The sequence below is a fragment of the Phoenix dactylifera genome, chromosome 6 (genome assembly GCF_051530095.1).
Source record: "Phoenix dactylifera cultivar Ajwa chromosome 6, Ajwa_hap1_PhDact_Kaust_v1.1, whole genome shotgun sequence".
Lineage (NCBI taxonomy): Eukaryota > Viridiplantae > Streptophyta > Magnoliopsida > Arecales > Arecaceae > Phoenix > Phoenix dactylifera.
This window is the reverse complement of record NC_143195.1, coordinates 36,988,015-37,219,736: the sequence shown is the minus strand read 5'-3', so window position 1 is coordinate 37,219,736 and position 231,722 is coordinate 36,988,015. Positions and strand designations below refer to the sequence as shown.

General features: G+C 40.7%; 24 protein-coding genes across 58 annotated transcripts; 16 read left to right on the top strand and 8 right to left on the bottom strand.

The window, feature by feature from the left end:
* Positions 1 to 6,433: 6,433 nt before the first annotated feature.
* LOC103703877 (WEB family protein At3g51220-like) lies at positions 6,434 to 8,432 on the bottom strand. Its single transcript, XM_008786901.6, has 2 exons — positions 8,093 to 8,432; positions 6,434 to 7,361 (listed from the first exon to the last, which is right to left on the bottom strand). Exons 1-2 carry the CDS (start codon positions 8,231 to 8,233, stop codon positions 6,849 to 6,851), a joined length of 654 nt encoding a protein of 217 aa, XP_008785123.2. The 5' UTR covers positions 8,234 to 8,432; the 3' UTR covers positions 6,434 to 6,848.
* A 2,828-nt stretch (positions 8,433 to 11,260) lies between these two features.
* LOC120105883 (protein CDI-like) lies at positions 11,261 to 14,447 on the top strand. Its single transcript, XM_039118631.3, has 2 exons — positions 11,261 to 12,360; positions 13,982 to 14,447. Exon 1 carries the CDS (start codon positions 11,584 to 11,586, stop codon positions 12,358 to 12,360), a length of 777 nt encoding a protein of 258 aa, XP_038974559.3. The 5' UTR covers positions 11,261 to 11,583; the 3' UTR covers positions 13,982 to 14,447.
* Positions 14,448 to 16,909: 2,462 nt separating this feature from the next.
* Positions 16,910 to 23,860, top strand: LOC103703875 (AP-2 complex subunit sigma-like). The gene is made up of 6 exons (XM_008786899.6): positions 16,910 to 17,100; positions 17,212 to 17,310; positions 17,483 to 17,533; positions 20,990 to 21,163; positions 21,891 to 21,950; positions 23,446 to 23,860. Exons 1-6 carry the CDS (start codon positions 17,098 to 17,100, stop codon positions 23,485 to 23,487), a joined length of 429 nt encoding a protein of 142 aa, XP_008785121.1. The 5' UTR covers positions 16,910 to 17,097; the 3' UTR covers positions 23,488 to 23,860.
* An 837-nt stretch (positions 23,861 to 24,697) lies between these two features.
* On the bottom strand, positions 24,698 to 40,401 carry LOC103703874 (calcium-dependent protein kinase 18-like). Of its 9 annotated transcripts, none has more exons than XM_089923662.1 (19): positions 40,327 to 40,401; positions 40,084 to 40,163; positions 39,227 to 39,328; positions 39,070 to 39,132; positions 38,628 to 38,690; positions 38,460 to 38,537; positions 37,525 to 37,785; positions 36,163 to 36,765; positions 34,208 to 34,338; positions 32,913 to 32,954; positions 32,594 to 32,705; positions 32,407 to 32,485; positions 32,084 to 32,253; positions 31,627 to 31,753; positions 31,215 to 31,330; positions 31,001 to 31,108; positions 26,869 to 26,931; positions 25,446 to 25,619; positions 24,698 to 25,257 (listed from the first exon to the last, which is right to left on the bottom strand). In XM_089923662.1, the coding sequence occupies exons 8-19, from the start codon at positions 36,454 to 36,456 to the stop codon at positions 25,093 to 25,095; spliced, it is 1,581 nt and encodes a 526-aa protein (XP_089779788.1). In that variant the 5' UTR covers positions 36,457 to 36,765; positions 37,525 to 37,785; positions 38,460 to 38,537; positions 38,628 to 38,690; positions 39,070 to 39,132; positions 39,227 to 39,328; positions 40,084 to 40,163; positions 40,327 to 40,401; the 3' UTR covers positions 24,698 to 25,092. The 9 variants fall into 9 exon arrangements, with proteins under 9 accessions (XP_089779788.1, XP_089779790.1, XP_089779789.1 ...); XM_089923664.1 differs by having other exon boundaries at positions 39,227 to 39,321; positions 40,327 to 40,392; XM_089923663.1 differs by having other exon boundaries at positions 37,525 to 37,782; positions 40,327 to 40,350.
* A 718-nt stretch (positions 40,402 to 41,119) lies between these two features.
* On the top strand, positions 41,120 to 42,007 carry LOC103703873 (uncharacterized). Its single transcript, XM_008786893.6, has one exon. It carries the CDS (start codon positions 41,288 to 41,290, stop codon positions 41,699 to 41,701), a length of 414 nt encoding a protein of 137 aa, XP_008785115.1. The 5' UTR covers positions 41,120 to 41,287; the 3' UTR covers positions 41,702 to 42,007.
* Positions 42,008 to 45,259: 3,252 nt separating this feature from the next.
* Positions 45,260 to 54,699, bottom strand: LOC103703871 (uncharacterized). 4 transcript variants are annotated; one of them, XM_089923668.1, is made up of 6 exons: positions 54,567 to 54,699; positions 54,413 to 54,478; positions 46,535 to 49,228; positions 46,324 to 46,423; positions 45,666 to 45,972; positions 45,260 to 45,557 (listed from the first exon to the last, which is right to left on the bottom strand). In XM_089923668.1, the coding sequence occupies exons 1-3, from the start codon at positions 54,609 to 54,611 to the stop codon at positions 49,181 to 49,183; spliced, it is 159 nt and encodes a 52-aa protein (XP_089779794.1). In that variant the 5' UTR covers positions 54,612 to 54,699; the 3' UTR covers positions 45,260 to 45,557; positions 45,666 to 45,972; positions 46,324 to 46,423; positions 46,535 to 49,180. The 4 variants fall into 4 exon arrangements, with proteins under 4 accessions (XP_089779794.1, XP_089779795.1, XP_089779793.1 ...); XM_089923669.1 differs by adding an exon at positions 53,745 to 53,793 and having other exon boundaries at positions 45,260 to 46,423; XM_089923667.1 differs by having other exon boundaries at positions 45,666 to 49,228.
* Positions 54,700 to 54,947: 248 nt separating this feature from the next.
* On the top strand, positions 54,948 to 58,059 carry LOC120105887 (peptidyl-prolyl cis-trans isomerase Pin1-like). The gene is made up of 2 exons (XM_039118635.3): positions 54,948 to 55,182; positions 57,661 to 58,059. The coding sequence occupies exons 1-2, from the start codon at positions 54,948 to 54,950 to the stop codon at positions 57,783 to 57,785; spliced, it is 360 nt and encodes a 119-aa protein (XP_038974563.2). The 3' UTR covers positions 57,786 to 58,059.
* Positions 58,060 to 60,138: 2,079 nt separating this feature from the next.
* LOC103703868 (uncharacterized) lies at positions 60,139 to 67,280 on the bottom strand. Its single transcript, XM_008786888.6, has 6 exons — positions 66,828 to 67,280; positions 64,184 to 64,591; positions 63,894 to 64,094; positions 63,254 to 63,328; positions 61,262 to 63,149; positions 60,139 to 60,509 (listed from the first exon to the last, which is right to left on the bottom strand). The coding sequence occupies exons 1-6, from the start codon at positions 66,912 to 66,914 to the stop codon at positions 60,490 to 60,492; spliced, it is 2,679 nt and encodes an 892-aa protein (XP_008785110.4). The 5' UTR covers positions 66,915 to 67,280; the 3' UTR covers positions 60,139 to 60,489.
* Positions 67,281 to 72,946: 5,666 nt separating this feature from the next.
* LOC120103805 (uncharacterized) lies at positions 72,947 to 78,836 on the top strand. Of its 7 annotated transcripts, XR_005509280.3 has the most exons (7): positions 72,986 to 73,313; positions 73,410 to 73,512; positions 73,852 to 73,925; positions 74,043 to 74,783; positions 76,163 to 76,222; positions 76,596 to 76,643; positions 78,549 to 78,563. XR_005509280.3 is itself a non-coding variant. In XM_039120837.3 (6 exons), exons 1-5 carry the CDS (start codon positions 73,107 to 73,109, stop codon positions 76,623 to 76,625), a joined length of 1,155 nt encoding a protein of 384 aa, XP_038976765.3. In that variant the 5' UTR covers positions 72,986 to 73,106; the 3' UTR covers positions 76,626 to 76,643; positions 78,549 to 78,836. The 7 variants fall into 7 exon arrangements, 6 of the variants coding, with proteins under 6 accessions (XP_038976762.3, XP_088580149.2, XP_038976763.3 ...); XM_039120837.3 differs by lacking the exon at positions 76,163 to 76,222 and having other exon boundaries at positions 78,549 to 78,836; XM_089923659.1 differs by lacking the exon at positions 76,596 to 76,643 and having other exon boundaries at positions 78,488 to 78,836.
* Positions 78,837 to 82,196: 3,360 nt separating this feature from the next.
* On the bottom strand, positions 82,197 to 86,661 carry LOC120107540 (large ribosomal subunit protein uL2). Its single transcript, XM_008786885.6, has 2 exons — positions 86,147 to 86,661; positions 82,197 to 82,782 (listed from the first exon to the last, which is right to left on the bottom strand). Exons 1-2 carry the CDS (start codon positions 86,584 to 86,586, stop codon positions 82,437 to 82,439), a joined length of 786 nt encoding a protein of 261 aa, XP_008785107.1. The 5' UTR covers positions 86,587 to 86,661; the 3' UTR covers positions 82,197 to 82,436.
* Positions 86,662 to 89,160: 2,499 nt separating this feature from the next.
* Positions 89,161 to 93,520, bottom strand: LOC120105888 (uncharacterized). Its single transcript, XM_039118638.3, has 6 exons — positions 92,695 to 93,520; positions 92,436 to 92,595; positions 92,101 to 92,283; positions 91,918 to 92,001; positions 89,969 to 90,050; positions 89,161 to 89,843 (listed from the first exon to the last, which is right to left on the bottom strand). The coding sequence occupies exons 1-6, from the start codon at positions 93,003 to 93,005 to the stop codon at positions 89,404 to 89,406; spliced, it is 1,260 nt and encodes a 419-aa protein (XP_038974566.3). The 5' UTR covers positions 93,006 to 93,520; the 3' UTR covers positions 89,161 to 89,403.
* Positions 93,521 to 96,913: 3,393 nt separating this feature from the next.
* Positions 96,914 to 100,649, bottom strand: LOC120107536 (putative amidase At4g34880). Its single transcript, XM_039120848.3, has 5 exons — positions 99,306 to 100,649; positions 98,998 to 99,212; positions 98,351 to 98,593; positions 97,567 to 97,762; positions 96,914 to 97,480 (listed from the first exon to the last, which is right to left on the bottom strand). Exons 1-5 carry the CDS (start codon positions 99,822 to 99,824, stop codon positions 97,112 to 97,114), a joined length of 1,542 nt encoding a protein of 513 aa, XP_038976776.3. The 5' UTR covers positions 99,825 to 100,649; the 3' UTR covers positions 96,914 to 97,111.
* Positions 100,650 to 124,372: 23,723 nt separating this feature from the next.
* LOC120105890 (transcription termination factor MTERF8, chloroplastic-like) lies at positions 124,373 to 126,164 on the top strand. Its single transcript, XM_039118641.3, has 2 exons — positions 124,373 to 124,734; positions 124,805 to 126,164. The coding sequence occupies exons 1-2, from the start codon at positions 124,491 to 124,493 to the stop codon at positions 126,067 to 126,069; spliced, it is 1,509 nt and encodes a 502-aa protein (XP_038974569.3). The 5' UTR covers positions 124,373 to 124,490; the 3' UTR covers positions 126,070 to 126,164.
* On the bottom strand, positions 126,122 to 132,381 carry LOC103703863 (conserved oligomeric Golgi complex subunit 4). The gene is made up of 2 exons (XM_008786883.6): positions 130,586 to 132,381; positions 126,122 to 126,905 (listed from the first exon to the last, which is right to left on the bottom strand). Exons 1-2 carry the CDS (start codon positions 132,236 to 132,238, stop codon positions 126,276 to 126,278), a joined length of 2,283 nt encoding a protein of 760 aa, XP_008785105.4. The 5' UTR covers positions 132,239 to 132,381; the 3' UTR covers positions 126,122 to 126,275.
* Positions 132,382 to 136,108: 3,727 nt separating this feature from the next.
* Positions 136,109 to 141,997, top strand: LOC120105891 (uncharacterized). The gene is made up of 5 exons (XM_039118642.3): positions 136,109 to 136,288; positions 136,520 to 136,996; positions 138,934 to 139,209; positions 139,314 to 139,451; positions 140,174 to 141,997. Exons 2-5 carry the CDS (start codon positions 136,682 to 136,684, stop codon positions 141,707 to 141,709), a joined length of 2,265 nt encoding a protein of 754 aa, XP_038974570.3. The 5' UTR covers positions 136,109 to 136,288; positions 136,520 to 136,681; the 3' UTR covers positions 141,710 to 141,997.
* Positions 141,998 to 142,875: 878 nt separating this feature from the next.
* Positions 142,876 to 149,971, top strand: LOC103703861 (ER membrane protein complex subunit 8/9 homolog). The gene is made up of 5 exons (XM_039118643.3): positions 142,876 to 143,200; positions 143,306 to 143,452; positions 143,556 to 143,615; positions 149,231 to 149,397; positions 149,515 to 149,971. The coding sequence occupies exons 1-5, from the start codon at positions 142,991 to 142,993 to the stop codon at positions 149,543 to 149,545; spliced, it is 615 nt and encodes a 204-aa protein (XP_038974571.1). The 5' UTR covers positions 142,876 to 142,990; the 3' UTR covers positions 149,546 to 149,971.
* Positions 149,972 to 152,272: 2,301 nt separating this feature from the next.
* Positions 152,273 to 152,806, top strand: LOC108511172 (uncharacterized). The gene has a single exon (XM_026803324.3). It carries the CDS (start codon positions 152,405 to 152,407, stop codon positions 152,669 to 152,671), a length of 267 nt encoding a protein of 88 aa, XP_026659125.1. The 5' UTR covers positions 152,273 to 152,404; the 3' UTR covers positions 152,672 to 152,806.
* Positions 152,807 to 162,387: 9,581 nt separating this feature from the next.
* On the top strand, positions 162,388 to 173,673 carry GCP1 (glycoprotease 1). Of its 2 annotated transcripts, XM_008786881.6 has the most exons (14): positions 162,388 to 162,772; positions 162,894 to 162,938; positions 164,142 to 164,216; positions 164,310 to 164,406; positions 166,296 to 166,386; positions 166,943 to 166,992; positions 167,987 to 168,177; positions 168,303 to 168,388; positions 169,238 to 169,316; positions 169,425 to 169,508; positions 169,920 to 170,034; positions 172,215 to 172,303; positions 173,129 to 173,299; positions 173,396 to 173,673. In XM_008786881.6, exons 1-13 carry the CDS (start codon positions 162,476 to 162,478, stop codon positions 173,261 to 173,263), a joined length of 1,434 nt encoding a protein of 477 aa, XP_008785103.3. In that variant the 5' UTR covers positions 162,388 to 162,475; the 3' UTR covers positions 173,264 to 173,299; positions 173,396 to 173,673. The 2 variants fall into 2 exon arrangements, with proteins under 2 accessions (XP_008785103.3, XP_088580148.2); XM_088724022.2 differs by lacking the exons at positions 172,215 to 172,303; positions 173,396 to 173,673 and having other exon boundaries at positions 173,129 to 173,257.
* A 126-nt stretch (positions 173,674 to 173,799) lies between these two features.
* Positions 173,800 to 185,101, top strand: LOC103703995 (transcription initiation factor IIB). The gene is made up of 7 exons (XM_008787108.6): positions 173,800 to 174,462; positions 175,151 to 175,175; positions 179,122 to 179,251; positions 179,332 to 179,462; positions 179,594 to 179,682; positions 184,365 to 184,441; positions 184,516 to 185,101. Exons 1-7 carry the CDS (start codon positions 173,858 to 173,860, stop codon positions 184,647 to 184,649), a joined length of 1,191 nt encoding a protein of 396 aa, XP_008785330.5. The 5' UTR covers positions 173,800 to 173,857; the 3' UTR covers positions 184,650 to 185,101.
* Positions 185,102 to 186,699: 1,598 nt separating this feature from the next.
* Positions 186,700 to 193,790, top strand: LOC103703859 (uncharacterized). Of its 16 annotated transcripts, none has more exons than XR_015988304.2 (15): positions 186,700 to 186,915; positions 187,806 to 188,057; positions 188,201 to 188,430; positions 188,577 to 188,631; positions 189,165 to 189,289; positions 189,384 to 189,543; positions 189,695 to 190,022; positions 190,139 to 190,193; positions 190,276 to 190,357; positions 190,480 to 190,537; positions 190,651 to 190,756; positions 191,403 to 191,690; positions 191,869 to 191,961; positions 192,456 to 193,220; positions 193,342 to 193,790. XR_015988304.2 is itself a non-coding variant. In XM_088724021.2 (14 exons), the coding sequence occupies exons 3-14, from the start codon at positions 188,219 to 188,221 to the stop codon at positions 192,843 to 192,845; spliced, it is 1,947 nt and encodes a 648-aa protein (XP_088580147.2). In that variant the 5' UTR covers positions 186,700 to 186,915; positions 187,806 to 188,057; positions 188,213 to 188,218; the 3' UTR covers positions 192,846 to 193,340. The 16 variants fall into 16 exon arrangements, 14 of the variants coding, with proteins under 14 accessions (XP_088580147.2, XP_088580140.2, XP_038976769.3 ...); XR_015988303.2 differs by having other exon boundaries at positions 189,692 to 190,022; XM_088724021.2 differs by lacking the exon at positions 193,342 to 193,790 and having other exon boundaries at positions 188,213 to 188,430; positions 188,577 to 188,626; positions 192,456 to 193,340.
* Positions 193,791 to 195,823: 2,033 nt separating this feature from the next.
* On the top strand, positions 195,824 to 196,573 carry LOC103703857 (peptidyl-prolyl cis-trans isomerase 2). Its single transcript, XM_008786873.5, has one exon. The coding sequence runs from the start codon at positions 195,831 to 195,833 to the stop codon at positions 196,350 to 196,352; it is 522 nt and encodes a 173-aa protein (XP_008785095.3). The 5' UTR covers positions 195,824 to 195,830; the 3' UTR covers positions 196,353 to 196,573.
* A 6,189-nt stretch (positions 196,574 to 202,762) lies between these two features.
* On the top strand, positions 202,763 to 206,666 carry LOC103703856 (eukaryotic translation initiation factor 4B3-like). 2 transcript variants are annotated; one of them, XM_088724009.2, is made up of 2 exons: positions 202,763 to 204,038; positions 205,657 to 206,238. In XM_088724009.2, exons 1-2 carry the CDS (start codon positions 202,879 to 202,881, stop codon positions 205,661 to 205,663), a joined length of 1,167 nt encoding a protein of 388 aa, XP_088580135.1. In that variant the 5' UTR covers positions 202,763 to 202,878; the 3' UTR covers positions 205,664 to 206,238. The 2 variants fall into 2 exon arrangements, with proteins under 2 accessions (XP_088580135.1, XP_008785094.2); XM_008786872.6 differs by lacking the exon at positions 205,657 to 206,238 and adding an exon at positions 206,249 to 206,666 and having other exon boundaries at positions 202,770 to 204,038.
* A 6,336-nt stretch (positions 206,667 to 213,002) lies between these two features.
* Positions 213,003 to 215,617, top strand: LOC103703993 (Pollen Ole e 1 allergen and extensin family protein). The gene is made up of 3 exons (XM_039118651.3): positions 213,003 to 213,590; positions 213,705 to 214,098; positions 214,983 to 215,617. The coding sequence occupies exons 1-3, from the start codon at positions 213,431 to 213,433 to the stop codon at positions 215,341 to 215,343; spliced, it is 915 nt and encodes a 304-aa protein (XP_038974579.1). The 5' UTR covers positions 213,003 to 213,430; the 3' UTR covers positions 215,344 to 215,617.
* Positions 215,618 to 217,009: 1,392 nt separating this feature from the next.
* Positions 217,010 to 218,567, top strand: LOC120107534 (uncharacterized). Its single transcript, XM_039120846.3, has one exon. It carries the CDS (start codon positions 217,092 to 217,094, stop codon positions 217,950 to 217,952), a length of 861 nt encoding a protein of 286 aa, XP_038976774.3. The 5' UTR covers positions 217,010 to 217,091; the 3' UTR covers positions 217,953 to 218,567.
* Positions 218,568 to 231,722: the final 13,155 nt, after the last annotated feature.

The following is a 231,722-nucleotide window of genomic DNA, read 5'->3' as shown; positions in this document are numbered from 1 at the left end:
GAGACCCCAATTTGCATTTATTTTAAGAATTATTTCATGATTCGATTCTAACTTTTGGAGGATATACACTATCTCATTGGATTGTGCAATTATTTGGTTTGCTATGCGTTTGCAGTAATTATTCACAAGTAGTTTTCAATTTTAAGCCAAAGGTGACGATATGCCATTTACTCTCAAAATCAATAAAAATGACTATAGTAAAAATCTCATGATACCTATCCATCCTTGCATGCATCGCAACATTATTTTCCCAATAATCTCTTTCTATTCAATATTATAGATGCATGACAGTGTGAAGAAGAGCAACAAAAGCGTATTTCTGTTAGTTTTGAAATCTAATTATCAAATGCAGATATAAAATGTCTTGAGGGTAAGGCTGAAAATGAGCTCCGGCTGTCCCGAGGCCTATCGAGTCAGGCCGACTTTGGGCCAGGCTTCGGGCTAGGCCTAAAAGAATTTAAATCTTGTTTGGGTTTAAATATAAAGCTTATTTGTCTTTCGGGATGGGCTTGGGTATGTTGTTGGCTCCGTCCGAACTCGGCCTAAGCCCGAGCCCGAATAAGACCTGAAACAAAGCCCGAATCAATTTGTTTTTATATGTTATCATTTAGAGAGAATAATGAGAAAGTAAAAAACAAATTAAAATGAATTTAACTGAAAATATTGTATCAAGTTTCATTTACTTATATTATAGGAGAGAGCTTAATTTTTAACTAGCTCATTTACTTGTGAAGCATTATTATGAAATATTAAACTTCAATCGGATTCGAGCCAGATCTATTTTTAGCCCAAATGCGTAATTTCGGCAGTCCCAATCTGGTTCGGGCCTAGCTCAGGTCGGGCTTAGGCCCGGATTATGTAAAATTTTTTGGGACTAAGGCCGGCATGAAGCCTGAAAAATTTTTGAGCTTCGATTGGGCAGGAGTATGGCCCGGCCCAACCTGACCCACTTTCAGGCGGTGCCAATTAGACAAGTTGCTGAAGTCTTTTAAAAGGGAGCAAAAGAAGAGGGTCAAGATTGCAGTAAGGACAAGACATCCTCCCAACAAATCTCCTCCATTTGCCATTATAATAAAAATGATAGTCATTATTTTCCAAATCAAGTATTTAAATGTTGTTAAAATAAATTAATAATTATTATAATGATCAATATATATATATATATATATATATATATATATATATATATATATATATATTTAAAACATGGACGTAGATATGATGCCCGCATTAATGATATAGTATTATAATATTCAACCAGCATTAAAATTTTTTACTTAATATGTAATGTGCAGTGATATCGATATTAATGTGTTCTCGCCATTAAAAGAATGGTTCAAAAATAAGAATTATAGATCTTTCCACATGTCTCATGGTAGGTATTATTGATGTATTAATGACGAGAGTTTATCTATTTGTCAGTAGATGCTAGTATTAATGATAGAAAGAGTACTATTAAAGCTTATTGCTTAATATGTAGCAAAAATTTGGCTATTTGAAGTATTCTATGTTATTACAATTTATTATACTATTATATTGCAATTTATAAATATCTTAAAAAAGAGAAAAATATATTCTTTGCATCACCTGGGGCCAAAATTAATGGCAAGAGTTTACCAACAGAGGCACAACTTGTGAGGAGTTCTTTGCTTATTGTGTGAATTCTGGTATTAATAATATATATATTAATGGCGAAACTTTTTGCTCCATCATCATCAAAATTTATTATTTAATATACAATAAAAATTTGGTTGTTGAACATTTTTAATTATTATAATTTGTCATATTGTTATAATACGTAACAAATAACAATGATGTTGATATTAATATGCTCGGTGGTCATTAAAAGAATGATAAGAATAAAAAGAAAAAAAACTGTACCCTTGCATCTCTATTGATGTATTAATGACGAGCTTCTGCATAAAGAAATTTGTGTACCATTTTCTAATCATTATATGGATGCTGGTATTAAATGATGGAAGTTCTGCTTGGCTATCACCAAAGCTTATTTTTTAATATGCAACAGAAATTGGCCATTAAAGCATTCTACAAATTTTTTTTTTATTTTATTACATTTCATAAATAGCTATAAAAGAAAAAAAATCGCATCTTATGTATAGCATAGAGCCAATATTCAAGATGCTTATATTAATGACAATAGTTTATCCACATAGACTCAGCTCATGTAGAGTTTTTCTTAATGCAAGTGTTAATAATACTGATATTAATGATGGGATTTCTACCGCACCATCATTAAAATTAATTACTTAATGCGCAATAAAATTTTTGCCATTGAAGACTTCTATTTATTAGAATTTATTACATTATCATATTATATTTTAATAATAGTGGAAAAAGAAGAAAAAACTTATAATGGGACAACATTAATGATAGGAGCTTTTGCGAGCTGCAACTTGGGCATAAATTTTTATTGACCATGTGGACGCTCGTATTAATGATATTGATATTAATGATGAAAATTTCTACTCTAGCATCATTAAAGTTTATTGCTTAATATACAAAACAATTTTAGCTATTAAAATCTTTCATTTATTATAATTTATATTTTTATTATATATAAATTTAAAATGGAGGTAGAGCCCTTTATAAGTTACATGGATGCCCATATCTATGATATGGTATTAATATATTCGATCATCATTAAAATCTTTTGCTTAATATACAACGATGATGAATGATGTGGATAATGATGTGCTTAATTGTAATTAAAAGAACGGTTGGAAAATGAGAAAAATTATAGCCCATGAGTTATGCATGGCCGACATTATTGATGTATTAATGTTGGGAGTTTCTCTATTCCATATGTGGATGGCGGTATTGATTACAAGAGTTTTTGCGATATCATTAAAGTTTATTAGTTAATGTGCATTAAAATTTGGCTATTGAAACATTTTATTTATTATAATTTATTACATAATATATTGCATTTCATAGAAATTGGATAAAAAACATACGTGTGCATTTATCATGCTTATATTAATGTCGAGAGTTTATCTATGGAGGTGCAACTTGCTTGCTATATAAATACCAATATTAGTAATGCTAATATTAATGACAAAAGTTTTTATACCATCATCATTAAAGTTCATTGCTCAATATACAATAGAAATTTAGTGGTAGAAAACTTTTATTTATTGTAATTTGTTATAATATCATATTATATTTCAATAATAGTTAGAACAAGGAGGAAAAAAACTATAGCGATGCATGCAGAGGGAGGTATTAATAGTGGAAGTTTCTACATGTGCAACTTATGCACAGTTCTACATGTTCGTATTAATGATATTAATATTAATAAAGAAAATTTTTGATTAACCATTATTAAAATTTATTATTTAATATGTAATAAAAATTTGACGATTGAAATCTTTTATTTATTAAAATACATTATATTGCTATGCTGTATTTTATTAACCAAATCAGTCTATAGTTGAATCGGTCCAATGATAAATCGGTGGATCTGGTACAATTAGTAATTTCATCAGATGCAGGCCCTATCTTCTAGTGGCCTTCAACATGTCCCTTATTCAAATCAACCGACCACACCCATAAAAACCATCACCATCCCCCCACAGAGCCGTATCCATCTGTGAATATTTTACAAAGCAATGACAACAACAATAAATAAAAAAAGACTTCTATAAAAAAAAACAACAACTAAAATAACAGAGAGAGATGTGGGCGGCGGCGGCGGCTCCGTGACGAGGGATGCGTCCCACTACCCTTGGATTCTATTGCTTGAGTAAAAGCGAGGGGTTCTTGTGGTGGTGAATATTTTCGGATCGGTCGCGGCTCGGCCGAGCATTTGGTCGGGTTTCCATGTCGTTTGGAGTGTGGCTCAGTTCATTGTATTTCATTTAATTCACAGCCTTCGTGGCCTTTGCTTTGCGTTACGGACAAGAGCAGGATCGGCTGCAATTTGGATTTTAGAAAGGGTTAGAGGTTGTAGCTTCCTTTTCGCAAATCCACCATTGAATCACCTGATAACCACTTTAAGATATGCACGGATGATTAAAAAATATATTCAAAATACTTTGAGATCTATACAGAATGCGATCCAATTATCGATGTTGTAAAACCAGATCAACCATCCTTTCCAATGAAAAATCTTGAACCCTTCAGAAAGGCAATGTTGCAAACCTAATCCCGTCTTGAAGCCCAAGTTCCTTGGGTGGGTTTATCTTGGGGTTGGTGGTGGCCTTCGGTCCGAATTGCAATTTTTTTCTCTTAATTTGGTGCAGAATTTTTTTATATTTTTTAAAAGGTTTTTTTATAGTCTAATGGCAAAATATGGAAAAACACTAGTTGCTCGATGTTTTTTTTTCACCCTAATGCAGATAAAGAACCCCCTCTATTTAAAATCAGACACATTTTTTTTTAAAGTAAAATCTTTTTTTTTTTTTTTTGGTTCAAATCGCATTTACCTAAACCAGCTGATGAGTTGTTTTTCAGAAATCTTTTTTCTCTTTTGCAGTGCGGCATCATGGTTGAACTCAGCCAGAGTTTGGGAGAAGATGCCGGCACACTAAGGACTCCTTAGCTGGGGTCTTAAGTGAAAACTGAAGGCGAAAAGACAGAAGATTCATGAGACCTTCTAATTATCTTTTCTATCTTCTTCCTCTTATACTTAATTATTTTACATCTGCATTCCATTATTTACTTAGCTTTCGCATATTATTTATATTTATTGTATGTACTATGAGCCACATGCAAAAGGGATTCTCATCCAGTACCTGCATCAAAACCACCAAGCAATCATTTTTTTTATGACATGAAAGCTGTTCTTGAATAGATGGGACCTACATGAGTGCTAACCTTATTTTCTTTCCATAATGCTCATATTGCACCTTCATTTTGCTAAAATCTATTTAAATTTTGTATAAACTTAATCGCATAAAATATGCTTATGCATTCAGTTGTTTATGTATAACAATATGAAAATTAAGCAAAGATATAGTGTCCTTTTTTTTAAGGGGGAGAGAATTTAGGAATCTCACTTTAAGAATAGGTGGCAATGCCATAAACTTGAGTTTCTCATATCCCATAGATATTCCCACTACAAAATTTTTGCTAATGCATTTGCACTTCTTGATTGCATGTTTTCTTACAGTTATGCAAGCTAGAAATCATTTAGCCATGAGGCTTGTGACACAACTTCATTTATATCAAGTGCAGCGCAGGATATGCCTTAAAAGTAATTGGGCTTGACACCAGTTCCATTTAAGTCTTAAGATGAGTATGTCAATGAATTTGTCCGAAGGTTTAAAACTATCTTGATAAGCGATTGTAGTACCTGGTGACATCAATGCAGTATGCATCATCATCATAAACACATCAGGACAATGTCTTGGAAGTCTAGAGTCACATAACCAAGATAAAAAGAAAATAAGAATGAAATCATTGAGTAATACTTAGCTACCGCAACTTCATGGCCGATTATGTAGTTGTAGATTATCAGTTCAAGGTTCTAGAGTATGCATGTTTGTAAATTGGTGATCTGAAGCAACTACTGCAGTTATCATACAAATTAATGGTCATATTATACAAATGAAATATAGCTTTGTTAGACATAAGCCATGATCTTATTCAAAACAAATTAGTGACCACACATGATCCAAATGTTGACTTGCTCAATTCAGTTCCTCCCATGAGAGGTAAATGAAGAGGAATGGAATTAGGAAGGATAGCACATATATACTTGACCTGCAAAACCTAAATGAAGAGCACCCAACAGTATCTACTTTCTCATCACTCAGAAAGTCTAATGATTATAAGCTACATAGCATTCAAGGGATCATAATGGGAGCAACAGGAGATGTGGGGATAATGACCACCTACTTCAAAAAACAAACATTCCTAGTATACTAATTATTTGGAAAGAGGAATGAAGAGCCCCCTCAATGATTCTGGCACATGTATGATGTCCCTGACCTTTATCTTGCTCTTCTTTTTCTAATCTTAATTAAGTTTCTGATATAATCCTTTCCTTCTGGTGACACATCTTTCCCACAGAATAAATAGCCGTTCACAACCAATGCACTGACATCAGTTTCATCTCCACAATGTCCAAGCTCCAAGGACAGAGCTTTATGGTGCAAGTGAGCCACAAGGGACAGAATACGAGGGCTAGGGTGGTATCCAAGCTGAGTATGTGGCCAACAAAGCTCTTTGGTCGCTTCTGCAACATCCTCGCGGGCTTCTTCTCTCTTCCCCACAAGCCTCCAACAATTACCCATCAGAGAGTTGATGAACATCCCGATATCCCGAAAAGATCATCCAGTTCGGTGAATCTATATCCGCTAACATCTCACTACGAGGAGGCCATCACAGATTGCATAGAATTCTTTAACAAGTCATCCAAAAGTACAGGGTTAAATGGTCAGAATTTTGAAGATTTTGTTTGAAATTTCAGCACCCAGCTTCTCTTCCTCTTCTTTCTTTACTTGACGTGTATAGCTCAATCGTCGATGTTCATGTGTGATCGAGTATAAGTAAGAGTTCTGGGCTGTACATATTAATTGGCAAAAATAGTGTGAATGGAAATGATAATTGTAGCTAAAATACTGGAGAACTGTCTGAAATTATTCTTCCTAATGCTTCAACTTTTCTGTTTGAAATTGATGATTGAGAAGAAAATTGAATGATGAACAGATCCTTGTTTATTTCGTATGTTTTCGATATATTATAGTCAATAACATGATAAGACCCACTGCAATTATATGACACTGCAAATATATGACAGAAAAATTTGCGGAAAAAAAATGAAGCTATCCTCCGAATATCTAGGCACAGATATGGATATATATGAAATTCCTTTCAACATTTTCTTATGGACCTCGAACTTTAGGTGATGAGCCCTCTTCATAACTCCTCTTCTTAGCGAAAAATGCTCTTATCAATGGGATCAATGGCTTCTTCTTCTTCTTCGTTGGCACTGTTTCCTTCTCCACAGAAACCTGCCCTTCCAACGCTTGCTCTTCTGTGTTTATGACTTGGGCCAGGGATGGAGGGTTGGCGAACGTAACATACCTCTTCTTTTGGAACTCCCACCCTTCGTTCATCATCGGCGTCTCAATTTCAATCTCTGTTGCATTCTCAACAAACTTTAGGTCTTCATCAGCCTCCGAATCTATGACGTTTTTCTCAGATTCTCTAGCTTGCAATTGCTTGAGCTCCATCTTGGTCTGTTCGAGCTCTTCCCTAAGGTAGGTGAGGCAGCTCGCCATCTTTAGGCTTTCTTGACGTGCCTGCTCGAGGTTTTGCTTTGTTTCTTCTAGCTCCGCCATTATAGATCCCAGTTGCGAGGCTCCATGCACATTCCTGCTTGCTGCAGCTCGAATCTGTTTAGCTAAAAAAAAAATGGTCAGTTACTAGTATGAATATGCTTTGATGCATCATAAAAAACACTGCAAAAAACATCTGCTTTAGAGTACTCTTGTGCAGCTAATTAACATTTGAATTACCTCCATTCCATCATGATAAGCTAAATTCTTTAATATGACAGGAAAAAGTTAACGCGGCGACCCTCTAATTTCTTGGTTAAGATCCTTGTATCAGGTGGTTATTCTGAGTGCTATGATATCAATCATGATGCATTTCTTCCATTTGAGGGCAATCTCGTTGAGAAAACCAACTGAAGGATTTCATATTACTAAGAATTAACCATAATTACAAATTCCATTAGTTGGAAATAATTTAGCAGTTAAAATTTCATTACTCAGGGAAACACCAGAATGTTAGATTAGAAGAAGATTGAAAAGTCTTCAAAAGCGTGCTAGCTAGATCTTCCCCTCTCTTTCCTTCTTTATTTATTTATTTATTTTTGATGAAGTGGGAGGTTTCCCACCCAAAAGGAACCTTTGGCTATGTGTTTTGATTTACTTAAAGCAAGCTCCGTTGTTGTTTTAAAGGCCAAGTCCTTATTATTAATTTCAATAACCAACAAACCTTATTATTAATTCCATTCCAGTCCTAGATTCCTAATCTCTTGACTTAGCCAAAGGACATAAATGAAAAAAAAAAAAAACTGGAAGCGGCATTGATAGATGGATATATAGAAAAAGATCGTCACCTCATTAAGCCGGTTGGCGTAGACCTCGCCGGCCAAGACCCTTTCTCCGAAGAGCACGACGGCCTCCTTCACGGACTGAAACGGTTTGCTGGTGTCAATCTCAGCTCTCCCGGCGACAGCAACACTCCCTTCGGTCTCCATGCTCGATCGGCAACCCAAACCTCTCTAACGAGAACGATGCATGCGAGATAGCCAGTGTTATATATTGATGGATAGCTATAAGAGGGAGGTAGGAATGGTGGAGACGGTGGGAAGAAGTGGGAAAGTCGTTAGAGAAGAGAAGAGAAAGAGGAGGGAGCTGGGAGGACGGAGGTGGGTTTGCTTAAGGGCATAATCAAATGATAGTGCTTCGTTTCTTCGCGTCCACTTCACTTGTATTCCGCTAATGGATGGGGAAGCCTCGTCGTTGGGTGGACGGTCCGGATTGGATTGATCGGATGAGCCTTATCCTCCCTTGGATGCAACGGTAGGGAAAGAGATGCTTCACCTGCCATATAAACCAAGATTGTTTGTCTCCAAATCCACTGTTGGTGAAAGGGAAATCAGACAAACATTCGGCTTAGAATTATATGGGTAGTTAGTTTAGATCATAATGACATCATCTTATATTTTATGTATCTTGTGGGGATAAGCTTGGGAGTTAGCTGAACACTGAAAAGTATTGTAAGAATGGAAAAGTGGATTCCTATTTCCTTGTGAGTATTGATGGGCTTTGGGTCTCTTTCTTGAGATCAAGCCCAAGCCATTGTAAATGGGCTAGCTCATGTAGGGCAGCCAGTATTTGCCTATGAGCATGAGTAAACAAGTGCTGTGACCACTTAGGAGATGCATGCCAACCACTCAATTTGCTCCACTAATTTCTCTCTCCACTCCCTTTATTTGTCTTCCAACTAAAATTAAGCACCACATTTCTTTTATACTTAAAGGGGTTTTAACTTTGATTCTTATCGAAATCTAGTTTGGATTCATGCAGTAGCGTAATTTGATCGAGGTAGCCCATTATGTACATGATTCTCATGATGATCAAAAGTATTTTAGATATGTAAAATAAGTATTTACTCAAATAGCCAGTTTGTATGGAAGTTTATAATCAGGATATCCTAGTGGTGAAAATGATATTGCTTTCCTAAGAAACTTGTAGAATATCTTTCTGATCAGAGGTGCAATATAACACCCATGGATCAATATTCATTTTTTTTTTGCTAGATATTTAAAACAACAAGCATCGGCACTATAGCGCCATTATACCGACTCTAGAGTTCTTATATTATACAATTGAAAACAAAAATATAATAACAAATGCCATCTTCCATTTTAGAAATCATCTAGTCATTCTAGTAGTTGTCATATAATAAAAATAATAGTTGTTATTTGATTTATTTCGCTATTTAGTTTGAAAATAATGTTTTATTATTGAAAGAATAATAAAACAGACAATGTTTTATATTAAGTAAATAGGTTTAGAAACATTTTTTTTTCCCAATAACTCTGTTGCAAAAAAAAAAAAAGAATTTTCAATATTATTTATTTGATAGCAAAAACCAACTATCACATAATTAATATTATATTTCTAAATTTGAAAAAGTAGAGAGTAAAGAGCTTTACAATGATGGATCAATGGTAGATTATGTTTCAAACTAGCATGGAATACATACTTGTTGGGAGAAATTAATGCCAAGTTATGCTTCAACTTGTCTTTATAGTATCCCATGCTGGACTCTGTGTTACTTTATTTAGATGGAGGTTGATCCCAAATGCTAGAGTTTATATATGCCAATATAATTTACCGCCAAGAAAATCTTCATAACAATGATCTCACTGCATCGACAATTTTAATTAGGATTTCAACCATACAGAACCGAAGGAATCAATATTGATGTCTCAATTATGTTTTCGAGGAAATGTTTGAGCATCAATATTTTCAGCCTACAAAAATAGTCACACAACATAAATACTTTTGGATCAGCTTTTGACACACTCTTTCGCAGACGAAAGAGTTTAATCGAACATGAGATTGGTTTCTCCTTTGGCTTAGTATAGACTGGTGCGACGAACTTTGGTAATAAGCTACAATCTGACCTCCTATACAAGATGAGTTGCATAATGATATCTCCAAGACTCCTACGATCATCTTAAAACCTCATCTTCCTTCATCTTTTCCAAGAAAAATCTGTACAATTTGAACTCCCCACTTGTGCTGGTTGTCATTACTGATCACTTGCAAACTTTTTTTTCCACACTAGCTTGATCTTCAGATCTAGCAATAGTTTTACGAAAAATAACGATGGTGTTAAGTCGGTTACAATTTGAAACGGGACTTAGAAGAGAAAAGAGTAGAAAATTTGAAGCAAAATATTGGATAAAGCTCTATTTTGATATCATCAGAAGTAGTAAAACCGAAGGCCCAAGCCCATCCAGAAAGCTTTTCTTCTTAGATGGGCTCATACATTGGAGGTGTGTTGATGGGCCTCTTGAATAAATCAGTGGTTAATTTGCTGGTAACTTGCCCATTCACATCTGCCATCTGTTCTAGGCTCTACGCTAGGCTGGAATTTCCCCAAACTCCCATCACATTTTTTTGATATCTACTCTTCAAGGATGATAACTTTTCTGAAAAGGATATGCATGCTTCATTTCTTATATACTAATATGTGCAATTTCTTGGGTTTGTTGGAAAAAGAGAAAAGCTAGAACTTTTTTTTTTATCAAAACCACTCCACTAAAACAGCCTAGTTCTCAGAGAGGCCAATGGGGCTGCAGATTGTATGACATTTTATGTGGCCTACCACTTCATTGATACCCTGTGGGCTAGGAAGGCGAAGTTGCCCAGAGTACTTCGAGACTTGTTATTTTCTGATTTTATTGGGTGTATCCGTACTCGTAATGTATTGAACTTTCATTTTAGCGTGAAAAAAACAACTTAGTTTTGATAAAATTTTGCATAATAATCTATCTTCTATTCTATCTTTATATGGACATAATAATCAATTTTACAAATTGGCTTACAAGTTCACACTCATATTTAGCTTGCTTATGTCGATTTCATCAATTGACCATTCGTAGGCTCGTAGCCAGCTGTATAAATTCGTAGCCATCGAGACAGGACCACTTCCGAATCCGATTTAATTCTCCCGCACCAAACGCTCCAGGCCATTGGATCCCATGACCGCCCGCGGAAACGGAGCTCTTTTTCCTCGACCCTTCCGGGCAATTCCCGTAACCAGGGGCGCCACCAATCTAGCCCCCGCCCACCGGTAACCTCACCTCCCACCTCGAAACCCGGAGCCCAAATTACACGGAAAAACGTTAAAAACGGTGGGTGCCGTCCCCGAGCGGGACGCGTACCATCAGCCTCCTCCAGTCCTCCTCCGCCTCTTTCACTCCCCTCCCCCCTCTTCCAATCCATCCCCGTCTCCCCTCTCATAATTTCTTTCCCAATCCCTAGATCTTTGATCCCTCCCTCACCAAAGAACCATCGTTTAGGCTCCATCATGGGCTCGGAGATCCTTCCCTGCTCCGCCGCCGTCGCGGATCTCGCCGGCGAAGGGCCCCCGTCATTCAGGATCTTTATAGGGTACGACCCTCGGGAGGACGCGGCCTTCGAGGTGTGCCGCCACTCCCTCCTGAAGCGCTCCTCGGTTCCGCTCGAGATCCACCCCATCAAGCAGTCGGAGCTCCGGGCTGCCGGGCTCTTCTGGCGCGAGCGCGGCCCCACCGAGAGCACCGAGTTCTCCTTCACCCGTTTCCTCACCCCCCACCTCGCCGGATTCCAGGGGTGGGCCATGTTCGTCGACTGCGACTTCCTCTACCTCGCCGACATCAAGGAATTGATCGCCCTGATCGACGACAGGTACGCGATCATGTGCGTCCATCATGAGTACGCCCCCAAGGAGACGACCAAGATGGACGGCGCCGTCCAGACGGTGTACCCGCGCAAGAACTGGTCGTCCATGGTGCTTTACAACTGCGGCCACCCCAAGAACCGGGCGGCGCTCACCCCGGAGGCCGTCAGCACCCAAACCGGGGCCTTCCTCCACCGCTTCACGTGGCTCGACGACGCCGAGATCGGCGAGATCCCCTTCGTCTGGAACTTCCTCGTCGGCCACAACAACGTCGATCCCAACGACCCCACCACGTTCCCGAAGGCGATCCATTACACCACGGGCGGGCCGTGGTTTGAGAGGTACAAGGATTGCGAGTTCGCCGAGCTCTGGCTCGAGGAGCTGGAGGAGTTGAACAAGGAAAATACGAAAATAGCCGCTGCTTAGGTGACAATGATTAACATTGCACAGGATAAGTAGCAAGATTAAGATTCCTGCTAATTAGCATTCTACTATTCTTTTTGTTGAGAAATGTTTTTCCTATGGTTGTTTGGTGCATTCTGGATCATGATACGGAAGCAGTAGATTGATGATTTCTGTTCTCTAATAAGTGAATTGAAATGGGAAATGTGGCTTATTTTGGCTTGTAAAGTTTAATGGGTGCTTCCCATTGATTTCGATTCGTGTGTTTTGATGCCGTTTATTGTTCTTTAATTCAATAAGGTGCAATTTTGCTTAGTAACTGATGCAATAGGAATTCTTTTGTCATTAGCATATTGTGCACATTTGTTATTAACTATCAGAATCTAATTATTTGTTTGTTCTTATGTTTCAAGCTGTTGGACTTGCACCTTTTTACTTTTACTTTTTTAACATGGGAAATGGTCCTTTACAAGTCCAGAGTAAGCTTGATGACCAGCTTGGCACCACAAAAATGCTTGGCGAGTGCAAAATCTTTCTGGCACAAAGGAATCATCTGCAGATAATAAAAAGAATTTGTGTAATCCATATAATAATCTCTTAAAGAGCATCAAGAATTCCAACAGAACTTCTAAAGTCAAACCATTTCTAGTATATAAGTGGACCAGGTCGAATCAAATTATATTTTCCAGATGATAAATCTTAAAGTTCACAAAATGTTTTATATTAAAATCATTTAGTATTTTTGCCTGTCACATCAATTTGGTATTTATATTGAAGCATTTCTTTTTCATGGATGACGAAAGTAAAGAATTCAAAATTGTGTATATTCTAATGCGACAACTCAAATGAAGTAAGCCTCTCTAGATATGCATAATTCATTTTGCCTCAAATTCATAAGTAATTTATGAACTAGGGTTTCATATAATGTTCGTGAGTTGAATGTTATATAATGAACATGCTGTATAAGAAAATACAAATTCTAACTGTCTAGAAATCTTTCCATTGAATGAAAGCATTATGAACTGTGAAATCATATCGTCAGTGGCTCCAAAATATCCGAAATCTATCATTCTGAGTTCGGAGGAGAAAGATGCTTACAGTTTTGCGGTGATGATATTATATCCAGAAAGAAAGGAGCTCTTTTCTCTGTTAGCTGTTTTTTTATTAGGGCCCATCCTGACATGCTCCTAGATATGTCTTTAGAGTTTTTTCTCCTTTTTTTTTTTTCAAATTTTATTTTGTTTACTGCATGTTGAATGAATCTATATTGACGTAATTTTAACGTTTCATTAATTACCAGTTAGATTTTCTGAACTCCAGGTTTTGTTCTTTATATATATATATTAAGTATTCCTGCCTGTCTTCTTTTCTTACGGTCATTGTCAGTTTATGGGGCCATCAAACTTCTGCAAGCCCTTATCATTCTCTATCGCATCAAGTTTCCTAATGGGATACTCGCATTTTATATTCTATAAAAATATGGATGGATTATATTTTAAGTGGAAAAATTTCAGTTTAAGCAAGCATCTTCAGAGTTTGCTGTTTCATGGAGCACCCTAATGGTCGCCTTTACTTTATTCTGCTTTTGACTACGTGGTATAAGCTTTTAGACTTCAGCATCTTCATTGTTATATGTTCCTTCCAGGTTGTTGCCATTGACATGCTGTTGCCTTTTGGATGGTGTTTAGCTTCCAGTCTATTGCTTCTTTGAGCTTCTCTTTGCCCCCTGTTTCATCCGATTGCATGTCCGGGGCCCCTTCTGGTTCTCCAACTTTTTGGTTTTACATTTATTTTGCCTATTGATTTCTACCTCTATATTTAGCTTTGTCTGTTCATTTTGTATATTGAGGTTGAAAACTAGAGGAATAGAAACCACAGCTGTCATTATGTAAAAATATTCTCATTTGATGAAATATGTGAGTAAAAATTATTTTTGAAATTGCAAAAGATTCCCTTCCCTCGATTTTTGGCTGATGCAGTGCAAAATTTATGCATTTTTTATTTGCCTGGCAACGTACATACAACTCGCACCGACATGTAATTCTTTTACTATTTGTCCTTTATTGTGATTTGTGATAAATTTCGGTACGCCTGTATCATGCCATTGGATTCTTCCCCTGAGTTTTATTTTAACGAGCACGGACCGTTGTCGGTGCTGCAGGTCGCTTTCTTCTTGCTGAAGACCGCGGAAGGTACCTCACTTTCTTGCTGCAGACCGTTATCATAGAATTCGTATACAAATATATCTAATAAAATTAAAAAATTTAAATTTATGAAATATTCGAGGCAATCCTTTCTTTTTGACCGTAAGGTATATTCTGAGTGGTGAACTGTATAAGCAGCCATCCAGTTGGCAGCTTCGTTGACCTCTCTAAATATATGTTTAGTTTAGAAGGCTACTCTATTCTTAGTCATCATTTCGATGTTTTGGAGCAAAGGGTGGTCTGTGCCCATGCTGATTTGGTAGGGACGTAGTTTTTAGAATTTTGTTATAGGGCGGAGCTAAACATGAGATTGCTTGCATTAGATTAGCAGCATACGAACGCACGTGCATGTAACTACAAATAGTTCCAGCTAAAAACTGCTAGGGCCTATGCTGTAAGCCATGTATCTCTATTATAAATTGCAGAAAAATATAAATATACAAGGAAACCAGTCAAGATAACTGTGGAATGAGATTGATCTGAAATGGTTTCCAGTACCACTTATTTATATTATTTGTTTAACAAGTTGATCTGTAACTGCCTTCAATATTACCAGCTTCCATAGCCTTCACAGGCATTCTAATAAAATAAAAGGAAAATATCATTTTCTTTAATTATTAGATGCAATGTCAAAGAATAGCTAACGAAATGATTCAACCCATCTTATGCACATTAATGCGGAAATATAAAGATGACATTATATGATCACTTACCCTTTTTTTTTTGAAAAAAATGAAAATTTTGCATGATTCAATAATGCTTCGAAGCAGTCAGCAAATTCAATATGCAATATTTACCACCAGGTGAGAGGTTGTTTCATCTTATTCAAGGAAAAGAATATCATTGTTTCTTCAATTTCAAACTAGGGAAAAACAATCTCAGAGTATGCATAACTTGTCTGCCAGACACAAAAACTCCACAAAGCACACGCTATATTCATGTTCTAATATTTATATCATGAACTTTGGTTCTTGCCATTTAAGGTAAGAGATGTGATTGATCTTGCGAGATGTTGATGATGCAAATATGAATGGCATTGATATTAATATGTTTGCTCATCATTAAATTTCATTGCTTAATATGGTGTATATATTAATAACGTCAATATTAATATGCTCGACTTTTATTAAGGTTTATTACTTAATGTAAAATAAAAATTTGGCTACTAAATTTTTTTATTTGTTATAATTTATTATATTATCATGTTATATTTTAAAACAATTGGAAAAAGAAAAAAAATATTATGCCAGGCACATTGCATGGAATTGGGAGTGGTGATGGGAGTTTATGCTTGGCAGTAAAAATTTATTGTTTAATGTGAAATAGAAATGTAGCTATTGAACTTTATTTATTATAATTTATTATATTGTTATATTGAATTTTAAGAATAGTTGAAAAAGGAGAAAAATCATACTCCACATATATCATGCAGGTCATATGCTAATTCACAACCACTTATAAATGCCAAGTTGGGATATATTTTTTGGTGAAATATAAAAATATTTTTGTAATAGTGAAATTCAACATGAAAAGCTAAAAAATATGAAATGCATAACTCTAACATAGAAATCTCACGCAAGTATAACTACTTCTGTTCTGTTCCTTCTTTTATCGACAACATGCATCATGTCAAATACTAATTGTCAACAAATAGAGAAATACAGAAGTTTTAAATCAACTATGTGTTTTATTGTGCATGCCTGTGTTTTGGAAAAAAACAAACTACCACAACACTGCCCTTTTATATCTTCTCTTGCATGGTAATTGCTTTTTCGTGTGATATGTAGTTGTCAATCTGTTCGCAACTGCAAGATAAACCTATTCCATAAAAGCCACACAATCATTCACCATGCATGGGTGTAAATAAACCGAACAGGCTAAATCTATCTCAAGCTTAGGTTTGTTTTGTAATTAAGTCGAGACAAGCTTGAACCAACTCATTTAGTTTTTATTAGAACTTGAACGCAAACCATCTAAAATATCTAGTGAGAGATTAGAATCTTTCCAGATGTTCATTTATACAATCGAAGCTAATAATCTTAATAATTTTTAATTTTATAATTGAAATATATTCTAGTATATATAATTTATATTAATTATAATGCATATATATATAGATAATATTTCTTATAAAATAAATAATAATTAAAAATAAAACATAATATCTAAATTATTTATATATTTATATTTTGAGTTGAATCAAGTCGAGTTCAACGAAGCTAAGCTTGAGTTTTAGCTCAGTCACTCTGCAAACGGTGCAAGCCGCTCTGAGTCAAAGTTTGGTCCGAACTCGAGCGGGCTCACGAACGGCTCGCTCGTTTGACGCAGCTAACAGCGTGGAGCGCAGGACACCGACATCGATCCAAGAACCCTTCGACACGTGAAGCGACAGGGTGGAAAAGCGAGAAGCGAAAGGTCCACGAGGCCGGTCGGAACTCAGGAAGGACTCGGCAAATCGAGGGAAGACACTCGGCCCGGAGATCGGTACCGGGAAAAGCCCTCGTCCGTCTTCCAACCGGAAATCCCCTTTTCCAGTCTCTCGCGTCCCCCTAACGATATGGTACCTCCTAATTCCACCTTCTGCGTCTTCTTCTTGGTCAAATAATCTTTCTTGTTTTGATTTGATATGTGATGCACGATCGAATGGAATCGAATCGAATCGGAATGGCAGATCCGCTTCATATTGCTGCAGAATCGGCAGGGCAAGACGCGCCTGGCCAAGTACTACGTCCCCCTCGAGGATTCCGAGAAGCACAAGGTCGAGTACGAGGTAATTCTCCTTTTCCTCTTCTCAAACCCTTTCTTGATCCCTCTGTGTGTGTTCTTGAGAAAACTTTCTTGATCTTTTAAATTTTCTTGATTAAAGGTGGTAACTTTCTTCTTTCCTCAGATTGTTTTCTAGATTAAAAATGACATTTCTTTTTCTTCTCTGGATTTCCCAGGTCCATCGGCTTGTGGTTAATCGGGATCCCAAGTTCACCAACTTTGTTGAGGTACGAAATTTTTTTTCCAAAACCCTATTTGTTGTTTTTTCTTTGTATGTTTTTTTTTTTTTTTCTAAATCAGATGCCAATGTCTATAGAAGCGCAGTTTTGTTTTAGCCTAATAGAAAAGATCGATAAGAAAAGGGAGAAATTGAGGGTGATGCCTTCCGCCCACTGGAATCACGAAACCATTTTTTGTATAGATAGTATGGATCCATGGATTTGGACTTTCTGTGGAACAAACTCGTCATGAATCTTCTTTGGTATATATGTTGTGTTGTGAAACTATTTCACACCACAACATGGATTTAAACATTTAAACTTGTGACAATTTAAACATGGATTGATGGCGTTATGAAGTTGATAGATTTGGTTGTAGGTCAGGGTAAAGATGCTTTCAAGCTGGCAACTTACTTATGTATTTGGTATACTTACACTGAGATAGCTTTATATAGCCCATTTGATTGTCAAACATAATAATTGGTTATAAGGTCACATCACAAAACACAAGGACATAAATGGGAACATTGGGGAGAATTGGCTTTGGTAAGTGTTTTTTTACTATAATTCGAAATAGAATGATATGCTAGTCCAATATGCAAAAGGGAAGGTAAAAACAGAGAATGAGAAATGAAGTGTTAAAGGGACCAGGAAACCAAGATCCTGTTCCTGCTTCTAATTTGTGGTTTGAAAGGAATGATTTTAGGTTTACAGAATAACCCAGTTTGTATGTATAACATAAAATAGGTATATACGCAGTTATTATGCATATGGAAGAATGTTTTGTACATAGAATTTCTGAAATTATTTAAATACTTGTTGAAGGATGCATTATGTGTGTAGAAATTGATGTTGTACTATCAGATATTGTACTTGAAAACCCTCAACAAGAGAAAAAAAAGCTATCACACAAATTGGTCCCTGGAAAAAAATATTAGGTATATCTGGGCATAAAATATTATTTATCAGAAGGCCAGATGTTTCGAACAGTACTATGGTTGAACAGTTCGGTGCACAGGCTACTAGTTGGGGGATTTGAAAGTCTAAGGGTTGGCTATGTGAATTAGTTGGTCTCAAAGAAGTTTATCCCTTTTCAATTTCATTATTCGGGTGATGCTGTTAAAATATCCATTAAACATTGTTAGGCAACCTTCATGTAATTTTTTTAAAAAAGAGGATTTCCTTGGAGTTTTCATGATGTTTTTTTTTAATATTTGACAGTCATTCAAGAGATAAAGTAGGTGGAATTACTAGTTGTAGCATTTAGGGTTTTCTTGTACATGTAGTAAGATGGATACTATCTAATTTTGATTGGCTTGAAGTATTTAGTTTAGCATTACCGCCAAGATCACCATCGTTGTGCATTTAAAAAGTTTTTTTGTTTGCCTTTTCAAGTTTTCAGTCATCCACCAATACTACTTGGCTGCTGGCAGTTGGTTGGATTGTCTTGAACTAAACAATTGTTGACCTAGGATGATCTGGAACCAACAAACACATTTCCAATTTGATAGAGCCTATCTTTCATAGTTTTATCCATTTATTGTCATGGATTGCCGCTATAGGGTCGAAAATCGATGAGTACCATTTTGTGGCTTATAATTTTTCAATGTCAATATCTCTCTATTCTGCTTTATGGAGAAATTGTTCCATAAACCAACTTATGAACTGGTGGTACCAACTCGTTCAACCCAGTACAATGATTACCTTGTGAATTGGTTTTAGCTCAATACAAAAACAGTACAAGCTGATCCAAGACTTTGGGGTCATTGAGGCCTTGTTTTTACATCAAATTTAAGTCTTAAAGCTTATTCTTTAGATCTGGAAATTGGCTTCTAAAGCAGCATATTGGTCTAATACCCATTCTGATTCAAAGGAAGGAGAGGAGAAGAAAAGAACAAGTGAGGAGAAAAATAGGAGAAAATTCATATAGGAGCTGTTTGGTTGATAAGCTATATTAAAACAGGAATACACAAAAGATTAAGAACAAATGAATATTGCAAAAATGGTTGTTGGGTTGTTTTCTATAAAATCTGTTATACCAAATCTAGGAAGTTGAAAGACATGATAAATGAGTTTTATGAAAATAGGTCTCCTCCTGTTTTTCATAAAACCTGTTTTATAGATAATTATGTTTTATAATTATTATCCGTTTTAGAAAAACTATGGGCATCAAACAGCCCTTAGAAAATCTGCATGCCCTTTTCTACTAGTTGAAGTAAAAGGATTCTTGTATGCAAAAACTTGCCAGTGATAGTTTTATTTTTTTCTTTTAAAAATCAAAATCTGATCAGCTTCTAAGGAATTATTTAGGGGAACCTAAAGAATCTGTTGATTTAGTGGATCCACGAACCTAGGTAAGCACCTTCCTGCCATCTATCAGGAAAAATCACATCCACTGCCCTCAAGCTTTAAAATTAGTGGCTCGCTGCCAGCAACATTCAAAATGCACCCCTTGCTGTTGTTGCACATAAATCTTGGCAAGCTTTTGTCTTATATTTATTAGAGCATACGTATTTGTTCCAGAGATAGTATACATTCATTTGCTGCCCAAAAGTTCAAGAATAAGCATATGACTGACTTCCAATGGTGAAATCAGCATACTGCTGAAATGGATTCTGAAATTCAATAGTTTACTCATCTTAGACATGTCTAAGAAATGTAATAGTTGCTTTTAACTGGCATAATCTGTTTTGTGTTCTATATTGACTATAATCTTTTACATTTAATGAAGATGGTAAATCTATATTCCTTTTTCTAGGTGATTGGGGTGGGGGAGAGGGACTAGAAAGGTGGTGTTGAGATTGTTGGGAAGGTGGCATATTTGTTGTTGGGTAAATAGGCATGATAATGAAAGTTTAGATGACTATACAACCATCGGATTTTTCAAAGTTCAAAACTTGGTATAATGATATGTAAAATTTTTTAGTGGTTTCTGCATCCTTTGATCTTTGCTGCACATGGCAAGCATGTCAATTAGTTGTCTCGATGTGCTACTTCTATGCTTCTTCTAATATTTGTTATTTTTGTTGCTTCCTTCCAAGTTATACTAGGGTTTGTCCAGTTTGTGGGCTTCCGCTTACCATCTTGATTAGTACAGCATTGGTGGCCTTATTGCTGATTTGTTAATTTTCCCTGATATAGCAGAGGCATTGCTCAATCTAGTAACAGCAAAGGAGCACCTCTCCACTTCATCCACCCATCTTTAAAGCTTTTATACATGTGTTCATCTATCTGTTAACATTGAAATAAGAAATTCATTTACTATTTATCTTTAGATTTATGGTGTTGACTGACCAATTGCTGATTTGATTCTGTACATAACATGCAGGTTATCATACTGAGCGATTGTTTTTACATTAGAAAGTTTCAATCCCTTCTCATGTTTCAGATGTTATCCTGATTTACTGTTTTATTGCTTTGCATTATCACTTTTGTGTGCTGAATTTGGCACATTTTTTCTTACAGTTCCGGACGCACAAGATAATTTACAGAAGATATGCAGGACTCTTCTTTTCAATGTGTGTTGATATCACCGACAATGAGTTAGCATATTTGGAGTGCATCCATTTATTTGTGGAGATATTGGATCATTTTTTCAGCAATGTGTGTGAACTAGATTTGGTATTTAATTTTCACAAGGTCTGTACCCCCTTCATGAACCTAAAATGCTTTACATGGGTTTAGTTTACTCAATTATCTTCAGTAGCGGCTCATTTATAGTTTAAATTGTAGTAATCTTATTGTTGGCTTATTTTGTAACTTTGCCTTTATACTGATTTTCCATATTAATGCATCTTGATATTAAAGTGGAAGCTGTCTTTCTTGAGCTGAATTATCGTATGATGAACATAATAATTCTTTAAGCTGGCAGAATTTTTGTTTTTATTTGTTGATTTATTCTTATTTGTGGATGAACAAGATTTGTTGCTTACTTCCTTGGCATATATCCTTTTAGATATGATCATGTAATCATAGTATTCTTTTATCTTGCAACATTCTTTTAAAAGATTGATTGGTTTAGGGATCTAGTTATGCATTATCAGTTAAATGTTTTTAATGGGTGGATCCACTTTATGAGTCTCCTGTTGCAAGTACCAAATGGCTGTAGTAAGCTAGAGGTCACAAGGGCTTTAGAAAATTATGCTTCTTCAATATGAACTGAATTTCTACACCAGTTTTGTGTAACTAGGAAACAAAGATATCTCGATAGTTTGGAATAGCTAGGCATTCTGACAGACTAATTGGTTAAAGTTTAATTTTTAGAGACAACAAAGCCTTTTGTGATAAATTTATTTTATGTTTTTTAGACTTAATTAAATGAAATAACCATCTAATTTTCACTCACTATATACTTTTACCCGTGAAGGTATATCTCATATTGGATGAGTTCATTCTTGCTGGGGAGCTTCAAGAAACAAGCAAGAAGGTGACCTCCGTTTGCCGAATATTGACTATTCATCCCTGCAAAGTTTTTAGAAAAGTCTGTTGTAGAAAATGCACTTAAATCTATTTAAAATTTATCTTTTTTGATTACTATTTGTCTATTGGATCTTGCCTCCTGAGAATGCTTATTTTCACAATTAACTTATTGACCGTCTTTGGCTCATCAGTCATGCCATCATCTGTTAGTCTTCTTTTGTATCTGTTTTTCTTTTTCTTGTTGAAGTTAGCTATATCTGTCCTGGTAACTATCAGATTCAGATACCCTGTTGCTTATTCTTTCTGGTTTTACATGTATGTGCATATGTTGAAAGCTTGTCAAGAACATTTGGTCCTACCAAGTAGTTTAAGTTAGTCTAAATTTGATACAACTTGATGAACATAAGGTTTCTATAAACATTTCTTTTAAATATTGAGAAGCCCATCCATCTGTATGAGTTCATGGAACCATGTCTTAGCTATCTACTCATTTTTTTTTACTTTAGTTATGGTCATTTTTTTTTTGATTGGTTTGTTTTCACTCATTTTGTCTTAAGGTTATATCCACATAATGTTTTCTTATATTTTGTTATATTTTCAGAATTGATTCAGAGAACTGATGAAAAGCACAAAAATCTGTACCTGGTCCTCATCGGGCACACCATTTATATAATTATTTAGCTGCTTACCTACCAGTTACAACTATTACTTGGTATTCTCTGGTTCACCTAGTATACCGGTCAATATGTCATGACTGATATTACATTTACAACTTCAAAATTGGAAAAAGTGATAATGAGAAAAATTATTAAAATAAATAATCAGGACAAATTGGAAAACTTATGCAAAATATAAATTGGTTTCAAATAGCTAAAATAATAAATAAATAATATATTGTTTAAATAAATAAAATAAAAAATCCAAAACTTATTAAATAAAAAATCAGGATAAAATGGGAAAACTTGTAGGATAGATATGAAAATTAATTTGGTTTAACCTTATTTGCTAGCAGCTAGCAAGTTTAGCGTCAAAAAATTTTGGCAATTTCTGTTGATATAGCTGGTACAGGTACAAACTGGCCGGTGGAACCAGAAATGGCTGGTACTCGACTGCATACATAAAACTGATGAATGATGTAGCAAAATTTCAGTTTATTAGGCCCATCAATTAACTAGCAGAACAGTCAAATTGAAATTTCCATTTGTTGGCCATAAGTAGGAATATTTGTGGCGCTCTGGATGCACCAAAATGATCCAGTTCTTGCTTTTGCCATTGCAAATAAACTAGCAGTTGCAACATCATTAACTAAATGAGCTCTGAAAGCCTGGTAACTTTTCTTCCCCATTTCTGTCTTCTGCTCTTTCTTGTTTGTTTTATATGATTCAGGCACCCAAGTAATATGAAGTTCTGCACATGCAAAAAATAAGCTATTTTTTCTCGCAATAGTTGAGCTACTTTGAGTGAAAACCAAGATAAGTTTGTCTTTTGTTGTAAATGTGCAGGCGATTATTGAGAGGATGGGGGAGTTGGAAAAGCAAGAATGAAAACTGGGTAAGGAGAAGACTGGGAATTCATCCTGGAATTGTTACTGGTATCCACTGTATCCTGCAGTCCGGTTCTGGAGCTGGTCAGGCATTACTGCATCTAAGATAATTGGAGGGGAAACAAACCTAGAAAAAGAGAAGTGTCATTTGTTCAACAGTTAATTGATTTGCGTACCGTGTTGGTTGTGGGCTTGCACGATTGCTTCATCACACATACTGTGTTATGATTCTTGCGACCACCGTATGTGTTATGATTTTAGGCTTTATGGCTGTTTAATCTGCTGGTCAGATCAGTATTGAGTTTATACGATAGTGAGATTTTGAAAAGAATTGTACAAAGCTTAAGAAGGGTGCTTGATAGCTACCTTGTTCACGAGTTCATTTTGTTTGGGTGCATGTTCATAATTGGCATATCTCCTTTTTTTTTTCTTAGTTCAGGCTAAGTGATTTCTCAACAATTCCTTGTATAATGTTGAGCCAAGTCTTTCAGCAATGATTACACACTAAAGCAGAAACTGCAGCGACCAAGATAAGCTCCTAGATGCCAGATTTACCAACCATTTGGTGGAACTATATTTGCTCTTTTTAACGAATTAGGTTCGCTTGGATAGGTTTAGAAAATATTTTCGACCCGACTTAGTTAATATGGTCAAAGTTAATCTTAACTTGCTATCAGTTTGATAGATAATCTTGATTCATCATCAAGATGTATAATTTAGAAACAGTATAAAAGAGAGCTAGGAGAAATGCATGCAGATTTATCACATCAATGAGTTAGTCAAATATCTCTTTATATATTAACTCGAGCTAGTATTGCAAAAGGAATCATCTTGCACTGTTTCACAATTTGATAGTGAATAGGCAAATCAGGCTACTGCAAGGCAACTTGAAACGAGAAGCAACGGTCTCACAGGTGGATCATCAACCATGTGCACCTGTAAGTTCCATGTGCCTGAGATTTTGATTTGTTTAGAGACCACTTTGTCCCAGTTGTAATCTAAATAAGCAGAATGCAAGATCTTTAGTCAAACAAGCCATATGTTTTCTTTTAGATTGATTCCTGTCGATGGATGAGATGAACTGGAAGAGACCATTTCAAAACTAAGTTTAGCATCCTGGGAGCTCCAGAAGCTGCTTCTAAGCTCCTCCGATTTAATATCCGAAGTATAACCAAGGTGAGAATCGAAGGAAAGCACAACACAGCTCACAGTTTAATGGAAAGACACATTATTTTTTCTCTCTAAAAGTCTGTACTCGACCATGTTACAATTCTAAACACAAATTTGCAGTATATCTGCATAACCACACATTGCATTTCTGGTGAAACCTGAAAGAATCCCCTTACCATACACAATGTACAACTATGTGGAGATAAAACACCACATGATAAAAGCATTTACCTAGTTGGTTGTGACTGCCCTCTTCATGACTTAGATGGTCTCTCCGCACAATCCTAAAAATGAAAACTTTTCGGGTCTTCTGGTGGTTCATTGCAATTGGTAACATGAGCAAACAAGTGCAAGCTAGACCCATAAGATGAATCCTTAAATTTAGGGGACAGCATCAACTCACTCCCTCGTCAATCACTGACAGTCTCCCTTTGAGCTACAACTTTTGAGGGTTGCTTACACCAGCAGGACTGGGCACATTGCGTGAACTCATGCTTGCGGTTTTTAGGAGTCGGCGGAATTCATTCAAGCTTATCCTGCCATCCTTGTCAATGTCAGCCTCCTCTAGTAGTGGGTCAATGGAGCCCCTCAAATATGTGTGCTGCAAATATAGTAGCACAAGTGAGAATCAGGTTCTAATTGAAACTTTTAAGTTGTTCAGTGTTATACAGGGACTGAACTTAGTCTCAAGCTTGGTATTAATCTACATCATCAAAAAATTCCAGAATTCAAAATGCAATCGTGCTGTAGAGTTTTTAAACCAGAACAATAATAATTAGGCAAAGATACCATTTGAAGTTCTTCAGGTGTGATATATCCATCTCCATCCATGTCAAACTTATCAAAAGCAGATTGCGAAACTGATTGCCACTTTTCAGAATCATGTTCCACTAACTGATGCACATGCACGGTTGCTGCGACAAATTCAGAGAAATCTACTAGTCCATCTGTGTTACTGTCTATCTGCTCCAAAAGGATGAACAAGGACAAAAATTGTTCAGGCCCATGCATCCACCACAGAGCATGCAAAACAAGATTTTTTTTTTAATTATGTTATTTTCTTTTAGAACTGGGATGGATGGAATATCATAGTGAGGAAGTTATGATTATGATTTCCATCTGATAGCGAATGTCTATAGGAAATAAGGAATATACAATTGCTTGACTATTTCCTACAATGTACCAAGTCATTCATCTTCTCACTTCAACTACATGTCACATCCTTGTTCTCCTCTATGGACATTGAATTTATGGCTGCACTAGTGATTGTAGCAACAAATGGTAAGAATAGTCCACCAATATATTATATCAACTTGCGGCTTGTGCTATGAAATTATCGATCCATAAAACCTTAAATTTGCATGTCAAGATAGAAGCTTTCAGTGTCATATGAACTCATCAGTTATAAATTATCAAACATGTAAAATAAACATACCTATGTCAAGTTTGATGGCGAAAATATATCAGATATATCTGATGTAGACTGTCAGCCGGCTAGGACAATTGTTAGACTAAACACTCAGACTTGTTTGGTACCTTCTAAATGTCATTAGTCCTACAACTAAATAAATTATCATAGAAAAACTTAGAAAGTGCAGATACATATAAAATGTAGACTTTATTTCTGTTCTTATGCAATATATCATCTCTCAAAAAACATAATTAGAGATAAGGCAAGTCAATTTTGTTTCTACATATACTTTTAACCCCAAAATGCCAAATCTTTGCTCTGTTTCAACTATCAGAACATATAACTAGAAACACCTGCCAGGAAAGTGCACACCGAGGGTTTAAATATCAGTAAGTAGAAACCCCTGCCAGGAAAGTGCATACCATGGGTTTAAATATCGGTACCGGGGCCCATCTTGGTTTGCTCCTAGGACAATATGAAATCGGGATTGGACAGTATGGTTAGGACAGATTGAAACAATTATTAACAAAAATAAAATGGAAAAAGATATGTCCAGGTCTGTCCATCTTGACTGTCCTAGTGCAACCCAACTGTATTGGGATGCAATTGGGATGGCCGGGACGTCTCGATTTGAGAGACAGCTGGTGTTCCGCACACATACTGGGTACCATTTTCTTCCTGAAATGGTATTATACTGGCCTGCCAATACTGTCTGGACATGAATCCTTTATGCATACTATATTATTCAATGTTCAAGGAAGCATAGCACCGGAATGAAAGTTTGTAGGGGCATGGGCTTACCGCCTGAAGAATTTCTAGAACATCAGGTCCCTTCAATCTCCAAGGGAGATCTTTTGCAAGAGCCTGGACAAAATTGCTACAACGATTATGACTCTAAATTGAAAAGCATAAGATTTGCATAAACTTTAATCAAAAGTTAATAGCAATTGATTACTTCCCAGTGACTTCATGGCAAAAGGTTAAAGTAATGCTAAACTAATAAATGTATGTTGGTCTGATTGCTAAGAGACTCATCAATAGCATTAATATAAGCAGATTACAGATTAACAGGTCATTTCTTAGAGGAACTTAAGTACAATTTTCATACTGGTACAAGCTAGATATCACCATTTGTTCTTGTGACTCATAAAACAACCACAAAACCCCACATAGGAAAAGATCCTTAAGAAAGTAAGAAAACAAGAGTTTTCCAGGACATGCCAATTAAATATAGTTTGTTGTACCGGCCTGAACCAAACAGTATGGGGTGTACCGTACCGGTTTGGTACTGGTATCTGGTATGGATGGTGTACTGATACTCGGTACACCAAAAAGACCCCGTACTATACCGTACTAACACATTGCTAGTATAGCACCGATACGGGGTTCGGTACCAAGAAGACGAATCTTGACTCCACATGTTATGTGAGAAGGAAAGCCACTCTCTGATTGAGCCTTTATATTTCCGTAAAAAGTTCTAACAACGATGATACCTAATACTCATTGCAGAAGAAACTTAACAAGTATTACATTTTCCAGCTGACAATCATTGAAAGAGAATCCTATTTCCCAAATATGCGTAGTCCTTTCATGATGTATGTTCTCGTAAAAGTAATCTGATATTGTTCAGGAGATAGCTCTCCACTTAAATTTTGGATTTTGTTGCAATAGCCTCTAAATGATCTTCTAAACTACAGAAATTTTAGATATTTCACAAAGAGTAATGCAGAAGATATGCTGATGCGAGGTGCAGGAAGGATATCTATCACTATCTTTTTAAGCAAACTATGATGCAAGGAGTATGGACCCATGACTCTAACATCATTGTACCGAGAGGGTATTATGACTTGTGGTCAAGGCTAAAAAGCACAAAACAAAACAATAAATAATTTCCTGTTAACATTAAATCACTGCAATTATGAAGTGTATATGAGTTAGGGATGATATTCACATACTTATCTGTCAAAATGATGCCAATACTATTTATTAAAATTAGTAGTTGTAGGCATCATATAAGTGGTCAAGAACTGTGTAGAAGTGGGAAATTTAGGTATCCAGATGTTCCAGTCTGCTTTCTGTATGCTTTCTAGGGTGCATGGGTACTGGATATACTAGAAATCGGACCAGAGGTGCTAATAAACCACTTGTGTATCCATTGCAGGAAAGCAGAAATTTACAATCTAAAGGCTCAAAATAGATACCTCCAAAAATGAAAATTAACGTAATGAGTTGGGATATAGTAATTAACCTTAACCTTAAGCAAAATATTTTATTCAATGCAGTTTCAGTTTTATGAACCAAAATTGGTTCCACTGAAGTTATAAACCTGGTTCTCGACATCATGTCAACTAGGGTGTAAATGGCACCCGAAAATTCAACAAGCCTATCTGATTATATTTTAATAATCCGATAACCATCCAATTTAAGTTTCCAATAACCTTATTTGATCAAGGTTTACAATCTGATTACTTATTGGATTAAACTTGCAAATAGCTGCTTCATATATGAAAACCCGAAACCGTATATATATACACATGCTACATATATGTAATATTTATAAATATAGGAATATAAAGAGGATTGGCTACATGATTTGCATTGATCCCTTAACTCTAGGATTGACTATCTGACCTGTATTGATTCCTGAACTCTCGCTCACTGCCATTTCAGTTACCAAATCCTAGCCAACACTCAAATATCAATTCCGTTTGAATCAAATCAAACATAAATGGAAACCTAAATCTGTTTCTGAATTGATTCGATTTTGTTTTTTAAAACCAACAATTTACTTACCATATTACTGTTCATGGTTGTTGTACTTAATATTTTCTTAAAATCATAATTTTATTAAAAAAATAAAAAATAATAGCAATAAGAAACATAGGATACAAGCTGTGCTAAATTGAACCTCAAAACTTCTTAAATCAGAACTCAAATCTAACTATTAATCAAGTCTGGATTTGAGGTAGGAGTTTACACATGTTGATGGATCCGAATCTGAATTCGCACTCCTATCTTATCGAGTTTAGATGCAGACATAGCATGGATCCGACCTGGGTCCGACCATTTTACAACTACTAGCAAGGTAACTATAAACTCCAACCCCCTCCTTTGATATGAAAAGAGTAGAGACATGGAGGTTCCAGGATGTAAGTAAAGCATTTTGGCACATTTTAGTGTACCAGCTTGGAGCAAATATAAGAAACATAAAAGAGTGGACATGGTAGACATGCTAGTGCAGAAGGTCAACTACTATAATACGAGTTCAACTAGACAGGCAAATATGATTCTACTATCAAGGATAAGGTTAAGTGGTTAACAGAAGTGACATTTGGTATTTTTTAGCCATGTCAATGAGGTTTAGCTCCAGTAGGGTCTTCACAATATAACTGAAATGTATACATGACCTTCATAACCAACACATTCTTAACATAGATATCTCAAAATCCAAAGAATTTCTGTTGTCTTTAACAAATGTTGAGTAACTGCACAGTATCTCATACCAAACCTCTATTCATGTTAATATCCAGTATCATAGTTAGGCAGCATTCTCTGACAAAATCAAAGATGTGCACCATGTGGTTGATAGAATGTACTCTGCTTTTTTGACTATGCTAGGTGTCACAGATAGATGGGAAAAAGTTTGCTGATTTATGTGTCGTGAGTTGGATTCAACACATCCTTAAAATTGCAAGATAAAGCAAAAGCAGTAAAACAGGCACAAAATTTAACAACAGTATATAGCCAATACTTCAAGGAGGCTTCCAGCCTGATCAAAACACTAGCGATCTCATAAAGATTTCTAATTCCACTGACAATAAAATCTTTAGAGTAGCACCAACAAATAATAATGAAATTTAAAATGGTGTTCAATAACATCTGATTCGGTACCTCTTGAATGCCTTTCCAGCATGCAGAAAAAAGCATATTTTACTTCACTACTCTAGAGAGGTTTTGAAAAGAAAAATTTGCATTCTCTAACTTTGAGTGTGTACAAAGATTTTGAATCTCATTGATTTTTTCCCATTATTACTAATAGCATCAACAATAAGAGGTCAGCACAGCAGTCTCTGATGGCATGTAAAGACTCAAGTTTTAGTTTTCCAGAAGAATGAAGACTTGTAAAAAGAAAACATTCTGCACTTTAATGAATTTAGATTGCATATCATTTTCTTCCCTTATAGATGCTTACCACGATGATATTTTCCATACCAGTTAAAAGTGATAAACTATGTAAAGGATCAACTGTTAGTTCCTCGGTCCCAATTTTTTAGACAGCAATATGAAGTTATGAACTGGTTGTTTTGTCAAAGAACTGCACCATTCCATATAGAAAACCTAAAAGCGGTTTATTTTGTAGGCTGGGTTTAAGTGGCAGGTACATAACTCCAGAGCCCTCAATAGGAAGTGTTGGTTTTATCTTTCATCATGGGTCAAGGAGGCATCTAGAGATTTCTATGGTCTTTGTGGGGGATTGCAATTGTCAGATGAGTATTGCAATTATACACTTTACAATAATCATCTAGCATAGTTCAAAATTTAAAGTTTTCTTTATTTTTCTTTATCAATCAGAAATAAAAAAAAAACTACACTAGACAGCTACATTACAGAATGAAAATACTTGAAAGAATTGCCAAAATTGATGTTTTATTTAATTGGAAAATGTAGAAATCAGCCATTAGAAAGTCCATTGTTCAGCTCTACAAATATGTCATAGATGGTTCAGAAATACTATGTTCAACAACAGGGAATGACCTGGAAAAATGAAGTCATGAGACAGAGGAAAAGTTTTTTGGAATGAAAATAAATCCTTAATGGCTGGAAGGTAATGAATTTTTAAACATAGGAAAAACAAATTTGCAAAGAACACCATCAGACTTTATCAAATGACTTGTGGAGATTGTAATTTTCATGCTGAATATTAAGAGCCTACATGTCTCATTTCTTCAAGACTGATTGCACCATTTTTATCCACGTCAATTGCATCAAACTGGTCATGAAGTGCAGCCAGCTCGTCCTCATTTAGTGCACTTGCCAATGCCTGCATAGCTCATTCCATAGAAAAATTCCAAACAAGATACTTGCAATATACTTGTACAGATAATGTTTTATGCTTCAATTTTCGGAAATAGTTCAAATTTGTTTACCCTTAGTGCAAACTGCTTAAAACGGCTGTACTTCACAAATTGGCGCATGTTATTAAGCACAGATATATCTAACGGAATTTCTGATGCATCGCCCCCTTCTCTCACCCATGGATGTGCTGCAAAAGTGGGGGAGAAGAGGTCAGAAGCACATCAGTAAAGAAGCTAAGATAAGAAAAGAAATAACATGTAAAAAAAAAAAGATTGAAATTTCACAGTACAAGATCATTTATACGAGCTTGAGAAAACATTTTAAATATTTAAATAGATAGCACTAGACACAAGTTTTTCCCACAGAATTCCATGACAAAGCCTCAGAAGAGATGTTTTTTGTAATACAACAACCAATGGAAACATTATGTATCTTCGACAGATTGCCTAGACTAAAATTTAAAGAGCTCAAATTAATACATACACAAAGCCTGAGCAGCAGTCAATCTTGTGCGAGGATCCTTCACTAATAACTTCTTTACAAAATCCTTGGCACTGTTGCTTATGCTTGGCCAAGGCTTCCGACGAAAATCTGGCTTGTTCTTTAGCACCTGCAAACCAACAGAATAAGAACAATACTGCAAACCAACGTAATGACAGCTAAATAAAGAACATGATATACACAGTTTTCATCACATATCAATGAAATTTACAAGAGCTGTTAAATTGCATCTCTATAGATTAAAGGATTATTAGTAATCCAAAAAATTAGTATCCGAAGATGATTACACAACCCAGGACCAAGTTTTATTATTGCAACAGCAAAGCATTGCAAGCAAATAGTAAGAAATCAGCACAAACGTTAATGTCACCATCACATTTGGGGTGGTTATGATCATATGATTTGATAAGAATATCCCAGAAACTTGAATGGATTTTACCTCCCTGAGTATTCCGTCCTCAGTTTTATCCCAGAAGGGGCGCTTTCCACAAAGCAAAATGTAGGTTATGACACCTATGCTCCAAACATCTGATTCAGGACCAGACCTACGTTTCAGTACTTCTGGGGCCACATAGTAGGCACTGCCAACAATGTCACGGAATCTCTTCCCTGAAAAATGCCATACCTGAAATGTCATATCTATACAGCTACATATCAACTATTTCATCTCTCAAAATTTCCAAATTCACATAAATATGCAGAAACACAGATTGAACAAAACAATGGAAGTTTACAAAGATTGAAGATGCTTCCTATGCACACCTGGCTTGATAAAATTTGAAAGGCCAAAATCTGTTGCCTTCAGAGGAGAGTCCTTTTTTGTCGAATTGAAAAGGAAGTTCTGCAAAGGTCAAATGTGTAGGGTGTTGTACTGCCTAGTACACAAAACAAGCTTCAACTATGCCTAGATCAGAATTTCTAACAACTGCTTCATGCATTCAAACTCTACCTCAGGCTTCATGTCTCGATGTACCAAGCCATGCAAGTGACACTCAGCTGCAACTTTAAGCATCTGCCGCACTACTATTGCAGCATCTTTCTCAGTGTAACGGTTATCCTTTCTGCAGAAAATTTGTTCAAGATCAGCTCGGTTAAGCTAAAAAGTTATTAGATAGGTGCTCAAAGTATTAACAGGTAACGGAGTCTAAGCAACAAAAGTCATTCACATCTACACTTTGAAAGATAACTGTGATTGCATAAGAGGATATGTGATTTTTTTGTTTTAAATGAGTTCTTTTTTTAATTTAAAGAAAAGTAGGCAGTCTTACTTGGCCAATATTCGATCCAGCAATTCACCACCCTCACATAATCTGATAAAAAGTGCACAAGGCAAAAGTCATCAGCACCATCCTTTTTTAAAGAAGGAAACCCTAGTTGCTATTTCAGTAGAATAAGTGTATAACTCAACAAGCAGAATAGATAACAAAAATGTGAGAACATGGTTACCTCTGAAACAATGGAACTGCTAACATAAGGTTTGCTCTGTAAAAGCTTTAAAATACTCTCAGCAGAGAAGTCAAAGAATAGTGTTGAGATCAAACCCAACACCAAGATACAGCTTGTTGAGTTGCTCTAAAACATACCTGAACACTGACCATTTGGTGGCCAGGCCACAGGTCAACGATGTAAACATGGATTGACCCAGACAACTCAAATAAAGAAATTGATATAAATAAACAAGCCTGTGGACTGCAAAAGGTCCTCTAGCCATCCAGGTTGAGCTACAATTAGTTGAAACTAGGTTGTCTTTTACAAAATAGCACCTTATCCTAACCTGGCCTGTCCTACATTTTTTAACAAGTAACAGATCAAACAGATTGACCTTTTGAGGTAATCATAGGTTTTAAAACAATTAAGAGGCTCATGGAGCACTACAAAATAGTATTTTTTGCACATCCTACATTGATATATATGCTACATACCCAATTCATGAAGTATTGTAATGTCTACCAAGATAAACATCTTCAGCTGAAGATAGCAAATTACCAATATACCTCTTTCTTCTTTTTTTTCATTTTTCCTTTTTTTTTTCAAGAAATACAGCATGAGTGCCACCTTCCAGGATCAACCTGGAATCTCTGCCCAGCGCATGCACTGGGGAGAGGGGCGCCAACTGGTGGTCCTGTTGGACGATATACCAGTAAAGAAGAATTTACCTTGCATTATCTCTTCGTTAGAAAGATAAGATAACACTTCTTAGAAAATTTCATGTTAAGATTTACCATATCAAAACAATAAAATGGCCCATATACACAACATCTGAATTCAGCAGCAAAAGTTTACTGGTTATAAACAAATAACAGAAACAGCAGGAATGAATGTGACAGTTCTAGAAATGTTTTTACAAACAAGGAAGCAAGCAAATCATGTTTGATAGTGATCATAAAAGACAAGCAGAATGCAGTTTCCTGTATATCATGTTATATTTTAGTTTCATTTACGCAGATGAACATAAAATCATGAACATCCCCATAATGGGTCAATGAAAGATACTACCGTCTAGACAAATGACTGTTGAAACATGACTGCACAAGACAAGTAGTCTAATGATAAGAAAACTTACTCCATAACTATATAAACATAAGAATCATCTTCAAATGCATTATGGAAGTGGACTACATTCTCGTGTCCTTTAAGGGCTTTGAGTATCTTCACTTCACGCTTGACATCCTCAACAGCAACAGGAAGGACCATCTTCCAAGAAACACATACACGTTATACCGATCAATAAAATATTTACGAGCAGGTAATTCGATGCCTCATGAAATTCAAATATTCTCTACTGGTAGTTAAAGTTGATAAACATGGTAACAACTGTTCTGCCATTGTAAAATACAAATCAGCTGAAAAGCATATATGTGAGCTGCTTGGCTTCATTTACTTTTTCTTTCTTCAAAATGGGAGGCCATTATCTATATAATTCCAAATTTTGGGAATGTAACCTTATCAGCATGTTTCGGGGGCCAAAACAATGGGGAGTGATACTCTTCATCCAAAAGATAAACAATAGGGAAACAGCTTTTCTTGTAAACAAAATGCATGAAATATTTTCAATCTGGAGTTCTTGTTGTATCATTAGACAAAAGACAAATAAATAAACACATCAAACTATTGAACAGTATTTTTTTGAAAAGAAAATGAAACAATAGAACAAATTTCATCATCAATAATAGAGAGATAAAATTCATACACACAAAATTAATGATGGAAATCCTTAGGACATTCCAAGGCTTGATGAAGTGCATGTTACTTAACTTACTCAGGATTAGCAATATGTGCAACAATAGCCTAAGATGCAGGTACTTTCTGATTAAACTTGTCCAATTGTGCATGCTTAGATTTAGATTAGGAGAAGATTTATAACAGCTTTCTATTTTAAAAAATGCTTTCTGATGACCTTTTTTCTATTTAAAATAAAGGGAAACGAGAAATTTATTGCCACTTGTCATATGGCATGTCTTGTCCGATATGCACACACTTCGGTAAGTTCGTACCAACAATAGTGCACTATTGGCACAGCAAGTATGAGGTTACACCAAACCATACAGCATTTGTGCATAAGCACCTTTGGATCAACTACCTACAGGAAGTGCTCTTGCTGCGCCCGACTATTTTCCTTTTTTTTTTTTCCATAGAATTGGTTGGGCGAAGTTGGGTGCTGTAGGGATGTTGGGAAGAACTGCTGCTTCTTTTTCTAGATTGGAACAACAGACATGCAATGGATGTTGCATAACATGGTAGTGGCTCGAGACGATCAGCGAAACCTTGATTGCCTTTCCAGGAATCATACATTGTTAAACCTTGAGGGTTCTACATAAACTATAACATAAATCTAGAACTGGTCTACACAATAAAGTTAGGAGGATTATAAAAAGGATAATAAGAAGTTTCCTCAGCACTGAAAGATCAAATGTTTGGTCTATAATTTTTGTTTGATGTAGTGTACCTTTCTGGTATGCTATCTTTTGATCCTTTTGTGGAGCAAGGTATAGGCTAAATTTCTGTAGCTAGTATTATTGCAACACATATTAATTTTGTTTAAAAGAACTTTAGATAGTAGTAAACTCGCAGCATTTCCATTGTCAGACTACAAATTCACAAGAATTACTGCTAACAGTTCCTCCATCTGTCATAATCAACAGATGCAACTATGCAGGGCATCCACACTGATTTGAAGCTTGAATGGGGGTGAGTTCTTCGTTGGTGATTAAGTAGGGAATTCCAATGTACCAATATAGTGCAAATTGATGCAACAAATAGTTAACTACTTGCATCAATGCATGCGGGAGTCGAGAAATCGAAGGAAAAACAAAAGGCATGACTTCAAAACTATATTATGCAGAATTAGTATCATGATCTTCCCACTTTTCTTAAGGATCAAGAAATATGTATTTCTCTCTGATACCAATGCAAATCTCCAGTTTAAGTCACTCAATCAAATATATGTAAAAAATCCAGCAAGAAAGAAACTTTCTGCAAAAGAGGAAAAAATAAATACCCCAGGTTCTGGGGAATTACCTTGCTCTTGTCGATCCTTTTGACGGCCACCCGTTCCCCACCGGCCTTATCGGTGGCGACGAAGGTGTACCCGAACTGGCCGTGCCCCAGGAACTTCCCGATCGCGTACCGGCTCTCGAAATCCTTGTCGTACCCAAAGTCGGTCCTTTTCCCATACGGCACCTTCCCTGCCGCGTCCTGCTGCTTACCCGGTCGGTTCTGCGCCGCCGGATGGCCCTGTTGCACGCCGGCGGCGGAGGCGTTGCTGCTGTTGGAGCCGCTGACCTTGGCGGCACACGACAAGCACGAGCCCATCGCCTCCTCTTCCTCCGCCTCAAAGAGATTACCATCAACACATCCCAAAACGCTGAATACTTACCCCCTCAAAAAAGAAAAAAAGCTCAAAACTTCCAAGTAAGGAGAAGGCTAAAAAGGGTGAGATATAGACGGATCGAAGGGGAAAGAGAGATTTGAGGAGGGAGAGGAAAGATGGGAGATGGTCGGAGAGGGGGAGGAGCCCTGATCCTCTTGTCGATCCTCTCAACCAGAAACCGACAAAGGAGGAGACTTTGTTTGAAGCTGGTTTCGAAGGGAGACTTGCTTCCTCGTCCGCGTCCTCGTCCGCTGTGCGGGTGGATGGAATTAATTAATAAAGTAAAAATAATGGAGATGGAGGGGAGACTGGAGAGTGTGCGCGAGGAAATGGGGAAGAAAGGACAAGTAAAAATAAAAAATTATTTTTTTCCTGTGTCGCGATTACGGTTGTTTTGGTATTCAATCGTAAAAAAAAAAAGAAAAAAAAGGAAAACTAAAACTTCTAAACTTTTCTCTTGGCGTCGGCTCTCTCGTCGCTGCCGGCTGCACTTTTTCTCTATCGCCCGTTTATTTTATTCTTTGGAGTCGGGTTTTTTTATTTTTCTCTTGTCTAAGGTTTTTTTTTTTTCTGCAACGGTAACTCATAATTATATTTTTTAAATAAAATATAATAAATTTTGAAGCATCCTAGAGATCCTTCTCACTGATTTAGAAAATTTATAATAATTTGCCATATTCGAAACCATTCAATCCACAGCTTTATTGTCCTATATATAAATATTTTGAGTCCAGAAAACAACACCTACATTTACCATTGTCTAAATATTTCGAAGCAAAGAATAATAATTGATTATACCACCGATGCATCTTTAGAACCAGTCCAATCTGCCATCACCTTCATGAGAAATAAATATATCATGGCACCTACTGGCTACAGTTACTCTAGAGTTTGAATTTTTGATCACAAAGTTTTATTTTTTTTTCTAATATACATCCATCATTGTTGTTGGGAAAATTCAAAGTTGATGTTGGGAAAAATTGAAAATAGAAGCTCTCGGTGATAAATACCGTCAGTACTTATCGGTTTGCGTTCCCGTTGTTGAAAGGCATCGCGCACAGGATCCAACAAACTCATCCGTGAGCGCGCTTACCCTGCCGCTTGGTGAGAGTTTGGAGGCGAGTGGGGTCGGAATCACACATGTGAACAAATGGGAACATACCGAAAAAAGAACCCTTGGCAGTTTGGATGTCAATCACGTGGCTCCACGTGTGCATTGGCCGACATGTCACTTTTCCTAAAAGTCAGTATTCTTTTAGATATGCTGACTGCTGTCCAGTGGAAACAAAGACTTTTTCAGTAAGGCTGTGAGGTTAATAAACCCGTGCATAATAAAAGTGGCAATCAAGCCGGATCGGATAAGATACACAGATTTCGACCTATTTATTAAATCGATCAAAGATTACAATCTAAAATATGTTATATTTAATAAATAGAGAATCTGGCCTGTTAGGCCAGCTCAATCTGATATGTTTAACCTATTTAATAAATAGGTATGTAGTCTAACCCAGCTTATTTAATATGTGGCAATGAGGAATTCTTGGCATGAACCCTACCAGACGAATTAATTACACATTGCCAAACTAAATCATAAGATTAACGACAACAAATCAAACTAATACTAAGCAAAATATGATCACACATTTTATGCTACAACAGTTAGAAGGCACCATGCTCATCTTTTACAATGGTACTAAGAAAAAAATGAGAAGAATATACAATAGAAAGCCTTCAAATGAAATAAGAGTGACTCCTAGATGAACATCAAACTACTCTTTATTGGAAACACTAGGGGTTTCATCCTCCAGCCAAGTTGCTTGCCACTACTTGTCATAGAAGGTTGTTTCCTCAAGAAGCTTCTTCAGAGTATCAATGTTTTCATTCTTTCTTATAAGCAGCACCCTAGCAACAGCTATAAGTAATAGAGTTTTGCAAAAGGAATTACCCATCTGATCAACAAGACCCATGCTTGTCAAGCTATCCACGAAGGAAGCCATAAAAAACCCAATCATCGCAGCACAACCTGCATAAACATAAATGTTGAGATAAGTTAAAATGAATTGATAGAAATTAATGGGTCTAAAAATCTAGAAAGGATAGAAGCAAAACCAACCATTAAGCAGTTCAGCTTCAGGCAGGTGGAACCTTTTAACCCATAGACGAACATCTCATTCAGCTATATAATCATGTGACAAGACAAAAAAAAAGTAAGCAAATTGATAGCATCCCGCACGAGGGTGTTAAGTGAGATAGATTTGATATTCATATGTATCCAAGACAGATAAAAGTAGAAAAAATCGCAAATGAACATATTAGAAGAAATTCAGGTTGTAGAAGTAAGAGTTTAGAACATATTGGCCAACAATATTCAGTATGTGGTAACCTGAAGAGTTCCATAAGATAAATAGTCACAAACTAAAATGCTCAAGTCAGAAAAGATATGCACTTTACGAGCAAATCCAAAGCATGGTCTCTGACAAAATCGTTTTCAAGCATAAGCAACATTTAATAACAATAAGTTGTATGGTATAGATAGAATTAAAAGGTAATCAGACCTCAACATCAGAGTTGCCCTTATCAAGTTGGCGATACATGTAGAATTCCCAAGGAAATGCAGGCTTTTGAATATGCAAAAAAGGATAATCAGGTAAAATATAATTCTGAAAAATCATGACAACTCCAAGAAAAAATGCAGATGAGAGCAGGAATAACCTTTAGTGCAACCACATCATCAGGATTGCTGTCAATGTAAGCTTTATATACTTGAGCAAATCCACCTAGCCTGAATAGCCTCCGATCTGTATTTACTGTTACCTTCAAACATCACACAATGGGGATAAATATTAGAAGGTTTCGGGACTCAATTTTTTGTAAATACATCTTTAAGAAGGATAGTGGTAAGTATTCTAGACTCAATTTTTTGTGAAATTTGTTCAGAGTTTTTATAGAAGAAGATCCCTGCCTAAAGAGTTGCTTATTTGAAAACAACAGTATATTGAATATGCATCGAGAAAACATCAAGGATTCTTTAATCAATTATAATTTGTTCAATGACTTCAAGAACTAGTTGCATCAATTCATTTCTACATTAGATATTCATAAACATAAGTCTGACATCTACTTTCTCAAACAATGAACTATCACCAATACCAGTAGAATTTGAAGATATTGCATGGTTGAAGATAGAATGGAATTATTAGCTGAAATAATAATGAGGACATACCTGAAAGGCTGAAATTAAATCCCTCACCAATACCACTACTCTACAAGACTACTCAAGGCCCACATCATTTTTTGAGGAGGAAACAATTAAACAACAGTTGAATTTTCATAGAGATAAAAATAGAGATACACAGATCACGGATCTAAGTATCTAAGTATCTAACAAAAGGCCAAATGTATGAAATCAAATGCTAGAAATCAACACAGATCTAAGTATCCAACAAAGACAACCTACTAAAATTATTCATCTACACAACCAAGTAACCAACAGTCCGACACAGATCTAACAAAAGAATATTTTAATAACAAAATTAAAATAAAAAAAGAATGAAAATAAGAAAACAGACCTAGTCTTGTAGAATAGCTCCTCACGTTGAAGATTGAGGATACCTTCAACCTTGATCTCCTATTTCACAAAGGGACAACACTGCAATATATTAAGCAAACTATAAATGACCAATAAAAGAGAAAAATAAGAAAGGGGTTGAGGTTTGAGGAAGATGATGAAGGTTTTGAGAGAGTTAGGATTTGAAATGAGAGATTAGATCTAAATTCTAGAAGAAGAAGAGATCTAATCCTCTAAAAGCCACCTCCCCCCGCCCGACACAAAAGGAGCCATGCAACCGCCTCCAATATCCCAGTGAACACTTAAACTGCCACCACCACCTTTAGCACCACCACCAAGACCACATTTTTATTTCAAAAAGAGTAATAACATCAAACATAGTTATATTTAAAATAAAAAAGGAAATATTTTTTTGAAATTTAAATTTTAAAATAAGAAATAATTTTTTTGTTTTTTTCTTTCAAAATTAAAAAAGGTGCATCGACATTGTTTAATCAAATGATAATAATTAATGCTATCACTGCTTTCTCATTTCTTTTTTCAAGAATCCTACAACCCATTCAGCCGTTTGTGCCAGCCCATTAGAAACAGGTTCAATTGATCATCTGCTTACTATTCGAGAAACACGCGAGAAGAGATCTAGTTGATGGCTACGAGTGGAAGCAATTCACAAGTTCATTGCATCCACCTCATAGTCCATCAAGGCCCATTTCATCAGTGTCTGTCCAGTCAACACATGAAGACGCACAGCCCACAGCCCATCTCAAATACCTCCTATACGTGCTTACGAAAAAAACACCACCTGGTGGGCCTCCCTCTCTCTTAAGTCTAACTCAATCGGTGACTTGGTTGCTCGCCCGTCCTATCAGGCGCCGCGCACCGCAATCCGAATCCAACTCTACCAGCCCACTGCAAATGTGGCGCCCGCCTGGGCCTGCCACGACTCCATTTCCGTCACTCCACCTTCATCACAATTCGCAACCATGACCTTAGAAAAAAAAAAAGAGGCAAATTCCTTCCTTTGCTTTCCACAAGCATCGACCCACTTCCAACGCCGAAGTATAGCATCAATTCCTCGCACGCGTTCGAGCGATGATCATCCCAAAAGAATCTCGCCACCTTTCCATATTCTCGTGCCCCAACCAAGGCATCCCCGAAGGCCATTTATAGGCTTGGCCGATACACTCTTGGGAGCCAAAGCAGAGATGGGGTGGTTCTTTCGTGAGAGGAGAGGACCCCCATGGAAGCAAGGGTGGATGGAGCAGGTCCTGTCCTCGAGCTCCCTCCCTCCTCCCTCTCTTGTCCTCATCTTCGCGATCGTGATGCTCTTCCTCTTTCTCTCATGGCACATAGACTACCGGACTCAGCTGCGCCGCACCGAGGTCGGCTTTCGCCTCCTCCTCTTCCTCCTCCCCGTCGCGCTCATTGTCGTCGCCCGTTTCATGCTTTTGGATGGCAGGTTCTTGCTCCGGCTGCCGCGGCCTGAGCAGGAGTCGATCCACCGGGCCGGCAGCTCGCCATGGGGGGTGGCGCTGCTGCTGCTCGTGCTCTTGTTGATGATCTCCTATCAGTCTTCCTTCCACTCTCAGTGGTTCCGCCCGTTGTGGAGGGTGGATTAGCATTTTAGCGTCAAGGGTGTACAGTTATCATCATCATCATCATCATGCGTCTCTCCTAATTTTAGCTTTTATTACATACATATACGTATATATGTATGTATGTATGTATGTATGTATGTATATCCAAACCACCTGGTTTTGTAACTACAAATAAACCGTACATGGAGGTGTGATGGAGTTTGTATTTGCCACTTGGGTGTGCGAATGACCACAGATGTTATGCTTTCATATTGGCCCAATTTCAAGTTTATAAATCAGCTGGAACTTATAATCTTGGTGTTATAATCGTCGGCCAGGTTGGTAATATATTGACCGCTATGATCTGGTAGATGCCAATAATTTTGGCCAATAATTCGGTACAATATCATTATCATTGTATCAATTGAAATATTTTTAATATTTTAAAATATTTTTTTTCTTCAAAAATATTGAGTTGTCTTTATTAGTAATTTACTTACAAAACGACTGAAACCCTAATTTATATTATTTTAACCATATCAACTAACACGATTTTTATATAACTTTTGAAACATCAAGATCCTGCTAATTTTTATTTTTTTTTCCTCTTCTTGACCAAGATAAATAAATATTTTTATTGTTTTTCATTTTGGGATTCATGAAGGACATTGGCCTTGGAATTCGGTCAGTAACCTCGCTACCCAATGGAAGATAATTGATAGATAAAATGAAAAGAGAAGAAAATATGCTAGATAGAGAGTGTATACAACTCATATTATCAATCATTTTTTAAATAATGGATTCCAATAAAAAGATATTTACTTCATCCTTAAATTCTATGAGCTTCTTCAAACAAATGAACTTCTTCGTTAAATGGACTCGAGGCGCACATAGAATATAACATTAACATCTACACAGGTAAAGTCATTCATCAAGACTGAAAGGCGATATCTGAAAACCTTAAATGAATATGAAAATATGTATATTTGTTTTTTTGATAAATTTGATAAATTAAACCAAATGAATATAAGTATATCAATCAAAATCAGCAAACAAAATATTTAACAATAAAATATAAAGATACATCTTAGAATTTCATAATGTTGATCTTATATGATTGGCTACATAAAATATCATCAAATCAGCTATACTATTGGCTTTAATATATATATAATTTTTTAGAAAATATATATTTAATAAATTATTTGTATGATGCGGGCTTGATTGTCTAGAAGGTTGAATTGATAAAGCTGCTACAAACTTTAGATTTACCCTTCTAGAACTCGATGTACTTTCCTTAATCAAGAAGAAAGGCATTTGCGTTTTAGTTAACACTTAACGGAGCTAAATTAAAGAGTTAGCATGGTGTCTTTAAAAGTCAAAAGTGATTGATTCCTTCTCCATCTCTTTTCCCTTGGCTGAGTTATATATTATAAGACTAGAGTTGGATGCCCTGGATTGTCCTGTCCTCTATATGATATCCATTGTTTAAATTATTACATGACAAAACCTAAGTATTTAGCTTTTTTCTTGAAAAGTAATATTGAGAATAACAATCTCATTTTTGTTCATGGGCTATTTAATTGCTTTTACATTGCTGTGAATAAAAATGCTGCATCAGTATTTATAGATGTTTGTGACTTGCTTGCATTTGAAAACTGCAGCTGCAATTCCGTATCTAATTGTTTAATGTGGAAAGAATATAATCACCTTGCAACTGACATTATAAACTTCCACCAACACAATTATATAATATTATTATATTAGGTTATCATAGCAAATTGTTATATAATATATAATACAAGATGAGATATATAATAGTACTAAACTATAATTACTAAGATCCCTGAAATGTATAAGAGTCTAGTGGGGCATTGTAGCTGTAGGAACATAGATTTTGAGTCTATACCAGTTCTGCAACAGCAAATACAAGATTTAGTGATGGTTGATGCTAAGAAGGTTTGTTTTCTGAGACCTTAGTTTTACTCTTTCTTTTCTTTCTCTTTTCTGGGTCAAATGACCCACCGATGTACCCAAAAAGAAGAAGAAGAAGAAGAAGAAAAAAAAGAGAGCAATGCTGTAACATAGCAGATGGTATAATAGAGTTTGGCATGGGTATAATTGAAATGTAGAAATGGTGGTGAGGGTTGTAGAGAAGCACATTGACAGAGCTCATTATGCTCACAAGCTAATTCATCCAGCTGACTCTAATTGATATTTAGTTAGCTTCTTTGTTGTGGTCACACACGCACATATTGTAACGTTAGATTAATATATTCATTCTCAACTGACGCATCCTCGTTCTTGTTCAGAGGAAAACGTTAAATGTGGCTCCCTGAAATGTACGTTAGCTTCCAGAGCAGAGGAACTCGTCCTAGGCCTCAGCAGACTCCTAATGCTAGAGAGACCCGCACCTGAACTCCCAGCAACCAAAACAATTTATAGCAAAATATTTTTCGATACTACTAACTCTTAGACTTCAAACTTCATTAGATCACTCTCTTTTTTTGGGGTGTTAAATTGAACGGGCACTCACCTTCACCTCCATAGAATACTGATCTGATATTTTAAAGATTCATTTGGTACGCAAATTTTTTTTCTTCTAAAAAGCTGATACTATATAATGTCCAAAATAGTAGTTTTTGCATATTGACCATGAAAAAGTAATACACATCATAATGACTAATATTTGGCCAAATAACTTTTTTTCTAAAAAAAATTATATAAAATACTTATTATACCTCTAATAAAAAAAATCTTTTCTTATACTATTTGCACTTTTGGAAAAAAAATATTCTAATTTTCACTACGTAAAAAATTAGAGTTTCCCATATCCAACATAAATTTTTTTATATAATATAAAAATTTTATTTTCATGAAAAAACTATATTTTCATCTTCTTCTTTTGAAAACTCCAACCATATATAAAGCCTCTCCATACCTTCCCATTGACCCCACTTGCCCTTGCCCTTTTATTTCTCACAAACCAAATGAGTCCCAACAGTCAGCAAATACCCAGAATTTTGACCCTAGACCTCCAGTAGGGCTCATGGTAAGATGCCAATCAGCTGCACCAACAATTGTTGGGGATACTTATAATAGTTAAAACCCAGAACATAGTTAGCAGTCAAGTCCAGTTGACACATACTACAGTTATGATTATGAATAAATTGATAATAAAGTCCATGCAATATTCAGCTCTATTACTCAGTAAGATAAAACACCCAGTGCCAAGATCTATATATAGTACGGTACAATGCCACAAAAGAGGCACGACCACTGAAACTAAGAAACCACCACCTAAACCTACATGAGCAAAAAGTCAAATTCGATTAAGTACTAGCAGAAGCTTATTTCCCCTCGAAAAAAGAATTAAGTACTAGCAGAAGCTAATTACTATGCGATAACACTCTATGCATCCAGAACAAAGAAAATATGCATAACTATGTAGAATTAAAACTGCAACGTCGCTCATCTCTAATAAACTGAAAAAAATGCTTCTATAAACTGATCCTGGCTTTATTAGCTCATAGCTAATATATGATCCTGTAACTATAACATGCAAGAGGTACTATTTCACAGTACTGGAAGCCAATAACATATGATCAATTTTTGTCTAGTTGGAATTAAGAGCTGCAACTTGTTCAGATTGAAGTTAACTGACAACAAATGCTTCTACAAGTCAACATTGCCAACATGTAAATAATACACTATATTATTGAATTACTAGTTTGCATCAAATCCCCAACCAGCATCTCATACTTTCTCCCTTGTGCATCATGATGTAACCAGATATGAAATTGGGAATTGAAAGTTAAATCAATTCATGGGATGGAAATGCATGCCTCGACGCTGAGGAGCATATTTGCAGATCATTAGTGCTGATGGCGTTAGGAACCTACAAGAAAGAAACAAGTTTTTTTTGGTACAAGAAAGAAATAAGCAGTTCAATATCACATCTAGATAAGTAACGGACACTAAATCCAACATAAGAATTAAATGTTACCCATCAGGTACTCCTAGCCAAAGATGAAACATTAGCTCATGTTTGTAATCGTGATAACTATTTGGACTGGGCAGCATACTGTATTTCTGATCCATTGATTCCACTTTTTCCTTCATCATTTGTACCTTCTAAGCAGCTGCCATTTGGTCTCCGAGGCCACTCATGGCCCCAGCATCGCTAGGAGTTTGACCCCAAAGAGCAGAAAGGGGCTCCTCCATGCAAGTGCACATATGCTTATATCTATCTTGTCCCATGTCGTGGGAGACCGTCTTGGATAGCGCTTCTCTATGAAATTTTAGGCTATTGTCTGGCAAATTAACAAAACTGTGACTACAACAGAGACCTAAGTATTCAGATTATGCAGTTGAAAAGTAGTTAAATGTGTGTATGTGGGAGAAAAAATTTTGAAAGGAAAAACATGATTTGCAGGTTAGATACTGAAACATATAATTACTTTTCATGATGCATCTTTCATAGGCCTCCACTGTTGCATGCATGAGTGAACATGGATTACTTCGTCTTGATTGGCTCCTTTTTTCGAGTTTACTTACCGGATACTCTTTTGTAAAGAACAACAACAAATTAATGCAGTATAATGTGAAAGACAAAATATAAAGCAGAGATGGACCCATAGTTTTTTAATAGTACATAAAGTTACCTCCTCAAATCTCTCCATGCATTCAATGTGGCTACTCATACGCTTTATGCAAGAGGCTCTATCTGAAGCACTTAAGCTCAAATATATATAAACGATGTTCCTATTTTCCATGCGAAATAAAAAACAAAAGTTAATAATCGAACAACTATGTAACTCTAACATGATTGTACAACACTATGATGAATTGGGTAAAACTTTTCTTGGACATTACCTTCTCACTTTTGAAGTTCTAGAATGAAATTGGAATCAGCTAACGATTTGAATGGATGCGTGATACACCAAAAAGCCTATAGTTTCAATCACTTCCATTATGACTGAGGGGCCTAGGCAGATGGCAAGAAAGCACATAATGCTTGTCGCTAGCATCATCTTCATAGCCAAGAAGGTTACTCTGAAGTTTTTTCGGAAGTACTCTTTGGCATAGAATGCTTAAGAATATTGAAACTACATACAAGCATGGCAAGAGCTAGGGGACGCCATAAAAGAAAGAACCAACTGCTACATAGAAACTTTGCATCAAAGATCAATAGCAAATTCTGCATCAGAATGTTTCAAAAGTCTGCATATTTTCCAACTGGTAGCTGATATAAGTGCATCATGTGAGCGAAAAATGACCATAGACTCTTTGTTTGGCAAAAAAGTGATCTTTCATACATAAAAATATTGTGCATCTTTTACATGATCAGCTGATCTTTTAAAACATTTCGCATGTTCATTCCAAACATCGTCCAGCAATTGTACACCAAGATTCATAATAAAAAATACGGATCTTTCATTTATCATTAAATATTTTGCATGTACATCCCAAACATCATCCAAAATTAGTATGCTTAGATCCGTTACTGATTTCTAAACGACTTATCAAATATTTTTAATTCTCATTCCAAATGTCGTCGAGGACTAGTGCACTTCTATTCATATCTAGGAACGAATAACTATTTTTTTCTCCAGTGGACCAGCTGCATAATCATATTTTTGCCGAAACCTCCCATGCCCAATTTAGTTTTGATGAGGAAGCAAGATTCCATGTTTTTGCCATCCCTTCGAATCCTCCAAATCGTAGCACTCTCTTTACAATCAAATCTTCTTCTGCATAGATCTACAGTGAAGCAGGTCATCCATACCCCGATCTCCATGGGGCCGAACGCTGTTCAGCAGACCTACCACTCCTCTCACACTTTTTCCTTGAGGAATAAAGAGAGCTACCACACAAGATTTTTGAGAAAACAGCTAGCACTCAAGATTGCACTTCAATCCTCTACAGCAAGCCCTTAAAAATGAAATCACTTCCCGACATACTTCATCTATAAACACCTTGGACCAAAGAAAAAAATAGATGACGCGCACCTTATTTCTCATGTCATTCCAAGACTCCATCGGTGGAAGCAGCTCTTTCAAGTATCTCGGCGGCCATAACCTAAATGAGTTCCTACCTCCCCTGCAGCATCAAAGCAAGCCCGTCTTATCTACAAAGGAATCGGTGGAAATTTCCTTGCGCCTTCGTCGTTTTCCAATAACGGGCGCGCACCCACGCTGTAATGGGGTTGACGCGGCAGTGCGGTCCCAAAAGCCTTTTTCTGGCGGACGTGAAATCCTCTTTCACTTCGGTTTGCTCCAGCCTTTTTCTAGCGGACGTGAAATCGCCTTTCAAAATATCTTTGCTCACCGTCCCAGCAACTGCGAAGATTTTTTTTTTTTATTTTATTCGGGGCTCAACCGGAACGGGATAACCGTATGGACGAAGCCATCTCCTTAAATCAATATAATAAATAACTGCATCTTTGAACCACGTACATAAAAATTTTCTAGAAAGTTCTTCCACCGCTGATCTCTCAAACCGGAAAAAAAAAATCCAAGTTTATTTTATATATGTATATATAAAGGACGTTCGTGATGCCTTGATCTCTGGGAGTTTATGTCCAAGTTTGCGTGACATGTCTCCCTGCGATCATCTCTTTTTTGCACTCTAGATAGCTAGATGAACATACCAATGGTAGTCGGCGTTTTTTTTTTTTTTTACTTAAACGCAATGAACATTCCTTAGGCTATAACCTGTTTAAGGATCACCTAGTTATGATATAGCTTCAGATATACATGCACATCCAACCATTTTCCCACATTAAACCATGACGAAGGCCTTCATTGTTGAACATTAATTTTATGGCAACACGCCAACACTCAATAAAGTGTGTTCATCTCTAGAACCACATGCTTTCTGTCAAAACTCTATTGAAATTAGTACCAGCTCCAAGCGTTTTGCCGATATTTGCTTACGGAAAAACAGCAGTAACAAAATGGTTACTTCCATTTTCTCTGAAAAACAGGAAAAAAAGGTTATCATCTCTCCCTGGATGGCGAACAAATAAAAATTGCAGCCAATACCACACCCAAGTGGTCAGGCAAACATGCAGAGAAGTGGAACTTTTTCAAGTTCTAACAGCTTGGAAAGGTGGTATGGCTTCGGTTGTAGTTTTGGAGTTAAATCTGATGGCTGAGCAATGGAACCCAATGAGGCTCCCAACTCTTTGATTAAGCTTATCAATCTCAGCTGGTGATTCTCAATTAAAACATACAACCGAAAACAATACCCGACTGAAACCTAATTCGACGTCAAATTACAGAAAATCTACTTTCAACTTCTGTCATCAAGAATAACCATTATTTCAGGACAGGACGTAGCATGTCAAAACATCCTCCCCTTGGTTCGATATGGGAGTTTTTGAGCAAACCTTAAACAAAGCATGAACCTGCACGCAGTGAAGTATGCTGCAAAAAAAAAAAAAAAAAACAATAGTGATAACAAAAATTCTGTCGCTGGATTCTTATCAGAGATCATCGACAGGCTGCATCCCTTCATTCAGTGATGACCCTTTGCCTCCGCCTTGCTGTGAGACTTTGCCTTCGCCTGGAGGAGTCAAAAGGAAAATACGATATTAGCTACTAACAGGTGAAAAAATAAATGCCTTCTACTACCCAGGGTCGCCAATTGCAAGCATTATGGAATGTTGTATTACCACCTCACGACCGGATAGGGATTGACTGACTAATTTTGCCCTTTCGGAAAGAAAAAGGGCAAAAGGAAAGAAGCATATTAGTGTAATTATATTCAGCAAGCCTTGCCTCGGTTATTCAAACAGTATTATAAATCACCCGGAAGCCATTCCCTTTCCTGGCACATTTAATGTTCTTGAAAACTGCAGTAGTTGTTATGAGATTTCAGATGTTAGCTTGCAATACTAGCTTAACAAAACCCGCACCCAATAATGCCTGCTTTTTCTTTCCCTGATATACTCATCATCCCATGAACTTCATGGGGTTCCACTTGTTTACAGTAATCTGCCATGTCAGGAAGCGTTGGATCCACATTACTTTTAAATTGTAAATCTACAACATAAACTGTGGATAAAAGCGTCACTCACAAACCAATAGCTTTCTATGTATCTCCTCATCCTCATTCTCACTGGAAAACTAGTCCAATTGGAAAATTGTATCTTGTGTGATGCCATGGGATTCATGTCTTCCAACATTCAAGCGTCCTCGCACATGAAAGCATAAAATGAATTGTCAAAAGAAGAATATGGCAACTTACGACACTATTGCCTCTATGCAGAATAATCAGATTGTGATGAAAAAAAATGAAAAGGTGGTTAGCCTCCAATTCTACCCCCACTACCCTCTCTCCAACCGAAAAAAAAATCTTGCATATTAACCTAGCAGCAGCAGACTCATATTCTCAACTTCCATCATACAAAGACCAAGCCAATTGTCCAAACCCCTAGGTCCCCTGCAGTAAGAAATCACTCCCTGCAGTAGGAAATCATTCCCTGAAGTAAGAAGTCACTCTGAACCCCCTTCCTCAAAAAGAAATCACTCTGAAGAATTTCAACTCAATCAGTAATATAGGAGCTTTGGAAATAGACAGACTACATTGGATGCCTAGCAAAACTGTGTGCAAAAAGGTGATCCTACTACAAAACAAAGCAACCTAATTATTTAGTTGCTGATCTCCTATAAGATCCCCTCACGGTTGAATCCCAATTAAGCAATATTAGATCTTCTAACCCTACAAAGATGCCCAGGTGATCAAAACTTTCTCAACTTCACAACAAATAAATAAAACAACCCATTATGATCCTCCCATCGAATACATAGTCACTTTAAAATTGTCAATCCCTTCATATCATTTCTATTGTACCAGAATACTGTCACCACATTATAAATCGAGGATTTAAGTACCGTGACCCATGCCCATGCCGGTCACAGGTTCTCACAGAACATATCATGTTGAACTGTGCTATACAGGTGTCCAACTATGTGATGGGGCTCGTGGCAACCAAATAGTTCCATATTGGCCAGCTTGACCAGCACAAACTAGCAAGGATCGATACAAGTTGGCATGAACCCGCACGCACAATAGTAAGGGTAAAACCATGTATTGGAACCATTTTGGTACCTTGCTAGCATGGCACATATGGTACAGTATGGATCAACATGATAGTGTATCTCAATCTATACTTTAAGCCATCTACTGATGATGCTAGTGTTTCTGTGTGCAGAAGGTTGTAGCACAAGCATTGCAATATGAGAGCTCAATACAAACCACCCAAATTACCGGACTGGTCATCCTAAATTCCCATGCACATGCAAAGGATAAGCATCTTGTTATAATTTGACCAAGCATTAAATGTCTCGTCATCAGCCATATGATCAACTTTTCTGCATTGCATCAAATGCTCCACTTGAATCACGAGAAAAACATTTCCCTTTGAACTATTGGGAATAAAAGCAAGGGTATTAAGTAGTTTGGGAAATGCAAATACACCTCTCACATCTGCCTTGTTTCTACTCTAACCATGCCTGGCCTATATCTGCGTGCTTGAATACTAGTATTCTTGTGTTAACATGAGGAAACTCCCCCCCCCCCTCCCTCCCCTATTTCTCTCTCTATATATAAGATACATACATATATAAAAGGTTTTCACTGCCATTAACAAGAAGACAAAAAACTTAACCATCACAATCCAAATCTTCTTACCATCATAGTCTATTTGTTTCTCCATTATGGACAATCTTCCACTAGAACCAAATTCAATTTGCTCATGACATCAAAATCATTTCCAATTCAAACTGCCATAAGCTTCTTTGTGGTCACCCTCATAGCAGAGACTAGCTTTCAACTTCATGTATTGAGTTTCTAATGATACACATTGACTAACAGAAAGTAGGTGCTTAAAGTTCATATCCATCCTTTCTATCATGACCAACTCAGACAATTCTCATCTAATAAGCTAACTGGATTATGATCCTTCATGTCCAAAACATATCATCCTTATTGGTGAGAAAAAACTAGTGGCAGAAATTTTTGATCTTGGGTGCTGCATCTTGCTTCCCACTGTCACTTAATAATGCATCCACAATCTCTTTCAATGACTATTATATTTTGTAGAAATCGAGCTCCATTCATTCTAGAACATGAAGATGGACATTTATTGGATAGAAGCGAGCTTTATTGAACTTCAGGAAGAAAGGATTGCCACAAGAGGAATGAGATAAAATTTTCTACCGTGCTTTATGAAATTTTCTAGTTACACAGTAATTAAAGGGTAGTATGGAATATAAATCCATGAAATTTGAATGGTCGTATTTAATGTAAAAAATTTATTAGTGTTTTATATTACATTTTATTTTAAAAAATTCTTTATTTTTAAATATATTTTTTAATACAAAACCAATTGATGGTTGGACCAATGACTCAATGACCTAGACTCTTGGCTGCATTGGTATCTGGTTTGAGTTATCTTACCTACTTATCTTTGCACTGTGTGCGATCTGTAAAAATATCTTGCTCCCATTTGTTAAGATTATATCATTGATGCTAGTCTTATTAATGAATTCTGCTCAAAATCCGACTTATACACAAAATTATATCCAATTTGTATTGTTATCTACTTAAAACAAATATAGATACAGATTTTGGTATCCATTTAATATATGTATCCGTGTATCTGCTGAAAAAATAGGGACATGGATATATATATATATACACACACACACACACACACATACTGGTATCTGATCCGTATTCGATCCATTTTCAGCCCTACACTCAACCATGTTGTAGTGTCAGGAAAGCTCTTTAAAAGGATCTTACACGTTAATATAATTCTGCTGACTTTGACCCTAACTAGCATATCCTAAACTTGAACATTAGATTTGTTGACTTTACCATGCTCATAATACCCCTGAAAAAAAGAAACCGCCATATCATATAGCATAACTGATCAAAATTCTACTTTGAACTCCCATCAAGCAAAACAAAACACACACACACACACACACACACACACACAAGGCTCATAAACTAGAGCCTAAAATGGTTTGTTTTTGCCTTTCACAAGAAACTGACACTAACTAATTTAAGATCTATGCAAATGCTCCTTTAAGTCCGAAATTTGCTACTAACATTCAAAGAAGTGGAGCGGTTTATAAAGGCAACTCCACAATCTATATTTCAGGAGTAATATCATTAAAGAGTATGAAAAATTTAGTATTTAAGCTTCATTCTCTATAATTAGCTTTCTCTTACATATATGACTAAATATAACACACATATACCTTTAAAACCAATTCCAGTTATTCTTGTAAAACTCAAAAAGATTTGAAATATCCATCATAAGCAAATAACACATAGGGCTCTCAGTTAGGCATAAACAATCTCTTTTTACTCCAGCAAACTTCCCAAAGAAATAGCCCAAATGAAGACTTCTATTCTTTCTTTCCTTCTTTTTTTTGCCCAGTAGGTTCTGAAATTGCATTTCCATTGACAAAATTTATTCAAAAATATCCACCACTTAACTATTCCAAATAGCATTCACGAGATAAAATTTTGAAGCTGCCATCTCATTTGATAGGCCTCAAGATTCTCCCACCTAACCCAAAGCAAGCCCACGTTTGGTCCTCTAGGCCCAGATGGGATAAATTTTACTACTAAAACAACTCTTAAACATCCAATCCTTACTGCTGTTCCAAGAAATAGGAATTCAGGTTAAAAACAATGAGAAAATAGATTAACATCAGCTTTATTTATGCTTAACAGTAAACCCAGTAACATGCTCAAGTCAATTTCCATTTCATACATCTGCAGCACCAGTTGCTTAGACTTTATAAAGAAGAGCAGTTTTGGCCACAACTAAACAGTCTAAAGTATTTAAATAATTCAAAGGTTTTTTTCCCTCAAAGCGTGGAACCATAGGAACCATTTCAGTTATGGAGCGGGTATACCATTGTACTATATTCTCATAACTCATAATTATCCCATAAAAGAATGTAGACTTAAATTTTCCAATCTAGTCCAAAAATATCATGGTGTCACCTGATATAATACATTTAGGATGAAACGTTTTGAATTTAGGGAATCTGACCTTAAGCATGAGGCCGGAATAGGTGATAACAAGTTTCACCATGTTTCCCCTGCAACAAAAAACAAACCAACCCCATCAACCCCATCAAATGCACCAGAAAACAAAGATCTCCACCTTAAGCTCTGAGTTTTGCTTCCCATGTTACACACAGCTCCGACATTCTTGAGAAAGAACTTGCTCAAAAAGATTTTGTTAGTTGTATGTATCTATCTATTCTCTATGCTTCAAATCTATCCATCATGTAATCCCACGAGAGAAAAAACGATCATTTAAATTGGCATTCAGCAGGCAGACAGGAGGAAAATCACAGATCTTTGAAGGAAGAAAAGGAGAAAACACCCAATACTCCTTTCATGAAACATATCCCAAGAAGACATGCCATAGTTGCTCCAAGAAACCTAGAATTAAGCTTTAACACGTCTAAGCACAACCTCAAATGTGATAAATGGTCAAGCTCCAACCTGAATACCTTTTTCCTAAACAAATGAAGGGGCAACTTTTGCAAAATGAGAGGAAAAAAAAAAGATAAGGGATAAAAACAATAAAAGCAGTTAAAAAAAAGACGAAAATGGACAATAATCATCACAAAAGAATGACATCGCAGATTCATGCGACAAATTATAAAAAGACTGAAACGGATGGGATAAAAGGAATGGAAGTGAGCATACCTTGAGATAGGAGAGCTTCATACTCCCATAAACAACGCCAAAGGTAAAGGCAGAGGCACGAGCTACCTGTTGGGGCGAGAAAGGGAAAGATTAAGTGAGCGTGAAGAAGAAATTGACAAAGAAGAGGGAGGACGAGAGAGAATGAGAGCCGTACGAAAGCAAGGGTGCTGACGCCGGAGTAAGGGCCTGGAACCGCCATGGAAAGAGTGCAAACAGAGCAGCAGCGGAAGCCGCCGTGGATAGAGATCTGAGGACAGGCAAGAAGGGGCTCACGACTCTGGCGAGGTACTCGCGAATGCCGCTTGTCCGAAACCCTAAGGGGAGTATCGTGGAAGCTCTTCGTTTGTTTTGTTGAGCTATTGTGGTCAATCGATACGAGCCCAAGCCAGGCCAAGCCCAATTTAAACGGGCTGGCTTATATGAAAAGGGCAAAAAGAGAAAAAAAATATCGTAGGAACCTCCGCTGTTCTCCCTCCCTTTCCCCACACCCTCTCTCTGAGCACACTTGAAGCAAAGGAAAAAGGAGGAGAAGAAGATGGCATCAGAGGAGCAGGTGAGGGCGTCTCACATCCTGATAAAGCACGAGGGGTCGCGGCGGAAGGCCTCCTGGAAGGATCCCGACGGCCGCATCATCTCCGCCACCACCAGGGACGCGGCCGTCCGCCAGCTCCACGCCCTCCGCGACGACATCCTCGCCGGCAAGGTCCGCTTCGAGGACGTCGCTGCCCGCCACTCCGACTGCAGCTCCGCCAAGCGCGGCGGCGATCTTGGTCAGCCCCTCCCCCATCCGATCTGATGGTCCGATGCTAGGGTTAGGGTTTTCTTGATCCTCGGGAATCGGTTGCTCCATCTTATGATTTGTTTTTCTTTGATGCGTTTGTTGCTGGTTTAGAACTGATCCTGTTTTCTTTTTCCTTTTTTTTCTTTTTTTTTTGCCCGCTTGATAAGATTAGGCGTCTTCTTGATTTTCTTGATTTTCTTGATTTCATGTAAGCGCTTCTTCTGTACTCCGCTTGCTGTTTGTTAATTGTTTTGGATGCATGGAGGATGCTTGTCAATTTCAAAGACATGATAAGAGTTAGACTTTGATGCAAGACTGTAATGTGGATTCTTTCTGCCGCTGCTTTTAGAATAGAAATACTTTCTTGCGTTAGAAGTTTTATGTAGAAAATTCTAATTCCTTAACGGGGGGCTGTTAACAGTGAATTAACTAAGGTTTTGATGGTCAAGGATCATGTAGATCAACAATAAACTATTAATGCTGCGCGAGAGTTAATTTCTTGATTTGTTACCACGGGGGCTTCCTACACCATAGTCATAATTTGGGGAGGAGGATAAGGAAGAGAAGAGAACTTGGGATTAAAATGTTGCTTTTGCAGAGATGATATATGCGATTGTTTTAGATTTGCACCATAGTCGTAAATTGTTTAAAATGTTTTCATGTTCAAAATAATTTACCATCTGATTGTTTCTGCAGGCAGCAAAATTATTACCTTAGATAGTGTGATGCTTGTCCTTCTAGAATGGATATTTGGAAAGCCAACAAAGGGTTCAAAAGCATGAATATTTTACTATATCATAAACGTGAAGGACAAATTAATATAGTGCCATTAGCCATGACACATCTTTTTAATAATTCTTTTTTTAAAAAAATGATTGTTAATCATTGTTTTTTAGTGATTCTAGTACGTGTAACTTTTTCCTATAGTCTATATACAAATTAAAATGACTTTTATGTGGTTGGATGAGATACATCTTCTTCTTTGAAGCCTCATAATACTATATTAAGCATTCAAATAATAGAACTGACTTGATCAAGATTTTTTGAAGATATAATTACTGCAAAGTGTTACCCATGTTGTTGGAAGTTGATGCTTCATCTATGAATAGTTTATACAGATGCTGTACATAGCATGGAATCCATAATGGAGATGATCATGGGTTGGACCATGGTGAATGTATAACTATTCTTTTTCCATTATTAATACATATAACATTTTTTGCTGTAATACAGAAAAATTGATGTGTGAAGCATGCTATTCTTCTGACCATCTCTGTGAAATTTATTAAGACAACAAATCCTGTTCATAGTTGATTGTGCTTAAGGTCAATATTGCAAACATGCTAGTTTGGTTTACCAATCAAATTCCACTATAGCATGGGCCTTCTGATCCATGCAGTATTGCCTGCCTTTATCATATTTTGAAGCTTTTCCAATATCATTAGCGTATGGACGAATCGGACACATCTCTAGAAGCATCTCTCCCCTTCATAGGTCGGTCTCTGGAACCCTGCAGAACCCCACAATCATCTCTTTTTTCATCCACTATGTCCAAATTTATCAAATCCTTTCATTGTCTTTCCATTATCCTGTGTAGTGTATCCCATGGATGGATAAAATTATTCCTTGTCCTTCTTTTGTTAACTTCTTGTCTTACCTCCTTGTACACATTCTGAGAAACAATTAAAATATATGGTCTGCATATCTGTTGGCCGTCAGCTCCAGTTGGGACTTATTTTCCTTTAGTTGCTTTTAACAGTGTAATTCACATGCATTGTTGTTGTTTAACTGTATATATATTGCTGTTGTCTGAATGGTAAGTGGTCCTCATTACATCTCAAGTATATTTTGTCAACAATTGCAGAGACAGATATATAATGGATGTTTTTCTTTGAGTGTTGTATGATTGCCGTACACTAGTGAGATTTAAGAGAGAACCTTTAGTTGCCTGAACCCCTCTTTGTTTTTCAAAAAAAAAAGAAGCCAAATTGTAATTAATGCCCCCCTTAGGGCGCAGATTTATGACAGAAGTTCAAGAGATTAAAGGAATCTTCCTCACTATAAGCTGGTTCTGTAAGAGCTGCAGGCTCCATAATAAATGTGAAGTCTCTATGGTTGACACTCAGAAGCAGTGCTGCTATTTGTATCAGATAACCATCAGCTTCTTGGTTTATGTACTGAAGAGCTAATGTCAGGAAGAATTCTAACGTGTGATAGAGCTAAGAACGGGAGATGGGAATGAAACTAAGCAGCTTCTTATAAGTATAATCTGATTCATTATATCCTCAATTTTGTTTGCTTGTCAAGTTTTAAGGAATCCATCTTTCATGCGTACAATAACTCGATAAACATACCTATTCATCTCTCTCTTTTTTTCTAGGCCTTGTTGAGTAGTGAGGCATTGACCCTGGTGTGCTTTAGTTTCTTTGAGCTGATCTTCTGACCATAATATTTTACACTGCTGCAGGTTGTTTTGGGAGGGGACAGATGCAGAAACCCTTTGAAGAAGCTACCTTTGCCCTCAAAGTGGGTGAGATGAGCGACATTGTGGACACAGACAGTGGCATTCATATCATCCTGCGAACTGGTTGATGACCAGGCAGCCGGCCTTAAGCTTGGGCTTGGCCTTTCCTCGCTATTTGCAAGCTGATGCCTTCTGATTTCTTCTTTCAGAGTTAGGGGCTTTGATATCATTTTAGCGCTGCAAAATCCTTGAAACTTTTTTCATATAAACGTGGTCGATGCAGACTTTGTGTGCTGAGCGGTCAATAACAAGATTTGACACTGAATTGCTTCCTCTGTAAGCCATCAACTGTAAACCTTTGTAGAGTATCTGGAAATTGTCAATTTCTTGATGTTGTTATTATATCCTCCCATAGCATCTCCTCCTGTAGGATCGTGGCACATGTGATGCTTGATAGAGGTGATATGGACTTGGGGAGAGGTTGGCGCCTATTATAGACTTGGGCAGATTACAGATGCATACATGGACTTAGCTTGATTATATAGAACATATGGACTTCTGAATGGGATGGACGGCATCGGATCGGTTGATCTCATGCCTTCTCCTTTAATGGATTTCTATTCTATTGATGTCTTAATTTTCAGATGCCAATGTCGAGCTCAGTTACTCGAATGCGTCCCATGAGCTTCTATGTCATGTGCAGTGTCACAAATGTCAGTGCATCATTGTAAACTTCTGTTTATTCTTGGGGTGCAGGCACGGTTTCACTTTTCTTCATTTCCAAATTACCCTTTTCAATGAATCAAGACAGTATCTGCCTATGAGCTTTAGCCTCCTTATAGATTGGGCATTGCATGTGGTTTGTTTCTAAGATTAGGAGAAAAGTCCCAACAATAGGAGAAGAGGAAATATTTGGGTTGGCCTGAGATGCGAGAAATTATATCCTATACAGCCATGAATTATAACACTTGTTCATGTGGGCGTTATTTATTAAGCGCTCATCTTTGATATATCACTACAGGAATGAGAAGTTGTGATTGATGGTGTGCACGACCATATGATGCAAACTGTTTAGGATATAATTTCTCATAAATATGAACATAAGATTTGCATCCCGAATTTTCAGAAATAAATCATTAAGGTTGAAATCTTGAGGCATAACATCCCTCAAGGCCTGAATTCCTAACAAGCAAGGGGATGTGACCTAAGGTAATATTCAGCTCATGTTTTTTGATCCGGATATTCAGCTATGTTAGCGAGGTATTATTCAAGGGCTATTCTATTTGTTTTCCAAGATGATTTATGCGCTTCATTGTTATGACTATGTATATGCTAATTTTGGTCTTCAAGCAAGATGTTGTTTTTGCGCCTTCTCCCAGCATCAATAGGGTACTTATTGATGCAAAATCATGCAATGACCACAGATAAAATTTCTAAAACTTTATATAGATTTATTGTCTTGTAAAAGTCATAAATGTATTAAACCTATTTCTTCCTTGTATGATTCTCCGAATCCTTTTTTTTTTCCTCTCCTGCAATATAGTCATCTTTGCTCGAGATGATCACTTTGACTGCATTTATGCTCAACCTTCATAAATTTTTTATTACAAAAAGGAAATTAAAAAACCAAAATGCCCTACAAGAACAGCAGGCTTCTACCAAGGCAAGACAGCGAAGGATCAGAATCTATGAAGGCGACGACCATATATTAGTGGGTCCACTTATCCAGGGAACCCGGACCAAATTCTTATTCAAGCTATGCATTTGAGCAGGCATGCCCGATCCAGATTGAGACCCGGCGTGGTGTTAAAATATATTCTCTATTATAATGAAATGTTTTATTGGATAAGAGGTGCAAAAGCCTTAGCCGTTGCCTCGCTTACTGCAACACTAGTCACATGATTCAGACACATAATGAAGTCATTTATGTTGTAGTTTTGTTTTAATTATCTATGGACAATGCAAATTATACAACATGCAATTGTATTTTAAACTTCAAACGAAATAACCAGCAACATCTATATCATCAGAGTAAGTTTTCCTTATTCCCATGTTGAGGTTAGCTAAACTTCTCCACAGAGAGAGAGAGAGAGAGGGATATCCTATTCAATCCTTTGACCCTTTTATTGCTTCTTAGGACTGCTGAACTGAGCAAAGAGACTTAAGGAGTATTGATTGCATAGGGGCTTCTGTTTCTACCTTCTGTACGTTCTTGGTTTGAAGAAGTTCTTGATGGGGCGAGTGTGAGTTGCCCGGAGTTCTTCGGAGCCTTTTGTTTTCTGACTCTATTGGGTGTATTCGTACCCGTGTTGTATGAAATACCCGTTTCAAAAAAAAAAAAAAAAAAAAAAAAAAAAAAAAAAAAAGAAAAAAAAAAAAGAAGAAGTTCTTGATGAGGCTAGACCCAAGGTGGGTCCTCAGGGTACTCTGAGTAGCTGCCCGGGTGATAGCAAAAGCAAATGAAGAAAGACTTTTCTAATCTGTTACAATCAAAACCCAGAAATTTCATAATCTGTTGAAAAAAAATTACATCTTAGGTTCATACATAAATAAGACAAGTATACAACTGAGTGCTATCAACACCTACCATCTCACACAAATGAGAAACAAGGCCAAATTTAAATATATAAATCTCTCACACAATGTTAATGTATGTGTACAATCATAACTCTTTTCCCTAATCATGTATCATGCCACAAATTACAGCCATAAGCCACACTTTCATCATCATCAGAAGCCACACTGCAATAGGAAAAAATAACAATACTCCGACACAGACGTCAACAAACTTGTTATAAGTCTTCTAGATCGTAAATTACTAACAAGGCCTGATCATCTTTGCCATCTCCTCTCTGAAACGGGAAGATTTCAATATGTGACTCACTTCAATCAAGATACCGTGCCGAGGGAAAAATTCAAAAAAATACACTCAAGAAATTCATCACATTAGAAAGGAACACCATCAAGTCATAAATTTCCAGGAAAGTTGTTCTCTAATAAACAAATATTTACTTGCTAAATGGCCTTTTATCAGATTTTCTATTAAGAGATTAAATGTACGATCCATTTGTTTGCATATTGTATAACAAAAAAAGCCAGGCAGAACTCATTCTCCCGAAAGACTTCATCATTCGAGGAGAACTTAAGCAGGTAAGTAACTTCAATGACTTAGCTGAACCTATTTCTCCAACCACTGGCCCTGTAGACGTTCTATTGGCTAAGGACAGTGAAGTTTGAAACAACCACTTAAACATCTGTGCAGGTTGGCCCCACCTTACAGGTTGTATGACATGCTGGCATTTGGTGTGAACCTAAGACAAATTGGGAATGTGTTGATTCTAGGCAAAGATAGTTTAATTGATGGAATCTGTCGATCTAACTTTCCTCCTCAGACAAATTAAGATTGGTTTATTTGTGTTGAGAAATCCAGGAATATTGCTCCCAATATGGTCAATGACTATCAAAACATATGAATGCATATCGTTACACAATTCAGAAATGACTATACTAGCCTTTTAGTGCAGCTAAATAATAGCCTTAGTATTTGCAGCTAGCCTTTGCCTTTGCTAATGAAACATATATGCATATGAGATCAAGATGTTACCAGCAGAGTTCTGAGGAGAATGGGTGCTGTTCGTCTTTAAATTCTGCTGTGCTTGTGGTGTTGACCTCTGCATGTGTGGGGATGAATCCTGCTTCACATCTCCAATAGGTAGGGAGTGTCTCTTCTTCATGTGGTCATCTTTGTCATGGACATTTGGGCTTGATTTCAGTGAGATTATATCATGAACCTTCGCCCTTGCAGATTCAGTGGCTTGCATATATCTTGGGAGGGTGTTGCTGCCACTGTCCCTGGGCTCATGATCATTGTGATCAGGTTTAGCCATCCCGAATGAGTTATGTATTTTAGCATTCTTTGCATCCCTTGGCAAATGTTCCGCGCTTTTTCTTGCACCTGAGTCATTCTTTGGAACTGATGACGAGTTCTTGCGTGCCCACTGAGATCTCTGCTTTTGAGCATGGATATTGTTTTCTGCCTTTCTTGTTTTAATTTTTGCTGAGATCTGGCTTGATGGTGTTATATGCGACTCTGGAGCAGTTACATGGCTTCTGGGAGAACCCTCTGGTGATAAACTACAAATTTGTGTATCTTTCAGATTGTCAACTTGAATCTGAATGCTTGATGTTGTTGACTCTGCTGGCAGTTGATCCTCCTGTTTTGAATCAACAGTAGCATCAGTACTTGACAAATTTTTATCACTTTCCTTAAGTATTTGTGGCCATAACACATCTGACTCAGTGCGACTAAATTTTGCGTCAGAATTCATAATTTCATTATTTAACGCACTATCAGCACCATCAGTCAAATTACAATTTCCTTTCTGTAAAACTCCAACTTTAAGTGCAATACCCCTGTCATCAACTCCAGATCCTTCTGGCAAGTCAGATGTAGAAGAGGCAGATATCTCAGTGCCACATTCCGAAGCAGAATTCTCAACCGGACCATGAGATATTGAGTTTTCTATCATGCTATGCTCCTCAGTCTTTGTCAGAGAATCAACTCGAGGATGAATTAGTTTAGATTGAACTCCAGCACCTCGATTAACATAAGCGACAGACCTGCTTGCACTAGAAGCTGAGCTCAGTTCCTCAAATTTTGATTGTACAGCAGCAAATGCTGGACTAAGTTCCTTTCTTGACTTCAATGCACACTTTTTCCCTTGAGTCTCCAGTGGTTCAAAGGTTGCCCCTTCAATGACACACTTCTGGTTTTCCATGTCAACTCCAGGCTTGGTGGAATTGTTATCAAGTAAGGACTGTGAAGCTGCATCTGATTGTGCTGGTACTTGACTTGCGGTAGAATCAAAAGTCTCCTCGACCCCCCCACTTTTCATATTCTCTTCTATCATGCCTGAAGTCTCACTCTCACACTGGGACTGCTCTTGGTCTTTTTTTGCTACAGAGCTGATTTCTTGATTTGCAATAGATACAGGAACATCAATTTGATATTCAGCAGAATTTTCATATATTATATCTACTTCACCTTCAATTGATGCTGCAGATTCATTATTCTCTTCAATCATGCTTGAAGTCTTACTCTCGTGCTGCGACTGTTCTTGGTCATCTTTTGCTACGAAACTGTTGCTTTGATTTGAAATGGATACAGAAATATGAACTTCGTATTCAGCAGAATCTTCCTTTATTAAATCTCCTTTACCTTCAATTGCTGTTGCTGATTTACTAGGAGATGACTTTGAATCTGATGATATAGAGGCGACAGTGTGAGGAACAATGTTTACTGCTCTGGAAGCAGCAAAGTTGGTCTTTTCTTTCTCCCCCTGATTATCTTTATCTAAATTAAACTCCTGCTGCTGCCCTATTTCTGAAGACATCACAACCATCCACCTCTCCAACCATTTCCATGATGAATCAGATCTCAAAGGATCACAACTGACATGAATAGGTTTTGTCTTGGGCATCAACTCCAAAAGCTTGCAGCGAAGTATAAAACTATAAGTTTCTATTTGGAAGATTAAATACAAACAGAAACCTTTTACTAAAATTTGAAAGTCAAAAAGGGATCAGTAAGTCATACCAGACGAGCAAATGCATTGGAAAGTAATTTCTCAGTTGAAGTATATGCTGTATCTGATTTCATGCCACTATTAATCTGAAATGAGAAACAAGGTCAAACTTAATTTTCATATGAAACAACAAGATATCTGGTTCCAAAGAAGGAAAATCTAGCTTCCAATGACAATTTATAACAAAACAACGACAACAACAAAAAGTTAAACTTTAAAGGAAAATAAATCTCCGACTAGCAGTTACCATTAGGACAGATTTGATGGCCTAGTTGGAAAAGTAGAAAAGGACACAATGAAGGAAATAACAAAACATGTGGATTCAGAAGGATGTCTAAGTCTCAACATTGGTTAACCGCAGCAGTATTTGGCTCTGAGGTTTAAAAAGAAAGAATGTCAGCCACCAAAATTTCACACCTTGCTAGCAGAACTTAGTTGGTTCATTTAGCATTTGAAAATAGCCAATACAGGATTGGAAGAGACCATTCTACTAAATTTTTTAATCTTGTGCTAGAATTAGTCCAAAACCCAACTGATACAAGTTCTGAACATTAGCCAGTCAATATGTATAAGGCAACTGTAGTTGTTATAGGTAAGAAGTATTGAACAAGGCAAAAGCATCATCAAGAGATTCTACATCAAGGAATCTACCTGGATTTTCTCATCAAGCTTCTCTCCTGCAGCAAACTTCTCCTCTAGCCGATGTGCATGGCGAGCCCGCACAAGTGCTTGCATTTTGATAATGGCTTGTACACATCGCAAAGTTCCCACAGCTTGTCTCCTGACAAGATGACCACGTACAGCAGCTTGCAACTTGACAAGATTCTTACGTCTTTCAAGTTCTTTTTGAGCCTGTAAGTAGTTTAATAAGTCAAGAAAAAATATGATTTCAACCCACCATTGGGCAGCATGGAAAATTAAAATCTAAATAAGCATAGTACCAAGTATCTCCTGATAGCAGCCTGGATGACGGTAACAACATCTTCCTGGAAATTGTTATCAATGGTGGTTGTAACTTCAGCAGCAAGCAGCACATCAGATACTTCTGGAACAATTACAGCTGGTATTGGAGGTGTTTCATTTGTCTGCTCTAGCCCAGGGGGGCTTTGTGGCACAGACAAATATACTGTGTCAGCTACTTCTGAATTAACTGCAGCTGATAATAGGGGTTTTTCATTTATCTCTTCTAGTATGGGCGGGCTTTCCGGAAGAGGTGAATCCTTTCCAGAGTCGAAGTTATTAGTCATGGTTTCTGGTATATTCGTGTTCAAACCAGGTTCTGAGATCACAGAGTGCCTAGAGGATCTCTTTCGGAAACTCCACCTCCCTTTATCCAGCGATGCTTTGCTCTAAAAAGATTGAACACAAGATCAAAAAATTACATTCAGCAGCTAAAAATGAGGACAAAATGCCTAGGAAAAAAAAACATATTAAGATTAACTTAACTTAGTAAAAGAGTTAAAACTATATATGACATTCAGTAGATTTTAGAAGAGCCCTCGAAACATGTTTTACACAAACAAATCCTACTAAAGCCATAAAAAGAGGATTAGTGAAGGAATAAACTTAACAAAACAAAGGCATGAAAGGAAGAAAAAATGATTTTTTGAGAGAAGGAAAATAAATGAAATTGTTTCCTTATCATATTTTATAGGATTTTGAAAGGGAAGGAATGTTTTGTTTGGCATATTTATAGTCAGAAGAGGGTGGAAAAATTATAGGAGATTTCTCGTAGCTCCCCTTAAAGGTGAGCATCCTGTACCTAAGTCACCCAAGGGTACCAAACTATACAATTTACCTGAATGGTATCTAATCATTTGGATTAAGTTATTATTTCACATTAAATTTCCAAATTCATTTAAACTGTTCGAGTCAAAACTCAATAGTTGTGATCAAAAACGAAATTGGAACCGATCCTTTTTTTTTGTAAGGTCTTAAAACATGATCATCTCCAAAGAAAAGAACTATTTTCAGGATCATAACTCTATGGTGGTGATGGTGAAGGAGCATGACACATCTTACATTCTGATCTGAAGTTTCTAGTTCAATTTGGCAGGCTTGCTATGTTGTACATGGTAGCCTGGCACTCTTAGATGAATATATCTGCATTATGTATTTTCACTTGTGGTCTTCTATCTGCCATGTTATGATAATCTTATAGTCGCATCTTTGAACACATATTTCTATGCCATATTTATGACTTTTGAGTTTTGGCTGACAAAGATACATCTCAGATACAACTTATCAAAGGTTCGGGTTTTGACAACAGCTAACCAACCAGCCAAAACCACATATAAAAAGGGGTTCCATTGTTTTGGTACATATCCTTCAAATGCTCTTGTTTTTCCACTTGAAGTAAGAAAACCCAGATCTGGTTACCGATCTTGAGATCTTGCATGATTGAATTCAAATTCTACAAGATTTTGGTCCTTAAAAGCAGACTTGGATCCGGCACCTCTATTTTTCATAAAATTGCAATATCTCCATCAAAGTCTTAAATGCTGGCTCTTGCCTCTCCATGCCAGCCGACATGCGAATACTAGCACTAAGTTCAGCATGACACTTACAGAATCATTTTTGTATTTTGAACTGCAAAATAATTTTTTAGGCCCTTTTTTTTTTTGGTGTCACTATGGCATAACACTGCATGACCTGTGCCAACCGGTGACCAGCACTTCACCGGCACCAGTACATGAAAGCTTTTTCCTTACAAAGACCGAGCATTCAGCCTTCTCTGGCTTGCATGAATCCCCAAATTTAACATATTAGTAGAAGTATATTAGTAAAAGTAGATTTTATCATTTCATGAAAAATCTAGAAGAAGGCATGTTTGTGTAAGCATATGAGTCGTTACTTACCGTTAATGAAACCATAAACTTGGGGCAAAAGCAATATATCTCAAACAGTTCTTATTCACTTTAAGAATAATTAAGCAAAAAGGCATAACCATAGATTTCAAGTCTTCTCACAATTATATGGATTGGCTTCATGGATTCTTGTTTGCCAGTAATTCCTATTTAAGGCTATCTCCTATTCGAAATCCCTATGAATGTTGTCAACAATATCTTTTCTTCAGCAGAACGTCATCAACAGTGTCTATATACCACTCACACACACCTACCCACCAGATTCTACCTCGTGTTATTCTGTTCAAACAAAGCGAACAAGCTATACCAATCATCTGCAAGGAGACATTGCTTTAACGACGTTTCTCATTTCGATCTTTTATCCATATATTGTTGCAAGTAAAACCTTTTTTTTATTTCTATTACTTTACCTAGAAATACTTGGATCCAAACAGATCGCCCTTTTCACCCCCAAACATGCGGACTATCCAGCAAAAATGGAGTTCATCAAACATTTGCACGGCCCGGACCTGCTAATGGAGGAAAGAATCTAGTTCAAATCCAAATTAATCCGGCTCAAGAATTAGATATCACCTTAAATTACATGACTCTGCTCTCAGCTACACTGGAAGAAACGAAACATAGCCTAGTTTCCTAGGGAACACTTCTTGATAACGAACCGAAACTAAAAGAATTTAAAAAAAAGGAAAATAAAGAAGAAAAGGAAAGCAAGCGCTACCTCCACCGATGCGGGATTGTCGCCGCCAGCTACATCGCCGCTGCACGTCATAAACTTGAAGCACGAGATCGTCGAAGATCTCCCCATCTTTGCTATCTTCCGTTCTCTCTCTCTCTCTCTCTCTCTCTCTCTCCCTCTCTGTTAGATCTTTTTCTTCCCCTCGTCTGATGGATCTTTTTTTTGTATGATGATCGCACGTTAAATAATTAAGGGGTATCTTCCTTAAGAAACGCAAACTGCTCCGCTCCCTCTGTGTATTTATTGTTTATTGGCGTTGCATGCGTCGATGTCGGATGTCGGGATCTTAAAGCTCCTCCGCCGTAATAATCGGATTCACAATTTCGTCAACCGCCCGGCAGTCATACATCTGGGCGGTTTCCCCCTGGACCATGGTGATACGCGCGCGGTGGCCGTATCGCCTGCATGCGCGCGGCACCCACCAACGGTGCCGTCCGTATGCATTTGTCTTAAAGTTTCCTTTCTTGTTGTCTCATTGTGCTGGTACAATGTGTGTCCGATGTATGGCACTAAAAAAAAATTACTTGGAGGAGGCTCCCATTAAAACTCCATATATACCGAGACATACTGATTGTAGCCTTTTAGACCAAGCACGTATTTAAAGAGACTAACAAAATAATAGATTAGGTGGTTTTGTATGCGTCTAATTACTCTAGTGATACTCTATGGATTGAAAAAAAGAAAGTTGTATAGTACCTCAGAACTTATTATTTTTTGATTTTATTGAATATATCCATACTGTATGAATTATCCATTTTAGCAAAAAAAAATCTGTATATATCTCGATAATAATAACAGAGGCCTCGAGAAGCAATGGAGACGAAAAGAGTGCTGATCAATCTGCTGCTGTTGCTAGAAAGATGGTGATCTCTGAACAAAAAAAAGCAAAAAAATTGCTGAATTGGCTGCGACCGAGTCCCTCGTTACTTATGTTAGTTAAGATACTGTGAGCAATAGGAAAGAAAAAGACATCCCGCCAACAGCACCACTTCTACTCAGCTAATGAATTTATATATTAGTTAATGAAAAATATAGTTGTGGTATCTGCAAGATTATCTTTGTGAACAGGCTAGTTATTCATTTTACCTATATATATATATATATATGTCTATCTATAGTTTATACTCCATTCTCAATACCACTCACATAGTTCTCCAGATAGACATCTAGTAGGCTCTTAAGTCTGTTTTGTTCTTCCAACCCAGACTCCAGAACACAGTTTTCCATTGGTTAATCTTTTTAGCAGACGTCGCTTTGTCTTTTAGCATCTCAACCTTCTCCTCATTTGCTCACCATGAGGACAACTGTAAAGTCGCTAAAGGGGCTAGTCAAAGAAAAAAAGAAAGAAAAAAGAAAAAATCTTTCAAGGTGGAGGGTCCTAATTTGCCAGCCAAAGGTAGCTGGTCACAAGATAAGCAAGAAGAATAAAGAAAAGGGATCATGAAGATGGTCCTTTTGGTTGCATACCCTCTCTAGAACAGTTCTCTCTCATCGTGTGTGGTGTTCTTGTCATTTGACTAATTAATAGTGACATGCGGCGCACCAAGGTTATCCTCCAAGCCCCCGTGTTTCCACGTAGATTTATGATGTTAGCTGAGGGTGTACAAGGATTTTTTTTTTTTCCTTTTGTTTTCTTTCTGAAAATCCTTTTTTTTTTTCCTTCTTTCTGAAAACCGTAAGAACGATCAATCACAATTTAAAGCCATGATGTTGGTTGTAGCATGGATGTTTTCAACCTGTCATCAATTGTTTTGCATAATATGAACAACTTATGCTATGTTCATGGAAGCATAAATGCGACACTTAACTTCGTCATACTAACTTAGTGAAAAATTGAAATATGTGCTTCGTTTTCTTTGTTTAATACAGAAGCTCTTGCTGTCCTCCTTTCTAATGCATTATGAAGAGAGAGAACTATAATTTGCTTAAAGATATTGTGCTAAACATACTTCATGTTCTTTGGATAAACAAGCAACAAGAGCTGTCTAGAGAGAGGTAGAGAAAAGGAGGTTTGTTAATTATGAAAAGAAGGTCAAATGGATTTATGATTTGTTATGTTGATCTAAAAGAATCTAAAAAATAAATCATGGACTAGAAAGTCAAGATAAACTTAAACTTTTCGAGCACTTCCCTTGGCCAAATGTATGCAAGGCATATGCCCAACATAACATAACAAAGGGAGATGGACTTTCAAAAGGTTAATTGTTTCACTGCTTTCCTTTATTATTAGTACTAGTTTCCCAAGCAGGCCAATTAACATCTTTATGTTCTTCATGAGTGTAGATGTTAGCTGATGCATGCATCTCATCCAAATCTAACCCAATAGCTGAATTGTGTGACAGGTTATCAGGCTACCAACCTCCACCGAACACCTTGGAGAATTCAAACCTTGAAAGCAGCACCCAGATTCTCTTTAGAGCAAGAAATAGGAAAAATTCTAAACCTAATCTACCCGCATCGTATGCCTTGGATTGAAACTTATATTTGGCTTCTGGTGGACTCAATCATGTACATACCAATGTCTGTAACCTTAAGGCAGGAGCATGGCGCAGAATAAAACTAGAGTAAATTACCCTACTGAGAAAATCAGGTGTTTGAGATTCAAAAAACAATGTGTATTATTTGTTATCTTTGATGCTAAGAACAAGGAAAGAACAATTCTTCTATCGAATTCTCGAAACTTATCCAGTGCTCAAATTTTGGAGATTGCCACTTGAATCCATCCTGCCAACCATAAGGAAGGAGAGATCGGACCTTCTAACGGTTTACTTGTTACAATCTGTCTCTAACTCTGCCCCTTTTTTAAACTAACTGTAGGCCAATTGACATACTTATTTCTTCATGATTAGATGCTTGCTTATGCGCGCATGTCAAACTATTGCCGCATTTCTTATCAGTTGATCTGTCAGCATCTTCCAGCAGTTTTTATTAGTTAACCTGTCTGAAAATTTTTTTCCTGTGTCAACCTGAAAACAATCCATAACCTACTTTTGGATGACCCTGAAACAAAGATAAACACTCTCTTGTTCAATTATACCTTTTGGCTGTAGGCAACTGCTACCTCTTTTCTAATGAGGTCGGAGTACAGAAGAGAGATTCTAAAAAATAATCCAGAGAGTATGATGACGACTTGTCATCGTTCTCCGGCATATTTGAGCTTGTAGAGCCCACATACCACATGGAAAAAGTAGGCTGCTGATTGGTTTGCCATGAATTGTACCCTTCAACCAACCTTTGGCAAGATGGCATTTGTAGGAAAAAGCAATGATCATGGATGACTGAAGTCACTCAAAGGTTAAGGTAGAGCTCACACCCGGGTTTACTTCTTGGCAGTGCTGCTTTTGGAGGAGGTTGAGCTAGCAGAATCGTCAACTGGAACTCACAACCTAACAAACCATAGCTGCAAGATAGCATCATGGCTTCTTTTTTTTCTGCAGAAAATATTATAGAAATAGGGTAGAAGTTCTTTGTAACTTGGTATTGCCTTCACAAAAGGGCTACTAGTTGAACCAGAGTTGTGAACGAGTGGAAAACAAGTGAATTAGGCTTATATCAAACTTGGCTTGTTTTTATAGTTGAATTAAGATTGAGATAACCCATTTATTTCCAGGCTAAACTTAAGCTATTGAAAAATAGCTTATTTAATTAAGAGATCTAATTAGAGCTGAAGGTCCTTCAAAGCTTTCATTTATCGTTTTTGGAGTATTTTTATTATATTTTAATTTTTACATTATGAATAATAAATACAATAAAATATAATATATAAAATATTTATTTTTTATATTTTGAACTAAATTGAGTCAAATTCAAGCAAAGTAGGTCCCGCTCTATCTTGATGCGCTAATTAACTGAGCAAGCTGAACTCGAGCTGGATTTTGATCAGAGTGCAAGCTAGCTTGCGAGATCACTCATCTCATCTGGCCATCCTACGTTCAATTGAGACCATCAAAAATATCGAATTGAAAATTTGGATAGGGAAAGTCAATTAAGAGAACAAAACATTATACTATTAGTTGGACGATCTGTTTTAAATAATCTTTCTCCTGTTAATGTGCTAGTTGAACTATTATCAGAATTGGGACGGCGACTTTAATCCCAACTATTTTTTCCCCCTCTGATGTTTTTTGTCCATTTTCAAGAGATTTTTTTTCTTTACTCCCAATCAAAAAAAAAAAATACTCAAATCATTTTAATTTATTTTCATGCCATCTAGTTTCTCTCTTATATAATCATATGTGAGATTCATTAAACATCCCCCGAGCATATTGCATGGAGTTTCCATCATATATAGAAGTTGAGCCGCTCAGACACCATGTTAGAAATCTTAGAGCATCCTCGCATAATTCGGACCCAAGACCTTCAAACAGGGAGACATTTTGACTGCTTAAAAGATTATTTTTCTTTCTATGTTGATTTTTTTCCCTTTCTATGGGCTTGTTTGGTTCGAGGGAAAAGTAGGGAGGAAAGTGTGGTCAACGGAAAAGTAATGAGATGCTTCTTCTTTGGTTAGAGTTTTCAAATGAGAGAGATGGGAAAGTTGTATTTCCATGGGAATATGACTCCCACATTTCCATGAGAAATATAAGAAAGTTACTTTTCCATGAGCCGGAAATCATTCCATTTTTATTTTTTTTCAAAAAGTCCCTTCAGCATTAAAGAGGCATTAAAAACCTAATTTTTATTAAGAGTATAATAGGAATTGCACATAATTTTTCCAGAAAAGTGGATGGTCAACCAAACATAAGCATTTTGAAAATCTGTCACTTCTCATGATCAACCAAACATGCCAAAAATACTTTTCTAGGCATCCTCTTCCTAGGAATCTGCTTTCCAAGAATCATATTTTTAGGAGGGAAAATGCTTCCCGCGAACCAAACGAGCCCTATATTCTTCGTTTCTAATTGTGCCTGAATGAATAGGTTAGGATTCAGAACAACTACTTTTGAAACGAAGTCCAGTATATTACTGTTGATGGGCAAAAGGTTCCAATGTCACTGGTGGCGAGCAGTTGTTTTCTTTTCCCTCAATTTTATATTGGTTGCACAAAGCACTATCATTTTCTTGTAGCTACACATGCGTTTGATCTATTGATATGGTTTTTTTGAGGGAAAATGGAGGTCAAAAGACCACCAGACTTTATTAAATTGGGGAAGAAAGAATTACAGAAGGGAAGGGAATAGGTTACAGAGATATAGAGGAGTTACAGTTCCAACCAAAACAACCTGAGAAGAACTGGCATTTTAAAACGGAAAAAAGCCTAGAACAGAAGCATCAAAAAACCAAAATGAACAGAAAGGAGCTTAATTATCCCACAAGGAGCAGCCCAAGAGTTCTCTATCAGAGCAGAAGATAGACCGGTCATAGAAAAGCTTGATAGCTTTTTGCACAATGGCCAACAGAGAAGAGTTCTTGTGGAGAAAAATGCAGGATTCCTCTCAGTCCAACAGCTCCAATTAAAAGCCACAAGCAACATCAAAATAGCTGGTTGCAAGAAAGAAGAGAAAGATTCCCTTAGCCATAGATGCAACAACCTATCACGACATTATAGCAGTAGGAAAGAAGAATATATCGGAAAAAAATATTATAGAAAACTTTTTGTACCTATCTTATCAAATAGTTTAGTTGAGAATGTATAAGAGATTATAATTAAGATGATACAAAAATAGAAAAAAATAATAAATAGATCTCTAGAACCAATCCTAAATTTATATTATTTGAAATTCAAAATTTAGCATTCAAAATTTAAAATTTTGAAATTAGAAAATTAAAATTTAAAATTTCTAGAATCATAGATGATATAGGGCTGAGATAAAGATAGCACAAGGATCACGATGCTGTGCCTGCGTCCTTGCGTAGCATTTTGTTTTCTGATTTTGTAGGCCAGCTTCACGCCCGTCATGTGTGAGCGGCCTATTTACCAAAAAAAAAAAAAAAGATAGCACAAGGATGCAATTGCACAGTTCTTGAAAAGTTTCCTTTGCAAGGCAAACCGGGTGTTAAACTTGTTGGACAGCAAGCCAGAAGAGGGCTTTGGCTTTTAAACAGAGTCGGCGATTGAGATGCCGATACTAGTTCTAACCTTACAGAGCTTTTGTAATTCAGTTGTACAACTGTAGCCCCTCCTCCAAAATCGGAAAAGGAGACCCGAGCGTTTAAGGGCAACGGTAATCTTTCCCTCCTCCCCTCTCTGTTCTCTCTTCGTTCGCTCGCTCGCTCGCTCGCTTGCTCGAAATCTCTCCCTCTCCCTGGCCGTGCGAATCGATGGGCGGCCACGAGAATTCGCGGTCCTCATCCTCCGACCGCCGCCAATGGCAGCGGATATTTGGGACCCTGGTGGAGATGCTGCAGTCCCGGCAGTCGCAGATCGAAACCCTAGCTGACCACCGCAAGTTCCTGGAGCGCTACATCCGCATACAGAACGACCGCTGGGCCTCCAAGGTCCGCTCCCTCGAATCCCACATCGCCCAGGTACAAAATAACCCCGGATCGAAACCCTAGAGCCAGTCCTGACTGCGATCTTTCCAAGGTTTCCTTAAAAACTTGTTCTTTTTTTGGGGTTCACAGATGAAGGAGGAGGAGAGGAAGGGTCGTCGGGTCCAGGCGGCCAAGTTGGATCTCATGGTCGGGATCAAGGAGAGAGAAGCTTTGTGCTACAAAATTCAACACGGTTGGATAACCTTCTTTCTTTTTCTTGTTTTCTTTTCCCCCCTTTTCCTTCTTTTCAGCATTGGCGTATTTTTTCCCTTCTTGTTGGCATAAATTTTCTTTTTTAAAGATTTTCTCCCACCTGTTGAGCCTATTTGTGGATGAATGAGTGCTTTGTTTTTTTTTTTTTTCCTTTTCTTTTTTGAGAAAGTAGAGAAGAAACTCCCAGTGTGTTCTTCAGAACGTAACAAAAATTTATTTGTTTTAATTTTCTTGAATTGCTAATATAATTGTCAAATCTCTTTGTAATTGTTCTGTTTTTTTTATTCTTTTTTGTTCTAATTTATGTTAAATGTAACAGAACTTGCCGAGAGCGATTCGGAGGACTTCCACGCTTGTGCTGAGACTCTAAGTGCCGAAATCTCAGAGCTGAAGGTATTATTACGAATTCACATGCTCTTTCTTCAATTTAGGGTGTCAAAGTGCTTTTAGGTCCTTGCAGTTCAAATCGTAGTAATTTTTTCTTCGACCATTGGGTCATCTCTTCCATAGGAAAAAATGAAAGGCAGAGAAGTTCATAATGGAAGGGCTGGGTTTAGCGAGGCAGACCCTGTAGGAAATCCCAAGAAAGATTATCGTTGCAACACTGCCTTGGAAGATGAAATTCGGAAGCTAAAACATGCTTACAAAAGGCTTAGCTCAGAAAAGGAGTCTGAGGTCTCTGCGTTGTTGGCAGAGAAGGAATTTGTGTGGAACAAGTTCAAGGATATGGAAAAGGACTACACTGATCTCCTTAAGAGCAAAAGAATAGAAGTCGAACAGGCTGAGGAAGCCATGGAGAAGCTTGTCCGTAATCTAGAGAAGTTGCAGTCATCAGCCAGTGAGAAGGATGAGACCATATCTGGATTAGAGGCTGAGCGGGCTAGGCTAGAATTGGATCTGAGACGGCAAACACAAGAAGCCAAAAAAGCTAATGCAAAGCTAGAACAGATTCAGCTTGATATGGAGCAGCTGAGAACTTTGGCCAAGGAGAGGGATGAAACAATTGCAAAGTTAAGAAGCGACCTTGCAAAGATTGAGATGGATGCCACAAAAGGCACTAACACGAAATCTGTATTCTTTAAGGATTTGGATTCTTGGAGGAACTCAAGAAATGCATCAGTCACACCCGTAGAGAGTTGTGTAAGGAGTTCTCGGAAACGTAAATTGGAAAGTGCAAGAGGTGATGTAAGTCAAAAGCATAAACGTGCTACTGAAGATTCTGCTGGATCACGGATCTCCAGTACAGTTAACGTAAGCGCAACACAAACTAGCTAGTTACTTTGGATTCTCCCCCTTTTTCCTTTTCTACACTTTTACATGTGCATGTAAGCTGACATTCCTACCTGAATATCCGATCAGTTATCTGATTATACATGTTATGCTTCTCATCAAATATGAAATTCATTGTAAGTTAGACCGTAATTGCAAGCCATGTCACAGAATTTAATGTTTGTGTAATCATCCCTGGTTTTTTTCTGAAGCCATTAGGTATCAATGGCATTTCAATCCACCCAATGAGTTGTCCTGTATAAGCAGCAGAAGCTACTTTCCCACTTCACAAAGAAAAGATGACATAATAAATTTACATAATCATTGTAGAAGACGCTGGCTCATTTGTCTAGTCTTCTATCTATGGAATTATGGGAACCGGCCAACCGAGGTTCGCCGTCTTGGTACCGGACTCCATACCAGCGCCACACTAGCACAGTGTCGGTGTGGAATTTTTTTAGCATACCGCCTCCCGTATTGGATACTAGTATCAAACCAGTACGGTACATACTGTACCGTCCGGTTTGGGCCGGTATAGTGTACCATGCGGCTAACAACTTTATAATAGTATCTAGGCATGGTTGATTGCTTTTGGCATGAAGTTAAAACAGTTACTGTAGACGAACGTTTGATGCTTAAGAAAGAGCTGTTAGTGCAGTAGACTGTTTTCTTTTATGGCTGTGCACTGGTCATGTTCTCTATCTAGTCAAGCTTAAATCTACATCAATTTGTCTTTGTACAGTGAACTTCTTTTCATACATCATCTGATTGCAAATTTTGTATCATGACGACATTCAATTTTTTTTTTTTTTGATGACAATGAACACCCACAACAATAACCAGATAGAGAATTAGCAAAGCAAAGAGATTGTGTGATTTTTCATCCCATGGCACATTGTCTCCATGCTTTGCCCTTGCTTCTATAATTGATATATTTTGCCCTGCTATCACTCACCACTTTTACCTATGAACTTGACTCCTTTTTGTCATGTCATCTTCTGTATGTTGGTCACTTGTGAGCCTTAATCTTAAATTCGTATGTTGTCATATGTTGCATATAATATTTGTCCTATTGTCCATTAACTTGGCTCTATTTATCTTGCCACCTGTTGTAGCTGTGTCATATGGCGATCCTCTTAGATGATCTAGTTCGTTGATGCAAAGTATTGCTACTCTGGCAGACATGCCAATATTACCAATATCATGCAGGGCCTTTGAGATGCATTATACAATCCTTAAATAGAGAAGTTAGTGTATAAAAGACATGCTGATAAGAGTCTAATGGTATTCAACAGTCTAAATTTGGAAGCTTGCGGTCCTTTTGTAGCTTGGAGATTAATTTGATATAATATGGTGGTCAGGAATCTCAAAGTTGGCTTTGGGTTTCACCATATTCACCAGGAGCACAATTTGTATAAAAGGTACGCCATGTCCTTGAACACCATTAATGGGATACCTAGTCACAAGCTGACTTGTCTTTTGTGCTACTGGGACATGGAGCTTAGCATCTAATTTCGCAGAGACTAGTTTTTTTTACTTATTAATTTATGATTATTCAGTGAAAGAAATTGGTATTAAGTGTTTTTTGATATCTTGATGCGTCATAGTGAGATTAACCTACCTTTAAACAATGCCTATCATATGTCCTTGCATTTTATGGATCCTCTTCCCTGTCTTTCATATACTTTTAATCTATATTTATAGCTGACCCGGAATTAATGGACTAAGACTTGTTTATTCTTACAGCATCATTTTTATCAAAATTATGAATTTATTCTCTCTAAACTGCTGCAGAGCCATCAAATGATTCCTAGGACTTCATGATTTTGTGTCAAGGATTTGGTATGTCGCATAATAAGTTAATCTGATAGTCTGTTAATGATTAGAAGCATGTAACTTTCAATACATCATATTATGCATTTTGGCTTCCTTGTCATGAGAGTTATTTCTTATTTTTGTCCATGAAGAATAGTTTGTGGAGGGATTTGATACATAAAGTACCGTTTAGAAATTTATAGTTGATATATTCTTTTATCTTTCTATATACTTGCCTTGCCACCTTTTTTATTTTAGTATGAATATTTTCTACATATTACTTAATACAAGATACGAAACATGCTTTTATATTTTCAATCTGCCTAAGTGATTTTAAGCACTAGGATGGCCTAGGTGTTACACATAGCCTAAGTGACCAGGAGATGCTCGGAGTTAAAATGGTATGATTTATTGCACATTTAAATACTTTATAATTTATAGTTTAGACTACAAAATTTCCAGACAGCAAGATATGAAACATTAACAATTAATATTTATTGGAACAACAAAATGCATATGAAAACTTTATCTCGTCCATCTTCTGTATCATTACACATATCAGAATTTTCTCTCATCCATCTTCTGTAAACTGCCACAAGATCATTGTTTCTATGACCTAGATGAATTTCTCATGTCGATTGCTGTTGAGAAAAAAATTATATATCTTCCAATTAGATTATATGGAAACTCTGCAAAGATTTCTTCATTTGGAATTTCGGTCTTCTGGTTTATTTATCCTTTTCCAGAGCATTCAGTTGATTGGCATATACACAGCTTTCCGTGGTTTGACTCATTCTTTTTCATTTTCTCCGATTGGGTTGAAATTGCTCCCTCTCACTTTTGCAAAATGTTGACCTTCTTTTACTGTAATTAAGTGTCAAATGTATTCCATTCTTTCCTCGGTTCACTCACATCTATCAGCAGATACCAAGTCTTTAAGCTTATCTAGCAGAGTAATGATCCATGCCCCCAAGCAATCATGGTCCCCTGCAAAATTGGCCACCTAAACTGCCAGACCATTACAGATGTTGGCCTTATCAAACCTGAATCTATGGGAAAGATCCTTTGAGGTTGCAATAATCAGTATTTGCATTTGCTGCACCTAACAATTCAGATTATGGAAAGTATTCAGAACTTAAATTTGGGTGTAATGAAGCCTGTCTAACTAGATCATGTATGAAATTCATGGAAGCAACTCTTTCCGAGTTATTTCTCTAAATCTGCTTAGAGAGTCTGCATTTTTTTTGTTTCTAGTTTGAGAGCATTGTCTTTGTATAGAGGGTACAATAGGGTCACATTGTCCTAGGTTAATTATGGTTTGTTAGTCTGTGAGGAATAAATTCTCATAATGAAGCTTCCTCGGTAGATGCCAAGGTGACTCGTACCGTTTCTTATTATAGATCTACAGACATTTTCAGGCGCTCTACATGTATTCAGCCAATCAATCAGCTGAACCTCACACGTGACGCAAAACATTAATTATTCCAATTTGTTGTAATTCACTGCTTCTCTCATGGTGACTGAGCTCCATAGATTATCATTATTAGGTTAGTTTTTTATCAGCTTCCTTTTTATATTACTATATTACCAGAAAAACCTTAACGCTATGCTTGTTCTTTGTCATCATGTATGCCTCATTCGGCATTTAAATTTATCACTTTTAATTTAATTGACTTGCAATTATTCTGTTTGACAGTATGCCCCTCCAACTAGGGCATAGATGCTTGCATTTATGTACCACATACGATCTCTCATCTAATTTAATACGGATTGTGAATACTGGCACATTATTTAAATCGTTATAGTGTTAGATTATGGAGATGGACTCTGCGAATTATGTTATTTATTCAAATTTCTTTATCCAATTTTAGATGGAGATGACAATGTTATTTATGTTAGAGGCTGACCTAACAAGATTACAATTATCACCAGGGAGTTCGGCAATGTTCAATAGGGCGACAAACAAGGACATTTTCACCAGTAGACAGCCCAAGGCTGTTCTCTGCTAATTTCAAGGTTCCAAAATTGAAGAGCTTCTCTACTGCAGTTCTGTAATTTAATAACAATACTTTATGTATTTTTCTTGTTTTTTATCTGTATTTTATCAATTCATTGCATAGTTTGATGTTTTATGACATTTTTTTGTAAACTACATATATTTAGTGTCTTAAATATATTCGAAGCCTTGTGTCCGGTAGCTAGTTATGGCTTTTCTTTTCATTTCTTTTCTTTTTGACGTTGATGTTCTGTCTTGTTTGTATATACTTCACCTTTATACAATACACAGAATTATATATTTTTCTTCTCCACATTTCCTCCTTTTTCACTGCCAGTGATTCTATCACTTTAGACCCTTTCCCTTTTATAGATGATGTAATTGTGGGCAGTCACTTTTTTCATCTTAGATCTGAATTCAGCCTTTTCTTCCTCTGGATTGTGATCAAGAATTATGATTTATCTTGGTCTTTTCGTATGTTGATTTAGGGCATGGAGGCCTTTTTTTCAACTTTGAATTTCTTCTATACTTTTTGGTATTTTTAAGAAGTTCTCTTTCTTCATACATTTTGTGAAAAGCATTTTGCTCAAGAACATGTAAAAAAATCTTACTGCAAATAATCAATGGGGAAAAAAATCTTATTATTGTTCTATCTATTTAATTTAAGGACAAAACCTTAATTGCTTAGAACACATTAGTCCAAAGAAGCAGCTTGGACAAGGGATCTATACGCACCTTTCTCTCTGTCCCTCTCCTCAAAAATGTCGTATTCTTTTAAAAGAAAGAAAGTGTGATCCACCCTGTATAATAATTATTCAGAACCAAATTTTTAGAGATGCACCATACAAAACTAGAATCCAGAACCTTTGATTGTTAAAGAAAATGATATGACGATCAAGGCAAGCCCCAGTTCAATGAGCATAGTGGAGATCCATAAGCAGAACAACAAACATTCAAGCGCTTTGACGAGCCTGGAAAGCCAATAATACTTTTCTAAAATGGGAGAGGAGGAAATTCCGGACCCCCTTAACAACAAAAACGTCAAAGCTGTGGATGCAAAAGAACAATCGTTTTGAAAAATCTTTGGATGGATGGGTCTTCTACAGCAAGATGTTTTTTCTAAATTCATCCCACACATGTTTTCCTCTATGAGTTATGACTTAATGAGTTTATGTTCTTTTTCCTTTGAATTATAAAAAGTTTGATGGTATTTCCATTCATCTTATAAATGATAGATTGTTTGGCGTTGTTTTGATTGCAAATTTGCAGTTCAATTCTAAAGACTCCATAGACTAGAAGCTGTTTTTCCATTTTGCACCCAAACAATACCTAGATGTGGATGTGGTCCTTGTCTCCTGGTCATTATATATAAGTGAACAAGAGATTATTTCGGAGCTCGGACATGAAATCTTCTCTTTTGGTGTTCTAGCGTAGAAAATCCAGAATATAGTACCAGAGAACAAGGTTTTAAAACCACACAGGTTAGTACGTATCATAACGTTCTGACATGAAATCAGCATCAATACAGAAATCATTGATACTGGAATGTAATGGCCATAGCAATACTATACCGACCTATATGGATCAATACTGATAATTTTTGTTTTTTCTCTTTGATGCTATGAGTTGCAGTATATATAGGTTACCATACCAATGCCATATCATTACCATACCGTAGAGCAAACAAAGCAAAGCTATCGCTTCTAAATCCGGCTAATCACAAATCTTAGGATCCTCTTTTAAATAAACACGGCCAGCTCCTGACCTTTTCATGCAAACAGCAATCCCTTTTTTTTTAATTTTTATTTTTATTTTTTTTATAGGACGGATGATTCATATCTAACGAGTATGAATACACCCAATAAAGTTAAAAAACAGAATATCTCGGAATGCCCTAGGCAACTCTCCATCTCCAATCCACATGGTACTATCCGTATGGCCGGCCACATAGGCGGTCACCCAATCCGCAGCCCCATTAGCTTCATGGAAGACATGCTTAGCTTGAAAGGCCACTCCATCCCTCGTCATGGCTTATATGTCACGAAATAGAGTGTGGTCGTCACCCGCACCCCTCGGACCCCCTGGATCCATCTGATAACTATGGCCGAGTCGCCCTCTAGAATGACCGACTGAGCTCGCAAAGCTAGCCGGGCATGTCGAAGGCCTGCCCATGCGACCCTCAACTCTGCACCAGGAACAAAACATCAAATAGTTGACAGCCACCTGCTGCCATCACCCTGACGTTCGGCTCCCTGATAACAAACCCCGCACCACCCCGCGTATCTCCATCCAAGACAGACCAATCAAAATTGACCTTGAGGAAGCTCAGGGGTAGGAACTCCCAGGTAAAGAACACCGTACGGGATACTGCCGGAGGAAGATGGGAACTCCAGATATCCAGTGCTATCGAAGGCCCTTCTGCTGATGTAATATGACTGATCTCCGCCACCTGTGCCCAAGTGCTCTCCACCACGAGCTTCGGCAACATGCAATACTCACTGAAAGTTCGAGCATTTGTTGCCAGTCAAATCTAGTAAGCTGCACAAATCGCTCTAACCGCCTTTAGTCGTAAAGGTGGCCAAGTCACTCTCGTCCATGCACACTGAAACACCGCATGGTATCGTCTCATCAACACTGCAGATCCCACACTCTGAGAGAATCCGTAGTCCATGGCCATGCAAACAGCAATCCTTCGCCAGCAGCATGCTCGGCAAAAAAGACAGCAAGCAATATTTAAAAAAAAAAACTCCAACAACAAATCCAGCACCATCGCTCTTGGTTCTTCTATCTGCCCCATCAAAATTTATGAAACCCATGGGAGGGGAAAGCCAGGTGACTGAACCCACTGAAAACAAACTTCCCTTAGCACTTATTCAGTTTGTCTGCAGAAACGTGTCCCATACCTAGATATAAACATACCTGTTCGGCTATTTTTATAGGATTAGACTTAATTCTTTAGAATTTATAGATTAGACTGCCTATTTAAGTATGGGCTTGCATCAACCACACTCCATTGTGGGAAGGTCCCTTTTTCTTCCCTTATCTCCCAAAAAAAAGAAAAAAGAAAACCTCAGACGCTGATATGACTGCAAACATGAATTCATAAAACCTTTGAGGAATGGAACACGTACTTTCATCTACAATTTTCACGACTAATTTGCACAGGAACTACATAAAGTATTGGGGAGATGAGGAATATCACGGTATTTGCTAAAGGGAATAAAATGGTATATCACCAAGTAGAGAAGAAATGGCTCCTCTGTCATAAATGCAGTAAAAGCACAGCTACTAATAAAAAAATAAAATAAAAGGGAAAATTAACAGAACCCAGAGTCGTGAAACTGCAAGTGTGATGCACTTCAGTATAGAATAGAATTATCAAATTTTCCCTGTTTGCTACTCAATTTGGTGTTATGCTACAAACCACACAGTAAAGGTTTTGCATATTGTTATCAATTTCTTACGTGTATTATAGATATTAAGTCCCATTTTCTTTTCCCTGTTTCGTCTCCAGCCCAAGGCTGGGCAAGACAAGCGTATTTACTAAACGAAGCATGAAACTGACCCAGCGATCAGACTTACAATAGAGAGAAAAAACTGATGATAAATATATTGAAATCAAAGAAAAGCCAGCACAAATTCTTGAGTTTCACCCAAAAATAATCCAAATCCAAATACAGACCAAAATAAGATAAGGTCTTCATAATTGCATCAAATGACACAATAAACTACTGAAAAAACTGCCGGATTAAGTCTGTAGTCTAACTAAATACTCCTTGAGAAAACCAAAAATATAACAAGCAATTGGAAAGAGGATTTGCAACCTAAGAGGTCTTCTCTGCTTTGGCAGCAGTTGCTGCAGCCTGCCCCCGGAGCCGACCTGTCCTCCTTGCTGCAATGAGACCCACCTTCTGTCCAGGTGGGGCATCGCGACGAACGGTGGATGCATGCCCAATGTGCTGGTGGTTTCCTCCTCCGTGGGGGTGCTCCACGGGGTTCATAGCCACACCACGAACCTTTGGCCAGCAGTTTCTCTTCACACGGAATTTATGGTAGGCATTGCCAGCCTTGAGCATGGGCTTCTCAGTTCTGCCACCACCAGCGACCTGCCCAATCATTGCTCGACAGCCACTGGGAACAATCTTCTTAGAACCAGAGGGAAGCTTGATCCTGCAAGGACAACGGCAAGCAATAAAATCAGTCATTTAATACTTGTAAAGTATGTGGGACTAAAGAAAAATTACACATAGGTTCATGCTAGCAGGTTGGATAACAGAGCTGCTGTAAGAATTCCAAAGTTTCTTTACCATAAAAGAAGTATAACACCCAGAAGATTACAACGAAATTCCTAACGTACGCCAGCAGGACTTAGTTACATGACTAAAGGAAAAGAAAAATTTGCACTCTCTCACATTTAGCAGCAGCATCCCAATTAGAGGGGCCCAACCATGATTCAGCAAAACATCTGGCAGCACTATGTGCTAGCAACTCACAATATATAGCCCAAGTGATGAAGTGAATGTCTTTATCTGAGCAGGATTTCATACACGTAAAAATCAAACACTTGCAGAATAAGCACTGATATTAGCCAAACATCATGAAGCTACATTAGCTAGTAGATTGCGTACATCATGCTGCATAGCAAGCGAAACTTACTTCTTCAATATGACAGCAAATGATAAAAAGATAAAATGTAACATACAGAATCTGAAATGATCAGAGTCAACCAACAACTTGGTATAAAAATATAAATTAACATACACAGACACATCTGACAGAAAAACAGCCTACTTTGCTCTAATGGGTTTCATTGTCGCCGGAACTGCGGTGATCACTAATACCAATAGAACGATGACTAATACCAGCAGAATGATAGAATCATCAAAAAGCAAATTACATACATCCTCTCAAATGGCAACTCATAATGTTTCTCCAAACTGCAGTGAATGTGATGAGTACCAAAATCAAATTCAGTCCCATTTCATTTCGTTATTCTGACAACCACAACACCCTCCAGTTCTTGTATAGCCCCATTAAAGAATCATTTTCACAAAACTTCATGATGCGGAACTTTATAACAAGAAGCCACCAAAGCATAAAATTTGACAATTTCCATGTTTCACAGATGCCAATTGTTAGGAGCTACCAATGTATAACCATGTGCATCAATGGATCATATCGATTGTGCATGGGTTTATTCTTACCAGATTGTGATGAAACTAGGTCAAACTTCAATTTGACAAAAATTACCATATTTTATCACTCTGACAAAGATAATTGGAAAACAGAAAAAAGGGCATAAAGACACTATGACAGGAACAATGATCGACAATACATAAAACTAAAATATGCATGCACTAAAATGGATGCAGCATCATGACTCCATAACGCAGACTATCCTAAATGACAATTACATGCAGTTTGCAGAATGAAAGCTACTATGTATGAACATCCTCTTTATTTACTCCATGCCATCCATCATAAAGTTAAAAAAAAACATGTTGAGGCCCAACAAGTCACATACATAAATATTATATGTCCTAAAAAACAAATCAACTGTAAAAACAGAATTTCTTTTGAGCCACTTGGTAGGGTTTTTCACCATCTTCTCTGACTGGAGATACCAAATGAAAGTGAAAAGTTACCAGGAAAAAAGGGGTCTGGTTCTAAATAGTTGTCTTAATTATTCTTAAAGCTTTCTTTTACCAAGGAAACAGCTACCATGATAATGATTCACTTTCAACAGCCTGACAAAGTAACCTTCATCCAAATAGATACACTACCAAAAAATTTAAAGTTTCAATACCATTCCACAAAGAATTAGGGAAAAAGTGAAATCACATTATTCGACATCCCCCCCCCCACCACCAACCCCAAAGACACAACCGGGTTCCCCACTCCAACTATCACATCACCCGTATGACTGAGCCTCTCTTGATCATGATATGATGCAATAAGATTCTTTCTTTTTTTAGAAGTCTTAACATCTCACTGTATTCCTCCATTCCATGAATGAATCATGAATAGTTATGCATGTACACCCTTTTTGTGAAAGGTTTCATTAACAATTCTGTCTGCCCAATCTTTTTCAACCCAATGTTCCTTTGTTAATTAATTACTCTCTAACTACATCCAGATGTTCTCTATGACATTCCCTAGTAATGTATTTTTACCGACGCTGCACTAAACCCAAATCATGATCATGTGACTCAAGGTTCGCTGTACCGGTCGGTACCGAGCGTACCGTACCCGTACCGATGGGTACCGGTATCGGTACACCAATGTCGGTACGGTCGGTACCGAGCGTACGGTACTGTACCGACACTCGGTACGCCTATAGTAATGCGGCACCGGTACGGGGTTCGGTACCGGTACGGCGAACCTTGATGTGACTCCTAACTTGAATATTATAGAAGATACTTGTAGGTTCTGTTTCCTAGTAAGGCAGGACCAAGCTCAAGAAACTGAGCAATAACAATCAACTGGAGCTTAAGACTCAATGGAAGCTTTAAAATTGTTTCATCAAGTCCATGTATTTGCCTCACAATCAATACATGGATATCTAGCTACACAAATATTTGAAATACACCAGTAAATGGATGAATCCAAGTTCCCTAGCAGGCTAGAAATACATGGTGGCATAAGTAACAATTCGTCAGAATAATGATCTACAGAAATCAATTAACAGCAAGAAACTTTGTATAAAAAAAATAGAGAAGCATTCAAAACTTATCAAATGAAGAAATGAAATCCATACAAGTCCCTCAAACATGCTTGTATTGTATGAAGTATGACAGGAAAGATTGGAAATCTTCACAGGAAAATTAACAAGACAAACATGCATTTCCGGCACCAGCCCTTAGAGCTATTCAAGTCAACATGTGCAACTGCTGTAATGTCATCTTCGGCCTTCCAGCTCGCCAAGCTTATGAATCTATATGAATGACTGAATAGTTCTTGATATCAAATGTAATCATATATTTCTAATCTGAAATTTCTAATTTGCACTTCCATCATAACAAACCATCCTACTATTGGTTATTCAAGAATAACTGGACTCAGTAAATAATATCACCCTAGAATCTAATATGGCAAACATATAAATTATAAAGCATATCTGACACCGGAATAGCAGCAATTTACATAAACCAGCCTACAGACGTGATTTCAACTACCGAAACATTCTTCCAAAATTCATATAGCAATTCATATGTAAATCACTACTTATCGCCGTTACAAAAACAGCAAAAGATTCACATTCGATGCAAATCATTAGTCAGGAACAAGAGGCACGCTAAACTACCTAAAATAACTCTTCAGCACAGATCGGTAACAAAAATCCGGAAACTCCCCCCCCCCCGGGTCTTTTTTGTTTTTCCTAATCAAGGATCTATCCTCTTGGACCCAAAGAAGGGACCAGATCGCCAACCTCTGGAACCAAAATTCAAAACCTTAAGCCTAGATCAAGAAACCCTGTACCAAAACAGAAGCAATTAAGTAAGGAAGAAAAGGGATGGTTGGCGGGTGTGGATACCTGGTGGTGCCGTTGTCGGGATTGTGGCTTATAACGATGGCGTAATCGCCGGAGGCGCGGGCGAGGACGCCGCGGTCGCCGACGTGGTGCTCGACGTTGCAGACGACGGCACCCTCGGGGATGGAGCGGAGGGGTAGGACGTTGCCGACCATGAGGGAGGCCTTGCGGCCGCAGTAGATGAACTGGCCCGTGTATATGCCCTCGGCGGCGATGAATAGCTCCTTCTGATGCTTGTAGCGGAAGGGGTGGCGGAAGGTGACGCGGGCCAGCGGGGCGCCGCGCCCGGGGTCGTGGATGATGTCCGTAACAACGCCCTTAAGATAGCCATTGCGCTCCCCGTAGTCGAGGCTCCGGAAGCGGGCCGGGCCTTTCCGGTGGTGTGTGTGGGAGCGGAAGACCGAACCCGCACCCTTCCTCTGAGCCCTGATCACTCTACCCATGGCGGCTGTGACGAGCGGCAGCTGCGAGGGGAGGCGGGTGAGCGAAAGGAGACAGGACTAGGGTTTTCACGAAGGAATATATAGCGGCGGGCGAGGAAGAAATGGGAACCAGAAAGGACGCACGGGTTGCCCTAGCTGCTATCTCCACCGTCAGATGACATCTGTGCCCGTGATTCACATCCGGTTCGGTCGATGTCAGATCGAGACCTGGACTCGTGATCGGCTCGGATCCAGGGGGGTTGACCTAGATTCGGATTCGGTCGCCCGACTGGGCTCATGAGGCACGCAAATTAGGGGCGCATCTAATTTGATATCCGATCCTTAAATCCTGATTTTTTTTTGAAAGTAAATCCTGATTTATTTGATATCTGATGCTTAAATCCTGCTTTATCAATCTAATTATGGATCATAAGAAAGTGTTTCAATATCTCTAAATTTGTTCTTCTCTTCAAAATAAATATTATTGCCCACACCTTGGCAATAAGAATGTATTTGATTTGCAATAGAAATCGGAATCGGAATCGGAATGGATCGAATATAAAATCGAAGTAGCCTCTGATGTGTTTCATTCATGACTGAAATTGGAATCAAACTAGGAATGAAATTTGAATAATAGAAAAAAGTTCGGATTAGATTTTATGAGGATTGGAGCATTCTTATTTCTCTAGAATCACTATAAAAATGTGAGTTACAATCGGAGCGAGAAGCGCTCATTTTCATTTTTTTTCTCGCAATCCAACTCTCTTCAACTAAATATATCCTAAAAATTTAGAGATTTAGAGAATAAGAGAGGAAGATGCATGGGTTTGGGAAATGATGGTAATCAAATAGCATTGTTTCAATAATGTAATCATTTATGTTATCATGGCCCCCGGAAAGGCTGTTATTAGCAGTCAGAATACGATAATGGCTTTTATTTGTCCATGCCTGCCCGAGTCCCAGCCGCTTGGGTCGTCATTGTTGTAAGAAGTTAATCAAGTTATTGGAATAATTAGCTTCTAACATCTAAGAGTGCTTCCAGCTGGCAGCCAAGTGAGTGGCCATAAGCACCATGGTACTAGAATAAAAACTCCTACTTCTCCCATAAATGTGTATTGCGAGATGAAAAAACCATCACATTTTTATTGGCTCTGGCTGTCCATTCACGGCGTACATGGAGGAAATTGATTACTTCTCGAACAATTCGACATCCAAAGATGACCCGACCCACCACAGGCTCTGCCGCCACGCTCCAACTTTAGACTCGTTTGTGCGCATTAAAAGAAAATGGCCAACAAAAAAAATATAATATATATATAATTATTTTTTTCAAAAATAAAAAATAATATTTTTTATGAAAATAAAATTTTTATATTTTATAAAAAATTATGAAGGATATGAAAAAGCTACACTTTTTCTGTCGGTTGAGAATTGCAATTGTTTTCCAAAATTATCTTTCAGATATGATAGATATAATAGATATTTTATATAATATTTTAAGAAATGTAGGTGTTCAACCAAATAAAAATTATTATAGAACGTGCTACGATTTCGTGATCAATCAAACATGATAAAATTATTTACATAATATTTTTTAAAAAAATATTTTGATAAAAAAAATTCGGTGGACCAAATGAGTCTTTTAAGCTATATTTTTAAGCATCATAGACAAAAAAGAATAAATCCAATCCCCAATGGAAACTGCAAAACTAAAAATTAGCTTCGGAACGACAGATGTACATCTCAAAGTCTCAGGAAAGACAACTTGCTTGGTCTAGAAAAAAAAGATGGAATATGACCCGCCAAACATTTTAATTTATATCAAAAATTCATTGGCATTACTATTTTATGTTGATTGGATCCCCTCCAGCATGCGAGGTGCAGTTGAAATGCACGCTATCATTCCTGAATTATCTGAATAAATAGGACAGGTACAAACTGTTGATGCATCCATGATGAATTATCAAGCTGAACTCTCCAGCTTATAACAAAAACCAGAAAGATTCCAAGCCGCTACTTTATGCCTGTACCAATTCATACGATATCAGGTTCTCTGGACTGCACAAGCTGCAATTTTTGTTCCATTTTCTTTAGAAAAAGATCCAGCTGAGTTCAATTGCAATCTATTAGAGGAAGAAACAGAAATTACTGAATTATGCATGCTTTTTTTTATCTTTTCATCCAGCTTATTTATTGGTACAATATAATTGCACAAGGCAAACCAGGCTGTATAAAAGAAAGGAAGAAATTGTTTTCGACATCAGAGCCTGTTGCAATTTAACATATATAAACAAAGAAGAATGCTTATTTACTAGGAGTTGGATACCCTGTAGGATGCGGCGCCAAGGCTTTGAACCAACTTGTAAGGAGAAGGTTGTCCCGAGAATCAGGAAAAGCAACATACTATAACAAATAGAATACTGGACTCCAAATAGCAGATACTTGATGCAGGCCTAGATATCTTTGTTTACAAACCATGCATGTCAAAGCCTGTTCTTGCAGCACTGGTCAGAAAGAAGAAGACCCATAATGACCTAAACAACCCTGACCTGGTTCCATTTCATACACAAGTGACTGCAAATGTGACATAGTAAATAGGAAATAAGAAAATGATTGGATTATAGAAAGGAAGGCGTATATTTGAGATTCTTTTTTCAATTAGATAAATAATACAATCATGTCAACTTTGCCGGGAACAATTTGAAAGAACTTATCAAATCTAGTTGTTGTGATCGGTGATCCCCGTTGGATGACATGGGTAGCTTGGTGAAGCTGGAAACACCAAGCACCTGGCTGACACAGATGCCTGGATGGATCCCTCGTTACTTTATTTCCATCTCACAATCTCCTTCCTTGCTTCGCAAACCCCCTGGCCACTCCAAAAATGACTGCCTTGGTCAACAGGCCATGGTCGAGAGTACATGCGAGGGCCACAGCACCCCCAATTACAAGGAACTTGGGTATGTTCCCTGCCCAATGCTTCTGTTTCTCTGCTTCTACTATTTCCAGGGATGAACAGGTGCCCACTTCTGATGATCTTAGATCATCAGCATTGAGCTTGGTGTTGATTTGTGCCATAACAGCACTCCGCGATAGTGGCTCGTCAGACCTCCTGGCGATCTGGTAGGCGCGCAGGCCAGGTTCAATCCTTTTAACACAACCCCACATCCCCTGCCGGACACCCAGTTTTGCTATCTCCCTTGGGATGCCCATGTCCTCGTGATGGAACAGTAACACCTCACAGGCAGTCAACTGGCCATCCCCTCTCCTTGACTCAACTGTTAACAAGTAACATAGTAAATACACTAGTTGTTCAGAAGGCTCTAGAGAAGTTTATGAGGCATTTGTCGGTTCATATATTTATGGAAGAAGAAAAACAACAGTACAAGAATGGACTTCAAACCTGCACGAATGCACCAGCTGGAATAGTATAAGTCAACACGCCTGGGTTTGTTGCGTCTAGGTACAGAGTGGCATGGCACTCCCTGAAACATGAGACCAGATATTAGACATTTCTAAAGATAATAAACAATAGAATGGTCAAAAAGTATATAAAACATGTGAAGATAAAGTGAGATCTGTTGTTGCTAGTAGCAAATTCAAATGCCAGACATGCCCAATTCATGTTTGCAATAGATAACACATTGCTTCATTTTGTTATTTTCATTTACACATAAGTTCTTTGGTTTTTATACCTTCTAGTAAATTAGACGACAAAATGATGGTGATCGTCTCTAGCAGGACAATGCAAACAAAGTCCAGTGCAAATGAAGATTCAATCTCTGATAGCACCTCTACACAACAAAATGTTAGAGGGAAGAGAGCATATGGTTGGACAAGCATCAAAGATATACCAGCCAGATGACGCTAGAACTTTGAAATAAAATGATTCCGTAAACTTTGTTGGTCAGACAAGAAGCGGGCCCTAGAAACATATTTGACCAAAATTATAGAAGTTTTAAGCAGCAGAATATATGGCAATGCCTGTCTCAAATCTATAATATTGTCAGCGAGTCAAAAGCACAGCTAAATTAAAGCAGTGCAACTCATTGAGCAGGAAGCAACTTTCATATCAAGTATTATTGGTTTAGAATGGATAAGGAGAAGGGGAGGAAAATCTAAACATGCCTATGGAGGATCAAGAGAGAATTATATAGCATTCATGAAAAGAAGATGTCCAGAAGGCATAGGAATTTTAGTCCATTGAAGCAAGCTTTTAAATTCTCAAAGCCAAAAAAAGGATCATGCTGATAAAAGAGAGACTGACACAGCAGATTGAGAAGGCACGGTTGGTGGCATACTTAAGGATAGGATAATGTTTTGAATCATAATAACAATGATCTAACGGATGCAAAGATTAAAAATTTCCTCTAACAAGGTTAATTCTCTCTATGATCTATATTAATATTGCAGTAAGCACGGGGAAGCCAAACAGAATATGGTGACTGAATTTCTTAGATGTTCAAGGTTTGATTAACCGACTGTGAGTGAAACAATAAAATAAACTGTGGAAGTTTGCAGATTTGCACTTGCAGTAACTTGGCAAGGACTTGCCAAAGTGAAAGCAGTTGCTTTAGTGCACTCAGTTTAGAATGGAGATGCAAGTTTCAACAGAACAATTTTTAGGGAGCAAGCAAATAATTCAATGGCTGTACTTTAAACTACATAAGATCTTCTTTTTCCAAAGAAAAAAATGAAAGAGATTTTCGTTCTCAGATATACATGCAGGAAATTTTCACAACACTTCCTTGTATTCCTTCTTTTATTCTTAACCTAAATTCCCAGGTATGATGAAGTGGAACCATTTTTTAAAAAGGACTTTTAGAGCAGTTAAGCAATACTTTCATTGAAACTAACTCAATTTTAGCTACATGTTAAACAGCTGTACCAAAATTAGGAAACTCAACAACTCCTAAATGTGCCTCGAGAAAATTTTTTGCATGTTATCCATCTAAAGACGATATGAACACAAAACCATTTGGAACAACAAAATTATATAGCAGTAATTCTAGAATTGCTGAGTATAGAATATGCAATTAAGCAATTTCCTTCAGAGTTTAGATCATATTCATCTTTTGCATCCTACTGTAAGCACCACAAACTATACATACTCTATTTAATCGAACTTTTATGTTCAAGCACCATTACATACTCTCATCAGATAACCAAGTTTTCTTCATTTCCATTGATAAACTACCCTACGGTTCATCTCATGTTTTAAGAAATGAATTCCATAAGAAAGACAAAGGCATCTGAACATTTCCATCAGAAAAAGATAAAAGCATCTGAACATGATGAATCTGTAGAAAACAACTAAAGCAGATGCACTTTACTATCCATTACCCTCCTTACCTTTGTCACACAGTAATATGTTCTTCCCAAGTCCCATATTCGGCGGCCAATAGTGTACTCTCTATCACTGCAGAAGAAGGGGAACTGCATAACAGGAGAGCGAAAAGAGAAAAAAACGTAAGCAAACACAATGAGCAGCCCTGATTCATAGCATCCAAAGAAGTCTCATGAAAGAGGTCGCACCTTTCGAATCCAGTGAACTACCGCCGTCCCTGTTTTCGGACATTCCTTTAGTATTTCATGGTAGAGAAGCATGTCATCCCATCCATTCTTGATCCGGAACTCATCATCCCAAAAGAAGTCCCTCACAATCTCTGGCGTTGCATCCTCAAAGACAGTTCTACTGCGATATTGCGAAGGACCCACCTAGCATGAATTGAACAAATGCTTCAATACCAGAGTCATCATACTAAGACGAGAGACATAGCATATAAAATCTTTAAAGCAGAAGTAGACAGTTCCACTTTTGCAATTGAAACTGCTCTTAATGAGAAACCTGCTTAGGTGAGGGGGCATACCTTAGGATCTCTCCGCCATGCTTGATAGCTCATGCTCGGCAAGGACCGGTCCATCATTTTGTGCCACACCGGCCCCCCATCAGTCACCTCGACGAGCTGGCAGAGGTGCTCTAAATCCTCCTCCGTGACCGCCAATTTCTCACTTTCTCCATCTGCAGGACTGCGTAATGCACGACCATCAAACGCCCCAATCGCAAACCATAATTCCAGCAATCTCATAAGCTCAAGACAGATCAAAACCCTTGATTAACCAACTTACCTCACCACAGCCATGTTCTCCTCCTTTCCAAAACTCTTGCCGGAAACCGGAGAACTGATGCTACTTGGTAGCTGAGCCTTCAAAGAATCGACGCTCGATGTCTTCGAGGGGGGCAGACGGCGACCACCCAGGCTGGCCTTCTCCCCGCCAACCAGACTCGCGGCCCATCTCGGCCTCCACGCCCAACCGACAAAAAGCCCTACAAGAACCGCGATCCAGAGAGGGGCGGCGACCAAGGCGAGCTCGGCGACGCCGTCTCCGACGGCGGGCTTCCCCAAGATCCCAATCAGCGCGTCCAGAGTCAACGTCATCTATCTATCTATAATATATCTACCTATCCACCTATCAGGGATTGATAATTCCAAGACAACAAACAGCTGCAAGAACCCAAATGAAATCCTCGGTCGGGCTGGAATCGCACGGCAGCAGCGCTTCCGAGCGATTCAAGGGTTCAATGGGCCACTTTTGGAATTATAAGAAAAAGAGCAGCTTGTGGAGGAGAGAGGCGGAGGAATGGAGAAAGAGAGAGGAAGATAGAAGACGAAGGGGGGTGGCTCTCTCTAAGAGAGGTCGAGAGTTCGGATAAGGATTTTGAAGAGATGCGCCGGGAGGCCTCTGATTGGATTTCCGCAGGGTCCGAGAGGATAAGTAAGCGGAAGAGAAGCCCTAGAGAGAGCAGATAGAAATAATTTGTTCGAAGATAGATAAGGAACGGAGCCTCAACTTCTAGTTGGGACGTTAGCGGATGAAATCTCTCAATCCGAAGGAGGGGAACGGTAACGACCCTTTCGGTTCGTGGCCTGGAGGAGGGGAAGTAAAGAGGAGAGGAGAGTTTTAACTTTTATATGGGAGGGAGTTGGTTTTTGGATCCTCGTTTGTCACGCGCGCGGACTCGGGAGACAGTGGGCGCGGCGCGAGTGCGCGGACCCGGAACCCCGACTCCAAAATAGACGGTGGGGATCGGTTGAACGTGGCCGCGTTTGGTGTGTACTGCATTCACGCGTTGTTTGACGGTGGGAGCGAGGAAGTCCAAATTGGACCGCGGGTGATGGTCTCCGGAAGGGAGATGTGGATGTGGATATTGTGATTTGGGAAGCGTGATCTTAATAGAATTTAGAATCATTTGATTAGATTTTTTTTTAGATTTAATTTTTATTTATATTGGGGCAATGTCATCTTGCAAAGTGGATCTCTTGTTGGCACTGAAACATACTCCTTGCTTTTTTTTATTGTTATTGGGAGATTTGGACATGGGTTTCTTTCGCAGGGAATCATGGGATATTTTAATGACAAAAGAAGCCTAATGTGTTAGTATAAAAGAGGTTACCAGGAAATAAATAAAGTATCTTGAAATGGAGAACGGGGTTAATGATATGGACACCTAAAAAGAGTCCCTCGATGGAAACGAGGGTCACATGTTAATAGAGAATTCATCCAATAAGAGGCTTAAAATGTTTGTCAGAGGGTTGAGACTTGAGATGCACTCTTTCTCAAACATTGCTTCCTTAGAATATCTTAATCACAATCATGTATTTGCATCTTAAAACATGTGGAGATGAAATTTTAGTTAATTTGCATGCTTCTAGATAGCGTATAGCAACATAACTTTCTAATTATGCCAACATATATACCTACTTGTATCGCATCTTCTAAATAATTGTCTTCAGTTCATAGATAAATTGAATACTAGAAAGATGAAGTCAAAAGTGCCAATCTTCAATTGGAACCACTTATGATTTAACTCGAATTAGAGTGCATATGATTCAATTTTGGATGGATGACTGTTCTTTTCTTTTCTTTTCTTTTCTTTTCTTTCTTTTTTTTTTTTGCTAAAGCGGATAGGTTATATCTAGCGAGTACGGATGCACCCAATAAAGTCAGAAAACAAAATGCCTCGGAGTGCCTAGAGCAACTCTTCATCTCCAACCCATAAGGTACCACCGGAATGACTGGCTACATAAATAGCCATCCAATCTGCAGCTCCGTTGGCTTTTCGGAAGACATGCTTGACCTGTAAGGCCCCTCCCTCCTTCAACATTGTCCAAATATCTCGGAGCAAAGGGTGCTCGCATCTGTTGCCCCTTGGACCTCCCGGATTTAATTGATAGCTGTGGCCGAGTCACCTTCCAGGATGATAGAGCTAGCTCGTAACTCGCGTTGGGCATGACGAAGGCCCGCTTAAGCAACCCTCAGCTTCGCACCGAGAACCGAGATGTCGAATAGCTGACAACCATCGAAGTTGACCTTGAGGAAGTTCGGAGGTGGATGCTCCCGGATGAAAAACACCATACAGGATGGATGACTGTTAGAAGCATTAAATTTAAATACTGCCGAATACGGTCGTATTGGTTTCTTCTTGGAGCAGTGCTTCTCGTATACCAATCAGTACTTTGGACGATGTATGGGGGGATGCCTCATGGCCCTGCTAGTATTTAAAATCTCAGGCATAAGAGCTTGTAGTGATACTGTAAAGTTATTTAGACACTTAGCTCAAATTATTTGTCAAGGAATAATCGTGCCAAAATTTTATATTACATAAATTTTACTTTCAGCATATCTCTTCATGTTGAAGCAGCGCTTTTCTGGTTTTCCCAAAATATTGTATACTGAAAGAAGGATGGGCATTTGCAAATCGCTCTCACTCTAGTCTTACATATTGGCACGTATCTAAAACCTTGACACATACACACGTGATTGATGCCAATCACACTGAACTTGTTGTACATTGTCTCTGAAAGTGTCAATGATTGATTTACACTTCCACTAAATTTTCTCAATCTCTGGTGAGATATGCCTCCGCATCCAATAATACAACCACATTCCTCATCACCTTATCTGCCCGGATTCGACGCCCCACTAAAATCACGCGTGCCAGCTCGGCCGATCAATGGATGGGGGACATATGGCGCACCGAATCAACAGTAGAACGTGTAAAAGCTGTAAATAAGATTATGAACAATAATGAAAAGAGTAGCGTAATCTGAATCCATGGATAATCTAAACAATCAAATCTTATTTTTTTCTTCCTGTTAAAATACACGGCGATGGAGACTGATTTTGTGTTATCCTTATAAGCATCAAGAATAACGCAGCAAAAACTTTTTCGTAAGTGATTACTATAACCAACTAATAACCACCCACGTTTAGTTATATGGGTCAAAATCCAACCAAAAAAAAAACCTCCAGTGAATAGTACAAATGATTATAGCTCGGTGCAATCTCAGCGTACTAGATAAAAAAAAAAAAATGTAATTATCGGCTTGAAGAGTATAACCCCAAAATCATTCAATAAAGTTAACCGGAGTTTCCTCAACAATCGGCTTGAAGCTACAGGTTTTGGGGTTAAATGTTGTTCTTGTTATTCATCATCATTGCTGATGTATTAGACTCCAACAGGATGCTTCTGAATCTCTGGCAGTGGCCCCAGCCACATCACTGGATATTAGCATCTTCTGACACAATTTTTTTTTCCCGAAAAGTTGAGGATCTTCGTCTCTAAGTTGAAGTTCTTTCTATATTCCTTTGACCTAATGACTGGATTCCAAATTAACTTTAAGAAGAGCAAATTAACAAATTGATATGTAGAAAAAGGATAATTCTATCTATTGAAGGCTATTTAACCCTTGTTAATGCAGTCTTGAGCTCCATTCGAAGTTGGTGGATTTTAGACCCTGTTCTTGGCAAATGGGTCATTTGCAAAATTGGCATGCTCCAAATCTACAGTCACTAGCCAGCAGTCTTGAGCCCCAGAAAGTTTGGTTCTTGCCGAGTAATGGACAATGGACCTCCTGGAATATTGATGGATGTATGGGACTGCGATGATCCTCTTAGTAGAATGTTTCCTAATCTACAGTCACTAGCCAGCAGTACTGCAACCTGGAAGCTCTACTGAGAATGGGTAAGATAATTGTGTTATTTCTACTTAGACTATAAGCAACGAATACCCATCCTTACGACAAACGTGAATATGATTGAAGCCTCCGAATATTTTCTTCAATAAAAAAAAGACAAGTGACAAAGGCAAATATATCATAATCCATTTTATTTTTGAAGAACAAGTTACTAGATATATTTAGGAATAATATGATTTCCAGTTGGACTACGAGCAATAATAATTTTTCATACAGCCATATGTATATTATTAGCATAGTAATTGGCTGCTTCGATTTTTATTTAAATAAAATACATAAGAAAAGATACCAAGTAGAGTCATAGATGATAAAAGTAAACACATCATTTATCCATCTTACTTCAAATAGCAATCTTACTGTAAAAATATCAACCAGACAGCACTTCAATTATGCCACACAGAAATAAGAAATTATTGCCATACATAAATAAACATAATTTGTGGAGCCGATAAGCATAGTGTCTACTTCCACTTTTCTTATTCATGAATCAAACACAGCCCAAACAATTAATGTCCTTTTCCTGGCTTATATGATGGAGGTTTGCGGACCTTTGTTGTTTGTTCAAAAGCATAAGCAATCTCGATTAAATTTGGTTCGGAACCCTTTAAACCACCAAAACAGATACCAAAAGGAGTTCCATCTAATTCATATCCTGCAGGAACACTAATGCCTGGGTAGCCACCAATGGCAAGTACGGAGGATATTCTTGCATCAGGTGTCACAATTGCATCTAATTGCTTCTCTATCATCAATCTTTCCAAACCTTCCCTGGAGAGTTGAGTCATTTTAGCAATTGCACTTCTCTCAGCAGGACCAATCCCACTTGTGTTTTGAGCCGCCAAGAAAACAAGTTGGCCAAATTCTTCCATCTTTTCCTACATTTAAAAAGTAGTAAAACCTAAGTTTTGTTATCTGAAATAGGAAATAAAATATATATATAAATATATATAGTTTGCATTACCTCAGCACTATGTTCATTGTTGAAGGTTATTACATCTGCAAGAGACCTAACAGGCGAATAGGACAACTCTGACAAGTAAGCATTCAAGGATAACTTAAACTCAGCCAATAGTGCGACCTCCTCGCCACTTTGCTGGTCAAGGATGATGCTCGAATTTGTTATTTCAAGGTTGTCAATCAATATAGCTCCCTTTTCTCTACCAAATGTTTTGTAAGATGTTAGAAAAGCATATATATATCCATATATATGATAGTAATAAAGAAAATCATTCTTCAAAAACAATGAAAGAAAAGGCAACGTCATAGGTTTTTGTATAGTTTGGAGACCAAGTAAACCAGGTCAAAGTTCGGATTAGCTCCGGTTCACAACACCACCTCTAGTTTGGATCTAAACCGAATACATAGTAAATTGCCTCTATATCAAATAGTTCTTGACTAAATTTGATCGGACCTAGCTTTTTGTATTTAAAAAAATCCAAAAATGTTCGGATCATGCATAATATCGAAATAACCTTGTGAATCTCCTCTCCTTTTAATGAAGCCCGTGCTAACGAAAGTTGTGAAAATTGGTATTCTTATTGTATCTCATGAGAATATTTCTCCAAGTGTTTGGCACAAGTAGCTATGTATGATATTTTTGAAATGATCGATGGAGCTCTCATCATTCTTACCGAAAAGAAAAAGAACAAAAAAATGTAGACTTAGTTAATTGACTATTTCCAGATCAATTTAGTTAGCAGCCTAGGTTGATGCAGTAGTTCTAGGTGTTTCTGTGATGAAGTCACCTCATTGTGTTGAAATGCTCCTCAAAAGTCTTCCGACGGACAGATCCTTTAGAAAATTCAAAGAAGCTGGCTCTTAGAATTCCCAATCTTTTGCCCTTCAACCCCTCCGCCTTTAAGAACTGTTTGTAACCACCCTGAGGTATATACTTTGATGCCGCAAGGGTTGCTTCCTCATCTCTCGGGTCATAACCCGCAATTGCCTCCAACACATGGACAGCATCTGAGACCGACCGACAAAGAGGTCTGCATTCAAATGAGTGACATGAATAATAATTAACCAGGATAAAAAGAAAAAGAAAATATAATTAACCATACATTTAACATTTAGTTTCTTAGAGAAGGAAGATTACTTAAAATGAACGGTTTTCTTGATTTGATGAAATAGTCCGTGGCCCCTGCAAAACTTGAATTAAATCTATGCTATTGTTTTGCTTCATAAGCACTTGGATTAGGTTAGATTAAATGCCGCATTAGCTTTTTCCAACCCAACCTTCTTAACCAAATTCCCAACTTGACCCAAAGTACATACCGGCTATGTTTCCATGCACAAGTTTAATCAGGAAGCAAGTCTTGCATTTGTTAAACCCTAGCAATTTTCTTGACTTGTTCCGGGCTAATTGCGATATTTTATCGTCATCCGTGCTTACCCGATGGTGTCCTGTCTAGGGGAGATGGGGATGACCCCGGCCCGGCTGGTGAGCCCCACCGTGGGCTTGATCCCCGCCACCGAATTCGACGCCGCGGGGCAGATGATGGACCCGTCCGTCTCCGTCCCCAGCGTCACCGCCGCCATGTTCGCCGCCGCCGCTATTGCCGATCCGCTGCTCGACCCGCACGGATCCGCCGATAGCACGTATGGATTCTGCACCCAACAATATTTTTCCTCAAGCCCCGAACCAAATTTAAAAAAAAAACAAAAAAAAAAAGAAGCGGGAGGTGGAGTCTACGGACTCACCCGGCCCTGGCCGCCGCGCGCGCACCACCCGCTGCGGGCGTCGAAGGACCGGAAGTGGGCCCACTCGCTGAGGCTGGCCTTCCCCAATATCACCGCTCCTGCCCGCCTCAGCCGCCGGACCACCCCGGCGTCGCGCGGCACCACGGACCCGAGGAGGGCGAACGAGCCGGCGGTGGTGTTGAGCCGGTCCCGCGTGGCGATGTTGTCCTTGAGGAGGACGGGGATCCCGTGGAGGCCCCCGCCCGGGTGACACCCGCTCCGCCGCTCCTGGTCGGCACGGTCCGCCTGCCGGACCGCGTCGGGGTTCACCTCGATCACGGCGTGGAGCAGCGGGTTGAGGGCCCGGATCCGGTCCAGGTAGTACTCCACCAGCTGTCTGGAGGTGAGACTGCCCTCCTTGAAAGCCTGCTGAATGCCATCGATGGTGGCCTCTTTGATCTCGAAGCCACGGCAGTCGGTACCGACCATGAGCACCACGAAGAGCGTGGAGAGAAAGGGAAAAGCAAGGGGCCTCACCATCTGCGGCTGCTGCTCGCTTCTCGGTGACCGACGTCGGGATGTCGAGTGCTTTTATCTTTGGTAGTAGTATTTTTTTGTTTTTTTATGTCTTAGATATTAGTATTTCTCGATCATACATGATCTTAACCACAGCTAAAATTTCTATTCCAATGGACCTTTCAAATCGGATATGGTATACATTTATAATCTGATTCCAAACAAAAAAAAAAAGAATAATTAATTTCCCATCCCTTCCAAAGATCTTGGTACAATAAAAAGTCTCCATTGATCCGTCCTAAAACCTTCGGCCCAATAATTTCACCAAGTTTAATTTGCGATCCTTGAGCCTTTTTTATTTTAAATAAAAATATCGAAAATACTTCTGCCCACCCTAATTTCTCATTCCTCGAAGAAGAAGAAAAAAAAAGGCTAACGACCAGCTGCGGTAGCCACCGACCCTGACCGTCCCCTCCCGCGGCCGCGCCGTCGGAAATACCACATGCCCCCACAGTGGGGAGGTGCTGAAGAAAAGGAAGAAAGGCACCTTCCCGCATTCTGCGGCCGTCGCCGGTCAAGGCCCACCCTCCTCCTACGCCCGCCGCAGCCCGACCTTTTTCTGTCGCTGCCGGCCTCGAAGGAGGAGAAGAGTTTTCCGCTGGCCAGCTGCGGCCGCGATGGCAGCAGCCTGGCCCCCCTCCTGCGGCCATCTCCTTCGGCTGCCACGGCCCGGCCCCCTCCCGGCGCCGCCAGCTCGCGAGAGGGGAAGAAAGTAGAAGGGAAGAAAAAGAAAAGAAAAAAAAGAAAGAAAAGAAAAAAAAGAAAGAAAAGAAAAATAAATAGGTAAATAAATATGTGTGTATGTATATATATATATATATATATATATATATATATATATATGAACGAATAAATAAATAAATAAATAATATATTGTAATGAAATAAAAATATTATAAATAAATAAATAAATAAAGCCGCCGCAGGCGGTGACCATGCCTCCCTCTCGCGGTCGCCACAGCCCGGCCCCCTTCCGGTGCCACCGGCCTCACGGGAGAAGAAAATAGAAGAAAAGAAAAAAAAGAAGAAAAGAAAAGAAAAAAAAGAAGAAAAAGAAGAAAGAAAATAAAATAAAAAAGAAAAGAAGAAAAAAAGAAAGAAAAGAAAAATAAATAATAAATACATATATATATATATATATAAATGAACGAGTAAATAAATAAATAAATAAGATAATAAATAAATAAAAGCTGTCGCGGCCGCCACGGCCCGCCCCCTTCTGGCGCCATCGGCCTCATGGGAGGAGAAAATAGAAGAAAAGAAAAAAAAACGAAAAGAAAAGAAAAAGAAGAAAATAAAAGAAAATAAAAAAAGAAAAGAAGAAAAAATAAGAAAGAAAAGAAAAATAAATAAATAAATACATATATATATATATGAATGAACGAATAAATAAATAAGATAATAAATAAATATATTGTAATGAAATAAAATAATAAATAAATAAATAAATAAAAGTTGTCGCTGCCGCCTCCGGCTGCAACCAGGCCCCCTCCCACGGCCGCCACGGCTCGGCTCCTTTTTAGCGCCACCAGCCTCACGGGAGGAGAAAATAGAAGAAAAGAAGAAAAGAAAAGGAAAAAAAAGAAAAGAAAAATAAATAAATAAATACATATATATATATGTATAAATGAATGAATAAATAAATAAGATAATAAATAAATATATTGTAATGAAATAAAGTAAATAAATAAATAAAAGCCGCCGCAGCCTGGCCCCTTCCTGCAGCCGTCACAGCCCGGCCCCCTTTGGCACCCCTGGCCTCATGGGAGGAGAAAATAGAAGAAAAGAAAAGAAAAGAAAAGAAAAAGAAAGAAAAGGAAATAATGAGTGAGTGGCAAATAATCTGATCTTTATGATATTGATAGGTGATGGAAGGCAAAATGGATCATCCTACTCCAGCGTGGAGCCACCTAATTCTGGCCGAGCAGACCTCAGAGCCGAGCAGGTTAGACCTCGGTCCCTCTAAGAGCCTGACCGACCTCGGACCCCGTCGAAGACCGAGTCAACCTCGGCCAGAGGCCAGGCCGACCTCAGCTCTGTCAACCTTGATCTCCATGATTCACGCCGCCTCCGGCTAATGGCTAACTGATCACAGCTCGGCCCAAGATTACAGGTAATGGTCGAGACCCTCACCCTATAAAAAGGGGGTAGGGAAAGGCCCTCCGTAAGCTCAAATGATGGAAGGCAAAATGGATCGTCCTATTCCAGCATGGAGCCACCCAATTCCGGCCGAGCAGACCTCAGAGTCGAGCAGGCCAGACCTCGGTCCCGCTAAGAGCCAGGCCGACCTCGGACTCCGTCGAAGGACGAGCCGACCTCAGCCAGAGGCCAGGCCGACCTCGGACCTCGCTGAAGGCCGAGCCGGCCTCGGTCCTGTCAACCTTGATCTCCATGGTTCACGCCACCTTCAACTAATGGCCAACTGATTATAACTCGGCCAAAGACTACAGGTAACGACCGAGACCCTCTCCCTATAAAAATGGGGTAGAGAAAGGCCTTCTGTAAGCAATACAAAGCAATTGCCCCAGCTATGCTTGCTGCCAAGAGCTATATCCTGCCACACCTGCCAAAAGCTATACCCTGCCACACCAACCAATACCATGCCATGCACAGGGACTGCCCATACCATATGCCTCAAGCGAGCTTTGGCCTTGGCCACACGCCACCTGGTCAGGACCATCTCCTCCCATGATAAGGATGGACCATACTTGAGCCACCTGGGCACCCTTGTGTGGACTATAAATAAGCCATATCAAAAATACTCAGGAACTTTTTTCTAACACTAACTTAGCCATCGGAGGGCCTTCGCCGGAATCCCCGGCCAAAGCTTTGTGCAGGCACCCCGGAGCGTAGGAGGTATCCCTCTTTCTCCATCTCGGCCGTCGTCTTCTCGGCTTCCTCCAGCATGGTCAACCTCAGGCCAAATTTCAACCCCAACAATAGGTATAGTAGATCTATCACCATTGCAATTAGTTAAGTAAGCTTGGAACTCAATTTATATAGCCTCGAACACAGTTAAGTTATCATTGCAATTAGATTAGTAAGCTTGATAAATAGGTAATATAGGATGGCACACATTTAAGTAAGCTTGGCACGTAGTTAATCAATATTTGAACACTTAATCTGGCCTAGCACATAGTTAAATTTTCTCGATACACAATTAAATAAGCTTGGAACATACTTAATCTAGCCTGGCATACAGTTAAATCATCTTAGAACACAGTTAAATCGCCGGCTTTATTTATTTATTTATTTATAACTATTTTATTTCATTACAATATATTATTTATTTATTTATTAATTTGTTCATTCATATATATATATAAATATTTATTTATTTATTTATTTTCTTTATTTATTTATTTTTCTTCTTTTCTTTTTTTCCTTTTCTTTTTTCCTTCTTCTTTTTTCTTCTTCCTTTTCCTCTCGTGAGCCAGCAGCGCCGGAAGAGGGCTGGGCTATGATGGCCGCGGGAGGGGGCGGGCCGCCAGCGGCGGCGGCTGCAGCTGGCCAGCGGAGAACTCCTCTCCTTCCGTGAGGCCGACGGCGCCAGAAAGGGGCCAGGCCGCGGCAGACGCGGGAGGAGGGTGTGCTGTGGCTGACAACGGCCGCAGGATGCGGGAGGGCGCCCTTTTTCCTCTTCTTCGACACCTTCCCACCACGGGAGGAGGCTCGGGAACCGCCGGCCACGGGCCCGAGCCCCTTTTTCTTCCTCTTATTCGGTGGGAATGGCAGAGGAGTGGGGGCATTTTCATCTTATAATGGAATATTGAAATATAGCTAGATCGGTTGTTAAACAATCACTTATTAGGAATTAAATGTTAGAGACCAGTCAAAAAATGGACCGGTCATTAGTTTCCAAAAAAAAAAAAAAATCTGGATCGGATCCGATTTGGGTCCCAGTCAAACTTCACTCAAACATCCAGAGGGGGAGCATGATTGGGCTTCCTAGTAACTTAGTAGGTGTCCAAGGCCTGATTCCAATTTGGGACAGCGAAAAAACCCCAAGACCGAGGATTCGAATTAAAGCCAAGGGAAGGGCGCCAGGACACCAAAAGGTTCACCGACTGTCGTAGGGTGGCGTCCCCTTGTCAGCTAAAGCATGTTCTAAATATTTTAATTTGCATCTCAACAAGCCAATGCGAGTTGAATAATATTTACTCTTCTCCTCTCCCAAGAAAATTAGGAGGAAAGGCTCCTCTAGGTGGAAAAAAAAAAGAGAACAGCTACAAGTTTCTCATCAATGGTCGAGTTAATTGTGCATTTGGCTGTTTAACTGGCTTTCCTTTCACGAGAAGATCTTAACAACTGATAATCTTGCGAACCACCACTGGAACCAACCAGACCATTGTCCTTCATATGGTACCTATGAGGAAACCGTTGACCACTTACCATTATGATGCCTCTACTCTTTGTTGGGTAGGAATCTACTGACTCCGAATCCCTCGCATCCTTCATTACTTACTAGTCCAAGTTTACTTTGGAGTACTTGGAGATCATAAGCTTGCAAGGCGCTCTTAGCAGCTCCTATGTCTCAGGTGCCTCTGAAAAGAGCGTAATCGGCGCATCTTGTTGCTGAATCCGCCACAACTGTGACACAACATATCCTCATGCTTTTCGGAGCGGTTGTCTCTGGTTCTTGCAATACCTCCTTCAACTGCCTTGTGCCTTAGCCCTTTAGTAGACTCTTCGTGGCACCAATTAGGGGTGGCAATCAGGTCGGAGCGGATTAGATGCAGGTTGGGTCTAAATTGCATTAACCAAAATCCGACATGTTTATTAAATAAGTAATAGGTCAAAATTTCAAATCTGAATCCGATCTGTTTATTAAACAGAGAATCCGATCCGACCCCCATAACCCATTTATCAAACGGGTTAAATGGGATAGACAGAGTTTTTAACAAGTTAAATCGGGTCATAATCCGACCCAATTATTAAACGAGTGTCAAAGGTTTAAACGCTGAACCAACTCATTTAATAGACATGTTTAGACATATTGATCTATTTACGCCCTAAATCCATTTATGTCAAATACAAACCTACTTAAAGTAGGTCTCCATCGGATTGACGAGTCGAGCCATAAATTGCCACCTTTAGCCACAACTTTTGTATATTAATCAATCTTTACCCCGATTTCATGGGTCAGGACTTCCCAAACTCTTCCATTAATTAAAAAAAGCATTAATTTTGGATGCTCCGTAGCATGACTAGAAGGGAATTTATTATGGAACTCTATTGAACAACTTGTTCATATGCTCAAAACTATAGCTATGGCTATGTAAGAGAGTAGAACATAGCCTAGTCTTGCATGACTAAAGTTCCCATTTGACAAAGCTTTTCGAAAACCAGAAAGCACTTTTGAATAGTGTGGTGATGTTTGGTAAAAAATCAGAAAACTATTTTGTTTTGCTAAAGAGCTGAGAAGGTCTACTTGGAAAAATCCTATTTTGGAGCTTCTCTCCAAAAATATTCTTGCCAATGTTGTAAATTAATTTTCATTATAGTAAAACTTTCTAATGACCAAAATGTCCACCAACAAACTTAATGATTTCATTTTATATCATATCATATCATAATATATATTGTTATACTATACATATAATATTGTTTTACAACTCTTCATCATGGCGGTGGAGGGTGTGGAAGGCAAAAGTAAAAATCTAGCCCCATTAACTTTCTATATAATTCGAATAATTTTGGGTCACCCGAACCACTTATTTCCGAACTTCTTGCAAATTAATTGCCTCAAAACCGATCATGGTCAAATATGATATATATGCTTTGTTCGAGTGAAACATAACCAAATATATGATCGATTGAAATTATATATATATATATATATATATATATATATATTCGGTACTAAATTCAGTCCAACAATGAAGAAAAAAGAAACAAGGGTAGTGGAATGGAACGCTAAAGAGATATGTTTGTTATCCTACAGCTTGCTCGTATTACTCTGCTATACATCCTCCAACAGCTTGATCAACCCATAGAACAATCTCCAAAAAAAAGAGGGGCACACGAACGAATCAGTAGATAGGATAATCATTGAGGAAGAATAGTCTCAAAGCAGTGAAGCCCATCCAACTCCAATGCGAACCGAGGCCTGGACTTCCCCTGCTGCTGCTGCTGCTGCTGCTGCTGCTTCGACGTGCTGGATTTGACGCTCCCGCCTCTGCTTTCCTCTTCTTTGTTACCCTTCTTCTTCCCGATCCAATAATGCAACCACATTCCTTATCATCTTATCTGCCTGATTTCGACGCCCCACTAAAATCCTGCCTGCCAGCTTGGCCGACCATTGGATGGGTGCCACATGGCATGCCGAATCTACCGTAAAGCGAACCTTAGGCAAATAATACCAACGATTATAGCTCGGCGCGATGTCAACATACTAGATAAAAAAACGATGTAACCGTCCTAAGCGATGTTAAGAAAAAAAGCATAACAGCTCGTCCGAAGATCATATGATCGGATAGATTCTCACCCTCTTCTCTATATAAATATAGCCATAGGATTCTAGTTAAGGAAACTTCGTCTCGCTTTTAGCTCATTGCTCACATTCCGATAACCTATAACTGTTTTGCTTTATTTATAGGTCGGATCTCGCATTGCTTGGTCTTAGAATCTTCAGGCACCAGATCCATCCAACTCTATTAAATCAGGTTTTGGGCGGCGACAGGATTATATGGCCTCCAACACATCCGGCATATAAGTGGACAGTATTATAAAAGTGGACAGTATCAAATTAGGTAGCCTTTTTGAATTGAAATGATCCATAATATACTAGCTCATACTTGACCAACTAGAACTGGCTATGTCAACCGGTCCCTTGTCGTGGGTGGGCCGGACTCGGCCTTTCGCAGTCCCCACTCGTGGGTGGATTAAAGCCCATACCCACTAATTCGTCTATATGTTAGGTGATAGCACTGTCCTATTACAACTAGGCCCAAACTTGGACGTCAGAATGTACTCTCAAATTTGTCTCGAGAACTAGCTCCTCTAAAAAAAACCTCACTCACACTTGCAAATTATCCAACGAGGAAGACTGTGAGATGCCCCCGTTAGGTTTTGCAAATTCCTAATAGCATTAGTGTTGGAGAGTTTGTTGGCAGTCGGATAAAGATCCGCTGAAAGATATGCTGCGTTCGTAAGGCCAATAGTCAAACTAAAACTGAGTGTGGTTTTTAATTGGCTGCTGCTATAGATATTTTAACCTACTAAATATAAATTAAAGAACAAATAATTTATGCAGCATTAAATTAAAGAACAAAAAAATACTAAAATAAAGACATAGAAAGATATTGAGGACTAATCGGTATGATTGGACTGGATTTTTTGATGGATTTATGAATTGGACGACCCATTGGAATATGGCCATATCAATCCAATTGTTGTGGAAGGATTTTTTTTTCCTCTTTTAAGGTGTAATGGGTTGATATAGGTTATCAACCTAAATAGGCTGGTCAATCCATGAATCCAATGAAGAATACAATGAAAAATCCAACCCAATTTCGTTAGATTATCTAAATAAATTGTAAAAAATATTACATATTTCAAAAACTCTGTAGTCATACAATATTGCTAGATTTGCTCATATAATTATGTTTAGTCATACAATATTCGAGCAACTGACATGTGTTCTCTCTAATAAAAAAAAAAAATCTCTTTATTTTTCTTGAGAGAAATCCTGTTCTAGATTTCCAGGTTGAAAACGAGAAGACAGCAAAGAAATTAAGAATCGTGCTATAATTAAACTTAATACCTTACAGAATCAATACTCTTGATATTACCATATTGTTTCACTGATAACAGAATCAATCAATGGAAGTGTTGCCTAGAGGTAAAGAAAAAAAGTAGAAGGAAAAAAAAAAGAAAAAAAGCTAAAAAGACGCTACGAAATAATGAAAAAGAGGATTCTCAGTGGGAGACCATGATCTCAAAACAGTGAAGCCCATCGAACTCTGGAGCAAACCATAGCGGCTTCGGCCCGTTCTGCTGCTGCTTCTGCTGCAACTTCTTTATCGACCCTCCGGAAGATTTTGGTTCGGCATTCCCTACCTGATTCTCATCTCTTCCCTTCTTCATCCCAATCCAGCGACTAAAAGGCCATCGTTGGGGCTGCTTATCATCGTCAGAGGAGAAGTTGGGACTCGGATAAAGAGAAGACGACGCCAGAGGCTTCTCCATGGCAGAACGGAGTGATTTGAAGCTTTGGACAGAGAGAAGTAAACTCTCAGGCAAAGGCGGCAGTGGGAGAGAGAGAGAGAGAGAGGAGCTTCCTTTTTATAGGTTAAGCATACGACTGTTGCAATCCTAGTCCTAGAGACTCTGGGAATCGCCGTGGGACCGGATCCGTTTCCTTTCACGCAAGTAGCTTCGTCGTTCCTGGATTTTTGTGCCTACTCCGTTTAGGCCTCGGAGAGCACGGAAGGCACGGGCGGAAAGCGTTCGGCGCAAGTGGAAGGTAATGGTTATGGACGAAGCAACAAAATTTCGGTCCACTAGAGATTCTTGTTGAGTTTCTTTTGGTTTGTATCACGAGGACTAAGCGTTTCCGGTTTATTTTTTTAATAATTATTGTTATCAAATTTTATTTTTTTAGTGAATATTAATTTTTAAATTTAAATAGAAATCAAATATTTCACTATTTTTGGTGCCGCGTGACGTGAGAACAGAAAAAAGTATAAAATTTCCTATATTTCTTATTTTTTAAATGAAATATTTTTTCAATATTTTTTAATTTTTATTTTGGCCTTTGTTTTAAATTTTGAGTGCCATTCTAAGATTATAAGTGATGATTTTGTTAGAAGCTCTACAGATTTAAAGCTCCAAAAACTTTAATGCCAACGGCAATCCCCAACAGAGATGTAGTTTACTTTCGTGCGTCTTAAAACAGTCAACTAGTGAATCATGTGCTCTTACTTTTATGCATAGAGCACCAGCCACCAACCTCTCATGGCAGTTTTACTTTAACATCCAGGATTCTCGTTTGATTTACAGCTTATAAAATATAACGATCATGTCATTATATTTTTAAAAATATACCAACATTTGATTAGCTGAAAACTAAAAATATTCAAATATAAAAAAAGACATTAATAAACAGGAAAGTCTAAAAAACATTGGCTTTATGATTATTTTTTTTGTTTTTTTTTAGCTTCCAACTAAAAGAAGGATGCCGTTCCGCTGAGCTCAGGGGCAGGCCAATCTTAAAGAAAGGGCAAGATAGATCATCGTGGGCACCTCTGCGGATAAGCACCGAGACACCACGACAAATAAACCATAGGTTAATTTGACCAGCCTTCAGAACCCAGCGCAGATTCACCGAATAGTCGTCGTGTCTATTTGACCCCTTCCATCCGCCGCCGCCGTATGGAGAAGTTTCGGGTCAAAATCCAATCAACGCGCCGTCTGAAGGCCAAATTTGACCCCTACCTACAAAACGACGCACGTTCCGGCGCTGGAACGGACGCTCTCCATCCGAGCCTTGAAACACGTGTTCATTCATCTCCATTTCCTGGAAATAAATGGAGCCAATCCTCTCTCCCTATAAAAGCATTCGGGTCGCCCGATGACCATATCATCAACTTTCTCCGGTTGAAGGACTCCTCCATCAAAACCCACCAACCTCCCTCCCCACCAGCACTCCAGATCTTCTCTTCGCCATGGAGAAGCTACTGGCGATGTCTATCCTCAGTTCAACTCCTGTCCACATCTCTGGAAGCTGGACTACGATGATGCAGAAAGAGAAGGCAAGCGCGGAGAAGGGCAAAGTTGAGAGGGTCGGTAACTGCGGGGAAGGGGAGCAGAGACCGGCCAAGGCCGGAAAGAATCCTCCGAAGAAGAGGAGTACTGGGAGACCAGGCTTTGCACCTGAGTTTGATGGGCTCAACTGCTTCGAGACCTTCATCTCCTACTAAACTTGCTGAAGCCTTCCTATCCTCTTAGCTGAAGTATTAGCGGTGTTCGAGATTTTTTTTATATAAATTATGGTTCCTGTTAGGCTGTTACTCTCGTCTAGTCTTTGTAAAGTTGATCAACAAAGATTTGGGAAACCAATTCTCTTCATTTGTAGTAATAATTGTAATGGAAAAGCTATACGAATGGTGAAATTAAAGATTTTTCAGTTCTAGTATTTTCATCTTAAAAGGCGACAGATGTATTCATAATGGCTTTCGGCTTTAAAACCAGTACAAAAACTTGATGTATATAGCAAGACGAAAAACTCAGGTCTAGTCCTGTTGCTGCTCTAATTTCCTGTTGACATGGCCGGCAGCTTCTCCATCGCGAAACAGAGTATCTTGTTGAACATCAACATAAGTTCAGACGGAGCTGGTCGTGGCGGAGACCGGCTTCCTTCCTTCCAACTGTTATGGAGAAAGAAGGATCTGGGTGCCCTCTTATTTTCTTTTCCTTTTTGTTCTCTTTATTTTGTGATTTCTCTTTAATTATTTCTTCAGTGCTTTCTCTTTTTCAAGGGATCCCTTTCCCTTCTCGCAAGAAAGAACTTTCTATATAATTCGAATAATTTTGGGTCTGCCAAACCACTTATTTCCGAACTTCTTGCAAATTAATTGCCTCAGAACCGATCATGGTCAGATATGATATATATGTTTTGTTCGAGTGAAACATAACCAAATATATGATCGAATGAAATTATATATATATATTCGATCCTAAATCCAGTCCAACAATGAAGAAAAAAGAAATCTAAAGAGATATGTTTGTCATCCTACAGCTTGCTCGTATTACTCTGCCATACATCCTCCAACAGCTTAATCAACGAATAGAACAATCTCCAAAAAAGAGGGGCACACGAACGAATCAGTAGATAGGATAATCACTGAGGAAGAATAGTCTCAAAGCAGTGAAGCCCATCCAACTCCAACGCGAACCGAGGCCTGGACTTCCCCTGCTGCTGCTGCCGCTGCTCCGACGTGCCGGATTTGACGCTCCCGCCTCTGTTCTCCTCTTCTTTGTTATTCTTCTTCTTCCCGATCCAACCGCGAGTGAACCATCCGCTAGCCTTCCCATCGCCAAAGAAATCCGGCCCTGAGCTCAGAATTGACATGGCCAGCAGCTTCTCCATAACAAACGAATAAAATTGAAAGAGAATGACTTGTGCTTGACCAAGGAGGAGGGGGGAGGGGTGCTTTTATAGGATCAGAAGGGGATTCTGAACGGAGAACGAGTCCTAGAATGCCTTCCTTACCAAGAAGCTGGAGGAATTTAGGTAATCGTGTCCAGGCAAACGGTACGCGTGGGGCCCGACCAAGCGCCTTCTTTTCGAAAGGGCGTCCTGATAGTCTCAAGAAACAGGAAGGTGCGTGGAAGCTATATCTTGTCAATGCGTGGGCGGCGTCCGTTCTCTTAACGTAGACGGGTTGGCTGTCAGAAGAACAAATATCTTCTGACGGTGCACGCACCAAAGAAAATCTTATGGGCCGGATTTTTCGAATTTCTCTTACCCCGGAAGATCTATCTCTAACTAAAAAAACCACGATATCCATGCGAAGAATCGAGACCCCATATCTTCTTTTCCTTGCTCCTCCCCAGGCCTCTCTCTGTCCATCCGTTAAGACGTATTCTTCCTCATCCAAATATGTATTGAACTAATTTATTAAAAATATATTATTTAAATTTTTTTAATTATTAAAATATAGTATACTAAATATGGCAACTTCAGATCACCGAGAATTAGATTATTTCGGAATAAGAATTACGAGTGACCTAAAATTACCTCCGCAATCTCATTTAGATCACCAAACATTATCTTAATTATGTGGGCTAGTGGCAATATTCGATGCATAAGGATTTACCTTTCTAATGCATACACATTGGGGTGAATCATTATTTCAATTTCTCGTAGAATCAAAGTTTCCAAAAATAGCTACCTTCTTTAATTAAAGCCACTTTCTACGGAAAATAATCCACCGCCGGTCCATCTACCACGTCCACTAGTTGATGTTTTGTTGATTTGGAGCTGTAGAAGCTAGCTGAAAATTTTTTCCTAAATGAATTTATTGATGTTTCTAAGTCCAAATTGCCTGCCAAATATGGTTTTCAAGTAAATATTTCATAAAAAAGACAATGTGTAATTTTCTTTATAATCTAGTGAGCGAGAACCATAGGTAATATCATAGGCTTGCCACAATAATAACTAATAAACCCTATAATGGTTTCTGTTATGGGGGAATTGAGCCGCCATGCCCCACGTGATCGGCACGCGTATCCAGGAAAGCTACAGCTGCCCTATGATCCAGCACTCCGACCCCGAGTCGGACCTCCTCGGCTCCGCAGCCCGACCCCGGGTCGGCTGCCCTATGATCCAGCACTCCGACCCCGAGTCGGACCTCCTCGGCTCCGCAGCCCGACCCCGGGTCGGCTGCCCTATGATCCAGCACTCCGACCCCGAGTCGGACCTCCTCGGCTCCGCAGCCCGACCCCGGGTCGGCTGCCCTATGATCCAGCATTCCGACCCCGAGTCGGAGATCTTTTGATAACGACAGGCTATTCTCCAGAGGCACGCCGCGGCCTCCTGCTCCACTACTCCCTGCAACGGCTGTACCCGATGCTGCCCACGATCTCCTGTATCAACCGTACAAAGCGGAGCTCCACTACGCCCTGCCATGACCGTACCCAGCGCTGCTCCACGACGCCCCGTAACGGCCATGTCAGTGGCCATTCTATCGTGCCCCACGACGACAAACCCCCCTGAGAGACCTCCCAGCCAGGTATATATGCGGCTGGGGGGAGAAGGGGAGGGGGTAAGCAATACCTCCCAGAGCACTCTCTCCCACTTGTGATTATCATCTCTCCTCCTCCAATCTCCTCTGACTTGACCGTCGGAGGGCCATCACCACCCTGGTGGTGGTGCAAGGCTTGTTTGCAGGTTCCTTGGCGGAAGGTGGAGCGCAACCAGCACCAACCAAGACAACTCAGGCGGAACCCCGTTCACACCGTCGTGTCAATCGTTCTCGGTTTGGACCACCAGCAACAGTTGGCGCTAGAGGAAGGGTCGAATCTCAGAACGATCGTAATGGCACGGCGAGGTGGTCGCGGAGCTTCCAATGCTTCCGGTCGCGGAGCCTCTCGCGCCTCTGGCCGGGAGGCTGCTGCGTCCCCAACACACTCTCAGCAGCATTCCACCGCTTCTCCTCCCATTCAGACGGTCGAACCCGCTCAGTTCGACCAGCTAGCCCAGCAGGTTCGCACCCTCGCGGAGGCAGTGCAGAATCTGCAGGGTGTGATCTCTCGGGTGCCGCAGCGGGCTCAGGAGCCGCTGCTCCCCGAGCACTCGCCTCTTCCTCACAACCCGCGCTCCTTCCTCTCCCATGGAGAGGAGCGCCGGCGCGGGGAGGATTCTCGAGTGCGGTCCATTCTGCCAGGACCTTCTCATCGGAGCTGCGCGGGGTACGAGAGGCGGACCCGGGCGCGTTCTCAGACACCCCAGTCCTCGAGGGGCCCGCACTCCAGTCGGTCCCCCTCGCGCCGCTCTTTGTCTCCCACCCACCGGTCGCGCTCCCTGGACCGGCGGGTGGACGATCTCCACAGACAGCTCCAGGTCCTGAAGGGCCACTCCAAAGATCCCTTCGCCGACTTGGAAATCTCCTCCCAGCCGGCGCTTGCCTCAAGGATCCTGCGAACCCTAATCCCGCCGGGGTTCAAAATGCCGGCGATCGAACCCTACGACGGGGCGGCGGACCCACGGGACCACGTGGAGAGTTTCAGGACTCTTATGCTCCTCCATGGAGCATCGGATCCTCTCCTCTGCAAGGCCTTCCCGGCGACCCTCCGCGGCCCGGCAAGGGCGTGGTTCGCCGGCCTGGAGGCTAATTCCATCCAGTCCTTCCACCAGTTCACCCGTCTCTTCATCAGCCATTTCGCCGTCAGTAGCCGGCGAAGACTGGTCTCCGACTCCCTCTTCGATGTCCGGCAGAACGAGGGAGAGAGCCTGCGGGATTATCTCACCCGCTTCAACAAGGCAACACTGGAGGTCCGGAATTTGAGCCAGGAGGTGGCTCTCTCAGCCCTGAAGCGAGGCTTCCGGAAGGGCAGACTCACCTTCTCCCTGGACAAACGCCTGCCGCGGAGCTTCCCGGAGCTGTTGTCTCGGGCAAACCAGTATGCAGACGCCGAGGAGGCAGCCTCCCACCGGAACAAGGAGGCCGCCGAGGCCCCTCTAAAGCCCGGGAAGAAAAGGCGAAAAGAGGCACCCCAGAGGAGGAGCCCGACGCCTCAACGCCGGCGCAGAAGCCCGTCACCAGCAAGGAACCACGGCGCCACACGCCCTCGTTCTCCGCACCGACGCTTCAACCGGTACACCCCACTCCTGGCCCCCCGGGCCCAGATCCTCATGGAGGTCAAGGGGCGGGAGGACCTCCCGGTCCCGAGGCAGATGAAGAAGATCCCTGGGAGGAAGCCTTCTCGGGCGTACTGTGAGTACCACCGAGACCACGGCCACGATACCGAAGACTGCTTCCAGCTTCGGGACGAGATCGAGGCTCTCATTCGCCGAGGGCGTCTCGGTCGATATGTAAACGACCGACGTCCCCCCGCAGACCCGCGTCCAGCCGACCCGGCCCCTCAGGAGCCTCGGGAGCAGAATCGACCCGTTACGGGAGTGATCCACACCATCACTGGGGGCTGCTCTCGGCCCGTGAGGAACGCAGGGGGCTCGGCGGAAGTATCAGGAGTGGCCGTCGCGAAGAGGCAGCGGGTCGGAAATGTAATCACTTTTTGTGATGAAGATGTAAAGGGGGTTCAGACTCCCCACGATGACGCCATGGTGATCTCTCTCACTATGGCGGACTATGATGTAAGGCGTGTTCTTGTGGATAGTGGAAGCTCAGCTGATATTTTGTATTACGAGGCCTTCCAAAAGATGGGCTTTTCCCGACAATTGTTGCACAAAACATCCACCCCCCTCATAGGATTCACTGGAGACGCTATCTCGGCCGAAGGTGTCATCGAGCTGCCTGTGACTGCGGGCATTGCACCCGCAGAAGCCACGGTGCGGCTCGGGTTCTTGGTCGTCCGTGTCCCCTCGGCCTACAACGCTATCCTCGGACGACCCGGACTGAACGCCCTTCGCGCGGTGGTTTCTACCTACCATTTGCTCATGCGGTTCCCCACAGCGGCCGGGATTGGAGAGGTCCGAGGTGACCAGCCGACCGCACGGCAGTGTTTCCTAGCAACTCTCAAAGGGAAGAAGCCCATGGAGGCCCTAAGCGTCGAGTCACTTGACGCCAGAGACGAAGATCAGGCCCGGCGGCTTGTAAAGAAGTCCGCCCACTACGTACTTTATGAAGGGAGGCTGTATCGGACCTCGTTTACCGCCCCCCTCTTAAGGTGCCTCCGCCCCGCGGAAGCGGCCTACGCCCTCGGCGAAGTCCACGAAGGCATCTGCGGATCGCACTTGGGGGCTAGGTCCTTGGCGCATAAGATCATGAGGCAAGGCTACTATTGGCCGACCTTGTTGGAGGACTCGAAGGACCACGTGCGGAAATGCGACGCCTGCCAGCGCCACGCCAACGTCCAGAGAGTCCCCTCTGTCCCCTTGGCGCCAATCACCGCGCCCTGGCCCTTCGCACAGTGGGGAATGGATATCCTCGGACCATTCCCCGTCGCTTCGGCCCAGCGGAAATTTTTGATTGTCGCCATCGACTACTTCACCAAGTGGGTGGAGGCAGAGCCACTGGCCACCATCACGGAGGCACAAGTCCGGAAGTTCGTGAAGAAGAACATCATTGTCCGATTTGGAGTACCTCGGGTCCTCATCTCGGATAACGGTCGACAGTTTGATAACAAGCACTTCCGGGACTTCTGCGAGGAATTCGGGATCGAGCATCGGTTCACATCCGTGTCGCATCCCCAAACCAACGGCGAGGCCGAGGTCACAAATCGGACAATCCTCCAAGGTATCAAAGCGCGGATCGGCCGGACGGGGCAAGCTTGGGTCGAGGAACTCGAGAATGTCCTTTGGGCGTATCGGACCACACAACGGACTCCTACTGGAGAGACGCCTTTCAGCCTAACCTATGGCACGGAAGCCGTTGCCCCCGTGGAGCTCGGACTCCCCTCGCCTCGGGTGGCCGCGCACCGACCCGAGGCCAATTCAGAGCAACTCCGAGGGAACTTGGATCTCTTGGAAGAGGCAAGGGAAATGGCTCAGGTACGGATGGCAATGTATCAGCAGAGGGTGGCCCGATATTACAACTCCAAAGTCCGACCGAAGCTTTTCAGAATTGGAGATCTGGTGCTGAGGCGAGCTAAGGCATCTCAACCTACGGAAGGTGGGAAGCTAGCGCCAAATTGGGAAGGCCCGTATAAAGTTCGTTGGGTAAACCGACCTGGCTCCTACCAGTTGGAAGCCCTAGATGGCCGAGGAATTCCAAGGGGCTGGAATTCCGCTAACCTGCGGATGTATTACCAGTAGAACAACAAGGCCAGAAAGACAATTTAAAAAGGTGCAATACTTTTCATTTCAATAATTTCTGGTTACAGTGGCGTGCTCGTGTGATTACAAGGAATTCCCAGAGGGGAATTAGGGAGTAAAGAAAGTAAAGAAGAGGTGGGGACCCAAACCCTCAACCCAGGGCGGCTGCAGTCCCACCAGAAGTGGGTGCTTCTAACCGGAGGCGCCATCCAGCACCTCACCAAAAAGAGGAGGAGCCGCCGCAGAAGAAGCTCCCGCTGCCCCCAGGGGAACGCCGCCTCCAAAGGATATTCCCATCTTCCCCAGTGGTAGGGAAGAGAAGGGATTCAAGGGGGAAGAGTATATGGAGGCGCGGTCCCGGATTGAGCGTCCGGCGCAGAGCTCAACCGGGAGGCTGAACTTCAAGGAGGGGAGATGTGATCCCGGATGAAACGCCTAGAGCGGAGTTCCGCCGGGGAGACCCTCCTTGTTGATCCCAGATGAAACGGCTAGTTGGCTGAAGTTGTAAGGGGAGCGCCTCCCCTTTCCTTCGACAGGAGTCTCTCAGTCATATGCCAAGGAGGAGGTCCGCGATCCATGACAACCTGCAGCTCCGGCTTGGCAAATTCCATCGTACCTGCACCTGTATTTATAGCCAAGCTGCGGCCCCCTGGTAGTTCCGATACGGATGGCTCCAATAAATGCAGGCGCACTGAATCCGGAGCCGTTCCGGCTCCCGAGGCGTATCTCCCCGCGATTTCCTAAGCGTCATTCTCCTTAAATCGCATTCTTTGTGCAGGACGATCCGGGTGACGTATACCCCTAGGTCCACGTGTCTCCGCTCGCGCCCAGGCCGCATCCTCCTCGAAGAACCCGCGTATCGCGGCCGCTCAACTAACACTCCTCACCAGCAGCAACTGGCGATCCGATTTCCCAGGTAACGCATTAATTAGCGTTTAATACCCTTCTCGTGTTCCCCCCAGGCAACGCTTGGAGGAGAGGAGAAACACGGTCGCGGCTGGGCACAGAGAAACCCCGATGGGCGGCGAGCGACAAGTGGCCGACCAACGAGTGGAATGTCCCGAGGCTCGGCCCTCGGATGCCTGGCTAACCCGATGATCATCCCGGGAGCAGACTAGCCGGAAGCCCCGACCGGTCGCCTCGGCTTGCGCCAGCCTAGGCCGACCAACGAGTGGAATTTCCCTGAGGCTTGACAACCCTCAGATGCCTGGCTAACCCGATGATCATCCCGGGAGCAGACTAGCCGGAAGCCCCGACCGGTCGCCTCGGCTTGCGCCAGCCTTGGCCGACCAACGAGCGGAATTTCCCTGAGGCTTGACAACCCTCAGATGCCTGGCTAACCCGATGATCATCCCGGGAGCAGACTAGCCGGAAGCCCCGACCGGTCGCCTCGGCTTGCGCCAGCCTTGGCCGACCAACGAGCGGAATTTCCCTGAGGCTTGACAACCCTCAGATGCCTGGCTAACCCGATGATCATCCCGGGAGCAGACTAGCCGGAAGCCCCGACCGGTCGCCTCGGCTTGCGCCAGCCTAGGCCGACCAACGAGTGGAATCTCCCGAGGCTCGGCCCTCGGATGCCTGGCTAACCCGATGATCATCCCGGGAGCAGACTAGCCGGAAGCCCCGACCGGTCGCCTCGGCTTGCGCCAGCCTTGGCCGACCAGCGAGCGGAAGAATTTCCTGAGGCCTAACCCTCGGATGCCTGGCTTAGCGCCGGAAGAATTTCCTGAGGCCTAACCCTCGGATGCCTGGCTTAGCGCCGGAAGAATTTCCTGAGGCCTAACCCTCGGATGCCTGGCTTAGCGCCGGAAGAATTTCCTGAGGCCTAACCCTCGGATGCCTGGCTTAGCGCCGGAAGAATTTCCTGAGGCCTAACCCTCGGATGCCTGGCCTAGCGCCGGAAGAATTTCCTGAGGCCTAACCCTCGGATGCCTGGCTTAGCGCCGGAAGAATTTCCTGAGGACTAACCCTCGGATGCCTGGCCTAGCGCCGGAAGAGTTTCCTGAGGCCTAACCCTCGGATGCCTGGCTCAGCGCCGGAAGAGTTTCCTGAGGCCTAACCCTCGGATGCCTGGCTTAGCGCCGGAAGAATTTCCTGGGGCCTAACCCTCGGATGCCTGGCTTAGCGCCGGAAGAGTTTCCTGAGGCCTAACCCTCGGATGCCTGGCTTAGCGCCGGAAGAATTTCCTGAGGCCTAACCCTCGGATGCCTGGCCTAGCGCCGGAAGAATTTCCTGAGGCCTAACCCTCGGATGCCTGGCTTAGCGCCGGAAGAATTTTCTGAGGACTAACCCTCGGATGCCTGGCCTAGCGCCGGAAGAGTTTCCTGAGGCCTAACCCTCGGATGCCTGGCTCAGCGCCGGAAGAGTTTCCTGAGGCCTAACCCTCGGATGCCTGGCTTAGCGCCGGAAGAATTTCCTGGGGCCTAACCCTCGGATGCCTGGCTTAGCGCCGGAAGAGTTTCCTGAGGCCTAACCCTCGGATGCCTGGCCTAGCGCCGGAAGAGTTTCCTGAGGCCTAACCCTCGGATGCCTGGCTCAGCGCCGGAAGAGTTTCCTGAGGCCTAACCCTCGGATGCCTGGCTTAGCGCCGGAAGAATTTCCTGAGGCCTAACCCTCGGATGCCTGGCTTAGCGCCGGAAGAATTTCCTGAGGCCTAACCCTCGGATGCCTGGCTTAGCGCCGGAAGAGTTTCCTGAGGTTTAACCCTCGGATGCCTGGCCTAGCGCCGGAAGAACTTCGGGAATCAAAAGTCAGCAAGAAGCAACCAAGAGCTAAAAAAAAAAAAAAAAAAAAAAAAAAAAAAAAAAGAGGACGAGGGCGAGATGAAGAAATATTCAACGTGCATTAATTTTCAGGGCCGAGGCCCATACAATTGGGCAAAACGCCGACATACAAAAATAAAAAAGACAATGAAAGGTACAAGAGGTCAGCTTGGAGGAACTCCCGGGTCGGGAACGCCGGGCTCGTCCGCGGGAGGTAGGGAAGCAGCAGGAGAACCAGCAGGCGATGGCGCCGGAGAGGAGTCCAGGAGGGAGATCTCGCTCAGGTCAACTTCGGGATACTTAGCCGACACCCTTGCCAGGCCCTCCTCGAAGCCCAAGGTGAAGGCTTCGGCCCCCGCGTCCGACGCGTCATGGACAAACTCGTCAGACTGGCGATAGGTCCGCACTGCCTCCGACATATCATGGGCGAACTCGGCGGACTGGCGATAAGCCTCTACCGCCTGACGCCCGATTTCCGCCCTCTTCTCGGCCAGCTCCGCCTCAGCTCGCTCCATAATCTGAGCCTTGGCCTCCAAGACCTTCGCCACAATCCGGCCTTCGGCCTCAGAGGAGACCCTCAGCAGATCAGCCTGAGCCTCTTTATGCTTCGCCTCGGTAGCAACCCGAGCGGCCTCGGCTTCCTTCAGGCGCGAACGGAGCTCTTGGACGTCCGTGCATGACTTCTCCAGGGCCGACTCCAGTTCGCCTAGTTCGGCTTCAAAAGAGCGGATTCGGTCGCAGGCGTTGTCGGCAGACCGCTGGGCCTTCTCCCACCGCTCTCGATAGTCCGCGATCTTCCGGGACTGCTTTTCAGCCCGTTCCTCCGCCTTCTTGACCCTGCTTTCGAGGCCCGAGGCGGCTTTGAGTTGCTCCCGAGCCTCTGACAGTTGCTCCTCCAGGGCGGTGAAGCCGAGTGCCCGCTCTTCGGCCTCCCGGAGCCTCGCCTCGAGGTCCCCGGTCGTCCTGCCTGCCGCAGCCCGGCCTCCCTCTTCCATTGCTTTCAGCCGGTCCTCGGCCTTCGCCAAAAGCCCCGCCTGTTCCTTGTAGCACTCCTCCAGACGGATCATGTACTGGGCGAGCTAAGAAATAGGAAAAATAAGGGAGTCAGGCGGAGAACAACAGAGCCAATAAATGGTGAAAGACGGCCAGAAGAACACTCACCGACATGAGACAGACGCAGCTGGCGGCCCCAACGTCAGAGACATCCAACTCCCGGACCCGCCGACGGTCCTTCTCCAGCAACACTGTTTCGATGAGATTTCGGGCGCCATCGGTAGTGAAGGCAGACCCCGATTTCTCCCCGGAGCCGGATGGTGGTTCTGCAGCCTTACCCTTATCCATCGCCTGGGGAAGAGTCCGGCTGATCGCGCTCGGGGCGGGGGTCGCCCCAGGAATTGATAGGGTCCCGCTCGGCCGGGGCCTCGGCGCGTCCCTCCTCGAGTCATCAGGAGCCGACCGAGTCGAAGGCCGGGTCGGGGACCGATCACGTCCGACCCGTCCGTCTTGAGCAGGCTCAGGTGGCACCTCCGGAGTAGCGGCAACCTTACCACCGGAGGGCTGATACAGCGTCAGCTGCCGGTCGGTGCCCACGACATCTCCCTGACCGGTGGGCCCGGACTCGTCGGTCGGCATCGGAGGTATCTCCTTACGGGACTTCTTCGCCGGTGGGGCCCCGCTCGGAAGAGCTCGTTTCCTCCTCCGGACTGCTTCCAGCAGGGACGCCCTACCAACAGCCTTCGACTTCACCGACCGCATGACGTCGTCGACCTCTGCAAGAAGGACGGGATGGTCAGGGACTGAGAAACCGAAAGGAAGAAGGAACGAAAGAGAAGAAAAGAGCTAAAGAAACGATGGCGGACTCACGGTCGGTGGGGACCGAGCTCAAACCGACGTTCACCAAGGTATCCTCAGAAATAAGGCGGCCCACCGGGGGAAGCTGGCCCTCGGCGACCAACCCCTTCAAGGCGGCGACGCCCTCGGATTCCTCCCTCGACAACTTCGACAGGCCAATTGGGGACTTCACCGGCGTCCCCCAGATTGCCCTGATTTCCCAGGAGGGGTCTGCATCAACGAAAAAGAAGCGCTCCTTCCAGTGGTGAATGGAGGTAGGACCCTCCTTGACAAGGCCGCACCCTCGCCGCGCTGCGAAGCACCACCACCCTTTGTCCTGGGGGTGGCCGCTCAGGCCGTAGAGCTCCCAGAAAACGTTCAAGGTGGCGGGAATCGCATGCAAGCGACAGAGAACCTGGAAGACCGTCAGAGCACGCCACGAGTTCGGCACCAGTTGCGTCGGTGCCATTCCTAAACCCCGGAGCACCTGTAAGACTAGGTCTGAAGGGGGAAAGCGGAACCCGGCCTGGAGGATGCCCTCATTGATGGCGATCTTCCCTCGAGGAGGATGAGACATCCTCTCCTCAGGCCCTGGGAGCGTGACATTGCAGGCCTCGGGAAGGTGGTACCGAGCCACAAATCCGTCTAAGTCCTCGGCGACCAGTTTTGACTTGATGCTATCTGCTCCCACTTCGCCCATCCCTAATGGCCAATCTACGGTCAGGACGGGGTCAAGAAGGAGGGAAAGGCCGGAACGACTGGGGTGCACTAGCACAAAAAGAAAAAGTATGAAGAGCTCAAAGTAGAAGAGTGGGAAACTCACTTGAAGAGGAGGAAGAACGGCTCCGAGAGCGTCAAAGGAAAAGCAAGCGAACGTTTCGGCGGCAACAATGGTAGCGCAAAGGAGAAACTCGAAAATGTCCGTAAAGAAGAAGACGGACGGGGGAGGGCCCCCGATTAAATAGGCGAAAGGGCAAGTGACACCTCGATGACGCCAGAAGACGCCTGGCCGCCGAAGGGTCGCTCGCACCCCAAAGGCGAATCGACACCATTAAGGAAGGATGTCCGCCGAAATCCTCAGGTTGCCAGGTCAGCAGCAACCGCCATACGCCATAAAGAAGGCGGGAAGCTTGAAGCGCGCGCGCCTCTCCGAAGGATGGCGGCAATCTCGAAACATCACTCCCTTCACCTGTTCCCCTTCTGATTCCAGGCTCGGAAGCGGGGGGCTACTGTTATGGGGGAATTGAGCCGCCATGCCCCACGTGATCGGCACGCGTATCCAGGAAAGCTACAGCTGCCCTATGATCCAGCACTCCGACCCCGAGTCGGACCTCCTCGGCTCCGCAGCCCGACCCCGGGTCGGCTGCCCTATGATCCAGCACTCCGACCCCGAGTCGGACCTCCTCGGCTCCGCAGCCCGACCCCGGGTCGGCTGCCCTATGATCCAGCACTCCGACCCCGAGTCGGACCTCCTCGGCTCCGCAGCCCGACCCCGGGTCGGCTGCCCTATGATCCAGCACTCCGACCCCGAGTCGGACCTCCTCGGCTCCGCAGCCCGACCCCGGGTCGGCTGCCCTATGATCCAGCATTCCGACCCCGAGTCGGAGATCTTTTGATAACAACAGGCTATTCTCCAGAGGCACGCCGCGGCCTCCTGCTCCACTACTCCCTGCAACGGCTGTACCCGATGCTGCCCACGATCTCCTGTATCAACCGTACAAAGCGGAGCTCCACTACGCCCTGCCATGACCGTACCCAGCGCTGCTCCACGACGCCCCGTAACGGCCATGTCAGTGGCCATTCTATCGTGCCCCACGACGACAAACCCCCCTGAGAGACCTCCCAGCCAGGTATATATGCGGCTGGGGGGAGAAGGGGAGGGGGTAAGCAATACCTCCCAGAGCACTCTCTCCCACTTGTGATTATCATCTCTCCTCCTCCAATCTCCTCTGACTTGACCGTCGGAGGGCCATCACCACCCTGGTGGTGGTGCAAGGCTTGTTTGCAGGTTCCTTGGCGGAAGGTGGAGCGCAACCAGCACCAACCAAGACAACTCAGGCGGAACCCCGTTCACACCGTCGTGTCAATCGTTCTCGGTTTGGACCACCAGCAACAGTTTCTTTGTACCAAAAAATTGCATAATATCTTCTAGAATTTTGAAGCCCATGTAAGCTTATCTTTTATTTTGACCTTCCTTCTTGTTCTTTTTTTTTTTTTGGTACATTGACGGCTCACACTTGACGAGTGTGAAAACAACCAACAAAATCAAAAAAATAAAATACTGCACAAAGACACAGGTACAACCCTATGGTCTAGCCAAAAAAAAATCTTCCGAGTGATGAGCCGCGAAGAAAGCAACCCAGTCTGCAGCACTGTTCATCTTCCGATATACGTACGTGGCCTAGTAGGAGTCAGCCTCCTCCAGTACTCTGCGAATATTGTGGAGCAGCGGTTGGTCCTCGACTAAGCACCCCCATCCCCAGTCCTCTTCTGTGACCTTCCTTTATGATGAATAGATTGTATAAAGAGGCATTACATGTTTAATTTAAAATTGCAAATAATAGGATGAATTTTCAACTGAAAAGATTCATCATTGATTAGAGCAAGAATGTCCAACCCGGCAAGCTATCCAATTAATAGAGCTATTCCCATGTAATTGGAATACAAAAGTCCCGTAGCGGAAATCTTCCCTGCCAATCCAAGCTGGTGGATTGCCTCGAGCTCATCTAGTTCCATTCAAATCAAATTTAATCATATCCATATCTAAATCTAAAATATATCTTATTAAATTTATATTCAAAACTCATTTTTAATTAAAATGTTATATGGACACGCAATGTTGGATCAAAAAAGATCGAGTATTGAATTGAATTTTGGATAGAAATACACTTTTAGACCCTTTCCTCAATATGAAATATGAAAATATTAACAATTAAATAAAACACAGAAATTTATATCTAAAGAAAAGAATATCTATTTAAATAATATTTTTATTATCTAAACATCTATACTATCAGAAGATTTGAAGAATGAAATTATGAACAAATCCTACAATAATCGAGCTTAGAATGGATACTAAATCATAATAAATAAATTGTAAAAAGACTATGACCAATGATATAAATAGAAATTTGATGGAACAAAACCGGATACACTTTAACCATACTTATTTAATTTCTATGATTAAAAATCACAAATATGTGTGCATGTATTTATGTTTTCAAATATATTATATAATATTTAATAAATTTTATAATATATATATATATATATATATATATATATATATATATATATGCGCGCACAGGCATTCTTGTATGTATTTATATTTTCAAATATAATATATAATATTGAATAAATTTTATATAATATATATATATTATATTTATGGAATAGTCGAGTCAGGACCCAAGGCTGAGGCGTCCATCGAAATCACGGATCGCTCCTAATTTAGCCCAAAAGGCCGATATGAGCCAGACCACGAATATTCCAACCCCGATCCGCGAACTCTCGAAGCCCTCGCAGTGGTCGGAGCGACACTTCGCCGGTAGCCCCTCCCAGTCGACCTCCGGGCAGGAGAGCGGCCAGACCGTGTGCGATGGCACCGGCCCCAGCGCGCGCTCCCTTCCCCTCCAACCCAACCCTAATCTCACCACCCCGGTCGTCGTCTCCTCTCCATTCTACTGTAAACAACCCGTTCTTGATCCCTTCGGCCTCTCTCTCCCTCCGCGGCTACTTCACGAGGCTGGAACCCGCGCACCTCCTCCCGCTCCGGCGGAATCCTGGCATCACTCGCCGCTGCACCCCACATACCTCTCCGTTGATCTCCAGCGCCACCTCCGGTAGGCTAATCTCATCTCTCTCTCTCTCGCCCGCTCTCTCTAACGCTTAGAACCCTTGCCTTGTCGGCAGTACCTTTCTTGCGAGAAGTCGGTCTTGACGAAAGGGAGGCCGCATCTCTCCTCCAGAAGCATCCAGAGCTGGATTCGGCCTCTCCAGAATCCCTCCACCGTCGCCTATTTTCCCTCCAATGCGTTGGAATCACCGGCCTCGCCCTCCACCGGACTGTGAACCGGCGCCCCGAGACCCTTACCTCGCCGGAGGTTGGACATTTCCTCGATTTCGTCCGTGAGGAGCTCAAAGGACTCGAACCCTCGAAGCTCGAGCGCCTGCTGGTCTCCGTCCATTCCCAATTCCTTCCGGACTTGAGCGCGAAGGTCAGGCTGCTTGTTGATCATGGAATCCCCGGCGACAAGCTGGCGCATGTCCTCAACAATGCGAACATCATGAAGGTCTTCTACGAGAGACCCATCGAAGGGCTGGAGGCGATGATTGCTTTCCTCAAAGGCTACGGCTGGCCGGAGTTGATCACCCGGCGCCCGCTGCTTCTCAATCTGGATCTCGAGAGCCAGCTGATCCCGAGGGTCGAATACCTTGCGGATCTCGGAGGGGGCAACAGGGAGGCCACTGGTTTCTTGATCAACAAATGGCCTGTCATCTTATCCTACACCGTAGATCACTTCCAATCCCACTTGGAGTTTTGGAGATCCATCGGCCTCACCGACGAAGAGGTCTTCAGGATTGCTCTCGTGCACCCGCATATCTTCAGCGTAAGCAAGGAGAGGAAGCTGAAGCCCAGAATTGAATTCCTCGAGCAATGCGAGATGAACGCCGAGGCCATCTTCAAGTTTCTGATCAAGGCCCCTCTCTTCATCAGCCTCTCCTTCCAAGACAACCTCTCAAAGAAGCTGGCATTCCTTGTGAAGATCGGCTACAGGCACCGAACTAGAGAGCTGGCTTTGGCGGTGGGTGCGGTGACAAGAACAAGCAGCGAGAACTTGCAGATGGTGATCGACCTCTTCTTCAGCTATGGCTTCTCTTGCGAGGACGTTCTGACCATGAGCAAGAAGCATCCCCAGGTGTTGCAGTACAACCACGAGTCGCTGGAGAAGAAGATAGAGTTCCTCATCGAGGGGATGGGAAGAGAGGTAGGAGAGCTACTGATGTTTCCTGCCTTTCTTGGCTACAAGCTGGATGATCGGATCAAGCATCGCTATGAAGTGAAGAAGAAGACTAGGGGGAAGGGGATGTCGATCAACAAGCTCCTGAGTGTCTCTAAAACAAGATTTTACTCGAACAAGAACCCTACCGTAACGGACGCCAGTTGTAATCTCTGATTAACATCTTTTTCTTATTGTTGCATTGTTAAACAAATCAAACATGAGGAGCTGGAAATAGATCTTTGGCATCAATTAAATAGAGATTGAAAGAACATTCTGAGTTCCTGGTGTATCATTACATCTTTTCCAATGAGTAAAGTAAACGAACATAAAATCAAAACGAAAACATCAAAAGAAAATGCAGCAAAAATGAAACTATGAATTTACAACCTGAGAGCAGCGATTGATTCAGGTTTGAAGTCAATTCTAAGGCCCAACACCCTTCTCACCTCCGCAGGAGTGAGCAACCATGTCATATGTCCTGCATTCTCCCCCCAGAAGTCCAAAATTTCAGACACCCTTTCGAAGTTTAGAACGGTCGACATCTGGGAGAGCCGGGCAAATTTGTCTCGAACAGGTCTCTGCGACATCTCCGAGAAATGATTAACCAACGCCCTCACCTCCCTATCAAGTTGGAGGCCACCCAGCTGGCTAAATCTTTTCTGCATCATGATGACTTCGAGCCTCTTCACAATGAAATCAATCATCAGGTGGACAAACGAGTCATAGTTGTTGGACGTCATCACTGGTTGCAGCCACACCATGTTGGTCTCGACTGCATGAAGAAGCTTTTGCACCCATGGGTCGTTCACCTCATTTTCCTCGTACTCAGCATCATTAAGCTCATAGCTGATGGTTGCCACGCCGTCCAGCACGGGACGGATGCGGGGCGATACAGTTGCCACCAGTTGCTCCAATCCAGCATTCAAGACTTGCTTAAAGACACTGCTTATCTCACCTAGCTCTGATAGACAGGATTTCACCTTTTCTCGATCAACAGGTGCTGGGAACACCTGATGCAAAATGATTAGAATAAATGAGTAACGCCAAGATTATAGCAATCAACAGGCTTGCAAAAACAAACTTGGTATGAAGAATACGAGCACATAAGATTTGAATTAAATTCTGAAAAGATAGAGCAGACCGGGCAAATTGCTCGATCAATTATACTTTTGGCCTATTCTTGTAAAAGGATAGAAGCATCAGGCAGGACTTGTTTCCCAATAATAGATAAGGATCATTAATCTACTGAAACACACAGAAAAATGTTATGTAAAAGCAACATGAGTTCAATCCTCTGAAGTTCGAGGCAAGAAATGGTTGTCGACGGCAAATTCATTTTCCTATCAAGATGAGCAAAATCAAAGTATGCACTCATGCACCCAAACATGAACCCATACATGCATGCACACACGCGCACACACGCACCCATACATGCAGAGAGAGTTCTTTTTAGCAACTGAATTAAAAGCAAGATAGTAATAAAAATCACAGAAATCCACAAGGAGTTCTTATGCAGTCCAAAGTTTACATTTGTAGGAATGCACATCCATGCAGACGCAATCTATGGCTTAATTGCAAGATTAATACCAATAAGGAGACTGCAATACAAATTTATGCTCACAATTCTGCTCCATCCATCATTTCCCTATGGAAGTGACTATTGACTCTAGTTCTTTGTATGCTAGCTATGCTATTGCGAAGTGTCTGAATGCCCAGCCATGATACAAACAGAATGTGGGGAGAAGATACACCCGCAATGGCACGTTGGAGGGATACTGACGTGATTATTAACTTTGAAGTAAGTCATACGGTTATTAATACAGTCTTCAACAACATCCATGTATAGGTTGCTACAATCCATTTGAGAGGCAAAAGTACAAGATCACCAGCCTCTTTCAACCATCCTACATCCCCCTCAGCTAAACCTAAAGTTTCATTTATATTTATATCCCATCAGAAGTCATTATATGGATAGATCGATGAGCATCCAAATATTCCCTTTTAAGTTGTAAGGATCCCTTAGATAATGATATTAAATAATTCTTCATATCTGCAATGACGTGAAAGAACAGAAATCCATCCTTTTGTTTGGGAAATTCAGACTGCATAAATTAATCGAACCAGAAACGAGATATATAGAATAATTGAACTAAGAATACCCATATTGCTACCATCAGTTGGCACTGAGACACATTGACAGAAGAGCTCTTGCATTAGTCCAGAATACAGTCTTTTTTTCCCTGATGGAAGGATACAGTCTTCAATTATTTCAAAGATAAATTAACAATACCTTGAACAAATAAAGATATAAATATTCCCAACTCATATTAGCTATTTCATGTCATACAGTCCTCAACTCTCATAACATTTGAAAATTCTATATAAAAGTTGGACCCTGGGATCTCCATGTCCACACTGCCATCTTGTAAAACATGCTCAAGACCTTAACATAGGAAGTGATCAATTTGTTTATGATATCAATGTCAGACCTCACCCTCATACCTTACAGACACTTATCAATCCTCATTAGGTGACACTTCATTCATATAGTGAATATGTTATCTGAACTTATTACAGACACTTCATTCATATACTTTCCACTTATCAATCCTCTTGAGGTTACCACCATTTTCTTATCATAAAATATCTGATGTCCCCCAACTTCAACTTCTGTTACCATTCTTCAACATAAAGAAAAGGAATGATTCTGTTCTATAATTGTCCCAAGGAGAAAGGTTATAATTGGTTAAACTCCAACGGTATGTTTCATCAAAGTGGAAAGTACTTTTACTTTATGCCAATCCTGCATAAACCTCTCCACTGTATTCTTACACGACAATACTAAAGCCTGAGGTATTTCTTGAAAACTTGATGGCATCAATGAGTCATCTCACCTATTTTTACCTACTTCAACTCCCTCCTCATTAATCCCTGAAATGTTTCATGAATCACTAAAATAGTGATGGCTGAGAAAGTATACCACCTTCCTATAATTTCTTGAACTACATTTTGAGAATCTATCAGCAAACATTGACAAAAAATGCTTTGTACTTATCTAAACAATCCTGCTTTCCGAATCAATATTGGCAGCATATTCTTTAAGGTCTTACATTTGCCATCAAATTACAAATTTTCCACTTCACAAGTTTGTCATGACTAGCATTGGGACCTCAGCAAATTTTTTCTGAGAAAAACACGTTTAAGCTTTTCTCTAATACATAGGCAACAATGTCAGCACAAGTATGTAAAAGTCTACAAAAGGGTACTAGGTACCAAGTTCATCATTTTAATGCCATGTTTCTTCTTTATCTTAAGAATTACAAACATTATAGTTTGATTAGCTACACTCAAATAAAACCACTTAACTCCACATGCCATTTTATTAAGATACAGGAATCCCCTGATGATTCATATTCTATTCATCAATGCATAGAACAAGACTTGTTGGTTATGGCCATGATACTTCGTTACTTTGTCTGTTAAATCTCTGTGATATTAACATCCACACCCTTGCAAGCATATGTAAGAAGCATTCGTAATTCTTCCTCATTTTGGCAAACATCCAAGGTTTTTCTAAACAAAGAAAGAAAGAAAGAAAAAACTTATCATGGAAAAAAATTTCACTGACAAACCAGGTACAATTTTCCTAGCTTCCCATGCAATTGATATGAAATACTGAAGGACAAGAAGAAAGAAAATAAATAAATAAAAGAGAAAATACATTGAAATCAAGCAACAATATTTCAGGAATTAGTAAAAATCAAAGGCAAAGATTTCAGATATAGTGCAGTTAAGAACTGCTTTATGTCCTTCAGTGCGCTCTCTACACTAACCAAGGAGCACTATTTTCCTTTTCAATTACACTGTTTTTATAAAGTAAAGTTTCCTTGGCTAGTAGTTCAACAGTAATTCTTAGATAGGTGATGCCAATCGGTAGCTACTTGTGAAATTAGCTGAATCCTTTCATGGTGCCTCTCAATTGAGTTCAGCTCTACAAATGGCTTCATGCTGACAGGACAAAGTCTTGCATGGTGAGAATGATCACAGCAAGCTTAACTGTGATGTTACAATTTGCATTGCCTATGGACAAAGAAAAGAGTTTAGTCATTGTGCTTTCAGGTCCATGTATGATGATTAAAAGTTTCCTTTGTTAAGAAAATTTGATTTGTCTCCTTTCAGGGTTGTTCTTTGACTTTGTTTCTTTCAACAAGTAAGGCCCGCTCTTGAATTAAGAACTCTTTAGCTAGGTCATCGTCTTTGTTAAATGCCTATTCCTATTGCTTATGATGAACAGACTTGGTGATTGTGTGCCGCTCCACTGCATTAGTGCACATGTGACATGCCTGTGGAACAATGAATCTTCACATGCTCATCGTATCAGATATAGGGGAGGAAAGAAGCTGAACACGAACTGAGCTGACCTTTGTTCGGTCGCATCATCTTATGCAGTGTAACTTAATACTCCTGCATACATATAACAATATAGAGCTAAAAATGCATAGTTTGCCTAGTTCTCTACAACATGGCTAAGAAGCCATCACTGAAGCAAGTGATGCCAACCAATTTTGTAAGTCTATTCTAACCATGTTCTTACATATATCTTCTCCAATTCTATGTAAGTGTTCAACCCATAATTAAATACTAAAATTGAGAAAGAATAAGGCAGTCAATAAAAGGATGCCAGACTTACCTCTGCACACTGCTCCTCGATTTCATGCCGGAGCTTCAGAACATACTCTGCACTCACATCCATATTATTCAAAGCAGTGGCAATCTCTGTCCCGGTCTTCTGCACTCCAACACCCCCCAAGAACAACTTCGCACCCAGGTTAGGCTCCCTCATCTTCTCCTGGAGTGCTTCCTGGTACTCATTGCTCAGCAGGTTCATCGCCCCGCTCAGCACCGCAAACACTGAATTGATACTGGAGGTCGAGATCGCCCTCCTGCAGCAGCTCTGCAGCACATAGAACACATCGTCCACCATTGAGGTCGTGAGGCTATCAGGCACGGGCTCGTCGATCTTGATAGCCTTCCTGACATTCTCGACCATGAAGAACTCCTCCAGGATCACATAGAAACCGGTAAGATCCTGCACCACCCTGTTGAAGCTCCCGCTCCTGAAGGCCTTGGTGGCCCTCGGCCCAAGCTCAGGGTCGATGGAACCGAGTCCCCTGATCTTGGATATCATGAATTCAGTGTAATCCTCCCCGAGCTGGGTCAGTGCCAGAATCTCCTCCAGGTACATCTCCACCTCCCTCGGATCAGGGCCTTCGGGGGCTCCGACAGAGAGCAGGTTCTTGCTATAGGAGTTGATCTCGGAGGCAAGGCGAGCAAGCTTCCTGAAATCCATGTACTTCTTCAAGATCTGGGTTCCCCGGGAGTCACACTCCTCCTGGAGCTCGCAGATGCCGTAGACGATCCCGTCCTCGCCGCAGAGGCTCCGGAGGACCTCGTCATTCTCCTCGACGGCGAGGACGATGTCCTTGAAGAGATTGGTGAGGCAGCCGACGAAGTTGACCTGGTCCTGACCTGGATTAGGGGAGGCGCGACCACTCTGCTGGTCGGCGAGCTCGGTGAGGTGCTCGAACTCGAGGCGGGATCGCAGGGCGATGACCTTCTTGAGATAGGAGACGTAGATCTGGAGGCCCTCTTCTTGGAGGCCGAGAGGAGGGAATATGCCAACGAAGCGGAGGATGGAGGGGTGGTCCCGCTGGTCGACGGCGGCGGCGAGGCGGCGGCGGACGATGGACTCGAGTTGGCGCTTGCATTCGAGGAGTTGATCGCGGTGGTCGGAGGCGGAGTCGCGGAAGCGGGCGTCGATCTGGAGGAAGGTCTGGACGAATCGGGCGGCGGATTCGAAGTCCTCGGAGTCGAGGGCGCGGCGGGCGCCATCGAGGCAGTGGGAGCGCTCGACGATGGCGTCGATGCGAGAGAGAGTGGAGTGGACGCGGGACTGGGCGAGGTCTAGCTCGCGGACCTTTCGGCTGACCTGGTCGGCGAGTTCGGCGGTGGACCGGACGGAAGAGAAGAGGAGACCGGCTTCGGAGCGGGCTAGGTCGAGAAGGTGGGAGGAGCGGTGGAGGGAGAGGAGGTGGCGGTCGAGATCGGGGCGCTGGGCAAGGAGGGACTCGAGGCGGACGTCGAGGCTGCGCTGATAGGCGATGCACTCGTGGAGGAGGCGGGTCATGGCGCCCACGTCGGTGAGAGAGCGTATCTGGGCAAAGGTCTCGGGGCTCCCGAAGTCCACCGAGGAGGACGGGGGTTCAGCCGGCGGATCGGAATCGGAGGGGTCCTTCTCCGGATCTGGGAGGGACGCCGGTGCCATGGGGGAGACGACCGCCATGGCCGATGGCTCACTCGGAAAATGATAGAGAACAGAGGGAGAGAGAGAGAGAGAAATCGGAGATCCACCGGTCGGTTGGGACTCAGGAAGGGGTTTTATTTTATTTTTCGGCCCGAAAACGGTTTCTGAAAGTTCGCGATTCCAATCCACGGTGCCTTCGAGACGTTTGAGGAAGAAGGGGTGCAATCGATTCGGCCGAGTCAAACTTGAACTCGTTTCGGCTCAAAATAGTCGAGCTCAAAAATCAATTCAAAATCGATCAAACTTTAATTTCCAAACTTCAACCTTACCTAATCACAAAAAAAAAAAAAAAAAAATCAAAATCAATCTTACTCCACTCAATGTTAACGGGGAGCTATACTTAGGCTCGAATTTAAACTCTGATCATAATTAAAAATATATAAATATTATATTTAAATATATATATATATATATATATATATATATATGATTAGGTTTGTGAATTTTTTGAACCGAGTATTTTATTACTGGAGCTCAATTTAAAAAATTATTCGAGCTACTCGAACTCGACTCAAAAAACTGTTCAAGCTACTCAAATTTGATAATAGTTGACTCATTTGTGCCCTTAGTTTGGTCATATTCTAAGGATGGACAGATCATTTGATCCTCCACTATCAGCCAACCATTATTTGGAAACCACCAATTTGATTTTCTATCCCGGGGAAAGATCAGGAGAGGTCTGGCCAAGGACATGGTAAAGGAATCAGTACTGTCTAATTAATCCAACATTATTTATCACAGATTTTGTAAAAGTAAAGTGAATGATTTTCAGTCCGTTCCTATACTGCCTTTGTTTTCCATCTTTTTTTTTTTCAAAAATTCAAGCCTGAGTTAATAAAAAAATATTTTTCCTTTAATAAAATATTTGTAAATTTTTAAAAATTTGGTGGCAGATATTTATTCCTTAGTGAAAATAAAAGCAAGCCTAGCAGAATTTTTGTACAAATGTATCATCAATCTTTACGTGGTATTTCATTAGTTTATAGAGAAATAAAAACAAAACAATAACTATATTGTCAAAAAATAAATAATAAAAAAAAGAAAATTATGTATTTTATCATACTTGTATTTGTGATATTCTAGCTCCTGAACTTTTAGGATTGATCTCTGATAAAATTAAAAAGGATGAATAAAGCACTTGAATTATATTATTAATAAATTTTTTTAATGAAAAAAGAGACAAACTAACCAACATTATAATTGCCTAGTAAGCATCCAAAATACAAACCCGAAACTCTTAGTTGCTAAGCAGATGAATATGATCCCAAGAATAACATGCATTTTATTTAAATGTAGTGCAATTATCCATGCCAATGTTTTAGATGCAAATAGCTATGTATTTCTTCTTGGCGACCTTATTCTTGCGTTTTAGACCATGAAGTGATATTTTTCTATGGTTGGAGGGCGAGGACGATAGTTGAGCAATCTCATAGATCAACAATGATGAATATAAAGATGTCGTATACTTGTTTGATATTTGTTATTGGGTCATTCAGTATGATATGAATGTTCTTAGGGAAGTCCGCCCTCCAAATATTTGACTAGCTATTAGAAGTGTTGTATCTAGTGTTGCTTCCAAATAGATCTCAGATTTTTTTTTCTTGTAAAACTCTGTGAACACATTAGAATCGATACTCGTGACTTTATTTTTGCAAGGGATTGGACCAAATAAAATAAAAATAAATAAAAGGTTGTGAACTTCCAAATTCCAACAATCATGATTAAGCATGAGTAAACACCATTTATAATTATTTGTCTCATAACTGATTTTTCAAGCCTACACCTACTTTTTGGTGAGCAAAATTGGAAGACACCATCATGCATGCATCCTTGGGAGCCCCTTATGACTCATCATGGAAGTTTTGCCACAAAAACATCAATCTAATTCCAATACTTTACTCGCATAGATTTAGTTATTATTGATCAAGCAGTGGTCTAAATCATATTTTGGACTCTTGAAATATCTAAATCATATTTTATTTTTGCTCATCATGTTGCTCAAGAAGGAATGCTTTTCCATGATAAAGAAACATGTATTGGAGTACTAGACGATTTATTAGCACTCGTCGCCTTGTAGAAAATCATGAGTGGCTTTCTTTGCCTTTATCTGTTAATTTAATCGAACATATGATAGCTTACATGCACATATATTGCTCGGTGTTGGATATCAGAAATCTGGATTTCACCCTGGTTCCAACTTTGATAAGGATTCCTTACGTCTTACATCTTTTTTCTAAAAAAGAAAATCAAAACATAAATAGACAACCCCAATCACATATATATATCCGATGTTCCATTCCATGAGAGTAATGCTCCTTTTTTCTCCATAGTCTCTATGTACACGGATTGAACAATCTTAAGAACAGCTAACATATAAGAACCAATCAAATCAAATGGAAGCAATACCTCACTCGCATAGATTTAGTTCTTACTAGTCAATGAAAGGCCTAAATCATCTAATTGGATCTCTCCAAAGTTGCCTTATGCCGGCCATTTCTCGAGATAACTTGCTCCTAGGTTTTGGGGAAAAAAAAAGTGATGGGTGCTTCCGTCCCGGTCCGACTCAAGGTGCCATGGTTCACTATAATATTGACTTTGAGAGGAGTCATGTGTTTTGGATAGTGGCAAAAGGGGTGAAGTAGGTTTTCTGATAAACGTCCAGACTCTAGGATGGTGGCAGTCGATGGGTGTTCAATTTTTGACATTGCTGTCTCTAGGACGAAGACTGAGGACAACTTGGGCTGGTTTGTATCATGCTTAGCATGTACTGCTAGCCAACGCAATCCTGCTCGAAGGTAACTCGGCTACTGTGGTCGACTGGATCGTACACTAGTGATGTGGGTGGCCGCCATCCCCTGCTCCAGGCATGATAGACAGAGACATTGCCTTCCGGGTCAAGCATATCTATAGGAAGGCTAATAAAGCTATGGACCGGATGTTTTTTTTGGGGCCAATCATTATAGGGAAGTTCTCTAGACCGGTAAGAGAGAGCTGTTTAGAGTACTTCGTGACTTGTTACTTTTGACTTTTTTGGATACATTCATATTAAAATTGTATGAGTTATCTGCTATATAACACATAAAAAAAAAAAATCACGTAGAGATTATGGATATTGGCATGATAAAAAAAGATATATATATATATATATACACTAATGAAAAAAATACATATTTCTTTGAATACCAAAACAGGAGGGGGTATAGTCAAAAGAAAAAAAAAACTTTTCATTTTTAAAATTATTTTTAGAATTTTTATTTTTTTTCAAATTCGGTGTTTGAATGATCTTTACCTCCTATATATGCACGTTTACCTGGTGATAACCAAAATGAATCATCTAGGTAGTGCCAAGGACTTTATTTAATTTATTTTATCATGCAGGAGTGCTTTTCCATAAATCAAATAGGCAAAACATGGATCAAACCACTGGATGATTTATAGGCAGCAATCAATTAATAGAAGAACATCGAAGACCTTTTTTTTTTTCCTTCTTTCTTTCGTTAATTTAATCAAACACGTGAGGGGCCACATCCGCCAAATTTCCGGGCTTCAGGTTAGCTCAAGCTCAAGTTCAGATTTCGAGTTCACTGACCAGTAACCACCCAAATATCTCAATGGGCATATTTCCGCGATCTCCTCAAAAGATGGGCAGGATTGAGGATCGTGCCGCCACCATTGCCCACGTGGCCACCCCGACTCTTCGCCCCCAATCTCGAACACCGAAGCGAACTTCCCACTTCCCAGTTCGAATTCCGAACCCAGAACCCCGTACTGCGGTCAGTGGTCAGTCTTTCCTATCCTCACCTCCGGGTCAACATACACGATAAACAGGATATCAGATACCGTAACTTTACCGAATGAGCATCAAACGCCACCTGCGGAGCCATCCACCATCCATCGATCGGAGAAGAACGTTTTCTTGCTTCTCCTTCTCTCGCTTCCTCCTAGTCTCCAGTCTCAACTCTTCACCCCCATAACCCCGTCACCTTCTTTCAAGTTTTACCATTTACCTTCAGTAAAAGAAGCACAAAGGTAAATCAACATTCTTTGTTTAGTCTTCAATTTTTGATTTTTTTATTTTATTTTTACTGTCTCATTTTATCGTTCGTTCCAAAAACTGCCAACTCGCGTTTCTCTTCTAGTCTTCTTCCCTCTTCTTGTTTTTCAAATTTTAAACTCCATTTACTGCTTGCGAGATGCTTGCTCGCATTTGACTTTGCTATTGACCGATTTATTTATTGATTTATTTTGTTTTTCGAGCAGACCGTTGCGATCCCGCACGATTTTAAGGCGGATTCCTCTGGGGCAGCTCTGATCTGGGGGGAAAAAATTTAATTTATTGAAGGGTTCTTGGATTCCGTTATCTATCGGCGAGCTCCGGTTGGAGATCTATCTCTGTTCTGTCCACGAGCGCCGGTGGAGAAGATGGCGAGGCACACGGCGGCGGCGGCCCGTCTCGGACGGGGCGCGGACGAGCAGGCATTGCCGTCTCAGAGGCTGGTGGAGGCGGCTCTGAGAGGGGAGGTCGAGCGGGTGGAGGAGTGCCTGAGCGCCGCCGGATCGGCGGTGGACGTCCACTACATTGGAACCGTTAGCTTGAAGGTCAAGTGCACGGAGACCGTCCTCCGTGAGGAGGCGGCCGACGAGGTGAAGATCGACTACCAGGAGTTCAAGACCGATGTCACGGCGTTGTTCGCCGCTTCTCACTCGGGTCACGCTGAGGTCGTCCGCAAACTCCTGGTACCTTCCTTTTCCTTCTTCCTTCGTTCTCTTCTTTTACTCTGTGCCATGGGGCGGTGGGAATTTGGCTGGTTTGAATTTGTACGGGTATGCCTTTTATCTTTTTCTGGTCCTTTCTTTTGGTTTCTTTTCCTATTAACTAGAAATGCGGAATGCGGGATTGGCTGCAAGAATTGCACTTGTTGATTTGGATTGGGTAACGAAGAATCTTTGCTGCTATGGGTACCAAAAAAAAGAAGCTTTGCTACTTTTCGTTTAACTCCCATAGGGTTATATTTGTTTTAGTATATCTTTCTTTGAACAATTCGATCAAATATTAGGGCACAGGGTAACTGAAATATCTGGCAGATCGCGTGTAATAACTTTCAATTTCATTTGAATAAATCAACAAATAATGATGCTGGCGAGAAACTACAAGCATGCAAACTAGCTGAGGTGAGGCTAGCAAGTCTTCAATATAAAGGTCAAGCATAGCTAATTATCTCTTTACAACTAGATAAATTTTGGTATTTTTTTTTGGAGGCATCCTTGGTGTATGTAAATTGCAAAGTGATGTACATTGATTGGTGAGACAGAGTGAATGCCAAATCTTGTTTTTGAGACGACAACTTTGGAATTCAAGGTGAATATGATTCAATTATATATCCTAGTGGGAGGAATAAAGACTTACTTCTTTCAGTGTGATACTAATGATAGGAGACAAAAATTGAAAATCCACACCATTAAGCATGCCCTATAACATTTAAAATGTTGTATGCATGCAAAAAGTTTGGCACCAGTCAAAAACTATTGCCTAAGCAACATCTGAAAATGATTATTTTATTAGCTAAGCTCATTGTATAGAAAAGTGGTGCTAATTGTTCTTTACATGATTAAAATGGAGTGGATAAAGAACATGCAAAATTGAAGGCTTGTGTGAACAATGCTTGCCATGAAACATAATGAAAGCTTTTTGTGTCACTCATGCCATGTTGGATAATGAAAAAGGGGTGTGCACATTAATGAGCATAAGATAGAAGGATGATCGGGCCTTAGGTAATGACAATAGGAGAATATTGGCAGAATCTCTTGATTGAACAAAAGATCTGAAATGAGGCGAAAAAATTGAAATATATAACCTCAAATGGAGCACATAGGCAGGCTTGGTAAGGACAGGTTTGAACATGTTGAACTTGACGTAAGGAAAAGCTGAAAATAAGTTATTTTGCCTCAACACTGAAGCAAAACATTCGAACATATGATTCGAATAACCCGTATTTTCCCCTTTTTGTCTTTGTTATTAGAAGCACTATTTCTTTCCGTGGACCACCTTCTTGCATCTAGGCTTGTATTGAATCAAAGGGCATTGTGTTTCTATATTTGTGATTGCTGTCTGTCACTTTATATTACATTCATATATTTAGTAGCATGCAGTGAGATAAAAATGTCTTACGCTTCCAATAAGATGTTTAGCACCTGGATTTGAAGTAACTGTTGGCATGCATCATATGAGATGTTTAGCACCTGGATTTGAAGTAGAACTTAGGCCTTCACAATTTAGGACCTAAACCATGTGTAGTGCTTGTAAAAGGAAACAAAAGGTCTTTTCTAAATAAAATTCGTAAATGGTTATTTTAACAGAAAAAAGATTGGCGGATTTTAGGATCTTGAATTACATTCTCAAACATGCATTCCTGGAACATATGACAATCATATGTGCATGTCTGAAAGCCACCTGAATGCAAAAATCACTCTTGTGTGGTATGATAGGAGCTAGCATATAAAATATTTATGAGAAAGTCGGACCACAAAATATACTTGGTTAATTAATTATTTTTTCAGCTTGAAAACAACATAATACCAATTAAATGCTCCTTTAACTTTTCTCCTGTGAGAATGAGCTCTTAGTCTGGTTGTTCTGTTATAATATTCTTTCTGAACTCTTTATTCCGTTGCAGTCAGCTGGAGCTGATGTTAATCAGGAAATATTTCGGGGCTATGCAACAACAGCTGCAGCTCGTGAAGGTCATTGTGGTATTTTGGACATGCTTTTGAAAGCTGGGGCATCCCAGAAAGCTTGTGAAGATGCTTTGTTGGAGGCTAGTCTTTGTGGTGAGGCTGCGGCAGTCCAATTATTAATCTGCTCAGACATGGCAAGGCCAGATGCTGCAGCACATGCACTTGTAAGTGCATGCTGCAGAGGCTTTCTTGATGTAGTCACTACATTAATCAAGGTGCACCAAGTTCGCAATTTTCTTGAGAAAGTTGTTTCTTTTATCTGCCAGTTATAGGATCTGTGGTGCCAAGCTTTAACAAGTATCTAGTTTTTATTCTTCAGAATGGGGTGGACATAAATTGCACGGACAGGGTCCTCTTGCAGTCAATTAAGCCTGCACTGCATGCAAATGTGGATTGCACACCTTTGGTGGCTGCTATTGTCAGCCGGCAAGCTTCTATTGTGAAATTTTTGCTAGAGGTAATATGCTACCTGTTTTTGTAGATTTTAATTGCGAGCCTTCATATTATTCCCATGAAATGTCTTTGAGGTGAAGAGCCACTTGAAACTGGAGGATGGCTTTTACTCAATTGCGCATCATTTCCTGTACTTTGGTCACGATTCCATGAGCTGCTTCCTGTTTGTAATTTTGGTCTGGAAAAGCTCCTCTTTCACACCTCCTCATTGGAAAGTAAAGAGGATGAAATTACATAAGATTACTATATAATTTCTTTCTGTTGCTGTTTTTGCTAAATTCAAACCTATAAAACTCTTTTGTTGTTCTGCTTTTGTAAACTAGTGAACATTTTCTTTTGGCAGCTGCTGCTAACTTTGTGCTAACTTGAATTATAAGTTATGAGAAACAAATACACCATCTACCTGCTCTCTTCAACCTCCTCTTTAGGCTTTTAAATGTGTCAACAATAACTTAACTCTGCGAAGAAATTTGTCAACGTTACTGCAGGTCCTTGTGTATTTGTCCAGAAATTGACTTAGGTCATATATCAGAGAATTATTAGACACAATAAGCACAAAATATTTTCTTAACAGAGATACGGTCTCAACTTCATTCCAGGACATGCAGGCATTTAGAATTCAATGCACAAGAATGGCTTTATTCTTTAGATTTCTCCCCTCCCCCACCAAACCCCCGCCCCTGCATGTCATTCTCTGTGTATTCATCAACAAGGATCTGAATGCAGGTTGGTGCTAAGACAGACTGTCTTGTTCGTGTGGGTGCATGGTCATGGGACCCTGTATCCGGTGAAGAGCTGAGAGTCGGTGCATGCTTGGGGGAGATTTATAATGCAGCATGGTGTGCAGTTGAGTACCATGAAGCTAGTGGCAAAATTCTCAAGCTGTTGCTTCAACATGAGCCATATTTGCTAGAGAATCCACATCTCGGTAGAACTCTTCTTTGCCATGCCATCCTCTGCCAGAATTTCAATGCGGTATATGTGCTCCTTGATGCTGGTGCAAATTCCAAGTTCCCCATAAAGACAAAAATTGGCCATGAATCACAACCAATCCATTTAGCTGCTAGACTTGGCTGTGTTTCCATTCTTAGACAGTTAATCTCAAATGGATGTGATATCAATGCAAGGACTTCAGCAGGTGAGACTCCTCTAATGATCTCTGCGAAGGATGATCATGCTGATTGTTTTCTAGAGCTACTTATAGCTGGGGCAGACTTAGGGCTGGTCAGCAATTCAGGCGATACTGCTGTCCAGTTGGCAAGAAGAAGTGTGTTTGCATCTTCCATCATAAGTACCTTTTCCCAGGCTTTAATTTCTGGTGCAACTCTTCGTTCAACAGATCTCAGTGTATTCTCTCCATTACATTTTGTTGCTGGAAATGGAAGTGTTGAACCACTGCAAATGATTCTGCGTTCATCCACTGCAGATCTAAACAAACTGGATGGTTCAGGTCTGAGTCCCATCATGGTTGCAGCAAAGGCTGGACATGCTGAGGCTTTTCGTCTTTTACTAATGGCTGGGGCAGACACTGCAGTAAGAACTCCTGATGGTAAGACTGTGATATCTGTCTTGCAGCATGAAAATTCTGCAAACAGGGACTGCTTTGAACACATCTTGCTCAGAGCAGTGCTGGCTAATGTAATAACTGATCATACATCATTCAGAGCTCTCCATTATGCATCTTGGAAGGGGGACTCGTCATCACTAATCCAGCTCTTAAAAATGGGATATAGTGTCAATTCCTTGGATGAAGAGGGGTATTCACCACTTATGCTTGCTGCCATTGAAGGCCACTCTGATGCATGCAAGATTTTATTGTTACAAGGGAATGCAGACTGCAATCTTGTCAATCATCGGGGAGAGACAGCCTTATCTTTGGCGAGGAAAGGCAACAGGTCAAACAAGGTGACAGAGGGCGTGCTGCTCGATCATCTGGCTCGGTCTCTTGTGCTTGCTGGTGAGGAGCTCTGCAAGCACACAAGGGAAGGTAGAGGATCTCCACACATGAAGACTGTCCGGATGCTGACATGGGGCAAATCGACCAGGAGGAATGTAGTGTGTAAGGAGGCAACAGCTGGACCTAGCTTAAACTTTCTGAAGAATCGGAAGATGGCATATGAGGATGGTAAAATGTTGATATTTAGAGTGGTTACATTCAGTGGTAGAGAGGTCCATTTTGAGCCCGGCTCTGCTTCTGGTCTGGAGCTCTGGGTTCGTGGTATTAATCTCATTGCAAAGGAGGCTGCTTCTTCAGGGGCTTGATGACAGAGTGGGGATGCAGAATATCAATCTTTCTGGAGAAGGGTTCCTTTTAAGCAACTTTAGTAAATTGTTAATTGATCCCTCCTTTTATCTAGTACAAAATTTGTCTTGGCCGGTGTTTGAATATAGTTCTGGTGATGCTCGAACAGAAGATGTTTTGCTTTGATCGCCCTGATGATCTTGTATTTGCTTAAGCCTAAGCTGCATTCTTTTTTTTCCTCTTAATGTACAGCTTGGTCTCATAACTGAAATGTTTAGTTATGCTTAATTTGATCGTGTTCTTCTTTACCTCTTCCTTTTTGAGCAATGATATTTGCATGACATATTCACGGTTTAGAGATCCATGGTTCTTTAAGGAGAGGAGTTTTCATGCCTAAACGTCTTTGTTATCCTTTTTTTTTATTGTTAAATTTTTTCCTTTGGTTGGGACTGCTCTGCTCTCCTGTTTCAGGCACAACATTGCAGATCCAGATAGTGCAGTGCTTGCCTTTGAATATAGAATGGGCTCCATAGGAACTTTAGACCTGAAAAAGGAAATTATATATATTTTTTTGAATTAAATGATGAAACAACCAGCAACTCCTCGATTGGGCTTTTGATTGGCAACAGCATCTTATAAATTTCAATTTTATTTGAGCTTCCTGTTCTTCACCAAGATGATATTGGCATGCACATTTAAATTCATCTAAGGCTTTAATTTTTTCCCTCCCTCTCCTCCTAGCTCTCTTATAGCTTACTATTTCGCTTAATCTATAGCTCATCATAAATTACATACTTAGTCTTACTTAGAATTTTCATATATTTAATGATATATTTTTTTAAAAAAAACTTCGTCGTTCCCTGAAGCATACATGAATTGTCAAATCTATACATTCTACTTTGATTGACAAAAGCTTCATGCGTACATATCTCATTGCTCAATTAGTGAACAACTTATATGTTTGTTATCATTGGTGATGTCAGGAATGATGCAACTAAAAGTTGCTAACTCTTCTATTATTTTTTCTAATGTTATTATAACACTTAATTAATTTATTAAAATATTAAATTTATTTTATAAATTTTATTAGTATCGTGTTGATAAAAAAAAAATTCACTATTCTTTTTTTTTTAAGAAAAAGAAAATATACCTGTACTTTAAAAGGCTCGCTCGCATATTTTTTCCCCGGCTTAAGGCTTAAATCGTCGTTTCCACCTGACGCCAGTGGTGCCGGCCCCAAATCGAGCAAGGCTCCGCACTTCTGAACTCCTCCGTCCAGGCGGCCAGAGAGCCAGAGAGGGATGGGGGCGGAGTGCCATTACGAAGTAGCGCAGGCCGCCTACATAAAGGTGGTCCTCCACGCCCTCAAGCACCGCGCCTCCCCCGTCGGCGGCCTCCTCGTCGGCCGCCTTCCCGAAGACAACGCCTCCACCGTCCAGATCGCCGACGCCATCCCCCTTACACACTCCCAAATCGGCCTGCTACCTTCCCTCGAGCTCGCCCTCATCCAGGTTCCCATTTCCCCTCCCATCTCTCTCTCTCTCTCTCTCTGCCTATCTCTTCTGTTGTTTTCTACGGATTGGGACTAAGTCTAGGGTTTTCTTTCTTATCGATAGGTAGAAGAACATTTCGGGGCTGAGGGGTTTAGTGTGGTGGGTTACTACCACGCCAACGAGAGGTACGATGACGCCGAGCTGGGAAACGCTGCCAAGAAGATCGGCGATCATATATTCCGATACTTTCCCCGGGCTGCGTTGCTTATGGTCGGACTTTCTCTTTTTCTTCATTCTCTCCATTCTTTATGGGTTTCAGGAATTCTTTGGTTTCATATATTTCATGTTGTTTATTGGTGTCTTGCTGGACCAGTTGGACAATAAGAGGCTGGAAGGGTTGCTGAAGGGGAAAGGACGGGATCTTGTAGTGCAGGTAATGGTAGTCCTCCTGTTGTTCTTTCATTGTGATCTTTCTTATTTGAATCGAAATTTTGAAGATTCTATTGTAGAGGTGGGAACGGGATTCTGGATTGGATCAGTTTTATTTCTTCCCTAGAAAATATTCCTAGAAGCTTCTGTGCATAGGATAGGAGCATGGTCAGTCTTGGAGGAAATCAAGGTTGACTTCTATATGGATGCTATTTACCCTGGCAAAGCAAGAACTCTTTCAAGCCTTTAATTATAGTTTGTTTGACCTAATTTTCGGATCTTTAAGAAAAAGAATTAAACATGAACAACAAGAAAAGGGGAAAGGCGAATAAATTGAAGGTTTTCATCAAATTTCTGTAGAAAGTAGCTGTGTACATTGTAGATTTGTAAAACTTACGAAGAGTAGTACTGGAATTAAAACAACTCGATCTTCTGATAACCCATAAGACACATCAACAAGTAACTTAACCTAGAGATTATTGGAACTATTACTTGTATTTTTTGGTTTTTACATTTTAATCATTATCCAAGATTTATCTGTTTCTGATTTTAGATCATTTTTAATTTTCCTTCAAACGGACATATCCATTCAGGTACTAATTTCTCTCTTGGGTGTCTGTAAAAAGATATTATCTTTTGGGTTGTTTTGTTCTTTGTCTCAAAAGACACGTCCTTTAGTTTGGTAGTTTCACTGCTTGCATCCAAGGGTCACCCTTATTAATGATGGGATGCATCCAGACCTATTGTTCACATAAATTTGATGGACGATGCAACTCTTACCCTTTAACATCCACTCAGACATCAAATGTTTATAAATGGGGCATGGTTTGTTTACTCCTGTACATCCTAAGAACAACAAGAGAGTTTGATGGAGGTTGCCTTTGGTTGAGTTATTAATCATATATAATTCTTTTGAAAGGAAGAGATTTCTCGAATTGCTCTTACTTTCATCCCCAGCTTTCAAAGTTCTTTTGTCCTTTCCCTTTGTATTTGAGCTGAAGGATTGATTCACATTCACCCTTCAGCTATCTTATTGGATGCATCTTAAGGTGGGCAAAGTTTTTTGTTGATTCTTGGATGTGTCTTATATTGATTGGGTCTGCCTTTTGATGTAACTATCGAATTGAAGGGCATGTCTTGTTGGAAAAATAACATAACAAACTGAGAGATGTTCTTCTTTTGGAGACACCCAAGAGAGTAATATACTATGTCAACAAACATGTTCATCCAAAAGAGAACAAAAGGGAATTAAAACATAAAGAAACCAATTTTGAATCAATATTTAAACATAGAATCAGAAAAATAATCTCCAATAATTCTCAAATGATTCAAGATATAAACCAAATAAAAGTTACACATTTGGACAAATAATTCTATGAATTGACTGAAATTATTGGTTTTAAGTATCATTTTCTCGTAGTAAGAACCGTCTATAAGAAATCATGGTGAAGTCTTTTGTGCAGAATTCACAAATTTTACACATAACACAAGCTGTTGCAAATACATTCTGTGTATTACATTACAACTTGCTAAAGTACCTTGTTTTCCTAAATGCTCTATAGATGCCGAACCTAATAAGTTGGAGCGTCACTAGAATTAGTCGGTTGGTTAGGTCTTGGGAACCTGGCTCAATTAAGCTGGTTCACGTTGACTTTTAAACCAATTACTTGTTTGTTACCCAACTCAAACTTTGGTTCATGTCTAGGTTTAAATTGATCCACCTTAATTATAATTTGATGAGACCCTTATATACATACACACATACACATAATTAAAAGTGTTCTTAAACCATTGGATTGTGTGGTCTGATCTAATGGTTGAGGGTTGTTTTGGTATGTAATAGTAGAGAGTGGATATTGTACTAACTTAAATCATCGTTCTTGTCCTCTCTTATTGCTCTATTTGGATATAATGAAGAGAAGATAGGAGAAGAGAAAAGGGAAGAGAGAAGAGAAGAAAATAATTTGCTCTCTTGTTTGGGTGTATTGGAGAGAAATGAAAAGAAATTTATTTGGACCATCTAGTGCAGAGGGGGGGAGGGGGAGAAATAAAAAGAGATTTGTTTCTTCCCTCCAAATCTCTTCACTTTTGGGGAGATAATTTTTTCTCTCCATTTCTTTTCTTCTCTCAACCTCTTCCCTTATTTTCCTAACCAAATGAGAGAAACTCAATTTCTCTCTTTACTTTTTCTTCTCTCCATTTATCTCAATCCAAACAGGATGTTAATTCTCACTAGGTGGAATCCTAGCCCCATTCACATGCCTTATCGATCTCCACCAGCACTTGGTCATCAAGCATCAATATTCACAGGCCATCTTGTTGGTCCTCTCCCTCCCTTATTACCTTTCTTTTTAGTCCTCTCTTAGGCCCTCTCTCGTGTCTTTCTTCTTTTTTTCTCCCTATTTCCCCCCTTGTAGATCTTGCCCCTATCATCATTGCTCCATGCTTTCACCCTCCTTGCCAACTTGCCACGATGACCAGAATTTAACTGTAGTAGCCCAACCAAAGACTCATCGAAACTCTTTGATCCCTCCACTGCTAGCTGCCACTTGACCTCTTTGCCCCTTGCTGCTTGTCCCAGTACTCTCTTCCATCCTGGCTAGCCATTACCACCAAAGCAGTGCCAACCCTAATGTGTTTTCCTTCCCAAAACTAAACCTGTTTGCTATTTGGTGAGCTGAGTTTGGTTCTTGATATAGGCTGAGTCAGCTTTCAAAAATCTAGGTTGGCCCAAACTCTGACTAGATTTGAACTGACTTGTTTACGACCCTAAGCCTCACATCCACAAGTCTATTACGGGTATTTTGTAATGACATGGATGCTACTTAATTGGATGTGGACCTAAAGCACTACCACCATAAGAGGTATTGAGGGGGTAATTTACTTGTAGTGTTTTCTGAATTTCTTCAACAACCCAAGAATTAGTAGCAGCTGAGACAGCCCTATGATCTGTAACAAGTTTGGGTAGCCATTAGTCGGTAATCATGTATGGGCTTTAATCTCTTCTTCTTGATAGTTTTACAATTTTGTGTTGCGCAAACCTTTTTGCAAGATCTAATATTTGTAAAAGTAAAACCAACATATAAAATAAAGATATGAGAATAATTAAATTTTGTAGGTAGCATCAGTTTACTATTTTTCACAACATTGTTACATCATATAATAATTGGGATAGCATGGAATAACACCGACATTTAAAGAAACATGAGTGGCTTGATTGGCGACCAAGTTTGCCATCCATAGATAAACTGCCTAGCAACCCTTATTACTCTTCGTTAGGGCCTTGCTAAGAAGAAGTTGGTGATATCAGCTCACTCCGATTTCTATTTTTAACAATACCAAAATTCACTTTGAAGGTGATTTCCACTATCCCTAGAAAAATGATGGCAGGTGATCCACAGGCTTATCCGCTCATCTGACCTACTCTAACTCGCCAGTGTGGCCTCATTGAGACTCGATTGGCAATTATTGCATGATGTGGGGTGTTCTAGCATCCAAAGAAGGCTGAAAATGTAACCATATGCGTTTAAAATTTCGATGACATGTTATAATATTTAAAATTAAGAAAAATGTTCTTTAAATAAGTAATAATTATATGCATTATACAGCTTCATGCATTTTGTATTGTAAACTAATATTGTAACTGCTTAGAATATTACAATAACAAATTAACTTGGAATTACAAAGGGATATGTATAAGTATGTTTGAGGTATTATACATGTACTGTTCATACTATGAGAAGTTGAGAGATTATGGAATACCTTGAATTTTTAACCTTTTTTCTATCTAAAATGATGACTTGTTTGGTCATTGGCATTTCAATTTGTATATTAGGTTCTCAAATTCCCAATCAAGGAAAAGGTACGAGTTCCTTGATTAGAAATAAAAGACTATTGAGGTGGGCTGGTGAAAGTTAAAAAAAGGAAAGCAGAGCACTACCATGTATTGCTACATACTGTTATATAGATGCATATTGAAACGATATAAGTTGATTATGCGAATCTTTTGAAACACAAATTTTAAGTTAATAGGGCTATTGGTTGATGGTGTGCTAGGTTGATCAGGTCAATCAAAAGGATTGTGGTCGATCAGATAAATATGGGTTCAGCACCTTCGCAACAAAGACTTAAAATTTCTAGTGCAAGCAGAGACTAAGCAAACTAGGAAATAAAAAAAATTGAACAGATATGAACTGAGAAACCTGATTGGTGTAATTTAATTGACAAGTACACTGTTTTAATGAAAATGGAAATTGATTAAGTACACCATCGATCCATGGAGACTCCAGGCAGGTTATAACTTATTGTCGAAGGCAAGATTCCTGCTTCTAAGGCATGCAGGACAATTTAGCTGTAGTCTTGTGAGTGCATGCTGTGCTATAGTTTTGGTCTACAGGTGCCAAGCAGTTTGACATCAGTTTAAACAGGTGACAAGCGACCTGCCGCTAGTTTGGCCAAGGTTCTAGTTTCCCATAGGGTTTTCGAATAAAGGAATGCACGTATAGCGAGGGGTTCTTGGACCATGGATAAGGGTATCATAGACTATGACACTTGGCCATCCTAGGGCAGCACGAAAAATTAGGTATCTACATCTAGTTCTCTCTCTCTCTCTCTCTCTCTCTCTATATATATATATATATATATATATATATATATATATATATAGACACACTAAGGTTTGCCATACTGGTTGGTACCGTACCATACCGGGCATATAGTACTGTACCGCTACGCAGTCTCGTACCATACCGATATTTGGTATGCCTCGCTGTCTTGTACAATATTGCATACCGATACTATAATAGGATGGTACCGGTATGGGGTCCGGTACCGAGATGGTGAACCTTGATACATGTATGTGTTATATAAAAATTCCATACATACACATGTAGATCTAGTGTGATTGTATTAGCTTTCCTGTGAGCTGATATTTGATATTCTTGTGTAGCATTTGCATGCATCATCATCTTTTGCATCTTGTTTGAAGCCTATTCTGCCTATTAGGGGACTTTCAGATTGGATCAACACAAATGGTTTTTTCTATTGGAAGCATAGGGAAAGCCAATTATTAATGCTCAAGGAACAGTTCATAGAGTGAAGATTTGGATGGTTTTATTTTAATTGCTGGATACACTTCTAATGACATGCAAATTGGTAGACTCTTTATCCTGATTATTGTGTTTCAATACTGTTGCTTGAGGTTCTATCCCCATTGACCTCTTCTTTGAATTCGGTATTATGGTACTTGAAAGGTTTTGTCTTTTTTTTGAGGTTGCGGATGTGCCAGTTTGTTTTGCTTTCTACTTGTATTACCTTAGAATTCAGTCGGTACATGATTTCTTCAGCAATTGTATCTCTCCAGGAAATTTCAAAAGATCATAATTAATAAGTCAAGACAAGAATTCCTGTTAGCAAAACTGAAACATATGCCACTAATTTGAGATGGTGCAGAGGCATAGGATTCTGGTTTCACTCCATTGTTGGATCTTGTTATCTGTGGTTAGCCATTGTTTTTAGTTTTGGCTCATTATTTCATGTAAATATATGGTTTATGATACATAGCTTATTTGCAGTAAGTGCCTTTCTACTCTCTCATCTTGCTTCTCGACTATTGTGCAGCTGTACACAAGGGATTCGTCAAAAAGCTGGCACCAAGCTGGATCAGATGGAAGTAGTCAGATGACCATAAAAGAGCCATCAGCCAATGTATTGTTGTTGGATTATATTTCTTCTGAGAAATGGCAAGACATAGTTGATTTTGACGACCATCTTGATGACATTAGCAAGTAAGCTCTGACTATGATATAATATCTTTTACTATTTTCCTCATTCATTCTGTACATGTTGCTACAAGTGCATATCCCAGATTCGCATATATCTTTAATCAATATATGTTTTTACAGGGACTGGTTGAACCCTGATCTCTTCAAGTAATTGGTTCAGTGTTTGCTGGTAACTTCATCGTTGGACTTACTAGTCAATATCTGATATTTTGCTGAACCAATTTGCTTGAACTGGAATCCTGAAATCGTTCAAAATGTTTGGCTGCCGTACCAGCCATGGGAAAGTGGAGTACTTCGGTTGGAACAAGTAACTTTTGATCACATTTAAAATCTAGCAGAAGAGAAATTTCTATATTGTCTTTTAAGTGAACGGATAGTTTGCAGTTGCTCTCTCTCCTCTCTTTTTTTTTTCCCTTGGCTTAACTTGTGTCAGGCAAGGATTTGCAATTTTATATACGTTTGCAGCCTTGCGTATGTAATCTGTCTGGTTCCAGTTATTTCCAGTTTAATATAGATGCTGAGGATATTGTCGGCCTTATGCCTTCATTAGAAATTTTTATGATCTTTAAGGTTCTAATACTTTGATTGTTGTTTTCCTAATGTGGCTTGCAGTCGGTTGAAGGTTATTAGCTATTATTTGCCGTTGCATCAATATTAAAAGCATTTCCCTTTGGGCCTCCATGTCAGTGGTTTTGGTGCAATATGTTCTTGGATGGCGAGGGAGGAGGGGGAGGGAGAGTAGGTATGGAAAATGGCGCGGGCGGCGTTGATCTCGTGGATGGTGAGGGGGTCGAGGGGGTGGCGGGGGACGTCGGACTCGTGGTCTCGGGTGGTGGTAGCGGAGTGGGAGGAGTTCTGGATCAAGTCGGGGCTGGACTTGGGTTGGATGCGGTTCTTAGAGTTGCACCGAGGCGAATAGCGCGTGCAGTCGAGGAAGTCGGCCTTGTCGGTGGTGGGGTAGCGCACGTGAACCCAGGAGCGGGAGAAGAGCAAGCAAAAGGAGGAAGGGGCCGATGGTGAGGAAGAGGAAGAGGAAGCGGAGGAGAGAGGTGGTTTCCATCTTTCTGCTCTCGAGTGCTTGTGATGGTGGCGATGGCGGGTAGGTTTAATAAGTGATTGATCTGTTGAGGTTTATGAAGCACCCCGATCTTCTCCGCCCCCCGTTCCTCCTTATTAATTCCCTTCTTTGTCTTCTCCTTGCGTCGTCTTCTCTTCTTCCGAAAACGCGAGCCCTCTCCCTCCTTTCTTTCCTCCTCGCTTTCCTTTCTTCTCTCCTCTCATTCCTTTTCTTCCTTGACAACCGGGCCGGTCGAGCCAGCTTCCCTCCTTCCTTCTCTCTTCCTTCCCTTCTTTCCTTCTTCTCCCCTGCCAACCAGGCCAGCAGGCCGCGTGATGCGCTCTTCTTCTTTTTTCCTTATTCCGGCTCTCCTCACGGGCGCCATCCTTCCTTTTCTTTTTCTAGAGTATATGACCTGGTGATAATTCAATAGACGGACTTGGTAAATACGTTCGTGAGATATTTTTCAGAACATCTTGTCATAAATATTATGTTGGCATTTCAAATAAAGATATGGTGACGATCCAGACCCGGGTTTGATTCCCAGCTTTCCATCCTTTATTGGCTCAGAAAAAGAGAGATGGTGGGTCACCTTTTCATCAGATCCACATCCGTTTGAACCTAAACTAATAAGGGTTAACAAAGCAATCATTATTCCTATTTGAGCCTAAGGATCTAATTTACTCAAGTGCCCCTCAATTTAGCCTTGCTTAAATGCAACCTAAGCTAGCCTAAAGGTCTGCTGCTGGATTTGATTAGACAAAAATTAATCCAAAACAGTCCAGTAGTATAAGAGAAGGAATAGCATGTGTATATATTTTATTCTTTCATGGAAACCTCAGTCTTGGTTGGGGACGGTTTTTTTTTTTTAAAAAAAAGAACTCTGTATAGGGATGCGATATCCAAATTTTGCCACGCCTACAGTTTGCCTTCGATGTCTTTATCCAATCCAAATAGTTGATTGTGTTGGGTTTGGTCTTCTTGGATTGAAATGTGGACTATATTGTGGGAGATTCATCCAGTTTTCACTTTTCAGCCGCAAGGCCACGTTCTCCTCGGCTCCATCTGACCTAGGCTGCACTACTGTCCTCCACCCGTTGCTCGAGCCTGCATCAATTACTGTGCAATAAGACCAGGGTTGAAGCCCGCCCGAGCCTGCGGGCCTTACCGGTGTGCCCGCCACTGTTCGACGGATTGTCTGAGTGGACGGAGGGGAGGAGGGGGAGGAAACTTTTGATCTTTTGAGTGGTGAGGGGTTCTCGATGGCGTGGTGGTGGGTCTCAGCTTCGTTATATTGGGCGACGGATCGGGCGAACGGCGCAGGTTGGCGGGAGGCGGACAAGTCTGAAGAGCGTTTGGATTGCATCCGGTCCTTCGAGATGCAACGGAATCGGTCGTACTGTAGGTTTTCCCAAAATTTCTGGCTACATCATTATCATAACGAAGGTAAATTTGGGTCGGAATACGAAGTTTTGGGAGCACGAGCCGTCCATCCACCTTCACAGAAATATTCATATCTCGTCCTTGACGTCCGCGCTTTAGATCCCATTTTTCCTTTCTCAACGTAATTAAGAATCAAATCTCGAAACTTTGCAACAAGACGAAATATATAAAAAACGCAGACCCGAGAGACTGGAAAACAGCTCAAAAACTTTGAACGAGGGTAGAAGATGACCCATTAGAAGGTTCCAGGAATCAAGCCGGTCGGCTCATGTGACCACTCCCACCAGTTCCGCTGGCCACCGAAGTTTCAATGCTGATTTAGATCTCCCTCTAGATATTTAAATAAGCAAATTACATCAGGCACAAATATTTCTCTATTCTTCTCTTCTCCTTGGCCACCCCAATACCCTGCCTTCACACCGTTCGGTCCCTCCCGTTCTCCCTCTCGCTGCAACCTCCGGGGTGGAGTTCTTGCAGTGAACCGATGAGCCGTGTCTGATAGATCATATCATGATTCACTCCCTTCGGAGGAGACAAGGGGTGGTGTCGTGCTCGTGGGTCATTGTGGTGTTTCTTATGCAACTGGTCTTCCTTCACTCTACCATGCTCGCGGAGGACGCTCGTGCTTCTGCCTTCTTGGACTTGGCTCCCCTTTCAGCTGCTCCGAGCGGACCGGTTATGTACGACAGCCGTGACAACCACGAGAACGAAGATGACTTGGTCGGAGCGGATAAGAGGGAGGTCCCTACCGGCGCAAATCCCCTTCACAATAGATGAATATGCTTTCTGCAAGTCTACCCCTTACTCCCATGTATGTTATATTGCCTTCTTTAACTTGCTGCCATAGATCGAGATAAAAGAGGAGAGTTGGCTGTAATGCATACCAGGAGAGGTATCTTTGAGAGAAAGGTGACACCAAGGTTGGTGAAGACTGAGGGAGATCAACAGTAGCTGAATCTTTTAAATGGGATTCTTCACCTCTTCTATGTGGACTCCTGCTTTTTCTTCTGGCTAGATGGTGCCTTCTAGCTTTGTTACCATCTACGAGTCATTTGTTGAATGTGGTTTCCGTTTCTCCTTTCGCTTTTCTTCATTTTTCTTGGGCGAAGAAGTATGAGAAAAATAAAAAAAAAAGCTTCATTTCTTTGTTTTTCGTGCATTTCTCTTCTGCAATACTCGATGCCATTAGCTTGAAATTTGGCTAGATGAAAATAAGTTTGGTCGGTTTTAAGTATTGACACTGGCGCTTGGTAAGCAAATCTGCCTGAATTCTACGAGTCGACATCCGGTTTGGCAAGGGAAGGGTCTCTTTAAGTGAGAACGAACTTATCTAAGTTATCAACGCAATATTACTCCGTCTTTATTTGCCTTTTCTCCCTACTTTCTCAGCAACTGAGAGAGAGAATCATACGGTAACTAGACGCGGTTATTCTCCATTTACCGTGCACGGCCTTTGAAATCCTCAAACTGACCATTAAGGATTCAAAAAGTCTATGGCAATAGAAAGGATGGCGTAGCCTACTCGAATTTCATCAAGCTTATGAAATCATATTACAGAAATTATTCGAAAATGGACAAAATATTTCGCAGCATTTTCACTTATAAATGTCATGCATCTAAGCTTGCATGACTGGCTCTTGCAAGGTCGGTCAGACGAGAAATGCATGCTTAATTTGACGCACGGCCTTCATAGTAAAGTGGTGCCTCTCGAAACAAGAAGTATAGAGAGAATTTGAGCCATCCGGTTTATCAAAAAACAAGAAGTTAGAAGATATGGATGCCACGGATCCTGTAGTTCTATAGTTTTTATATCTAAACCATCCAATTTTATAGCCACACTAACGTCTTCCATGTTGAGCTCAGAAAACTGCAGTTTGGTGCGGGAAGAAATGGAAATTTGATACAAAAGTCGTTTCCATACCGGCTTATTTGCGGGATTGCAAGCACCAACCTTGCTTATTGACGCATAAATTTGAATACTATTTTATATAAAAAACATTGGACATTTTGACATCGGCCTAAACTGATCTTCTTGATCTTGGTCTTAACCAAATTGAACAACATCGATGAAAATCGAAATGCCATTCTGTCGTGCTAATAAAGACCAATAGTTATGGTGACACCACAGTTAATGCATGATCGGCATGATTGTCCTCACATGTTGCTTGCATGGGAGGGTTATCACGTTATAAACGCGATGCTGACCGTTACCATACAATGAAGGCACAATGCACTAAATCAGATAACAGATCCGTATTGTATCCTTTATAAAGGGGCAGCTCTGGGATCCTCAGAGAGATTTTTGCTTTATTATTTTGCTTAAGCAATAGAGGGCCTTTTGCTAGAAACCTTCCGACAAGTGGATTTCTTGCAGGTTAGCCTCAACTGTCATCAATTTTTTCTTTTCTTGGTATCATTTGATCTAACTTCTTTTCGATTCTTACCGATCTTAGAATGAGCCGGGTTGCATCTCGGGACTCGGTTCAAAATTTAATGGCAACAATAGCAGTTTTTTTTTTTTTTTCCTTGGAAGTATTTGGTAGTGTAGATAATAAAGGCATAGGTGCGAAGCAATCCAGCAAATCCCCACTAAAGGTGGTCGCATCCTCAGGATCCATCATCCATGTGAATTATACTAATATTCATGGACTGGTCCCCTCCATGCATAAATGAATGGCATGGAAACCCGGACCCGTTTACTTCGTGCAAACGTTTCCCGAAGCTCTAAAGATTCCAGACTCCCAAATGTCAAATGCCGAGGAGCAATCCTGTGCTATATTTATTCTTTAAGATAGTCCTTACGGTTGCCATTAATGACATTAATGATCACGGGATTATAACTAATGGGTCGTGATACTGGATGAGCTCATTTAGAGATTACATGACAGTAAATTAATTGTATACTTGACATTAATGATCACGGGATTACATTTAATGGGTCGTGATACTGGATGAGCTCATTTAGAGATCACATGATGGTAAATTAATTGTATACTTACAGTGTCCTCCATGCAAGATGGGTCCCCTTTCTTTTTTCTTAGAAAAGAACATCTTGTCCTCTTGAAGTTTATATAAACAATGCAATTAAAAATGATTCTATCAGCATTATTCATACTCATATCCGGCTTTACTTAACAAATGTAGATATAAATAAATTTATTAATTGAATATTAAATATTAAATATTTGTTTAAAAAATAGATGCAAATATAAATCAAATATTGATAGTGCTGATATAATAAAATAATTAAAATTTAAGAATTACTAAATCAAAGATAATACTATATGAGATATGTTAGTGTTGCTATTTTTTTTTCTTAAAATTCATGAGAGCTTTATAAGACTAAATAAAATTATAAATAAAATTTAATACTTGGACACATATCAGATAGTTAGATATTCATATGCATTTCCAACTTATCTAAATAGATGTAGATATGCATAAGGATATTAGTTGAATGCTTAAATTTGTATCCATATCAATATCAATTTGAATATATAAATAGCTCCATGCTGTGTTGCCGTGTCCATATTATCCCTGATGAATCATGCCATGATAAATCCTATGCACAACTGAATATTAAGAAAGACCAAACATTTCCAAATAGCAGATCTCAAAAAATAGGAATAATAGATTCCTTCTAAAAGACAAATCTAAGTCATATGAACCAACCTGTTTTTATTTTTATTTTTTATTTTTTGGTGATTTGGGTCTACTAATATAGTAACATCCTGCCATAATGAACTAGCTAGGAACTCTACAATTAGGTGTAGATTTCTTCTAAAACACAATTTCGAGCACTAAGTCTGGTTGAGTAATATTCTGACAATAAATCTGATATGGAGGCAGTTGAACAATACATCGTGCAGACGTCGTCAATCTTTTTTCATAAGATTTCAGCTGAATTTATTGACTCTAGCACCAGAGATCATGAAGCATGACCATCAGCGTACCTTCGTAGCAGCTATAGAGCATAGCGTTTCAAACACTTGACCCTGCTTTCGACTGTCAAAACTATTTGGAGGTCAACGCGGGGGGGTTTGCACTCATAAGCACGAAGCAGGATCAAAGTCACTACTAGACGCAGTCCAATTCCACATCAGCTCTTTTTCGTTGATGGAATACGTCGGTCCTTAGATGTTGATTTGAGCACACAAAACTTCTATTGCATCATCATCTAGTTTGAAGATCATCAAAATTCACCATCTTAGTACCAAACCCTGTACAATATAGTATAGTATAAATTATTTTAGCATACTGAATGTCGGTATGCCATTCATACTGGATACCGGTACCAAATAAATATGGTACGGTACACATCAGATCATTTGATTTGAGCCAATATGGTATACTATGGAGGTCATATATGCATCAATGGTGCCTATATTGGCCAAGGCTACATGTGACTCTGCAAATTATTTAGTCTCAAAGGATTTGAAGTAGGAATTTGTTTGATCTTTCAGAGGCTCTCCTAGTACTGAATGCTTCAATGTTGTCTTTTTCTACAGGAGCATGCTTAGGAGGACTTTGGCCCACTGGATGAATGGTACCTGCTTACTCATGAATGCTTGCACTTGGGGGTCCATGTTCGAACCTGGATGGTGGCAGTCCCCTCGTACAATTAAGAAAGGAAAAGGGTTAAGGAGCTAAGCTGCAGATTTTCTCGCTTTGTTTCTTAAATCTTGTACCACGGTTTTTAGCTTAGCCGATCCCGGACCCATGTCTTCTTGAAACTCTAAAACGAGGTTGCATTGTGTAATAGGGAGCTTAATTCCCCTAAGCAAGCTGCTACTACCATGGAAGGGAAATGATATGCTATATTTCATTGATCCCATGAGCTTGCCTAAGGTGGTTTTAGAAGTGAGGCTATTCTTGAACATGAGTCAAGGAATGCACATGATATCGTGGCATGCAATGTCCATTGGCGCTAGAGGAAGGGCCTACAGTTTCGTACTTGAGAAAAGAGAGAAACCGAACTACTTTGCAATCCATCATGAAGTCTCGGAGGAGTTGAGGTGCATCCCATGCATCATAGTGACGAGCTCGGCCTGAATCTCATGCCTCCTTGCAGAGCTTGTCACATGCTCCACCACAATAGCTGGCCGCACCTGTTACTCTCGAGCAATTCAATGTACTTGTACAACAAGTGCAGGCTTTAACAACCGTAATTCGAGATCTACAATAAACGGCTGCAAACTAGGGACGATCCGAAGAGCCCAATCCTGCTCGACATTCTTGACCACCGACACATCATGCACGATGACCAAGTCATCATCCCCGAAGCATTGGACGATCTCAGCAAAGCTGGCATACTCAACCGAGGAGTGTTGATCAAGAAGAGAGGCACCGCACGCCCAACCACCACTCAGACAAAGGACTCTCGAGCACTCTTTAGCATCTATTCTCTCTTCTTCTCCCACTGTTGCTTTAGATTTACATTAACTTAAGCATCATAGGCTCTCCTGCTGGAAACCTTTTGGCAAATAAACTTCCTTGCAGATCGTAATTGCTTTTCAAAGCCACGACGTCATCGGTCCATTGATGTCCTAAAGCTACATCCCAGCTCTTAGCTGATCCGCCTTCACCATGGTATCGGCCGACCTCAGCTCAAATTCTAGCAGTAGCAATGTGCATGGACATACTAGAATGAGTTGGATGATTTTTGTAAGCTTGGTGCATGTCTGCTGCTGCCTCTATTAATATGTTCTCCGATAGAAACAGAGGGATTAAACATTTAGATCCTTTCTTCTCATGAATAAACCATTTCTATTAGGAAGTATCTACATTACCATCTAGTTGACAAACATGATTGAAGATCAATATTGTTGCTTTAATTTATGAAGTTGGACGAGCTCCTTTAATCAGGCATGTCATCTTTGCGGATGCGTCGTTGGTGACCTCTTAAGCCTCGCTGAGATTAATAGGACCGGCTGCCTGGTCCATTCCAAGTATAATTGAACTTCAGCTTTGTGGGTCCAATCCTCGCTCATTGGTCATTCCACAGGGTGGGTTGTTTGTTGGCCACCAACCTCTGAGCGTTATTTTGGCTGCAACCAAGGAAAATGATCATACTGGGGAAATTTCAACATTACGTACTTGCTCATTACGAACTGTCCGTATTAGCTACAATGTCCATGGATGCAGTGTACGGACCTGGCATTTCGTTCCACAATTCCGGTCAAGAAAATAGTATAATTTTCTTCATTGAATTGGTGCGCACCATTCAGAAAAAGTTCTGTTGGGAAAGTCGACTTTTTTTTTTTTTTTGACTTTTATGGGTATATTCATACACATATGATATAAATTATCGCTGTATAAAAAAAAAAAAAGAAAAAGATAAAAAAGGGACATCACTGGCCCACCATTAATTAATTAGAAACCTGCAGCCCAAGACGCGTAACCGAGACGGCGAGGGACAGAATTATTGGCCGGTAGCTGGGTCGTCCAAGTTCCCCTCTCTCAATTATGGCCTTCTCCCTGAGGGACAGAATTATTGGCCGGTAGCTGGGTCGTCCAAGTTCCCCTTCTCAATTATGTCACACGGGTGCATTTATGGCCTTCTCCCTGAGAGCATGCTTTACGTCTCAGCTAGGATATTGATATGCAGGTTTCAGGCAGTCACAAATATAATTTATCTCCTCCTTTTCTCCCACTATACGAACTTATGTCCAAGATATCATCCTAACTATAGCATTAATATCCAAGTAAACTAGTATTATCCTATTATGGTTGAGGCTCAATCTTGTTGATACAAAAAAGCAATGATAAATGATCAATATCGAAAAATTCACAATATTAATCATGATTTGCAATATCTAAAATATCTTAAAATTGAAATTATCAAATTTTTGGATTCTCCTGCTTGTACATCCAGGTGTTCAGGAGCATATAATTTCAGTGATGCAGTAAAATGTATACATATCTGAAAGTTCTGGGGTTCTCAATTTATATGACCTAAAATATATTTCAACATATTCCTCTAGCTAGTAATACCATTCCCTTATTAAAAAAAAAAAAACTCTAGGGAAAATTAAGGGAAATTTGGTGGAAATGTCATTCTCACATATTTGGTATCTTTCATGGGGCCTTTACATTTATAGCCACCATACATATTAGGGGATGGTTTTGGCCATCCACATCACACCAAGATGAGAGATCCACATAATCACATTGAGCCGAGAAGCCAAGATATCCATCCTCTACATCAAGCCAATGCTCTCAAAGTGGGTTGACAACAGGCTCCTCGGCCATATATCCCTAAAGCATCAATCTCGGCATCATACATTCAGTTGTTCATGATCTAGTGGCCCGAAACAAGCCTTGAACGTGAGGTGTACTTGATGATCGCGATGAGAACGCCGAGGAGGAGGAAGTGGAGCTGGAAGATTGGTGGTGTGGCGAGTTCCATTGCGGGAGACTCTACTGCTATTCTTCTGCGTTATATACTGCTTGATGGATGGATCTCCCATGCGGAGTGCTGAACCGTGGAATGAAGGAATTATTGCCTCGGCACCCATTTGAATTGTGCATGCAGCTAATCATAGCTGCTGTTTCTATAATAAAATATTGAAATATATATTTGATGAATGGAGCCTATATAAATAAGCTGCTGTTATTAGTTGTCTGCACGGTCAATTGCTGCATGCAGGCAAAAATTTCTCTGTGGAATGTGGCATCGACCATGCAGTCAACTAGATATGTGGTTGTTTGCTGCAGTCTAGAATCTGGTGGATTCCTTGGGCATTCAACCTGGACTAGGTCAACTTGTTCCGAGACCTGAACCACCTGGTAGGTCCCACAGTGATTTCCGCAGGGCTTCCTTCTAGGTCCCACCCTCCTTTAGTCTCCGGTTTCTCGCTATTTCGTTTTGGACTCCGGTTGTTTCTTTCGTGCCTAAGAAATAAGAATGATCGAAGTTTTATTCCTTCCTTCCTGCAAGAGAAGATGAATTCTTCTTTCATGTGAGAGAAACAGCATTACCCTCCTAGTTTTAGAATTTCAATAAATACCAATAAGAATAAGAGAAGGATTCATCTTCGTTACTATTTATCTACCTGCATAGATCTTAAAGTAGCTGATGGATGTTCTTAGGTGAATCCAAAGATGCAGTCCCACTCTATGAAGGGATTCTCTTTTGGAAAATGCTAATAAACACATCTTAAGCAGGAAAGGTTTCTCTTTATATTCTAGTATAAAGGAGTGAGAAGAGATTTAGAATGCTGGTGATCCGATAAGATGAAGAATGGTTTATTTGGGGGTTCCCGTGTTTGGATGGGGAACCGCATGGCGTGAGGGGAATGTCGTATCCCATCCATGCTTTCTCCATCCTTAATTTGTTCCCTTGTTATGGCCGAGATCACCATGATGCATTTTATTTATATTAATATCTCGTTACATAATTCTATTTTTTTTAATATTTTAATAATTGATTACGTTTCTAAATTTTCTTCTCAAAAATTTTTGAAATCTCTGTCATCCTCGCCAACCCATTATATACCATATAGAGCGCTAGACCCACTCGTGTGTCTCGACTATTCTGCGTACACGTGGCCTTGTAGGTCTATCCACGCTTGCATGATCTATGCTTTGACATGTACACCTCGAAAACATATGCTCTTCTTTGCATAAACTCGTATGGCACAGTCCATCATGCGCAGGCAATTGACTCTAAACATGCATAAAGTTTCTAGTTGTTTGATTTTAGTAGTAGCTTTAACATTAATTACTCTTCTATCTTATGGTTTACTAGGTCACTCTAGGAATCATCCATATCATGCATGTTTTATTGCTTTATGATCTTTGGATCTAGTTCGAAGTTAATTGATGCTTCTACATGTCTTTTACCTGCATGATTTGGCTCTTTGATCATTATCTCTCCAGGACTTAATACAACATCTATCTAATTAAACTCCTACTCGAAATTAACTAATTTCTCAACTCAATATGGTTTCCATCTGATCAAGCTTCCTTTACTTCAAATCTTCATTTCTAGATCAGTATTGCATTTGTCTAGATTTTTTTTGGAAGTCTAGAACTAAAACTTACTCTCATATAAATTTTGTTTGAAAAATTTTAATATATCACCTTGCTAGATCTTGAATGGAAATCGTAAAAATATTCCATACTTTTTTCATCTCTTTAGAATATGCTCTTCAGTATTGTAGCTTGAAGAATCTAATTCTCCCCTATGGATTTCAAAAACTGCTTTCTTCCTGACATCCTAATTATCAGGAGAATCTGTTAGCATTATTTCTATTTCCACCGAAATATTTAACAAATCATGCCCTATAAAGTATGACATGGAATTTAAACTCATATAATTGATATTTATTGAGCAACTCAGGAAGTGGACAATTAGTGACAAAAATGGTCATGTTGATGTTAATGAAACTGGTCATCATGATTTAAATATGAAATTACAATATAGTCCATATTTGAACATGAGAATAATAAATTACTAAAAACTCCACAACCATGCCAAAACATAAAACCACCAACAAGATGATTCTATTATTGGAGAGAATTACTGGATACTTGGTAGCTCCATCATCGCATGCAATCTAAATTTTTATTGATAACTCAATAGATCTCATGCAGCCACCATCCTCTTCTCCACCAAGTTGCCCACAGGGTCAAGCATCAAGTCGATGGGTAATATAGCTTGAATTAGCACAAAATCATAGACCCAAAGTAGACGAGATAGCTGATGATGATATCAATATAATCAGATTAAGGTGCAAAGGCCTTGGAAACAATAAGAAGCTAAAAAGGTTATGGTGAAGTAGGTAAGACATATTTTGATTAGTGCTTTTCATGCATTCTATGCTTGTCCGAATTAGAGCGTGAAGACAAGACTCGAGATTAGTGTATATATACATGATGGAAGTTACTCATGGAAACTAATCAAGATATTCTTATAGGAAGCATGTAAATTGTACATGTTGTCGCTAAATTCCGAGCCGAGGTTGGTGAGAACCGAAGAGAAGTAAGATCGAAGAAGACCGAGGTGAATAAGAACTGGTTACCACCGAGTCCAACCTGAAAGTTTCCGGCGAGAGACCTTCGATGCTTAAGTCAAAATACTAGAGCAACAACATAGAAGAGAGAAAATTTGTTGAGAAGAGTCTTAAAATGGGTTTACCTAATGATCCTCGAGTTATCCCTTATATAGGATAAAATATGCACTGTGCCTTATCTGTGTTGTAATGGCCGGCTATATGTTGACAACATGGTAATCGTTCCGTGCAACTAGCATGCAGCTATGAACGCATCGATCATGCTCTAACTGCAACCTTAATTAGTTTAACTGTCAATCTTTATCGCTTCGAGCAAAATACCACCTTGGTTTTTACTGTAGCCATTCATCTTGATGATAGGCTGATAGGGTTCAAGCTGAGGTTAAGATGTCTGATATTCTCCCCCATTTGGTACGGTAATAATGATTTTGGTGCCGCGATATATATCGGTTCGTCTTGACATCGAGTCTTCACCAACGTGGGCCGCGATGTCCCCACCACTCTTCTTCCTGATTAAGCGGAGGGACCTCAACCTCATCCCCTCGACCCGGGTCACTTGGAGGACATGGCATCCTCTACGCTCGCGTCGCCTCTCTGGCTTTCCCGCTCTGCTTTCCTTCTAAAAACTTCACTCCTACCTTCGGGAACTAGGGCTTTGACTCGCGGCTTCACAGGACCTCGCCAACCCCCCACCTCCTTCTCCCCCCTCTCTCTGAAGCCCTCTTTCAAACACCTTTCTGCTATACCCTCAGCTTCTGGCATCCTTGCTCAGAAATCCTCGGACTTGGAGCGGAGCTTCGCTCGAGAGGATGTTGTGATTCTTGGCATCGAAACCAGCTGCGATGATACTGCCGCGGCTGTTGTAAGTCCTCTTATCTCCTTTTGGTTTCTCCGCTTTCTCTTTGCTATAACATTGCGATAGGGTTTGCATCAGCGAGTTTTCTTGATCAGATTCTTGTTTCGAATGTCCTTTTCTTTTTCAGGTCAGAGGCAATGGAGAAATTCTTAGTCAAGTTGTGTCTTCGCAGGTAAGGGTTTATACCTAGCAGTTTCTGATAGGATATATATCGATGAAATTAATGGATTTTAATGATTGGCTTTGGTTGGAATTTGTTTTTTTATTGCTTTTTGGGGAATGCTCATCTGAATTTTTCACAAGGAAAAGGTTACATTTTTAGTTGGTTGGTACGTCTCTTACTCTTTTCTCTCTCTCTTCTTATATGTCAGGATACCAGGTCACTATTTTTGTGACCTTTCATTGCATCGAGATACTAAGAGTTAGGGTTACATTCCAGAAATTTTTTATTTCTTTCCATCTTCATCAGATTATATTAGGTGGGCGAGACCTTTTAAATTGGATAAGTTGATCGAGGATGTAGCCTCGACCAGGAATAAGTAGCAAAAAAGTGAAGAAGTTGATGACCCTTAATGAAATGATTATAGTGCCAGACTCTTTCTTGGTTAGAAAATTGCATGAAGTTGGGGTGATAATCTTGTGGCTGATCAAAGGTTTTCCCTACAATTCGAGGAAATATGTCCTTCAGTAAAAGGACAATTTCATCAGAGCAAAGTAACTCAACTCTTAGTACCTCTATGAAGTGTGCATATAAGTATTGAAGACTATTTCTGTCAATGCAACTGATATCATATCCTTCTTGGCATTTCCACCATGGTTATGTTCAAAGTTGAAAACCTAAACTGACTTGGATAGAAGTTTTAGATGAGGGATATAAAAGGATCGCATTGACGGTATATGGAGCCTTTAATATGAAATAATGGTGAAGAAGGAAGTGCAAAAAAAGGTCCAATTGGAATAGGGCCTATAACCTTGTGGTAAGAGATTTATTTTCTGAGTGATCACAGTCTGTTGTATGTGTGTGTGTGTGTGTTGTATGATGTTCTAAGAAGTATGCCTTAACTTCCCTGAAGGAGATAATATGAAGCTTGTTTTCTGCATAACTGGCCTTGGTTTGTTTAACAATAAAGTTTCTTTTTCATCTGATATAGAGACACTATCAGCATCACTTATTTATCAAGTGCATCTCCATGTCCCTGTATTTTACTCGATGTGTCTCAACAAACTTTGGTTACACAATTCTTCTTATATGAGCGAAAGATCATTGCTTTCCTGCAGTTGATATTCAGCATGAATGACATGTTCATACAATACATTGAAGCTATTAGTTGAAATTGAAAATTTAATTTTTTTTTTTGCACTTGTACCTATCAAGGCAGATTTGCTGTCACGTTATGGAGGTGTTGCTCCTAAAATGGCTGAAGAAGCACATTCTCTAGTAATCGACCAGGTTTGAGATTTAGTTGGTTTCTATAGGTGATACCATGTCCTCATATCTTTGCATGTACAGTTAAGTGGTTATGATGTAAGCTTCATTTTCTAGGTTGTACAACAGACACTTGATAATGCAAATTTAACAGAAAAGAATCTTTCTGCAGTTGCTGTTACAATTGGACCAGGTTTAAGTCTTTGTCTGCGGGGTATGCACAACGTGGTTACCACCAATACCTTTTTATGCTTTTCTCTACATTAATTTTCTAGTTGTCTGGTTGTTGATATGACAAGATGAGAAGCCATATGCCATAACAAATTTCATTTGAGATATGAGCAAAATAATATAATGAAGAGTAGGATTACACCAGAAATGATTGGATAGAGTGGTTGAATATCATTGACCAACATTTTGTTCATAAATAACCAAGAGGCTTTATCGGCAGATTCTTAGAATTGATATATGATTCTGTTCTACATTCTTTTTTCATCCTTTATTTAGATGCCCTTTTGGAACAAGCTCATTTGAATTCTGATCATGTTAATCCAGTTATATCGGGTTGTTTATTATATTTTAACCTTTCAGTCAGACATGAATACCTCTTTGGATCACAAAATTTTGAAATTATTACGTGTGCAGATAGATGGGAGCTTGAGCTAGGATTTAAACCTGAATCTTATCAATTGTAGAAACACTATGGACCATCTAGGCCCAAATTTCAAGTGCACCACATGATTAAAAATAAAGAAAAAGCTAACTAGATTACATCCTCCTCCTTATCCATTTCCCTTCCACCACCCCCATCCTCTTAATATTCAATTCTATTATAGGATATGATAATTTTCCTTTCACTATGGTGTTGGTCAAGCTGCAAATTCTAGTGAAAAGGGTATTCCTTAGTTATTTCTTAGCTGTGGTTGATACCAATTTGAAAAAACAGGAATGATAGCTGAGCCAAAGTAATTGGAATAATGCTAGATGGTTATGGTTATTAAGTTAGGAATAATGAGATTGTTTGGTGCCTATAGTTATGTGGAAATCCTATATATATATATATATACTTTCCTGAAAACAAATTGCTAACCTGTAGACATGACAGAATAATAGAAGGATTTATATGATAAATAAAGATGGAAATATTTGTATTGGATCCTCATAACGATTTTGCGAAACAAAGGATTACTTATAGAAGCCTGGCCATGTTGTAGTTGAGGTGGTCTGTATTGTGATAATATTAAGCATAAAGCTTTGATGCTTACTACTTGAGGATTTTTTTGCATGCATTGACATGGTCTTAAATTATGTTGGTTCTACAAGAGCTCCTTGAACAACTATAGTTTGAGTATTGCTCGACTAAATTATGCTGGTTATTTATTAGGATGGTTCTTTGTTGGTAGTTGGTATAATGGTACTATAAGTTTTGTAGAAGAAGAAGAAGGAAGGTGCAAAATCTTAAGCCACTTTACTGTTGGTGAGTATTGTGGTGACCACAATGAAAGAATGCCTGGTATTGTTTTAGAGATAATTGGGACATCTACACCAACATCAGCTCCCTCTCAAATATTCTTAACACAATGTTTTCAAAATCAGTCCCTTTTTGGCTCTACTCTCTAGCTTATGCATGACTTTCCATTAGCTCTTTTTAACTGTATCTTTTCTAGTACCACCTGTGCTGTGGAGTAACATGTCCCTGACCACCATAGAAATGGTCATATGCATGCATTCAGTTGCTTAAAGTCCTCTCTTAATGGTAGTCCAGTGTTATATGATTCTAAAGCCCCCTTATTAGATTTCCCTAAAGTAATATCTTGGGTTATTAGTATCATTAATGACAATTTTGTAGTTTTTGGCTATATTATGTGAAGTTCCTTAAAAAACTATATATTTGTTACCATTAATTATCATTTGTCCCCTTAATGTTGATATCGGAGTTGGGAGATTTTAATAGAAGGTTTCTCTTTTTTTTTTTTATGTATATGAAGATCTCAATATATCCATAGTATGAAATATTTTAAGTCACTTATGTAGTGCTGGATATGTTGGTATAGTCGAACAATCAATATAGTGATTTTCTCTCTCTTTTTAATTGCAATGTAGTTGGTGTATGCAAGGCTCGAAGAATAGCTGGAAATTTTAGTTTGCCTATCATCGGTATACATCATATGGAAGCACATGCTCTGGTTGCTAGGTACTCAAGTCAACACTTTCATATATACATGTGCATATGTTTCTTTCTGGCAATATTTGTGGTAGCGTCGATTTGTTTAACTTTCACTTAGCAATAAATAAGTCCTGATTTTGAGGGTACAAGAACATTAAAATCACAGATGATAAAAATTCGAGCTTCATGCTTTAGGTGAAGTACAATAGTTTATAAATTTGACTCGATCTGACTGCAGAAAGCTCACTTATTATTTCTATGACATATTAATGTTTGCAATGTCATACATTTCATTAATTAGAAGTATAGCACCCTGATCTTGCATAGGAAAGACCTGGAACCCAAATTTTTCTATCCATCTGGTGCCTAGAGTTGATAATAATATCCATTGAACTTCCATTCCTTGATGTTATAATCTGATTCCATTTACTATGAAATTTCAAAATAAAAGATAAATAACTATAAAAGACAAAGCTAAACCAAAGAGATGGCATAATGGCGAATAGCAAGCAAATAGACGTTGTTTCATGTGCATACAAACTTTGCCTTTTCTGATTGTCCATTGTGCTTTGCTTGTTTCTAGGCTGGTTGAGAAAGACCTGCAGTTTCCTTTTTTGGCTCTTCTTATTTCAGGTAATCTATTTCTATCTGCATGTACACTATCGGCTGTTAATGCTTTATTATTCTCTGAAAGAATTCCAGTTTTGTAAGATCATGTAGGAGTATTTGAGTATTTGCATCTGCTCACATATTTTCTCCTCTTAATATCTTGTAATGTTACTTGTTGAAAGTTAGATGGTTAATCAAGTAAGATTTACTGTGCTGCTTTATATGGGAGATTGTTGCTTGTTAGGCCTATATATTTGCATTTGTCATGTAACTGGGCCAACCATGCAATAAGCTTGGCATTTAAGCAAGCACTCACTATTAGGGTTATCAGTCATTTGACCACTGTATGGCAGTTATGCAATCATAATAGAAAGAGAAAAGGGTGAATGGACTAGGGTCAAGTCCATGTTCTCCCATCCCCCTTTCTCCTTTCACTGTTTTTAATTTTTTTTCTTTATCTTTTACATATTTTCTTACAGAGATCCACACATGATATCTTGAATATCTAATGGTGGTTGTTGTATTCTGAGATCAGTCATTTCACACTCATTTCATTGCTTTCACATTATTTTTCTTACCTCTTTTGGGGGATAGATAAGAAAATATCTTATTAAGAATTGTTTCTGTTCTTTGTGTTTTGTCTTTCATCACCAAGTGGATTCTGTATGGATTAAGTGATGTATCTTTCCATAGTTCATGTGTAGTCCAATGATGTCAAAGTGCTTCTTCGAACCTTAGATATCAAATCCTTGTTCATTCTAACTTGAGTATGAGTATCAAGTTAGCTTGAATACTGTAGTGTTATGGCTGATATGTTCCTTATCAGTTCTGTGTTTCTGTAAATCAGAGCATAACATGCATATTTTGGTGCAAATGGGAGTCTAAATTGTTGGGTTCATATTTTCCTTGACATGGATGTGAACTTCATCTAAATCCACTTGGAGTATCTATTTGTTCTTTCTAATCTAATAGAAACAAATGCTTGCGACTATTTGCTAGTGTATTTTTTCACACTCAGGTGGACACAATCTCCTTATTCTTGCCCACGGACTTGGTCATTATGTTCAACTTGGGACAACAATAGATGATGCAATTGGTGAAGCATATGACAAGACAGCAAGATGGCTTGGCCTTGATATGAGAAAAGGTGGTGGCCCAGCTCTTGAAGAACTTGCTCGGGAAGGTGATGCAAACTCTATCAAGTTCTCAGTAAGTCTCTTGCTGGAGCTCTTGGTTTGCTACTGGTAATGTTATCTGCATGTGAAGCAACCATTTGCCTCGTGTTGTCCTGCATTAGTCACAGTATTTTTATCACTCATTATTTTCTCCCCCAGATTCCTATGAGACAGCATAAGGACTGCAATTTCTCATATGCTGGTCTAAAGACTCAAGTTAGAATGGCCATCGAATCCAAAAATCTGTAAGGAATTTATTACTTTGTATTTTCATACCTTTGCATCATACACATTGAATGAGTCCATGTTTAATCCAATCATTTATTCTTTGTCATGTTGTTTTTACCTTTGTTTTTGTGCTACAAATGCCACTATGTACAAATTAGAGCGGTGAACAAATTGCCATTTCATTCTTAAAGTTGCTCAGCATGGAAGTACAACTTAATGAGGCAAAAAAAAAGACACTTGCTGCATATTGTTTAACTTCTGTTTGTGGAACAACTCAGCAATTACTGAAAAATCGGAAAATCTGTAAGGATTTTATTACTTTTTATCTTCACATTGCATGTCGAATGAGTCCATTAATCCAATCATTTAATCTTTGTCATGTTGTTTCTATATTGTATTTATGCTACAAATGCCACTATGAACAAATTAGAGCTGTGAACAAATTGCCATTTCATTCTTTATGTTGCTCAGCATGGGAGTACAACTTAGTTGAGCAAATACAGAAACTGTTGCTGCATATTGTTTAACGGCTGTTTATGACAAACTCAGCAATTCATAAACCTCATTATATCCAACTGCCCTGCAACTTGTGAATGTTTTATTCAATGATGTCCTCTTTAGATTGCACATCTGCACTCGTGGTGTCATGTTAAAATGTGAATATGTTTGTGCATTTACTCCTAGAAATATGAAATTTCTTTACATTCTCACCTACAATACATAAGCTATCTTACTTCTCATGGCTTACTAATTTAAGGTGCCAATGATCAAAATTGTTTCTTTTTATTTTGTTTACTGTTGATAATATCTGGTCATTTAAACTCCATTGGCCTTCCACTACTGAGAGTGATGCATGCTATCTGCAGATCTATAGAAAATAATTCCATTTCTTCTACAAGTAGCCAGGAAAGAAGGTTACGAGCAGATATTGCTGCATCTTTTCAGGTTATGCATTAAATTTTGTATTTAGTTGAACTAGTATACCGGCTTTTTAAGTATTTTGATTTTTTCCTGAATGCTTCGGAATGTTGCTTCTATCGAAATTTTCTGTAGCGAGTTGCTGTATTGCATTTGGAAGAGAGGTGTGAACGAGCAATTGAATGGGCAATGAAGATTGAACCTTCTATTAAATGTTTGGTAATGTAAATTGTGATTCTTTGTTTCTTTTTGAACTTATGAGGCTCGAAAGAAACCAGACTAATCATGGAAAGCACAAAGTCCACTTTTTAAATGGTTCATTCTAGCTCATGAAGTTATTAAAAAAAAAACGAAGCTGCATTTTAAGGTTCACCCAATAAACAAGTTGGGCTCAAACAGCTTCCAAAAGTTAGCATATGCTTTGACTCATGTGAACCAGCTCATTTTAGTGGCCTATGAGACAAACCTTAAAACACAAAACTGACTTTTCCTCAGGCTTGAACCTAGTTTGAACACCTCTCCTCTTGAGATGATGAAGTCAAATCTGAATAGTCAAAGCGTAGCTCGGTTCTTTTGCAGCCCAAGGAGATTGATGTTTGATAATATTGTTGTCTGTCTCTTATTTTGTAGGTAGTTTCAGGAGGTGTTGCATCAAATCAGTATGTTAGAACTCGTCTGAACCATGTCGTTGAGAAGAATGGGCTTCAACTTGCATGCCCTCCTCCTAGCCTTTGTACTGATAATGGTAAGAGTCGTAAGACATATTTGTAGATCTTGTTTATGATACTGTTTAGATTGAATTCTGCATCTTTCAGGGTGCATATTCATTTGCTTCAACTTGTATGCTCTCCTCCAAGCCTTTGTAGTGACAATTGTAAGAGATATTTGTAGATCTTGTTTATGATACTGTTTAGATTGAATTCTACATTTTTCAGGGTGCATATTCATTCTGCTAAGGGTAGTTTAAACCTTAGCAGTCAGAAATTTCTACCCAGAGTGCCACATCTGCTTTTGGATATCTCTGGAAGTGCTCTCCAGCACTTGCTTCCAATTCATGTAACTGAAGCTTAAAATAAGATAGCTGAGTATCTAGGCAGTCATAGGCGATCACCTTCTAGCACCTAAATTAATTTCTTTAGTTGCTCTTAGAGCACGAACTTTAACAGTGCACATTGGTTTGGCTTTTCTCAAGCTGGTCAACTTTTGCAAACTACTTCCAAGGCCCACCTAGGCCCATATTGGTCTCAAATGTCCAAGCCCAATTTGCTTTGTGTATGAAGGTCCACTTCTGCTTGGCCCAACTTAATTAAGACGTGGGATCTTAGATGAAGTTCCTGTGTCCATGGGCTTACATGGACTGTGATTCAAAGTCATCTTAGTTTACTTTCTCATTTTTCATTTTTGTTGGTAAGAACATGAGGACCTGTTTTCAGTATTGCCAAAAATAGGTTTTGAGCTTAGTGGTTTTCATTTCAATCTACAAGTGGATCTAAACTTAATCTACATGTGGATTTAAACTTCTAGAAAATCAGGATCAAAGATGGGGATAGGCTTGTCCATTCTCCATGTGTATTATTTTATTTTGACCAACAAGAATAGGTTAGCATTGCTTTTCAAAGTACATTGTCATGAGACTACTTGCCACTAGCATGTTCCATTACTAAATTAGGGGAGACAAAAAATCAGTTTGGGTTCGATGAGGGCCTATAGTCACAGTTTTTTGCTTGACTTGGACTTAATCCAGACCTGGATCTTGGATGACACCGAGTTTTTGAAACTGAACTTGTTTTCAATTTGGGCCATCCCAGATCTGAGCCGGTATGAATGAAATTTAGTGGTTGTCCATGGGGGTGGCGGATGCTATAGAGTTCGGGATTTTTTAAGGGGAGAGAGCAGGATGGTCAAGTGGGGTCAATGGTTGGAGGGAGCACAAGCGAGCAGTAGGGTTGGGGGCCGCACCCAGGGGGGTTGGGGGGTGGGGTCTTAGCATAGGGCTGGGGGAGAGAGGGAAGAGAATACTTGCTGGTCAGCCAATGAAGGGTGTGCCGCAGGCCAGGTGGTGGGCTGGCGAGATAAGCCAAGTGGTGGTTGGCTGTTGATGGGGCTTGCTGAGGGAGGCTGTTGGACCATAGAGTGAAGGTGTAGCAGGGGGAAATGAAAACCCTAAATGGGAGAGGGGAGAGACTAGGGAGTGGGTGATCTTGCTCCCAGATTTTGGGAAAGTGGGAATTAAAACTATGGGCACTACTTATGTGGGGTTTTTAATCGAGATTTTAGAGTCAAAAAGACAGTGGGTCCAAGTCCAGGTTTGGTCTGCTTCCTTGTTTACAATAATTACTCTGATTGTTTGGATTTATAAACTTGGACCCAATTCTAAGTCAGACAAATTTTTTTATGTAGACCAGGTTTCTGGATAAGTTGGCTACTGTCTGCGCTCAGCTTTTTCTGGGGCAAACTGAATTAATCGAATTTGACAAAATTTTGCTGTCCTATATGTAAACCTGCAACAAAAAGGTTATTAATACTGGGAAGTAGAAGTACAAAGAGCATATTGCAATGCCTTATTGTGATGTTCATTTTTATGGATCATTATGGCTTTGTCTAGTTTTAGATGTCTTCTGAAGTTTTCCTCAAACTTTGGTTAGTTTGATGTGATGACAATGAATATCGGCAATGATTTCGAAAAAAATACTAGCTGTCTGCATATATGCCATTGTTAATTATCATTTTCATCATAATTGTAGTGGTCCTTCATTGCAAATGTTATGTTTCTGCTTTCTTTGGTGAAGTAGTAATGGTTAACTAGTCCATGAGCTACTTGAGTGTTGGCATGAGAAATGAATTTTCTATTTATTAAGAATTTTTTGATCCATGCTTTAAGCATACATTATTATTGTAATTGTTATATGTTGGTCACTGTAATAGGTGTAATGGTTGCTTGGACCGGGATTGAGCACTTCCTATGTGGAAGATTTGATCCTCCCCCTCGTGCTGATGAGCCTGAAGATTCTATGGTTCGTATCAACTCTTTTTGGATATGATCAGGCATTTAGTGCCATCCTTCATGTACATCTTTCTTGATAATTATTTTTCATGCTAGACTGGCCACTTAACACTGGTGATTCCAAATCTGTCTTGACGAATCCTTTATGGGAGTAAAGTGGGAGGCAAAACAAAACATAAAATTTTTTTTGTCTAGGTGTTTCCAGAAGACAAGATATCAAACAGGTCACAGATATGATATATATGCTATGTAGGTGCTATATATATATATTTTCCTGTCATGCAACGTCCTATTCCATAGAAAATAATGTCTTCAAAGGGATATTGTTTTCTAAGAATTACTTTTTTCTAAAACATTTCCTTAAAAAGTTTTTGAGACATGAATAGGAGAACGGATTTGAAACAGTTTTGTTCGGAAATGTGCAACCAGGGTAGTTCTACTCAAGGACACGAGCAGAAAGATTTTATTTGGTGGACTTATGGAAGCATGATTGATTTAGAGTTATGCACAATAGAGGGTGCAAAAAGATATTTCAGTCTAAATCATTGCTAGTACAGGCAGCAACTAGCTGATTCTGATGCTATACATGGCAAAGCTATGTTTGCAGAAATACCTTTTTGTTTTGTAAAAGTATAGCAGATCATAATTCTTAGTTGTCTGAGAACAGGTTGGTGAATGCTACCTATCCCAGTCTTTGATTTGCCATTTCGAAACATGCAAATTAGTTCCCTTTCTTTTTTTTAAAAAAAACTGCAAATTATTTCTTACATTTGCTTTTATAATCTTGTTTTGTTTAGTAGCCACAGCACCTAATTGCCTGTTTGCCATGATACAGTTTGACTTGCGTCCAAGGTGGCCGTTGGGTGAGGAACACTCCCAAGGGAAAAGCGAAGCTCGTTCCTTGAAAAGAGCCAGGGTACACCCATCACTTACATCCATCATACAAGGTTCTGCTCAACAAGAAGTGTAGCTTTGTGAATTTCTAACTGATCTGATATTTGAACGGGTAAGAGAAAAATCTGCTTTAGCTCCTGGGTTGACATCGCTATAGTTGCTGTCGTGCATCACAGGCTGAACTGATGCGTCAATTTTTTCCTTCCAGTCCACAGGATGTTCCTGAAATGGAGGTTATCATCTCAAACCACATCCAGAACACCGGCGGTCACCATAGCTTGCTCATGCGGTGCTGTTTGTAAATTAAGCAGCAGAGGACAGTGATGAATGTCTAATTCAAAATTTTCTTGTCCTTTTTATTGGCAGCCAATATGATGAATACCATTTAAGATGTCTTTGTTCAGGATGTTGCATCTTTTTAACAACTTCTGTTAATACTTCCCTTAATTATATGAGGCACTTGTATCTGTGTTGTTATGCGTGCAATATGGGTGCTTTAGAAGTCCATGTATATATATATACACACACATGCACATGTATATGGGTGCTTTAGAACGTCCTGGCAAGTTTTATTATTCCAACCGCAATACGATACGATCTTTGACTGTAGTTTTCAGTGAGTAATCAAGAGCTTATTATATTAGGTGGAAGGTCGTTTGCGAGCCAAGTAATGCTCTCACGTGCATCCCACGTGACCTCGACTAATAAAACGCATGTCGTGTCAACAGCACCCGCTCGCGTGCGCATAAGAACACCCAAGGGAGATTCCAGGAACCGCATTTCCGTTCCGTTCTGCTTGCCGCTCCGTTCCCTTGCCGACAGCACGACCGCGGGAAGAAGGAAAACAGAGCAAGAGCTACGGGAGCAGGGGAGAGAGAGAGAGAGAGAGAGAGGAAAATTGAAAAAGAGGAAAGAAGGAATGGCGGACGCTTCGTTCTGCCCGGACTGCAAGCGGAGCACGGAGGTGGTGTTGGACCACTCGGCGGGGGACATGGTGTGCTTGGAGTGCGGGCTGGTGCTGGAGGCCCACTCCATCGACGAGACCTCCGAGTGGCGGACCTTCGCCAACGAATCCTCTGAAAACGACCCAGTCCGTGTCGGCGGTCCATCCAACCCGCTCCTCACCGACGGCGGCCTCTCCACTGTCATCGCCAAGCCCAACGGCGCCCAGGGCGACTTCCTCTCCTCCTCCCTCGGCCGCTGGCAGACCCGCGGCTCCAACCCCGACCGCTCCCTCATCCTTGCCTTCCGCACCATCGCCAATATGGCCGACAGGTCCTTTTCTAGATCTAACTAACCCCCCATCTCCATCTTCCTTCTTCTTGATTTCTTGCTCTTTTCGATGGTCAATTAGACTGAGTGCTATTACGTTTAGGTATTGAATCGAGCATGCTATATATGTCTGGAATGTAAAAACGTCTGCCAGCAAATTAGATATCTTTGTAATAATGTGAATCAACAAACAATGGCTAAACCCTGAAGTAATCCCTTTAATTTATTATTCTACAATCCATGACGTATGGTAGAGTGGAAGACTGGTAAACTTAGTGACATTTTCTTTTGTCTTTTTCTACAAAACTGGAATCCATTTGCTGTTTGTGTCATGCCTGAGGCACACATATGGCTAGATGTATTATAGAAAAAGAATTGAACACAAGTGGGAAACAGTTGGATGCTTTTAAGAAAATATTTGTTCTTCAAATGTCTTCTTGGGTTCTCTTTATAAATTGGGCCACAAGCACTAGGTTTGTTTCTAGAAACCAGATAAACAACACTAACGTTCCTGATATTGATAATATTGATCGAATCATGTTAGCTTGTAAGACGTAATATGTGTCTTTTGTTTCCATGAAAAAGATAATCCAAATTGTCTTATTGCATAATTTTTAAATTTCAAATTAAATGTTCTAAATTTCAAATTCAATGTTAAAGCTAGTACTGATCTAGTGGCCTTTTCTTTCAGGTTGGGTCTTGTCGCCACTATCAAGGTACAAAACTAGTCTGCATATGGTTTCTATTCTGCAGAATTTTTATAAAAGCAACATCATTTCTTTGAGATGAATTTTGAGAGTAAATAACATGGTTGGGGGTAAGGATGATTTTAATTTTTTTTTGCTGTCAAGCTGTATAAATCACATTGCTATTTTTTAATAAATTCTTATGGCTCGTTCCTTCTGTTTGCTTTTGTATCAAATACTGGTCTCACTGTAGCTTATCAGATGTCTTCTGTTTTAATTTTCTAATGATGTTCATGGCAATGCATTGTGGGTTTTTCTCCTATGTGCTGAGATTTTTGCTGATTTATTTACTCTTTTCTTTCCTGCAAGAGAGTTGTATGCGTATGTCTATAGTGTTCTAAAATCAGAAGTTTGAGTTGAGACTAATAAGATGGAAGTTGTTCATTGGTATTGACAACTTTTGGATTCTTTAATGACAACTAAATTTAATATGAAAATTACATAAAACTTCTAAACCACAAAAATTAAGCTTGCAAATCTGGTCCATCTACATGCAAATCATAGCAAGTCCATTTAAGTTCGACAACATTTTGCAGCGAGCTCCTGACTTAACAATTGCACTTTGTGTATCGGTGACAAATTCTTTATGAAAGCAACAGTAGGCAAAAACAATAGCCTTAAATGAATCCTTAAATACCAGCTAATGGGATCTAAATTCCACCTATTGGTTATGCATTCTAAGCTTATGTTTTCCAGGATAGCTCTCTAAGATTTTTGGAGACTTGGGAAATAGTCGTGACGAAGAGGGAAGAAGGCAGGGTATGTTACAGGGAAATGCATTGCATTCTAATGTTCATAGCATAAGCAAAATAGCCTATGGAGCAAAGTATTGGTGCATGTTTTGACCGTTCTTAGATGTTCAGTGGGCTTCCATTGTTCATCTCTGCAGTGCTACTTCCATTCTTTTAATTTTTCTTTGTTGTTTCTCTATGTAAAGGAGGGGATTAGCTGCTGGGTTTGATGATTGAGTATGGATAGATGGAAAGAGTCACAAGATTTTTGAACCATTATTGAACACCTTTTCATGTTACAGCTTAAAGTCGCTATGATAGGAGTCTTTGGATGCAGAACCACCTTCCCTTTGGAGTCAATATTACGAGAATTTATCTTCTTGATGAAGGAAAATCTGGCTTAGTTCTGGAAGAAATGCTAGGCACATGAAATGTTTGACTATTACCTTATCATATGATTTATAATCATTTTGGACAACAAACATGCCAGCAAAACTTCTGAAACCATTGACATGGAAACTCCATCGACCTGGCCAGAATCAAAACTGAGACCAAGTTTAAACCTCAGTTGCTATATTATCGACCATAATATTGGAAATCTGGATTCTTTTCCAGTTTTCCAAAATTTCCATCTCAGCCAAGATATAGCGCGATCTTGGTCCATCTAGTTATTGGCCACCCAATCAGACGCAGAGATCTAAGTAACTAAAAACCTTTCCTGGAAGGCAATTTACAAGCATGAATCACTATGAACTTTTTTCATTTTATTTCTGATATATTTGTATCTTCTATTTCATCCTTTTGGTTTTGCCTTCAATTTGCTAATTGATATTTTTAGCCTTCAAGCTTTTATAATTCTAATCAATGGCAAATTTATCACCAAAATATAAGGAAAAACAAAAGATCAAACTATCTAGAGCAGGCCTGTGGTTCACCTTAGAAGTATATATGCATGTGACTGGTGTTGTTTTGTTTATGTGCATAAGTTCTTGCTTACACATTTAGATGCCACAGCTGTCCTTTGATGAACTTAAATGATAATTACTACTTCCTGTGCTGATATATGTGCAGTTTCTGCGAGTTAGATAAGAGTCCCAGCCTATTTGAAACTTATTAGTGCCTGTTTGGATAATCCTGTGCAATCCAATAGGATTCACAAGAACACAGGCCAAGCAAGGCCTCTACTCACAGTATTCACAGAAATACTTTCAGAGTAGGCTCGCCCAAATCCTGTAGGAAGAAAAAAATGACCTCACCAGTCCTTTTTTCTATCCTACAGGATGGATTTGAAGAGGTCCAGTTGATATAAGCTGGGCCAAGCTTCATATTTTATAATACTAGACATATCTGTGCACATAGTCTAGAAGATATGTGCTGGACGAGCCAGACCCGATTCTTGCAGGATTTTTTTATCCCGATCTTGTAGGAATATCCAAACATGCTCTTAATCTTGTTTCTATCCTAGAGATTATTATTATTGATGATCTGCCTTGTGTATGTAATCTGCTACTCAATGGAAATAGTGTTGTAGTATTTTTTGTGTTTTTTCCATTCCTACTTATATAATTTATGTGTGAATGGATGTAATTATGTTGTAGGTCCCTAAGAATCTTACTATCTTGCTTTTAACTTTTGAGCTGCTATTGTAGCTGCTTGTTTTCTGATTTTTACATTGTAATAATCCCTTCTGTTTTTCTTATCCTAGTAGAGCACATTGTTTGTATATCACCTATTTCAGGTGATATGTTGATGGATGATTAACTTTACATATTGATAAATACACATTAACATCATGTGCAAGCTTGAAATTTAGGATAAGGACTATAGGTAGGGAATTGACTTATGTTTACACAGTCATGCATTAACAAAATTTCATAGGTGTAATTTACATATCGCTAGTAATGTGGGAATCTCACTCTGAAGCTTATCTATACCTTCATTTTGAAGGTTTTGTACAATTCAGAATTATGTTTTGTTGTCACTCTGTCCGACTGTGTGCTAGGCTTTCAAATTCTAAAATGAATTGCAAGGAGAGGAAAAGCTTGTATTGTTGCAAATATAAAAAATGCTGTTTTAGGTGATAAGGCACAAGTTTAAACTGGTAAAGTTGGGTACAAGCTTTCATTAATGTGTATCAATATATTCTGTTGCATATTGCTTTGGTATGTTTTGAAACAAACTGATATACAATTATTTGAGTCAGAACATATGTTGTATGGTACATGCATCTTTACCTTGTCAATAGCGTACTTTTATGGTGTTATCATAGATATTGTACTGTAATGATGAGTCCTTTTAATCCTGGACTCTTGCGTGCCATATATTGCACTCCCAATTATTGCAATAATCTCTACTATTATAAGCCAAGTTCCCTTGAGCCATCTGTTTGTGAAACCAGGCTTTCTGAGCGACCCTTCTGCAAGCATTATTATCAAGATATAAGCGGCCCTTCTGCAAGCATTATTATCAAGATATAAATCCCAGCCCTCCATCCATCAGAAGTGTTAGCATCTCTCTCTCTCTTTCTCTCTCCGAGCTGCATGGTGTGAGCATCAAATTCAAAAATAAATTCCATCTTCCTGTAATATTATAACCTATATGTATGGTAAAGCAAATAAGCGAGGCCCATGAGTCTCTAACTTAACCCATACTTTTCTTTTAGGGATGTACCACTTCCAGATTCTTCATAAATGACAAGAATATAGACTTAAATGAGAAGTTTTTTAAATCAAATGTACTGCGAACAATGTTTATGGATGGTATCATAGTGATCCATCAAATGTCCCTTGTTGAATATACTATGTATATTGCATGTGCTTAGATGGTATTTTTGGAGATTTGGCGGTTCATTGCAAAAGCCGTTTATTCTTTCAATTCATAGCATAACAACTCATATTTGCTGACCTTTTCAGCTTAGAACTATTTGCTAGAGCTGTTGGCGAGGTTGTTAATTTGGATGCCTTTATTATGTCCATTTTTGGTTTCTAATTCTTTGTTATGCAAACAAGAACTTTACGTAGTTGTTGTTGCTGTCATCATTTGAAGTCTGGTTTGTGCTGTATCTTTACTTAGCTGGAGGGTAGATAATGGTCAGTTGTGTGTGAATGCTCTAAGATGCCCTTGGGGGGTTCATGTTGTTGGATTTTATCATCACTTAAATGATCGTAATGACTTGTTTTGTAAAGGATAGAGCCAATGAGATATATAAGAAAGTGGAAGATCTGAAGTCCATTAGAGGACGAAATCAAGATGCAATTTTGGCTGCTTGTCTATATATTGCTTGTCGCCAAGAGGACAGGCCTCGAACTGTAAAGGGTATGGTTGACATCTTATTACAAGTCTTATCTGAATTATCATTTGGGGTGTACTTCATCAACTCCCGTATTTTCAAATAGAAATCTGTTCTGTTGCCAATGGAGCTACGAAGAAGGAAATTGGTCGGGCAAAAGAGTACATTGTAAAGCAGCTTGAAGTTGAGATGGGTCAATCGATGGAAATGGGTACTATCCATGCTGGGGATTTCCTGGTTAGTTCCGGTGTTTTACCATCTCTTCCTGTAGCTAGATTTTTGATATCCTTTTATTTTATAAATAGTCTTTTTTGTAGTTGAGATAGTCTTACAGAGATTTCTGAGTTTTGTTTTCCTCAATTTTGCAGCGGCGTTTTTGTTCACATCTTGGCATGTCAAATCAAGCAGTCAAGGCTGCTCAGGAAGCAGTCCAGAAGTCAGAAGAGCTTGATATAAGGTACATTTTTGGAAAGTTAATTAGTAAAAAATGTTACTTTCTGATTTCTTTTGTGTGTTCTAGGAAAAGTTCCTGATATCACCTACAATTCTCCTGATTGGTTTGATTATTCTTATAATTTCTCTTTTATGTAGTAAGCATCATTGATGAAGTTCTTTTCCCTCATCTGACTTGCCCTCATCTAAGTTTTAGGATGCTTTTTAGACCTGTGGTCTATCCATTTGTTATGACAGCTAGCAAGCTTTCTACGCTCTTGTTGTGCATTTGTACAACCGAAGGGCTTTAGGGCAACATATAAAGCCTTAAGCCTGCCTAGAAGCATACCATCTGATGACAAAATTCTATGCATTTTGTGAATAAATTTTTTTGGGACCTTCAACATTTACTTATATCAGAAAATTCAATTCCAGATGGTAAATAGACATTTTTGCCAGCATAATCAATTAGAATACTTACTGAAAGTCAAGAAGCATGAACATAGATAAATATTTTCTTTTAGCATTTAAGTAACTAGTATAAGGTGGCAGCCTAAATACTAAATAAATTATTGGCATGCCAGTAAATATACTATACCAAGTTAAGAGTTAGAACATGAGGTTGTTATTGCACCCCAAATGCTGTTTGGTTGTCAGCATTATGAAAATGACTTTATGGAGTACCTAAATTGAGTGAGGTTTATAACATCACCGATTGGTTGCTTTTTGTGAAACCTGTTTCAGAGGGATTTGTCATGAAACCTGAAAAATGGGTTTTGTGAAAAGGTTGGCCCCTTTCTGTTTTTCATAAAACCTGCTTTATGATCAATCAAAATTTACAGACAACCAAACAAGCCCCCAACGTTTTTTTTCCTCCACTAAAAGGCATTTTCAGTTTGTAAATTTACTGGATGTTATACTAGAGATAATTTTTTATCTGCATAAGACATCATAAACTGTTATATGTGTTGCTTAATGTGGTATCTTAAACCTCCTAGGTGTTTGGATCAATATAAACTTCATCGTGCTGCAGTTATCTAGGGTTTTGAAGCCTTCAAACTCATTAAGAATAGCTGTGCCTGCACTGATGCTTATGCTGCACTATGAGTTACATTTTTTCATCCTTCAATTGTCATAAAATGACCAACTTGCGTATATGATTGATATATATGGAACATAGATTGTGAAATGAAAGGAATCCCTTCTTTTAACTAAATGATAAATAAATATGAAAAGTCTTAAAATGAAGTCTAATTTTCCTAAACATCTCGCAGTCACAAACTCTCCTCTTATTAACTAATGCATTGGGAATAGTTATTACAATGGACCTATTCAGAAGCATCTTCCTGACATTTGCTCTGATCTATGGTAAATGATGCCATTTTGCAAAATTTATTATTTTTTAAAGAAAATCCCTTGGATTAGACTATGTAGGTGTATGTAACTATATGTTAATAAGTGACTAAAATACACTTTTATTTTGGCATAAATAAATGACTGCCAGACCTAAAGTGCAATTTTATTCTGACGTAAATAAACACAAAACATAAAACTAAACTAACTAATATGTTTATCTATAAATTATTTTAAGCATAAAGATGTTCTAAATTACAATTGTTCTTGATAGGTACTCATGTCCTATAGCAAGAATTTGAAGTTGGTGTTGCCCTAAATAGAAGATCTGACTGAGAAGAAATTTACCCCCTCCATAATTCACTTTAGGCAGTAATCTTCGAAACTCATTATTTGTAATACGACAACCAAGAAAAAAATTATATTATAGCAACTTAATATATGCAGCAACTCTGATTATTCTTTTTTTTTTTTAGAATAAGACCATCACCATTACTTTTGCATTGTTTCCACACATTTGTGACCATCAAAAGTAATTTTACGAAAATTGCTCCTTTCAAATAAGAGGCTACCCCCTATAATGACATTTGTGTTGGAACTTTTATTACAGAAAATAGATACATGAACTATTTTATTTACAATGCTCTCAATAGGTGTACATTTTTTGCACCATTGTTTACAGCTCTTTCCATTTGAGTATCTTTGTAAGCTGTTACGCCTTTAGTTTTGATGGGTTTGATATACTACATTGCACGAGTAAATTCTTATGAAAGTTCCAGCAATTTCAGCTTGTGCTATAGTTTTGCTCTTATCCAGCATTAACTCTTTAATAATCAATATCAGTCCAAACCCATTTCAGTGAAGAGATCAATTTGTTATTTGTGCCAACAGGTATTAACATGGAGATTAGTCCCGGCTTTGATTGGTTCTTCTAGAAGCTAAACAGAGATGAATGGTAAACATACATAAGCAGTCAGGTTTTCACAAAAATGTAGAACACACAGTAGCGATAAAAGCAAACAAATCAAAAGAGCTTTCATCAGTAATAGACATTGCAAAAATATTTTAGAAGAAGAAAGTAAAGAATTGAAAAAGTGAAAAAATATTTTGATTGGCTTTCTAGATACAATTAATGCTACATGGCCAAATCAGCAATTTGGGACACTTTGAGCAGGTCTGTGAGTTGGCTAGAGAGTGCAAAGAAAAAACTATTCGTAGATAAGAGGGAGCATCAGAATGATCAGGAGTAAAAGGAGCCAAAGAGTGCTTAGGAGAGGAAGAGGTGTTGAAAGAGGGAAAGAGAGTTGGGGGAAATTCCTTTTGGAATGCAGATAAAGAGCAGCTAAAATTGAATCTCAATCCACTTTCTGAAAAATGCTGTCCTGCCCCAATGGCACACCTTTCCACCTAGCAACCTTTGAATCATTCCCTCTTCTCTTTCCACATTAGACGTTTGAAGTATCAAATCAGCCCCGATGGGATAAGCCGCTATTGCATGGCAGGGCTAGGCTCACTTGGAATGCTCTACTTGCATGAGCCCAGTCCATGCAACAAACTAGGGAGTGAGAAGGAGCCCGCAGAGAAAAGGGAAAGGGGGGTTGTCATGGTATTGGTGCCTTGTAGTCAAAGTCAAATGCATTGCTTTTTGGTCATAGTAACATGGCACAGTAGTCAGGATCAAGTGCCATTGATCCAGTTAGGGGTAGATGGAAGTGCCTAGCCTTAGCTAAACAACGTTATTAGAGGATCTTTGGTGCTGCAAGTGTCTTGTCTTCAACTTTTAACTTGCTTTTCATGATGGCTTGTAGCTCCCAGTTTAGTTTCTATATAAGGAGGATATTGGAACAAGTATGTGCAGAGCCCAATTTTTTCAGATGGCATGTTTGAAATGAGGAAACCTTTGATGCCATAATTGTCTGTTCTTTCTATCATTGGTTATGGTGTGGAGAAACAAAGAGCCTAGATAATTGAGATGGTTGACTGCTGGGGTATTGACTGTAAAATCTTTTTGTATTTTCAGGACCTTTAGGGTGTCACTCTGTATTTAGAGAAGTTGCTATGGAATCTTTTAGAAACAACTAGGATCCAAGGCTTTGTTTATACTTTATACTTTTCAAGAAAAGATCCTTACAGAAGCTTGCTAACAAGAAGCTAGTTTTGACTGTTTCTGAACATTTTGCCTAAATGAGTGCGATGCTTAGTCTCCTATGCAACTTCATTTGGATTTCCTGGTGCTAGGTTTTCATTCACTCAATAACCTAGGACTGTGAGTTGAAGACATGATCTTGGGTGTCAGGTAGGATGCTGTTAAGAGTTTAAAGATGCGTAAAGAAGAAAGTATGGCATGCTGTATTCTCTGGAATATGGAACTTGAGGAATGAAAATATCTGTTTTGAGAAGCACAGAACATCAAGGGAGAATGAAGAAGGTAACTTGTGATGCTGGTCTTGGGGATCAGGAAATGGGTTTACTATTGTGAAAATGACTAGATAGGGACTTTCATTTCTGTGTCTATTTATTTATTTTTTCTTTTTCACTCTTGCACTTGCCTTTTTCTTTTGTTGGTTCCTCATCTTTGATATCATCTTGTCATGATCATTTGAAGGTTCAAATCTATCTGGTCAATCCTTCTCTACCCCTCATACTCTTGAATGGATACTTCTGTTGAAAAAGAAAGAGGCACAGGAGTTTTTATTGTATGAAATCTTTTAACAATTTAGACCTAATAACTTACAGTGCAAAATCTTATAATCATTATCCAAATGTTACAATTCATGGGGACTTTGAGATATGGTTGAGTCACCTCATTTTCACTAGTCAATAGTGCGAATCAAGTTATTTTGACAATTTTTTTTAGTAACATCATTCAGGTTGTCATGCTGAGATTTAGGGAAACTGTACTACAGATTGTATTATGTAGATGACAACGTTGACCCCATTTTACTGTAGATAAACATTGCTGGCAGCTACAAGTCTGCAGCTATCATAATCCAAATCCATGAATGGTTCACTTGTCTGATAACTTGATATTATGTGTAGCTTCATCTGTTCCATATTCCTTGTTGATATTTTATCTCTTCATTTGTTGATATATTATTTTTGATAGCAAGTAGTTCAGTTATGGTCCAAGCCATTGCGTTGACTGATAATCTATACATTTTCATGGAGAAGCTCATCATATTAAAGTCAAGCCTTGGGCCATGAAGAAAAGCATATTGAGATCATCATGTTATTTTAAACCAGAACCACTTACAAAGATTTTAGTTCTTCTAATATGATGTTACCTTGCAATAACGGGAGGAATGTAAAATCTGTATTAACTGGCAAGGATTGCAACAACCATTGCTTTTGCAGGAGGAGTCCTATATCAATCGCAGCAGCTGTCATTTACATGATAACTCAGCTATCAGAGGAGAAGAAACCTCTAAGAGGTTCGGAAACAATATTTTTTTTGGCCTGTGGTTCCAGTATATTGTTTTTTTGTACTCACAATAATATGTTGCAGATATCTCTTTGGCCACGGGAGTGGCAGAAGGCACTATAAGGAATTCATACAAAGATCTTTATCCCTATGCTTCAAGGATCATTCCAGCCTCATTTGCCAAGGAGGAAGACCTCAAGAATCTCTGCAGCCCATAGTTCATAATTAACCAGTTGCAGTTGAGCTACTTGAAAAATTCAGGACCGGCAGGTAGCATGGTGTGACTGATGCATGCCATTTGTTATTGGCACAAGAATGTTCACATTCTTCGACATGAACTTTTGAAAGGACTCCAGAAACGAACCTGAAGTAGTTTTCTTTTTTTTTCCCCCTCTCAACATATGTATTTCTGAACGACTTTGTGTGGTGATGAGCAAACACATTATAAACTAGCCTAACCTTATGGCTGAGACAAACATAAATACTAGTCCGCGTAGGCCTCTGGCACTAGGCTAGGATAAATGATAACTATACAACCTGTGCTTTTAATAGCTTTTGCCATGTAATTAAGCTTGAGTCCTTGTTTATTGTACACGTGTTTGACGACTTTCGGTATCTGACTGTAAAATTCTTGAAGAGTATTCAACAGATCAGATGTCATGTTCTATTACAATGACAGATCAAATCATATTATTTATAAAGTAAAAGATTTTATCTCATTTTATCTAAAAACTTAAATGTACTTTTGGGAAAAAAATTATCTCAATTCTAGGTCGGTGGAAATTGGACCTCATATGATTTTTTTTTTCTTTTTATGAAGGATTTGTTTGGTTTGTGGAAAGAGGAGAAAAGTGTGGTCAACAAAAAATTGGAGAAATGTCTTATATTTTATTGGAGTTTTTAAAGGATGAAGATAGAAAAGTGGCTTTTTCAAGAGAATAAGATTCTCTTATTTTATAGGAAAGAAAAATTTATGTGAGACATGAAAAAATCCAGCTCCGATTGGTTAGTAATGGAGTTTTTTTTTTCAAAAATGCTCTTAAGTTTTTAAATAGAATTGTGTAAAGTCCTTTTCTTTATTAAGAATATAACATGTATTTTATACAACTTTTTTAAAAAAGTAGATGCTCAACTAAATATAAACTATTGTAAAATGTTATTTTTTCATGGTTAGCTAAACATAGAAAATTATTATTTTTCTATATAATTAAATCGGATATCACTCACCGAGCAACCATCATCTCTACAATTTACTCAAGCAATTAACATGCAAAATCAAGTAATTTAGAAATAAAAGACAGCACAGTTTTTTGACATGGAAAATCTTTCTATGTGAAGGAAAAAAATTACGAAACTTAGTCCAACCAAAATATTTTACTATTTAGAATAATGGAATTACAATAAATCCTTTTTATATCAATTAGAGATTGCACAAATATCAACAAAATTTAATCTCGGCTTCCGGAACAAAAATATTCATTAGGATAATGGTACAATAGAGTAATAAATATGTAGCAAGAAAGATCAAATTCTACTTCTAATTTTTCTTTTACATAATTATTGAGGTTCTATACAAAATAGTTTGTCTCTTTTAGTGTTGGTCAATGTTAATTAGGTTGAGCCTTAGGCTGATATATTTGAATTTATTTTTTAGTTGAAATGGGATAGATATTTTCATCTTCTAGTGAAAGATAGTGACCAAGCAGTCTCTAGTTGCCCTGATGAACCGCATCATTGATAGTATGGCAATATCAACATTGTTATCTCTATGGACAATGGTACAATAGAGTAACAAATATGAAGCAAGAAAGATCAAGTTCTACTTCTATTTTTTTTTAAAATAATTATTGAGGTTCTATGTGAAATTCACATTAAGGATGCATCCTCGATGTTATATGTACAACTATAATAGAAATACAATTTATTGTGGGATTACGAGTAGTCAGTCAGTCTCACCTAGCTTCTAAAGAACATGCAGTGACCAACGAGGTCTTGGAGGAGGGGAAAGAAACAAAAAGAAAACGACGAGTCGCATCAAATCAGAACATCCACTACGTGGAATGGGCTTCCGGGAATGAAACACGGTACGAAGAAATCCGGACCGTCCACCGGCAATCAAGTGCGGCGGTCCGACGTGGAGTGACACGTGGCATTCTCTCTAACGGTCCGGTGCGGATCGGACGGCTTGGCGAGCAGGAAGCGTGACAGCCGTCGATGTTAGCTCGCTCTCGAGTGCTGGTATAAAAGGCCAAAAGAATGGCACAGAGAGAGAGAGAGAGAGAGAGAGAGAGAGGGAGAGAGGGAAACCGTTCTGGGCGGCAGACAGGCACGGCTTCTCAGGGCCGGTAGTCCGTCCTCCGAGGCTACTTTTCTCTCTTTATTGCATCCAAGAAGAAGTACTTTTTTTTCTTGGGTTTTTAGGCAGAACGAGAGACTGAGAGGCAGAAGAGCTGGAGATCAAATGGGTCTCTTCGATTCTTGAAGGTGCTGCGATCGAGGAGTATTCTTTGTTTTGTTTTAGTCCTATCTGTAATTTCGTTTTTATTTTGTTTTGGATTCTTTGGTACGAGAAAGAATGGATGTTCTTGTGGAATGCCTTCTTCTTACCCTTCTCTTATGATGTATATTATTTCGGGTTCTGGATTTTTTATCTATTTTTACACTGGTTCCTGAAATGGCTTGATTTGTTTCTTGTTCAAATTTCTGGTCCTGTTCTCGGATTTGTATGATCTGAGGCTGATAAAGAGTTGACTGAGCTTTCCTTCTTTGCCTCCTCTTTCCTCTTTTTTTGGAATTCTTTTTCTAGGTTTAATCCGGAAGATAGGGACTGGGGATTCGAGAATTAGTGTCTCGTTCTTTTATCTCCCTCTATTCGAGAAGATTCCTCGGATATCTCGTATAATTTTCTTCCCTCAAGCTCTCTCTTTTTTCTCTCCATCTATCTTCCTGTGTCGGTGGTGTCGAACCCGAATTCTAAAGTCATCTCTTTTCCTTTAACCCTCGGCTTCTCTTTGGCCTTTTATCTACCTCTCTTCAGCGTTGGTCTCTGGTTTCAAGAGGTGGAGTCCAGAGGATAGCAGAGAACCTATGTGCCTAATTTTCTAAAGGTGGACGGATTTATCTTTCCTCCTGGAAAATATTTAGAAGAGAGAACCCAAAGAAACTCCTTTTCTTCTGCCAACAATAGAAAGAGCCTGAAAATAAAGGCTTTCCTTGATGCGATTATCTCTCATAACTCCTCACCGGGCATCTCGCTTTTTTTCTTTTTTATAGCATTTCCTTCCTACTCTCAGTCCCTTATCTCTGCCTCGCCCGCTTTATCTGCTCCTTGATGTCTCTGCCTCACTTTATTTCCTCCCTTGCTGTGGCTGCAGAGAGACAGAGGACTGGGATGAGGAGGAGAAGGAGGTCAGAGAGTAAGAGAAAGAGAGAGAGAGGACGATGTGATCGGTGATTGGGTGTGGATGTGGGTGTAGAGGATATGGACAAAGAGAAAGGTCGAGACTTGAAGCGATGCGGCAGCTCGGGGGGTCGGTCTTCGCCCGCGAAGCGCCAGCAGAGAGCGTTATCTGGACGGATCAGTAGCAGCACCAAGCCCATCTCGCACCCATCCTCCTCCCCCTCTGGTATCAATCCTAAGTCCTAACCAACTATGCCCCTTCCTCTTGCCTAATTTACATAAAAAATTCGGATCTTTTCATTGTTTTTCTGTATAAAATTAGTAAATTATCGTCGGATTTTTCTTTTTTTTCTTTTTCTTAATTCAAAGAAAATGTTGCAGTTTTGAATGGTAGCAGTTGTGGTGGAGGAGGAGGAGGAGGCGACGAGAGTGCGATGGAGAGATGGCAGAAAGAGAGAGCGAAGGCGTTCGTGTGGGGCTCGCGCATCAATAAAGAGGACGGCAGGACGGGCGATGAAGGTGGCTGCTGTGGGTCCGATAGAGGAGACTCACGTCTTTCACGCCCACCCCTTTCTTCGAGTGGTACAGTCCGGTCAAAGGTTGGAACTTTTTTGTTTTTTCTCCATCCCGATGGTACCGGCAGTGGCTAGCGATCTTTAGCTAGCGGTTTTATCTTTACTCTGTTTTAAGTAATAATATATTTCTCTCCCTTTCTTTCCTAAATTTTTTTTAACTTTAATTATAGGTTGAGGATTGCAGTGCTGTGGATCTTGCCATGGTGCCTAGGAAATTACGGTCTGGTATAAAGAATTCAGATGGAACGCTTCTCAGTTCCTTTTATTTGAATACTATTACAAAAGAAATAAAAAACTATCTGTGTGTGTATTGTTTCTGGTAGTCTGCTTAGTTTAGTCTTATCCTCCTTGGTAAATAAAACATGGCTTTGTGAATCCGAATCTTGAGTTCCCACTTCCCACTTTTTGATCCTGAGTTGGGTTAGACTACTGTTTTTCCATGGTCACTATTAAAAGGGTATTGATCTGGTTGAGGGGAAGGGAACCTTTGGATCTTCTTCTTTCATTAGATAAATGCGTGATCAACTATGTTCTTTTTTGTTTCTTGTCGTTTAATATTTGCATAAAATAAGTGGCATATCGAATAGTAAATTTTTTCGTTGCCGTTTTTGCCGGCAGTTGGTCATCTGGCTTATGATTTTTCCGAAAAAAAGAAAAATTAACGAGGGATCTCAGTTCTGCTGGTATCTCCTCGTGTTTGTAATCTTTCTGAAATGACATCAGTAATATTCATTCTTGTTTACTGTTTTCAACTTCAGCTATGAACAAACGCAGCAGGCTATCAGCATCTCCTTCGTTGCTGGATTCGAAGAACAAATGTCGTGCCTCCAATGGTAGCCACGTTCCCTGTGTTAATGGCTCGAGGAGTTTTAAGAGAGACATGGTTGGTCTTTTATCAGCATGCTTGCTTAGCTTGTCTTTCTAGCTTTATTGTCAGTTTGTGGCTCTTGATACCTTCTGGCCTTCTGTTTAAGTAGCTAAAGGTACAAATCACCAAAGATGAGGAAGAAGCTGCTGAGACTTTGTCTGCATTGGCTAGTATGATCCCTGATGGCAGGCCAGTTAAGATCAGTCAGGAAGGTAGAATGTTGGAGGAAAACTCAGAGACAACAGCAACTATCTTTTCTCATTCAGAAGGTTGGTAAACTCAACTAGAATCCATCTTTTGTTTTCACTAGAGCAATACTTTAGACTTGAAGGGTGCCTAGGATTCGAGAACAGCCTTTATTTTTTCAAAAGAAGTTTCTTTTTATTATATTTTAAGTCAATGTAATTTCTGATGCAGCAGCTTCAAAAGAAGAGAGTACTAAAATTTTGCTTCCAAGCACCAGCTCTGCAGCGGCAAAACGCTCTTCTCACATAGAGGAGTCCATTGTAGAAACTGCAAAACCTGAGCCTTCTGTTTTGGAGCAGCCTGCTATTACCGGTGTAAACCAACAATTGGATCCAGGATCAAATGGAACAGCTCATCCTGATTTACAAAGAACACCTCCATCCAAGAATGAACAGTCAAACAATGCAACTACAAGGGATTCTTTGAATTCATTAAATCTCTTGGAATCTTTGAATTCATCAAATCTCTTGGAAGCTCCTCTCTATTCTTACTCTGAGAACAAGTTAGTACTATTTAGTTTGTATTCTTTGTTTGACTTTTAAAAAGGGACAGTTAGCTGGTAATTGCACAAAATTTCTTATTGCACCTTGATTTCTGTTCCGGTTGATTCACTTGCAGATCAGCACAATTGGATGCCCTTTCGGTGCACAAATCAGAGATTAATCTTTGGCCGGTAATGTTCTATACTTGGAGATTTGGTCATAGTTATTATTGGTTATTCAGACATTATTGAAACGGTACCCCCTTTTTTTTAGGTTGGATCTGCCTCCTCGGAAAAACATGTGCAGCCTTTCAATCAGAAAACTGACATTCTAACACATTACATGCATGGGGGAGGTTGTCATGTTGTACCTTGCTAAAGATATTTTACATGGGGAACATATTAAGTGTGTTTATTACTATATTCTCTGAGCTCTTTTTTCTAGCTGATTATTCCAAAATCTTGGTTATCTTATCAGATACAGGTCATGCTCCGCGACCTGGTATGCCAAGCAGTGATAATGGACATTTGACAATGTAATTCATAATCCACCTACCACTCCTGATGGGGAACTCCAAACACAATATTTCATTGATACAGGTCATGCTCCGCAACCTGGATGCCATTTAATTTAAATTTACTTTTTTAGGTGGTCTTCAACTAAAGCTGCTGCCTGGCGAGACTCTGCTGCAGGCAGGCGTAGAACTAGTTCAAACGGACTAAACTCAAATGGAAGTGGTCTTCCAACTGAAAAGGTGGGCTATGATCCCCTTGGCATTGACAAGGTGCCTTTAACTTTTCCCAAGAAAATGCTCTTTTACTTGTAACGGCAGTCAATACCAATTTTCAACTGTCTTATCTTGAAATTACTTTGTCATGAAGAAAGTATGCATGAGATTAGGTGGATGAGGACATTTACCTGTTATTTAGAAGAATGACTGTGTAGATTATGATGAAATGTGCAATAAAGATGAGTGTTAGATGGCATATTACCAATTTCCAGATGGATTTGGATGAATTTAAAGTGAGTCTGCTCCATATGAGTGTTAGATAGCCTCATGCAAGCTTTTATATGAAGAGCATTTGTTTCCTTTTAGGCCTGAAACCTGTCTGTCTAAATATCTTTATTTTATGTCCCTTGACAGTTACATGTTTGATGGATTCTTTTGTTGCATTAAGTCTTTGCTGATTGATAGCTGATCTTAGAAGAGTAGTTCTTTAATGAAAGAGGGACTGTAATTGAGTATAAACGTACAGTTCTACCCCCACTGGAGTTGCTTATGAAATTTGGATATATTGTCCTTCAGCTTCTCTCATTATCTACTTAACGATGTAACCACACTGGAGATTTCATTTATTGGAAGCTTGAGTTCGTTATATTTTTGGGTGCGGCTCCTGCAGGTGTCAGCTGATAGGAGGTCGTCATGGAAAAGGTGTACTACCCATGTGTATATAAGCCATATCATTCAAAGCTATCAGAACACTGAAAAAAGGCATCAGTTTCTGCTCGTCACTAACCAAGCGAAAGCCAAAGAGGGAATGAATTCTGGCGTGCAAGCATGCAATGAAGCAACTAGGTTAAGTAGTCTGAACAGCATGACATCTGCTGGAACTAGTGGTTCCATAATGGAGAGTACAGATGAAGCTACAACTCAAATGTTATCTGGCTCCTATATGCAGCAGCAACAGGTATTTGTCATCTCGCTGGTTTGTTTATCCTCTCCTTCGTTTCTTAATTTTTTTCTGTGTTCTGTTTAGTATCCGAGTCCTGTCACTAGGGTTGTATTTTTTGTCATTGTTGGCCACTGGTGAAATCAACGACCCCTGGAATGGGGTAAATAATTCGGGTTCTTACCTCCGTTTGCAGGGCTCATATCATTCTCTTATACCGTTCCCCTTCGCTCATAGTCCTTACACTTCATTATGTCTGGACCAGCTCCCAGCCACAACGGCTCAACAGGTGTGTTCTGTTTATTCAGCTGTCATGCAAAACATGTATTGGATATTTGCGATCTCCTGTTTTTGGATTTCGTCAATCTACAGTTTTTTTCTTGTCCCTGACGGGGCCGGCCTCATTCCTAGCTTGTCCCCATCCTATTGATCCTTTTTTATTAATCAATGAAATGAGTGGTCGTGTATTCCACCCTTATGCTCAGAGAAAGCTTTCATGCACGACTTGCTATAATGATTGTCAATGAATTATTTAGTGGTTAGTTTTTTTGTCACCAAGAGGGGTATCTTTAAAAATGGTGTGACTTCATTGCTTGAAGTGTGATAGATTTTGTGGTGCTGGTGTCTGGTAGTGTAATAGATCGCACTATTTTCATAGATATACTATAATTCCAGTTCTGCTTCAGCTGATGCTATTTTGTTTTTCGAGAAACATTGTACTTTTATGAGTTGTTACTTGGTTGCAACTTCTTCCAAGTGCTGATTGTCTGGTAATCTGTCCAGCTGCAGCTACCACATCATATAGGTAACTCGCTCTATGGAGGACCGCAAATGGTTCTTGCTGGTGGCTCAACTAAACATCAACAGCAGCAGCAGCAGCAGCAGATATTGCAGGCTCAAATGGCCCAATACAGACCGCCTCTTGGTATTCCAACATGGCAAACCATGAGGCTGCAAGATCCCTCCCTGCTTCCATGTGCTCAGCTTTCCAGAGAGATGAAGGTTAGGCCCTATAAATCTCCTAGTCCACAGCAGCAACAGCATCTCTTGCCCATTTCTTCATCATCCTTCTCCCTAAGAGCAAAGAAGCCACATGGTGGTGGGTTTGGCTCTGAAGGTGCACCTCGATTGCAGCTGCTCTGTAATGCCCGGCGGCGCATGCGAAGAGAATAGAATTGGATGGCTCAGATTGGTTTCTTGTTTTATTCATTCAAATATTGACTGGAGCTTATTGTGTTCTCCCCCTTCATGGCCAACCATGCAAAGTTCTCGACAATATTTGCTTCACCTAAAATGGCATTTCTAAACTTCCATACAAGACTCGACGAAACTGAAGATATTGACCCAAAGGATGGCGATCATATTATGTTGGCCATGCCCTGCGTAGCAAAGCAGCACTCATCAGTGGTGGACCAGTAATGCTATTGCTTGATACATCTAGGAAGAACGGGGTTTCCTCGTAACATATTACAGAACTAACAAAACAGGCACTCCAGCCCTAAAGAATAGAGGAGTGACATGCAGGGATATACTGGAATCAAAAGCGAGGCAGGTCCTTCTAGCTTGCTATGGTTCTTTATGTATGAGTTGTCATACGTTTACAAACTGAATACTCCTGTCTGTAAAATTTATGTTGATGATTAGGACTTAAAAATGGTTTCGTCTGCAGTATAAAGTGCAGTGTGTGAAAGATGTCTTGAAGGTGATGGAACGCAGCTCAATGGAAGCTGCTAAAATTGGGAGTGCAGATTCTCTGTTACACAGGGTTCTCCTTGCTGTTTTGCCTATGAGCTGCAGCAGAGGCAGAGAGATCCGGTTCGTATTTTCTCCCCACCGTTGCAGTGCATGGGCCCTGGGACACGGATTATTTGCATGTGTATCAAGGACGGGAGCATTTCATGCAGAACAGAGTCGCACTCGCTTGAGGCAGCCTGTGTTGATGAACATAATCATATCGAGCCATTATCTATACAAAGTACTGGATTGTTTCCGCTTGATATATAATCAACCTAGTGCACTGCACTGTTGTTTTGACATATCATATCGAGCCATTTCGTATATTCTGCGAGCCATTATATAACATTAAATCTTTGATAAAAGGTTAAGGTTGTGGCAGTATAAGCATTGTTTCCGAAAGCATGATTTGGTTTAGAAGTCATTGTAGCATCCGCCAATGGTATGGTCTAGTGGGTGTCAATCTTAGATGCTAAAACAAATTTAAAAGCTTAAGAAATTTGGTTTGGCATGTACAGAAATTTGAGATGAGAAGCCGAGAATGTGGGCTTGGGATGCGATCGTTATGGTCTTTCAAGTAATGCCATGTTCGAAAGAATTGCCTGAATGAGAGGTTTGGATACCCTTGCCATGTAATGGATGAAGCAGAGTCAATTGCCTACTGTCTGCTTGACCCAACTCTGCTGCACGTTTGCTTTAATGACATAAAGTAAAACTAAAAATAATAACAGCATATCTCCTAGACCTACTCCCATAAACCGTCCCTAAAGAGACACTTGAAAACAAGCCATCCCAAACTAGGCAGTTCCTGGAAACATACCGGTGAGTCACCGGTACAGTTTCGGCAATGGAAACGAGATCCATTGCCGGAGCCGAAGAAGGAGAAAAAAATAGAGAGCGAGCGGAGGAGAAAGGGGAAACAAGTGGCGGACGCCGGCGGAGGCTGTGGAGGCCGGTAGTAGCTGCAACCCTCTACCATCAAAGTTCATTGCTCAATGTAAAATAGAAATTTGGTTATTGAAGCCTTCTACTTATTATAATTTATTACATATTTTATTGCATTTCAAGAATAATTTGGTTATTGAAGCTATAATTTATTATATATTGCATTTCAAGAATAATTTGGTTATCGAAGCCTTTTATTGATTATAATTTATTACATGTTTTATTGTATTTCAAAATAATTAAATAAAAAAAGAAAAAAGGGTTGGTATTAATGATGTTAATATTAACGACATTTATGTAAAGTTTTCTATTCCTATGAGGATGCTGCAGAATTTTTTGGATGGCCATTATTAAAGTTCATTATTTAATATACAATAAAAAATAGAAGTATTATATTTATTATAATTCATTATATTATTATATTATATTTGAAAAATAATTGGAATGGGGAGAAAAATTGTATCCCTCATATCTTGCAGGGTTAGTACTAATGATGAGATATTTTGCACAGGGGCCTAGCTTGTGCAGATTTTTTGCTTTCTATCTCTGGACACCAATATTGATGATAGGAGTTTTTGCTCGCTGCATTAAAGTTTACTATTTAATTTGCAACAGAAATGTGGATACTGAAGCCTTGTATTTGTTATAATGATCGAATTTTTTGCTCGATCACTATTAAAGTTTATTACTATTTAATTTATACAAAATATTTAAATATTAAAGCTTTTTATTTATTATAATTTATTATATTACAATATTATATTCAAAAAATAATTGAAAAAAAGAAAATATCATATTCTATGCATGGCGCAAGAGTAATATTAATGATTAGAGTTTCAGCATCGAGGAGGTTCGGTTTTATAGAGGTCTCATGTTTGTCGGATGCGGGTATTAATGGCATGATATTAATAATAAAACTTTTATCTGACCATCATTAAAGTTTATTAATAAAAAAAAGAGGGGATATTGAAGCCTTTGTACTCCGTTTCAAAAATAATTAGAAAAAGAAAAAATAAATTGTATCCTTCACGTCACACGGATTCTGTGCCAGCTGCCACGTAAATTACTACTCTAGCCAAAAGCCAGTTGCAAGGCTCGAGCTCATCATGCTATCCGAGCTGCCATTAGCATCTGGCGAATTAGGATTGGCGGCATAAACGATTCCCATAAAGAAGTTCCCAAGTGGATTCGGACCCGTCAGCTTCGTGAGCTGATCACACCAATTTCATGCTCCGATTCCGACACCGACCCCTGTCGCATGCCGGTATACACGTGCTTTCCGGCATGCTAACCGGACTGCCATAACCGTGGTCATTCCAGGTCCTCCCTTCCAACCGTATTCCTGTTCAGATCGTGCCACGTGTCGCAAGTGACGTACCAGATCCAACAAATCACCTGCCATCTTCTTCCTTCCCCAGGTGTTATATAGGAGAACCTCACCCATCCATCCATCCATCATCCATCATCCATCATCGAGCGATGGCTTCTAACCCGATGGTGTACCTCGACGTAACGATCAACGGGGTCCCGGCGGGGAGGATCGTGATCGAGCTGTTCGCCGACGTGACGCCGAAGACGGCGGAGAACTTCCGGGCGCTGTGCACTGGGGAGAAGGGGCTCGGGCGGTCGGGGAAGCCGCTCCACTACAAGGGGTGCCCCTTCCACCGGGTGATCCCGGGGTTCGTGTCTCAGGGCGGTGACTTCACCGCGGGCAACGGGACCGGGGGGGAGTCCATCTACGGGGGCAAGTTCGCGGACGAGAACTTCGTGAAGAAGCACACGGGGCCCGGGGTGGTGTCCATGGCCAACTCCGGGCCCAACACCAACGGCTCCCAGTTCTTCATCTGCACCACCAAGACCCCCTGGCTCGACGGAAGGCACGTCGTCTTCGGCCATGTCGTCGACGGGATGGACGTCGTCAGAGCCATGGAGGAGGTGGGCTCTCAGGGGGGCAGGACCTCCGAGCCCGTCGCCATCGCCGACTGCGGCCAGCTCTCTTAGGCCAAACGCTCGTTCGTCGGCGGGCGCCTTTACCTGTCTTCTTCAGTTCTCTATCGAATAACGGGGATTAATGGTGTGTCTGAATCCTCATGCACTCTGAATGTCTCTTTCCCAACATCTGGATGGAGGGGTTTGTTTCGATCCGTTCGATCTATGCCATGCTCCATCTTTTGTTGAATCTATGCTTTTATGCATTAATAATAAAACTTGGATTTTATCAACGTAATGCGGCATTTTCGCCCCCCTTCTCTTTGATTTGTTGATGGTCATCCATGAGTGGGTATTAGGTACGTACTGCTTCGGATTTGATATGCTGATCTAAAAAATTAGTTTTACCTCCATGCAGGAAAACTTCTTTTCTCAGTGTAACGAGACTTGGCTCGACCATCAGCTCGAAGATGACTTCGAGAAGCTTTTTTTTTTTTTGTGGCTATAAAATGCTTCTTATGGCTTCGTTGGAAAAAGAAGTTGAGTACATGAGATGCTATGAGTAAAAAATTTGGGAAGGATCTCGGTGGATCATTTATTCTCCTGTTGTCGTTTCTTTTCATCCATTTGGAAGCTGTGTGCGCGTCTTCATCAAAAAAAAAAATCTGTGTGCGCGTCCCTTGGAGTGCTACATCCTCAATTCATCTTTGATTGTATAGCTTGGAGAAAACGAAATTTCTCAAAATTTTCTCAATCAATTATCTTGGATGTTGGTAGCTGCTATGTGTTGGGTCTGTTGGAGAGAGAGAAACTTTCGGATATTCCATAATCAGCAGGCTTCCATTACTGCTGTCGCTTCTGAGAGGCTCTCAATCTTCAATTTCTGGTCAAATTTGTGTCAAATTTGTGCAAGCAGGAGCTTTTGGTGGAATTCGGAAAAATCTGGGCAAAAATCAAAGATCTCAAGGAGAAGATGCTTGATGTGTCCCAGATGTGTCGCTGTAGCTCTTGTCCTCTCAATGGCTGCAGGGTTGTGCTAGGTTCCTCCTCATAGATGAAAAGAAAGAGAGACTGAGAAGGATTGAGCAAATTGTTTGGGCTGGTTGCAAACACAGTGAAGATGCAATGCTCCTGAATTTTTCTTGTAGTAACATAGTCATATTTCAAGGAAGCTCCTTTGTTGCTATATCTCACTTTAGTTCAGATCCATGTTCTGGAAAAAGTCCCCGTCCCCTGGAGTGTTCATGTCTCTTAGCTGTTTGGCCTTTTCTCCCTTCTAGTTGATGCTGTCCATCTTGGTTTTATCCACTATCTTTATTGTCCTCCCTATTAAGTAGTACTTTCAGAATGACAGAATTACTCTTCAGGATATCTGTTGTAAATATTCTGCTGTAAACATTGTTCTTGCAATAAAATTCTTGGGTGGCTTGTTTCAGCCTCTCTTTAGTTCAAAAAAAAAAAAAAGATTTTTGTGGCTTCTGCAATGCAACTTATCTATTGATACTTTCTTTCTCAAAAATTGAATAACCAAAGCTAACTATTCTTTTTTTTGGATTGGAAAAATAAAATCAAGTGGTATTGTTTCCTTTCATATATGTCACACAAGGAGAAAGAATATGGGATCACACATATGATTTGCCACTTGCCTTTGGAGAGGAATTATGTAACAATCCAGGACCTCACCCAAGAAGGTTAGCCAAAAGGTATTTTTTGGATTTCTTAACTTTCTATAAGTACCCAAGATCTCTCCGATGAATAACCGATGTAGAACTAAACACACGCCCATACGAGTCCTTACATAGTCATCCCGTTTAAGCTCTTATATCGTCGTTGTGGTCAAAATCCATTCAAATCTAATCACAAGCACTACGATCAACCCGTGGTCAGCCTCCATGAGCATGTGCTGCAGTGTTCCCTAGCCCATATAGGTTATGGGCCAGACCACTTTGATACCATTTGTAACAACTCTGGATCTAATCTAAAAAGATTAGCCGGAAAGTATTTTTTAGGTTTTTTAATCCTCCATAAGTACTCAAAATATCTCCAACGAATAATCGATACGAGACTAAACACATATTCATACGAGTCCTCACAAACTCCTACAACGAGTTGAGAGAAATGGAACCTATTCCTCCACCACACTACAAAAGAAGGAAGAACTCCCGACGCTTTTTTTTGTTTCTACCGACGCTTATAAGCGTCGGCGAATTCCCAGCCCACGCTTCACAAAGCGTGGGTCAAACGTCGGGCAGGTGGGCGTGGGTCCGGTTTTTGCCGACGCTAAGAGAAAGCGTCGGCAAAAACAGGACTTTTCCGACGCTAATGAAAGCGTCGGGAAAATACTCAACGCCGACGCTTATAAGCGTCGGCGTTAGCAACCTGTTCGAGAAGTCTAGTGAATTGGGAAGCAAGTTACAGAGGCTCTGAGGGATCTCCCCAGTCAAATAGTTATTGGAGAGGTTGAGAACATTGAGAGACTTGAGTAAGGAGAGAGATACTGGAATGGATGAGTCTAGCTTGTTTTCCTGCAATGACAACTGGAATGGATGAGCTTTTTCAGCTGGGTGATCGTCTCCGGCAGCTTCCACGGATCGAAGCCCGGGTCCTGATTGAGGTCGATCACCTCGAGGTTGGTGAGGTTGATGATGGATGTTGGGAATTCACCGGTGAAGAAGTTGTTGGAGAGATCGATCAAGCGGAGGGATTGGAGCTGGGATATGTCCGGGATGGTGCCGGTGAGGCCGGAGTGGCTGAAGTTGAGCTCCGCCAAGGAGGAGCAGTTAAGGAGGTCCTTGGGGAAGCCATTGCGGATGTCGTTATCGGCCAACCAGAGGGCACGGAACATGGGGAGAGAAGAACACACTCCAGATGGGAAGTCACCTACGAGTTTCCATGAGGACAGGTCGATCTCCACGACATATCCATGGTCGTCGCAGGAGATTCCCGAGAAGTTGCAGTAGGGACTGCCGCCGACGGCGCCGACGCGGGCCCGCCGCCTCCTCCTCCTCGATCGTGTTCAGATCGATCCCCATCCTCTCCCTCCCAACACCCCACGCCAAAGGTGCAGTAGATAAAGAAATTAGGGGAGAACGGGTGGGGTCTCCGGTGTGGGATTAAAAGAAGAACGTCGGCGGATGGTGGGGTGGGCGGATGGAGCGGCAGAAAATGGAGGGATCGGGGGAGCGGCTGGGTGAAGAAGGAGGGACCTCCGACGACGCTTTAAAGCGTCGTCGTCTCTAAGATCGGGGGAGCGGCTGGGTGAGCGAGGGATCGGGGGAGTTGGGCCCTTTTGGCCTCCGACGACGCTTTAAAGCGTCGTCGTATCTTTTGGCATTAAAGCGTCGTCGTCTCTAAATTTCACCCGACACTATCAAAAAGCGTCGTCGAGTTTCGACCCCGCTCGAAATTCGCCGACGCTTTTTGATAGCGTCGGCGGGGAAGAGTCGGCAAAAACATAATTTTTTGTAGTGCCACTAAGCAGATTGCTGAGATAGGCATGCATCTATTTGTCATATTAATATTATGCTCTAGCATGGTGAGAGAATTTTAATTTTATCCCGAACATCTAATTTTTTCATTGTTTGAAAAGTTAAAGAGACTTTGTATGGCCACATAGAAGGCTCTTTCTCCATATGAAGGGAGGGGTGGAATGGGTTGGTAGGGCAATAGCAAGCAAAGAATAGCTAAGGGGTGAAACCAGTTGGCTAGCTCCTATGTGGAGACGGTCGAAGATACGGAGAGAGAAGAAGGGTGGCTGCCGAGAATTGGGAGAGGAAATGATAGGTTAGAAGAGGGACAGATGGAGGGAAGGAGAGAAATGGTGGAAGAGGAGGGAGGTCAAATTTGGTTAGATGAAAGTCGGGGTTGAGTTAGGTTTTTGATACGAATTATTTACTACCAAATTATTTAATATTAGTAATACCCTAACCTATATATGTATCTCAACTTATTCGGTCTTGGGTTAAAGCTAAGATGGCTTCACCCTGCCCACAATCCTGAATTCTTGACTCGTGCATGGCCCAACACTTTTTACTATAAAATGAATAGCTATGCTCTCTTTCAAAAGTAGCTCCTCTTAAGTTGGTTATTGATCATGTTCGAGGAGAAGATAAGGTGGGTGCATGTATCAAAAAAAAAAATTTGGTATAAAAAGAAAAAAAAAAATTTTCTACTTGCTCGAACACCCTCCATGGACGATTGTAGCAACATATGCAGGGCAAGTGACATTGGAGAACAATAGATTTGCCACCAATATGCTATGAAATAAATCCCATTTATCCATACATGGCATAAGTGCATTATACCTGAGATTATATCAACTGCAAGTATTTCCAACAAGAAGTGCAGTATATTAAAGAAGAAATAAGTGATAGACCACAATCAACGAGTTTACTTTATCTTAGGGTTGTGTGAATTTTTCTTTAATTTGAGCTGGGCGTTTCAACTAATTTGTTCTTATGCCGATCACCTTCATCTTCAAACAATAACTAAATATAAAAAATAATAATATGATCCTCAGATTTCTTATTTTTGCTAGGAATTGTAGCTAGCTACCTATACTTTTCCTGTTTTATCTACTTTGATTAAATCGCCCCCTACTCAAATCTCCTATCATTAAATCTAAGCATGTCCAATCTGGAGAAATAAGTGATCGGTTGAGCACATGGATTTTTAACAAGAGATCTAAACTCAAATTTCTGCGCATGTTGTTATTATATGATGCTATAATGTTGTTGCTACACCATACCATTCTCATGGACAATTGTGGAGCTAATTCGTGCTAGCTTGATGGACCCAGGCTTATTTTTAGGCCTATGGGTTTGGGCCCAGGGCTACATTTCTGGTCCTATAATATAAACTGAGACAATTTTGAACCCCCAATGAGGCTTGATGGAATGTATAAAAAGATCAATTAGCCTACGTCTTCTTTTGCAGACAAGTTCTCTCTTCGTCATGGAAATTAATTGACTAGAACGCTGCGAACATTTCTCCATTCTAGACGGCTGCCTTCTTTGTGCATGACTCTTACCAAGAACTGGAGTTGGATTTGTTGTTGGGGAAAGCATGTCCTGCTCCTGCTTCCTGGAGGAGGTTCGGGGCTGGTCTAGATCCCCACCGATGCATTATGCGGCCATTAGAGCGTCATGCACAGCTTACCAGGTTTGGTTGGCCAGAAATGGTCGTATTTTTGGTGATATCAGTCTGTCCCCGTGGTTTGTGATGGAGCGGGCTCGGGCACAGGCAGCGGAGTTCCTTCACGTAGACTCAGACTATGGACCTTTGACAGCTTGGGACACCTGGGGCCCCCACTCTGCTTCGGCAGCTCCTCATGTGGTATTTTTCACCTGGGAGCCCCCATCCCCGAGCTTCCTCAAGGTCAATTTTGATGGCTCGGTCCAGGATGGAGGTAGGAGGGGAGGAGTTGGGTTTGTCATCAGGGGCCCGGATTCCAGCACGGTGGCAGCAGGAGGCTGTCAGATCTTCGACATCTCGGTCCCAGGGGCAGAGCTGCGAGCGGCTTGGATGGGGTTGTGATATGCGCGATCCGTTCTTCGGGCGAGCTCCATCATCCTGGAGGGAGACTCGGCCACTGTGATCAGTTGGGTCCGGAAGGGCCCTTATAGCGATAGGGGAGTTCATCCATTGCTCCGGGATATATGGTTGATGGTGAGGGAGGGGGTACTCTTTCGAGCTGGGCATGTATATCGGGAGGCCAATGGGGCGGCAGACTGGGTGGCGGCGTATGTTGCGTGCCACTCAGGCGGCTCTCTATGGGTTGGTGAGGATGATTTGTCTGATGCATTCCAGAATATTTTGTATGCAGACTCTTCTGTGTATTCGTACCCGTATAGTATGAAACACCGGTTTTAGCAAAAAAAAAAAAAAAAAAAAAAAAAAGCATGTCATGCTCTATGTTCAGTTTTATAAAAACCAAGGAAAGTGCACCATGTCTCTTTTCCTTATAAACATTAAAATTGTGGAGCCAGAATATGGTGGATGCCATTTTTAGATGGCTCTTTCTTCCTCTCCTCATTCGCCTTAGGTTCTATGTGCTTCTTTATGAGATTGTCTTTGTATCAATCAAGCATCTTAATGCTAAATAACAATATGTTACACAATACAAAAAAAGCTACTAGATTTCAGGCTAGATTCTCCAAAGTATTCCGCAATTGATTTATCCTAAAAGAAGTTTGATTTTGAAATCCATTATAATTATTTCATCTTCCTTTTATAATAAAAAATTAAAAAAAATATCTAAAGCATCTCGACAAGAGGCTTAGTGAGTCAGCAAAGTAAGGTTTCCATGCTGTATCAAATAATAAAAAAAAAAGTAAGGTCTACATGCGTATAATAAACGCAACACCTAGAACTGCAAAATAGTGGTCCGAAGTCTTTGACGTTAGAAGGCCACAATTTTGGAAAAAGAATCGAATATAGTCCTTGAGTGGACGGGATCCCCGCCAGGTCTCCAGCCCACTCCTTTTTGGATTCTCCTTCCACGTTTCCTATAAATCCACGTTGAAACCGACCACCCTCCTCTGACCGCCTGCCAAAGGAGAGAGAGTTAGCGAGCGAGCGAGCGAAAGAGAGAGCGGCGATGGGAACGGTTTCGGCATGGGCGAAACCCGGCACATGGGCCTTGGACGCCGAGGAGCACGAGGCCGCCACGGAGCCCCGGAAAGAAGACAAGGGCTACGACTCCTCCGACTCCGCCTCCGCCTCCGCCTCCCACCACCATCACCAGCCTTCCGCAGACTTTCCCTCCCTCGACGCCGCCTCCAAGATCTCCAAGAAGAAGAAGTCCCAGCGCCTCTCCCTCGCCGAGTTCACCACCGGCAGCGCCGTCACCCATGGCGCCGGTCGGCTCCGGACCTCCTCCTCCTCCAAGGGCCTTACCACCGACGATCCCCTCGTCCTCCCCAGGGCCCCGCGCGAGCGCTCCGCCGAGGATCTCGAGCGCTACTCCTCCCGCGGCTTCGGCTACTCGTCCTACGGAGGTGGCGTGGGCGGCCGCGGCCGGATCTCTGGCGACGACTCCAATTCCCGCTGGGGCTCCTCTAGGGTTTCGGACGAGCCGAGGAGGGGCGTCTATGGGGGGGAAGGTTCTGGATCTAATAGGGATCTTGGCCCTTCTCGTGCCGACGAGATAGATGATTGGGGCGCGGCCAAGAAATCGGCGGCGCCGGAGAGGAGGGACAGGGGAGGGGTGTTTTTCGATTCCCATTCACGGGCCGACGAGTCGGATAGCTGGATCTCCAGCAAGAGCGCTGCACGGCCTTCCGATGGAAGGAGGACGAACGGAGGGGGTTTCGACGGTCCTAGAGAGAGGAGGGGTGGGTTTGATAAGTTCAACAGGGAGGGATCGAACGGCGGGCCGGATTTGGATACGTGGGCGAAGAAAAGGGAGGAAGCGAGCAGCGGCGGGAGGCCGAGGCTCGTGTTGCAGCCCCGGTCGTTGCCGTTGGCCAACGGGAGAAACGAGGAGCTAAGCCGTGGAGAGCAGCCAAAGGGGCCTACTGAGAAGAGCAAGGGATCGAATCCTTTTGGAGGCGCCCGTCCACGGGAGGAGGTGCTGGCGGAAAAGGGGCAGGATTGGAAGAACATTGATGAGAAGCTGGAGGCTATGAAAATCCAGGAGGCACCACCTGAAAGGCCGTCATTTGGGAAGATGGGGAACGGAGCTGGTAGCTTGCCGGAGGATCGCACGGAAAGGAGTTGGAGGAAGGCAGATACAATTGATGCTACTCCTCTGCCAAGGTATGGTCTTTCAATTGAGTTTGCTCTTTTCGTGATCTTTTCCCCCATCAATTATTTCCAGCATTATGCATCATCCTTATCTAGTAGGTCGTTCTGCGATTCTTGTATTTCCAAAGCTTTTGTTGAATTGACCTGCTATTGCTAGTCCTTGTTCAAACTACTGATATATTAGAAGAGATTTCTTCCCATTATGATTTGATATATTTTTGTCTAGTTATGAGAATGGAACAAGTAGCTAGACTGAGCTTGATGTCATTTTTAAGTTTAGGTGCTATTGCTGTTATTCCGTTTCTCCAAGAACCTTTCTCCCTTCAAAAGTGTTTTTTCATGTTTTGTATTTCGTACCTCCAGCTATATGGTTATCCATATCTCTGAACCTTGAACTTATAATAAGTAATTCATATTGTTCATAGGGAATTCACTTTGTTATGCAAAATAATCGTTTGGAACAAATAATCTTGTAAATGATGCCATTGTTCATTTTTATTCCTTATTGATCAACATCTTCACCTCCATCTCTATCTATTTTGTACAAGGTACAGCCAAAAAAATGGCTTCTGTCAACTTAGTGACCTACAATAAGTCCACACTCCACAACTTTTTGGTTTCCATCTCTGGTGTTAAGATCAAATGCCAGAGCATCACTGTCATTGTTATCACATTTGAAACCAATATCATCATCCTGCCATTAAACTAGTGTAAACCAATAGCTGGTTAGAATTTGAGGGGTTTTTGACTAGAAATCTATTCCAAGTTGGGGTTCTATTTTAGCAGTCGGTTTTGTAATATGCTTGTATAGATGAATATTGTAGACACACATGCAAACACACGCACACACAAATATACATATATTCACATGTATACATACATACATACATCCATATATAAGTCAGTTTTTATATATCCCAGATCTATGTGGTATTTGTTCCGTAGTCAGCCGATTGAAGAGGCATAGCTTGATCTTATTTAAAAGACCAACCATGCAGCTGGGGACTTCTAAACCCCTCCACCACGAGCGCAAGTAATATTTTGTGTATGTATGGTATCCATGAGATATGTGTGTATGCATATATTTATGTATCTAGGCCTTTATTGCATAGGAATTTTGCATGGGGATTCCATCAGGTTTTAGTTGGATTTATTAAAAGGATAGACTGTATTTAGGTTCGTTTCAATTTTGCTAACTTGTCATTGGCTGAAGAACAAATTGTCGCAAGAAAGTGTGAATAAGAAAAAGTGTTGCATGCTAGTTAGTGGGGTTGTGGAGACAAGTTAATGCAATGTGTGAATGGTATCCTCATCCAGTTAGCGTTCAAAATTAAGTTCAAAGTAGTGTATTAATGGGGTTAGATGATTCTTCAGATCTGGAATCTAATTTTGATTTTTTGTATAGCCAGACTTTATAATGATTGGAGCTTTGAAGGATTGTAGCATGTGATCTCAGTATCTTCTTGGCCATATTATGTATGATTCTGGGTGCCTCAGTGTGACAAATCTTCTCATGTATTAAATGTACCAAATGCGCTTTCTTGACTAAATTATCATGGTCTGGTAATGCTCAAATAAGATCAGGACATGTGGAGGGTAAGATGCTAGCTTTCCTTGATGAAACTTATAGGAAATAATCTGGAAATATTTGCAATAATGCTGAGGATGGAGGTTAATAGGACTGATTGCAGAACGTGGAGCGACGAAGGTGATGCCAAATTATTAAGGAAAGGCTTGGTTGTTATAATTATGGTTATTTTGGTGAAGGATCTTTTATGTTCACATCCAAGGCCCAAGCAGTGATTGTTGGCTTGACCTACTGGTTAATCATCTCCCTGGCTCCACAACAGTTTTTCTTTTTTTTAATCATTTAATTTTATTCTAGTTTCACTTCTGGATCACCATCTTTCAAGAACAGTTTGTACTAGTTATATCAACTCTAATTGTATAAACTGCATTGCTATTTGTTCTCTCCCTCTTTTAAACAACATTGCAAAGCGGAGTTTTGAAGAAGTCATTCAATAAGAAGGGTGCTTACGAATAACCCTTAACCATAATGAATCATATCCAAACCATCCATATCCACTTGTTTATTTCTTTAATTTCATTTCATATTTATTTTACTTCTCTTTTATCAGTCCAATCATTTGGCCCATTTGTATCGCTATTTTCATGTGGAGCATTGTTTGTTTGCTGAATATATCTGCAATTTTCAAATGCAGGACAGAGAAAGATGAAATGTTACCAGAAAACTAAGTAATCGCCGGAACTTTGGCAGAGCTGACCTCATAACTATCAATCAATGTTAAGATGATGGGGCATTCTGCAGTTACAGTTTCTATTATTTGTGGCTTTCGACTTTATATTGTGGTAACCCTCGAAAGACTAAGGCAGTTTTGGTAGGCATTTTGATTAGTATCTTAGTAGGCTGGCATGTAATGGAGAGCGACAGTATAGCATTTGGTTTCCTCCCTCCGCCTTTGCTCCTCTATACCTTGCTTAGATTATTTGAGATTTTTTTTCCTTTTTTTTATTATTTTTTTATAGATGATTGTACTGCTATTACTTCTTGAAGGAAATTTACTGCTCCTAAAGTCTGTTTTGGCTGGTATTCCCATTTTGAATAGGCTTCGTTTTCAAGGATTGTTTGTGCTAAACTAGTTTTATTAGCCTAAAATTTTGTTGTGCTACATGTATAATTGAAGCAACATCATTGGGTTTTTATAGATGCAAGGGTTGCAACCACGCATCAAATGCAACAAAATATAGCTCCTGTAAGTTCATAATACTTTCCTGAATTCTGGCGAGTTTTGAACTGGAATAAAAGCCTAATAAAACTTATTAATGATTGTGCTAGTGCAGCTGATAAATCTTGAGATGCTCCTTCTTGCATCATAGTGGTGTAATGGCGGCACGTATTTAAGTTTCGCCCAACATTTTTCCTCCGCTGTGTAATGTTTTAAAATCTAGGGATATTTTGAAGCGATGCTTGGTTTCGCGGGCTTAAACTACACGCTTACTGGCCATTTGGGTTTTTTGGTAGAGTACTTTTTAGCCAAAAGCTACCTTTGTAAGAAATCTGTTATGAAATCAGTGACAGGTAGGTAGCCAGGTTAATTGTTTGTGGGTTTCTGAATTCTTGTAGCAGTGCCCCATGGTTGACCTTATTAAAAGGAAAAGCTTGTTTAGATGAGTAATTTGTTGATATGTTCGTCGTTGCCAAGAAAGTATGGAAGCCTGATAGCCATGGCCCGTGCGGCCTTATAGCTTGCATGCGAACTCTTTGTTGTGTTACTGGAGTACCTCGAATGCCGGTGTTTTAGGCTACCATTTGAGCCCAATGGCTACAGCCGAAAATTGCTTTGATGCCGCCTTGTGCTGGACTTTCTCCTTTATTCCTCTTTCACGTGTGAGTGCGAGGCATTCCACTTGGGATAAATGGGTGCCATGCTATGTCGCTAAACCTACGCATAATCATATGAGTGCTGAAATGGAAGTGTCTGCCCATCCAATTACCCTAGCTATATTGCTGCTAAAGATTAAAACTTTTATTTCAGCGAGAGTGGAGGTAGAAATAGATCTGTTCACGAGCCAGATGGGTCATCGGATTTGCTTAAAAGCCTGAAGCCTTTCGCAAAGGCTTGGGTATGGATTTTAAATCCGACGGGCCGGCCGGCCCTGAAATATGAGTTCTTCAGTTGTTTGGATCGGACTTAGGTTTAGATCAGCCCAGTCTTAGCTTGGCCCGGCCTAGATTTAAAAAAGTGGGTATGTATGTATTATAAGTGGTTGGTTCGAATGGTTTGAACAATGGTTTGCTTGATTAATTGAAAAGAGGTGGCTAAGGTTCTTCAGCCGCTGCCTTCATCTCCCTCCGTCTCTTCTCTCTCTCGATTCTTCCATGGAAGTGGAGAATGTCGCTCCTTATAGCTTCAATCTCCCACTACCTACATTCCTCGCTCCGAAATCGGAACCAATGGCTGTAAAAGCCGATCAAGATCTCGCAATGCTCAAATCGGCAGCTCTCAGCAGTGCTTATCCCTCGCTGTCAGTGCTCCAAATTGAGCTCGCTGGAGATCTTTCAGTGGCAGCCTCCAAGTTCAAACAATGACGGTCGGAGCTCATCTAGATTCCAAAGCTTTCAAAGCTACGGCAGCGGATGCTTCACCCTCTTCGGTGGTTATTGAAGATCATTCGGATTGTCACAGCCTCGAATTGACGACGATAGAGTTTGGATCAACTGCTCTTGCGGATGGGCGGCGGTGGAATACCGAGACTCGGTCCCAAGCCCGAAACCCAAGTACCAGACTCTAGCCTAAGAAGTAGGCCTAGAGGCTAGGCTGAGAAGGGCTTGGGCCTGATTAATTTAGTTACATCTTGAGTTGGGCCTGGCTCGAACCTGGGCTGAGCCACTTGATGATCAAGTCTAGGTAGAACAAAGGAGGATGGAGTTGGCTGTTGGTTGTAATGCTGCAAATCTGTCTTTCAAACGAAGTGCATCAACTGTTAGGACAACCAATTGCTTCCCAGTGGATGACTGTGCGGTTGGGAGCCCATAAAATTTCCATTGTTAACACCATCCTCTATAACCAATTAGTTGCTAGGCATAATCTTTATTATTACAGAGCAATTTGATCTAGATGTGCCTATGTGCTATTTGATAATCTATCCATGTCGAAATCCCGCAGGTTGTCTTTCTTGTTCATCATCGGTTAATACACACACACACACACTCTTTGTTTGAAAAAAGAGAGCAAAATCAGGCAGTTCAGTTAATATTTTTTTAAAGATAAATTTGGGTTTATTATACCAATTTATTGTAAATGTATCTGTGAGAAGTTCAGCTCATATTCAGAATAATACAATAATTTAATAAAGCAGCAATATAGTTTTAGCAGTATAAAAATAAAATATTGATAATTTAAATTTTATCTGATATTTTATAATTTTTTATTAAAATTGATAATCTAATATTATTAAGTTAGGAAATTTAATAAATACAATATATATTGTAGGGGCATATAATAGAAATATAATATATACAAGTATTAACCAACTATAAATTTATTTATTAAAAAGTCAGCTCCCGCGCGCACGCCAAGAGTTTGAAATCTCATGCCCTAAATTTTCTAATGATCGTTGAACGCCTCATGCTCACCTCAAATCTCGGTAAACGAGAAACCACCTCCTCCTTCCATCTATCTCTCATGGTGAGGGAGGAGAGGACAACAGAGACGTTTGTGAAGCTGAGGTGTTACTCCAACATTGAGGAGGAGATGGTGCAGCTCCTTCATATTATTTTACAGACATTATTTAAATGTCATCAGTTATCCTTCATCATTAAAATGTTGCTATTTATTTATTTTTTTACCACCAAAGATTTTACATATTTTTAAATACTAGTAAATATTAAAAAATACTATAAAAAATAATTTTTAGTGGTTTATAAAAAAAACGTTGCCAATTAATCAATGATATAAATTTGCGACATTATGTCGATATTTGATAAAAATTTTGTTAAAAATGCTGGCAGTATTTTTTTTTAAAAAAAAATCCGTTGTATTTTTTTACATGGGTAAACATTTTTTTGTTTTTGTGTTGAGAGAGGAGGCATGAAAAGTTCAGCAGCAATATATTTATTCGGGCGACCAAAGCCATTAATGTTTTTCCCTATGTGATCGCGGCCATCCATGCTTCGCGTTGTAAACTGTATTCCTGTGTTTGGATCATGTACTGCTGAGCTTGGTCGGTGGACAGGGTTGAGGAGAGTCGGTTGACGGCAGGAAGCGACGAGAGTAATTCCCAAGCATTTATAGCCTGACTTGTAGATGGGAAGAGAGGCCCATTCCATTGCTGCTGCAACCACCATCATCGTCGTGTAAATGCTCCCAACTTCCACCGTCAAAGCATTCAACGAATGAGAATCTAATGCTGAGACTAAGTGAGCCGCTCGCTTTTCCTCCGCATGGGCACTTGCGCTTTCACCTGCCTCGCAATCTCTTTCCTTCTTCTTCCTAATGCCATTTGAAGGTCGGGTGCAGTGGGTGTCAGATCTCATTCAATGAAGCCATCTCCCTATCTTGTCCATGCGAACGGATTAAGATAGCTGATGTTCACGGGTACACGGCCGTCGTATTAATGCAATACAGTAATGCGATACAGTGTATTCCTTCTTGGAAATTCGGGATGGATTGACGGATGGGAAACATAAGCTCCGCCAAAGAAGCAGCGGTGGTGAAGAAAGAGGTAGAGGAACGTCAACTTCATCATCCTTGCGAAGTGAGAACGGCTTTTCTTCTTTCCGCATGCAGGCCGACGATATCAAAGATGGCTGGGGGTCAGGGGCGGCTCAATACATTCTGGAGCCTAAGACGAATCCAATGAATGAGACCTTTTATTTTTAATAATAATTTTTTTAATAAATATAAAATACTAAAAAAAATATATGAAAATAGATAGCTATCAAGTACACTATTTCAACCATGAATCTAACAAAGATAGACAAGAAGCCTTTTCAATTTAATATAATTCTTGAATGGAAGCACATAAAAGTAATTATTCTAAATGAAGGGCCATGAAACTGATTAAATAACTGAGATAATACTTGGAAATACTGTTTACCATGTCAAGCAAGAGCCGGATAGGAAAAGGTCATCCCATGGCACTTCATGGTCAAGGTAAGGAAAAAATTTGTCCATAAAGAAATCTCTCAATAAGAGAAAGTAGGGTCATTATGGGAAATTCACTCCATCAAATTAATAAAAATCCCATCCCACCATCTCCCCTTCAAGTGAGTACCCAAGCAGCAACTGCAACATCACGGCACAGCAGCCATTCAACCCCCTCCCTCCTTTTCTCTCTCTACCACCCAAGAGGGGAGAAGAAACCGAGAGGAGAAAACTAAAAGAATCTCCACCCTCCAAGACGTCCATCTCCAATCCCCCTATCTTTCTTCCGGATGGCCCAGCTGGATCAGGAGTAGTGTGAGGGAAGGAAAACCAAGACCAAAACCAAAAAAGAGAAGGGATGAAAGGTAAGAGTGGCTTCAGGCGTCTATCAAGCCAACCAAATCCCTCCTCTCTCTCTCTCTCTCTCTCCCCCCCCCAACCCAAAACAAAACTACTGTCCCCAACTTCCAAATTGCCCCTCTGCAGGCCAGGAAACTCTCCACCGATGGAGGGGAGAAGATTCTTAGCCAGCTCTTGATCCCGTTTATATGGGGCCTTTGCTTCCTTTTAGTCAGCCTCCCGGGGCCTTCCTTTGGCCCGGGGCCTTAGGCGACCGCCTCAGTCGCCTAAGGCTCGGGCCGGCCCTGCTGGGGGTTATTTGAGTACGCAGCACTGCGGGCAGATCATCTACGGCTCAAGCCAGTGGCAAATTCCTCCAAGCGAGTTATTTTTGATGGACGAAAAGGAATAGAAGAAATTTGCTTTCCGTTAAAAGTTTAACATCCCTGGTGTACTTATAACAATCCAGGACCTCACCCAAAATGGCTAGTCGGAAGGTATTATTTGGGTTTCTTGATCCTGTATAGGTACCCAAGATTTACCCAGCGAATAACCGATGTGAGACTAAACACACGCCCGCACGGGTCCTCACATACTCCCTCCGTTCAAGCCCTGACGTCCTCATCAAGCTAAGAGTTCAAATCTATTCAAATCTAATCACAAACACCATGATTGGCCCATGGTCAGCCCCAATGGATCCATGCTGCAGTGTCCCCTAGTCCACATAAGTTATGGGCCGGGTCCGCTCTGATACCATTTGTAACAATCCAGGACCTCACCCAAAATGGCTAGTCGGAAGATATTATTTGGGTTCTTTGATCCTGTATAGGTACCCAAGATTTACTCAGCGAATAATCGATGTGAGACTAAACACACGCCCGCACGGATCCTCACAGTACTGTAGGCAAGATATCATATTAAGAGGCCTACCAATGCACACTTTGCTCTTCCATTCTCAAAATCTGTAGTAGGTTGCCCTCCTTCTAAACTTCCAAAGCCTCACCGTTATAATTGGAGTTGGATTTCACCTCTAATATAATTACTGGAGGCATTATAAATTGCCTGAGAGAAGCAATCAGCGCACTTCGACATCCTTAGATTTATAAGTTCAAATTATGGTTTAAATGGCCCTATAAAACATTGATTAATTCATTGAAATAATAATAATCATCAAACCAATTGTTTTGCTACCTAGAGCAAGAAAGACGTCGTATAGGAAAATCATGGCTTCCAACGAAATGCTCATCAACAGCTAGTCGATCAGTATGCGATTTATCTTGCTTCCGAAGGCTACGTATAATAGATCCGAAGTGGTTTTGACCACTCCAAATTGATTTATGAGAGTAATCCTGAATTGCCTCTCCCATGGACAAATGTGATGGCGAGTAGTTAAAAACGACGTGGCTTTTAAATGTTTTAGGCCAGTTGGAAGGTAGCGTTATCTGGAAATCACTAGCCACGGATCCAAGGTCCATAAATGGCGCATTTCTCTCTGGTTTTATTTCCTCGTCCATGGAAACAATGTGGGGAGCTCATGCTATTGAGGGACCTCAGTAATCTTGCCTTTCTCATCAACGAGATTGCTGCACGATGGAGGCAAATCGTGGAACGCTTCTGTGCGGCCATCTGATGCCCTCGCACATCATGAAGCAAAACCATGGCTCTCCAAGACAAGCAGGACAGCAGCTTTCCTAGAATTTGATAGCAGTTCGAGGTTCTGGAGATACTCGTGCTTCTCATCTCAGATCTTCGGGTATTAATGTTCGGATCCAGTGAGTTCAGTGCGGATCGGACTGTGGGATCGATCCATGTTGACACCTTGATCCGTTTTTATGCACTGCCTTCTGTGAGGATACATTGATCCAAGCAGGACAGCTTGGATTGGAACTGTTTATTCTTCTCAATTGCACCATTCACTCAAGTGTAGATATGCAGTAGCCAAACATGTTTTCGCTCCTCGTGTGTAAACTAAATTATATTTACATGGGGAAGTAAATGCAGTCATATCTGAAGATAAAAAAACTCCTATAATGGGGAAAGACGAACTTTTGACTGACTTCGCTGTAGAAGATCTGCCTTCGCCGCCGAGTATATCAAATCTCAAAAAGCCCCAACGCAAAGGGGAAGCCCCTCCACGACAATATCGCCAGTTGAGGGGGGCAGTTGGAAGCACACGAACCTCATTTATTATTTCACTCTCGGATCCTCCCATTTTATATTCGCCACGCTACTCCGCAGCATCCCCACCTCCCACCATCCCTCGCTTCTCTACTCCCTAACCAAAACCCCTTTCCCACCTCTCTCTCTCCCCTTCTTCTTCCTGGCAGTAGATTGTGATCTTTAGCTCATTCGCTTCCAGATCCTCACTTTCTCATTCTTGTAACTCGCATTCCTCCGATGAGTCGCCCGAAGGATTTTTCATGGGTATTGGCAGCTATAGCTGCCATGTTTATAGGAGGGGATTTGAGAGTAGGCGCAGATACAATGGTGACCGGGAGCGTCTTCTGCGACCAATGCAAAGATGGCCATTGGAGCCTCTTCGACTATCCTCTCGATGGTACCGTAAAATAAATCCCACCATTCTCTCCCCAGCTACTGTATATAAGATAAATTAAAGTTCATGTTGTTATGTTCTTAAGAACAAGTTGTTACTGCTTCAAAACAAAATCAGGAGCGAAGGTGGCGGTGACGTGCGGAGGAGCGGACGGCCAAATGACAGCGTACAAAGAAGACAGCACCAACTGGCTGGGCTGCTACACGGTGAGATTCGAGGGGAACCCGGACCTGAGCGGCTGCTACGCGCGGGTGGTGGGGGGGCCGGAAGGGTGCGGCGCCGGGGCCGGGCCGGCGCGGGGTCTGACCCTCATGTTCCGGATGTTTGGAATGGCCATGTACACGGTGGACCCGCTGCTGTCCCAGCCGCCGCAGCCCATGGGATTCTGCCCGCGCGATTCGGCCCCTCCCTCGTCGCCGACGCCGATGCTGCCCCGGCTCCCGCCGCCGCCACCTGTGCCCCGACGGCCACCGGGTCTCCCTTCCTTGGAGGCCTCCGCCTGCTCCTACGAGTACGATCACCTGTCTCCCCCATTCTCTCCTTCTCTCCATCACCAACAAATAGTTCTTCATTGAATCCTCGCTTAATTTTTTTTGGATATTTATATAGGGCTATCGGATTGGAACAAATGGTATCAAAACAAATTCTGCCTATAGCCTATGTAGACTAAGAAAATAATCTCGTAAGAGTTCATAGAGGCTGACTGTGTACCGGTCATGATGCTTGTGATTAAATTTGAATAGATTTAAACTCTTAATTCGACAAAAACATCAGAGCTTGAAAAGCAAAAAAAAAATGTAAGGACCGTGTGGACATGTGTTTGGTCTTAGATCGGTTATTCGTCGAAGAGATCTTAAATATTTATATATGATCGAAGAACACGAAAAAAAATATTTAAGTTGTTATATATTGATTTAGGGGAGAGGGATTAGCCGTTGGGTTCGACCAGGCAGCCGGGAATTACGCCGCTCCATGCCTGACATTACCGACGTTCTGCATGTGCGTCGCCTGGCCCGCTGGTAAAGAAGGGCGTGTCAGGCATTGAGTGGTTCTTGGTAGGGTAGGGAAAGGCAGAAACACATCTCAGTTGTGACCACTTTTTTATTGAATCAATGTCCGAACCGAGCATTTGGGCTTCCATCCTCTTCCAATTATTGGTTAAGAATTTTGCTTTCAGGGGAGTAGCCATGCTGCCGACCATTTTAACCAGTAGTAGCAACGTTTTATTAGGAGACATTGCATAAGCTGAAAACCCCTCAATGGTCCTAGAATTCGACATTAGTTTGCTTAATTTTTTGCTTTGCGATGAACAGTGTTAATATTAAGATTCAATATTAGGATGTTTTTCCTAATCTTACATTGGATCGCTACTAATTTGCGAACACTGATTGCTAGTAAATGGATGATGCCACAATTCAAGTGCTACTGGAAGGTGGTGAGCCCACAGACGAGGGTCGCCATGGCTTTTGGACCTATCGCCGCCGGGAGGTACGGGATGAACATGACCCTGTGGGAAGGACTCCAAGGGAGGGGAGACCTCTACAGGACGCTGCTTAGAGAAGGGACTGCAGCTCTTCTCAACTCGTATGATAGCTTGAGCTTCTTCTACCCCACACTTGGTGTGATAGACCACATGAACCGGGCCTTGCTTGGGTCCTCTAGGCAGGCTCTCACTACGGCATTAAGGTTCAGAAGGGCCAACTCCGGTGCATATGGCCCTGGAAACGTCACCTGCAATTTTAACCCATGTTCGTAAAATGAGTTTTATTCAATTGAATTCTCTACTCATATGCCTGAATTTCTCATGAAGTTGTTGTGGCCTTGGATTTGATTTCACCTTACACATATGATATGTAACTGATACTTATGAGTCAAAGTGCTTAATATATTTATTCGAGCGGGTTGGGAAAAGTATTTAATTTCTTATAATTTCCTATCATTTTTGCCCCTGCCTACTTTTTCTTTTCTTTTTTATGTGTGTATTCATTAATTACACTAGTTATATTGCAGGTGCAAGAGAACAAGCTTGCTGTATATTCAGGAAAAGGATATTTATCGTAGTCAATAAAATTATAAGGCCCAATCCAAATATCCAGTTCATAGCAGTGCGAAATTAGACATAAGTTTGCCCGCTAGACCTCTAGCTAAGAAGGACATAAATGGTCCACATAAGTTCCAAGTTAAAGTTACCCAAGTAAGCTTGCCAAAATTATTGCTCTAACTTGAAATTGACCAACTCATATTTGATACAATCATCTCAAGCTTGTATTCGTCCAACCTCGGTCTAAGCAAAGCATGCTTAAAATGGCCATCATTGATCACAGCTGATTGGCAGACATGCCAAGTAAATAAAATAAATCAATTTGATTTCTCAAAATATATAAATCCTTCTCCAACTTGATAAAAGCTCAGGTCAGACAAGCTTACCACGACCTAGTCTATAAAGTTTTAATTTTTAAGTTGACCCATAGACCACCGCCGTGTCCGTATAACTTCTGAATCAAAATTATTATTCATTGTTATAATGTCATGACAAACTATATCAATCAACAAATATATTTTAGGAGCTTTTCTTAATCATACTGTATACATCATGCTTGTTGCTATTATGGTTGAAATAATATATAATGTTTGACTAAACCAGACTTCAACAGCATTATATTTTTGAGCTGTGAGACAACATAAAGGTTTAATGCGTACATTATTTCCATCTACTCACATAAAAATAATATTTAAATTCTTGAATAACTATAGTGTGAAATAAGGCCTTCCATAACATTATATGTTGTCACTAAAACTTGGGGACTGTGTATGATCACATGTCGATGAAGAAACGCATGTTATGTGATCCTCAAAATATCCATACAAATGCAGGCACACAAAATTACAAAGACACATACACAGATGCCATGCATGCAGAGCATCTACACATTAGAATATTATTTTCAGAATTCTTACTGTCTATTTAATGGAACGAAGTATCCTTATTGCCACCAAGGTGGTAGCCTGTGGTACTGGGCAGCAATTCTAATAATAAGGTCTCAAGTTCGAATCGCTGCGGCGATGATTAAATTGTGGACCGGAGCTCACTAATTTGGCCACTACTTGGACTTGTGGTGTAGGACCGCTCTTGAACCGCTAGTAGCCGGGATGGTGCCGGGTGTGACGTACTCACACGTGGGACTCGAGCCAGAGCTCAGAGAAGTAGCTGAGCCGGGCCCACGGGTGGGGAGGGTACGAGTAAAACCGGTCAGAGTGCCCAACACACGGCCATTTCTGCCCGCATCGAACATTTTTCTGGCGGGGCGGGGGCTGCTACGCGGGATTGGGCTTGTCCCTTCCTCCCCCTACCCCTTTTTTTTATTCGTTTTAGTACGACTACGAACCTTGAATAGGCATGGCATCGACCTCCTAATCCCCTTACTATTGGAACAGGTATAATTAGATCTCTCCAACTCCACTGCAAAAGTTCCACCTACCGTAATCTGATCTCCTTTAAATCCCATGCTCCTCTCGCATGTGTTGAATTCCAAGCAAGAAGAAATGGAGTTCCTCGCCTCCCTCATCCTCTCCCTCTCCTTCTCATCTCTCCTCGTCTCACCACCAGCACAAGCCACCGCTCCATCTGGCACAATCAAGAGGACCACGAAGCAGCAAATCCTTGCGAGCATCCCTCCAGGCACACAAGAAAACACAGTTCCCTTCATCACCTCCCCCTCCGGCAAGTACGCCGCGTACCTCCTCCGCCGGCAGACCGCCCCCGGTGCTGGAGGCTTCGGCAGCGACTTCTGCTACATCCAGGTTCAGGACACGAGCACCGAGCAGAGCATGTGGGAGTCGGAGTGCGCCCCCGTGAGCACTGCCAATACCTGCGCCCTCGTGTTCGACGACTACGGGCTGGAGGTCTTCGACGGGAGCAACTCGGCCTGGGCCACGGACGACGCAGAGTCTGCCGATGAGAATTTCTTGGAGACTCTGGAGCTGGTGGACGAGGGAGACATGTGGCTCCGAGACAAGAAAGGAGAGCTGGCATGGAAGGCAAGCGAGGAGCCGCGTGCCAACCAGGGGTGCGGGCTGCCCGGGTCGCCCGGGCTGGCCCCGGCGAGGCCTCCATTCGCCGCTCCAATTGGCGGCGATGACAACCTTCCTTTCGGGCAGCAGCAGCAGCAGCTGCCGCAGCCGAGCACTCTTTCCACTCAGCAGGGGAAGCCCATGGCTGGGGTGAGCCAGACCTTCGGGTTCGACAGCAATCCACTGGCGGACAGCGCCCCTTATGATAGCGGGTGCTCCAGAGGTGTCCAATACTGGCTTGGAACGGGAGGGGGTGTACTCCTTGCTCATCTGGTCTCCGCTCTTGTCTTCTGAAAGGGTACGTGTGTTCTTGTGATGGTAGGTGCCTCCAAAAGTTGTGTGGCGAGCAAATGGCTTCCTTCATATGGTGCCTTATTTGTTGTTTCGCTGTATTCCTTGAGCAAATGATTTAAGCTGTCCATCGAGTAATACCAATATTATTCTGAACTGTTGCCTCCGCTTATCTGAGCACAAATTTCTTGCAACCTAACATACATCCAAGCTCAGGCCCAAGCCTCTCTTAACCCTATCCTTACATGGATATTGTTGAAAATATTACAGAAAAAAACAGCCATAAGTTTATAAAATTTCTAACCGACTCGACTCAGGTCCTTAAGTTAAATCTTTCCGCCATCGCGTCTTGGTCCTAGAGCGGCTTGTTGTGATCCCGGAGATGTATTATACTTGAAACATTTTGCAACAAATGTTTCCTTGACCTATCTGTTATATTTAATTTGTGCTAATTATGGCTGTGATTGGATGGAACTTTGGTGCTCTTCCAAGTTGAAGAATTAATTAGTGAAGTTAATTAGCAAAGGTATATGCTGTGATTTTAGAGTTGTATTTGGAATCTAGGTTTATCCTGTCTTAAGACGGTATGTATGAACAGTGATCATAGAATGCGATGAAACAGGGCTCCAATGTTGGTGAAATAATTGAATGTTCAGAAAGTTTTTACCAAAATATACTTTCAAAGATATATTGAAGTAGTGTTTATCTTGATTGCAACTTATTCTTTTGTTTTTTTATGAAGTATATTAATTCGAAAATTAAACTCTGAAGAAACATGGAGGCTATATGTGTGCCAGATTTGGACATTGAAAGATGAAAAGAATCAGATGGTGTACTTAGTATTAGAGTTACGGTTCATGCACATTTCAAGTTTAGGTATACAAGTGTAAGCGAGCGCAATCAAAATTTCATTCAAATTGTAACAAAAGAAATTTGAGTCTCTCAATGAAATAAGGGATTTGCAGTCTGCACCTTTATCTGCCAAAATTTCTCGTCATGGTACATATTGATGAAAGCAGATTGGAAAAAAAAAAAAAACAGCTCTCTGTCACTCTATTTGGGTAAAAAATTGCACCGTTTCTTGTTCATTTGATCGTGGAATGATGCAGAGAGTTTTGGGTCTACAAGCTGAGGAAGGTTCACCTGCCGCAGAAATCTGTTGTTCGTAAGCTGGCCTACAGGGAAGGTGCCTTCTCAGTCTATAACTCTATATGCTTGTCTTCGTTCTCAGACTTCTGATAAAATTTAAGTTGTGTGTCAGTTCAAGAATGAGTGCCTATGATTGCAAGCTTAGACTGATGTTTTAAATTCTCAGCAAGCTTCACCTTCTTCCTTGCCTCGCCTTGGTTTGGTAAGGCTAATCTGTCCATCATTTACCTGGCCATTCTTCACTGACATTGTCTTGTTGTGGTCTTGTTCAGTTCTTAATGTTACTGATCTGTTGGTATTCTGACAACAGCATGGAATATCTCTAGAGGAGCCCTTCCTCCTAATTTTCTTGGGAGAGGAGAAGAGTAAATATTATTCAACTCGTATTGGCTTGTTGAGATGCAAATTAAAATATTTAGAATATGCTTTAGCTGTCAAGGGGACGTCACCCTGCGACAGTCGGTGAACCTTGTGGTGTCCTTGTGTCCTTCCCTTGGCTTTAATTCGAACCCTCGGTCTTTTGTTTTGTTTTGATTTTTTTTTTTGCTGAAGTCTTTTGGTTTTTTTCGCTGTCCCAAATTGGAAGCAGGCCTTGGACGCTTGCTAAGTTACTATGAAGCCCAATCATGCTTCCTCTCTGAATGTTTGAGTGAAGTTTGACTTGGACCCAAATCAGATTCAATTCCAGATTCATTTTTGTTTTGTTTGGAATTGGATTATAGATAGACCATACCCGATTTGAAAGATCCGTTGGATCATAAATTTTAGCTGTGGACAAGATCTGACTCGATTTGATCTTCAATTAGGTTAGATTTGGGTTCAACATTAGAACTGAACAAAAAATCAGAAAGGAAGAAATTTTACTGATGGATTCAATCTAACCTGACCTAAAGGCAATTTTGGTTCGCTTTCCAAAGGACGTGCTTGACCTGAATAGCCCGATATTCCCGTAGCATCCATTGCATGTCGCGCAAAAGCGGGTGCTCCACCCCCTCCCGTCTCTCCACCTGAAAGCAATTAATCAAGACAGCAGAATCCCTTTCCAGAATGATCTCATTTGCCTCTAGCACATATCTCGCATGGGATGGCCCCGTCCATGCGGCCCTGAGCTTCGCCCTAAATGCCGAGGTCTCAAAGGAACGACATCCCCCCGCAGCAATCAGCCTGGCGCTGTGGTCTCTGATCACAAAGCCACTCCTGCCCAATCTCCACTGGCAGGTATACTCCCATCGAAATTCACCTTAAGATGGCCAGGCGGTGGGGGCTCCCAAGAGACAAGAACAAACCTGGACGCCATGATAGTGGAGGGGGGGGGGTCCTAGATGTCCCTAGCCATCATCGGTGAATCCAACTCAAACGACTCAATGACCTCCACTGCCTGATGGAAAGCCCGCTCAACAACAAACCTCAAGAGGAGCCTCCTACCCTCAAAGACTCTGGTCTTTCTGTCCAGCCAAATATGATAAGCCAAGTAAACTGCAGCAATGCCCCACCCAACAGTGCTCGATGATCGCACAGTGGCTCTCACCTGCTGAGGAAAGTCCTCTATCGCAAAACCGGATCCCAAAAGGGGAAACGATGCCCCCCTCCAGACCTGGGCTGCCCGAGGGCACTCAAACAAAATATGACTAACAATCTCCATCGAATCAGGGTAGTCCACATAGGTCGGCAAGCAGTCCCAGACCACCTTCCAAATGAATAGTGCTACTCGTGGATGAGCCCACAACCTCCAAATTCAGCTCCCATCACGATGCCTGGCCATCTCATTCCTCACCAAAACCTAGATATCCGCCAACCTCACCCTGGCAGACCCAGTCGCCGCCCAAACCAGCCTCTCTTGTTCACCGTGTGGTATCAGCATGGCAAGTACTCTCTCCGCAAACTGTGCCCCAAAAACCTTGCGAATCAAGGCCTCGTCCCACCGACCCCCTCCGGGAACCATCATATCGCAGACTCTGAGCCCAGCCAGTCTCTCAGAGTCAACCATCGTCGACATCCTATACAGCGGTAGCTCCGCCAGCCACCTATCTTCTAGAACATTGATGGACTACCCATCACCAACCACCCACCGAATCGTCGGTAGCACCATCTGGGCGGAGGAGCAAATCTCCAGCCAAATGCAAGAACAGTGTCGCCTAGCCCAAAGCTCCTATGATCGAGTAGGCATCATACTTAGCCCTAATCAGGGCGCCCCACAGATTGTCTGGCTCTAGGATAAACTTGGCAGACCTCACGCCTCACCCTTAGTGATAGTACCCCCAGCCCACCATGTCTGAGCGGCTGACAAACAACCTCCCAAGCCATCAAATGAATGTTACTCCTACCATCTCGTGTGCCCCACATAAAATTTCTGAACAGCTACTCCATAGACCTCAGTAGGGACACAGGCATCTGTGAGCTTGCCAACAAGTATACCGGAATCGAACTCAGAACCGACCGTACTAGAATGATACGCTCCATCATGGATAGAGCATCCACCTGCCATCCCTCCAGTCTGCGTCTAATGCTCAACTCAACCTCGGAGCAGTCACTGTGCCAAAGACGACGGCCTGTAATGGGAACCCTAAAGTACCACATCATACTGTCCTGCTCACCCACACCCAGAATCTCACAAATGGAAGTCTTGATCTGTGGCTGGGTCCTCAGACTGATACAAATGACAAATTTATCCCTATCTACCAGCTAATAAGAAGCAGAACAGCAATTATTCAAGATATCCCGAATCACCCTTGCAGCCCGATGAGTTGCTCGTGCCAACAACAGACAATCATCGACAAATAATAGGTACGAGATCTAGCACTCCCCTGCCGTCGGACTATATACCTCCAGGACCTGACGCTCAGCCGCTTGCCGAAGGGCCCTAGATAATGCATCAGAACAGAGAATAAAAAGTAGCGGAGATAGGGTGCATCCCTGCCGAAGACTAGTCGCTGACTCAAAAACTGTGTAGGTGAGCTATTCACCAGAATGGCAAAGGATGGAGAATACACACACCCCATGGTCCATTTGATACACGGCTCATGGAAACCAAAGCTTACCAGTGCCCTGCGCATAAAATCCCACCGCATCCTGTTGTAAGCCCTCTCCATGTCTAGCTTGATACTCATCTCCTCCGGCTCGGGGCACTCCGAAGATCATGCATAAACTCCTATGCAATAAGGATATTGTCTGTGATGCTTCTCCCTCCTACAAAAGCCCCATGCTCCGGATTGATCAATCTAGGTAGAATGCCATACAGCCTAGCAACAAGAACCTTTGCCGTAGCTTTGTATAGGGTAGTACACAAGCTTATCGGTTTATAATGAGCCAGCTCTGAGGCGTCCGCCCTCTTCGAAATCAGAGTAAAAAAGTTCCTCTTCCAATCCACCTGTAGGACTGCCGAGCTAAAAAATGTTGTATCGCCTCCACCACCTCCAGACCAATGATCGACCAATATTTCCTGATCCCGAGGCCCTATCCTCAGGTAGACCCCCCCCCCCCCCCCCCCCCCCCCCCCGCGCTATATATATATATATTATTTCCTATTTCAGATGATAAACTGAGGTTTTACTACTTTTTAAATGTAGGAAAAGATAGAAGAATTTGGCCAACTTGTTTTCTTGGCGGCTCAAAACACAAATGGGATTGGTCCTGCTGAGAGAAGTGCAATAGCTAAAATGACTCAAAACTCTCCAGGGAAGGATTGGAAGGATTGATGATAGAGAAGCAATTAGATGCAATTGGGACACCTGATGCAAATATATCCCACCTTCTTGCCATTGGTGGGTACCCAGGCATTACTGTTCCTGCAGGATATGAATTAGATGGAAATCCTTTAGTTTGGTATCTGTTTTGGTGGTTTAAAGGGTTCGGAACCAAAATTAATCGAGATTGCTTATGCTTTTGAACAAACAACAAATGTCCGCAAACCTCCATCAGATTATAAGCCATGAAAAAGGCCAGTAATTGTTTGGGCTGTGTTTGATTCATGAATGAGAAAAGTGGAAATAGACGCTATGTTTATTGGCAAGGTTGTTCCACAAATTATGTTTATTTATGTATGGCAATAATTTCTTATTTCTGTATGGCATAATTGAAGTGCTGTCTGGTTGATATTTTTACAGTAAGATTGCTATTAAGTAATTAAGATGGATAAATGATGTGTTTACCGTTATTACCTATGACTCTACTTGGTATATTTTTTTTATGTATTTTATTTAAATAAAAATCCAGGCAACCAATTACTATACTAATAACATACCTATGGATGTATGAAAAATTATTATTGCTCGTAGTTCAACTGGAAATCATATTATTCCTAATATATCTAGTAACTTGTTCTTCTAAAATAAAATGGATTATGATATATTTGCCTTTGTCACTTGTCTTTTTTTTATTGAAGAAAATATTCGGAGGCTTCAATCATATTCACCTTTGTCGTAAGGATAGGTATTCGTTGCTTATAGTCTAAGTAGAAATAACAAAATTATCTTTTACATTCTCAGGTAATCAACAATAGTCCAATTAGCGGTAAAAAGCATAGGGTAATTGAGAGTCGAGTGGCACCCACCCATGTCAAAGGAGAGCGAGGTAAACCAATGGCGTGAATGGCTTATGACAAGGTTCGCCGGAAATATTTATATCTGCGATAGACGTTTGAGCAGTGTAACCGTTCCCCGTTTATACCAGGCTTTTTAATATTTTTTAGCAGGCATCAGCCTTCTTTCATATCTTATTTATGCTTTATGTGCCAACCAAACGCAGCCTTAATAATGTTATGATTGAGAGAAAACATTATTTTGCAGAGATCCTCCTCGCTTAAAATTTTGTCGGAACTGAGGTTACAACCCCTTGAGAGTAACACCTCTGGGCTGTTATTCTGGGCGGGCATGCTAATGTTTTTTAATTTGCATTTCCATGGCTGAACAATGACGAAACCAAATTGAAGCCACTTGGACATATGCTTCCGTGGCCATGCATGAAGGTAGCTCTTTCTTTAGTAGGATTTATGTTTTTTTGAAGAAAATCTATTTCCTGACACGTTTCCTGCTGCTCACCCCAACGCCTATTCTACTCCCTTATATGGCCAGAGCTATAGTTTTAGGCATATGAATGGAAGAGTTTAGGAAGTCCTAACTTATGAAATCATAGTAAAGATTGATTAATATACACAAGTTGTGACTAAGAGTGGTAATTTATGACCCGATCCGTCAATCCGAAGGGCGAATGACTTGTTTCAAGCATATTTGAGTTTAACATTATTGGCTTTCGGTTGTAAATGAATTAACTCGTTTAATTATATTTATTAAATGGGTTAGGTTCAGATTTAAATCTTTGACCCATTTAACCCGTTTAATAATTGGGTTGGATTATGATCTGACCCGTTTAATCTGTTTGAACTTGTTTAACCTAACTTGCTTATTCTGTTTAGCTTGTTCAAATCCATTTAACCCACTAAAAATCCGTCTAAGCTATTTGATAAATGGGTTATGTAAGTCAGATCAGATTTGGGTTGATAAATTTTAGACTCAACCTGGATCTAACCCGCTCCGACCTGATTGCCATCCCCACTGGTGCCACGAAGACTCCACGAAGAGGCTAGCGTGCAGGACAATTGGAAGGAGATATTGCAAAAACTAGAGACGACAACAGTGAATAGACTCCGAAAAGCATGAGGATATGTTGTGTCACAGTCGTGGCGGATTCAGCAACAAAGTCCAAGATGCACCGATTACGCTCTTTTCAAAGGCGCCTAAGACATAGAAGCTGCTAAAGAGCGCCTTGCAAGCTTATGATCTCCAAGTACTCCAAAGTAAACTTGGACTAGTAGGTAATGAAGGATGGGAGGGATTCGGAGTCCGTAGATTCCTAGCCAACAAAGAGTAGAGGCATAATAATGGTAAGTGGTCAACGGTTTCCTCATAGGTACCATATGAAGGACAATGGTCTGGTTGGTTCCAGTGGTGCTTCGCAAGATTATCAGTTGTTAAGATCTTGTTGTGAAAGGAGCGCCAGTTAAACAGCCAAATGCACAATTAACTCGACCATTGATGAGAAACTTGTAGCTGTTCTCTTCTTTTTTTTTCCCGCCTATTTGGAAAGACATTAGTAGAGATCTTGGTGCTTCTTTTAAGCTGGGGAATGGCAGTAACATTCATTTTTGGGAAGATTCTTGGTTGCACTCCATCCCATTAGCTTCTCTCTTTGCAGATTCGTAACTGTTCTTGATAGAGAGACTTGTTTGGTAGTGCAACCCAAATTACGCCATCATTTCTATCAATGAGTAGAACGCCACTTAAAATATTGGATAAGTTGGTAGGCTCTTGAATTATTTTGTGGTGAGAGAGAGTCTGAAATTTGCAAGCCTGCATTGAAAAAGTTCAGAGTAGAGCTTCCAGGTTGCAGTACTGCTGGCTAGTGACTGTAGATTAGGAAACATTCTGCTAAGAAGATCATCGCAGGCCCATACATCCATCAATATTCCAGGAGGTCCATTGTCCATTACTCGGCAAGAACCAGAAGAACTGATCGAACCTTCAGAACGAGATGAGCCTTGTGTGTCCTGCTGTACGAAGTAGCTCTGCAATCAATTTTCTCCAAGCAATTTCTTCTTCTAGACAGAACCTATTCCACCAAGGTCTGGTTGAAAAATGTTGAGGTTGATGATGCCCAGGGCAGCAAACTTTCCGGGGCGGGCGGCATATGAGCACCTGAAGATGACCTCCCATACATTGACCTATTCGCCAAGAACAGGGTCTAACATCCACTAACTCCGAATGGAGCTCAAGACTGCATTAACAAGGGTTAGATGACCTTCAAAAAGTACCTCTAGTAGACCGAAATTTTGTTGCTTCGCCGATAACCAAGCCTTCCGTGCTCTCCGAGGCCAACTCGGAGTAGGCACAAAAGCCCAGGAACGACGCGGCCGCTTGCGTAAAAGGAAACGGATCCGGTCCTACGTGCCATTCACACGTTTGCTGGGCACTTCGATTCCCAAAGTCCCGTTTTTTTTTTTTTTTGCTAAAGCGGGCGATTCATACATAGCGGGTACGAATACACCCTATAGAGTCAGAATACAAAATGGCCCGAAGAGCTCTGGGTATATCTCTCACTACAAAAAAATATAGTTTTGCCGACTCTTCCCCGCCGACGCTATCAAAAAGCGTCGGCGAATTTCGAGCGGGGGTCGAAACTCGACGACGCTTTTTGATAGTGTCGGGTGAAATTTAGAGACGACGACGCTTTAAAGCGTCGTCGGAGGCCAAAAGGGGCCCAACTCCCCCGATCCCTCCTTCTTCACCCAGCCGCTCCCCCGATCTTAGAGACGACGACGCTTTAAAGCGACGTCGGAGGCCAAAAGGGGCCCAACTCCCCCGATCCCTCCTTCTTCACCCAGCCGCTCCCCCGATCTCTCCTTTTTCACCCAGCCGCTCCATCCGCCGAAGTTCTTCTTTTAATCCCACACCGGAGACCCCACCAGTTCTCCCCTTTTCTTTATCTACTGCACCTTTGGGCTTCTCCGTTCTTCTTTCTGCTACTCTTTGGCGTGGGGTGTTGGGAGGGAGAGGATGGGGATCGATCTGAACACGATCGAGGAGGAGGAGGAGGAGGCGGCGGAGAACCCGACCTCACTCCAGCCACCGCAAACCCACCACCACCACCGGCGGCAGCCCCCTCATCCTCCGCCGCCGGCTGCGGCGTCAGGCGGAGTAGTTGCCGGTGTGCTTGGAGCTCTAGCACGCCTGCGCGGGGCCGCTGATATCCTTGCCGAGGAAGGGGAGAGTGGTGGTGTACTTGCCGCAGGGGCATCTCGAGCAGCTTGGAGACGGCGGCGGCGTTGGGCTCCTCCGTTACGATGTGCCTCCCCACGTCTTCTGCAGCGTCCTCGATGGCAAGCTTCGGGGTTTTTAGCGACGCTTTTAAGCGTCGCTAAAAATCAACCTTTTACAACGCTTCTCAAGAGCGTCGGAAAAAACTTTTTCCACTCCGGTATGGCCGACGCTTTGGTGACGCTTCTGTATGCGTCGGGGGTACTTTAGCCGACGCTAAAAAGCGTCGCTAAAGGTCCAAAAAAACGTCGGGATAGGTCCTTTTTCCTGTAGTGTCTCTTCCCAACCCATAGGGTACCACCCAAGTGGCATGCTACATACGATGCGACCCAGTCGGCCGCCCCATTAGCCTCCCGATACACATGCCTAGCCTGTAATATCACCCCCTCCCTCGCCAACATCCAGATGTCACGAAGTAAGGGATGGTCACCACCATGACTACTCGGGCCCCTACGGATCCAGCTGACCACCGTAGCAGAGTCACCCTCGAGCAGAATCGAGCTCGCGTGGAGCACCCGCCGTGCGTAGAACAGACCCATCCAGGCCGCGCACAGCTCTGCCCCAGGAACTGAAGTATCAAAAATCTGACAGCCCCCTGCTGCCATCGCATCAGCGCCCGGGCCCCTGACAGTAAATCCGGCCCCTCCCCTCCTGCCACCGTCCAAGACAGAGCCATCAAAATTGACCTTGAGGAAACTCGGGGGTGGGGGCTCCCAGGTAAAAAATACCCTATACGGAGCTGCCGAAGCAATGTGGGAGCCCCAGGTGTCCCGAGCTATCAAAGGTCTGTAAGCAGACTCTACATGGATCATCTCATCAGCTTGGGCACAGGCCCGCTCCATCACAAAACGCTGGGAAAGCCGCCGCTCCCCAAACACCCGGGCGTTCTTGGCCAGCCAAATCTGATATGCTGTACAAGACGCCCTAATGGCTGATCTCCTCATCTGGGGATCACCAGCCCAATGCCGAACTACCTCCAGGAAAATAACCCTCCCACTCCAGGCGTCCCCCTGGATCTTAGTCAAACTCCAGACGCCTCTCGCCCTCGCGCAGTGGAAGAGTACATGATCCACTGACTCGGCCACCCCGCACTCCAGACATAAGGGGGACAGGATCATACCTCGTCTACTCAAAACTGAGTATGTCGGCAACCGCTCCCAAGCCACCTTCCAGAGGAAGAGGGCCATCCTCTGGTGTAGTCCAAACCTCCACACCCAACCACAATCTAGGCCCGACTGTAACCCCAGCTAAAGAACCCGGGAGACCTCGCTGATCCTAGCACTAGCTCGACAAGTAGTGCTCCAAACTCTGACATCTGGTCCTGCAGAACCCGGAAGGGGGATCGCCCGAACCCGCTCCGCAAGATGCTCCCCAAATAACTGTCCCAGCCTATCACCATCCCACTCTGCCTCCCCTGGCCTGAACAAGTCCGAGACCCGTAGTCCTGCCCCTGCCTCCACACTGATCGCTGTCGGCCATAGTCTCAGTGGAAGTGCATCCACCCAAGGGTCCTCCAACACATCGATGCTCCATCCGTCACCGATCAGCCACCTCGAGTGCGCTAGAGCCATAGGCATATACCTCCCGATCTCTCGCCACATGAAAGATCTCCTCCGAGGAGCTATCACCAGCCCCTCGGGTCCCGCTCGGCCATACCTGGCAGTCATAACCTGGCTCCAGTGACCATGCGGCTCCAAAATAAACTGTACCGCCCTCCGTGCTAAAAGAGCTTCGCGCCGCACTGACAGTGACTGCACCCCCAGCCCACCCTCACTCAGTGGCTGACACACTTTCTCCCAGGCTAGCAGGTGTATCCCATGCCCCCCCTATAGGAGCCCCAAAGAAAGCTCCGCATAAGCCGCTCTATCCTCTCCAACACAGACTTCGGCACCGCTGTGTGAGCCATCAGATAAATAGGCATGGAGCACAGAACTGACCTGATCAATATCAATCTCCCCATCATAGGCAGTGACGATGCTCTCCACCCCTCTAGTCTGCTCCGCACCCTCTCCAATAAGGTAGTGCACTCTGCCACCCATAGTCTCCTCCCTGTGATGGGGACCCCGAGGTAAACCAGGGTCCCCAACTGCTCCTGCATCCCCAACATCATCCTGATCTCCCGTCGCACCCTCCCCTCAGTACTGGGACAGAATAGCTAGGATAGCGGACTTTTGTAGATTGACCTTCTGCCCGGACATAGCACAATACTCTGTCAGCACTCCCTGAAGGGCTCTGGCATCCCTCGCCCCCGCTCTAGCAATTAAGAGGCAGTCATCTGCAAATAACAAATGAGAAATAGGTCGGGCACCCGGGGCTGGACAATAAGGCACCAGCTCCCGGTTCCCACAAGCAGCATGCAAGGAGCGGAAAAGCACATCAGAACAGATGATAAATAAGAACGGAGACAAAGGACATCCCTGGCGAAGTCCCATAGTAGCACGGAAGAAAGGCGATGGCGTGCCATTGATCAAAATGGAGAAGCTCGGCCCCTGCACACACCCTAGGATCCAGTCAATCCAAGTCTGGTGGAACCCAAAGCTCTGTAATGCCCGTCGTAGAAAGTCCCACCGGATCCGATCATAGGCTCGCTCCATATCTATTTTAACTGCCATCAAACTTCGACTCCTTGAGGCTCGCTGCAGATCACCCATCATCTCCTGAGCAAGCAAAATGTTGTCTGAGATACTCCTCCCTCCCACAAAGGCTCCCTGCTCCTGACTGATGATCCTAGGCATCAAATGCTTCATTCTCCCCACCATGATTCTCGCCACCACCTTGTACAGGGTAGTGCACAAACTAATAGGTCTGTAGTGACTCGGCTCCGAGGCGTCCAGACGCTTCGGTATCAATGTAATGAAGGTTGCCTTCCAATCATCTGTCATCCTTGCTCGGCTGAAAAACAACTGTACTGCCTCCACCACTGTCCTCCTAACAACACACCAATATCTGCGATAGAAGAAGGGTGGAAATCCATCAGGCCCGGGGGCCTTATCCTCTGCAAGACTCCAAACCGCCTCCTGCACCTCCATATCTGACACTGGCCGCACCAGAGCTGTATTCTCCGCCTCTCCTACTGTGGTCTCCGGCCGGGGGAGGAAACCCATCTCATATACACCACCATCATCCGTCCACCTGGATCTGAAGAACTCGAACAGAGCATGTCTAACTGCCGAATCCTCCTCCACTCGGTGTTCCTCCCCGACCCTCAAGGATCGGATCGTGTTCCTCTGCCTTCTGATTACTGTCGATCGATGGAAAAATGTAGTATTCCGGTCGCCATCCTTGACCCACTGGATCGTGGACTTTTGTCTCCAAAAAATCTCCTGCTGGCGCAACAATGAATGGTGGGAGGCTAGTGATCGCCGCAGTACTACCATATCGGCCTCCGTGAGCTCCTCTCCTCGATCCTCCCGCCCATGGGCGTCCAGTATCACTGCCTCCACCTCCTCTAACCTCCGGAAAACATTGCCGACGACCTCTCGGTTCCATCGACGAAGACGCCGTTTGGTGAGCTCCAACTTCCGTGACACCCTCTGCATAGCATCTCCCCGAACTGACACACTCCACGCCTCCCTGACTACATCCCAAGACTGGGGATAGGACAACCACAGCTTCTCAAAACGAAAGGGGCTGTGATTGGCAGATCCCGAAACTGTAGCTATCAAAAGAGGGCAATGATCAGAAGCAATCCGAGCTAGATGACTGACCTGGTAGGCTGGGAATCGCTGGATCCAGTCTGCTGATGCAATGGCCCTATCTATCCGCTCCCACACTCTGGCTTGCCCAAGTTGATTGTTGCACCAAATGAAACGGGGTCCAGAAAAACCGAGGTCCACCAGCCCATTTCTCCCCACGAACTCCCGAAACTCCCTCCTATCCACCGAGTCAGAATAGGCTCTGCCTCCTCTTTTCTTATCAGGGCTCAAAATGCAGTTAAAATCACCTACCACCATAGTCGGTACTCCCTGGGTCAGCAAACAAGTCAGCTCCCCCCAAAGTATCCTTCTTGCCCGGTAGTCAGTACTAACATAAACCCCACATAACACCCACGGGGGTTCATTTGGTTCTGAGATGACCATCACCACCTGCTGGGAGCAATTGCAAAAAACATCCACAGAAGCCATACCCCGCTTCCACAACAACAGGATACCTCCCGATAAACCCCGAGACTCCACTGCAAAAGATTCCCAATCACCTCCCAACCGTCGCTGCACACGACGTAATCCATCTCCGGACACCCGTGTTTCACAAAGAAAGCAAATTTCAGGATTATGAAGCTGAACTAACCTCTTGAACGAGGAGGAAAAGGATGGTTTGGCCGCCCCCCTGCAATTCCAAGCTAGCACCTTCATTTAAAATTATCAGAAGAGGTTGTGCCCACTCTTCCCGGGCTATTCACTCCTAGTGCCAGATTGATTTTCCCTACTACTGGCGCAATATCACTTCCTTGGATTGAAGCTCTCAACAAATCAACCACCCTTCCATGTTCTAGAATAGGAGATCCCTGTTTTGAGCCCCCTGCCACACCCCTCCTCACCACTTCACCGACTGTCAGAGGGGAGAAAGACGCTGAAGAAGACATGCCCAGCTCCTCCACCGCACCACTCCGCCCTGCTGGTCGAGCTACAGGGGCAGCCGGAGCCGGTGGCCTGCCCGTCAACGCCCAATCAGAGTGCCTCGGGTTGCCCATCGTCTCCGGTCCATCCAGTCTCGTACCCACGGCTGGGTTCTGCCCTTTTCCTGTGATCACAGGCACTAGGGCCGTCTCCATCCCACTAGGCCGCATCTCCCGGCTCGCCGAGGCACCACCACCATC

What these genes read in the sequence shown, in the direction of transcription:
- LOC103703874 (XM_089923662.1), bottom strand. Translation starts at nt 36,456, where the DNA reads ATGGGCTCGTGCTTGTCGTGTGCCGCCAAGGTCAGCGGCTCCAACAGC. An exon ending in CTGGATCGAATATTGGCCAA is followed by an intron (nt 32,706 to 32,912) that starts GTAAGACTGCCT and finishes AATTTTCTGCAG; the next exon opens with AAAGGATAACCGTTACACTG. An exon ending in TTCAAATTTTATCAAGCCAG is followed by an intron (nt 32,254 to 32,406) that starts GTGTGCATAGGA and finishes GGCATTTTTCAG; the next exon opens with GGAAGAGATTCCGTGACATT.
- LOC120105888 (XM_039118638.3), bottom strand. Translation starts at nt 93,005, where the DNA reads ATGACGTTGACTCTGGACGCGCTGATTGGGATCTTGGGGAAGCCCGCC. An exon ending in GAGAACATGGCTGTGGTGAG is followed by an intron (nt 92,596 to 92,694) that starts GTAAGTTGGTTA and finishes TGCATTACGCAG; the next exon opens with TCCTGCAGATGGAGAAAGTG. An exon ending in TAGTTCACTGGATTCGAAAG is followed by an intron (nt 92,002 to 92,100) that starts GTGCGACCTCTT and finishes CCTGTTATGCAG; the next exon opens with TTCCCCTTCTTCTGCAGTGA.
- LOC103703993 (XM_039118651.3), top strand. Translation starts at nt 213,431, where the DNA reads ATGAGTCGCCCGAAGGATTTTTCATGGGTATTGGCAGCTATAGCTGCC. An exon ending in CTTCGACTATCCTCTCGATG is followed by an intron (nt 213,591 to 213,704) that starts GTACCGTAAAAT and finishes AAACAAAATCAG; the next exon opens with GAGCGAAGGTGGCGGTGACG. An exon ending in GCCTCCGCCTGCTCCTACGA is followed by an intron (nt 214,099 to 214,982) that starts GTACGATCACCT and finishes ACTGATTGCTAG; the next exon opens with TAAATGGATGATGCCACAAT.
- LOC120105887 (XM_039118635.3), top strand. Translation starts at nt 54,948, where the DNA reads ATGGCATCAGAGGAGCAGGTGAGGGCGTCTCACATCCTGATAAAGCAC. An exon ending in CAAGCGCGGCGGCGATCTTG is followed by an intron (nt 55,183 to 57,660) that starts GTCAGCCCCTCC and finishes ACACTGCTGCAG; the next exon opens with GTTGTTTTGGGAGGGGACAG.
- LOC103703857 (XM_008786873.5), top strand. Translation starts at nt 195,831, where the DNA reads ATGGCTTCTAACCCGATGGTGTACCTCGACGTAACGATCAACGGGGTC.
- LOC108511172 (XM_026803324.3), top strand. Translation starts at nt 152,405, where the DNA reads ATGATTCACTCCCTTCGGAGGAGACAAGGGGTGGTGTCGTGCTCGTGG.
- GCP1 (XM_008786881.6), top strand. Translation starts at nt 162,476, where the DNA reads ATGGCATCCTCTACGCTCGCGTCGCCTCTCTGGCTTTCCCGCTCTGCT. An exon ending in GCACATGCTCTGGTTGCTAG is followed by an intron (nt 166,387 to 166,942) that starts GTACTCAAGTCA and finishes GCTTGTTTCTAG; the next exon opens with GCTGGTTGAGAAAGACCTGC. An exon ending in TTTGGCTCTTCTTATTTCAG is followed by an intron (nt 166,993 to 167,986) that starts GTAATCTATTTC and finishes TTTCACACTCAG; the next exon opens with GTGGACACAATCTCCTTATT.
- LOC120105890 (XM_039118641.3), top strand. Translation starts at nt 124,491, where the DNA reads ATGGCACCGGCCCCAGCGCGCGCTCCCTTCCCCTCCAACCCAACCCTA. An exon ending in GATCTCCAGCGCCACCTCCG is followed by an intron (nt 124,735 to 124,804) that starts GTAGGCTAATCT and finishes CCTTGTCGGCAG; the next exon opens with TACCTTTCTTGCGAGAAGTC.
- LOC120107534 (XM_039120846.3), top strand. Translation starts at nt 217,092, where the DNA reads ATGCTCCTCTCGCATGTGTTGAATTCCAAGCAAGAAGAAATGGAGTTC.
- LOC103703856 (XM_008786872.6), top strand. Translation starts at nt 202,879, where the DNA reads ATGGGAACGGTTTCGGCATGGGCGAAACCCGGCACATGGGCCTTGGAC. An exon ending in GATGCTACTCCTCTGCCAAG is followed by an intron (nt 204,039 to 206,248) that starts GTATGGTCTTTC and finishes TTTCAAATGCAG; the next exon opens with GACAGAGAAAGATGAAATGT.
- LOC103703861 (XM_039118643.3), top strand. Translation starts at nt 142,991, where the DNA reads ATGGGGGCGGAGTGCCATTACGAAGTAGCGCAGGCCGCCTACATAAAG. An exon ending in TCGAGCTCGCCCTCATCCAG is followed by an intron (nt 143,201 to 143,305) that starts GTTCCCATTTCC and finishes TCTTATCGATAG; the next exon opens with GTAGAAGAACATTTCGGGGC. An exon ending in CCCGGGCTGCGTTGCTTATG is followed by an intron (nt 143,453 to 143,555) that starts GTCGGACTTTCT and finishes TTGCTGGACCAG; the next exon opens with TTGGACAATAAGAGGCTGGA.
- LOC120105891 (XM_039118642.3), top strand. Translation starts at nt 136,682, where the DNA reads ATGGCGAGGCACACGGCGGCGGCGGCCCGTCTCGGACGGGGCGCGGAC. An exon ending in AGGTCGTCCGCAAACTCCTG is followed by an intron (nt 136,997 to 138,933) that starts GTACCTTCCTTT and finishes ATTCCGTTGCAG; the next exon opens with TCAGCTGGAGCTGATGTTAA. An exon ending in TTGTGAAATTTTTGCTAGAG is followed by an intron (nt 139,452 to 140,173) that starts GTAATATGCTAC and finishes ATCTGAATGCAG; the next exon opens with GTTGGTGCTAAGACAGACTG.
- LOC103703871 (XM_089923669.1), bottom strand. Translation starts at nt 54,611, where the DNA reads ATGGCGGTTCCAGGCCCTTACTCCGGCGTCAGCACCCTTGCTTTC. An exon ending in GCGTCAGCACCCTTGCTTTC is followed by an intron (nt 54,479 to 54,566) that starts GTACGGCTCTCA and finishes TCGCCCCAACAG; the next exon opens with GTAGCTCGTGCCTCTGCCTT. An exon ending in TGAAGCTCTCCTATCTCAAG is followed by an intron (nt 53,794 to 54,412) that starts GTATGCTCACTT and finishes TTTTTGTTGCAG; the next exon opens with GGGAAACATGGTGAAACTTG.
- LOC103703859 (XM_088724010.2), top strand. Translation starts at nt 187,913, where the DNA reads ATGGACAAAGAGAAAGGTCGAGACTTGAAGCGATGCGGCAGCTCGGGG. An exon ending in GTGGTACAGTCCGGTCAAAG is followed by an intron (nt 188,431 to 188,576) that starts GTTGGAACTTTT and finishes CTTTAATTATAG; the next exon opens with GTTGAGGATTGCAGTGCTGT. An exon ending in TATTCTTACTCTGAGAACAA is followed by an intron (nt 190,023 to 190,138) that starts GTTAGTACTATT and finishes ATTCACTTGCAG; the next exon opens with ATCAGCACAATTGGATGCCC.
- LOC103703877 (XM_008786901.6), bottom strand. Translation starts at nt 8,233, where the DNA reads ATGGAGACCGAAGGGAGTGTTGCTGTCGCCGGGAGAGCTGAGATTGAC. An exon ending in ACGCCAACCGGCTTAATGAG is followed by an intron (nt 7,362 to 8,092) that starts GTGACGATCTTT and finishes TTAGCTAAACAG; the next exon opens with ATTCGAGCTGCAGCAAGCAG.
- LOC120107536 (XM_039120848.3), bottom strand. Translation starts at nt 99,824, where the DNA reads ATGGTGAGGCCCCTTGCTTTTCCCTTTCTCTCCACGCTCTTCGTGGTG. An exon ending in CCTAGACAGGACACCATCGG is followed by an intron (nt 98,594 to 98,997) that starts GTAAGCACGGAT and finishes ATTTGAATGCAG; the next exon opens with ACCTCTTTGTCGGTCGGTCT. An exon ending in GAGCATTTCAACACAATGAG is followed by an intron (nt 97,763 to 98,350) that starts GTGACTTCATCA and finishes AACATTTGGTAG; the next exon opens with AGAAAAGGGAGCTATATTGA.
- LOC120103805 (XM_039120834.3), top strand. Translation starts at nt 73,107, where the DNA reads ATGGGCGGCCACGAGAATTCGCGGTCCTCATCCTCCGACCGCCGCCAA. An exon ending in CCGAAATCTCAGAGCTGAAG is followed by an intron (nt 73,926 to 74,042) that starts GTATTATTACGA and finishes TCTCTTCCATAG; the next exon opens with GAAAAAATGAAAGGCAGAGA. An exon ending in GGATCTCCAGTACAGTTAAC is followed by an intron (nt 74,784 to 78,487) that starts GTAAGCGCAACA and finishes ATCCAATTTTAG; the next exon opens with ATGGAGATGACAATGTTATT.
- LOC103703995 (XM_008787108.6), top strand. Translation starts at nt 173,858, where the DNA reads ATGCTCTCACGTGCATCCCACGTGACCTCGACTAATAAAACGCATGTC. An exon ending in GTCTTGTCGCCACTATCAAG is followed by an intron (nt 175,176 to 179,121) that starts GTACAAAACTAG and finishes TGTTTTGTAAAG; the next exon opens with GATAGAGCCAATGAGATATA. An exon ending in TCAGAAGAGCTTGATATAAG is followed by an intron (nt 179,683 to 184,364) that starts GTACATTTTTGG and finishes TTGCTTTTGCAG; the next exon opens with GAGGAGTCCTATATCAATCG.
- LOC103703868 (XM_008786888.6), bottom strand. Translation starts at nt 66,914, where the DNA reads ATGGGGAGATCTTCGACGATCTCGTGCTTCAAGTTTATGACGTGCAGC. An exon ending in AGCTTGATGAGAAAATCCAG is followed by an intron (nt 63,329 to 63,893) that starts GTAGATTCCTTG and finishes TTCTCATTTCAG; the next exon opens with ATTAATAGTGGCATGAAATC. An exon ending in TTCTCCTCAGAACTCTGCTG is followed by an intron (nt 60,510 to 61,261) that starts GTAACATCTTGA and finishes TTCCCGTTTCAG; the next exon opens with AGAGGAGATGGCAAAGATGA.
- LOC120105883 (XM_039118631.3), top strand. Translation starts at nt 11,584, where the DNA reads ATGGGCTCGGAGATCCTTCCCTGCTCCGCCGCCGTCGCGGATCTCGCC.
- LOC103703875 (XM_008786899.6), top strand. An exon ending in AGTTCACCAACTTTGTTGAG is followed by an intron (nt 17,534 to 20,989) that starts GTACGAAATTTT and finishes TTTTTCTTACAG; the next exon opens with TTCCGGACGCACAAGATAAT. An exon ending in TTCAAGAAACAAGCAAGAAG is followed by an intron (nt 21,951 to 23,445) that starts GTGACCTCCGTT and finishes GTAAATGTGCAG; the next exon opens with GCGATTATTGAGAGGATGGG.
- LOC120107540 (XM_008786885.6), bottom strand. Translation starts at nt 86,586, where the DNA reads ATGGGTAGAGTGATCAGGGCTCAGAGGAAGGGTGCGGGTTCGGTCTTC. An exon ending in CCCGACAACGGCACCACCAG is followed by an intron (nt 82,783 to 86,146) that starts GTATCCACACCC and finishes TTGTCCTTGCAG; the next exon opens with GATCAAGCTTCCCTCTGGTT.
- LOC103703873 (XM_008786893.6), top strand. Translation starts at nt 41,288, where the DNA reads ATGGGGTGGTTCTTTCGTGAGAGGAGAGGACCCCCATGGAAGCAAGGG.
- LOC103703863 (XM_008786883.6), bottom strand. Translation starts at nt 132,238, where the DNA reads ATGGCGGTCGTCTCCCCCATGGCACCGGCGTCCCTCCCAGATCCGGAG. An exon ending in TCGAGGAGCAGTGTGCAGAG is followed by an intron (nt 126,906 to 130,585) that starts GTAAGTCTGGCA and finishes ATTTTGCATCAG; the next exon opens with GTGTTCCCAGCACCTGTTGA.